The sequence below is a fragment of the Lagopus muta genome, chromosome 1, assembly GCF_023343835.1.
Source record: "Lagopus muta isolate bLagMut1 chromosome 1, bLagMut1 primary, whole genome shotgun sequence".
Lineage (NCBI taxonomy): Eukaryota > Metazoa > Chordata > Aves > Galliformes > Phasianidae > Lagopus > Lagopus muta.
In genome coordinates, this window is record NC_064433.1 from 124,694,540 (window position 1) to 124,982,897 (window position 288,358).

A 288,358-nucleotide genomic window follows, 5' to 3' on the forward strand; every position below is an offset into this window, starting at 1 on the left:
AGAGGAAATCCTGCCCCACTCTTAAGAACAAGGGTCTAGACAGCTATTTTGGGTTTTGGGTGTGGATGGATTTTGGACTGTGGATCTTATGTGAACAAAAATGATTCATGATTGCAGTATCCAGATATCAGAAAATGTAGGATTTAAAAACAAGTCTTTATTTCAGCTATTCCTCTTGATGTCTGTGTGCTCTCCTAAAACTGCTCTTCCTTCAGCCTCTCTACTGCCCATGTGCCCTATTCCTGCGGAGCCTATCCCTTCAGATGTAACAAGTACCATGTGAGCAACACCCAGCTGTAGATATACCATGGTATCAAATTTGTTAAACATATTTTACGTGTCTCATATTGGTGAACTCTTGAGTGCTATACACATATTCTCATTTTTAGAAACTGGGCTTGTTCCCCATATCTGTTCATGCAGATTCCCTTTCATGCATACTGATTTTCTTTGGACAAGTCTGTATTTTCTAGAAAGGTAAAGAAACCACATTATTTTATGGCATTTATTATATCAATGACTTTTAAGTGACTCCCTTCTTCTTCATTTTGATTTCCAGATTTTCCTCATTCTCCTTTTGGGCAATTCCCGCTACAAACAAAATTATGGTTAAATATGGCTTATACTACAGTATTCTGAAGTGTAGCAAAATGTCACTGACTGCAGTTACTATTATGTGAAGCCCTTCCCAAGGCTACAGACTTGGCAGTCCAAACTGATGTAAATCCTATCCAGTCATTGCACCACTCAATTAAGAGAGGTAATGTTTACTGATCTGAGCTCACAACTGTATGTGTTTTATAGCCCTTTAAGCATAATTTCTAGGCTTTCCTCAAATACAGGCAAGAAGGGGACAGACTTTTTATGAGAGTCTGTGGTGATAGAACAAGGGGAAATGGTTTCAAGCTTAAAGAAAGTATATTTAGGTTGGACATAAGGAAAAAGTCTTTTACAGAGAGGTTTGCCCAGTACAGGTTGCCTGGTTGTTGATGCTCCTTCCCTGGAGACTTTCAAGTCAAGGGTGGATCAAGCCCTGAGCAACCTGATCTAACTGTGCATGTCCCAGTACACTGCAGGGGAGTTAGAATAGCAGGCCTTTAAAGGTCCCTTCCAACTCTAAGGACTGTATGATTCTATTATATCCCTCCAAAACTTGTATATGCGTTCAGCAAATATTGCTCTGACTTGTACCTCATCCTAGGTTTTGCATAGTCCCACAATGCAGACAAGATGAAAAGAGATTTAGGACTGAGTTCACCTAACTAACATAGGAAAGTAATTTGGCAGTTAAGGCACCATGGAAAATGATGTAGGTAGGAACAAAAGCACTGTCTGATTCATAATGAATGTGTTTGAAATCTTCATGAGCTTGGGTACTTAGTCACAAGCCCAGCAACCAATGTATCTTATTATAAAAACATTGCCTTAATTTTTTTTCCAGTAGCTGTTTTTAAACATCCTCAGGCAATATTGCAAATAATCAATGGCAGTTAGTCTTATCAGGTCACAACAGATTAAGTTATATTTTACAATATAAATTCTTATTTAAATGTTATTAAGTAGCATTAGCTCTATGGTAACAAGAAATGGCACATACTGTACAAACAGATAAGCCTGCTCTTCCTGTGCCCGTATCTGGGGTGCTGTGCTGAGCCGATTCTCAAAGGGAAAAGGATATGATTACTAAGATAAAACAAAATTGCACATTACAGTCATTATGGGAAAGAAGGAGAGAGAATGTTAAATGTATTTAAACTGCAGGAGGTTAAAACTGTGTATGCCAAAATCTCTGAACATGTCAGTATTAATAACAGCTGGAAGCTCAAACAGAGCTGACTCTCAATTCCTAATGCACAGTTCAGCATTCAAGGTGCCACGATGCTGAGCTTATCTCTGATTTATCAAGCTTTCTCTTTCTACCCCAACGCCCCTCCCACGTAATGGCTATCACTGATGATTAAGAGAGTACACAGATGTTAGATAATAAATTTATTTCTTATCTCTGCTGCATGCAAGAAACAATGCTTCAATACACCAGATTATAGCTTCAAAATCTTGAGGTATAACTAAGGGGTAGCAATTAAAGATAAATCAATTTTAAAAACCCCACTCTGGAGGCACACTCTTAAAAAATAAAAATCCAAAATCAGTCATCTCAGTAATGAGATCAGAAAACAGAACAACCACGTGGCTTCCAAATAAATGCACAGTGCTTTTGAAAAAACCTCTCACAGTAAGATCAGAAGACAAGTCCTTTAGAACCATGCGGTGTAAAATCTGAGGCAAGTGACATATGACTGTCACTGACTGATTGCATTTCAAGCTGCATTTTGAAGTCAGGACCTTCAATGCTAAAATGTATGCATATCCTACTCAAAATAGTCAAGTTCTGCTAATGAGCACGATAGTATGTTTTCATCTTTTGACAGCTAGAAGAGCCCTTCCTTTGAACATGTTTATACACCTCTTATATGGATAAGGCAGCCTATTCTAAGCATTTAGAGGCCTCCAATGTTATGTTAAAGAGCAATTAAAAAAAAAAAAAAAAAAAAAAAAAGTGTGATTGGGTTATGATTTCTAAAAACATGAACTAAAAGAAACACCATCCCTAGATGGAGCGAGTTAAGGTCTTTCAGTGGATGCATGCTAGATGAGGCCAAAATCTTTAATTTTCTGGCTTTGGGTTTCTTAGATCTTCCTTCTACCAATTGCACTGGCAGTGCAAGTCAGTGCTACAGTTCCTTGCATTGGTTATGAGTACCCAAAGATGAGAAGCAGGGAGAGCTGCAGCACCCCTGCTGTGGGGAATGGGGTTGGGCTTGTTAGGTCTGGAGAGACCTCAATGTGGTCTTCAGGATATTGAAGAGAGCTTACAAGGAGGGAGATGGACTTTTTACAGGGTCTGATAATGGTAGGACAAGAGGGAATGACTTTAAACTAAAAGATGGGAAATTTACATTGGATGTTGCTAAGAAATTCTTTACTCGGTGTGGTAAGGCACTGGAATGGGCAGCCCAGAGAGACTGTGGGTGCCCCATCCCTGGAAGCATTCAAGGCAAGCTTGGATGGTGCCCTGGGCAGTCTGATCTGATCAGGGGCAACACTGCCCATAGCAAAGTAGGTGGAGCTCACTGATCTTTAAGATCCCTTCCAACTTAAGCCATTCTATGACTCTATGATATTAGTTTCTGATAATGTAGTAGTCCTCTAGTAAACAGTACTTTCCACATAAACTTAAACTGCTAATGTTTTGGAGTCAGCCTTAACTACACCTTAAGACTACCATTTAATAAGGAAAAATTTTGAAAACAGAAAATCTCCAAATTCTACATCACCACGTGCATACATAAATGCCATAAAATAGCTGAGACAGCACACATAATAGAGGGTTGTGTAACATGAATGCTTTGTTTCATTTTACAAGGAATGACACGGAGTTAATCTAATTGTGCACGGGCCAAGCAGTCATCAGCATTTAATTTGTATGATGTGGGATGTAAGACTTTCTATCTTTTCTGCATCCAGTTAATTCAGTTAGATGTAATGGGAGCTATATGTGGTTACCCTAGTGAGAACAAATCCTGTGAATTATTCTGGAATAAAGACAGTAAAAGAATGATGTTTTTCCCACAAGAAAAGCCAGATACTTAAGAGTTTTCTTTAAGCCAGATCACATTTTCTAATGAAGGACAACACAAAGACAGAGAAAACATAAAATAAGCCCTAAATCTGGGACTGAAACTGTGACTAATTAACATCTGGATGGAGCGCAGCTGATCAGACTTGTTTGCCTTCAGGACACCCAGGACACCATCACCATCTCAGTTGAAATAGGGTAACACAGAGTGGGACTCAGGTAACGGAGAGCTACTAGAGATGCTTCTCAGTTCAAAACAAAGTCACCTATGGAATTGTTTTAAGGCTTGGATATCACTTCTAACTCAGAGGAAGAGCTGTTAAATGGTAAAAAGTTTAGATCAGTCTGAATTTCTAGATCACAGTCTCTTGCATAGACGTGAGGTACCAGGAATGAGGCAACAACAGTACAAAGTGCAGTGAACACAGAAATGACTGTTGAAAGCTGATTCCTTGCTTGCACAGGTTATGTGCTCACTAGAGGTTCCTGTGAAACTATTTGGGTGGATCAGTGGGTGCACATACTCAGGAAACTGTGATGACTGCAATGACAGCTAAGCATAACTTCCTCCATGGATCTCTGTCATTTTAACCTATGTGCTCTGAGGGCCTTCCTGGATTTACTTGCTTTGCAACTGTGTAACTTACACCCCCTATTTAGAAGGTGAACTGGGAGGTTTGCATTTTCTGTCAGACCCATCCCATATAGTGCCAACATGACATGATGGAGAAAAGTCCAGGAAAAAAATCATAAAAGTGCAAGCTATGCTCAGATGGGGAAAGAGGGAAGAGAGGAAAGATTCAGCATCATATGCTGTCACTCTATCATTTCTAGCCAGGTCAAGGCAAAAAATCTTGCTTCCTACCTCTATAAACCATTAGTAATAGGTCAGGAGTCAGCTGCTTTCTTTAACAGCACCAGGAGCTTAAATGTCAGCGATTAAATGTTTCCATGGAGATCCCCTGAGCTTCACTAATGTGGGCATATTATTTACACCCACACTCTGTTGGAGAAATTATAATGACAGAGCATTTTGTTTTGCCCTGGTGTATCTGAAGCAAGCAGTGCAGCTGGACTATGAAATGGCATCTCATAGCACAGAGCCAGATCTCAGGGATGTGAAGAACACCTGTTCATCCGATTTTCGGAAATGGCTCCTGCTGGAAAGAAGCAGCCAGTTTTGCTACGTTATGGTCTGGACAGATGACTCCAGTGCAGGGGGACTGTCACAGCTGCTAAGTATTAACAAATGAATTCTTTTAGGAGGCTGAAGTAGGTAGGACATCAACTATGTGACCTACATAGGCTGTGCATGATTTAGTTGTTAATTTATTTCAGCTGGGGAAAGAACAGATAAATTCACGATCAGAGGAGTGGGGGCATATCTTGTTTGTTCCAAATTGGTTCAGCCTGGTCCAAGCTGATTATCTCACAGGGGAGTCACACCAGAATGACTTTCTCCATTAGTATTAATCACTGACGTGTGAAAATTGGTGCTATTTTGATGAATTGTTCTACCGATCAAAGAAAAGTCATTTCTCCTTCTTCCCACAAACGTTCAGGTTGCCAAGTACTGATGATGCTGTTGTGAGTTTTGATGTCACATATGCAGTATATGTATATGTTCTCAAATCTTTACTTTCTATACGTAATGATGTAGGAAGGAAGCACTTTAACACAAAACAGAAGGAAGTGCCATGGGACGTTACAGTACCTTCCGCAGCCTGAACAGCAGTGTACAAGCAGCTGCCAGAATAATTTCCTAGGTTATCCAGTCAAAGAATTTGGTGTACGATGACCCAACAAAATATACAACTGTATATTTTTAAACAATACAAGGCTGTTTACTGTTAACTAATAATAAATTATATACTTTCTCATTAAAGAAAGCTTCATAGTGAAATTACACTTAATTACTGTTTGTTCTGTAACCAATGGGGATACGTAGGTTCTTCCTTGGTCATAATTTTCCTCTTGAGATGCAAAATACAATGATGCAAAATATAATACAAAATGTAGTTAGCAAATTACAGCCATGTTTGAAGTTCACACCTACTCAGACTGGATTTGTCATGAGCAACTCCAAAACTCATCTTCTCCACTAGAACTGGATTCCATATGAAGTGACATGGCCCCAGGGCATACAGCCATCTTCCACTCCCGGATCTGTTGGCTTTATACCATGGAGCTTTTCTGCAATTGCAGGGAGGACAAGATAAAAGGCTTACCCCCTCCTTCCCAGACAATTTCTCCAAGGCCTGCATGAATTAGATTTGTTTTTTTGAGATTTAGGCTAGGGATTTCCAGTGAAGCGGGGCTTGAGAACAAAGCAGGAGCTGCTAGAGCACTGGAAGCTAGCAGATGTCTGAACTCCGAGTGCTGGATGCTCAGCAAGACACATTTGTGATGTTTTTCCTTGATTAGAGAAGTGGCTGAATCTAGATCTGACTCTTTCTTGAACAGCTGGGTTGTAGCCATGTTTTTGCAATAGTCTTCCTGGAAGTGTAATTCTGTATGATGGTATTTCTGGGAAGGTACCATAGTACTATTAACTCTGATTTAGTGTACAAGTTAAATTAAATCCTTCCTGGAAGTATGACTGATCCATAGGAAAATGTAAAAATCTCTCTTGCATGAAATCTTTTGGAACAATTTGTTTCTCATTTTAGAAAAGAGAAACAATGTGTACGAGGACAATAATTTGAATGTAGTAGAGATAATATAGACAAATTCATTAAGAAACAAATTTGGCTTGATTATTGCTCATCTTGCTTAGAATACACCATACCTACTCTACCAGGCTTTGAACAAACACATGACAGAATAAGATTAACTTAGGTTCATGGTGAATTTAAGAAGAGGATTCTTCTATCACTGGTAAGGCTAAGGAACTTATGAGATCTAAAGTTGATTTTTTATACTGGCATTCTTTTCAATGCAGAACTGGAAAAAGATTTTGCTTATTAAAAATTGAATTAAAAACCCCAATTTTTAAAAAAGAAATGTAACAGTGGAAGATCTCTGAAATCTCTGAATATTTTAAATAGAATGCTGAGCTGGTTTCTTCTTGGTCAGTAACTTTGTTCTGATCCAGATTAGGAAGAAGAGGAAGTTGCTCTTGCATTGCATTTTTAAATGCAGACTCTCTCAGCCTAGAAATTTACAGCTGTAGCCCACAAGTATAAAGGGGATATTGATTGCTCAGATCAATTATCACACAGGGCAGAAGTCTCACTATGATGAAAACTTGCTGAATGGATGAGAACCCAGTGAATCTATGAGACGTGAGCTTAAGCCATAAGAATCTTATTCAGCACTTTGGGGAAAATCTACAGCTTTCTCTCCTAAGTTGTTTTTTTTTTGCTGAGTTTGTTGATCCTTCTCAACTCAGCTGAATCATTTCCAGTTAACCAGGTAGTTCACATGCGCTTAGTAATGTGATCTGCAGAAACATAAAGAATAAACACTTAAGCTAACAACAGTCAAATCACTTTTGTTCTATCCTGGTGAGATATCAGTCATGCCATATAAACAGAGGCCTCACAGTGTCTCATTTCAAAATTAGTTCAGATTCAGCTAGGTAAGTGGTTTATATCTTATGAATAAAAAGTACTGCTTAATGTGCTCTGATACCCCTGAGATACGAACGCAGCTCCAGAATCATGAGTCCTGAATATGAAGAGAGATGTAAAGGCCATGTCTTTCTGCATGTTTCCATGATGGGCTGTAACATAGCTCTGAAGAATTGCATTCTTTATTTTTTTAAAATAATTCAATGTATTTTCAAATCAAAGAGCAACATTCTCTTTTGTAATGAAGTCCAGGCACTGGGTCTTGAGAATTCTTGGGTTTCTTTCTTGCCTCATCTATCCCTTTGTTCACACCTACACCCTTATGCCCATTTAAATGACTACCTGAGGTTTGAATGACATGTAAATATCTTAAATAACTTTTATAAAGATTAAAGGTAAAGAATCAAGTGCAGTAGGAGAGAGAGATGTGACAGATAGATGAGTCTTAGGGACCAAATTCCAAAGTCCTGACTGTGAACCTGGGCACAGGACCTGGCTTCTGAAACTACCAGTGAATTTGGACGAAGTACAAGAAGAGATGCTGAGCCATTACCCCTACAGAAAGGATCATTACAAATTCTCAGGGAGTCATATGGATCTCTCATTTTGCAGAAGAACAAGAATTCCCTTCACTCATCTCTCAGACAAATAGTCTAGTTACCATGCAGCATGGTAAAAGGTTTTGGCCACTGCTACCGATGTTCTTTTTTCAGTGTATAGTAATAGCATCCACCTTACACAGGTGCTATAGAACATAGGGTATTTTGCTTCTCCAGAAAACAAACTAAAGCAAAAAGGAGGAATCTTATACTGTTACTTTGGTTTTAATATCTTTTTCATTTATTTCCTTTTTTTTTTACAGTGTTGCTTGCTTTTCTATGTTAGTACCATATGTGATTGTAGAGATCAATAGGAATTGCTCCAAATTTTCAGTATAATATTTTATATCATATTTTGCTTATTGTATATCATATTGTACTTCTGTCAGTATGGTAAGTTTTATTACTGTGACAGATTGCATCCTGAGCTGTGAAGCACATCTATTTGCTTTAGATTTCTAATGTTGAGGGAAGGATTGTAACTACTGACCTACGTCTTGACATACATAAACATCCAACGCTTCAAATAAACCCACAAGTTTTACAAAATGAACTGAAATTCAACAAGTTTCAAAACAGAGCAATTCATCTGCATATATAGATCAATAATCTTACTGCTGCAGCTAATATCTGATAGCAAAGTGAAATGAACTGTTCTTTCCCATCATCTTCTCTTACGTGTATCCTTTCTTCTTTACTAGACAATGTGATTTAATTTATTTTAAGCTCTGTAGTATCTTGTTTGGATCTGTGAGGCAACAGGTTTTATCTGGGCCCTTGAAGAAAGTAGGATGATGGCATGTTTAGAAAGTTATGGTGCTTAACATAGTAATTACAGAAATATTATCGATATACACAAGCACACATTGAAAAGCTTTTAATTTATTTGCTTCCACTACCTTATAGATTAACAAATTTTCAGTCTGTAGGAACACAGGAACAAAATAGTATTAACTCTCTCATTTAAAGCAAGCTTTCTGTTTGATCTGATGCAGTGTTGGCACTTTATTGCTGCATTAAAATAAAATCTGTCCTGAATTCTTGACAAATAAATACAAAATAAAATGAGGATGAGTAGCACTACCTTTTGGCTGCAGAATGCTTTTCAGAGTATCTGGAATAACTCATAGGACTATGTATAAACATACATTTTGTGTTCTTCAGACCTTCCCTATTTTAATGGGACAACCTTTCACTGTTAAAGGATACGGAAATAGGCTAGCAATGTACTTGACTCTTCCATCCAGTAGAATGAATGATTTACCAGTGCTTCTCTTTTCCTCACCCTGCTCTTACACTTGTTTGTGTTACTTTACCTTGCTCTTACACTGAGCTCAGTACAGTATTTTACATCATTCTTGTGCAGGAGAGCTGTGCAGAGTACTTAGAGCTGGGGCTCACAGATCCTTGGGTCTACTCCGTGTGTTCTGAAGGGCTCAGGAATACACAAGAGATGAAAAGAGGCTGAAGCAATCAGTGCAAAATATTCTATGGAAATAAATTCATGTGCAGTTAACAAGCTCCTTAAGTTTCTTACTAATGCTACTCTACAGGAGGAGGTAAAGAAGAAAATTGTTTGAGTTCTGTGACAAATGTGTAGTCACTGCCCCTTTCTTTGGTATGTGTGCAGGCACATCCAAGTTCCTCTCTGGGAGTGACGCAGTTAGATAAAAATAAACAGTAATTGAAAAGAGTTTGTTCCTACATGGTATGCTTGCACCTGTCTGCAGACCTACCTCTGTAAATGTGTCCTTTGCTGGCTTTGAATTTATTCTATTAATATTATAAGTAGTAGTAGGGTCAGCAAATTTTTTTCTGTTCATCCCGGTGAATTACCGTGTTTTATTTCTGAGTATCATGAACAAAATTTGATAGTTATTGTTGGAAGAGCATATGCCACAACCTGTCATTCCTGCAATGTTACTCGATGCTGAGGTTTATGGGAAGAAACTCTCATTCACCCCCTTTCCTATATCCCTGCCCATCCAGAAACAGGAGTTAATACACAACAGAAAACACTCTCCAAACAAACCTCACAACTTCTTGATATCACTGTTTGCCATTAATTTGTCAGATGTTACATGTCATAAAGATTCTTCTGTCTTGTAAAGCTTACTTTCAAATATTTCACTGACATGATATCAACACGAATAATATCACTGTGAGTTTTATAAGCTCCTTATGTATGCAGTTTATGTTCAGAAGTTTTACCATTTTAAAATAAACCTGCAGAAAAACTTTCTCTCCCTCTCATTTCCTCTTTCTCCCTCTTTCAACAGCAATTAACAGACACAACTAGGCATTAAATTAAAATTTCTTTTCCTCAGGATTCTTCTATGAATAAATCATAGTTATTTAGGTATAATATATATCCACATTCTGCTGTCATATATGAATGAGTGTGTAACTATTATCTGTTTAATGTATTACTTCCTTCCAAGCACATTGCTTTTCTTAAAAAATAAATAAATAAATTGAATTTTTGTCAGATTTTTACATACGCTGCTTACAGCAGGCTTTGACTTTTGAACATCTCTTTCTGTTACGTATGTCTGTTGTAAAGGGATATTTGGTTATGCTAAGGTAAGCACACAGTCTGACACCCAATATTGCTCAGAAGTGCTGAGAGTGACTCTCACTGAGAGGGCTATTTAAATGGAGAAAATGTATTTTATTTTCATTGTTTTATTTATTTTTTTCAGTTTAATAGCATGATTTGTTCAGCTTTTTCTGAGTGTGGCCACGAGACTGCCTATCATCTGCTGTGATGTGGAGGTAGTTCCTCTCTTAGGCAAACTGCAAGACTTACTCCAATTAAAATTTGCAAGTAAAACTGTTCAGCTTGGCACTGTGTGCCTAGAATGTTTCATTACTGGGTCCAGAAATGATCGTTGCATTAGTGTCTGGGAGATCGCCTGGTTCCCTGATATCTAAACAGCAGTCTATAATAAAGAGATTGTTTCGGCTGCATACAATGATTATTCATCAGCTTTCTGGATTCATGCACTTGAATTTGTTAGAGCCATTTCAACACGAACACATTTGACAGCAGTATTCCACTGAAATTATGGGAATTTAGAAGCTATTTTCCTTCGATATTTTTTCCAGTGAAAAGAAACTCAGAAAAAAAAAAGGTCTATCTAAAATGAGGATATGCATATATGTGGGGGGAAAGAGAAAGAGAGAGAAAGATTTTTTGGTTCAATTTTTTATTTGAAATGATCCCATTAAAATTTTCAGTTTAAATTAAACTGGGTAGTCCCACCACAAAGAAAAATGAAATCTCTGTGAAGAGAATTTTTCCAAAAATTTTTTACAAAAATTTCATGTTTTTGCATGCGTGATTTTTTTCAGATGTGAAATGGGGAATTCAGTGTGAGAACAATGAATTTTGCTCCTTGAGTCACAGTGATAAGCTGCAGATGTTACTGGTTTGCTGGACAGAGGTTTCAATTTTAGAAGAGATTCAAGATATTCTTGGCACATCTTCTGTTCTCATATAGCAGATGTGGAGTGAGGCTTCTGCCCTGATGGCCAGTTCCTCTGAGAGAATAGCAGGTATGTGCCTTAAGTTAGCTGGGATTTTGTTTTTAATTGTTTCTGTTGTTACGGTAGCGTTGGTGATTTAAGTTCTTGTTTTGGAACTGGTACAGTATTATCTCACTACTAGCTTTTCCATATTTCTCTGTTTTAATTTGCTTGAAGAACTATCCATTCAAAATCCCTGTACTTCAGGGCTGCTTTACAAAGGAAATCGGTGATCTTACTCACAGCACCCTTTCTTCACTAGCATGTTTTAAAATTGTTTGGGAGTATCCTTTAAAATGTCTTTTGGTAGTTTGTTCTTGTTTTCTATTTCCTAGCCCTAAAAACAAATATAGTTGCCTGATGTTATGTTTCCATTTGTATGTATTTCGGTTTAGCTTGCTGCACAGACCTTGAAACAAAAGGTGCCAGCTGTTCCTTTCATTAAGGCAAAGCTCCAAGGATGGACTCACTGGCATTGCACTGCAAATTTGCCTACTAATTCGCATCACAACATGGGGCAGGAGAGTTGGCAACTAGACTTACAGAGTCTGGCTCAAAAATCAGTCAGCCACAGCTCTTGCTTGTTTGTGTGGTACATGTCTCAAAGCATTTGCATGCACATTAGAAGAGTTATCGCTGGATTTACTTCACAATTTGATTGTGTTCGTTGTTATTTTTAGGTTCATGTTACAGTAGGAGATTAGCAAGTGTCCCAGATATGATACTTTGGTTAAATACAGTTCCATCCTATTTATATTTTATTTTAGATTTTCTTCTCAGATTCTTTTTAAATGATTGGGGAGGTTGTATCTCTTATCTATTACGGTTGTGTCATGTTTTTTTCCTGAATATTTCTTAAAGGCAGTGGAACATTCCCTGATCATTAGTACAGATACGCTTTTACATTGATGGTGTTACTGATAGTTTTATCTCACATTTTTTTCACCCTAAACATTAGTATTTACTCTGCAGTGTCCAACAAGGCAATTGGATATCTCATACAATATAACTTGACAAAGTCAGTTCTTCTACACTGAGGTCTTCTGAAGTATAGTCTTCCTTCCACTTTTTGGTATTTGGTAGCATTAATCATTTCAGTTCTGTGTTTATGAATAGTTACTGTGTAATTTACCCAGATTCTAGTTTCTCCAATTTCAGCATTGCCTTTTGATTTCCTTTTCTTTCTGAATTTACACAGGCGTTACTAAGAACTAGGATCCAAGAGCACCAAGATGAGCAGCCAGGCAGCCAGTCTGACAGAGCTCCCAGTCTGCCAAAATCTCTCTGATGCAGGGAATGCAGTCCTCAAACTGCTCTGCCCAGTACCATGTCTGAAAGCCTACCAGTCCTTCAGAATGTTTTGTCATTTTTATCAGCTTTACTGTAAGGATTTGTGACATGCTGTCAGAAGACATACTATCAAAGTCTTGCTATACATATATATATTTTAAATACACTTCAGATTTTGCAGCTATTTGTAGAAATTTTCTTGTCCCATATCCACTGTCATAAAGTTCATGTATTCAGTGTTAGTTTAACTGTAGCACTGAATTTTAAGCCTAAATATTTTCCATTAGTAGTTAGCTTTTAACTGTCATTATGATGTTTTATCTACCTAATTTTACTTTTTCTGTGTTTTTAGCTTTGCTTTCTTCTTTTCGACAATGCTGATGATGTCTCTGTCATCCAGTGCATTCACTGATGCCCCACTGTGTTTTTGTCATACTGTTACCTATTTGGATGCTGCTTTATCTCTGCACCTGGTGCTTCCCTGAGCTTTCCAAAACATTTATTTTTATTTTTGTCATTTTGCACTGCATGAACACCATCTATTAATAGCCATGTTCTCTGAGTTACATGTTTCCTTAATATCTTGCAATAAGATTGCTTTAATTTAAGATTTTTGGCATAATTGTATCTCTGTTACTTCAGTTATGGTACATGGAGAACACTCCATTTTAAGGCCAGAAATACCAGAAGGCATGCAGAAGATTCAGATAAATTTATAGTACTACTGATAGGACACTGAGATGGAGCTGTATCTAACCTTGTTCCCTCATCAGGATTTTACCATCCTATTCCCATCTCCTGCCATTTGGTACATTTTCTGCCTCTCTTCTCCAAAGCATTTAGTTACTAGCATGAAAACTAAAAATAATCTCAGCTTCCTCCTGTAGCTCTGATTCCTGTTGCCAGTGACAAATTACTTTTAGAACTATTGGTTGCATGGGTCAGCCATTTTTTTCCCCCCAGAATCCCAACTGATTCAATGGTGTTTGTTGAAATATTGTCTTTTTATTATCTATCTCTTTTGGGAAATAAAATGCTTCTAGAGTAGTATTTGTACTTGAGTCCTCTTGTTTGGATACAGACATATCTAGCTGACAGTAAAATATGTGTCACACTCTTTATAAAATGACTATTAGAACACTACATCTGTTTTTCTTTTGATCTGCTACTTTAGTTGATAATTAACTTTGATGTTGCTAACTGAGGAATGTCTATTTGCAATGGTTATTGCTTCCTCTTTTTGTCTGTGAGCAATATTAATATGCTTTCAGGAACTCACTCACTTCAGAGATCATGTACAGGGAACAGCACCAAAATAGAAGGAACCAAGGAATCATAGTACTCAGAGGAATTCTTCTTACTCCATAGAAACTGTCTTCTCACCTCAAGCACTCTTAATAAACCTTGAAGTTAACTCTGTGTCTCTTCCAATCCTTAGCTAATTATTTTTGAAGACTTCCGCTCGGTGTCAGCGGAGGTTGCACTAGATGGTAATTGGCAATTAACACTCCTGTAGACAAAAGCCAAACCAGAGGGGAAAAAATAAAAAGGGAAATTGTAAGAGAGGAGATAAAGGCCTGATCTCTTCCACATTCACAGAGCAGATGGGATCTGAGCTGCACAATCACAAGGTATACATGTGGGATTTTAATTTTCTAAGAATAGAAAGTTCTCTGTTTCAACATGTCCCTGTGCAGGAGCTGTGAATCTACACCATATTTAAAGAAAAGTAGTATAGAAAAGAATGAATGTGAAATGTGTTTTGAAAAGAATGAATAATTATTTTTGGTGCAATTACAAATATGACTTAGAAATAAAATCATCTGCCTCTCAGTGCCTTTCATGACATTCAGTGGTACGAAACCACAAAAAGCTTGACATCATGGCAATCAGTAAGGAATAACCTGATACTTAATGGATAAAGGCCAGGAAAAGGACACAATTAGAAGCCCTTTTCTCAGCATCTTTAAATGAACATTTAACACTCTCTGTAGTTATTATTTACTTGTAATGGGTCAATAAGTCATAAAAACTAAGCGCGAGGCTTATTTCTGCTTTGCATGCTCTTGAAATGATGTTCAATAGAATTGGTTCTGTTTTTACAGTTATACAAGCATGGAATCAATGATCAGTGATTTTTTAACCTCTGACTATAGCTTTATTTTCCAAATCCCTCATCCAGTCCAATCATCCTATTCATTTTCTAACATGAATAATGTTTCCTTAAAAATAAAATATCATTGGATGTACACCAATTTAAATGTATAAATATGACTACATTCTGACAGAGATAAGAATGATTCTTCCATTCAAAGAGTTTTTGAAGTTTTCTTAGTTCATACTTCTTGACTTTACTGAACATGAAAAGTCGAATTATGCAAAATTTCAAGCAGGTGTGAGAAAGAATGAATAAGGCTGAGAAATCTATTGCAGTTCGTGATGAAAAGTCATAAGACCCAGTGAAGTCACTGAGTTCTGTCTGGATGCCTCCAATTATTGAGACCTATGACTGATAAAGTATACAGAATTTTAGAGCTTCTCTCTCTAGTTGTATATACAGAGGAAAAACTATTTCTACTATTTCTGTTTTTTATTTCTCTGAAAATCATCTGTCAACTGTGTTACAGACTTTGCAATCAGCTGTGATTTTTATGATGATCTAACTTGGCCACTTCCTTAGAGTTTAATTTCAAATACCTCATGATATGTAAAGAAAATCATTGAGAAGTTAAGCTCGTGAAAACTGTGTTTTGCTTCTAGTTTTCAGTTTATGTGACTTACTGTGAGTCTTCAGATTAGACAGAGCCTCTAACTCTTTTTACAAGGTAATAAATAATTTTTCTTTTAGATACAGATTTTGTTGAGATGTATTGGTATCCTCCAGGATGCATGGTTTCCAAGTTCATTCAGCTTAGAGTATACTGAATGCACAGTCTATATTATATAGTTGGAGTTCCATTCTACACAGACCTACTGTAAAGATGAAAAGCAATCATGGCAGGTTCTCAACAGCAATCTAAATTAAGCTGAATCAACTCTTGAGTAATAAAGTACCGTAGTGATGCCAAGTTTTCAGAGGCTAATGGAAGATATGCTTCATTCTGTGATTACAGTTAAAAATACATTTGCTATGAACATTTTATAAATTCAAAGCCTGTAGTAAAATGCAGAAATCTAGACAATATCTTTGAAAAGAAAGTAGGCACTAAACTGAGAGCCTAAGGTGCCTAAAATAATATTTTCAGAGGGAAAAGTTGGGAAAGAACAAGTTCCAAGCTGCCTTTTAGAAAGTGAAGAATAACTACACTTCTGAAGAGGAGAAAATTCTTCACAAATGTCAGCCAAAATGCAAAAATAAAAATACTAACTGTAAAATAGAAGGACCTACTAATCCCTGTTCCTATAGGTAGATATGGCAATAAATGAGAGCACAAGTGATACAAGATCAGCCACTGAGGAAACTCCTCTATTGCCTGTTCATTTTTTATTTTCCAGCTATGGAAATAAGAACCATATCCAAAAAAGACAAATACATCCCTAGTTATGTATCAAACTCCTTTTGCTATGGAAGTGACAGACCATCTTCGTCTTTTCTGCCTGCAATACCTGAAACTCATTCCTGACATAAAATTCCCTTGCACTTGATTGCTGCACCACACTCATAACTACTGATTAATTACAGACTCCATTCCCCAAGCCGTTCCTATTTTTCCTGCTTCCTTGTCCCAGTAGAAATCAAAGATCTCTACTGCTCTGGGGCAGGCATTCCCAGCGATATTGCTGATTCTTTCTTGCCCTTGTGCTTTTTTATCCCAATTTCCTTCTCTCAGCCTCTGACCCCCCTGCTAGCTGTGGTGGTCAGCCAAACAAAACAGGTCAATATATTCTGGGTGCCATGGGTATTCAGAAGAGTTGTCATTGTTACCAAGAAACAAACTCTGGTGAGTAGCGGGATATACAAAGCTTAAAGTGGGGAAATTAGACCTCTATCTGAATTCAGCACTCAGCACATATTTTCATTCTGTCCAGCTAGTGGTGAACATAGTAGCTGGATGTGAAACCTACTCTTAAATTGACCATGAGCCAGAAGATTTAATGCATCTCCCATTGACAAGTTGGAGTGAATTCCCCCCATGCTCCTTTCTCCTCCTTCCCACTTATCTGAATTGTACAGGAGAAATAAGCTAGCAGGCCTGGAATTATGATTTTTATCTTAAACTAATGGATTAAAAAAACCCTATCATTTATATTTACCGGTAATTCTAATACAGAGATGCTGTGAACTATAAACTGTCATGTCATGCATAAAATGACTGTTAATGTTCAACTCAAATTCTAGCTGTGCTCATAAGCTCCATAAATCATGTCTATAAATAGACTTGAGTTAGTGCCATGGGGAAAGCCTCTGAATATTCATAAGCCTCTCGTATTTTGTCACCAGAATAAGCCTTGAAACCATAAGCGGTTTGCATTCAGTGAATCAGTGGCAAGGTAATGGCATTATGATAACAAAAATAAATCAATGTGATAAACAACTGCTATCTCCAGATCATCTATATTGTCCTTGTGTGTAAAGTGAAAGCCATTTATTCACATGTCATAAATAGCCTCTTTGATTAATAACATTAGTTGCCCTTGATGAGATGCTGTTTTCTTAAGGATATCTGGAGGCTAAATATATTATGGTATTCAGAAAAGAAGAAAATACTTTCTCATTTTTTACATATTCTGTAATTACTGTTCATTACTTTGATGGCATCAGAGATAAATGACGCTTTATAAAATCAAACCCTTTGTCTGAAGATTTTATAATGTAAGGAATCCAGTATTTTTCTTCAGAAATATCTAAGAATGTCAGATTTTTTTTATCAAATGTATGGTAAAGCCCCTGAAAAAACTATTTAGAACAATCATGCTAATCATATTTCTAAGTTGGATTTAGTAAGTATTATAAGCAGGAAGCGGATGAAATGGATATAAAAATTAAATTAGCATTTCATTTCACTATTTCAGAGTCCTTTTTTCTTGCCAGTTACGGAGGAAAAAAATCTCTTAAAAATGTGCATTTTTAAAATACTGAAAGGGCTGAGGAAAGGGAGTTGTTAAAAAAAAAGTTAAGTAACGATGAAACAAATTTTAGCTCAGGCTGAAGGAGCTGTGAAGGACCCTCCAGGTGTGTAACAAAGTTTTGATTTCATCTGTAATTGATGGCACAAATAACAGAGAGAGATAATACATGAAAAGTTCAGATGAGAAGGGCAAATACTGATAATCAGATAAGTTAAGCAAAAATTGAGAAGAAAACAACAGCCAATCACCCACAGTTCTAAAAAAAATTGCTTGCAGACAAAAGGCACTTTAAAAGCCATTTCTGGTTACATTGATATGTTCAACAGAGTGATGCAGCTGAATAGCTGAGAAGAACTCCTGAACATTTATATGAATTTTGCAGTAGGAATCAATTCAACCATATCAAAGCTCAGTTGAAGTATATTAATGAGTAAGTGTGAGGAAATTTCTAATATCACTCTTTGGCTTGTGCTGCACTACAGCTGCATGGAGAATTAAATTCTTCAAGATGTTACTTACCTGTATGTACTGTTTTTGCTTTTTGTGTGTGCGTGTGTTTTTTTTTTCCTTGTTTTTTTTTGATTATTTTTGTATTTTTTCCCCAAAAGCTAATATAAAAAGATATCTTCTCACTAAATATGTATTTTCCTTTTTTTTTTTTTTTTTTGGGGGGGGGGGGGGAGGGAAGGGGAGGAGTGGGGAATATTCTCTCTCTATTTTTTTCATGGGTGCTTTTCCATTGATGCTTATTTCTGTGAATTTTGAAAATAAAATATATAATGGGTACCAGCCTTCTGAGCTGGGGAGAGGAAATGAGGTCTCCTCCTACAACACAGTCTATATTAATTCATGCAGATTTCTATCGATGTGAGTTGCTGAGAGCTGTAAAACCTTTACTGAAAGCAAGAAAATGGAAGGAATTCAGAATGAATTCAAGATGTTTAAGTTGTTACTTTTTTTTCACAAAGGTATCTGTCAGGATAAAAATATTTAGCTATTAACTGTGCACATCTGCATTAGCATCATTAAAATATACAGCCACAGATACTACGGTACCAGTAATTTGAGAAACACAGTTGGACAACATTCATCTTCATTTTTACCACTCATTCTAACCCGACCTCCAAGAAGGCGCAGATATGAATTCCTATTTCCAAGTTCACCCAAGGGAATTTCTGAAATCCAGAACAATAAAAACAAATTCAACATATGCACATAGAATGCCAAATAATACTAAAATATTCAATTTGGTATTGTAAGAGTTATATTGCATATTGCTTCAAATTCCTCAGAGTATAATACATGTAGTAGAATTTTTATTTTGAATTTTCATAATTAATAACTCTCTATCTCCTTCTATTAAGGTAAGGTCTCTGAATGCATTATTCTCCTGGTGTTGCTGAAAGCAGCATTTCTTCATAATACAATGGAAGACTGCATTTGCATTCCTCCTAGTTTCAAAAACTCAGTTCCTGCCATTTTTCTTGTAAAGACAGTAGTCTCTAATATAGGCAGTGCATCAAGACAGAAAGTTTTGTTTTTTTTTTTAAAGCAGAAAATGATTCTTGGTAATTTGGGATGAGCCTCTAAATAAATTAAAAATGATCTGTCACAGAACTGACTATGACATCTGCAACAGAAAGAGGATCTTATAGTAACTGATGGGCTCCCTCTTGCTCCTTTGGGTAAAGCTGTATGAGTATCTAAGTAATGCTCAGAAGTTTGGTGTTTTTAGCATCTTGGAACAACTTCTGGGCTGAGTTTAATCTTTTTCTCTCTGCAAGTGTGTCCTATGTGTGAAGCTGATTTATTTTGTTAGATATGTTGTGTTGACTGATATTTATGAAGCATTCATGGTTCTCAGCAATAAGAAGCATGAGTGGGAATGCCATTCTTAAATGCTCATGTGAACCACAGCAGCAAAACAATTGCAAATAATAAGAAAACTGTTATCTCAGAATTAATGATCTATTGGGGACAATAGTTAAAGGTTATCCCATGGCTGTACAAAACATCCAAGGCAGCTTCCTATCTTGAAATTCTACTTGTTTGGAAAGAAATAAATGCAAAAGAGGGTGATACAACCTTTGTCTCTCCAGGCACATAGGTACCCAGAGCAAGGTGCTGTTAATGTCAGAGAAACTATTTCAGCATATTCTGCACAGCTATTTGAGAAAGTATGTTAGAAGACTTATACTCTTCTTGAGTTTAGATGGAAAGTAAGTCTACCAAACAATCTCTTCTAAAGGATAATAATTGCATAACTCTAGTTTAAGTCTTTCTGAGTAGAGCTTATGTCTGATTCTAATTACATTTCACAGTTTCTTGCAACTTGATAGGAATTCTTCTGCTTTTGAAACTCAACCTGGACTCGAGCTATGACTCTAAGAAAAATAATTCATCTGAAACTGCTGTCACTAAAAGCAGTACTAAATTAGTCCTAAGACAGTCATGAGAAAAAGAATATCATCTTTAAGTATTATAACTCATAAACTGAAAGCGTCAGTCAACTTGGTGAATATGCACCTTCCCATATTTGACCTACACTCTGGTTTCAAACTACCCTCTGGCAGTAGCGAAAGAACAGATATTAGCATGGACTTTGAATAAAAATGTCTGAATTGACTCAGGTGCAGCAAAAAAGTATTCATTTATTCCTTCTCAAAGTCAAAATAGATCTGAAGGTCGGATATGTGACATGCTGTCTCACTCCAATTTATAGGAGGGAGATGAGGTTCTTCTAATATGTATATACACACATGCACATATCCCAGCTTCCTCAGAGATTTGGAATACCAAGTTAACGGTTGAAAATTCCACCAAGTTGCTTTTTTTTTTCAGCCCAAATATAAAACTGAAACTATTGACACATTTTATGTGAAAATATTACTAACTTGTTCCCCATTGCTGATGATTTCTGGCAGATTAAAAATCACATTCAAATTTATAAGACTGCCAGACTCTGAATATTTAGATAAGAACCCAAACAAAAACTGTGCAACATCAGTTCCAAGTAGAGAACAGAATCCTTTGGAACAGTCAAATTTTAATGAAAAATATGACAAAAGAATAAGTAGTCTTTTAACTCCTAGGTCAAAATAAAAGAAACCATTAAACTTGTTTACCGAATTCCTGGAGTAATGTGCCTTGATAATAGCAAATACTGATAATACCAAGCCAATGTAACACTTACTGCTGTGATATGTTGCCCTTGTCTCATCTGGGATAGAGCTAATTTTCTTCCTAGTAGCTGATATAGTGCTGTGTTTTGGATTTAGGGTGAGAATAGTGTTGATAACACACTGATGTTTTAGTTGTTGCTGAGAAGTGCTTACACTAAGTCAAGGACATTTCAGCTTCTCATACTGCCCTGCCAGTGAGGAGGCTGCAGTGCACAAGGTGATGTAAGAGGACACAGCCAGGACAGCTGACCTAAGCTGGCCAAAGGGATATCCCCTACCATATGGCATCTTGCAGAACTGTAAAACTGAAGGGAACTGGCCTGGATGGGTGGTTGTCACTGCCTTGGCGCTGGTCAGCTGGTGCTGAGCAATTGTGTAGTGTATCATTTGTTTCATTTATTCTTTTTTTTTTTTCTTTTTTTTTTTCCCTTTTTTTTTCTCTCTTATTACCCTGTCCTTTTTGCAACCCATTAGTTCTTGCACTTCTTAATTCTCTCCCACGTCCCACTGTGAGGGGAATAAATGAATAAACTGTATGATGTTTAACTACCTATCGTGATCTCTCCGTTGTGTTAAACCACAACATACATGAATAGAAATATAGTTTTGACCTAGCCTGCTAAACTTCTCCAACTTTGTTATCAGTCTTAAAAAAATATCTCCATAATAAACATACCAACACCAGCTATTCTCATAACAGCATACAGACTGACAAATTATGTTCTCCTCTTTCAGTTTTTACAATGTATATTTTTTCTTATTACTCAGTTCATATGTTTACCTTTACTTCATTAGCCTGCAGTAAGACCACTTTTGGATACATCAACATAGTAAAAAAAGCCAAGCAAACATGATTCCTGCAGGAGCAAAAAATTGTTGCAATTTTCAGGTCATACATACTACTTAAAATTCACATCAAGGAGGACATAAAAGGCACATACATCCATTGAAAGTCAAAAATCTACTTGTATGGGAACTGCTGAGTCACGGCCTGAACCTCTGATTGATCACCTGAGGCGAGCCCTGAGTCAGCCAGAGGAGCACAGGTGAAGGCAATTCTCCTGTGCTGCCGGAAGGGGTGGAGCCTGGCTCCACCCCTCCTAGACTTATTTAAGAGCTGGCTACCAGTGAGGAAGGATCTTGTCTGGAGATCCCTCTTTCTGGTGTTTTGTGGTGAGCCCAGCATAAGGGTAAGCCTTCCATTTATTCTCTCTTGTTATCATAGTCTACTTCACCTAACTCTCTTGTTTATTTTGTGATTGTAACAGCAACATCTTCATATCCATTGATTATATGTTACTACAAGCAGGAATCCTAATGTACTATAATTTCCATTTGGCCAGTCTTTGCTGCAATAATTCAAGCCAGTTATAAAAAAAAAAAAAAAAAAAAAAAAAAAAAAAACAAAAACAGGTGAAAGTCCTCAGACTTATTTCCCACAGGTTTTAGCTCATAACTTTAGCCCTATTTTCCTTGGGTGCTTTCTCTATGTTCTCTGAATTTTCTACGAAGTATTTTATAATAAGAATATATGCCTTAGAGATGATGATGTCTTGACTCCAGAATTAAGGATTTTCATTTCTGATGTAGAGAAGAAATGATGTTTATAGCCAAAGGATTGGAAATACAGGCTGCTATATGTACTTCTCAATAGTTTCCAGAGGAGTTAAAGAGTACATTATATAAATGTAAAATTGATAGTAGAGTGTAGACTATAGAATTATAATTTTGTGCTTTGGGCAACCAGGAGTTGAACATGAAATGTTTGGGCATGCAGGAAAAAACAGGATGTACAAAATCTTAGCAATATTTAGGACAGGAGATAATGGCATGAAGTTGTGCCAGGAGAGGTTGTTTGGCTATTAGGAAAGATTTCTTCTCAGAAAGAGTGGTAATGTGCTGGAACAGGCTGCCCAGGGAGGTGGCTGAGTCATTGTCTCTGGATGCTTTCAGGAAAACAGTAGATTTTGCATTCAGTGACATGGATTAGTGGTGGTAGTGGGTTGATGGTGAGACAAGATGAACTTAGTAGTCTTTCCAACTTTAATGACTCTATGGTTCTGTGAATACTGAATATGAATGTCTGTCACAAAGGAGATTACAATGAAGGAAAGTTATGAACTTTCCTTTTAGTATATACAAATCTTGTTCAAAGATTATTTCACCGTAGGTGATAGATTCCTTATGAAATAGTACTTCCAGGAAAGTTAGAAAATGGTGTTTCATGTAGAATGGTCTTGACTATGTGAGTCAGTACTTTATTCCACATAGGTTGAAGGTAGGGTGTAGTTGGAAACAAATGTTTGCAAATGGCAGTAGACTCCAGAAGTGCATGCTGTTTCAAAATGATGTGAAGAGATGTTGAGCAATACTACTATAGCAAGTCTCCTTGCAGCAGCATGAAGCATATCAGTAAAACAAATGTGATATATTTTTTTCACTTTTGAGTGTCACTGAGCAATACCAGAAGCAGACTTTAACTATTATTCTGGCACCAACAAATGCACACATCACACTCTGCTCATGGGTTTCTACAGTTTTGTTGGCATCACTGTAGAGTTTAGTGGAAGACATCAAGACAAATTGTGAATGAATTATGGAGGAAAGCAAGGTTGAAATAAGTCAGGCATTTTTCTACATAAGTGTATTTTGTCCTGCAGTTCTACTGATAAATAGGTATCCTGGAAAAAATACAGCAAGAATGTAAAAATATGCTCAGATGATTCACATACTTCACCTTGTCTCTGTTAATGGCTGATAAAGGATTATTAGGGGAAAGATGACAAATACAGTGATTCTTTCCCTAGCATAACCTCCCATCTTCCAGTAATCAGTAGTTTAATTGTATCCTAAATCAGCATTTAATATTTCAGTGAAGCATTTCACATTTCTGTTAAAATACCTTGTAGTTTTGTCCTAGATATTTTGGAACTCATTTATGGTTTTGATCTCTGCTATACCGATGTGTTCTATTACTTACACTCACTAAATGAAAAAAAAACCCACAGCTTTCAAGTTGTTGACATTTCAAGAATATTTTTCACGTTTTTTTTGAGAAACAGTGAATGATAGTTTCCTTCCACTTTATCACCCTGATTTTATAGGTTTCATCCATGTTCATATATTTTCCAAGCAATACTAACCATGTTTTGTTGTTTTTTTTCCCTAGTAGATGGTTTTTAGATTGAATGATCAGAACTGCATGTACTAAGTGCATGAATGATAATAATATGCATGAACTCTACAGACAGCAATAGAATTACGTCTAATTTTCAAGTTCTGCTGTAATTATAATATGCTATTTTTTTGGCCTTTCTTATCATCACCACCGTTAAATGGATATTTTACTATGACTGTCCAAGAGCTCTTTCCTGAGTCCCACTTGTCTTTAAGTGACTAAAGCCCATCACAGTGCATGCAGTGTAGATTAGCTGAGGCTGATCATTTAACTTAGTCATGCCATACATACATAGGAAAAATTAGTTCCATACTTGCTTAAAGCTAGAGAAGCTAGGGAATGTGTTAACACCACCCCAGATTCAGTATCTAGAATATTTTTGTCAATTTATGTCTTGTTTAAAGCTTTCATTTGAAGAGTTATGATACATTCTTTGAGCTCATGGGTCAGAAGTACCCATACTATACATAATGTTTTTAGCTATATCTCTTTTCGGGCCTCTTTGCTGAGGCAAGCGTCCTGTCTAAGAGCTTTTTCTGGATTGAGAAAGGGATAGAGGAAAGGCAGTAGAGAATTACCTCCTGCGCAGGAAATAACAGAAATAATTGTTTTAAGTGCAATGCACCATTGTTAAGAGCTGCAAGGGTATGTTGCTGAACTTTGCTTCTACCTTTACTTCTATTTTGACTAGGTGATATTGTAAGAAATATCCTTAATCAGAGTTTGAAATCTGCTGGTTTCAGCTGGGATGGAGTTGATTTTCTCCACAGTGACTGGTGTGACAGTATGGTTTTTGACTTTAGGAGAAAAACAATGTTGACAAATCACCAGTGTTTCAGTTGTTTTGGAGTGCTGTACAGAGCCAAGGACTCTCACTTTCTCAGCTTCATGTACTGCCCTGCCAGTGAAGGGGGCACAATGAGCTGGGAGGAGACAGAACCAGAACAGCTGACTTAAACTGGCCTAGGGTATATACCATACCATGCGATGTCACGTGAAGAAACTATAAAACTAAGGGGACTTGGCTTATGTGGTGCAGCCACTGCTTGGGGACTGTCTGACCATTGGTGAGCAGGTTGTGAGCAATTGAACTGTGCATTGCTTGTTTTGTAAATCTCAACTTATCAGTTCTATTTATTTTTTCCCTTATTCTCTCCCCTATAACAATGGGATTGGGAATGGAAGAGGAAGGAGTAAGCAAAAGGTTGCATGGTGCTGAGCTCCCTGACAGGTTGTCATAACATAACAATTTCTCCAATTTACTGGAAATGTTTACTTGCAGATTGTATAGCATTCGAGCTTTCAGAGAACCTTAGACAGACTGATGATTACTAATAGTCATTGATCTCTAATTGGTCATAAACGGTAGCTGGAAAAATCCTTGTATATGAGCATACCTAAGTTCAATACCAGGATGACTTCAGCAATCATTAAAGCAAAGATACATAAATTTTTATTCTATTAATTTATGGTGGGTATTTTTTCCCTGTAATTCTGCAAGGCTTGATTTGCACAAGTAAAACTCCACAGATCCTATCAGACCTTGATCATAGAGATTTTGGTAGAAGATTTCATATATAATTTTTCTGGAGCATTGTAATAGAATGACAACACAGTTAACTTGAAAATTTCAGGTAAATTAACAGTTACTTTCAAACATGACCTTCACTAGAAATTCAACAAAAAATGATAAAGACTGAAAATCTCTGTGGAAAATTCTTTCCTGAGGATCTCTAGTTCCTTCAGAAATGAAGACAGCTTGTGTATATCTGGTATCTCTTATCTGTTATGAATAAGTCAAGAGAATCTTGAATACTTTTTGTGTTTTAGTAATTTGCATGGATTTGGAAGATAACAGTAAGTCAGCGAAGCCAAAAGCAATGTCTGAACTGTTTCTGATTTTCATCTTGTAGTGCTTAACATTAGCTTTTATAGTAGGGGAGAAGAGAGGAATATTTAAACCACATTGCACAGAAATTATTTTATTTCCGTGGACAGATTCCTTTCCACTGCCCTGCGGGCAGAAAGGGCTGACATGTTTTAAATTCCACATGGAATTCAACAGTTCAAGCACTAGCCTTACTGAATCCACACAAATTCACTGTGTATGATGATATCTTATATGTGTTTTTTTTTTTTTTCCAAAAGAAGGATTTACTAGGAGCAAGGCAATGGATGGTTGGCTTAGTGAAAGATGTTTTTTACCTAATCAGAGCTTTAAAGTTACCCTATGGGCACAATGCATTCTATCTTCCCTATGTATGAAGTAAGGTTCTGTTTTACATACACATAATGCACAATGTGCACTTTTCCAGTTTATTTGTACCTGTTAGGTTTTTTTTGGAGCTTTTCCTTTAACTTATAGTGAAACCTTAGAAAGTATTAGGTCAGAAAGCTGCAGGAGAATTTTTTTTTTTTTTTTACTGCAAGACTACCTTCTTGTCTTGCCTGACATCAACTGTTTTCCTAAAGCTAATTTCATTATAGCTATCACCTTCCTTGTTTGCTGCCATGATGGAGAATTAGCTATTGAAGCACTGAAAAAGTTATGTGTGTCCACTGAAGCCACCGCTCAAGCTTTGAGGGTGACTTCTTTGCAGGAAGGTGTTAATCTAAATTTTCAGGGACAACTTCGAGAGGAAAAGCGCAAGAAAAAGGATAAAGAGTGAATGACAAGAACTATAACAACTCCATGTAGAGAAAGAAGTGCCAGAAGAAATTATAAAAGGTTGTCAGAGCGCTAAACTGGAGATATGAGTTAGAAGGGAGTTACTGAATGCATATTTGCCAGTTATGTCTCCAAGCAGCATTTTGGAAACAGAATTACAAATCCAAAAGGCTGCCTCACCCTGACATTTGCGTTTTTGATTTATGTAAGCAAGGTTTTGTATTCAACCTGCCTACTACCTAATGTAACTCTTGTGTTCCAACCTGCAATTGATAGTGCACATTTTTTGAATTTTTTTTATAGCACATGTATGGTTTATATTACGGTGTTGCCTCGAAAACTGTACCCCATTTTATTGGATGGCAAGGATAAATACAGCTCTTGCTCAAAAATGCATATTATTTATCTAGATAACAGAGAGAGATTGTAGGATACAGAAAACAGCAGTATTTCACTTACGAAAGACAGGGTCAATAGAGAATCAGGAGTGGGAGATGTCTCTATCTGTTTACAGACGTTTTGAATGTTTAATCTCTATTCTCTTTGTTAATGTTGATAAAAGGTGCCAGTATCTGACCTATTTTAGACCATTTTTCTGGTCTACATGTGTAATGAAGAATATCTAGAGATGCCCAATTTTGTGTATTATGATATTGTGCTAAATAGCCCCTATGTGACTTTAAAAAAAAAAAAATTAAAAAACAGAACACATTTATTTATCGCTATTACAATCTCTATTTAAAGAATTTTTCTAAATAGGAGAGTCACTTTTGCAGAACAAGTGTGAGAGATTCTGAAAGCTCAAATCAAAACACTCCTATAAGGGAGATTCTATGGTGTGCTATAAATTGCTTATTGCAAAGGCTACTTAAATGATTAAGTGGATGGTAACTGCGTATGTCACCATCTGATAAAGACAACTGAATATATCTGAGGGACAATTTCCCCCTGGGCCTGAAAGTTCTCGCCACAGCTGGATATGATCTGTCATGCATTTTGCATTTTAACTCTTGCAATTGTCTCACAGAATTGAAACAAATACATGTCTGTTTGTGATCTAATAAAAGTAACCTCTAGGTATTGTGATTGTTTCCACTGCCTTCTTTCCTGCCTTCATATAGACATTCCTTTCCATTGTTACCTTCTACATCGTTACCTTCTAACTGTTATTTTCTTATTTAGCAGTGGTTTTTTTTTTCTCTCTCTCTTTCTGCCTTCAGAATTACTACTTCAAGAAGTCCAACTGCTTTTCTATGATGAATTCTTGCAAGAAAAGAATCATCACAATTGGAAGCCCACTACAGAACTTATTTGAATATGTGTTACAGAAATCATAATGTTACTGACTGAGCTGATGGGAGTTTTATGCAGCTCCCATCTCTTATGTGTTGTTTTTGAGGAAACGCTTTAAGTAAAATGTGTATATGGTACCTGTCTTTAAAACCCAACACTGATTTCCTTTATCAAATACTCCTTTCAAATTAGGGTTTGTTTTTTGCTTCCTCTTTAGTATTAAACTATCTATATGTGCTGACCACTAATACCGTAGGCTTCTTGGTCCAGTGGATGTATTTACATTTTAAGTTTTGGTAGGGTTAACTTAATGAATTTATCAATTTACTTTCATTATTGTATGTGATACTGCATAAGGTCTCTGGCCATAATTTGCATATGAGACTTAGAAAATATCCTCCCAGTACAGCAACTGATTTCACAAGGAACTCGCAGAAATATTACAGTGGACATCTAATTCAGAATTCTTACAGGGAAAGGAAGGAAGAGAAGGCAGGCATGATAGATACTTCAATGAGTCAAGAAACGTTCCCAGAGGAGGGTCAATTTTTACATTATTTATGTCTCTTTTCAGGAGTGAATGTTTAACAGCATGGATCAAGCAATGAGTTCTCTGGTATGTGCTCCCTTCTCTGACAGCAGAGCAATATCAGAGTTGAATTTTTCTACAAGATTGTTCCTGAGAAGCAAGCACTGCTAATTTGTACTAGTATGTATTTAGCAAGACATTAGGGACAGCTTCAGATGTGCCCAGCTGCTTAGATACTGTGCATCGTTTCAGGTTTAAAAATGTTGCAGTTACTCATAAAAAAAAAAAAACCAACACAACAAAACAGATAAAACCATTAGACATATGGGTTCTCCTGTGAGGATGAAGATAATGTCATGTCTGAGACCTTGACAAGGTCAGGGTAAGGTTTAACCTAAGATCATACTCTGACAGTCCAGTAATCCTGTTTTATACTAGCATTGCGGCTTGTGACACCTCTGTTCTGACCCCTGCTCATACGGTCAGGTTCCTCAGGCAGAAATATTTGCTCCTGGAAGAGACAATACCTTCTTTTTCTACCCTATACTCAATAGGGGTCCTCATACAGCTACGAGAAACTGCTGCCTTCAGAATCCTCTGGCATTTTCTGAAAGAAGTGAAGGAGTCAATAATTCAAAATTGTTCTGAATTACCAGAAGCTGATGACTTTAGCATAAATGGGAGTGTGAGTCCAGCGAGGCCAGCTACCTCATGGTCCTAGAAGCACTCCAAAAGGGCAGAACATCAGGTGAAACAGATGCACCAGACCTGAGCTTATAGACTGATAAGGCAGCTGCACCTGAGCTGTGTCTATCTTTACAGTATGGACGTTGCCCAGTAGGATGAGCAATGGTATTTGTACATGGGAGAGAAACTGACAAGGATTTCTTTCTCTGGCTAAAGGGATTTATTTTGTTGTTCAGGTCCTAAGATAAACAAATGAATCTGGAAAGATCTGGAAGTAAATCCGGGTTCCAAGATACATCAGTACTAAACTGGAAGAGCCTTGGAAAACGGAGATTTAAAGGAGCAAGGGAACTGGGTAAGAAAGAGCATGAAATAGCATCAGAGGAAAAGGTATTCGCCTCAGAGAAATGAAAGGAAGATTGGGATAAGGGTGGTAAGTTCTCTGTTGCACTTTCCTTCAATCTGCTAGTGCCATGCTGGGAGATGGGACAACAAATGATGTTTGACCTCAGCTGCTTAGATCTTATAATAGCGGTGATGAGGAAAATGATATTAGCTGAAGTAGTCACAGTACCTGTAGGAGTATTTTAAGCTAGAGCCAAAATAATGCCATAGGTCTTCTGTTCAAATTTCCTTTATATACAAATATATACAAATACATTACCAATTGCCTGCTGTAAATTCTTTTTATCTCCCCTTCTCTGCTTCACACTCTCTTTTCAGGCTTCCTTTTTATTTTTTAGCTTCTTTTTCACTTAGTTAATACTCAGAGTAATGCTGCCTGCATTTGTCTTTCTCAGAGTGAATGAAGAAGTTCTTTTCTTCTGGCATTCAAAAGAAAAAAATCAAAACAAGCAGGAAAGAATGGGGAGACCTTTGGAAGGAAAGTAGAAAAGTAGAAATATTGCAGACAAGCAGAAACATGAGATATCCACAGCGAAATTCAAGATCAGAGAATTTGTAATACAAAAAGTGCTAAAGCAATTCTTTGTCATAAAAATGACCCAAGAATGATTGGAAGAGAAAATAAGATGGGTGTGTGTGAGAGTTGTGAACAATTACTCTCTTCTCACAATTTTTCAAGCCTTTAGCCTGCAAAACATATGTGAACCAATCAATGTCCTGCTCCATCTCTCAAACTAGCAGTAACTTGGGGCAGACAGCATGGTAGCTAATAGCATTTAGTACTGAATGATAGTACATATATGAATGGAACCACAAATATTAATATTTTGTGAAAAGCCAGTGGTGTGCAGAATTGATGGTTGGCAAGCAGAGCTTGCAAATGAGAAGTAGTTCACAAGGGTTATGCTTGGTGCATATGGCTGGTGCACAGCCATCACCCACTCCCTAGCAGCTTAATAATAATAATAAAAAAGAAAAAAATATATGAAAATGCATGCATAAATAGACAATGTTCTGTATCAATTTTTCTGTGATGAATCTAGAAATCAAGACTAGAAGCCAGGGCAGGCCAAGCTCTGTTTCAACCTAACAATACAAATTCAGCTTGGAAGAAATGGTTAAGAAGGAAGTACTGTTGTTTACTATCAGTCAAGAAGGTAGAAACAGTTTTGGAGTTACTCTAAATAATTTAATTATTTTAGAAGTTAATGAACAGGAAGGTGTATTCCTGCCACAGATTCCTTAACTTGACTAAATTAATAGCTTACTGCAAACATCACTGTCTGGGTCTCATCAGAGAGAGAGTAGGTCAGGATGCTGAAAGTGCCATTTAGCTTATTTCTGATGTGCTAGTTAAGTCTTGCATTATTGTCACAGAACTGCAAATGGTTTGTGCGCATTATTTGTGCTTGTATGAACACAACTCTCACGCTTTACAGTCTGTGGGTGTTGAAGTATGTTTTCTTCCTGTTTGTCATTCTTAGTTTAGTACTGGTACAGCATTAGCGCTATCCCAGCTAAAATCTATATTTCCTTATATGGCTGCAGTTACATCTACATTGTAATTGAAGAAGTGGAGATTTTCATTAAGTAATTCTGAAGGCATGTCATATCTTCATACAAACTAAAGTTAAAAATAATGCAAGTGTTGCCCCATTCTACATAACAGGACCTGATGTCTGTCTATTAAAGCTTGACTACTGCCTCTTAAGACTGGAAATTAATGGAGAGATTAGCGGAGCAAATTAAATTGAAGTTTATTAATTGTTTTTCATGTCTTTTGAATTCAGTGAACAGAGTACCGGCAGCATACGTGGCATGGCTGCTCATATGAACTTTGCAGTAGGGCTGCTAAAAAAGTTCAGTTCCAATTTGTTCATCAAAAGATTCTGGTTGCTTGTCATGATTGTCATAAGGAAGGGCAGATAATTTTAACATAGTATATTTGGACATATTTTGAAAGATAAATTCAAATTTCACTACAGCTAGTTATAGCTTTAAAATTAGAGTTACTTTATACACTGGCTAAACCATTTGTTAGTACAGTGTGTGACAAGTACAAATAGTTTTACCCCAATTCATTTTGATGCAAAACAAATCACATCAAATATGCTGCAGGTGCAGCTACACCAAACAGTAACAATCATCTGAAGTCTGCTTGAAATCTGTAGACATTTGCACTGTTTGTGGTATGTGGTATTTACAGAAATGTGAAGAAAATAGAGAGTATTGTAAAGATTGTCTACCAGGTAACCATACTCCTAAACAGTTTCCTCAAATTCTTGGGAATGATCAGATTCTCTATGGCATGCATCCATTTCAGGAACTTCTTAGCTATATGCTTTCGATGCTATGAATCTGAGGCATTTTATATGCCTCAGGTGTTTTAATAAATACACAGGTTCTGCAGAGGCATATTAAATCCCTTGTTCACACAGAAATGAATACCTGCACGGTTTCTGAATGACGCTTTACACTGATAGAGCTCCTCTTGTTTTCTGTGTAACAGAAATCAAACTTGATGCACCAATCCTCATTATCTTGCCACACAGTAGTGGAAATATTACTTAGATACTGAAGTAAGCAATCTGTACTATTCTGTGGGAAAAGTAACTTACATTGCAAAAGCTGTTAGGTTTTTTTTCTTCTTAAATTCACCTATTGGCGTACTTCATATGATAGAATAGATCAGGCACAGTCATCAAGAATGATTTGGGAGTGTTGGTTGATAAAAGACTCAACATGAGCTTGCATTGCTTGCAGCCCGGAAGGCCAACTGTATCCTGGGTCGCATCAAGAAAAGTGTGAACACCAGGTAGAGGGATGTAATTCTGCCTCTCTGTTTTGCTTTCGTGGTATGTAAAGCATGCCTATAGGTGAATTAAGTGTATAATAATGCATGATCTGTAATACATTAATATATGAATGCAATAATGCACCTAAACTTCTGCATTGCAAACTTCTGAACTAATAGAAAAGAGTATTATGAACATATGCACAAGTGAATGGTTATTTTGTAATAAGCTCTAAGAAATATACATGTGCAGAATACAATGGAATAGTGGTTGTTGTTTGTTTGCTAAAGCTCCCTGTTGTGCTGTGCCATCATAAGAAATGCAGTGTGCAGTGGTGTAGCCCTTGAGAGAATTATGCCAGTGTATCTCGCAAAGTGCCACGTGCCCATCAAACAGTGCTAATTCTTGAGGTGATAAATGGATAAATAGGTAATTACGAGAGTGAGAATATAAGGGGATGAAGCATGGAATAAGAAAGACTACTTAAATACAGAACAGAATTATAAGATTTATTCCTCCTACCCTTCAGATACTTCTGTGCTTTTGTCTTAGGCAGCATGAACTTGAGCTCACTTTTTCTGGGTCAAGTAATTTAAAATATGCCCCCTTCTGACCTTGTCGATTTGCTGGCATATTAATTCATGCTTTCTTGTGGTAATGGTAAAAGATGTCTTCACCGCAGACAAGCATAATGTAACTTGTCTAATATATGACAAGTTACATTTCAAAATTTGATTTAATTTTATATCATCCAATCAAGTGAAGCTGCTCAAAATCTCCTGTGATCTGCAATTCTGTAGGCAGCTTCATTTTGGAGAAGTAGCAAATGTTATTTTGCTGATGTGTATCCCAGCCCTGAAGCAGTTCCACTGGTTTTCTTGAGATGTAGGTAACCTTCATGAAACAGCTGAATACATCCTAAGGATCTGTGGGATAAGCTGGGGCTGCTGTGGTCCTGGCTCTGTGGAAGAGAAAGAGATGGCAGCTCATCGGGCTGCCTCACACTGTGCCCTGACTTTACTCAGGCCAGGAATGCTCAGTGTCCATGGGCTCTTATGCTGAATTTCATAGGCATCCTGGCCTCCAGTGATGGAAAGTCATCTGGTTTGAAATGCACCAAACAGGACAGATTCAGCTGGGTAGTACAAATGTTAGTGAAAATATATCAGCTGCCTCTCTATTTTTACATCTGATGAAGAAATAGAGGCTATTATGCTTCCATCACTCCTATGAGAATGATTTAGCTAGCTCCTTCCTGTGAACGTATTTAACCTCAACAGCTTGACCTGACCTCATTGTGATGATGACCTTTAACATCTTGTGTTCCCTAGCTTAATAGAGTCAACAAATCAGTCTGGGCTGTAGATGAGTTTGCAGAAATAACAGTTAGAATGAGTGAACAGCTTGAAAATAACCATATCTGATTCTGGAGCAATTGAAAGACAGTAAACATGAAGCTTAAGGATATCAGTTTCGCAGGGTCACTTATCTGAGGGAAACGGTGTGATAAACAATGTTGTTTAGAATGGGAGTCTTTTCTTGATTTGAATAATTCATTTTTACACTTGACCATTATTCTTACATTACTTGGTTAGAAATCAGATAGCATCAAATAATAATACAGTATCATAGCAACGTAGAAGAAACCAGCCTTACAGATTCTGGAGATGTTGATATCATTGCATTTAGTTAGTGTAAAGGAATTATTGAGCTGACATCTTCAGAGAAGTTTATTTTCCAGTTAAAAAAGTCATGTCACTATCCGATTTGACATTCTGCCTCTATACTGCTTCCAGCTTCCTTTAAAAAGTCCCTAAAAGTCAATTCTCTTTTGTAATCACTGTACTGTTAAACAACTTTGTCATGGCCTTGGCTCTTAAATGAATTGTGCTGGAAAACATTTTTCTTCCATTTTAATGTCAGCTACTGACCCAAAGCTGTCATTGCAGTAACACTGAAGAAGACTGTATCCCAACTAACATCACCTGCTGTGCCATATATATTTTTAAGGAAGCTGCAGAGAATAGTAATTTCAAATGAAAAAAGCATCTCACTGAATCGTGCAAGATTTACTAGGGTCATAATTGCTGAAACTCAAATAATATTTTTGATATATAGAGATTTCAAAGCACATCTTCCTGATCTAAATCCAATATAGCGCTAGATCTAGTGGTGGAAATGAAATCTGAGATACAGTTGTTACTTCTTCCAACTAGTTTGATTAACATGTTCTGCAGAATACATGCAAATATGTTCACATTCTCAATGGTGAGCAAGCTGACAGCTACAGAAATAAAATTCCACATTATTTTCAGAAAGCAGCCCTCTAATGCAGTCATCTCAACATTACAATAGGGGAGAGGACAGAAAAATCACGGACTGGAAATGAGACATGCTTTTTGCAAGGTATCACTGAGAACCCCAGAACATTTGCAAGCATTTCTGCCACTGTCATTTCAGTTTTCTTCAGACATTTGTGTTGTTTTTACATTACATCAATAGCTGCTTGTCTCTGATACCATACATCGCAGTGCCATCTAGTGCGGGAAGGGAAGAACACGGAGGAGAAAATGGTGTGAGATTTAGTTCGTGTGAAAGCAGCATGCACAGCCCTGGCTGAGCAGTGATGTCTGCCTTTAGTAACTGCCTCTGATTTCAGTATCTCACCACTGGAATATTTGCTAGCACCAAAGACAGAAATAGCTGCATTTCCCCATGCACAGATGCACAGTTATGTGTGTTGTGACAAAATACTTCATGAAGCTGAATTCTTTACTAGTGTTTGATTATCTGAAGCTGTCCACTGTGAACTCTGTCTACATAAGACAGGATGGAAAACACAAAGAGAAATGCATGCGAGAAACTGTTTTCATTATAATTTGCAGTGAAAATTTCTAATAAAAAAAGGCTGCATGTATTCACAGCTATTTTTTTCTAATTGTTAGCCAGCTAAGCTGCTGCTGTCTAGATGACATAATGATTTGCAATGCTAGGACCAGAAGAAACATGAAAGATAATGTCAGACACAGAGAAAAATCTTCCCCCTTTTTGCCAAATCTCATCACGGTGGTAGAGATCATACACTATAAGCACAAAAGTCTCTCTTCATACAATCTTATAATCATTTGAGTTGAAAGGATCTTTTAAGGGTCACCTAGTTCAACCTGCATTAAATAGGGACACCTACAGCTATATCAGTGTGCTCAGAGCCCCATCCAGCTTGATCCTGTATTCAGAAAAGGGGTGTTTCATCTTCAACTACTGGAATAAGTTCCTACATAGAAGCTAGAACAGTCTTTACCTGATTTGTGTTATATGTATTTGCACTCTGTTTTGTGCCTGGCATATGCACCCCTGAAAATAGACCCTTATGCACATACAGTTCACTCTCCTCCATGGACTGACCTTAGCAGAAGAGAAAGGCAGTCCTGATTTCAATCTGCTGCCCTCTAATCTTGCAGAGGTAGAGTGGAAAGTCTTCTGGGCTTATCCACTGCTTTTCCAGCTGCATGTCTTGACTTTACTATACAGCTGTCCAACTCTGTACAAATTGCACATCTCTGGAAAACATCACTATGTGTTATGTTCACTGCATAAGGGAGAGCAGTAGGGCCTGTGTGTGATGGGGCCCACTGCTGCCTGTTGCAGGGAGGCATCTCCTGGGCAGGGCCCAGCTACATGCTTCAGCCAGTTGAAGCGAAAAAAAAAGAAAAAGCAGGGATGCTCAGAGATGACACAACTGAGCAGTTGCCCTTCTCCAAAAGGTAAAGAGATCCTTTCCATGCAGACTTTCAGGGCATGCAGGCAGAAAGATACAGCTCACCAGGTTCAGACACAGGTTCTGGCCATCTTTGGCACAGCCTACTGGCTGTCTGCTCACACGGGGAGGTTTTGCCTGGAAGGCAAAGGAAAAGCAGGTTGCTTTCCCTAAGCGTATTGCAAAACCAGGCACCTTTAGAACATTCTTTACATCTTTCAGAAATAAACATTTCTTAGGGATATGATATACCACTGTACATGCATCCAGATTCATGTCAGAAAGCAAATTCCTGCTCTATTAACTTCAGTGGAGACAGCACTGCACTCACGCATTCACGTTTCCAAGAAAAATGAATGAATATAAATGCGCTATTATGAAAGTCTGATAACATTTTTTCACATCCTCATCTTTAGTATCTTAAAAAAAGCACCAAGTGTTTTTTGACTCTCCCTCTCTGCAGATATTCTCTCTAAGTAAAATGTTGATGGACAGCTTAATTGTGACAGAAAAAACATTTTGTTGATATTTTTTCAATCCAGATATTGTAAAGAATTTAGGAGGAACAATAACAAAAGAGAGAGCACTTTTTATCTTCATTTAAAGGAAAAGATATGTGACTTCTATACCAAGTACTGTCAAGGCTTTAACATATTTAGAATTTAAGATTTCTTCTATATTTAACATTAGACTAACTTGAAGGATTTGTTTGTTTTTAATCTAGAGAGCATATTAAGATCCATGAACTCTTGATGATCTATGAGCAAATCTGTAAGTCAGAATCACTCAAATTATATTTGCATGAAATGTTTGTTTTACGCAATGTCTTTAATTTTGTCAACACTGAAAACAGATTCTGATTATGTTTTTTAAGGTTGATAACTTAGGTTGACAACTTTAAGGTTGACAACTAAGGTTGACAACTTTAAGGTTCATAAAAAAGCGTCAAACTTTTTTAAAGTGCAGCAGAGTGTTTCCCTTACCTGTCCCCAAAATAAAACAACAAAGTATTTTCAACCAAACACAACAATAAATAATGTTGCTATGTTCTGGTGGTTAAATGCCCATGATATAGTAACTTCTGAAACTGTAGCACTATCTGTTTTACTTCAATGATAATAATGGTGAGCAAAAGGTATACAAGAGACCTACCCTTGTAACTTAATGCAAGAGCTCCTGGCCAAAATTAAGGACCCAACTGAGTTTTAGTAGTCATTATTTTTTTGGTTCATACTGCAATATATTAAAATATAATTTTGCTAAAGAGATGTAGGTCATTTCTGATGTTCAAATACTAGGTAAAAGTTTTGCTATGTTCCATCTCTGCTGGCTGTCACTGGGGGCGGCTGAGCAAATGGTGATTCAGCCTTTGGTCTGAAGCTCATTGTACTGAGCCTGCTCCAGATGCCATAAATATATCTTGTTGGGATGTTTTATGTCCCTCACTTCCCTGCAGGCAGTCCAGACTGGAGTGGATTTATGTATTTTTATTTTGGGACTGTTTTTGCTGGAAGGCTTACAAAAAAAGGCAGGCTTTGCATTTTGAGGGAGTTGAAGCAGCACAACATGTACATCCTAATTTAGTTATAGAGTCGATTTATGCTCATACTCTCTGAAGTGGTCTCCCTTCAGTACCCTTCAGATCTTGAATTATTTTCTTTCTTTCTTTTGTCCAGCTCCAAATCAGAGCAGTTTGGCTAAGTACCAGCCTTAGATTTTGTTATTAAATTTTTGATTATCTTTTCATATTAACAGTTCTACTGAGACTGCGTGGAGAGTATACTGAGACCCTTTACTGCAGCTAAAGGTATCAGTTTTGTACAATATAATTATCTTTGTAAAAGTCTGTATAGCCATTGCAAAATAATTCTGTTTTACTTACTGTGAGGATTCCTTTAATATAATGCAGTCATTATTAAAATATTTCTATTGCATCTCCTGGGAGATGCCTGTAGCCTCCAGCAGAGTGTAGTTTGAAAAGATCTCTTTAGAGACTGACATATTCAGATACACCAACCAAACACAGTAGGTTCATGCAGAGTCCTTGCTAGGCTTCAGAAAGCAGTAGGGTTGCATTACTGTAGTGCTGTGTCTACTGTAATTAGTTGCAGAGTATTACTAGGTTTGCAGAGCTCTTCTAGGTGCTTTGGAGTGCTGAGGCTGCTGTATGTTGGCTCTGCACTACTGCTGTGTTGGCAGCATCCCCACTGCTCTCCTTTGCCCAAGAGGAATCTTTCTGTGACAAAAGTCAAGGGTGAGTCCTGCTCTGGGATTTGGCTACTCATTTTGCCACATGACAAAATGCTGTGTGGGGCAGTGGTATCTGCCCTGATAGACCTCAGCTTTGGTTTGCTGGCACATTAAGCAGTGGAAGCCAACTCCAATATTCTGCACTTAAAAGTGGGGAAATTCAGGAGTGGGTCATCCCCGGGATATCTTTATTAATCCAATGTTTTCAACTCCAGCTGTCCAAATAAAAGTTAACTTCTAGCCCAGTTAGAGCTCACAGTTTGCATTTTCCAGTAAAAATCTCATCTCTCTTTTTATAAAGGCATGTTCATTATTTTATCCTGTGGTACCCATTGATGGTACCAATCGAAAGCACTGCCTTAGTATGTGATCCTCTGTTCTTATAGTGTGACTCATAAGAAAGCAACAGAGAACAAATCATCTCAGATATTGACAAGGCAAGTTAAATTTAGTAGAGTCATATATATCTCCACAATAAGGCTTCAGGTTTTCTTCAGTGGAAGGAAACACATCTGTCTCAATTCTCATTAAAATGTTAGAAAGTGAACATGAGTACTATTACAGAGAAGAATAAGAAACTGAAATGAAGTCAGATGCTTCAGAACAAGATGATAATCTCAGTAAATATCTATGTGGTGTTCTTAGAGATGTGGAAGAGTGTGAGAAACAAATAGCACACAATTTTTTATTATCCCTGGCCACTTGGTTATCTTATGATGACAATTCATATACACGCACGTATTATTATTACTTATTTGTCACATAGTGACAGATAGCACAGCCCAATATCTACTGCAGGTTAATGTGAGAAAAATCTATTCTATTATGAAAAATGTCACAACTTGATTCTCTCTCACAGAACATCACCTACATGAACATCTACAACCTGTTCTTTGAACAACAGCAAGAGGAGGGAGGAGACCGTCATTAAAAAGGTGATTTTTTCAGGCCCTAACACAGTGCTGGAAAACACAGAAGAAATGTGATTGCCAACTAATAATTTGGATTCATTATCTCATAACTTATTTTGGAATGAGTGCTGTCAGATATAGCTATAGCACTCTACTATGGCCTTATTGCAGTCCTGCACAGCTTTTTCAACAATATCAACTTGTCATTTGTTCAGTTTGTGCTTATGTATGAGGCTGCTAATATCTCGTATGTGATAAATCAATTGTTTTGTTTAAAAAAACCAAAGTAAACTGAGAATTAAAATGAAATGCTAATCTTAAAATGTTGGGATAACTAATGCAAACATTGCATTTACGCAACATGATTGGACTCTAGTGCCAACTTATCCTATGCTGACAACATTGTGCCAGCTCTTTTAAACAGGTTGTTTCATATTAAATATAGGGCTATTAAATACAAATAACATAAGTAGATCAGCTCCTGAATTCATCAGAGCAATACTTGTTAATTTTTGTGCCATTGCTTATAACGTGTTACATTCTGAAAGAGCCAGAGCATTCAGGGAGATAAACCAAGTAGAGCAAGACTTCCACTGTCTAGTGTTATGGTACGTGCTCATCAGTAAGGTATGTTTCTATGAAGATTTCTATTTTGCATAATGCATGTGCCATGTGTTTGGGGCTAAGTGGTTTCAAGGTGGTTGCAGCTTTAGGGCTAGCAAATTTACAGTTTATAAGCATAGCCATACATTTCCAAGTAAGCCTTAAAATTAATATATACTAACTAATTTCTCCATCTGAGAGGATACCCAAATGCTAGCAAACATCTCTGAAATAACTGATTTGTGTATTGTATTACTTAACCTTCCTTCCTCTGGGTATTTAAATTCTAGAAGTCGTATATGCTTATTACCTTTGTTATTTTTGCTACAGATTCTGTAATATTATTAGCATTAGTAGTATTTAAAATCCAAAGTAACTGCTATAAATGAAATGTAAAGTTTTCTTCATTCAAATTATTCTGGTTTTGTCATCTGGAAAATAGAAATTTTCTCTTTTCTGAGAATGTTTTTATCCTGTTGTTTTCAGCTTTTTAGAAACCCCATCAAAGTAAATTCAAAAGGTTATATATAATCTTTAATCATTAGTTTTTCCCAAAATTGTAATTATCTTTTTTTACTTCACACTGGCAGATGAATTAAGCCAGATTATCTTGGAATTGCAGAGAGTTCGTAACAATTAATTAGATAATGACAGCACGCATTTTAAATTCACAGGCAGCATCGAAATGAAAGGAACTATCAGCAGCTCAAAAGACAGAATTAATGTCCAGATTGACCTTGACAAATGGAAGAATGAAAAAAAAACAACTTCTTCAGTAAACATAAAATTACAAGTTTAAGATCTGTGGGCAAAAGCTTCTTGGGTCACAAGTTGAAAAGGAGACAAAACAGCTGAGTGAGAGCTTCCTTCTGCAACATTTATGATGAAGAAATAAACGTGTGGTCAGTTAAATAATCTTTCATTCTTTTCAGCACAGAAAAATGGATTTATTTATTTATTTATTTATTTATTTTGTGATTCTTAGTTTTAATTTTTAGCTGTAAGTCATGAGATCCAAATTCTTCCAGTCACACTTGCCAGAAAACTAGCCTGTACAGTTGGCTTCAGTAGCCAACATGCTATAATCCCTGAATGTCCACTGAACTTTATGCAGCCTTTTAACCTTTAGTTAATGCACTCCCTTTACCCAAAAACACGATGTGGATCTTGAGATAGTCATGTGTTTGCTTTTTCTCACACTTGATTTATCAACAGCCTGGTCTGGCTAACCTTGTTAAGAAATAAAAAATCTCAAGTTTAAAGTCATGGTCCTTTTCCACTGACGTAATTTGGTCCAGGATTTCAATCAAGGATATAAAGGGATTAATCACATGTCACATGGCAGCACAAAGCTGTTGTGAAACTCACATTGTCCAACCTGTGATCTGTCCAACCACATGGCTGTGCTCCCATATTTTGATACTCAGTACTGGAAGAGTCTCTGAACTGAAGCTGTAGTGCAAAAGAGGAAGATTTTACAACTGCTCCATAAATATGTAATTTATGACAAAGCTTTATGTCTCAGTAATGACCTGTCTTGAGTCTCTTCAGCATTCAGGTGAAGTTTGGAGTGTCCCAGACAATTATGTACGAGAATCAGAGGGCACAATAAGATAAACTGCTCACACTGATGATGAAACTGTGAGGAGCACAGTAGAACACCAGGATTTCAGAAAGAAATGTGAAAAAGTTTACAAGTCTCCAGCACTCAGCTGTTAGGTCATTCCAGGTACAGAGAGAGTATGAGAAAAGGCATAGAAATGTGGTTAGAAAAAGAGAAGGAAGGAGCTTCCAGGCAAGGTGAGTCAGCAGGACTTGGGCACATAGCTGTAGGCAGAAATGAGGTCTGAAACGCAACAAGAACCAGAGCAGCACAACTTGGAAATGAGTTTGGGTTGTTTAAATGAGGACAAACACCTGCAAGTGGGTCTGATTGAGGCCTCAGTTCTTCATTCAGGACTGAAGTTAAGACAAATAAGAACCTTTTTGTGATATTCAGAGCTGTGATATACATCCCTACTTTGTTGCTTCATTATGCAGCTGTGTAAAGATAATTGAGAGAACTATGCTAGATTTTTCATCAACAAGCAATAAAATGTGATAAATATGTTACATGGAATGGCAAATGTTAGAATTAATAAGCTGAAATGTTGACGAATTACTGTTTATATACTTGACATGTAATAATTGCTTCATTTATCATCTGAATCTGGAAAACTTAAATAGCAGGCATTTATAATTAATTTTCTCCTCTTGCAAGCTGCAATTCATTCCACAGTCAAAGGAGTCAGTGTTAATTTCTTTTCTATCAGCCACAGGCCATAAGTTAATGCATTAAAGAAAAATCAGAACATTTAAAATAACAGTCTAATTAAATTATATCCTCCACTGTTGGAGAAAAACACATGATTCTTCAGGAGATAATCAGTTACCACAGTAAACACCATTTAGTTCTTCTCACAAATCTGTGTCTACCCAGTGGCAATTTTGGACTGTCAAGAAGAAGAATTTTCTTTACTGAGTAGATGAAGAATATTGACTTCAGCCTCATTAGCAACTTCAAATGAGAATGACAATGGGAGTTCATTAAATAATAATTTTCCATGCACTGAGTTTCTTTCATCAAGCAGAAGAATATGCTTTACGTAGAGTCTGACAAAGCCCACATTTCTGCTTCATGCTTCTTAGCCGATCAGCTAGAAAATGCCTTTTCCTCAGGGTTCTTCCTGTTTGATCAGCAGGAGCTTGCTTCTGCTTCTGCTTCGCTGAAAACAGTAAGGCAGGTGATGTCCATCTCAGTTCAGAGCGCTGAAAGTACCCTGCTCCAGGGCTGAATCTATCCATGTCCTCAGGAGGATCTGGAGATTTCTGGATGGACCACATCAGTTGAAGTGGCTGCGCACAAAGCACTCTTCACCACTGGCAGCTGTGGTGCCATGGAGCGGACTGGAAGAGTCTCATTAATGACCTCTGGGCTTTTGTTTATTCAGCTTTGCTATTGAAAGAACAGCTGTTTAGGTATAAGAGAGCCCTTTTGAGTACACAGCTGGGAAAAAATGACAGAGAGGGGCTGTTTTAAGACTATCTTCTTTTCCGTGGCAATCTGAATTCAGGTGTCCTACAAATAACTGCCCATTTTTCTATATGTAATAACTTAGCCTGTATGCATACTCCCTGTGAACATTACTAGTATAGCCACTGCAAGGGCAATTTTTTTTTTACTAAATTGTTACGGCTGAAAAAAAGAATATATATATAAATATATATTTTTTTTCTCCCCCACTGGTAGGTGTTCTTGTGCAATAAGCACTGTTAATTTCTAGCAAGAGATTGAATGTGTCATGTTAAAAATTCCACCTTTGTATTCGTATCTTTGTTTTTAATGATTTTTTTTTCCACCTAAATACTAGAAAAAAATCTTGAAATACTGAGGATCAGTATATTTCAAAAGATGAAAATAATGAGCATTTCCTCTTGTATAGCCTCTGCTAATTAGTTCTCAGTACAATTTTAAGGATAGCTTTTCAAGTGTTTTTAATTTTAAGATCTTCAGGGCAAAAGAGCATGTGATTTCTCTTACTGTTCCCCACCCTAATTAGTAACTTAATTCCATCTACAGAACTAAGCAGAGCTGACAGACTACAGCTTCTCCTGCATTCTTGCAATTCTCTTTTTCACAAGATACCACTGAGGTCAGGGGCTTTAAAAGGGATAGAAACTTGTCTCCTTCGACATGCATTCCAGCACCTTTCTCACAGAAAATAAGGAAGGTCATTCATTTACATGGGTTATTCCATAGTCCTCCCTTTGGATTTTAAATTCTTCAGAGAATTCTCCCAGTACTTGCTGGCCCTAGGAAAAGTCAGATCAAGCTGCACTGGAGATACAAGACTCAAACTTCTCAGGCCCCTGCTCCCACAGCTGCTTAGGCATTTTGCATTAAAGTTCTTGGGAAACAATCAACAGAAGCCTCTCAAGAACATTTCTGCTCTCTCTTCCAAGTGGAACAAGTGCCTTTGCCAATGGGTGCTTGGATGAGACTATTTTGTGCTCTCTTGCCCTGCCCAGAGTGGGTAATGTAGTAAGGAGGGGAGTTCTCCCTTTCTTGTCTGCACTGAGAATGCAGATAAAGACATAGATTAGAAAGATATGATAAAGACATAGATTATTTTAGCTCACTGTGGCTCTGTGTAAGTCAGGCTAAGACAGTATGTTTCAAGTGGAGTGGAAGACTTTGGGGAAAATAAAGTAAATAGTAATAAAAAGTTAAAAAAAGGAAAAAGAAAAAAGAAAAAAGAAAAAAGAACATAACCTGATTGCCTACACTGAAAGAGATATTTTCAGCATCCAAATTCCAGAGATCATTTCAGGCATGAAATCTGATTTTACTTAAGTACTATCTTATATCCCTAGCTCTAAGGTTAAGTGAGAGTATGCAAGCATTTCTTCATAGCCAGAAAAGGCCCCCTCTTCTATCCCTGCCCTTTCCCTCATCAGGCTGACTCTTGTCTACAGCTGCAATTTCAGTACCTGGAACAGAACACCTAGAAAACTACAGTGATGTTCAGCACTGGCACATTTTCGTCTTTTACTGATTATGTCAGGAATCACTTAATGTTGTGTTAAAGAGCACACATAACTCAGACTTAATAAATCTGAAGACAATGCATGCAGCAGAAGGGAAAGTCAATCCAAATCCATTTTTCCTGACAAAAATACTAGTTTCATACAAACAGATATTTTGATTGTGAAGTTGACTGGACATCCTAATTGTGTCTGGAATATCGGGGCTTTTTACCCATTGGCTGTACACTAAGCTTCAGATAAACAACAAAAAAAGTTTTGATTGATAAAACCATGAACAAGAATTTCTCTTGTGTTATACAGAAAATGAAACTAAATTTCTAAATATCTTTCATAATGCACACATACTAGCAGTAATTATTTCTATCAAATTGTAGCTGTATTATAACTATACTATAAAAACACTAATTGTGTTGAAGAAAATGTGCCTGTACTATAATGTGCATTTGTTTTGTTTTCTTTTGTCAAACCCAAGCTATCAGGTGAAGTAGTTACGATGAAGTGTTTGATCAGCAAGATAACCACTATATGCTGGCACAAGTCTAATCATGTCCATCATCATAAATAACTATAATTTATCCTTTTAGGAAGAAGATCTTCGGCCTTCTCCAATAAACAGCATGAAAAATGCTTCAGTTTTCTATTTAATATAGGTGGAAGGAAAAACAATTTCTTTTTATTTTTTCAGAAGCAACAATTTCCCTTGAGGGAGAGGATGTGGGATAAAATTTCCTACCTTCATTACTGAGAATCCACTTTCAAGGCTTTGTTCTCCTATAGATTCACCAGTACCTGAACTTATAAGTCATTATTCATTCAAGCTGAGTTGCATCACCAATAATGTTATCAGTGGGAACCTTTGAGATTATTCTCACTCTGAGAAGATCTTTTGTATTTGACCTCAAAAACGATTGTGCAAATTCAGGCAATTCTTTAAAAAACTTCTAGTGAATCAAAATGTTTTGTTATAATCAAATAAAAGTAGTTTTTTTTCCAGATTAAAAAAATTAAAATAAAATCCAAAGAAGGAAATAATTACTAATATAATCAGTAAGATAATGTTCTCACACTAAAGATTAACATGTTCCTCAGCTTTTGAGAGCTGAGATAAATCTATACGTGAGCAGAGTTCTGCTATAACCCAAAACCAGCCATCACAGGAAATTTAGTTTTAGCCTTGAGATCTGGAATAAAATCACATTACAACAGAATTATTTCAAAATTAAAAAGAAAAAAATTCTTTTTACTGGGCTTATTTTAAATCAGCGATATGAAGTAACTAAGCAAAACCAAATTGAGGCAGGGCTCCTTGGTTTCTTCTGAGATCATGAGTCAGGGAACTGTGATGAATATAGTGGTTGGTCACAAAAAAGTAACAAAAGGAGTTTACTGATTGTTGCTTCTTAACTCCTGGTGCAGATGTTCCCTTAGTTCCCTTAACTCATCATGGCTATTTTTCATATTGTTTTGTGTCTTGTTTTTGTCTCTACAGGTGCTCTTCTGTGACAGTTCCTTCTCTCTGCCTCTCTTCCTCCATGTGCTCTCCACTTCAAGAGTTTATTTTCCCTTTATGTGAAAGACTGTTCCACCCTGACTCAGTTTCCCTTTTCCTATTCTTACTTCTTGTTCCCTTCCTTCCTCAGATCATCTTCTTTTTCCTCTAGCTTTAAATTAACAGTAACAGGGTTTTGTCTTTCTGTTGTTGTTAATAATCTGAAAAGAGAATTAATTTGTAAAAGCTAGCACATAGTTGTTGCCAGGCAGCAGTCTACATTATCATCATTCAGTTAATGGTTGGCTTAATTACTGTCTTAATAAGCACTGTTTAATCTTGAGCTATCTCCTGTAACACAGCTCTAAGGCAAAGCCCACTGTGCTGCAGTTTGAGGTCCCCACTCACAGCAGTGAAGGACAGCAGTGACTAGGTTTGATAATTGTCCCCCTCAATACAGATTCCCTTATATTAAGTAATAAAACAATCCATGCCATGGGCATTTATATGGGATACAAATGCTCGCAGCAACATTTGTGTTTCCAAAGGTACTTGGACACCTGAGCTGACTGACAGATAGAGAAGCTCATGTGCAGAAGTTGCGCATAAGTTTTTCTGTTGGTCTGCATAAATTGCCCTTCTGGCAACATAAAGGCTTGTTGTTCATGTTGAGCTTGTGAGTGTCAAAATTGCCTAGACTGCTGGTTTTAACTGATTCTAAACAAAGTAATATGCAGGCCTCACTGCTTTCAGGTTAATTCAACTTTAGAAACTCTTTGGTCTTATGTATCTAACAGATTTTGTCATTCTCAGTTGTAACAGTTGCTACTCATTTTATTACCAATACAAATGGCTGCATGAAATAAATACCCTGAAGGAATGATAAATCCAATAAGTAATTACTCATAGTTCTCTACTATATTTTCTACTAGTATGAAACAATCATGTTAAACTGCACACTTAACCTGGATAGCGGAAGAGGGCATCACTGGAAAAAAAGAGCTGAGCTGTTCAGTAAGGAATGCTGATGACACCAAGCTGAGTAGTGCAGTTGACATACTAGAGGAAAGGGATGCCAGCCATGGACAGACTTAAGAGGTGGGCCCACGCCAACCTCATGAAGATCAACAAGGCCAAGTGCAAAGTCCTGCACCTGAGTTGGGGTAATCCTAAACACATATACAGGTTGGTAGAATGGCTTAAAAGCAGCCTTGAGGAGAAGGACTTGGGGGTGTCATTTAATGAAAGACTCAACATGAGCAGGCAATGTGCGCTTGCAGCCCAGAAGGTCAACTGTATCCTGGGTTGCATCAAAAGAAGCATGACCAGCAGGAGGTGATTCTGCCCCTCTACTCCTCTCTCGTGAGACCCCACCTGGAATACTGCGTCCACTTCAGGGGCCCCCAACACAAGGATGCAAAGCTTTTGGAGTGAGTCCAGGGGAGGGCCACAAAGATGATCAGAGGGCTGGAGCACCTCCCCTAGAGGAGAAGGATCTTGAGGGACCTTATAGCAGCTTTTCAGTACCTGAAGAAAAGATGTGGAGAGAATTTTTATCAGAGCATGTAGCGACAAGACAAGGGGAAATGGTTTTAAACTGGAAAAGAGTAGATCTAGACTAGATATTAGGAAGAAATTCTTTACTGTAAAGATGGCGAGACACTGGAACAGGATGCCCAGTGAGTTCGTGGATGTCTCCTCCCTGCAGGCATTCAAGGCCAGGCTGGCCAGGGCTTTGAGCAACCTGGTCTAGTGGGGGGTGTCCCTGCATATAGCAGGAGGGCTGGAACTAGGTGATCTTGAAGATTGCTTCCAATCCAAACCATTCTATGATTCTTTGAAACTTTCTCAAGATTTTCCTAATATACTTTACCTGAAGAGAAGTGAGGAAATTTTTATGAGATCTGAAACAGGATGCTTAAGCTGGACTTTTGGAACTCTAGCTAAAACTACTGTCCAAAATATCTTTATGCATCAATCAACTAAGCTTGGAGTATGCCTGCATTCAGATGTTTGAATTTTCCTTTTGCAGGCTTAAAACTGCTTTGACCTGAACACTTTTTCATCTGTGATCATGTAAGCTTGTAAATCTCCTACTTTTACAAGCACGGTTATACAACTCAACACATATGGTCCTTTATCACAAAACTTTGACCAGGAGGTTCTAAAACATGCCTGGGAAAAATTTGTCTCCATACATCTAAATATTTTGAATTCTAGTCTACTATCAAAATAGGGGGGACTGCTCATATTTAAGTCCAGCAGAGTCAAATAATCATTCTCCACTCCTTTTTAAGTGGTTTTACCTAATTAGCTAAATAGATTATCTGCTGGGTTGATATCTGTGTGCAGTAAATCTACTTGCATGGAGTGGCAAGATTCTCATGACCAGAAATAGAGAGATCAGAGGATGTTGTGACTGATATGAAAGCAAGAAAAGGACATGGGGATAAAAGAAAAGAACTACCAGATACATTAAGAGTTGAAGAAAATAAAAGCACAAAATCCAATTTTTGGTGTTTCTGAGGTTTGAAGTTTACAGTGTAAATGCTTTTAGCCAGGCAAAATCTTGTGTTAGTACTAAAGAGGCAGAATACAATTCTCAAGATTTTGTCTGTGAGAGAGTGTGCATTTCATGGTAATACTTCTGTTCCAAAAGTCAGGGTTTTTTCCTTTATTGTATGTTACACAATCAAAATTAATAGATAGTTAATATTTAAAAGTCTCTCATTATCCAAACAAGACAGGAATCAGTCATTAAATATAATAAAAACTTTATTTTCTTCTCTGATCTCAAAAAGCTAACACCTACATAATATTTTCCATTCTTTAAGAATAAGTAGAATATTTCATAGAATCATAGAATGGCCTGGGTTGAAAAGGACCACATTTAGTTTCAACCCCCTTGCTATGTGCAGGGTCGCCAACCACCAGACCAGGCTGCCCAGAACCACATCCAGCCTGGCCTTGAATGCCTCCAGGGATAGAGGGAGGGAAGCCTCTCTGGGCAACCTGTTCCAGTGCATCATCACCCTCTGTGTGAAAATCTTCCTCCTAATATCCAACCTAAACCTCCCCTGTCTCAGTTTAAATCCATTCCCCCTTGTCCTTTCACTATCCACCCACATAAATAGCCATTCTCTCTCCTGTTTATATGCTCCCTTCAAGTACTGGAAAGCCACAATAAGGTCTCCCTGGAGCCTTCTCTACTCCAAGCTAAACAATCCCATTTCCCTCAACCTTTCTTCACAGGAGAGGTGCTCCAGCCCTCTGATCATCTTGTGGCCCTCCTCTGGACCCGATCCAAGAGCTCCATGCCTTTCATGTGCTGGTGCCCCCAGGCCTGCATGCAGTACTCCAGATGGGGCCCCAGCACAAGAGCCAAGTAGAGGGGGACAATCACATCCCTCTCCCTGCTGGCCACTCCTTTCAATGCAGCCCAGAACACAGTTGGCCTTCTAGGCTGCAAGCGCACACTGCTGGCTCATGTCCAGCTTCTCATCCACCAGGACACCCAAGCTCTTCTCCTCAGGGCTGCTCTGAATATCTGACTAATACTCCTCTGTTCCAATACAATTTTTTCCCCACTTTGATGGAAAGTTTCATTTACATAGAACAAAATAATCAAGTTTTTATAAAAATACATATGCTTTTTATAATCAGACATATTTTATAAATATACAACATACATCTCCAATAAATATTCTGAAATGTAAAGCTGAGTATCAGCTCTTAGTTAATACAAATAAATAGATAAATAAATAAATGGTTTTTTTCTGCATTTAAGATTACATTTTTTTTCACACTTAACTTCTTCTGCAAAGGAAAATTATGTCCATAAAATGAACGTGAAATCTCAAAATAAAGATGTGGTTTCAATAAGTACCTTAAAATACCCAAGATTTATTACAATTAAAAAGAGAGAAAATGAAATCATGCTATGATGCTTTATATAATTTCAGCTATTAATGACAAAGTCAGTATTCTCTGTGGCCTGTGTCCATTAACATGCATGTCTGTTCCAGTAAAGTGCTTCATTTACTTCTCACTGGAAGATAATACTTTAAAATATAGCAAGAAAAGGATGAAGATGTAATAAATGCAAAGTAAGGAAAGTGATTCCATGCTATTAAAACAGAAGTGTTTGAGTAGCTACAGTAATATGATAAATAACCTCCTTTGAAACATTTGATTTACAATGAACTCCCTACAGTCATTTTTGCATCTATTACTTTCTACTAATCATTTTGCTGGTGTTACTGAGACATCTTTGATTTACACAAACTGATTTTAGCTGAATCTGTCAATTAGTACGTAGTATCCACTGCATAAATGCATTAAATGCATAGCCCATACAAATGCTTTACAATATAATTTGTCTGCTGTTTAGAAGTGGTGATTGTTGTGCTATGAAGCGGCATGATTCTTAATGCCTTTTTGCAGAAAATCTACTCGAATTTCTAGACAGAGCTGAAATAAAAATTCCACCATCAGTTATAAATTATGGCATTGAAGTATGCTACAAGTTGGCCAGGAGCACTTACAGGATACATAGTGTACATGTGAAAGTAAGAGATGCGACTGGTAATGTGAAATTCAAGAGACCTTATCTGTCTAATACTTGGTCAACAGCACTCTCATGATCTTGTATACATAGATGAATGAAAAGCTCTGAGCGTTGCTGGAAGACGGCTGTAGCAGCTGCAGAATGTATCATAGTTGTTTACATTAATATGTGAGGCCATAAACTCAAGAGGCTGAGGAGAGGATATGTCTGTCATTCAACTGTCATTTTTAAGCAGAGTGGTAATCTTCAACACTTATGTAAGTGAGGCACCTGGCAAAGTAACAAAACACATCTGACATTAATAAATCAGATTACAGGACCACAGTTTGGAACTGATCTCCTGTCCCACCTCTATTCAATGAAGTATCAATTAGAGCAGGTTACTGTGGATTGTATTAAGGCAGCTTGAGAGTATCTCCAGAGATGGAGATTTCACCTCTGCCCAGTCTGGTCTAGCCTCTGACCATCCTCACAATCAACTTATTATTTTCCCAGTATCTTATGAGAACTTGTTTTGACTAGCTTTTGTCTTCTTCCTCTCATGATTCCCCTATCCAAGAACAAAACAGCTGTCTGTATAGCTCTGTAGAGTTAGCTGGGATTTAGACTGTAGAATGTCTTTTTTGAATTAAATAGTGCAATTCTCTTAAGTTTCATCAGTGTTTGTAGTCCATCTTTTTAGATTAGAAAGCTGATTTACGACAAAAGGAAGCCTGTTTATCCTTGGCTTGAAAGAGACATATCAAACAGACAAAATTAGTTTGAAATTTCAAAATCATCTTCTCTATGAAGCAAATATCTTCAAGACCCTTCATGATAGATGACAGAGTGAACATCGTAAACACTGTAGACGTACCTGGGATATTACAGATTTCAGCCTTCTCCCCCTGTTATTTTCATCATTGGTTGGGAAGTCTAGAAGGGGAGAAAAAAAAACCATCTCTAAGTTTTGGCAAACTATTGTAAGAAATCTGTAATACCAAAATTTAATTATGATCTTGAATACTTCATTAAAATATCTGAGTTTTAACAATAAAAGATTTTCCCAGTTTTTGAATTCTATGCAGGTCAATCTGTAGACCTCAAACAGATCCAATCTCTGAGGTGAAATGGAATGTTGAATATTGCATTTAATTTTAAGTAGCTCATTATCAGAAATCTAGCATAAAACCTGAAAAGAACTTTGGTAGCAGCAATAAAAGTAAATAAGCATGGAAAAACCAATGAATATCATATGTAAATAACTTGGCTAAGAGAAAGAAAAAGAAAAGAAATGTATCTTTGCAAATATCTGGAGAGAGTAATCATCAGCATTAATTCATTCACTGAGTTCTACTAAGCTACATAATTGTATTAACGTCCAGAATTAGCCAGGGTTTGTAGAGTATTAAAAAAAAATTCTGATAGAAAGCAATAGTTCAGGGAATGTGGTGCACTAATAAGAGGAAAACAAAAATATGTTGAACATTTGGAAAGCTCCTTGAAGTTTAATTGTACCTAACCTGTGTGCAAACTAAGAGATAGCTGTTTCCAAATGTAACTCTGATGAGTACCAGAAACATTCTTTGTAAGAAGATTCACCATTTTGGACAATTAAAAATGTTCCTCCAGATAAGAGATAAGAGATTGGGATCTTACCTATCATAAGCAGCCTAGCAACCTAAAAAGCACTTTGTAAATTGCAAACTTAATATTTGTCAGTGCAGGACTAGCATGGTTTAGCTCAAGTTAATGGTTGTCATATTCTTCCACATTAGACCTCATTTACAGAAATTCTGTCATAAAGTCTGTGTTTTGTGATTGTTTCAGGAATGGCTAATTGTATCATATTTATTAAAGAATTTCTAACTGAAAATTCACTGATGTTTGGAAATATGTTTTCTTAATTTATTTTTGCTTTATTTTTTTATATAGTTGATGGCATGTTCTATTTGATGTACCACTTAATAGATAAAAGGATCAGTAAAGCAGTTGTGATCTGATTTAAGTAACAACAGAAGATGATGTGGGCTAAAATGACATCTGAGATAGAGTAGTTAATATCTTACTTACAGGAATGACTTTTGCATTAAGGTGAACTAGTGGTCAAACCTGGTCTTTACATTAGTAAAGAACAAAAGATCTAAGAAAAGACTTTGGACCTTTAATAAGACCTACATTTTTTTAAATGTCTTTTTTTTTTTTTTTTTTTAAGTTAAAATTTAAAATTATAACTTCTCGCCAAGACTTGATCCCTAACGTTTGGAATGGAAAGATTTTCTGGAGTTTGATTTCCCAAAAAATCGGACAGACTGAATTTTGTTCACGTGTTAAGAAGTAACATCAAGACCTAAAACAGTATTTTTGACAACCATTTATTACCATCAGTTTTATTTGTCCTTATGCACTTACAATTTTGTCCATACAATATTTATGATTTAAAGAATTGATTGAGTCAGATTTGGGTACTAACAAAAGTAAGGTCAGAGACAAAAGGATGTTTTCAAGTTCTCTCTCCTTTTCTTTGGATATTTCCATTTAAACTATCAGCTGATTTGAATTGTTCTGCTCTTTTGTGGGAAAACTCTTCATAATATTTATTCATACAATCATAGAATATCCCAAGTCTTGTGGAAAGGACCCACAAGAAGCATTTACTCTAATTCCTGGCTCCACAAAGATCCACTCAAAATCTTATGTCTGAGAGCACTGTCCAAACATTCCTTGAACTGTGACAGTTCAGGGCCATGCCCACTGCCCTGAGCAGCCTGTTCCATGCCCACTGTCTTCTGGGGAAGAACTTTTTCTCAATTCCCAATCTCACCCTCCCCTGGTGCAGCATCATGACATTCTCTCAGCTCCTTTTCTCATTATTGACATGACTAAAACCGTTGATTTCATTTCCAGGTCCAGTGTTTTCCTATCTGATTTAAGATTTAGAATGAAATAGTGCTCTTCTACATTTCCACCTCCATGTCTCTTTGAAGGAAAATTAATAGAAATCTCCGACATTTAATGGAAGCATGATATCTTAACTGCAATACAAATTTTGTTCAATGGAGGAAAAACAGATTTAAACATTCTGTAGTGGAAGAAAATAATCTCATTCAAGAATGAATAAACAAGAAGAACATCACTTCAGAAGCAGGTCACAAGGTCAAATTTTGGAGTAAGTTGCTTGTGGAGGCTGAAATATCTCTTTCCAAAGATCTTGAATCTTATTTGTTGAACAATGAGAAAAGCGAGGACAGGAGTAGAGCAGGGACAATGAAGACTGTAGTCTGCTTAGTGTCCTTGCTTAGACAATGCACTACTTCCATGTGTCAAATGTCCTTTCATCAGAAACTGTTTTCTTTTAACATTAGGGCTTCTTTAAGGTGAAAATGGCTTCATGTATGCGACCGTTGGAACGCCAATGGAACACACAGCTGTGTTGTCTATATGTTTTGTCTTTCAACATCCGGAGCCTCTCAACTGCTCAAAAACTTATGGAAAGAAATGGTAAGAAGGGACAAATAAATATTTTTAGAGGACACAGATATATGGTAAGAGATTCACCACAATAAACAGTAGTAAAACAGTAAAGCCATAATACACAAGTCAGAGAGAGATGTTTATTTTTATAATCTAATGCCTAATATGATATCAAGTTTAAATCAGCAATGGTAAAGGGAAAAAAAAAAAAAAAAAAAAAAAAAGGAAACTCACCGAAAGGGGGTTTTGCAATTTAAAAAAAAAAAAAAAAAAAAGATTACTAATTTAAACAACATTTTAAAATTAATTTTATATTCCATTACAGCTCTATCTCTTGTAAATATATCAATAGAATTTAAGAAATCAGCGTTTCTTAAGTTTGCTGAGATAGACTTGCCATTGTTCGTCACGACAGCTATCCCTGCTCCCGGATAGCACAGCAACAAGCAAAATGGAAACACTGCCACCTCGTGCCTGAGCTGGCACCAAGCGTTGCTCAACTGCTGGTGAAAACTCCCAAGCACATCGTCTATCGCGAGAGAGAAGCTGTTGAGATTCTAAATCTGAATATTTATACGGATCTGCACAGACTTAGAATAAATATACACCAACAAAACTGTACACAGAGTAATAAATGTAGAATGCGAAAATTTAGCATGTTTTGTTTATCTCATGGCATGCTCAGGAAAATCAATTTCATATGTGTTTAGGATTACTACTCCCAGACAAATTATCTGTCGCAACTATAGTCATAAACCTGTAGTTTAAAATAAGTTTTTATGTATTTTTGAGGTTTCTTTTTTTTTTTTTTTTTTTTTAATTTAACATAGTTAACTTACTCCAAGAGAAATGTCAGTGCTATAAAATCTGTTCAGCTGTGCAGACACTTCCGTAAGTTTTAAAATATATCTCATTTAGCAAAATTTTAAAATATTGAATAACTTGTTGCAGAGGATATATAAAATCAGCTTCAATGAAGAGAAGTGTAATGAAATGATGGTGTTTTGCAAATAAAGCAACAATCCGCTTATCTTTGCCATGTAAATTGTTCCTTCATAGCAATAATTTGGTAGAAAATGTACTTCATAGAATGCAAATGGGAAAGATTAAATCATCTCATTTGAGTGACTCAGCTTTATTCAAATTAGCAGTTACAGTCACAGTGGCTTTCAAAGTATTTTATTGCTATAAGCATGCACTAATCCAGACCAGAGTTTTCCAGTTAACTGCACCGGGACCATTAATGCATATCTAATTTGGAAATGAATTATTCAATTCCCATTACTTTAGACATTATTAAAAACCTTTAGCAAGTCAGGTAAGTGGATAAGAGAAGATGAATTCTTTTGCCACTCTACAAATGCACAACATTTTCAATAGTGTGGTTACATTGTTATGGGAGATGGAGTATTTGCTGATGACTTATACTATTAAAACATAATAAAAATATGTGAGGATATATAATCACCACAGTCATGCGTAAGGTCAACTCTGACAATCACCCTTGCTGAGTCTCTATCAAAGTACGACTGCAGTATGAAAATTACTCCATAAGCAAGCCCTTCAATAAATTCATTTATTTGAGACATGAAATTCTTTAGTTTCAAGGTAGGGTAGAAGGAACTGAATTAGTAAAGTGATGAGTGAAAGCAGCAATGAGGATTAATGACAGATTTTGTTTGAATCTCTGAAACCACCTTAGAGGCAAATAAGGTTAGGGTCTTGGGCACTCACATTCTGACAGATTCTGGCTGTCCTGCACTGAAAGGAAGCATGTTAGGACATCTATGGAATGGAGATGAGCCTGGCTTTTAGTCTGACTTTGCAGTTTTTTGCATAGGCAAATTCAGAAGGCAAGATACTTGGCCGTGGTATGGTGGAAATGGCATTCCATACAAAAGCCAGAAGATCTTGCCAGCTCACAGGAAATCACTATGGACAGAAATTGTTAATATATTAATATAATGAAATATAATGAAATTATAAAGTAACTCTGTAGAGAACAAGGAGTTTGTGGATTGTTGTTCCTTTTTTTTTTTTTTTTTTTTTTTTTGCATCATGGCAGCTGCACTCCAATAAAATCTTTAGCCACTTATTTAAGTAAGCTGTGACTTAAAGTTGATCGCTTTTAGCTATTTCTGTTAGCATGTTTGCAAAGTCACTGATCTGTGAAAATCTGCTACCAGCATTGCATATTACTGTCTGTAGCAAAAAAAACCCAAAACATTTTAATGGGATATATTGAACTGTACCAGCAACTGGTAAATCTTGTGTAATGTGTGGGTGAGTATATGTTTTAGTAATTAGTTCTGTCTGGCAGCTGAAGGCAATGAAGCTGCCATTTTCACCATGACTTTCATATAATGTAATAGGAACTATTACATTGAACTAGCTAAGCCAAAATATCCATGAAAAATGTGGAAGATTATTACTAATTCCTTCCAATTTACTACAGAAATCTTTGTCAACAACATAGATCTGTTGTAATGTACCTGCTCATCTGCTATCTCTAAAAATAACAAGAATGACGTCAAGACGTCATTTATTTCTTTGCCCAATCTACCCTAGAGGACATGCTGTGACAGCAGAAATGTTTAGGTTCTGAAAATTGGGCTGTAGAGCCTCAGTATTTCAGTAGTTTTGGAAGTGTTCTATTTGAGTTTGTTCACAAGGAAGATACTACACAAAAAAATTTGATGGCATGGAGATTTATTACACGTCTCCCCCACCACGCTGAGGCAGAAAATTTTCCAGCTAGCCACTCCAAGAATTCCTGAAATGGGAATGATTGAAGTAAAAAGCCCCTGAAGGTCTGAAAGGTCAGTAATATTTTCCACTTAAGGAGAACTGAAGCTCATTTCTCAATTGAGTAATAAGACAAGGAAGGAAAAAGAAATAATGACAGTCTCTGTGTGTGTGCTGTTAAATGGCTTCAAACTTTGTTCCTTGACATTTTGTTGGCTGATAGGAAGATATAACTAAGAATAAAATACACATATGGGACATTTATTTGTCATACCAGCCCTGACAAGTGAAATTTCCCATTAGACCATAAATACAGAACAGCTGTGAAAACCTAGACAACTTATTATAAGCAAGTATAGTCTGAACAAGCAAAGGAAAAGCAGTTATTTTGGGAAATGAGTCTCAAGGCTCCAAATAACTTCACAAAAAAATTAAGAAGGTTCTTCATGCAAATCATGTTTTTCTAAAATGAGTAATACAATTAATTTGTATGGGTGTCATCAAAATACAAGATGCTAACAACTTTTTATTTATTCAATAGAGAGAAAAGACAACTACTGATAATATATACTATTATCTTATACTGACACAAGTCTAAATGTGTGATCAGGTCATCCCCAAACATTTAGAACTTTTTTCTAAGTATAATGCAAGTTGTAACATGGTTTTAATGTTTAGGCTGTGTCAAAATACAGACTTCAAGAACAAGTTTGGATAAAATCTTCTGTAAGTGAAACAACATGAATCAATGTACTTGTTCTGAAGTTCATTAAACTGTAAGATGATTATTAGACTGTTGATGGTTTGTCCTAGCCATCAACAATGGTAGTCATACACAAACACTTTATAACCAAGTTATAGTACAGCACACTCCATTAAACAAGTTGCTTAGAAGTTTGACATAAGAATTTTTTTTTTTCCAAATATAGGTTCCGTATAAAAAATTTAAAGGAATGTTTATGTAGACATCTCATGTCAAAAGAAAGGGGTGTATTACAGTCACTGAAATCAACATAATTCCTCAGGCGGGTACCAAGGAATAATTTAACACAACTGGTGGTCTGTGTTTAAGAAAAGCAAAACAGTAGAGCAGCAGGGATTCTGCAGGTCAGGAAACAGCGTGGGAAAACATGCTGGTACTATGTATAGCATCTTCATTTCAATGAACAACAATTTCAAACATTCTTTTAAAGGTCATCAATAAATGCATAAAATGTTTCAAACGAATTTTCACTTTAGTCAATTAGCAACAGGGATGAGAAACAATTTCAAATGCTAGTTTTACCGGATATATAATTACGTTCTGATACAAAAGCTGTTGAAGTCATTTTTTGCAATAAAGACCTGCAGTAATATGTTACATTCCTGCAATTATAAAAAAATCACAGAAGCTTTCCCCTCTTCTCTATCCCTACTCATTTAAAAATGTCATCACAATAGAAGCAAAAGGTGATGAGCAAAATAAAACATGGTAATACAGTGAATACATTCTACTTCTGTTTCACCACAACAGCAATTTCTTGCTTTGCATCTTTAGTCACTGTATCTACAACTTCTCTTCAGGTCTGGTGCTTGAATCCAAGAAGTTAGATGGCCTCTGCCCATTACAGTAAATCCAAGCCTGAGACTAGTGTATAAAACTAAACTGAAAAATAACACCACATTACCTTTATACAATAACATGATAAATAGACAGAACCCTTCTTTTTCAGTGTACTTTTTTTGGGTGGCTGGTTTGGTATGAATCTCTAAAATAACATATATAGTTGACTCAAACTATCCCACAGGGCTGTCTCTATTCCTGCCAGAATTTGACATTTATGAGTTTATGTAAGGTCATTTTTCTCTGCAGGCTAAGAACTGCAGCAATGTCAGTTTTCCTACTTAACAAAGCTAGTTCCCAAAAGGGCAGGTGACTACAGGTTCTGATTACTTGCGCATTATTTCCAAAAGAATTGAGGGAGCAAAGGGAAGATGGTATTTAATAATACTTCACACTTATCCAGGAATTTTAAACTTTAAAATTATTAAAATCTGTAAGAATGCGTGCTTCCAGTAGAAAGAGCAAAGTTAAAGACCGAGCTACTCCTGAAAAGAAAGGAACAAAACATACATAAGCAAAGGGACTTGCCTGAGGTCACAATCAGATCAGCTGTAGTGACAACAATCAAGTGTATGTTGATGAAGGACAGTGTTCTATGCCTACAAAAGAAAGGTATTTTCCCCTTTTTAAGGATCTGCAGTTCATTACCCAAAGGGTCTGTAGGAAGTTCTGATTCTGTTCTAGTGATACTTTCTGGAATAATATTTTCTATAACATTTGTTTTTGTAATATGACCACCCAAACCCTCTTTGCTTAGTAGCTATATACAGTATTTGAAAGTTTCCACTACAGTTAGTCTGAATTTGTAACAGTTCAAATACACACCTTTATGTAAAGTATTAAAAAACCTTTTGCTTCTTTCTGTTAGATGTATGCCATCAGGAATAACTTCTTCCTTCCTCTTATCTTCTCATCATTCTAATTTAAGGTTGAATTAAAATAAACAAACAAACAAATAGCAAACATTCCCACCCCAAATTTGTACAAAAATAATCACTTCTTTTGTAGCAATTGACTTCTTTTATGATTAAATCTTTTTCTTTAAAAAAGAATGTTTTTATTTATTTGACACTACAGCATAGTAGCATTTTAGTATGTAAGTATGTATGTAAGTATGTAAGTATGTGAGTATGTAAGTTTGAGTATGTATCTAATCATAAGTTATTATTAGAAAGACAGAACTGCTTATGAAACTCTTCCACCGATTAAACCTGCTTGTGAATGTGTATGATTAGGTGGACAAAGACAGCACTGACACTCCAAGATCACTTTATGTTCTCTGTTTTAAGTTATGCCTTCACTTTTCTTTTTTGCTCATTCTGATTAGATGTCTGTGTTTTTCAAATGGTCTTTTAGCTCTCAACCGTTTTGGATACTGTAGTAGGAGTGATACCAATCTATGGTATAGAAGATATTTTGCCTTGGTATATGCTATGATCCCTGTCCGCTTACCAAGATTAGCAAAATGATCAGAGCACTCCATATCACTCCACACTAAGAATTTTTTCTAATGTAGAAATTAAAATATGGAAGGGCTCATAGCTTTACTAGTTTAGATATAATCCAAAGTACTTGTGCTATAAAGCTGAGTTAATTTGTTTTCACTCTAGCTCCTGAAGAGGTGTAATTACCTGCATCATACTGAGACTACAGTCCACCAGTTCTATTAGAGCCATCATAATTCAAGAGATTTCAAATCTGGACCAAAGAGTGCAGTACAGAAACATACATAACTCATCATACAAGATTTTTACAGAGGAAGTAGGAAGGACAAGTGCCCCAAATTCTTTACTTACTCCCTTGAAATAAACTCCAGTCCACTCAAATCAACTCTTACATAGTATTCTTGTAGATCTTAATGATAACTCCTTCCAGGTTTCTTCATGATTAGACCACTCTCTGGCATTGTGGTAGATAGAGTATTTTACAGCAGTTTGTAATAACGTCTGTCCAAAGCTATGCTTCCCCTTCAGCTCAAATCAGACAGTTTGACTGGCTGCTTCATCGCTGACATCAATATACTTTCTAAAGTAGGTAAATGCGATTTCTACTATTCTGGAGAACTGTCTCACACCTGGAGAGATGACTAACAGCACAGGCAAATAGCTAACCTGCCTTCTGATATTTCTGTGATGTTCTGATTTCTGTGATGGATACACAAATTATTGGTCTACCTCTCATTTTTCAGGCTTTTAATGTGTGCGATACGTAATACTTCAAATGTTAAATATGTCATACATTAGGTGTGAAATCATAAATAAGTAAATTCTTATCATATTTGACATAGCAATAATAAAAGTTTCTTCAATTCTTGTACCTGTATTTAGGTAGATTCTAGAGTGTGTATGAACTATGAAGTAAGAAAAATAACAAGTCCTGCACCTCATTATCAAAATAGTTTTGTTATGCAGCTGCCCTACCATTTTTGTCTACAGGGATAGCTGAGGCTGTGACTCAACCTTGAGATTCTTACTCACATGCTTGTATATTAACAGGGATAATCCAGTATTTTTTTACCTGCTATGTACCTGCTTTGTTTTGTTGAGGTATCAACAGACATACATTGAAATGATATAAAAATATCCTTATCATGGACATCATAAAAAAATCTGCTATTCATAAACTACATGGAAAGCATGGGATTGATATTTCTGATGAATTTTTAAGCCCTTGAATAAGCTTTATTTTTAAATAATTAGTATACTTTCAAATGTAAAGTAGGTAATATAAAGTAAGTAAAATTCTATTTAAATATGATTTTTTGTCTCAATATAGTTTATGTGATCATGATCAGCACACAAGGGAAAAGAGATTCACAAGGCAAACAACAGTTAAGAACAATCTAAGTATTTTATTTTCAGGATGGAAAGAGGAGGAAAGAGGAGAGGATGAAAATAATCAGTTATAGAAACAAAACAGGAATTTCAGGCTAGAAAATGTAGAAAATGTTGAACTATACTTGATAACAGTTTTCAAGTTGCTATAGGTGCTATCTCCGTGTTGCCATAGGACTCCAAAGCTTCTGATCTTGATAAAACAAGGAGAAGTACTAATTTAAAGATTTTTCCTACATGAATTCTCAATAAACTCACCAACAAGCTCTCTATGAATTGTGACTAGAGGGGATTAGAGACAAGATTACTAGGAATTTAAATTTTCAGTCAGAAAAAACTTCATAAACATAAAACTTGGTAATGTAAAACTTGATAACACAAAACTTCATGAAACTTCATTTCACTTTTGGGATTATGCTTCCATTAAGGTTTCTGTTTCGTATTCAATTTTTCATTCATTCATTATTCCAAAATGAGCTATTTCAGAGGCATAATATGAATGTCTCTTTTCCTAATCTGTCTCATGATAGAAAAACAGAAGGAAAATAGCACTGTATGAAGCAAACCATTTCTAGTATTTTCCTCTACGACCATCCATCTCCCATCTTATTTGAATTTCATAGCAAAAAAGAAATACAACAGCTGCCTTCCACTATTCTTGATGTCTTGGCAGATTTGGATTAGTGGGAAACTCTGCAAATTGCCTATTCTTTTATTAGTTCCAAGGGACACAAGGCTTTTTGATCTTCTAAGGAATAGCTTTAATAAACAAAGGACAGAATAGAAAGTGGAGACTAAGCATAGTTTTCTACAAAGATGAACCTGAGAAAATCTTGTGTGACAGTAGAGGGTATGGTGAAGTAATTGCTCCCACTCTGCAGTTTGCCTTGGGTATGATGCAATGTATCAGAGCCTACAGTACAGTCTTAAGAATAGTGAAGATATAAAGGTGAAAGAACAAGAAAACAGATACAAAGTAGTCGTGTGCTAAGGCTATAGATGGCATAGTTAGTAGACACCAGTTATAATTGTATCTTTGGTATTATTGCTATCCAATCAACTACAGAGAAAATAAACATATAAAAATGTATTAAGATTTTTAAAAAAACCCTTTACATAATACGGACCTGTTCCCACTTCAGTTCATATCAACTTTGATGTATTTAAGAGTATACATGCACTACTATAAAATGTTTTAAAGAAATCGCCAAATCCTGTCTATGTCCTAGATATTTTAACAGTGGCTAATGCTACAGATGCAGTGAAAAAAGTTTGAACACCCATAGACATGTCAGATTGTCATGAAATTTAATCAACAAGTGCTTAAATTCTGCATGCTGTAGGTAAATGGCAATTGAATATAAATGTTTGAATAACTTATTAGAGCAGTTCAAAGACTGCATGAATTAAATGCTATTGCTTACTCCAGAATCTGAAGCAGAGCTTGCTGCAAAACATATTTGCTGTGGAGGTTCTGTTGTCAAGAAAATCTACAGAATTACAAATTATTTTTTCCCTTCTTATTTAGTATTATTAACACATGATCTAATGTTTTTGTACAATATCATTCAACTGCTATCAAGAATTTGGCTCTGACAGGTTATTTCACCCAGTGTAACCTTTTCTCTTGTAACTGCTGTTTTAGTTCCTGTTACCTTTGGAAAGCTTTTTAGGTGTTTTTCATGTAGCTTGTTAATGTTTACTCTTACTCATTTTCACTCTAGAATATTAATTCAATACAAGGTGAAAACTGATTTGATAGCATTAGGTGTTTTGGGAATGTAGAAAAAATTGAAAGTAAAAAATCTTAAGAATGGATCTGGAGTTACTTGTAATTAATACAAGATATTTCTTCTCACTTTGGAGAAGAAAGGCTGCTGAGAATGTTGTTGCAGTTTATGTGTCACTACATAATTCCTCTGTCTGAAGGGAAGTCCTTGCTTTTCAGAGAAGCTATGAACAGTTAAATAAGGAAAGAAGGTATGAAGGTATTTCACTACTCAGTTCAAATCTCCGTATTCTTGGCAATAACTACTTCTATAAAGAAGAAGTTGAAAGCTGTTATCTAAAAGTGAATATAGTTGACATTTTCGTATTTTATTTTCCATGGCCCTTGGATTCCACTGAAAGCTTTTTAACTCCTGGAAGTTTAGGAAAGACTAAAGTTCTCTGGAAATATAGACACACAGGCTCAATTTATTCCACTAATGTCAATGAGAGTCTGTTCACACTCCAGAACCCATGGAAGATCCATATTTATTGGGTAAGTGACTGTAATATTCTAAATGTGTAAACCACACCTAAAGTAATGCCTCCTATTTATTTTCATACAAACTTTAAAAGATGAAAAAAGCAAAACAGCACATTTTGATAGAGAAAATTTTCAGCTACAAAACATTACTTTTCAACACAGTCACTACAATTAGCTATGCATTTTAGCCAACAATGAACAAGAGCCTGTATGCCACTTGTAAAAATATGCATACTGAAATACATCACCCACCTCCTCACTGTGCTCAAATCCATTGTTTGCTCTCCATAAATGATCAACAAGTGCTGATGAATGTCAACGGGTGCAATTTTTCCTCATGGAGGTATTTATTTCTACCCCTTTGCTTCATCCACACTTCCATGTCAGATGCTATTTTGTAAGAATGCCCCTCTGCTGCTGCCAACATGTAACGGGATATTGGTGGGAAGGTTCAACCTCTACTGCCATTGCCATTTGCCTCTGCTGCTGAAGATCAACATAATAAAATAGGAGGCATTACTTTTGGAGCAGAACTCATCTATCTATAAGTCTACACCCTCTTATAATAGGTGACTTCCTTAATGTTGAAATCCATGTGGGAGGATCCATTCAATGAATGGAATCTATGATGATTTCAAGATCAATTTTAAGTACATTTTTCCACACACTTTTATGTAGAAAGAATATGGATTATCTCTTTCTGTAACTATCTTGAAAGGTTTTTTTTTTTTATTACTTACTAACAACTTGCGTTTTTGCTTTTCCCTTCATAATATTCATTAATATTCTCTATTTTTTCATTTAAGCAGCGTCAGTGCCTCATAATTTTTTGTTATCATTTGCATTTCATTCTCTAGTGTTTCTAATCTAGCTTTTATAGAAGACAGAATCATCTCAAAAACTTACAAGTCTTCAGGGAATTTTTTTTTTTAATTTTAACTGACAGGAAATCTTTAGGAGTTCTGGCTGTGGAGAGAGAACAGACTACTGCATTGCTGAATCCTTCACCACCTCTCAATTTTGTTCACTGACAAATTCATAGGTTGTTTTCCCAAACTGTACAGTGTCATGTAGTATCTGGGATGTATTGGAGCCAGAAAAGTTCTTAATTTATGACCCGCCAAATCCAGTTGATAAAAAGATTAGTAAAATAAAATAACAAAAAATGAAGAAAAATGATGTTAAAATATTGCTTGTGTAAAAGTATATTTATTCATGCTCATTATTTTAATTCTACCAGCAAACAAAAAGTGTAAACACTTTGTGATTAGACATGTAAAAATAATAAAACGTAATTTAATTTTTATTTATTAAACATGTCTGTAAAAACTTCCAGGTATAGCAATAATAATTATTGTTATTTCAGTTTTGACTCACATTATTTTTATGTTTTCAGAGAAAACATAATATACTCTACTATATACTCTAAAAAGAGTAATATGATCTAAAAAAAGTTGCTCCAGTGAGTGAAATTATGGAAAGAATCATCACTTTTATGACATATACCTGAATCGCATCCAAATTTGAATGGCAAAAACAAAGACTAGGCTCAGGCTAGTATATTGGTGTACTGTATCTTTTGCATGGCTCATATGTCTATGTGTTCCTTCAGAGATACATGTCCACATATATTGCCACTTTAAAGGTAGACAGCAGGGAATATAACAGTTTACATCTATGTGCTTAAAATCCACTTGGTTTTAAATGGGCAATAATACTAAAAACAGCACGTTATGTCAAGATATCAGGCAGGAATTACACATTTGTATGAATCACTGAGCTGACATTTGGTGCATACTCGTGACCCTTTAGATCAACCAAATAACTAGGGGTTGGATGAATTACTGATAGATTGCTAGATGCACCTATTGTGTCTGAATGTTTCATTTGCTACCATTAAAATACGAAGTTGTGCTTTTTCTCTTTTCCAACAGCTATTTATTTCAAGCATATGTGATCCTAGCTTCTAAATCATATCCATTGGAAATGTAAACCAGGCCCAGCTACTCTGCATGTACAGATTAAATTACCTCTTGGGACACCAGTCAGATCTTAACTGTGACGTGATGATCATCAGATGGGTTTTACCCTTCTCATGCACAAAGGCTTCAAGTATACATTAAGCCATAAAAAATCCTATTTAGGGTAGTGTTAAAGGTCTGATGTATTCCTAGAAGTATTCAAGAAGATGAAATTTGAAGCTGCTGATGACCAGAAGTTGGAAATGGAGTTTTTACTTTTCAAAGACAGTATCTTAAAAGAAAATCTGACAAACTGACTCTTAAGAATGTAAGATTCATCAGCTTCAGATACGTGCAGTTCCATGGGTATCAGGTATTTACATATAATAAATTTGCGATATTATGAAAATTATTTTTAAATGTTAAGAAAACTGTAACTACTTAGGAGCTGAAGTTATACTTTACTGAAAAAATCTGGTGTCCTTTCACAATTATGATTTGATATTTTGAAGATTTTTTAAAATCAAAAATGTGTCTTCTCCGAAAAAAAAGATTATACCATCCTTTTGTCACATTATGATATCATTATGACCAGAGGTAAAACTTGAAGAGAGGAAATGTTTTTTATTAGACACATGACAACCTTATTTAGATTTCATGAATTTTATTATTTCATAATTTTTAACCTCAGTTTTTAAACAAATCTTAGTTTTTTTTTCCCTTTGTTCTTAGCTAAAATATGTTTTATTTCTCACTGCCTAAACTGTCTGAACTTGCAGTCTTTTTGCTATCATCCTTTCCTTCTACTGCCAAAAAATGTATATCTATGCTATCTTACTGAATGCATTTCTATTATTTTCCTTTTTCCTCTACTGTAATATTCCAATACATCATCAAGATTGAGCTTTTGTGAAGAGTAAAACTTCTTTCTTCTATAAGAAATACATGTAATTCTATGTATTAGTTTTAAAAAGCAGTAAATTCAGTGGCAAAAAAAATAAATGAATGCAGACAAAATATTCCTTGGTGATCAAAAATAAATAAATCTAGAAACTGTTCCATTTAAAATCCTTGAGAGAAACAATGCTCAGAAATTTTTTAATGCTTTTATCAAATTATTTTTCTATTTGTTTAACTTTCCCCAGAAAGTTGCATGCAAAATTTTGTAGGTGAACAAATCTTAGTTAATAAACTCTGGCCACAGTTATGCAGATAATTGCTTGGGACTATGAAACTGTTGTATGTCAGAGAAGATAATATGAATTCAGTTCACTGGAACAATGTTGGTGGTGGTCTTCATATTAGATACAGGAAAAAAATCCATTTTGTTATATTTCTTGCAGTTTGGAAAAGGAATCAACAGGAAACACTTTCTCTAAAAGGAATATTTTTGCAGTGTTGGGTTCTCAGTCTGCTAACTCAAGAAACTTTTATATTACCAAAAATGAATGCCTTCCAAACTTAGAATTCTAAGCAATTCATAGAAAAGCAAGAATATTTGGAATATATTTTTGGTTTTGTAGAAATCAGAGAAGTGAAACCAACTTTTAAATTAAATATCTAGAGAAGGAGTGATCAAAAATTGTGTGTACAGTAAATTAGTTAGTAATCTCTTTTTACAACTTTTTTTTTAAAAAGCAAGTTATTCTATTTAAGGCATTAGAAGTATAAGCATTTATAAAGCCTAGTGTAGTACATTTTCTCTTGACTTAGATGCCATCAAATACAATTTACATCTCTTCCAACACATTCAGTGATGAAAATTAGTATATGTAATATTACTTCGGCTGTTCACGCAAAACCATTCATTTTATATCATCCATACTTACAAGTGGATGTAAACTAGTGGGTGAGCCGCAAGCATGTGGTCTGCAAATAGCGTAATATTGATAAGCCTCCATTATTTTACAAATTAAAGATATGTGAAATGGAATTCCTTCTTCAAGATATTCTTGAAGAACTTCTAAATCTATTTAGAAAACCTATTATATAATTGTATTTATAGTAAAATTTATATTAATATTCGTATCACTTAGGTGTGGCTTTGTTGGGTGGTGGTTGGCTTAATGGTAGTCTCAGAAATGCTGACTTTTTTGTTACAAAAAAAAATTTGGCCAACCTCTTGAGTATTAGATACCTTCGTGAAATGAAAATCCCTGAAAAGATTTGAAAAGGATGTCTTTTGCACTTACATATTCAAAGATTGCTGTTCATCTAAACAGTGCATATAATAGCAGTGAAAGTTGCTGTGTTAATGCAGGCCCATTATGATGTGTGTTAATGTACATGCTATGAGAAAAGTCATAGCACAGCTTCAACTTAAGTGATCCTCAGCTGCATTAGCTTCATCAAAAGTACATACATTTTAAAGCTACCCTGATTGAATATGTATTTCTGGTTCCTTACCTTCTAATTGAATATGTATTTCTGGTTCCTTACTTTGTCTAGCTCATAACGTGTCTTGGTAAATTTGGGTGAATGAGTCTTGGAGGGAAAAGTGTTCATCATGGAAAGGAAAGCCAGACAAAAGAAAGCTCTAAATGTCAACTGTAACAACACGCCACTTTTCATGTCCCTTATATGAAAATATTTATCTACAAATTATTTTAAAAGTTTGGATACGTGGCTCAACAGTAGATGAAGATATAAAGTGTAATATAAAAATATATATTAGAGAAGCATCTGCATTTACTTTCATGACATTAGAAGACCTAAAGCATGGAATGTGTTTGTGACAGGAGAAGATAGAAAAAAGGAGTTACTCCACCTACTCTTCACTTTGCGAGACAACAACTTTATGTTAATGCAGTAACAAGTGCAGTATCGTGGATTTTTTTTCACTATTTCCTTAACTCTATTCATCAAATTCAGTGCACCAGAGATGTTCTGTGGGATTGCTGTCTAGTACCATAAATTCACATTTTCACAAGGTTAACTGCTATGAGGAGAGATCTGCTCAAGATCTCCTTCCATACTAGGTTTGAGCTGACCCCATACATAGCATACACTGCAAAGGAGAATGTAAATTCCTTTGCACAGAAGCCCTAATAAATTTGATTGAGCTAGGGTCTATGTGGCATATTAATTGGCAAAACAAAATTTCTTATAAAATAATATCATAAGCTTGACTTTGTGTTAGTTGAATTTGAAGTATAAATACCTGGTTCCACTGACTGAAATATGAATGTCATCACTGACTTTACTGAGGTCAAACTGCATCTGTTGCATACTGTAGCTTACCAAGACTATGCTGATTTGCACCACTTGAGAATTTGCCCCAGATTTGCAAAGCGCTGTGCTGTGAACTGGAGATAACGTTAACCATCAGCTTGCTTTACAAGTGGACCAATATCCACCAAAAGTCAGAACCTCCTGTCATTACCAGCCCTAGGTGGATTTCAAAGACTGCTGGTAAAAGTACCTTAATGAATTGCAGAAGACAATATGGTAACCCACACAGATATTTTGCAGCAAAGGAGAATATTTGAAGAACATTTTTGTTTTGAAGAACATATGATGGATTACTTTTTCCTCCATTATTGCAGAATCTTTTTCAGTAGTTACAGACATGACTTTGGACATTACTTCAATTAGTGTATGGGCCAGACTTTACTGGCGTATGAATGAGATACAGTGATAGCCGCTTTATATAGCAGATTTTATATCAAACAGGAGATTTGATAAAACTTATTCAGCACATAGGAGTGCATTATATTTGCATCGCTCAGGGCAAACAATAGGAGTAGAGTGACAAAACTTTTCCTCAAATACCATGGGATTGCCCCATTATCAGGAATCTGCTTTCCTTGTCTAGAAAATCTTTGATTTGCTCAAATCGAGACTTCAAGCTCTTGCCACATTGTTTCCTGCCGTCACTGGAACTACAGAGAGCTATGTTCAGTGGTGTAGGAAAAGCACTTCATTTGTGATAGACTACATTGCCTGTAGCATTCCAGAATTTTTAGAATAACTATCTTATGAAGGGCACACTGATCACGTTTTATGTAACTTCTTATTCATTATAAAAATTCTTTAAAAATGATGTAGTATCTCATCCTTTGTTGTTTGTAGGTCTTTTGGATCTAGCTGAGTCAAGTTGAAAATGAAAAAACATAGAGAGAGCTTTTTTTTTTTTTTTTAAGAAAAAGCATTTATTTCAAGGAACATTACGTAATCTCCCACACGCCTTTACTACTTTACCAGAGAACACTGTACCCAATGACAGCACTTCCACCTGTCTGGGTAGTTTTACCATGTTAGACATTTCCCAGGCCTTCCTGCATGCTCCAGGAGCTTCAAAAGCCAGCTGCATTCATGGCCTCAGTGCAGAGATGGAAAGTTTTTGTTAAATGTATTATGAGTACAAAGTGCCTGAAAGCCTGCCTCTGGGAGCTTCAGTTTGTTTCCCAGTTCTGGCATCTCCCCAAATCTCAATAACTGTGAGAGGGGCAGGGTTTGGTGTACAGCATGTGCATTAAAGGTGATCCTTGTCTGTACATGCAATACAGACTCCATTTAATAACTCCTCAGAGTATTTAAATACTAGTTTAGTGGAACAAAAGACAAAAGGCACCCAACAGTGCAAACAATTTTATTTAATGAAACTATTGGGTGCATATTATAGCTCATAATATCAAAAATAATGGGAAAAGAAATATACTGGATAGTATATTGCATGTCCTTCGGTTAATTTTGGGCTCTGCTGTGCTCCTGTAGGAAATGCAGTCGTCGGCTGTAAAATGAAATGCCAGTGGTCACCATTCAAAAACCTCACTTTAATCCAAAGTATTGTGGCAGTAGTGATACTGTCTTCAGCTCTGGGCAACTGCAGAATCTCAAATGCTGTGGCAAATGCTTACTTTTAGTGGGTATTGCAATTCCAGAGCAGACAAGAAAAATGGAAGGGACTCTTAACACTAGAGGAAGGAAATAAAAAACACCACAAGGATTTCAAAAGCTAGGCTGGAAAGGTTTCTGGAGTATAATTGTTATATGCAGCTTTTTTGCACAGTTTATGTAGACGAAAAATTGACCAAAGGAAAAACGTGAGTTCACTATGTAGACACAGTGTGTAGGTTTAAGACTATTAAAGATAAATCTGTTAACTTGGCTTGAAAGGAATATAAAATATGGCATAAAAAAGCTGGAAACAGCAGGTGATAAAGTGCTTTAAAAGAAACATGAAGAGATCAATTATCCTTGTATGTGAGATAAGTTTTACAGAACAAGAAGGTAATTATATTAAGTGATTCTCACATCATTTTTTCTTGAGGTATATATCAGAAAGCTATAGCTTGGCTATAAAGAAAGAATAAAGAACACATGACATGAAAAAAAAACTTACTTTCCATTTGACACTAAAGTTCTGATGGATGTGAATAATTAGACCAGAAAATGTGGAGTGCAAAAGCAAAATCTTAATGTTTTACAGTGGTTTGAGACTCATTATGTGGCTATGGTAGCTGTAACATATAGCATTGTTTCTTTTAGAAGATACTGGGTCTTTATGAAAGCAAAATTCATTACCATACCTGAATACTGCAGAAGGCCAAAATGTTTCAAAGCCATGCAGCGTTAATGGAAGCAACTGTGACATGAGCAATGTTATTTGTGACACATAAGAAAAGCGATAAACAGATTAACAGGTTTTTACATATATTTCTCAGAAAGGCTTTACAGGGTAAATAAACTATTGTTCTCTTGCAATCAGCAATCTGAAGCACAAAGAAAACATTAGATCTGATTACAGTTGCACAATATCTGCAGCATAGCTGGGGGAATAAGAATAGTAACCATCAAACAATCATTACGTTTGTAGAACATCTGATTCTGTAGGATCTGGTTTAAATCTTCTTTATGGAGTTACAATAGAGAGAAGGAAGAAGAGTCTCAGTGGAGCCTGTGAAAATTCTGTTAGGTCAGGACGTAGCATACAATAGTGGAATGATGACCTATATGCTTGAGGTAAAACAGAACTTTCTGAAGTGGTGTAAAATGAAGGCATAATGCAGATTGCAGATTGAATACACAAGGAGAATATTTTGATTACTTGGAATGATTCAAAAAATCCTGCTGTAGATCTTTAATTACAGGTTTTATTATTGTTTATTATACAATTTTATCTTTGGCACACTTTAACAGAGCTCTCTTCAATGCTCTTCTCCACTGATAGACAGTCAAAAGTTACATAGTATTGGAGAAAACAAAAAAGAACCCTCAAACAAGCACTAAATCTTTCCGCATTCATTTTTCACCTGAACTTCCACTGCAGCATCCAGAACCTCTGATTGTGCACCTTCAGTCTGTTGGAAAGAAGCAGGCTATACCAGGAAGAATTAGGTTTTGAGTGGTGACTGTATCACTACCAGAAAGTTGATAGAGAAGGGAACACAGTATTTCAATAGGATGATGATAATTTTTTCTGATGTCACTGACCTTATTCATCATCTGTTTCTACAGATAATGTCTTATTCTACTGCTCCCTCCACTCTAATTTTTATTTTAAATAGCACCATTGCTAAACTGCACTTCCTAGCTCTTTGTAGTAATCACTTCAACATATGTAGCTTTCAAGAACGAGTTTTTTTCCATTTTTCTTCTGTGGACTGTAAAACTTCCAACTTTCTCAATACTATCACATCAATTAAGTTGAGCCAGAAAACTCTGAATGAACATATTAGTTCATAAAATCTTACCACACTAATTATGAAGTATGACTCATGCAGCAAATGGCGTAGCCTGATTCCTCCTTCGTTAAATGTTATCCAGTATACCTCTAAGGTAAAACACCTAGAATAAACATCATACTTAAAGCATTATTTTAAACTCTGAAGTCACAGACATACGAATGAAGTTTGACTGCTTTTGTTTAAATTACATTACCACTGTCATTACAAGCAATTTTTTTTTTGCTTAAAATGCTTAGGCTGGAAAGAATGGTGAAAATAACTGGTCAGAAGGAAGGTATTGAAAAAATTACTAGTGGGAATGCTTCAGAAAAGAAGAAAAAAAGGGAGTACAAAATTGTAACGAACTTCAAGTACATAAAATACCTCTACAACAAAGAAAGAAAGTTCTCTGTGCCTACCCTAGAGAGAATGGAAAAAGAATCTCTAGGCTTGAATTACAGTCAGATAAATTTTCGATATTAAGTAAAATTTTCTAAGAACGTGGATGATGACGCACTCAAATAGAATGCCTGAAGATCTTTTGGAGTTTCAGTCATTGGAAATTTCTAAGAACAGATCAGGTAAACATCTATCGGAGTTGACAAGTACAGCTGATTCTGCCTGTAGGGAAAAGAATAGATGACCTCCTGAGATCTCTTCCAATCTTATTTGTCTTTGATTCTGAGGTAGGCAGCAGTTTAGTCTACCTACCTCGGTATGGGTATTTATGGAAGTACTTTTGAGAAGGGCATTTGCAAATATGTCTGATTTTTTCTACAAGAAAACAGGTCTACTTAGAAGGAGTAGAATTTTTGGCTGAAAATGTCACCTACAGTTGTTTGTGATCAAAGAACTTACACAGCAAATGGATCCTCTTGCAACTGTGTGGTTAGCAGATGGATTTGAATTTTTAGGATTTCATTGAAAGCCATGGTGCATCCCTCAGCATTGTGTACAAGTAAGACAGTGAAACACATTTAAATGATTGTCTTCCAAATACCATTACAGAATTTGATTTTTGTAATATATGCACTTCCTGGGCCTGTGAGAAGAAAATAATTATTGGATTATATAAATTACCAGGCAATAAAATATAGGCCCAACCATATTTTTGACCATGTTTTGCATGCAACATCGACATTTATAGAAGAAATTGAATTCCATCAGTGTTGTTGTGTATGGTTTCCTCAGAAATGCATTAGGTATAACAGAAACTTTGGGCCCATTCATCAAGGATTGCCAAATTCTTATTACAAAGTTTTACTGTCAGGTTTTTATGATCATTTTAAATTAACAAGAAATCAATAAAAAAAAAATACAGAAAATCTGACACTCTTATGAAACTTACTCTTACTTACTTATGAAACTTACTCTCCTTTCCCTGAGTGCCTCATACAAAGCACACAGGAAGATTTCTGTAGAGCTAACAGCTTCAGTTCCGGGCACTTAAATGCCAGAGTTAGTATATTTTTTACCAGATTAATTGCTTGCCCCACACTTCATTTAGAAGGTTTTTGTGGTTTAACCTGGCAGGCAGCTCAGCACCACACAGACGTTTGCTCACTCCACTCTCTCAGTGGGATGGGGGAAGGAACTGGAAAGTAGAATTCATGGGTTTAGATAAAAGCAATTTACTAAGACAGAAAAGGAAGTGAGATAAAAAACAATAATAATACACGTGTATATGTATGTGTATATACATATATATATACTATACCCACATGTATACACTATACCCACATATATACACATACATACACACATATGCAATACAAGCAGTGACTGAATCCTCAGCAAACTCTGCCCAATTTTGCAGTTTTACGCAGGATGCCATGTAGTATGGAATATCTCTTTGGACAGTTTAGATCATCTGTCTTAGTTCCTTCTTGTGACTCTCAGCCCCTTTGCTGGCAGGACAGTACAAGAAGTTGAAACATCCTTAGTTCTGAACAGAAAACATTACTGGCAAGGTTCTCAGAAATTCCACTTACAACTGGCATAGCTGGGTATACAGCATAGAAATCCATAGATCAGGGATTATACTCTAGTGACAAGAAATGGCTACACTGCAGTTTTTCATAATGATATGTGAGGCAATATGTCCATTAGCAGCAATATTTCTTCACGCTATAAAATATTACCCAGTAACTTTAGTGAGAAAAGTGGCTATATGCAAATATTAATTCATCTTTCTGGCAAAATTAAAGACAGAACACCAAGGAAAACTAAATTTATCTTCCTCATGTTGGTCATGCTGGAGACAAATCTGGGTTTAGCACAGACTGGAGTAAGTCCATAGTGAAGGGCAGATGGTGACTCTGTGATGTAGTCTTTAAATGCATTATTTTCTTTGAATACAACATAAGTGAATATTTTATGTATTCTCAGTAGGGTGTCTTAGGAAAACTATATTCTCTGGCTAAAATCCATGCAGAAAGATTCACAGGGAAGGAAGCTTGTTCTCTTCTGTATGGAAATTAAGAAATTTACAATAGAATATTATTCTTCATAAAAGCAATAATTTAATATTAAGTATATAGAATACTGGTCTCAAACAGACCTGCTTTCAGTTACCTGGGCCCGAATCTGATAAAGCAAATTTGTAAGCTCTTTCTTCTGAAGTAAGATAAGATGGAATTTTAAACAATCTACATTGTTCTTAATATTCACTTCTTGCTGATGAATACTACCTTGAGTGTAAATTGGTAGGAATGATATTTTTCAGAAAAATATATCAAGAAATAGAAAGATTGCAGAAACAAATGTTCTTTTTATTTTTAATTTCTGCAGTCTACCTAAGGTACAAAACTTTTGAACAGATTTGCAGGTATCAACATTGTTTCATTTTTCATTGTGAATTTTCTGTGCAGGAATTCTTAGGTCTATTATGTACTGCATGGCAGAATGTGTGGCAAGTGGATGGCCTGCGGCACGTAACTCTGCCCAAAACATGCGGCCAGTCTGTGGGAAGACTGGGAGCCAAAAGGTGATGCTTTGCATCATCGGTTATACTAGAAATTGAAGAAAAACATGCATGCATTTTTAGAGCTATATTCACAGTATCTTGCATTTTATTTCCACCTCAACCTTTCTATTGTGAGACAGTTTTGGTTAAATATACTGTTTGTTAAATGTATATGAATATATTTTAGAAGGCTTTACCTTTATTTTGTTTTTCTATGACTACTCTTTCTATTATCAAATAAAAATAAATCACTTTTTTTTCTTTTTACCATTTTTTCTTTCTGTAGCCAATGCAGTTTTCCAGGGGGCTTTACCTTGAGAGTCCTGAGATGTTTGCAACCTTTTCTTCATTGCTTAGTCTGCAAATTCTAGATAGAGTTTTCTCTTTTGAATTAGAGTGCATGTCTCTTCTATATTACAGTCTTTAATCTCTCAATCCAGTGATTGTCTCCGATTGGTTCCCATAATTTCTCAAAGTTTGCCCTTTTGAAATCAAAATCCTTACTTACAGATACACTTCTATTCATCCTGCTGCTTCATTTAAACTGGATCAGCTAGGGATCATTAGATTGAAGGCTGTTTTATGAAAAAGGCTCTTTTATGATGGGACTCCTGTGTTGCCATTTATTTCATGTTACATCTATGCCTTATATAATATTGCCAGTAAAGATCAGTTATTAAAGATATAGGATAACTAATGAACACAGGAGTTTTAGATATTAATATATTATATGATATAAACCCTTAAAAGGAATGATATTAAAATTAGAAGTCCGAGAGTTAAAAAATGAAATTACAGTGCAAAATCTAAATTACTCTAGCAATCAATTATGCCCATTTTACATGTGCAACATGGGACATAGCAAGCATGTAACATAGTACTAGAGGGAATGGCCTCAAGTTGTGCCAGGGGTTATTTAAGTTGGGCTTTAGGAAGTGCTTCTTCGAGAGAGAGTGTTCAGGACTGGAACGGGCTGCCCAGGGAGTTGGTGGATCCAGTTCAATAAACTTTTATATGTTGTATTAAGGGTCGGGGTTTAGTGGGAAATATTGGTGATAGGTGGACAGCTGGACTGGATGATCTTAGAGGCCTTTTCCACCCTTGGTGATTCTATGATTCTATAAGAGTAGCAGCTCTTTTCCTTTGCAGTCTGATCTTATCATTCATTTTAACATTTAGAAGATTTATTTTGAAAAAACTATGTGAATTACATATTTTTGTGTAATTTGCTCAATTCTGAGAAATGAATCTTGAGTAAAATCAAAGGATTTCTAGTAGAGGAGATTTCTTCTACACTGTTATGGAACAATTTATCACAGTGTCATTCATAACTAGGAAATGACCTTGCATTTTCACAGTCAGGAAATTTTAGTTTAGGAGGATGAATAATCTCACTTTTGTGATTATAAGAAAGTAAGGAAAGAAGAAAAACTATAGAATAATTTAGCAGTGATTAAAGAGCTCTCTAAAATTATAATGTTCATGATGATTTTGCTTTTGTTAAAACATATAACTTGAATTCAGCTTTGTTTTTTTTTCAGGAATGCCTGAGGCTAGAGAACTGAAGTGAGAAAGAAGATTTGGTGTCCTTTTTTTTTTTTTTTTTTTTTTTTTTAATGCTGCCTTGCAAAGCAACAGAGAAACTGCAGTACTTTATTTGCAATGACCATGAAATACTGTCCTTTAAGAAAGCCATAATCTGCTTTTTTTTTTTTTTTTTCCCCACAGTTACCATGGCAGCCATGGAATTTTGATAGGGTCAAAAGATTTGACAAGCACATAATTTTTTAAAGTTTTCACAGCAGTATCAAATAGATGTTATTAAATATGGTTATTAAATATGAACATTACACAAGCATGAAAGCAACAAAAACTATTTGAGGTAAAGAAAAGTGGTACTTCCTGTGAAGACTGGGACAACACAGAAATTTGTCATTGCAGTAAAAAGCCTTAAAACTGTGATTTAAATTTTTTTTTTTTTTTTTTTTTTTTTTTTTTTTTTTTTTTTTTGAAGGAGGCAGTGGGGAATATTATTTCGGGATACATAGACTTGATGCAAGCAAGAAAAAGTGCTCAAGCTCAAGTTCAAGACCAGTTTAACATTAGTTTAACTCCTCAATTAAATTAGAGAAGCTTAAAGAGTAGTATAAAAATAAAACATTATTTGAGGATCTACATTTTGCATCTGATCACTAGGTTATCAGAGACATGCATCTTTATTTCCTAGATATTTCAACTATTAATCGACTTTTTTATTACTTATTTTATGTTGTTTGTTTTGCTGTTCTGACTGAAGACAGAAATTCTCAATTCTTGGTGCTCTAATTAAAATTGAAAATGCACCCTTTAGAAAATTGAATTATTTCTGCTTTGGAACCACAACTTAACTTTTAAACAGTCTCCTGCTAACAAAAATGCCCCCAAAAATATCCCTTTGAAATAACTTATCTTTACTAAAATTAAAAAAAATACAACTGTAAGAATCCATTGTTGTTAATATGGTGGATTTGGAATGTTTTATTTTGTATTGTACTTATTAGCTAGTTCATGGCATATGAGCAGCAAAACATTTATATATAGCATTACTTGCTGGCATGTGACAGTATGAAAAAAATAATTTTCTTCTGGTACTGATTGTAAATATCTATCTGAGTACCCTATTTTAAGTGATTTATGGTATCAACTGCATTGAAAAAAGGTTAAATACATTGGTGTTTATATTGTATTGTAATATATACTATACAGCTATTTCACTCAGCTGCTAAACTGCTACTTTTCAAACTCTGAAATAATCTTTCAGTTCTTGTGAGAACAACAACAAACAAACACACTTTTTTGAGGAAAGAGGGCAGTTCTTACAACTAATAGCTCTTGCTACTGAAGACCTGATGAATACCCAGTAACGTAACTACATACATAAGCTGACATTGGACAAGTTGTAAAGACAAATCAAACAAATCAAGTTGCTTAACATACACTCTTTAACACTAGCATTAGAGGTAAGCAGAATAAATTCTGCACACTAATGGGGAGTATGGGTTAATCCACATTTTGTCAGTCTCAGTTTGCTTGAATAGCTAAACTACAATTAGTAATCTAATCTTTCAACCAATTTAAGCCATTATGGATTGATTTGACAACTCGATGGCGAAAAGCTAGCTGGGCAGACAGGGCCAGAAGGTGGTGGCTAGTGGATAGAACTCTACCTGGATGTATGTGATGAGTGGATCCTGCAGGGGATCTATCAAGTCTGACATCTTCACCATTGCCTTGAGGGACATAGTGGAGTGCACTGTTGAAGTGTTTGCATATGATGCCAAACTGGTTTGAACAATCAATATTTTGGAAGGCAAACATATGGGGGACTGATGGACTGCAGCAATTCACACAGTTTTATTTTTTTTTAATTAAGACATCACGTTTGCAGGCATGAGAAAGCACACATTAGTACTGATGTCCACAGTTGTGCTGTTGGGTTGGTCCTTTAGTACTGCGGAGTAACACAACTGTTGCCAGCCTCTGCTTTTCTGAGTGGTACTAGGAACAGCCCCATTCTGAAACGTGCTGCTAAGTAAATATAGGCAAACAAAGCCACTTACCTGGGGTCACTCATTACTCTCTTGAGTTTCCCCATGTCTGTCTGCCCATGGAAAGGTACCAGTACCTACTTAACAAGTTCAAGTACGTTTAATGAAAGATAGGGTATGAAGGTAAACATATTGCTATGGATTTTCATTCCATTCATTTCAAAATTAATCAACCTTGAAAAGAGATTTGTGAATGGTAAAAGTCTGAATTATTCTGTATTTTAAATCTTAACATTTGCAACACAGAGTAGGAAAATCTATAAAAACAAATTTGCAGGTTCAGCTACTTAATTGTTGTCATTTTTCATTCTATCACTTTTGGTGTTATTTTAGGTTGAAGGACACGCTGCACAAACAACAAACTCTTAAGCACATCAAAAGGTTTCACATTAATTCAAGGGAACACAGAATGTTTTTATATACCATACCTTACCTTTAGTTATTTTTTGTGGAAAAAAAAACAGGTAATGTAAGCATTGAGTAGGAATATTAAGACTATATATATGCTAGTCAGATGTATTTATAAGGATCACTTGCTATAGTTCTGTCATCCTGAATTCTGTTTTCTGAAATATACTGCAAATAAATCTTAAAGGATATATGTTATTAAAAGTATGCAGTAAAGGGCATTAAGAATAAATGATGTGTGTTATGTAACACTTGAATCCTAAGTGTTTTTTAAAGATTAAGGCTAATTAAATAGAATTATTGCAGTTTTGTCACACATTCCTTTCAGACTCTGCACACACTGGTTGGCTCTTCATATAGCCTAAACCAAAAGGACCTTCGCCTTGATTGGTCTGTCTCTCCTTGGCTAAAGCAACAATGGTAAGCATGGAGACAAATTAAATGAATGAACAAATGAATGAAAATATGAAAATACTTTTCACACACATATACAAAGAAATCTGACAATGTCTTTGGAGGAGATTACAAATCTGACTTGAAAAGACTATGTCCAAAACATACCTCTTAATTCATTGCAATGTGAATTTTTAACTAAAATTAAATATTCAGTAATAACAAATGTAAAACACATTTGTATTATTTAGATTGGGAAAACAATATGGATAGCAAATTCCCAACAGTAATGGTAAATGGAAATTTCTCACAGGAATTAGTGGACTTAGTGCTTTTCTTGTCTCAGTTTTACTCAGTTTGTGTAGTGGTCTAGAACTGAATAAAAAAGTTACTTCTCATGAAGTTTGCATATGACATGATTATTGACTCAAGTGGTAAATAATATATAGGGAATTCTGAATCACTCAGTAATTTCAATTCATTTTTGAACATCATACATTTTAATGCTGCCATATGCAAGGTTGTACATCTAGGAATACAGAAAGTAGGTCATACATACAAGACACAAAAAGTGTTTCTTAGAAAGTCAATCTCTATAAAGACTTTTGGGGATTGGTGAATAACCAAATGAACATGAATTCACATTGTAATACAGTGACACAGACCAATGTAGCACTTAAGGTGAAGACTAATCATACAAACTACAGGTATGATATGACATTATTATGCTGTTATTGACACCATTATTAGGACATGTGCAAATCTAAAACAAACAAACAAACTATAAAACCCCAAACCAAGCAAAATATAAAAGAACCCAAATCAAACCAAAAATACAAGAAGGAAATACATAAATTGCCTTGGGTTTACAAAATCTGTAATGCAGCGGAACATTGCTACATTTATCTTAAAGTCTTCATCTATCTGAAAATGTTCAGTGTTTCAATATTAATAAAAAGTGCAGTGAGACTAGAAATGAGGTAGGCAGTTTTTAACAAAGACAACCACAAAATAAACCTTCCCCAAAGATATGTCTTCTACATTGTTTTTTGTCCTGGTATAAAGAGTAGATACCTTTTTAGAAACATGCTCTAATTCAATCAGGAGATGAATATGGGATATATGAGTACAAATCACAAAATCGAGAACTGTCTTGTGTTTGAAACAAGACCACGGACTGGATGACCTGAGTGGCAACAGGTTACACGTCAATAAGATCTATTTTCATTGAGCCAAACAGTTGAAGACATAGATTTGGAGTGAGGCCTTGTCTTTGCTCTATTCTATATGACCCTGAAAAAGATGAGAGTGCCTCGGAGGAAATAAGTGTGTTCATTCAGCTAATAGCATTTGTTTGCCTCTGACCTTTCTTTATAGGGGGTCTGAAGTTCAGTATGTTCATAATTTGTCTCTTGCTTTGTCTCTTTTTTTTAGCATTCTGGATCAAGCCTCAGTCAGGAGTATCATTCAGGCACCATCACTGATTATAAGGACTTGATCTCTTGTTTAAATTTACATTCTTTGGTACAGTGTCTCTCATATTCAGTTCTTCTCATTTATTCATGCATCCAAACACTTACCTGTTACCATTTTCCATCTAAATACTGACTTCTTTTCTATGTTCCTGATACAAGAATAGAAAATTTTCATTTGTCCAAACAGGGCAAAGGATGTTTCCCTAGTCATCTCCCTTTGTATTTCTTTTTTTTCCCCTCTTTTGCACTGCATTAAGATGCCACTGTTTTAATTCAGCAGTGAAGAATCCTGTCCTTACGGACAACCGTTGATGTCAGTATATATTTTTCATCCTTTTTATTTTTAAATGAGCACTTTTATGCTTTTTGTTATGTTTCTTTTCATGTTTGGGAAGAGTGCTGAATGAAAATCTCTCAAGCTATGTCACTGTATTCCTCAAGACACCTCCTTATAAATCATTATGCTTGTGTTTCCTGCATATATGTTATGAAGCTACAGCATATTTTAAAATCACTGATTTTTTTTTTTTTTTCACCAGCAATATTTGGACAGGCATCTGTTGACTCTTGCTTTAAACAGCAATGACAAAATTTTGGAGCAGCAAACCATTATTTTGTCCTTCGCTTCACCATGACTAAATCCACTGCTAAAGTTCGTACTACCTACCACTGATTTCCCTTGTACAAGAGAAAACAGTGACTCAAAAAATTGATTTTCTCCTGGCAGACAGTGTTATTAAAAGGACTACAGGTCTTCATCAAGGAGAAAGGAGTATCAGCAATATGAGATATAGGTGGATATATTCTGAAGTTTGCTCACAGGCCTAAGTTAGAACTATGCAAAATCCTATTCCTCAAAGTAATTTTCAGAAAGTCATCTATTTCAGGGATACCTGTGTGACTTCAGGGATCCCATGTGCAAGGAATTAAACTTTGAGAGCCCAAAGCTGGGCACAATAAGTCTCAAGAGTGACTAAATTGTCCTTAGCATAGGAATTAAGTTGCATTTCGTCACTGAAGGAATGTGCAGTCGTATGAGAGTCTGCTTCATCCTCCTGGTCAAAAACATCAGGATTTGACCACAGAAGGCATAATTTCTGGCACAAATTCATTTAGCTTTCAATGTCAGTTCTAGCTTCCATTGTTTCACTTGCAGAAAGAAACAATTTTGTGGAAATATTTTTCAAAATGAAGTCATTTTACATGGTAAATTCTTCCTTTGAGCAGCAGTAAACAGTAGCAGACACAGGCTGGATTCAAAGCTTAACAGCAAATTAAAGACCATTACTGAGCAGAATCCTTATTACTGTAGTTTCTTTGGTGAGTCACCTCTAGCAGAAAATCACAATCAAAATATCACAGGTAGGTCAGCCAACTCCCACAGCTTTCCAATTTTGTAAGCAATGTTAAAATAGATTTAAAACATCTAATATTATCTCTAACTTAATGTACATATCTCAGATACATCACCTTCCTCATGTATGTTCTGAATACTAGTGAACTGAATGTGAAGTGTAGATGAGCTTTAATCTTTTCTTGAATCCCTACCTATGAATTCACTAAGAAAACAAACGGGCTACTGCTCTTTGAAAACCCAATATAGTTCAAACGACGTTGTACTACTGAATTAAAGAAATGCATCCCAGTAAATCCATGCAGACTTCAACAAGCAAGCAACTTGTTTTCAAGGTGAAGAGTAAAGGTAATAATTTTCTGTTTATAATTTCTATTTTATTTTATTCTGATATGGAAGATGCTCTTGGAAATAAATGTGCTTATTCAAATTATTGTTCAAAAATTGTACTGCAGGTTATAATCTTTTTTGTACATAACATAATTAACATCAGAGATAACTCAGTAAAGAATGGCACTTCAGGGCTATTTATTATAGTAAACTTAATAATTGTCTTACAGTTATATTATTATTAGTATTTTATTTTCTGTTTTCATACAGTTAGAAATTACTATTGGTAATTACCTTATGAATAAAAGGTGCAGTCAGCTTGATGTAAAATCGATTTAAACCAAGTCATTAAAGAGAAATAAATCACTTCGCAAAACCAGTATGTGGCGCTGTGTCCTGTAAAAAATCAGCCCCAGTTTTGCGAAGCCGATCTCCTAAACAGCTTATGTTTACATTGTGAGAAGTATGTCACCCTGGTTTGAAGTACAGATAGGACAGCAAACCCTATATTTTTTTTTCAAATAATATCAATATCCTGAATTTGAAATAATGCATTGGTACCAATTCTACTACTTTTAATACTGAAAGAATATTTAATTTCATTTGTTGATAAAAAATAGCAGTAGTCAAAATGTAAGAATGTATTTATTATGCCTACTGTTGTGGTTCTGGATTTTATTTTGATAAAAAGAAAAATAAGGCATGTTATATACAAGTAAATAACAAATGTTATCTGGAAAATAACTTGTGATTCAGAAAACAAAACTAAATCCAAGCATAATTGCAAGAAGCATTCAGAAAAATTAAAAAAAAAAAGGAATCATTTATATATTAAAAGACTACAACTGTTATCCCCTAGTACTTCTGAAAGTTCCAAAAATGTCCGACTAATGAAAAGATTTCATGATTATCTTTATAAAGATTGCTTGCTTCCTGTATCTCATTTATTCCCACATTTATGTATTCTATTATCCAATGTATTAACCTCTTCAATACAACTGTATTTACAAATATGCATTATCTGTTAGTCTGCTGGATATTTAGCCCATGGTGGGTTTTGATTACCCACAGAACTACTGAGCTGAGGAGGCTGTTTCTTAATCTCCTTCAAGGGAACAGGACCTGCATGAGTTCAGTTTTGCTGGCACTGAACAGCCAGCCTTTTGTGTGCTAACCAAGTCAGCCCTTGCTTAAAAGAAATTCACAGGGTGCACTGATGACCTTTCAAACACAAGCAACTGAGTAAACTGTGTATTCATGAACTTTTACATTTTTTAAGGGCTCTATGCCCTTTGCTGCCATGCTTTATAAAACAAAAGAAACAGGATTCCTACCCTTTTACTTAAATCTGTAATGAAGTAAATAAATTGCGTTGGCACTAACACTGTGGATATATCTATAGAACCATCTGCCCCCTCCAGATCTGCAGTCTGATTTATAGACGGTGTATATATATATATATATATATTTTTTTTTTTCCAGGCAGTTCATATTATCTGCTGAAATATGGCAAAAGTTGAAAGCATTTGGTGCATCTGTAAACACTATGAATCAGTCTTTTCCTGACTCGAGGCAAAAAGTTACAAAGAATTCAGTTAACGCTTAATAAAATCTGTGTGAAAGTTTGTTAGAAACTGAGAATTTATGAATATTGAATCCTGAATGGCCTCATCACTATTTATCACAGTAGAGCTAGGATTGTGCTTTACTTCTGTGCTTTTTTATTATGTGGTTCTTTATTCTTTCCCAACATAGAGATGACAAATTAGACTAAACTCATCAGCTGCTGCCAGCAGAACCCTATCTGGTTTTCTAGGCAGCAAGAAATGAGTCTGAACTAGGATCACTATTTCTGGCTCACCTACGACTTCTTTTCTCATTGAAAGCTGCAGGTGATCATTCCAGTTCCACAGATGAGGAAGGTGTTGCTGAGGCAGTCTTCCTTGCTTCATTTTCAAAATAGCCTGTGGAGAATGCTCATGCAGTGCACGCAGTGGGGAGGCTTCTAAGCTAGGAAGTGGCAGGTGACCTCTTCTGGTTACTGTGCTCCCTCCAGCATGGAAGGACACAAACTGTCATTGCGATTTGTTAACACTTGCAGGAGTGAATGCAGCCTACTGGCTTCACTCCAGCGCTTTTGAGTCAGTTGACAAGAGAATTTAGCTTAAACACTGTGAGCTGCAAAGTAACATCTAAACTGCATTTATTTCACTTCCAGTTGTATGTTACCTTGCTCGCACAGCTTAATTGCTGATTTCCTAATCTAGATTTAACAGACATGTTTTACGCATAGGTTTGTGGCAGGTATGTAGATATATGCTGGTAATCACAAGGGTACGTGCTTTACTTCACATTTGTGTACATTGGCCCACGTGCTAAGAAAAGAGTTATAGCTGTGCAAAAATAGTACACGACTGGTCAAAGACTGCTGTGTTTTGATGAAATTTTAAGTGACTTTCCTAAAACACACTCAGCTTATGCTAAAGCTTGTTTCATACTGTGTTTAATACACTGCTTGATAACCACATTATGCAATTATTTGCAGTAGTATTATAGCTAGTACTATCAATGGCACTACAATTAGCATCTCGAACAACACCTCCTGCAATGGCCTGAAGGCTCATTTCAGCTTATGCTTGGGGTTTTCAGGCTCAGGAGGCCTAAACCAGAGATGGCAGTGCTAGCAGACCCCGTTGCTCTCTCGCAGCACATACTTGCAGCGGGAGGAGTCCGTGCATTGTACGTGCAGGGAGGAATGCAGCGTGTAACCTCTGTGCTACATACCACCGCACGCAGGAGCTGAGGGAGCATAAGAGACCTGAGTTGTCGCGTACTGTTCGGGAGCCATTTTAAAGCCGTAGACGGTATTTTAACTTAGCAGCTGTTACCCAGAGGTGTCGGAATGATGACTCGTACACTTACATTCTTTAATAATTCCCTTCAGGAAAGCCTTTACGGCTTCCACCTCGGGACAAACACTCACCACGTTCCCTGTAAGCGCACTGCGCTTCAAAAAGTCATTTCACAACGCCCTTGCCCGTCCCTGGATCTAACAGAAGGAGGGCCGGGGCTTGGCCGAGCAGCGGCGCGCTGCTACGGATCGCTCCCCAGCGGCCGGGCAGCACGAGCGGGTGTCACCCCCGGCCCCTACGCGTTACTACGTTCGCGTGAGGGCGCGGCGCGCGGCTCCTGCCCGTCGGGTGCCCACAGGTGGCGGCGCGCAGCAGGAACGCCTCTCCCAGCGGCCGACCTGCCCGCGGCCACACCGCCCGCCCGCCCCGGCGCTGCCGCTCGGCGCAGCCAATGGCGCGGCCGCTGTCAGCCTCGGCCCGCCCGCCGCCGAGCAGGGGAGGGCTGTGGGACGAGGGGAGGGAGAGAAGGGGGTGAGGAGAGTTGAATGATTGAACTTTCTTGTTTAGTTTCTGCGGCGCGGAGCCGTCTGCCCCCAGTACAGCCCGGCACCCGCCCGGCGAACAGCAGCTCAGCCCGCAGCGCCCGGCCGCCTTTCTGCCCTCTCCTCCCGCGGAGCGATGGTGCGGAGGGCGCCCGGCGCGTCCCTCGCCCTGCTCCTCTGGGTGACGGCCGTCAGCGGCAGCCCCGCCAGCCCGGGTGCCGCCGCCGCCCGCAGGCAGGACGAGGCGTTCTCCGCCGCCAGATGCGCCTCCAGGTGCCTAAGCCTGCAGATCACCCGCATCTCCGCCTTCTTCAAGCATTTCCAGGTAGGGGCACGGCGCCGCGCGGGGACGCTCGGCCCCCGCTGCCCGCCCGGCGCGGCCTTAAGGATTGCGGGGGCCGGAGCTCTCCGGGGCAAACTTCGGGATGGCTTTCCGTGGGACGGCGGCGGGCAGGTTGGCACGGCCCCACGGCGTCGGCCCCTCCGTCGCTGGGAGGAGGCAGCGGCTCTTCGGGCCGCTCGCGCTCCCGGCACGGCACGCGCGTGTCAGCTGCCCTCGGGGCGGCGGGATGCGGGCCGGGCGCTCCGGCTTCTCGCAGGTGTCCCTGGAACAAACGGGAGCGCTTCTGGCTAACGGAATGGGAGTGGGGAGGGGGAGTGCCTTGAAAGCTTCTCAAGCGACTACGGGAGGTGAGTGCCTGCCTGTTCTTCCCCATCCAACAAACGCCTTTCCCTTCCTATCTCCTCACCTGTTCTAAGCGATGCAAACATTTGAGCCAATGGAATGACGGAAGCCCACAGACCGGCCGGAGCTGCTCGCTCGGTAGTAGCCAGCTCCCTGTTGGGAAGGGTTCTTTTAGCCGGTTGGGAATCGCAGCCTCCTCACCTCGGGGTAGCGCAGCCCTACATACAGCGCACTCCTCGCCTTACCCGTGCGTCTCCTTGAATCAGAAACCGGAACCCAACGTTTTGGGTGTAAACTAGCTTTAAGGTGTTGGCACAAAGGCCGAGATACTTAAGGGTAAGCCGAGAGCAGAAAAGAAAAAGCGTGGAAGAAAAGCTTAACATGCTCCGTGTGGCTGGCTCCCAGCTGGGCGGAGCGGGGACGCTCCCCAGGCTGAGGCTCCGCCGCAGCTCCGCCGGGTCCGGAGCGGCGAAGGGCTCGCTGTCAGCGCCGGCCCCGCTTCGCGGCATCTGTTGGAAGCGAAGGGCTCGTTAAAATAGTTCATTATCTCGGGAGCGGTTATTGCGTTGTCAGGAGATTGTAACTTACTTGTTTTACAGTTTCAGTGGCTAACGAAGCGCTAACGAGGCAGTTTAGATCAAGCCAGTTCCTGGTGAAAGGCTTATTCTTTGTATGTGCGTGTGTTTTCTTGGCGTGATTTCTTTTCTGACTTAAAACTGCTGACAGAATGCACATTGCCAAACAATAGTGATTACGTTTTAATTAGCCAGGGTGAAATAAGCTGCAAATTACTCAGTTAGGACTTAATAACTGGCTGTTTTCTTGTAATCAGTGAAAATCTTGCAGTTTTAACCCCAACGTGCACATTGTAATTCATCTAAATTACCAGAGATTGAACTCCTGCAAGATACGAAACTGTAAACGTTTAGAAGATAAAGTGCTCACGTTTTGTAAGAGCTAAGCTTTGCATTGTTTTTTAATGAGGGAAAAGAGGAGAGTTATGTAGTACAGGGAGCACTGGATGCTCTCCCAAATAGACTTCCAAGAGTGCCAGAGGATGTGATATTGCTCTCACTTTCTCTCCTCTTCCTCCTTTTAACACAGCCATCCTTATGCCCCTCCGTTTTCATCTAAACTGGCAGCAGTTTCTGGAGTTCTTTTCGCTGCAGAGATATCCTCTTATCTTGTAATCTGATTCAACCTTTGAAGTGAACCAAACACCAGCTCCTCCAAACAGGATCAGAAAAGAATTGTAGTATCCCACAGTTAGGACAAAATCTGAAAGAAGTGACCCACTCATTTCCCAGCACTGCCTTAGGTACCACTTCAATGGTGAGAGGTCATGGAGATAGCAAATAAATACTCGCTGGAGGACTTCACATTTTAGAGAGTTCAAGTCATGTGGTTCATGGTGCCAAAAGCACTTCACAGGGGATGAGGGTGAGTGATATCAATAGCAAATAATCATTTGCTTCTCTAATTGCTGTTTGCCATGTTTTGTTTGCCATGAAGAACAAGGTTTTTTCATCACTTTTTCCCCTGTGAAGAACACTATCTCTGTTTGAGAAGGTCGAGAGAGCTGTACTCTTGGTGCTTTTCTTTTTGTTAAGTTGTATTTGAGAATTAGTTAAAAGCCCATTTTAAAGGTGCATTCTCAGCAGGATATTATTTTAACCAAGACACAAGTCAAAGAATTGATTTTGTTTTCCATGTTGGTGTGAGGTAGAAGAAGAATGAGTCATTTAAATCTGAACTGTATAATCTTCAGAATGCTTGCTAAACAGGCGCAGATGCCTGCTTTTTGCTATGCAGTTCCCAAGAATTTTCCAGTTTTTGATGATTTGGAGAATTCTAAGCAGAGATCGCAACAGGGACGTATGGGATCAATATGGGAGATATCCCACTATATGGATCATAGACGTATGAAATACATGCATATATTTTATGTCTCTATTATATACATTTTATGTTGTGTATGGGTATAGCCTATCCCATCTGTGGTATTAGTTTTGGTGAACTTGTCCCATTTTGATGAACTTGTCCCATGTTGAGGGAGCAGGCATAGCAACGGCCTCTAGCATTCCATTTTCAAGTTGAGTAAAAGCACTGTTTGGATTTTAACCTCTACTGCCTGTCTTCTCAGCCAGGTTCAGAAAACAGCTTGATTGAAAGTTTTATTTGTGAACAAGCTTGGGGTAAATGTCAGAGCAAGCTCATAGGCTAAATGTGCAATATGAAAATACTGTGAAGAATGAACAGTGTTTACTTGGACCCATGAGCTTGTGGATCTTTCATTTTAGTTGTAATATCTTACAGACCTCTCAAACGTCTTTGTGCTTTATACATACAGCTTATTAAATAGGCTCAGGCAGTGGAGGTGGACATCTTGTGCGCCAGGTCAGGAGCCAAGAGCATAGCGGAACATAACAGAGGATGGAAGAACTGCAGCAGCAAGAGTCTGTTGGTAGTTAGTGATTAGATTGTCGATGTGTGATGTGTGGAGTTGCACACAGGAACAGGGAGAAGCCACAACCACGTGCTCACAGAGTCATTGAGTAGGTTTCCAGCAGCACTTCTGGGATTTTGTTCAGTCCACTGAGCAGGATCAGCTAGAACAAGTTGGCCAGGGCTATCCCCAATCACATTTTTTATACCTAAGAGGATGAAGATTCCACGATGTTTCTGAGCAGCCTCTTGTGTTCAGTCACCTTCACAGTAAAAAGAAAAAAACAAAACAAAAACTTCCTCATGTTCAGAGAGAAGCTCCTTTGTTTCATTTTCCTCTAGTCCTGACACTGGGCACCACTGTGGAGAGTTTATCCAGCTTTGTTCTCTTTATTCCCTTCCATCAGATAGTTATAAGTGGTGATGATAACCCCAGAATCTTTTCTATTGCAGGCACAACAAACCAAGCTCTACTCTTACAAGAGATGCTATAGTACTTTAATCATAATGGAGCTTTGCTGGATACACTCCACTACACTCTTTTGAGTACTGGGGAGCCTAGCACTGGATTTGAAGAGGTGACAGGAACAGACAATAGGAGTAATTACATCTTAAAGATACAGTGCTTTTTAATGCACTCTTAGTGTTATCAGTTTCTTGTATTGGTTTATGTATGATCATAAATGGTCATTTATGGTTGTCTATGCATTAAAAACAAAATGCTAGTGGTAAATCCAAGCAGATGCTCTTTTTTGGATATCTGCATATCTCTGTAGTTGTTTTGTTTTGATAGTCTTCAGCTGTGAACTGAATCTTGCAAATATATTAATTTATTATTAAGATGGAAATCCATATATATATTTATACATATAAACGATATGTAAGATATAGAAAAAAGATATAGTGTGATCCAGAATTATAATTACCATTATGAGGTGTTGCTTTAACTCACTGAGGTGGGCACTGATTAAAAATGTACCAACAAGTAAGGATGAACTTGATCACATAGGGGTTCTGTGTTCATATGTAAACTAAATTTCTTGAATACTAGATGAGTTCCATTCTAACTTTTTAGAATAGAGTATGACTTACCAGAACAACTAAAGTTTTTGAGGGAAACCAGACAATTCTTTTAAAGAAACAATTAGAAGTTCTCAGATTTTATACCTTCAAGCAAATAATATGCAAGTGATTACCTCTGGATAGACAGTTCCAGATTTTACCTACAAGTCAAGCAGTTAGTTGTCTAAATGCCAGCACATCTGCCTTCAAATTGCTTGTAACTCCAAAGTGATTGCACCTGCAAAAACCTGCAATCAATTCCAGATGGAAGCTGTAGGCCAAACTGAAAAATCTAGCATTCATATGTCTCTTTCTGCCCTACTGCAGAAAAGACTGAGATCATGAAGAAATCATTTATTGTAACTGTCTTGAATAATTAGAAAACTTTAAATTACATAGGTCACTCTGAATGTAGTGGCTCCTATTTATTTCTTAGTGAACTACAACAGATACAAAGAGCACAATAACATTATTAAATGGAGCACATTCTCTGCTACAAAACACTGCTTTTTCAACATAGTCACTGCCATTAGCTATGCATTTTCAGCTGTGGTGAACAAGAGCCTGTATGCTGTGCTGGTAAAAATCTACACCAGTGGAGGTGACCTACATTTTCACAGCTTTATAACAGCATCGTTTTGAGGAAAATGTTGCCCACACAGTCCATCTTTCATCATCCTGAAAGTCAAAAGGCCCCAAAGCATGTCTGTATGATGAGTCTGGTATGACAATCCAGCTAAGATTGGCAACATACTCCATGGTCTTCAAACTGGCATGGAGCCTGAGGTTATCGTGTTACAGAGGAAAAGGTTCTTCTCTGACCTGACTCGAATTTTGAGCCTTCAGCTTAATCAGTGTTACATAGCTGTCGGAGGTTGTGGTTTGTTTGGGTTCCAGGTAGTCCAGAAGGATCACCCCTTTCCTATCCCGAAAGGCAGTGCACATATTTTTAACTGCTGAGGGCTGAATCGTCTGGATCTGGAGCCTTTTCTTCAAAGGGAATTCCCATTTTGCCAATTCAGCCGTTTTGGCTTGTAGAGGTGACACCACATTTTGTCATTAGTAATGATGCAATCCAGTAAACTATCACGTTGAGTTTTTTGTTCATATAATCATATGGGTTGGAAAGGACCTTTAAGATCACCTAGTTCCAACCTCCCTGCTATAGGCAGGGACACCTCCCTCTAGACCAGGTTGCTCAAAATCCCATCCAGCCTGACTTTGAATACTTCCAGGGAGGGGGCATTCACAGCCTTGCTGGACAACCTGTTCCAACCTCACAGTAAAGAATTTCTTCTTAATATCTAGTCTAAATCTACCCTCTTCCAGTTCAAAGCCGTTTTTCCTTCTGTCCTTACAAAACATTCCTCCCCAGCTTTCCTGTAGGCCTCCTTCAGGCTCTGGAAAGCTGCTTTGAGGTCTCCTTGGAGCCTTTTCATCATCAGGCTGAAGAGCCCTCTGCTCACTCAAGCCTGTCCTCACAGGGGAGGTGCTCCAGCCTTATGATCATCTTTGTGGCCCTCCTCTGGACCTGCTCCAGCAAATCCACGTCCTTTTGTTGGGGGCTCCAGAACTGGATGCAGTACTCCAGGTGAAGTCTCATGAGAGCAGCGTAGAGGGGCAGAATCACTTCCCTCGACTTGGTGGTCACACTTTTCTTGATGCATCCCAGGATATGATTGGCCTTCTGGGCTGCAAGTGCACATTGCCAGCTCATGTTTAATCTTTCATCAGCTGACACCCCCAAATCTTCCTCAGAGCTGCTTTCAAGCCATTCTCCACTCAATCTGTATCTGTGTTCGAGATTGCCCTGACCCAGGTGCAGGACCTTGCATTTGGCCTTGTTGAACTTCACTTGTGTGACCTATTATAGGGAACCTGCTTTAGCAAGGGGGTTGAACTCAATGATGTATTGAGGACCTTTCCAACCCCTGCAATTCTGTGATTCTGTAATGAAGTACTGGCAGGAAGGTTAAGCCTCTGCTGCAGTAGCACCAACATCTGCCTCTGATGTGGGCCAACGTAATAAAATAGGAGATATTACTTTTGGAGCAGCTGTCATACTTCATAGTGTCTTTTGGAAATACCTGCAATGCTACTTAGTAGGCACCACTTGTATTTTAATCATGGAACACTTAAGTTTCAATTCACAGGCTGCCCAAGCACTGAGATGTAGGTCTTCCAGGGCGTGTTCATAATCTTTTCTACCACTTAGAAAATGTTACCACTTAGGAAATGTGTGCCATCTGCTTGTATTGCCATTTCAGTATTCATCTTCTTTCCAAAAATAGTCTTTCTGTTAAATAATTCTGACTTTCATATGTCTCTTTATAAGAACACAGCTGTTAATTTTGTTCCACAGACAGATCTGAACATTTGCTGTTACTTTATGATTTCATAAAAAACTGTAAAACTCTAGATTATTCTTCTGCTTTTTATTGTTCAGATGGCATGTGGTGTGGATAATTATTCTGACATTTGGTGTGCTCGTATTATGGAGATCTGCCATCGTGAACAAGAGATGCACAGATCTTCTAACACGATCTTATGTAAAGTTTTTGAAGACTAAATGTTCATTTTGAATAATGATGACTACAGCTAGAGAAAAAATCCTATGCTGTTCTAGGTGTTGAGAATCTACATTGTGAAATTGATTCCCAATTCATCTTTGCAGTCACATCCAGGTCGGGGGTGTGACTTTTTCTCATGACCAAACTCAGATCTCTTTGGCATTAGTGAAGGCTTTCACAGTCACTGTGAGCTCAAGGCTTATAGAGCCTGGTCATTGCTATCCAGCGGTTTTGATTTCTCTAATTTGTTAATATAATTTTGAGCGTTGCATTTTGAGGTAGATGTTCTGTGTGTAGAAAATATTGGCAAGGCATATTTTTAATGTCAATGGTTTATGTTGAGGGAAAAGAGGTGTTACTTTTGAAAAGTATTAGAAAACTTCTGAAAGAGAAATACTGGGATTTCTTCAAATACAAATTCTTTTCCCATTCCAACATGTATGCACTTAATACTGAAAGCAGTGAAAAAAAAAAGTATGAAAAGATAGGTTATAAACTAGGTACTGTTCATAGGGTTATTGAACTATTGTCTGCATACGAATTGTCTCTGTTACTGGGTTTAAGTGTCCTGTAATGGGGAAAAAAAACAAAAAACAAAAAACAAACCTACAAAAAACACAATACAATTCCTCAGGCAGCTTGAAAACCAGACTGATTTCCCAGATGCTGAATGTTTGTCATTTTGCAAAGGTCAAATTTCTTAAGACTGAGTTCTGAATTTGTGTGTATCTACAAGTAGAGATTGTTATTCATAAGCTGGTCTGCGTCTCCATTAGCTGTTCCGTGTAACTTTTTGCTTTCCGTGATTGTCTGCATTTGAGAACATCTCTACCTTCTGTAAACAGAGAAACAAAATATGACTGTTTTTGCATCTGTTTAAAAATTAGAAGTACTGTTAATGATTGAGACTATGATATAATAGAAAAGATGCATTCAAAAATATTTTAAGTAATCAGTGCCTAGCAAATATAAACCTTGAACCAAAAGCTTTTTTAATTAGGAGTTTACACCAAGCATCTTCATTTTCTCATCTTTCTCATAGCTAAGCCTTACAAGGTCTTAAATCTCAAAAACCTTTGAAGTCTATGAAAAGCCTACTGTTGATTTCGGCTGGATCAGGTTCATGTATAAACACTGGACCTATGCAGCCTTTGTCAGCAAAGAAGAATGCTGTGAACTTGCTAGCCCAAATGTAGTTGTATCCCCTTTCTTTCTTTTCTTTTTTTTCTTTTTTTTTTTTTTTGATCCTTTAATGTCCAAGAGATCACAGGGTATGAAGGTGGATACTAGAGGTGTTGAAAGGTAAGAGGACCCTTAAAGCTTGAAAATAGACTATGTTCATTTTCATCCACCAGAAAGAATACCAGCTATTTCTAGATTTGGGGAACATTCTGTGCCTAAAGTTTATATAAAAATTTCCATTGATTTCTCTTAACTATATTCTCATCAGTGTTCCTCTAGATTGTCAAAGAGATTTGATGTGTAAATGATTTAAACATACTTATTAATCAAAAACATAATACAGGAAAATGTCTACATCTTATACCCTTATGGACGCTGAATGTTCAGCATTTATTTATTTGTTTTCCCTTGGTTTGCATTTTGCATTATCATCTTTTAAAACAAGTGTCTTGACTCAGTCTGCAAAAGGAGTAAATCCCCTGGCAGCAGCTGAGATTACTAGAGGAAGTCATGGCCCAGAAGTTCAAGGAGAAGCAAATGAAGAGACAGTCTCTAAAGGGAGAAAGCTGGACAAACGTGACCTCCGGTAAGCATGCACTGGGGAAGACAAAGCTGGGAAAAGAAACTGTGTGTCTGAGTAGAGGGTATTGTGGACTTTACTGATTTATTGAGATCGAAGAGTAAATTAATTGAAACTGGGACTCAAAATAGGGAACTGCTCTGTCATGGATACAGTGGGCATAGTAAGAATTGTTTGTGAATACTTTTAATGTCAGCTAATTCTGAGCTGCTTTGGTTTTACCTGATTTGATAAGGTTAATTATTTTTATTTGTAATTTAGTAAAAAATGTGGTTTGAAAATTCTTTGGTCTTCTTCAGGAAGAGTGCTTACAGGCAACACCTCCAAGAGAATTTACCATGAAGATCTAGTTAATTCATAGTGCTGTCATTTACCTGTCCCATGCAGGCAAATAGTTTGTTCTAGAGTAGGGATGCTCAAGTGTACACCCTGTCAGACAAATGTGCTGACATTTGGCTAACTTCTATTCACCTTGGTTTTGTCCAGTTCTTTACTAAAAGTACCTTGGCAGGGTGAAGGCAGTTAAGCTGTGTCTGGATGATGGCATCTTGCTTTTCCTTTTGTCTTTGCTAGATTCTTTAACCATGACCAATCACTCTGATGAATTGTGAGGAAAAGAGATGCAGAGGAAGAGGTTACTTTTGCTTTCTGAACATTATTGTGTTACTGCAGAAAGCTTTCAACCAGACATAGGTTCTGTTGGTGGCAGCCTGTTCCCTTGAGTTAATCAATATGTGATTTGCTTACATGTGTTTTGTATTAAATAATGATCCCAATTTTTCAGGGAAAATTTGTATCCTTTTATGGGTGCACTCCATGCCTTTTCAGAAGTGCTGGATTTACTCTGTTGCACATACACAGGAAGTTTGGTCATGTGATGAGTGAAGAGCTGTATGCATGGTATATTTCCATACATTAGACAAAGCTTGTTTGCCTCTTTAGGCATAATATTAGGCTGTGTCTACTGCAAAGTTCTTTTGTTCCTAGTCAGAAGTTTTGACAAACTACTGCTATTTCCCTACTGTCACGTGTCAAACTGCACATTTAGCCAAAAGAGATCATGCTTTTGCTGCCTGTGAAAGTTCCAGTCTAGCTGCTATGGGTATAACAAGATAATACGAGGCAAATAATGATTGCTTTAAAGTAGATGTCTTCTTTTCACAGAACCAGAGACTAAAGTTGATAGTGAAGATTATAAAAGAATAATGTGCTCATTTGATACAGTGCAAACATAGTTTGATTTTCCTTCTCATTCTTGGAATTTATAAGAATAGCCTTGTTTTTCTTCTTTATGGATTACTCTTTGGGGGAGATATCTTTGCATTGACTTATATTAAAAAAAAAACAAAAAAGAAAACAAAAAAAACAAAAAACATGCACTTCATACCCATGAATGTGATTTTTCATCTCATGTTTTAAAGCATAGGTATAGGACTATACATAATCTGTGGTGAATTGGTGATGTTTTTAAATTGTTAATATGTGTAACAAAAACATTCCAATCAGGCCTCTAGGCTATTTTGATCTTGGGCACTGTAAATTCGTTTCTTAACCTCATCTGCTGTAGGGCTTTGGATTTTGTTGGAATTTAGAACAAGGATGGACAAAGTGGTAAGGAAACAAATAGATGAAACTGAGGAGAGATAGCAGTTGAGTACTTATACAATGACTATTATTATTTTTTTTTTTATAATTGGTGTTCTTATATAGAAACTAATGCAGTAAGGTGTTGTGTTTTTTTTCTTTTTCTTTTTTTTTTTCCAATTAGGTGAAGGTTATAACTCCTATGAATACAATGAAATCATGTTACTGTGGAACTACAGCTAGATAAAAATGAATCACATCATTATCTGTCCCCATTTTTCTTAGTCATAAAGAGTTTATGTGTTGACATTTGATTAATATCTAGCAATTTTAGGAAGGGAAATGGATGTATTGAGCCTGAGGCTTCTTTCCCCTTTGGTCATTCTGGACCTGCAATAGGTGGAAAGAATGTTTGGCATTAAAAAACTGTCAGAAAGAAGCAAAAATCATCCAATTATTGAGATGTATGACTCTGCATATAGTAGTTACTATCAGCTATAGAATGTTTATCAGAATAAAGAGAGAACTAGGATGTGGATTTTTGCAACTGGCTGCTTGTTGTTGGATTTTGAGTTATAAATTTGAATGAACAATATGAAAGATTATAAGCTTTTGTTAAATTTTATGAATTTTTCATCCAGTGGATCCTCATTGACCAACTGGAATAGAAGTGCATTTGATATTGCACATGCAGCTTATTAGCTCATCTTGTGAAAAATTTTGCTTAAGCATAGAGAAGCACAAACATACATTTGAGAACTAGATAGAACCAAAGCCATAATTTCAGCAGCAGTTATGTTTAACAGAATCTAATAATTACTTCAAGCCTCTGTGAACCTTATTTTTTTTAAACAAAAGAGCAGAAATGTGGACTCGACTTGAAAATTAAACTGAACTTCAACTGTTTTCCAAGTTGTAGAAAGAAATGAACATCTGGAGTTTTCTGACATATTTGTTTTTGGGTAGAAAGCATGACTCGATTTTAAAGACTAAAGAGCTTTACACATTAATGTATTATAAGTTCCTGTAATTTCATTTGCTGGAGATTTTTTAGCTTTTTGAAAGAGCATCAGTACTTTCATTTATATGATCAGTAGTTTAATACAGAATTTTTCTGTAATATCTCTACAGTTGATGGTAATGTCTCCAGAGATTTGAGTGGAAATACTCTTAGGCCAGTACACAACGTATGGGAACTATCTGTTCAGAATTTGTGTGTGTGTATATACATACACACACAGAATTTCCAATATACTGTTTATATTAACATGAATTTGTTAAATACTATCTTAATTAATCTTCCTTTACAATTAATTGTGGTAGTAAATGCTACTATGCTATTGGGATAAAGTAAAAATGAATTGCCACACATTTACCACATGCAAAAATCCCTGACTTCCAGCAGAGATATTTTTAGAAGTGATTCTTTCAGATTGTATAAAAAGATAGGGAGACACTTTGATGTAATCAGGGTTAAGAATATCACTGAAGACGTTAAGTATTTTTTTTTGTTGTTAAATATGATACTGCCCAGTTACTGATTGTTACTCTGTATATCCAGGTGCCCTTAGGGATTTCAAGACATCCCTGTAAGCTTCATCAACAGGCATGACTTGTCCTCTTAATAATAGAAACAGATGTCAAATTTTCATGCCCTGAAGATGCCTACTCATACCTAGTACATCCATCTGGTATAGATCGAGCCTCAGTCAATTTGTTCTCATCCATGACCTTCCCACTGAGAAAGCAAATCAAGCAGAGCTCCTCAGTCCAATGAAAAACAAACCTGAATATTATCAACATATTTGTAGTACCACAACCCATTTCACTTCACTGTCTTTCCTAATTGCTTTACACAGGTGAGAAGACACAGGTGAGAAGGTAACAATGCAATAGGGATAGAGTTCCTGAAACCAGTATCTGGTTTCCAGGGATGGAACAACTAAAATATGTCATTCTTATGAGAATAGATTATTTAATATTAAGAAAGAGAAACAAAGTTTTAATAGAAAAAGTCTACTGATAAGCCAAGATGTTGATAACTGGTATTAATCTCAGCTGTAGAAAATTCAGCTTGTAATATGTGGAAATTGTTATTTTATTTTCCTTTATAGTTCTTTGTTTAGATTGAAGACACAAAACAGAATCTTAAACTTCAGCTCTGATCCTACCAGTGGAATTTTTTCAAAAATTCTATGTCTAATTGTCTACATTGACTGGACTCTGTAAAATATTGTGGCTTGGATTGGAACTTAGGCTGAGTTTTGATACCTCTCGTGTTACAAGCTTTTCAATAACTTCAACACAAATTAAGCTGTCTAAATTTTAAACTCTTTCACCTAATGCCAGATATGTCTGAAACATGATATACTCGTCAGGAAACGATTCCTGTGCATAGCAGCTATATCTCTGGCAACCAGACGTGTGTCAATGACAAATACTTCAGTCCTGTCTTGAAGAGAGATTTATTTTTTCTTCGTGGTATGTCTTCATTAGCTAGTTATCAGACTGTATTTTTGAAAACAGGCATTTGAAAGGACTTTCTATTTATGGAAAGATTTATCACAATATGGCGTGGCAACTTAGAACTTCCACTGAAATTGGCACTGTAGAGAGATCCAGTTAATATCTCTGTAGCTCAGGCATTACAAATAGTTTTAGTATCTTGTATCTTTCTCAAGCAATAATATTTTATGTTCATTTCCTCTCCTTTTCATCTGTCCTTCTTCCCACAATTTAAAATTGGCTGCTGGATGGTGTAGAAGACTGGACTGTAGCAACTGTGTACGTATCAAACGGCATACTCTTAACAATCTGGAAGCTCCTAAGTGGAAGAAATGAATTGTATCCGTTGCAGTGTGAATTAAATGCCTTTCTTCTGTCAGAAGCATATTACGTCTGTGCAGGGTAGAAGGCTCTCAGCTAGGATCAAGTGGGAAGACTCATATATCCCACCCTACTGTGTCTAACTTCACATGATACCTGTTTTTCATCCATTGTCAACACAATGCCATTGCAACCTTTGTTGTTGTGTGAGCCTTTGCAGTTCCTTAAAAGAGTGTGCGAGTAAAAATGTGGTCTGCACACAAATATGAACAAGATTTAAAGGACAGAGCTGGTGAGAGACAGCAGCACTCAACTAAAGACAGGAGAAAGGGGTCATAGCTTCCCTTTTGTTAAATGATATACTAAGGGGAGGGACATTCATCATCTGGTGTGATACGTGGCTGCAACTGGCATCCTCTTTGTTATTGGCTTAATAATGTGGTAGTGTGGATTGCTTCCTGCACAACTGAGCTGAACTGGGAAGGGACTGGCTGAGGGCCAAACCAATAGAAGCTGTAGAGAGATGAGTATGATTAGTAGCTGTGTTATGCTATATGTATGAGATAATAAAGTTGTGGGCTAATTAAAATATACCCATTACATTTTGCCTGTCTTCCTGTAATGCCTACAATCAAGGCAGACATACTGAAGAACTGCAGCAATTAAAACATGTCTAGGAAATAGGACTTCTTCCTGAAGTGCTGCTTTAACTGTTGTGATGAAAGCAGTTTTTTGTGTGGCTGACATATGTTTCTTTGAATTAGTGTTTTCTGAGCATATGTTAACATTATTATCTTGCTTTTCACTCAGATTGAAGATAGGCTGTACTGTGTGCGAGTCCAAGAGATATTTTCATTTGAGCCATTCTTTCCTGGATGACTGCAGAAAACTTGTCCAAATGTCAGTAGGAAGTCCCAGGTTTGGTGAAGTGCGTCTCACTTGCTGAGCCTGATCTTTTATAGACAACAGGGGAAAAAAAAACAACCAAGACTGTTTTATACAACTGTTAGATCTACAACAATTGTGCTGATTTTGACATTTGTTATTTTTGAGAGCAATGCTATGCAGTAACAGTCTTTGGAAATAGGATTTTTTGCAGAAAAAATTATTTATAAGTGTATGTGAATCTTTGGGAACACCAATGTGTTCAAAATTATAGACTGCGTATTTAATCTTTATGATCGTTACTTGCACTATTTTCTTAATATTGAGATTACACACTTTTCTGCACACGTTTACAGTACTGAATGAACTTGGGGCATTGAAACAAAGTATATATTTTGGTAATTATGTTTGAGCCTATTACATTTCACGGTTAAAAAAGGAGAAATTTCATAATAGTGTATCAAGATAATTAGAATAGCCTAAGGAATATTTGTCACAAATTCTTTCTGTTGGGAAAGATGATGCATGAAACGTATTTTTCTTCTGAAAAGAAATAGGTATATTTGCCAGCTTCTAGTCGATATAGCTACCAATTCACATTTGAAATATTTAGTATACTGGAAACTTTTAATAAGAGAAGGCAAATAAAGTGAGTTCTGAAATGTATCATGTTAATTTCATATGATTGTATTGGAAATGATTGGTAGGTTAAGTACAACAGTGTGAGTATAAAGTTTGATACTGACTGCTATTTGAGTAATAGCAAATTGAGTACCGAAGAACTGTCAAGTTTGGTAAGGGCAGCTGTGTTGATGCATTTTTGTCAAAGATATAAGCATTAATGATGTTTCTCACATACATGTCAGAACAGAACATGAGAAAATGCAGAAAAATATCCCATGGTCAGTATGTAGTACAATGCATTTAGCAGTTTTACAATCAGAAATTACTTCATGACAGTACAAACTGCATGGAGTATCCCATGTTTTTATACAGTTAAACTATTTATATTAAACATTTTAGATGATTAGATGTAACATTTAGATTTTAGATCTTTTAGATGATCTGACAATATGTGTTTTTTACTCTTTTGTTCGTTCTTATTTTCTTCAGTATGTAAGACACCAGAATCCTTACCCCATTGCAAATCCAGAAAGGAGTGGTGGATGCTCTGAAAGGCTATGAAATCAAATGGCTTATGAGAAAAAATCTAGTCTAGATGGAACAACTGAAATATTTCTCTGCTGTATTTGTGGGAACTGTTAGAAGTTTCACAGATGTGTCTACACATGTGTTTTTTGATGTGGATCAAAGTGTGTGTTTGGAATTAGTTACATGATTATCTTTTTCAACACCATGGACCAACTTCAGAGTTCATGCAATAGGTTTCTTCTGGATGAACGTTCCTGGAAGATGTGATCTTTGGGAATTTAATGAGCTGTAACAGTTAATGGGAATTGAGTCCATGGGACCAGACTAATGTGAAAGATAAGGAATCTTGGCATACACCTAGTGCAGGCTTTAGATCTGTCAACACCAGTTGCTTTGCTCAACAGATATGCTGTGGCTCACTCTATCTAATTTCTGGTGTGGAGATACCCTTGTGTATTTGTAGCTGACCCTGGAATGATCAGCTGGTAAGAAATGCAGGTGAATGAAACCTGTGAAAGTATACCACATCACATTGGGAATCGCCCTGCTATGTAATAATCTTGTAGTTAAACAGAGTAGTGATAAGGACTGACATTTTCAGTTATAAAGTCAAATAAGTTAGCACGTATACACATTTCTGAAACCTGGGATATTACTGGTATTTTTTGTAAATAGTTCACATTTTCTCAATTTTTTTCTATTTCTAAAGTGTATTTAAATAGGTCATATATGTCTACATCGTCTTTTGTAAAAGCATTTTTAGAGTCTATTTTGTTCTTGTTAAGTGTTTATTTCCCACCAGCATACTTTTGTTATCATTTCATTTGTGTGGCAAAATCTACTTTATGACATGTTAGAAAGGTTACATTAAGAAATATGTTGGAAGGGTGGGGATTTTGAAGTAGAGCTAGAACAGTTAGTCAGTGAGATGTATTTATGTTACCTATTGATGCTTTAGATTAGCTATTGTTCATCTCAACTGGATTACATAACCTCAAGAAACGTATGCAAGATTTGGCCCAAAGTGTATGTCTTACTGTGAGATTCTGCATTTACTTCTAAAGTCTTCAACTTAGTGTCAGTGTCTTTAATTCCTCCTTCTGCTTAGTAAAGTTTATGTCATCCTGGCTTCCTTTGTAAATTGATATACACTTTTGATATATAGAATTAAAATCCAGTTGAGATCAGTCTTAGAAGTGGTAACAGTGAAGTCTGTGAAACCACAAGAAGGCAGTCATAACTCACAAGTGAGACACAAGGATTCTTGTGGCTGGTTTGTTTTTACAGCTTGTGTTTATTTAGTCGTATTTCTATCTATTTGAGAAGGCACTACTGTAAAAGGGGAAATGGTTTTGCATACTGGAGGTACAAATTTAATCAAAACAAAATCATTAGTTTTTGAAATTACTATCTCTTGCTGTTTCATTGGTAATGACCTTTGAGTTTTGATCACTGTCTTCTAGGAACCTACTGACGATAGTGATATGACGAATAATGCTGTGTCTCACAATGTAGGTGGTGGTTGCTGATTTTACTCAGTAGTTTTTGTATTTACTCAGATCTTAACTTTCTTTTTTTTTCTTTGTGTTTTCCATTTGACGCATATAAAGTTGTGACTTTACATATTTCAATGTAAACTTTTATGAGAACTTTCTGTAATACATACAATAATTAAAGATGACTTTGAGGAACTGTTTGGAAAATATCAATGCAAAGTTAAGTTCAGTACAGTTCTGTTTATCCATAAGAGGAACCCACAATATCATTGTGATCAGAGCTACTGCATTATGTGATTGTGGCATCAATTTAAATCCAAAAGAAAACATAAGACTGGTGCTGCTGATACTTTGATTAAATTGTTGGTGATATGCTTTTATTGGTGGTAAATGCAGATGTTTAAAATTAGGCTGAAGTGTTATCTATGATAATTTAACTTTGATTTATATTTACAAACTGCAGTTATGTAATCAGAGCCAACTGTAAGGCAGATCAGTTTTATAACTATTTCTTACATTCAGTCACCTCTTTAACTTAATTACTTTGGGTTAACCAGTAACCAACATTTATTTTTCTGCAGTTTAAGTACAGAAATGGATTCTATTAAGTAGGATGTATGTTTTGTTTACTGTGAAGGACAGTGGTGACTAGGTACAGTAACAGAGTCTCCACGTATTTGTTCCAAAATGCATTTTTCTATTCATTGCTTTATTTAAAGGAGGGAAAAAAAAAAAAGAAAAAAAAAAAAAAAAAGGAAAGAAAGAAAAAGGTTTACATCTGTTGTATGTGCTCGTAGGATGGCAGAGGAATGTACATAGTCAAGGTTCATTTGTTATATCTGTACAAGTTTTAATATAAAACACACACTGTAAGGTTACTCAAGTGCCTGTTGGTAATACATAAAACAACATGTTGTCTTGTGTTAGTGTCCCATTAAGTAATATTTTTTTCTTTGCTTTGATAGGTTTTACATGTGTTATTGTTTTACGTGGGTTAGGTGATTATTTGCTTTTATTGTTGAAATTTTAACCTTTGCTTTTACTAGTGAGATCAAGGAATATTTCTTACGCATCAGGGAAAAATGAATGTTGCTACAGATTCCAGCCTACAGTCTCCTGCTTCTGGCTGCAACAAGGACAACTACCTCATAGGGCCAGGGAACCAAAAATTTCCCCAGTACAGGCAGTGCTCTCTTCACGGGGAATAGCCCATGACTATCTGCCCAGGATGAGCAGTGTCAGGTGTAGATGACAAGGCATAGCACTGAGCCACAGCCGGGCTGGGGCTCCAGTCTGAGGAAAAAGAAGACTGGGATGAAGATGAAGCCTAAGTACAGGGGCCCAAGTCCAGTTGGGGGAAAGAGCCAGATGAGCTGCAGTGTACATCCAGGATGCACTACTAACTAAAGGGATGTGAAATGCATCCATGGGGCAGGGCTAGAGCCAGGCACACCTGTAGCTCAGCCTACCACTTGCTTTGTATTACTTGGAGCTTTCTAGTAGTGGCTGGAGTTGCCATGTGGCTAAATATAGCCTAGAGGTGATGAAAGTGTGACTGACCAAGGTCTAATCATTTTCTATCAGGGTGGAATGAAGCATCTCACTCAAATGATTATAATGGAAACAGTTGCTATATATGCAAATACCAGTGCTGTTTATCTAGGAGTGAGAAATGGTCCTGCTCAGTAATGTTCACTTTATGATTTTTTGATTCTTGCTTTATACAATTTAATTTCTTATTAGAACCATTGGAAAGCAAGACAAATGCCTTGCTAGGGATTTATTTTTTCTTTAAAGCATAATTTGTAATAAAATGAAAAAATTTATAAGAGGAACAAAACATATGCATTTCAGTTCTTTGTATGAGGGATCATAGAACGTATCTTCCCTTGGTGGAAGCCAAGGAACCATAAAATTTCTGGGATTCTGTTGTGTTTTATGGATGGTATCATAGAATACTAATTCTTTTCTCTCCATGACTTTCCCAGAGGATGATCTTCAAACTTGCCTTATGGGGGGGAAATACTTAGAAATAAATAAACTAAAACATATTTGCATAAATTGTCCTTTAAGTATCAGTCTTGTTTTCCAGAGGTAGACCTTGTAATTGGGCTTTATGACTTCGCTCATTCACTTATTTCTGCAGGGTGGTTTAGTTTCTCTGGTCAGGTTTCAGTTTTGCCTCAAACATGTTGAAATGTAATTTCAAAGGGCATAAGTGTTTACATTTATTCCGGATTGGTGAGACAGTTGTGTGGCAAGTTTTCTAGCTATTACATAAAAAGGTATGATCTTTTCATTTCTCAGCCAAGTTTCCAAAGAAAAATGTGAGCCAGTTATTTGCATGCAAAAGGATAATTAAAATACCAGAGCCCAGGAGAGATGTGTGGGACTCTGGTTCCCCTTTTTTGTACATTTACTTCAAGTTCACTTTTATGCTCGAGAAGTGCTTTGAGAAAGCAAATCCCAAAGAAAATGTTCTATCTGCTGGGTTTGGTACCTCTTCTTCTGAAATTTGTTCCTAGGTGAATGCTTTGGCATTTTAGATATTAAAGGCCTAGGCCTAATTTGAATTTGTTAATTCCATTCTGCATTTTCTGTTGAAAATGTATGTCCTTAAATTCATCACTGCAGCAGCTATTGTTTTCTCTGCTCTATTGTACATCAGTGGGAAACTATTATTGGAAGAGCTTGTTTTTATGCTTTTTTTGGTCATTTTGGAAGTTTTAGAGAGTTCATCTGGAGAGATAGTAATTTCACTCAAAAGTGCATTGAATATGCACTTTTCTTCAGGTGAGAAGAGTATTCCAAAACTGATGGAAGGGATACCAGGTATTGTCATTTCAGATTAAGTGGCTCATTGATTTTTCACAACCGATGTTTGGCACTTCAAAAGAAGAATTGTATGTTCTAAAAGATAATTATGGATGAGGATACAAATGAAAGACATTTTTGTTGTTGTTTTTTTTTTTTTTTTTTTTTTTTGCCATTGCTATAGTAAAAGGGTAGTTTTGAGTTGCTTGGGACAGATTGTAGATAGATGAAAACTAAGTCTTCATTGCCTCTCTAACATGTATTTTTATTTTTACCAGTTGTCTGCTTTTTTTCAGGTCACAGAGGTTTTTACCTTAACTGTTCAGGGCATTTGCTTACTGGGGGAAAGCAAGCATGTATTTATGCTTGCTGAAATGAAGTTCACTCGGACTATTTACAGATACCAATTAATTTAATTGCAAGTAGAATCATAAAATCATTTCAATTAGAAAAGACCCTTAAGATCATCAAATCTAACCATTAACCTAACACTGCCAAGTCCATCAATAAATCATGATCACATGTGTCTTAAATACTTGCAGTGTTGGAGACTCCATTACTTCTGTGAACAGCCAATTACACTAAAAAAAATTATTCAAAATGTTCAATCTGTACCTCCCATAGTGCAATTTAAGGCTGTTTCCTTGTCACTTGTGCTGTCATTTGTCACTGACTCCCTTCTTACTGCAACTTCCTTTCAGGTAGTTGTGGAGAGCAATGATGTCTCCCCTGGTCTTCCTCTTCTGCAGACGAAACAACCCCAGTTCCCTCAACCATTCTTTATTTGTCTTGTTTTCTTGTCTTGTCACCAGCTTCATAGCAATTATTTGCACCCACTTGAAAAGCTCCATATCCTTCTAATGAGGGGCCCAAAACTGAACAAAATACTTGACGTGTGATCTCAGCAGCAGAGGGACAATCCCTTCCCTAGTCCTGCTGCCCATACTATCTAGGATGTAGGCCAGAGTGGCGCTGGTCTTCTTAGCCACCTGGGAGGCCACATAGCTGGTTCATGTTCAGCTGCCTGTCAGCCAGACTCTTTAAGTCCTTTTCTGCCCAGCGACTAACCAGCTACTCTTTCCCAAGTCTCTTCTGCTGCATTGGCTTGTTATGGCCCATGTAGTTGCGGTTTGTGTTTTCATGATAAGTTTGAATGATAAATTTTGTTATATATTTGTCTGATTTCTTATTCCTTGCTTTTTGTACTCACTTGAGCACTGAGGCATCTATTTGCTGGTCTCTAGAGAGGTTTGCTGCCTGCTGGGAGCCTATATCTGGGACATTAAGAAGAGGCTACTGGGTGTGATAAAGCTCAAGAAATACTCTCTACCCCAGCTCTTTCAAGCAGAGTCACAGTAGGCTGCAATTAGGAAATTACAAAATGTTTAAAAAGATTTTCTTTCCCTAGGGATGGTATTGAAAGTATTGGGAGGACAGGTAGTGTTCTCAGTCCTTCTGGCTGGGGATGGTAGAAGGAAGAGGAAGGCCAGTTATAAGAATGACTGCATGGATAATGTTGTACTCAGGATTTCACATGATCTTGAATTGTCAAGAGACTGAGCATATGGTCATCTGATGGGATGCAGCTGATTAGGAGGAGCAAGAATATACCAAGCAGGAGGCTGGCTTGGCTGATCATCAGAGCTAAATTTTATGGGGGGAGGGGAATTGCTTCTAAATGGCAGAAAAGGGCTGAGGAATGCTGTGACTTTAGGAAGCAGCAGGGTTAAGCCTCAAATTTGCCACAGAGGAATCTGGGAAGACTCCTCCAAAAGAATAAAGATGCCAAAAACCCAAATGAAGTGTCTCTACAGCAATTCATGCAGCATGGACTAGTGAAAACTATGGTGCAATTAGAAAACTGTAATTTCATTGCTTTTGCAGAAACATGGTGGGATAAATTGCACAATGGGAATACTACAGTTGAAGGCTACAAGATTTTTAGAAGGGATAGGCAAGGCAGGAAGGATGTGGAATATACCCTCTATGTTAAAAAGTGGGTAGGTTTAGGAAGAAATGCCATCCAGGTGATGGCAAGCTAGAGAAGTGGGCCCATGTGAACCGAAAATGTTCAACAAGATTTTACAAGTACAAGGTGTTGCACTTGGATTGGGTCAATCCCAGATGTGTGTATGGACTAGGAGAGAAAGAGCAGCCCTGTAGAGAAGGACTTGGGGGGAACAAAAAACTGGACATGAACCAGCAGTGTTGCTTGCAGCCCAGAAGGCCCTCAAACAAAGAAAGGATCAAGTCAAAACTCTCGTGGGTGTAAGTCTTGTCAGAACTGGCTTGAAGAAAAACAGAAGTGAGGGAACTGAGGATTTTTGGGATGCAAAATGCTCTAGCTAAAACACGAGATTTTTGATTCTTTGAAATTAGACTTTCTGACAGGTATATTGGATTAAAAATGGGGAAAATAAAACAAATAAGTGAACATTTGTGTAACTTGGGTATCTGTTTGCTAAGATGGAGAATGAAGAGTGTTCTTCCTCTCATACCCTGTGGTTCAAAGCAAGCCTGTAGAACTCATGTTCACCTTGTACAGTGAAAAATCACTCATATGTTAGTTTTTATAACATTAAGGTTGTTGAACGATATTTTTATGTTTTGCTAAACTTACTTTTTAATTCAAGTAATAATAGTTTTTAATGGAGAAATGAAAACATGGCTAGACATTATACATTATGAAGAAGGAGAGCCACGCATCTGGACATTTACTGCATTTATTGTTTCAAGTAACAGATGTAATTCAAAAACAGAAGTGCTTTTTCTAGATCAGTGGAAAGCAGTAGCATAACTGAAATAAAGTGGTGAGCTACTACTAATCTGTTATTGCAATCAGCTATCTCTGTCACATTTTATATGAAGAAGAAAGGGAGGATAAATTGGAAGCAGCACATAAAATATTGTTTTAACATTACTGTTGGCTAGATCTGTGAGTGGAAATAATAAATCCTCATATGGCGTTGAGGATAATACTAAAGTATTCCCACTAGCATGTGTTATTTACAGCTGTTCTAAAGTTTTATTTCTTCTATGTATGTCTCTTTTTTTAGGGGTTGGACCTGACATGTTGTTCATAGCTAACTATTCTTATGTTAACAAATCTCAATTTTAGCTAAATTCTATGGTAATGTCAGGAAAAAAAAGTGGTATTCTAAAATCAAATAATGATTACAACTGCTGGGATGATAAAACTAAACAAATATTCATAAAATATCGAAATTAAATTGTATTAACTAGAATCTTGAAATTGCTCCTAAAAGAGCTTAGGAGTAGATACGTCTTTACGTTTATTATTCCCAGAGCCCCTTAAATAATACAGGAATAGAAATTTTTAGTCTTAGAGCTCATATGAAAAAAAAATGACATATATAGATATGTGGTGCTTAAGGCACAAGAATAACATGCAAGTTAGATGCTTTGTTTTGATTCCTGGACTTCGCGATGTGTCTGATCCAAATCTGTATTAATGACTTCTCATCCAGTACAAAATACCCTTAGTGTTAGAAATGTAGATGACACTAATTTTTCTTACATGGCTGAAACACCAGTTTGTAGCCTGATTACCTTTTCTTCCCTCTTTTTATTTCTCCTGCCAATCAAAACCTGGAAGGTGATTTTGAATTGCCTTCAGGAGTGACTCACTGTTGGTATTTTTGGGAAATCGTCTTTAGTGAGCAGTGCTTTAAATGCAAGAAAGAGGTGTCCTCAGTTAGATGATTGATCTAGTTGAAAATTGTTCCTACTCTGAGTAAATCTCTGTATTTTAAATTTATTTATTTTTAATTTATTTTGTTTTGTGTGCTTGTCTAAGAGTGCAAGCAACAGTGCTGTATCACAGAATCACAGAATTGTAGGGGTTGGAAGGGACCTCCAGAGATCATTGAGTCCAACCCCCCTGCCAAAGCAGGTATCCTATTTGTGTAATTAGAGTCACCTGTGTTAGGCTAGAAGCAGATTTCTTCATTTTAAGAAGCCTTTATCTTTCAGTGTACTGGATACTCTTTCAGAGTATTGGATAAAAAGGGACTTTCTTTACTAGCTTTTGTATCGCAACTATGTATCTGTGTATAAATATCGTTCCTGGGACATCAGGAAAGGTTTTTGGAATTGGGCAACTCCGGGAGCTTGTGTGAAGGCATGCACAAATACTGTCTCTCCAAACACTATTTAGGAGGGAGCCACCTTCAAACTATTGGCTTCATCACTGTGGCAACTTGCGGGTTTATTCAAGCTAATATGCCCTGTTGAGAACAGAAGTGCTCTGCTGACAGACTGGTGTAGCTGGATTGAATACAGTGCATGCTAGTACATATACTTCTGGGTTATACATCCAAATAGTATTTTTGTCATAGGTTTAGAAGCACACAGCTAAAAGTTAGGTATCTATAGGTTACCTTAATTTTCATACCCTCTTATTTAAGCAGACAAAACCTTGTAGTTTTGCTAATCCTGCTGTATTCTGTCCTACCTGAATTTGTGACTGTTGTCCATAACTATATCTATATTATATCTATAATTAGTTCAAAAGGTGAAGGCACAGTACAGTAGCATTAATTCTTCCATATAGAAATACTATGCCTTATTCCTTGGAAAGGGTGTCCTATTACTGTTTCATGGAATTCACCAATGTTTTTGGACCGTAGTCAGATTGTGATCAATAAATTTACCATAATTTTTATTTGTTCTCTTTACAGCTGATGAGTTCACAAAGATGAAAGAAATATGCGTATGTCTAAGTTCTCAAGTCCGTGAACTTGCTAGTCATACACCTTATTTCTAGTGTTTAGTCTATAGGATTACCCAGATCTGCTTTATGGTTTTTCTATTCTCATCAATACAGAAAGTGGATGAATATTTTGTCTTGCATTAGCCCCACAAACATTTGTTTCCTGAACTCTGGTTATTACTGGGAAATAGTGTTTCCGAAGTTGACCTTTTATGAGCTGCTGTGGTAAAGTAGCAGGTTGATGAATATAGCCAGGCCTGTTTCAAGTTTCTCTTTCTGTTTTCATCATATTCTCATTTTTCTTAGTTTAAAAAATTATTTTGCACATGATGCTGAATTCATTGTTTTGCTGCAGTTTAAGATAGATGAGAATTCCTGATCTGTTATATTGTGAAAATGTTAAACAAAACTGTTATGGTTGACTTCTGGTAAATGCAGTTCACGTTTAATCCAATTTTCTGTTTTCTTCAAGGCTGTTCATTATGTTTCCTTGTTAGTTTATTTTAAGTACTGTGTAATATTGAAATGCAACTAATGAGCTTTCAGTTCATGAATCACTACACATCCATATCGGTTTCTTATATACAGGTGTTACCTTTATTGTCTTGCTGGTAAATCCAGATACGAAGTGTTCGCAAAAGTGGACTAAGAGGAGACTCGAGTAAATTTTCCACCAACTTTGAATGATTAAATGTTTTTCTAGCTTTTCTCAGGTCCGCTTACACTTGCCTGAGCATTTTACTCAGCACAAGCGGTGTGGATTCAGAATTGTTACTAATGCTGTGACACATCATACTCTAAAAAAGAACTGCAAGGTTAATTCTGTTTGAAACTGTTACGATGATCAGATCTATTCTTAACAAAATATTTATACTCATGTATTTTTTGTGTTTCAGAACAATGGATCACTTGCTTGGTGCCAGAATCACAAACAGTGTTCAAAGGTATGTTGTTTTCTTCCTTGTCCCATTTATGAAGTTACATGATTGTTTCCATGTTGTTTGTAGATTAAGTAGTTTTCACCTTTTTATTTGGAAACCTCAATCCATAAATGTCCAAAATTAATACCAAGTGAACTACTTTTTCAGGACTTTGGAATTATGTCTGACGATAAATATTGAGCATAGGTAAACCAATATAATTCTTAGCTGAGGAAAAAAAAACCTAACAATTGGTTGATAAGTGATTGTGGTTATCAACAAACTTTACACTGTCTGGAATCTTCTATATCATTTCTGTTTCAGTATTGTTGGACATAAGCAGTGAAACTGTCAGTCACTTTAAAATATTCACTCAGTAGCGCCAAGGTATGCCAGCATTCAACTCTTTATTCAATTTTTTGCATGACACTGAATTTTCTTGGAAATCATTCTTGAAACAGATCACTTATGCCTTGTCCCATCCTAGCATTTTGATCTAGCAAGCTTAGAGAGTAGGTAAACTAAGTCAACTGACTGTACAAAAATTTTACTATGGTATCTGAACAGAAACAGCTGTGATTTGGGAGCTTTGATGGTAAGAGTGGAATTACACATTCCAGGAACTGTTTTTTCATAAATGTAATGAGAAATGCATCTTTTAAATGGCTTGGAAGTTTACCTGAAACTGATGAGGAGTTTTTTTCCAGTATTCCTACCTAATCTTCCTAAAAATGTATTTCTATAATAATATGGGCATTTTATCTTCGATTTATTCTGTAAAGGGTATATTACAAATTGAATTAAAACGAAGTAGCATCATTCTGTATTGTTTTCTTAATCTATGTAAATGCTGACCTTGATTTTTAACATGAAACAGTTTCTCTACATTTAAGAAGTGAGATTGCTGGTTCACCAAAGAGAGAATCTAGTTTTCATTAAAGTGCATGAGATTGAAAATGAACTGTTATTGAGTGTTCCACTGTAAGAAAATAAAACAAAATTGAACACTGTCATTGGTATTAAGAACTACGTGTCATGACATCAGTGAAGGAAGAGAGTGGAAAAGATTAGTTTTGTCACACTGCTGGGTGTTTAGTTTTTGACATGGAATATTATCATTCTTGTGAGAAAGGGATTTGTCATAACTAAATTGCTTTTCAAGGAGGGTGCAATGGTCTTGTGTGGTACTGCAGTGATCCTGTTGTACTTTTCTTTTTTAATTCACTTATCAAAGCTGCTATAGTATCCAGTCTGAAAGATTTTCCAATTGTGTCTGCTTAGCAAGGAATGAGTCATGTAGGGAAAGCCCAGCTTTTAAAGCAAGACAGGTTATATAAACATCTGTCTGGATCAATCTGAAGTTCATAGAATGGCTTAGTTTGGAAGGGCCCTCAAGGACCATCAAGTTCCAGTCCCCCTTCCACAGGCAGGGTTGCCAGCTTGCTAGATCAGGTACTAAATCAGATTGCCCAGGCCCTATGCAACCTGGTCTTAAACACCTCCAAAAAATGGAGCATCCGCAACCTCTCTGGCCAGCCTGTTCCAGCATCTCACCACTCTCTCAGTAAAAAAACTTGCCCCTGTCATCCAGTCTAAACCTCTTCTCCTTTTGTTTAAAACCATTCCCCCTTGTTCTATCAGTATCTATCCACACAAAAAGTTGATTTCCCTTATGTTTGTAAACTCTCTTTAAATACTGGAAAGATGCAATAAGGTCTTCCTGTAGCCTTCTCTTTTCCAGGCTGAACATGACCAGTTCCTTCAGCCTATATTTTAGAGAGATGCTCCTGCCTACTGATCATCTCTGTGGTCCTTCTCTGGACTCTTTTGGATGTCCCAGACTTGATGCAGTACTGGGTCTTCACAAAGGCAGAGAAGAAGGGGACAGTCTACCTTCCAATTTCTTATCCTCCAAATTGTCCACTCTTCAAATCCATCTCTCTCCAATTTAGAGATAAGGATGTGGTGGAGGACCATGTCAAAGGCCTTGCAAAAGTCCAGGTAGATGACATCAGTTGCCTTCCCTTTGTCCACTGATGCTGTCATTCCATCATAGAAAGCCACCAGATTGATCAGGCATGATCTGCTGTTGGTGAAACCATGCTGGCTGTCTTGGATCACGTGTTTTTCCCTCATGTGCCTTAACATGTCTTCCAGGAGGATTTGTTCCATGATTATGAATCCACATAAAATAGATATAAAGTACAATGAATTTAAGAATTACCTTGATTGTATTAATCTCTTATAATCAAGTGCAGAAGTACGTGCATATGACACACAGATAAAATTTTGTTTTAAAGCTATGTCATTGTAACTCATACAACACTGAAGATGATATAGTCAATTTAGTTACTTTTCAATTACTTTATTCTTTCGTGACAGTGTTTTTAAAATAGAAAAGTTACAGTGCAGTCCTTCTTCTTGTAACGTAACTACTTACGATTTATTTTTTTTAAACATTTTTTCATTCTTATCCTAGGATAGCCTATAAAAGTACAAGTCTTGGAAGAAAATATTGTCATGAAACATTCACTGTAGGGCTTTTGCCTGTGTTTCCTCATTTTTCCTCATTGGAAACACGTTTAGTCTCTGTTTTGGATTTTGTTTTCCTAGACCTGAATTGACAAAAGCTGGTGTAGATCCTTCTCCACTATTTTCTGAGAATAAGATTAGTATGACACAGAAATCTGTAGTAATTTTGTGCGTACAGTTTTGAACATAGAACTAGGAGAAATCTTGGAATACTTATGTACTACGCCAATTATTTTTTTCCTCATGGGAATTTGTATTCTTTATATACACAGACACTTCTGTATTAGAAGTTTGCTGTAGAAGATCACTTTTTTGTTCATTTTGTTAGTGACGTACCTCTGAAGTTAATTCAAGCAATTACACTGTTGCCCTCTAATACAAATATAGCCAACAACTGTTAGTTAGAAGATGAATACTTTCAAGAGCAACTAATTTTCAAACAGATGCAAATCTAATGAAGTGAAATTGATGTTGCTCTCACAGGAATGGTTGTAGATGGCTACCTATATCTCGCTCACATTACTAGTTTTGTTATGTTAATGAAGCAAATCACAAAAGCGTGATTCTGAACATCAAAATATGCACCGATGTTTTTATATGTAATTTAAGAAGATCTCTCTAGTGGTCTATTTTACAAAGTAAGACTCAAAGGAGCTCCTGAATGCATATACTGCTTTAAGATTAGGTGGTGAATTTATTATATTAATAATAGTCTACAAGGGTTGCTCCAAAAGTAGTGCCTCCTATTTTATTATATTGATCCACTATGACAGAGGTGGATGTTGGTGGTACTGCAATACGAGCTGAACATTCCCACCAGTATTCCATTTCATTTTGTTGCCATGTGATAGATGGCAGCAGAGGGATGGTCTGGCAGAATGGTATCTTTATGGAAGTGTGAAGCAAAGATGTGGAATTGAAATTCTCCATGAAGACAAAAAATGACACCCACTGACATCCATCAATACTTGCTGAACATTTCTGGAGACCAAACAGTGGATGTGAAGACAGTGAGTTGATGGGTGGTGTATTTCAACAGTGGTGACAGCAACAGTGGTTTACCTCCATTGGTGTAGATTTTTACAAGTGCCACATGCAGGCTTTTGTTCATCTCTGGTGAAAAAGCACAGCTAATGGTGGTGACACTGTTGAAAAGTAGTGTTTTTTGATTGAGATTTTGCTCTACCAAACAGTGTTAGTGTTCCCTTTATATCTGTTGTAGTTTCCATAGAAACAAATAGGAGGCATTACTTTCAGAACAACCTACATGTTATAATAAGGACTGCTATGGGATCACAAAATAAGCTGCCTGTTCTGGTAACAGCAGTTATTATTCACTGCCGTCACACTACATCTACATTTCCACAAATGTAGACCTCAACTTCAGTTTGTTTTAGTATTTGTCCGTTCTTTTTTTTATGTCCAGAATGTATTTCTTGTTTTTGTTTTTGAAATTAATTGTTTTAAATTTGTGCCCATTGCCTCTGGTCTGATCAGTGGGAACTACTGGAAGAGTCTGACTGCATTTTCTTATTCACCCCTGTAAGGGGAAGGTAAGTTCCCCCAGGCATTTGCTTCTCCAGATTGAACAGTCCCAGCTCATAGCCTCTTTGCATATGGCAGATGCTCCAGTCCTTTAATCATATTCATGGCCCCTTCTTTTCTGCTTATGCTTTCTAAGCCCAAAATGACTCCTGCCAATTGTCATTCACAAAGATCCTTCCTTAAATCCCACTGCCTTCTGTTGTTTTATTAATATTGAGTCTTGCTACAGTGAATGTAACACATAGAATTACTCTTCCTGTTCTATCCATGCCAGTCTGTGAGCTCCTTAGTACAGACGCTATTTACTTCTCAAGTACTTGGAAGTGCTGAGCACATAACAAGTGCTTCCCCATAAAAACAGTGAGTTAAACACTGGTGAGAATAACATGTAATGACAAAGTGTTCTACATTTATTCTTGTTTAGTGAATAATGCATTTTATTCCAAAGAGGAGCCAGGATGTCTTGGAAAGGCATATGGATATATATGTGTGTGTGTGTATGTGTATATATACATTTTACAGTTCCTTACACAAATTTTTCTTTTTTTAAGCAACTGAAAGTCAAAAGACCAGCAGGCACAATTTAGAACTGCATGTGCAGTGGCATTTGCAAGGACTGAAGATAAATGGAGATCATCGTAATGCACTGTGAATTGCAGTAGAACTTTCTTGTTCCCAGCAGCCAAGGCACCGGTCCCTGATTGATTGATTCTTCAGGAAGGCTGAAAGGCTATTTTGAGTTTTCAGGGCTGAGATGAAAATGTGAAAATAAAGATTAATAAGTTTACAAATACTGCATCCAAATTTAACATGCTCATTCAAAAAAAACAGCCTTGATTTCATTTTAGAATAAGACACACTACTGAATTCAGTCTGTGAGTAATTCTTCCAAGTTTCCAGCCGAGCTCTTTTCAAAGATAATGCAGGTGGAAAGATGAGTTAATGGTTTAAACAATTAGAGATTTGATGCACTCTTCCATCTGTCAAAGCCCACTGAAATGAAGGCTCACAGTTTTAATTTGTGCCTCCAGCATCAAACTCAGTCTGAAATGGTGTCAGTGATTTGCCCTGCCCACAGTACTGTCATTCTTATGGTAAGCGTTCTGTGCACACATGCTGAGAGACTTTTATCAAACATATTAGTGTGCATTTGAGAGATCATTAGCCTGAAATAGCTGGAACATTCCAGATTTCTTAGCCTGGAAACTCACATCTCTGCTGGAAAGTATGTTGAGCCACTCTTACTTACACAAGAATGCTACAGCAGGATAGCAGTAACTTTTTAATAATTAGGAGGAATAGTGATTCTTCTATTGTCAATTAAAATGATTTAAGTGCTAGCCGTGAGGGTAAGGTAATTGATGTGTTGTTTTGTTTTTTGTTTGTTTGTTTGAAAAAGAGATAAGGAATAACATTTCTTTCTTAATTTGTTACACAGTATTTTTCTTTCATCTACTTAAAGATAAGGTAAAACTATTTAACAGAGTCAGAGTTTATAAGAATTGCTCACATTGTTAGTTTGCTAAATAAATAAAATAATCCTAAGCATATATCAAATAAGAAGGCAAAGGTAATACTGCTTGCGTTCCTGTGGGTGATTTAATTTTTTAGTATATTCATTTACAGAAAGGTAGATGGGGCTGGAAGAACAATAGTGATTAGATGATTAGAGCTAAAGTAGCTAAGAGTTGACTAAAGTTTCTGGATGTTTTTGTTTGAAGAAGTAGTAGAAAGCTTTGTGATTTACTATATACACAAAAGCATTATTATATAAATGTGCAACGATGACAAGAATTCTTTTGTTCTCTAAGGGCCTTGAGAAATGACAAATTAACAGAGTTAAAATCCAAAGTGTTTACAATACTTTTGTAATCTTCTGATGTGTTGCTCTATACTTGTAAATATTAAGTCTTATTTTTTTGAGTATCAAAGAAAGCAGCTGTTGTAGAATATGGGATATTGAAATAAAAGGAGATAAAGTTTATACTCTTCACAGTTGCATGCAAGATCATAACTCCATTCTCCTACCGTGTTACCAACTAGACAAGTAAGCTTGCAGGTGTAGAATAAATTGCTATTAAAATAAGTCTCTATTAGTTGTTTTGAGTGCTAGTGTGAAACAGAAGGTGTTCTTTCCTGGACTCTAGTTTTGGTTACTCAGCTTTTATTACTTGTTTTTTCAACTTGAGATTTTTTTGACTTGAAGAATAAATATTTGGGGCTCTTGGAAGGTATTATGGTGGCCTTCATTTTGAATGGTTCTACTGATAACTTTCCATGTCTATAACAAACAATTAGAAATACATTCTTTTCATTTTTTTCTGCTTTTAAAAGTTAATCACGACTGCCAGAACCCTTATGATGATTAGAGAGGAGGGGATTGTATTGGTTATCTCTCCTTGTGCAGCATTTTTTCATTCATTTGGAATACTGCTGAATTTCTCATTGAGAGAGAAAAGGATGCCTGTTTTGAATCTTGCTTTTCTGGCTGGTTGTATCTGGCCCACTTGCTAGCAGAAGTAAGCAAATCTGATCACTGTGCTGTTTGAAATTTGAATACTGAATACTGAGAAAAATGAGCCAATGCTGTGCATAGCCAGCCAAAGACTAAGTAGCCCTCTTTCATGGAGAAAGGACACAAAATTGTCATTAGTGGCTGAATTGTACTAACACTGGCTTTGAGGATTATAGCACAGGAGCCTCAGCACCAGCCTCAAAAATGCAAATGTTGGCTTTAGACCTTAGTCTGCATACTCTACAATATATACAAAAATGCTGTATAGCTAAGGAGAGAAATGTGTGCATGGGCACACACACACATGCACGACAGATATTTATTGAGGCTGGCATTCTGAAGCACTAAATGCTGCTTTAACTTAGCTTTGTCTGCTTCAGTGAACACTGTTCAGAATCCAGGGATATTGAGACTGCAGAACCCTTTATTTAGAGGTATTTGAGCACAAAAATAATCCCTTCCTAGAAACTTCTGAAATAGCAGCTGAGCTATGCAGCCTAATCAACTGTAAATCTTTGCCATCTAGCAAGCAGTTGATTAAGTAACAACTCGCAGATGACCAGTCATCACTGGAGCAGCACTGGTCAGATAGGAAAGACAGACAATACTACAGAGACAGACAAATTAGCGGTAAATAACTTCAAAACAGATAAAAGAATTATCCTTTTGAATCTTTTTTAAGTTTTCCCAGGTCTTTCACCATTCAGATTGCTCTGACGTTGTATGTATTTTTTTCCTCATCTTTCAGTAATTTTGCAGTCAGAAGGCAGAGGTAAATATATAACATACACGTATATTTGATATTTTGATTTCTCAGACACATTTTTAGTTCCCTGAGCTCAGCTGCATGAGTGCTACTCTGGAATTTTAATAGCTCATATAAATCAGAGAATCTGTACAAAATTTATAACTGTGCAGTTGAGATCAGAATCTTGATTTTGTCATATTAAAGTACATTTCATTAACCTAATTAATTCCTGATGCAAAACAGGCTGTAATAGTCTGTTTAAATGTATGATCCTTTTCTCTCCTTGTAGGAGACAACTGCATAGTTAGATCAAATATAGATCTAGTTAAGTGACAAAGACAAAATGTACTTACAATGACCTTTTAATGTAGTAATAAAATACATTCAAGCCACTGCAAAGGGAGAGAGGTTGAAAAGCATGCAAGTCTCTTCTAACATTTGACTTTAAAAGGAGTTTTGCTTGAAAATACCCAGGGCCTTATCCAAAACCCACTGAGGTAGGGAATAATGACTTTAAACAAGCATAAGATTGTACTTTTTCAGGTAACCTTGGAGTTTCTCCATTATCATAATACTGAAGGAGATATAAAAATGTATTTAGGTTGAGGATACTGTGCTGAGAGTACACCATTTGTCTTTGAGGCATGCAGCTGAGGAGGTAAGAGCCCTTTTCTGCACACTTACGTTGAGTTGTAAAGAGTGCATTGAAATGGAAGTAGGAATTATGGCTATTTTCCATTTTTGAGTGCCTGCAAAGAATTGAAGAGCAGCCTGAGCACAGAAGCATGGTCCTCCCAGAAAAAGAACTTGCCAGTTAAGTTTCATATACTCTGTTTGATATTTAATCAGGCATTACAGAGTTAATTGCTGTTTAGCACCATCTGTAAATTACAATAACTCTCTATGTTGAGGAAAAACAAATGTTTCTTAGAGAGTATGGTGTCAAAGGTCTGTTGTGCCAAGGAGTTTAAGCAGATCTCCTTGCTGGTTTTTATTGGAGATTTCTGCCTAAAATCAGTTCAGGGTGTATTCTTAGGCTAATGGATTAGAAAGGTAACTCTTCTTTGCCAGCTCATTCATAAGAATCATACTTATTCTACGAACTGCATACATTCTGATTTTAATCAACTCAAATGTTTTTAATTATTTTAATAGCCTGAAAATTTTGAACATACTGAGGCAGCATAGAAATAGACCGGACAGAAATCTCCAGAAGTAACATTCTGACAGAAAGCAGACACAGGAGAATATTCAAGCCTATTTACCAATATTGTAACTTTTCTGAAGTCATATATGTCTCTGAAATTGGAGGCTACATCCTTAACTCTAATTTAAAATTGGTTTGCATCCTCACTTCATACAAAGTGAAGAATTACAGAAGGTATGAACTAAAGGGGAAAATCATATGCATATTTCTTGAATATTGCTAAATGTATTTAATGTTCATGGGAAAGGTGAAGAAATATTTTGGGCTCATTTTCAATACACAGAATTCCTCATGAAAGAATACCATCAAGATCCACTGTATGGAAATGGAAGAAGAAAAGGCTGACTATTCAGCTCAGTACTATTTTGTTGCTGGCGCAGTAGGGATAAAAGGGATATGCTTTTTGAGGAAGGTTTTTCTCAGTTTGTGTTTAGAAATGAAAGATTTCTGGAAAGGGATTTTTTCTCTGTAGTATAAAACAGGAATCCTGAAGCTATGAACAGGGGTCTTTACTCCAGAATATGCTGTGCTTGCTTTTAGATGTAAGACTTCTGGATTCCACCAAATACATGCAAAGAATTTACAGAAAAATAAAGAAAACAGATACCTATGTTTTTCTTTCAAAGAGATTTTATGTAATTGTTATAGAACTATGTATGTTTGAATATATCCAAAATATTTTAAATATCTGCAATGAATCCAGGTATGAGCAAGAAAGGAAAATTCAGTTAAAGCACTTGGGATTTGAACTACATAATTTGAGGATAGTAGAAATTTTCCAGATTTGGGAATCCAGAACCTATTTTTAAAGCAGTTTCATATTAGGAATGAAATATCTCCAACTCGTTGATTTATGTTAAGCCTTTAGCTATATAGTAGCTAGTTACATTTTGAACTTCTTTGGGATAGAAAAATATTTATTTTACATAAATCATAATACTCTGTTAGCCCTAGTAAACATGGCTAGAAACCAGAGTATTGCATGGAGTTACTGCTTTGTCATTGCTTACAACTTATGTCCATTCAAATAAGACTTCATCAACAAATGGATTCTGATATGTTGCTCTTTGTAATTTTTCCAGTTTGGCCTGAAAATACTATATAAAGCATCAAATGCTTGCCTGGTTCATGCTGCCCTTGTTGGGAGGAGTTCTAACGATGGTTGCTTTCTGGGTGGCAAGAGTGCTCGGGGAGGTGTGTGGTCAGACTCAGCAGGCAGAGATCAGTCTGGCTACAGTTGTTAATTTTTGTTTGAATCTAGTGATATCTGAGGATCTCATTATTCATTCACTGGGTGGCAAGAATAATGGACTGTGAGCAAGGGAGGGAATCAGAGGGTCTTGGGTGAGATCTTTGTGAGGTTAGGAGTTGCAGTTATAAAGCAGCACTGAGACAATAAGAGCTGACAAGTAACAATTTAAATCAATGACAAACTTTCCAAACCTGTCATAGCCACCTTGGAAGATCATCAGTTCAACAAATACTTTTTTAAGAACTGCTGGTGTCTCAAAAAAAAAAAAAAAAAAAAAAAAAAAAAAAAAAAAAAAAGCCTTTAACAGCTTTATACTGAAAGTCTGTTCTGCCCATATATTATCTAGGATTCTACTTCCCTACCGTCATTTATAGTTGAAGATATTTGCATATTAGCAGTGCTGTGTCTTTCTTAAGAGTTAAGTTGTTACTACTCCAAGTTTTCCTTGTTAAAAATCATCTTTCACTTTGAATCATCATATATAACTCGTATAATTGTGATTATATTTTTTGGTAGGGTGGGGTCATGATAGAGAAAATAAAAATCCTTTTATTTGCTCATTTTCTTCAGTAGAGGAATTGAATCAGTTTCATAGCTGAGTATTTTAAAATTAATTGATAGTTATATATTTGAATAACAAACCAAGTGTTTTAAAACAAAAGACATAACTGGTTTGTTGCTTTCTTTCCTTGTTTTCTGCTTTTAATTTTTAAAATAAACTGAAACCAGAACTCAGTGCAATTCTATTATGTAGAAGCATTTTTAAAGGAGAATACTGCTCTCTAAAAATCATAATATTTACTTCATTCAGTGTAGTATCTGACTGAGAAAATCATCTGATTTTCATGTTTCCTGGATTTAATAAGGACTTTAAACTACTGCAGAAAGAATTTAGTTCTGTAAATGGCAAGGAAGTAGGTCATCAGCATCTTCAGAGAAAGGCTGCTTTGTCCTCATTATTCCTAGATTCATCACTCTGCAAGTACATTTTATAATACATTTGGAAGTAGTTATGGTAAGGAAACAAGTATATCTCTATGTTTTTCTTTAAAGACATCCCTTCAATTTTTTATTTATTTATTTTTTTTTTCCAGAGACAATGGAAAAATAGAGTTGCAAACACTATTCATATAGATTGTTTTTAATTACTAAGACAGCAAGATTGAATCAGAAATTTTACTCATTCAGTGGTAGGGAGATTGTCAGCTGTGAAACTGATGTAAAGTGTCATGCGTTTGCAAAGTGTGTAACTTGCTTAATGGCCACTTAAACTTCTATTTTTGGCGGATGATACCAACACTTTAAAGACTTCTGTGGTTTTCTGTAAAAGTAATGGTAAGAGGACAGCATGGTGGTGAAGGAGCAGCAAAAGGTCAGTACAGGTGGGGTAGGCAGATAACCCTCATCTTAACAGAAAACTGGCAGGGATGGTGCCTGCCCTGTCAGGTGGATCATGTATGCAGAAGATTTTTGCGTATCTGATCTCTTCCTATACAATCTTCCTCCTGATAGGAAATAAGCTACGTTTTCTTCTTCTATAAATTTAACTTTTACTCAGAAAGTGGAAAAGAAAAAAAAAAAAAAAAGCTTATATCATAATAATTTGAACAGCTTTTTCCTCTCCCCAGGTTGCCATGATTTTCAGTGTGGATGCAATTCAAGTAGATGTATGTGTGGCAAGTGTGTTTTGAGTTTGCACAGAAACTTGCTTCATTGATCCATTGGTTCAGCGTGACATCTTAAGCACATTATAGTTTAGTTTTTACTGATGGTTGGTTTTTTTTTTTTTCTGGGGAAAGGCTGAAATACCTCAATACAGTTGTATTTTTTATGGTAGTTCTGTCAAATAGTGAATTTCAAGGAAAGCTCTTGAATATATTTTATAGTGCTGTCATAGAAAGCTAGTGCATTTTTTTTTTTTTATTACCCACATTTGTTGGGTGATGACAGGTTATCAAACAGTATGGAGTTGTTTAACACCTTTGAAGAGGACAATAAAGAGACTTGAGACACTTGCTTAACAAGAAGCACAGTATGTTTGGAGAAATCTGTCATTGAGAAGACAGGCCTGTGAAGATGTCAGGCCTGTTTTGACCTTTCTGCTTCTTGTTTGTCTTCTACTGTTTCAGCTTTGCAAATGACTCCACTTTGGGTACTTGACTTGAAAGCAGGCATATAACCTGGAAATGCAATGAATAGGTTTGAGAAACTTGGGTAAAAAATAGTTTTTGTAATGTCTCAGTTGCATCTCAAAACACTTGACTATACTTTCTCTTCGTGACTACAAAATATTATTAAAAGTAGCAAAATTATTTGTCTCATTGAATTATATATGTAGGTTTTTTTTGTGTGGTCTGTCGAAGTGGTAAATGTTGCATTAAGTCCAAGTACTACTGATGTGTAGTACTGTATGCCTACAGTAATGTGAGCTCCTCTGTAATGATATATGACATTCTGTTTGCATGCTCTGTGCTATATTTTACCCAGCATTTGGATAGCATGATATTCTGACCTTGTCTTATTGGTGATCTCATTTACTGTGAATGTTGCAGGAACAGTAAACAAAGCCTGAAAGAATTGTCAAGCCGCCAAGTTATATTGTTCTGTATCTTTTCAAGACAATGCCACAGAAATTTATCTGTCTTGACACCTTAGTATCTTGTATTAAGAAAGCCTTAACAAACTTCTCTTTAGCTTGATGGTCTACCATCTAAAAATGCCACATTGTATGAAGAGAACAGGTGGAAAGGCTTTTAAGAAAAGGCCTCAGGGAGATGGAGTAAGATAGGAAAAAATAGCAGCAATGGAATTGTGTAAGGGATTCTGAGATTGATGAAATTGTAGGGTAAGAAAAGCATGCAAAGCATTTAAATAACACTTTTGTAGTATGGTTTATAGATTAGTATGAATAGCACTACTGTGTATATTTGTTTACAAATACATTCATTAGAAGCACACTTTTTTTTTTTTTCATTAATCCAGCAGCTGTTTACAAATGTCAGTGAGAGCAGTAATTCCCTGTTTTTTTTACTGCGTTTTCCTTTCATCTTCCTCTTTCACTCCCCCAAGAAACCTATAAATGAGAAATTGTCAAACTGTAGGAGGATTTTGCTTCTAACTCCTTAGACTCTGGAAAATGTGAACCTAATCTGTGCATAATTTACTTCAAGTTGAATATCAAGCTTGTTTTATTTGGATTATTTAAATTGTTTCACTTTAGAGTTTAATGTATGAGAGATAAACACAGGATACAGAATCACATCTTGATAATGATGCTGTACTTTCATCAAATTGCTTAAATAGCTTTTCTAACCACTTTTGCTTTTAATGAGAAGGTGTTGTTGGCAGTACGCATATTCAGTAGGCATTTGTAAACAATGAGAACTTCAAAGGTGAGGGAAGTATATTAACAAAGTGGCTGTCAGAATGAAAGCATGATTGTAACGTAATTTTACTGAGGTTTGGATGTAAGCTCTAATTTATTTATAGCAAAGTTAATCATCTTCTAGTTGAACAACTAAATACTTAGGACATCTCTTTTTTTGAGTCTTATGCCTCAGCCAATTGACAGAAGATAAGCTCTTGTACCCATCCCTCCATGCACTTTCAAAGCGCAGTGGAGCTTATTATAAATGAATGACTCATACACAGGGTGGAACAAATACACCATTGGTAGCCTACAGAGATAATAACACTGACCTCCGGTCATTTTACAAGAGAACTCTCTCGTGTAGGTCGACTTCCCACTGCTTTAAGCCCAACCTAAATAGACTATTCATGGGGAACCGGACTGACAGATTAGAGATTTATATGTACAAATACAGGCATTAGCAATGTGGTCTGTGCACTTTTGGACATGGAGAGGTAGTTTAAATGATCTGAGCACTAAAGGCAAAAGGACATTTTTCTGTAAAGAAGTGGGTTTGTAAACTTCCTAAAACTTACTAAAATACATAGGACAGTTATAAAGGTTCAACCTTGCTGTGCATGTTTATACACGTCTTCCAGTAGCATGAAAATGTTCAGAAATAAGGGTTAAGTCAGTATTCATGTCTCATAGGTAATACTGGGGGTAGATGCTAAGAAGAAAAAGTATGCTTTAATATGCATTATTTGCTTCCTCCCATGTATTATACACTTACACACAAAATGAGTAAGCAAGAATAGATAATTTTGTAAAACCACAGATTCTAACATTTGTCACATACTATCCACTTTAGGAAGATCTTGAGATATTAAATTTAAACTTTGAAATACGATGAACACACCAGTGATAAAGACACTAGTTCAAATTTTTACATCGTATTGCAAAGTATATTCTGTGTCACCTTCCAACTATAAAGCCTTAATGTTCGCGGAATGCAGTTTGTCAGTAGAACTGCTCTACTCAGCACATACTACGAAGAATTTTAATTTATGCCTCTTTGCAGAAACAGTGTGTTCTTCTGCCTATTTTAACAAAAGGTTATATTGAAATGAATCATTTCGAAGAAGATAACAAATTACTGAAAAGACATTTTTATTGTGTGTTCTCTCACAGGGGAGAGAAAAACAAAGAAAGAGCAAGAGAGTAGGGAAGGAGAGGGGGGGATATTCTCCCTCTTGCCTTTCTTCTTGCATTCCCTAACGCTAATTTAAAGAAAAACACATGAAGAAACACCCTTTTGTTGTTATTTTCTTTATTTCCTTTAACGAATGAGGAATTTAACAAGATCTTCCCGTATTTGTGGCCCCTTAATACAGAACACCATGGCATGCACTTGCAGAAAGAAGGCTGGTGTATCACTGATACTTGATTTATAGATAGTATGATAGTAAAAATGTGAAGGAAATATGCATGAAGGAAAATTTAAAGACTACAAATGAGAGTTTCCAAATTTATATATAGCAGCCTGATCCTCTTAGTCACACTTCATGTGAGATACAAGACTTCCTGACTAGAAGTTCTAATGTAAGCTACTGTGATATATTTTCAAGATGTTAATTATCTGAATCTGTTTTGATACCATCATATTCAACATTTACTGGAAATATTGAACATGCCCTTTGTTCTAACAGTTTCTAAATGAAGGTATTCATTTAACCTTTTATTAAATGAGAAAATTGTTGACTGGTGATACTGTATATACCTACATATCCATATAAGTTTTAAAGTAGTTGTTATTCTCTTTGAAGCAGATGAATTGATGTTTGCAATGACATTCAATCACCTGGCTCAGGAGGCTTTTCTGAAATCTGAATCTAGAGATCTTGGTCATTCCTCCCAAAAGACAAATCCAGCATTGCTTGTCTTACTTTCTACCCTGACAAAACTTCAGTGAAAGTCAGGGCACTGCAATGACACAAAGTCTTTTCCTAGTAATTACTTCATTCAAGTTGAAGAGTTAGCAATCGTGCAACAGCCTTGAGGTGATTTTCTTTTTGGAAGTTGCATGAGGTTGCTGATAGAATAGCACACAATTTCATTTTTGGAAATGGCTAAAGACTGAGGTTGTCACAAAACTACACTGCGTTGTGAATTATAGTTTTTATATGTAATTCATATTTTCATAGCTGTATTTTCACATATCTGGGTTGTTTTTTTTTTTTTTTTAAGGTAGAAACTGGTACATAGAAAAGGTAGAACATTTTCACTTGCTTTTATCTTTGCTGCATCATCTATGTAATCTAGCACCCTACTTTATAGAAATACACAATTCTCAAATATGTTACTTTCTTTTTAAATCCCTTTTGTTTAAACTATTTTTTAAAGTGCTAAATGCTTAAAAGCCTTTTGATTCTTCCATTATGTGAATTAGTTTTGGTCAGTATAATGACTTTTTCTAGCATTTGCAAGACTGTGACTTTTCTAGAGGTAGTTGCCATGAAAAGGGAGAAAAGAAGCATGAATACTGTCACCTTTTGCTTCCAGATGTCACGCATATCTTCTCACCTCAGGTTTTAGCTTCCTGATAAACAGACTTTCTTCCCTTCATAGGGAAAGAATTTGGAAGGACTTTTCTTTGAAAACTCTAAATTTTGCCTTGTTCTAAGTGCACTTTGAGTGCTTTACATCTGTATCTGCTCTTGGTTCTGCTACTTCACAAAGTTGCTTTCAGACTTTCAACGAACACAGACTATGCCATCCTAAGACAATTGTGCCAAAATGTGTTTGGGACTGTGAGGCTTTGAGCTTTTGAAATGGTGAAGATGAACTCCAGGCACCTGTACAGGCTGGGAGGAGCGGTCCTTGAGAGCAGCTCGGCAGAGAAGGACCTGGGGGTCCTGATGGACGAGAGACTGAATATGAGCCAGCAGTGCGCTCTGGCAGCTCAAAAGGCAAATGGGATCCTGGGCTCCATCAGGAGAGGGGTGGCCAGCAGGGACAGGGAGGTGATTGTCCCTCTCTACACGGCTCTTGTGAGGCCCCATCTGGAGTACTGTGTCCAGGTGTGGAGCCCTCAGTACAAGAAAGACATTGAGATTTTGGAAAGGGTCCAGAGGAGGGCGACTAAGATGATCAGGGGGCTGGAGCACCTCCCCTATGAGGACAGGCTGAGGGAGTTGGGCTTGTTCAACAAGAGAAGGCTGCGGGGTGACCTCATTGCAGCCTATCAATACCTGAAGGGAACCTACACCCAGGAGGGGAGTAAACTCTTCAAAAGGGCTGACAACAGCAGGACTAGGGGAAATGGATCCAAGTTGAAGGAGGGAAGATTTAGGTTGAATGTTAGAGGGAAGTTCTTTACTAGGAGAGTGGTTAGGCCCTGGAACGGGCTGCCCAGGGAGGTTGTGGATGCCCCGTCCTTGGATGTGTTTAAGGCCAGGTTGGACGGGGTCCTGGGCAACCTGATCTGAATGTGTATGTTTGGTGGCCCTGCTAGGCCGGAGGGTTGGAACTACATGATCCTTGGGGTCCCTTCCAACCCGGGTGATTCTGTGATTCTGTGATTCTGTGATATGAGCTGTTCATCGTGGTGAGCGCTTCAGTTGCTGTAAGCTTTTTTGTTGGTTTCTCTTTTATGCTTGACAATGTTTGGGAGAGAAATACCCTGTTTTTTTTTTTTTTTTTTTTTTTTGTTTTTTTTTTGTTTTGTTTTGTTTTGTTTTGTTTATGGAATATATTTTTATAAAGCTTATGTCTGAAAAGGCCATGTTTGCTCTTGAACATATAAAGTATTCCAAAATAATAATGACTATCAGGATGCCTTGAGAGACATTTTTAATAAGGCATTTATTATGGATAGTGCAGTGAGAGGTTATAATAGAAAGCTAGAAAATTGTTAAAGAAAATTGGTGATCATCCATCATCAGTATCTTCACTTGGGCCTCAACTTAGAGACACTTGTACATGCTTTCTGTATTTTGTCTTTGAGGTAAAATCCACTTCCCAAGGAAATACGTGTATTATTTTCTGTGTCCGTGTCAGTTGTTAAGGAACACCACTGATGCTACTAGAATTGGGAGGAGAGTGTAATTCTGAAGTTGAGCGGTGGTGCCCCACTTATGACAACTTATGCAACTTCAGGATTTGCTTTTGCTTGTTGATGCAGAAATCTTTACAGATAATTACAGCCCGAGTTCCTAGAGTCTATAGACTGCAGTCTATGAAAATGTCTAAATTAAATTTCCATCTGCAACTACCATAAACTCTGTTTTACAAAAGGATTATTCTGTTCAAAATACTGGGACTACAGCACTGGTAATTGATATATTCTTTATATTGTGGTACAGTCATCAGTTGTATCATGGGAAACTTTTCAGGTCATGAATTTGTTTCTTAAAGAGCTTTTGTGCATATAACTGTATGGCATTCTGATGTAATCAGAGACTCTTGCTGTATTGTGAATGAATAAACAGCAGCACCTTTCTCTCACTACATAAACACAGATCCTTAGCAAACTGCTTTAGTGGTCTCTGCTTTGAATAGAGGGGTTTAAAGTAGGTGATATCCAGAGCTGACTTCAAACATAAGCTATTGTGGGATGTAGATATAGATGTCATCATGAAGTATAATATAGCAAGTAAAAATTAGACTACTGCACTGTTTTGATTATGTGCGTCATTGGGACAGTAAGTTTCTTACTAGCCAAAACAGGTGCTTTAAGATAAGAAGTTGAAAAGGGAAGATATGAAACTTGAGAAAAAAAAAAAAAAAAAGGGAAGAGCTGGCAGCTGCTGTCTTCATTATCCAACATAAAATTGTCTGTTTCCTTTGAAATGCAGATTTTGTTTAAAAGAAGGAAGAAAAAAGCAGCAGCATTTAATTCATGTTCAGGTTGACGTGATATTTTTTTCAAGGACCAGATAAAATGTCCTGGAGGAGGGGTGTGTGCTAATTTTAGGCTTGTACAGTCTGCCTCTTGAACTGCAAGGAAGTATCACTGCTTAATTTTTAGTGATCTTTGTTGCTGTGGAGTATGGGAGGTAGTACTTATGTTTATTTTTTCACTTTATATTTGCAGATGATTTTATTCGCAACAGGGACACTGCTTGTAATTTTTGTATTGTTTGTAATTATGAGAGGAATTTCAAGAAAATAAAAAGTTGTTGCCATGCTGACTTGTGATAATTGACAGCAAATAGAGTTATGCTAGTATTTCATTTGGGGCAATAGCTAAGAGGGCTAAATTGTTGTTTGTTTGCTTTTAAACTTTATATTCATTCTTATTACTGAGCAGAGTGGAAAGCCATGCTGGTCTAAATTACTGGATGAGAGTCTGAAAATTAAGTACCTTTTCTCATCTCTCATTTAGATCGTGTAACTCATTTTCATCCTCTCTGCTCTTGTTTTTTTCCTTGAGTTCAGTTGATTAACCATATTTCAGATTAATGTGTTGCTAACTGGGTGAGATCTCTGGGGGCTTCTATTTGAAAAGAGGTTAGTTACTTTCACAAGAGATGCTTTTGAGTGAAAGCTACATTGATAAGCTTTCTGCTGGACTTCCTGGTTTTTGATGTGTCGTGGATTCTTTTCATACCTGATGATCTGAATAACTCTGGTGAGTTCTACTGAGCATTGAGTACGTGTATATACATACTTACCCATGAGGGTGCTCTAAAAGTAATGTTGGAGGTAGATGTTGGTGGTATGGCAGTACAGGTTGAACCTTCCCACCAATATCTCCTTACACGTTGTTGCATGACAGATGGCAGCAGAGGGGGCAGCCTTACAAAATAGCATCTGACATGGAAGTGCATCCGAAGCAAAGGGGTGGAAATAAATTCCTCCATGAGGAAAAATTGCACGCACTGACATTCATCGATGCTTGCTTGCTGAATGTTTCTGGAGTGCAAACAGTGGATGTGAGCACAGTGAGGAGGTGAGTGGTGAATTCCAGCAGTGGCAATGTTAACATAAAAGACAAGCCACGTTCTGGACAGATGTGCACAGCTGTCACACAGTGAAATGAAGAGAGTCTTGTTCAGTTCCTCTGCATGAATCAGTAGATTACAACCAGGGAACAGTGAACAAAGCTGAGCATTGGCTTAAGCACATTGGAAACAATGGTGTCCGGGTTAGAATATCACAGTGTTTGTGCTGGATGGGTCTCACTAATGCTCACACAGTAACAGGAAGAGCAATGTATGCAAGTTTGTCAGGAGCTATTGAACCAATGTGATGCTGAAGCTGACAGTTTCCTGGATCACACAGTTTCCAGTGGTAACGTATGATCCTTCTGGATTTCCCAGAACCGAGAAAAAAACATCACTTCTGATTGCTACATCACAATGCTGATGAAGCTGAAGGGTTGAAATTCCAGAGCCAGGACAGAGAAGACAACCTTTCTCTAGCAACATGGTTATGCCAGGTCCCATGTGAGTCTGAAGACCATGGAGCACATTGCTAATGTTGGTGGGACTGCCCTATCACATCCACTGTATAGCCCGGATTTATGTCTTCTGACTTCCATCTGTTTGGACCAATGAAAGATGAACGGCATGGGTGACTTGCTAAGTGACGGGGGTGTTCTGGTAACGGGGGAAGCTGAGAAGGCGGAGATACTGAATGCCTTCTTTGCTTCTGTCTTCAGTGAAAAAGCTCCCCCTCGGGAATCTGAGACCCTGGAGATTAGTGAGAGGATCTGGGGAATGGAAGACCCCCCTTCTGTCAGGGAAGAGGTGGTCCGGGAGCGCCTAGGCAACATCAATGTTCAGAAATCCATGGGACCCGATGGGATTCATCCACGGGTGCTGAAGGAGCTGGCAGAGGTGATTGCTGAACCGCTTTCGGTCGTCTTTGAGAAGTCTTGGAAGACGGGGAAGGTGCCTGAAGACTGGAAGATAGCCAACGTCACCCCGGTCTTCAAAAAAGGCAAGAAGGAAGACCCAGGCAATTATAGGCCAGTCAGCCTCACCTCTGTCCCTGGAAAGGTGATGGAACAGCTTGTACTGGATGTCATCTCCAGACAACTGGAAGAAGAGGAGGTTATCAGGAGTAGTCAGCACGGGTTCACAAGGGGGAGGTCGTGCTTGACCAACCTGGTAGCCTTCTATGATGTTGTCTCTGGCTGGGTGGATAGGGGGAGAGCAGTGGATGTAGTCTACCTTGATTTCAGCAAGGCATTTGATACTGTCCCCCATGACGTCCTTATAACAAAGCTGAGGAAGTGTGGGATAGATGAGTGGACAGTGAGGTGGGTTGAGAACTGGCTGACGGGCAGAGCGCAGAGGGTCGTTGTTGGTGGTGCAGATTCCGGTTGGAGGCCTGTAACCAGCGGTGTTCCTCAGGGGTCTGTGCTGGGTCCGGTCTTGTTCAACATCTTCATCAATGACCTTGATGAGGGGATAATGGCCACCCTCAGCAAGTTTGCCGATGATACGAAGTTGGGAGGATTGGCTGACACGCCTGAAGGCTGTGCTGCCATTCAGCAAGACCTGGATAGGCTGGAGAGCTGGGCAGAAAGAAACCGGATGAGGTTTAACAAAAGCAAGTGTAGAGTCTTGCATCAGGGGAGGAATAATTGCATGCACCAGTACAGGTTGGGGGATGACCTGCTGGAGGGGAGCTCTGCGGAAAGGGACCTGGGTGTCCTGGTGGACGACAGGTTGGCCATGAGCCAGCAGTGTGCCCTTGTGGCCAAAAAGGCCAATGGCATCCTGGGATGCATTAAAAAGAGCGTGGCCAGCAGGTCAAAGGAGGTGATCCTCCCCCTCTACTCTGCCCTGGTAAGACCTCATCTGGAGTACTGCGTCCAGTTCTGGGCTCCCCAGTACAAAAAAGACAGGGATCTCTTGGAAAGAGTCCAGCGGAGGGCCACGAAGATGATGAAGGGCCTGGAGCATCTCCCCTATGAGGAAAGGCTGAGTGAACTGGGTCTGTTCAGCCTTGAGAAAAGGAGACTGAGAGGGGACCTGATCCAGGTCTATAAATATCTAAGGTGTGGGGGGCAGAATGGCGAGGCCGGACTCTTTTCAGTGGTGAGTGGAGACAGGACAAGGGGAAACGGCTGGAAACTGGAGCATAGGAAGTTCTGCACAAACATGTGCAAGAACTTCTTTACAGTGAGGGTGACGGAGCACTGGAACAGGCTGCCCAGGGAGGTGGTGGAGTCTCCTTCTCTGGAGATGTTCAAGACCTGCCTGGATGCCTACCTGTGCGACCTGCTGTAGGGAACCTGCTTTGGCAGGGGGGTTGGACTCGATGATCTCTGGAGGTCCCTTCCAACCCCTACAATTCTGTGATTCTGTGATTCTGTGACATTTTTCTAGTAACGACGTCGTCATGGCAGCTATGAAACAGTGAGTCACCTCCACTTATGCAGATATTTATGAGTGCAGCATGCAGGTTCCTGTTCATTGCTGGTGAAAATGCATAGCTAATGGTGGTGACTGTGTTGAAAAGTAGTGTTTTGTAGCTGAGAATTTGCTCTATCAAATAGTGTTGTTGTGGTCTTTATATCAGTTGAGGTTTCCATGAAAATAAATAAGAGACATTAATTTTTTGAGTAGGCCATGCATATTTATATATGTGTGTATCTGTAAGCATGTGTACATATGTATATTGCTGTGACTAGTTCTTAGGTGCTGACGAACAACAGGAGATTGAATTTGCTCTCTGGATTCTGTCCAGGGAGCTGTCTCATTGATGATGATTCCAGCTTTCCAATATACCTATATCTTCCCTGATCTTATTAGCAGAAGAATGAGATGTGGTCATAGGCTAACCTGTATTTTTGAAGTTGTATTTCTCATTTGTCATTTTGATGAAGTTAGAATCCCTGTATAGAAATTAAAAAATATATCTTGTATGGATAAAATCACTCTAATCAGTGCAAGTCAAAGGCTCAGTGCATGTGTTCCCTTCAGTTTGTGTCCTGTGATTTTTTTGTTTGTTTGTTTCTTAGAGTACCATTGAAGATATTAAATGCCCCAGATTTTTATCACTTCACCCTCTCAGCAGTATCTCTGTGATTACTACTTCTCCATTCTGTGGCTCCAGAGAGCACAGCCTAGCCTTCTTCAGTTCAAACAAGTTTATAGTTTTTATGAGCTTGCCTCATGTTGACTGAAGAAAGTCATGGACCCACTTGCTTGAGGAAATCATGAGGTGCAATATTTTTTAGTATAAAAGGAGCACAAAAATTGGAATATAGAGATTGTCACAGCAAAATATAGACATGAGTATTTAAAGCCTGGGGGACTTTGCTCTATCATCTAGGGGTAGAAAAGGATTTTAATGTTGAAAGTAACTCAGGTAAGAATAAGATTTTAATTTATCTGGACTTGAGAGACATGTGATTTTGTCACTGGTATATTTTAAGCAGTCTTGGCAAATTCTGAGTCCTCTCTCTTCTCTAACTTTCCCATCTGTGAAATGGAATTGTGTTTTACCTCCCATAAGTTTTTTCATGGTTATAAAAGTGTGTAGATAACACTTGATTTGCTGTTAAACTGAAAAAGAACTCCATTCTTTAAATTTGAGACTGCATACATGGGTTTGTGAAATAATTGAAATACCTATTGGGAAGAAAAATGTAATGATGTTTGAAATGAAAATATTACTTGTCTCCTATGGCTATCTTTATAGAATGAAATATTTCAGTGAATGCGTGCGTTGTTTGCTGTCCAGTGTCTCTGTGAGGTGTTTGCACCAATTCAGAGCTGTGTGATGATTTTATTGAAATCATCAAGGAAATACAGAGAAGAGAGAAATATGAGTGCGTAACACCTTATCAGAATACAACCAAGAGCAGCTTATGTTTTCTATCTTGGAAATCATTTACCCTTTTCGTAAGTTCCATTGGATTTAGTTACAACTGTGTATTGATTGTATCTAGTTGTGGTAAACAGGAAAAGGATTATACTGTCATAACTATAAAAGTACAAATGCCTTTGCGAAACTGAGAACTTAAGTGGAATATTTTTTGTAATAATTAGTGTGTCATAATGTATGTGTTCCCTTTGGTTACACTTAAATTTTGTATTAATCGTATTGTCTTTCATTTCTTTTGTGTGATAACTGATACCATGGTAAGTTGATAGGTGTGAAATAATTTTGCCATGCTTTGGCTCTCTATTTTCAGCACGACAGATAAATAGCTTAATTTTTCTTGTATGTCAGAAACTGCTCTAGCAGATTGTTTTAAATTTATGTCCTCCAAAGATACTAGTGGTTGATGAAATATTTTAACATTATTAATGTATGCTGCTCTGGCACAAATACTATTTTGATGGTAATGAACACCCACATGGTTAGCCGTGGAAGACAAAATCTTAACTTTGTTCTAATATCCTGTGATAACAGTTAGTGTGGGTAAATGATGAGTAAATAATTGGCCTATGTAGTATTTTATCCATTCCTTATGCTTCCATTTAGCTCTCTGTTATCTTACTTGCCTGTTTGGTCTTTCTGGAGATGGTCAAGAAGTTATTACACAGAGCATTAGCATTGCCCAGGTGGCCTGGCATAGAGCATCTGAATATTTGTCCCAGAGAAAGGAAGAAAGGAGGTGTTTGCATCACCAGAACTCATAAGCATAATACTGGTGAATTTATATATGAGGGTTTATCAGCTAAGAAAGATGAAGTCTGAGCATGTGTTCTTTTCTGGAGTCTCTTCTGAGGAGCAGATAGCCAGTGTGAGAAAGGTAAAAGCAGTCAAATCCCACATCATCTCTCAGTTTGCTATTGCAGAAGCAGCTCCTTCAGAGCACCATTGCCACAAAAAAAAAAAAAAACAAAAAAAAAAACTTCTCAAAAAAGCTTTAGAAAAAAGAAGCTAATGCATATATCTGTAACATCAGCATTTTTTTCATGGGTGTTTGTAGAATCAGTGTGAAAATATCATGTCTTATCTGCAGCTCAACTCACTTATTCTCTTTGTTTGTTTGTTTGTTTGTTTGGTGTGTGTGTGTGTGTGAAAGCAGTAACATGCTGTGTGAATCATCTCAGTCATTCTAGTGACAGTGGCCAAAGTCTGATTTGAAATGTTATGAATGTGTATTTTTTATTCTGTATTGTGATTCAGAATATAAACAATAATAATCTAGTTCATTTGAAATAAAATAATTTACCTTTCCTTATTCTTTGTAACTAAAACTTTTATTCTGTATTATCCTGCTCTCCATTTTTTTGGTAAACTTCAGTAACAACTTGGCTCTCATTTGTTTAAATAATTTGTGAAAGACAAAGGAGCTAGAGGTGAATTGAGACAAATTTAAGTTTGTGTCCTTTTGAAGAATTTCATATGAAAGCATCTGAGTCACCTGAGTGTGGGAAGCAATCACAGTTAACTTTTTTAAATGTAGAGGTTGAAAGGGTGGAAGAAGCATAAAGATAAACCCAATGATCTCACTTCTAATTTTATTTGAAAGAAGTACAGGTCTTTCTGGACGTTCTTTCGTCTGTGAGTCATTCCAATGTATCTTACATCCACAAAAGGGAATAATTGCTATCCAAGCCATCTGCAGCAGCTTTTGTGCTTTTGGGGCTAATGTGTAAGGGTGGTTACATAATAAAATAATCCATAGAATTGTCTGCCAGATCTTTGATCTGTGGATCTTGTTTTTTCCTAGATGACATACTTCCTAACATCATGGCAATATGCAAAACATATTGTATGGCTCAGAAAATAAGAAGTGAAATTGGTATAAGTACTGTTGTTTCAGTTTTCACTCACTAGAGAATACAACTTTCTTTTACTAAAAATAACTTTAGAATTCCATTGTATGATTACCCATGTTTTTCCACACAACACCAGTGGCCTATCTAAAAAAATATGCAAGATGATTAAGAAAAGTGAAATAAAAATACAGATGAGCCCAATGATGCACAGAAAATATAGCTACAGCATTAAGGTTTTAGGGAAAAGTTCTTTCTGCGTCCTAAATCTCCAGTGAACAAGGATGTTACATTAATTTGTTCTTACAGCTGAGATAACACTTACATCTATTTTGTCATGATCTGGAATTTATTTGGAATGCTACTACTCTTCAGGGCAAAATACTTTTTCAGGGAAATGTGCAGGAATGAATCGTCATCCAGTCCTTTGAATCATGTTCCCCCTGTGCAATCATTGCTCTTCTATAAGAATGTAGACTCTTGTAAAAGTTTGTATATATCTAAACATATATTTTTCTTGTTGCAGCACAGTTCCTTAAAACATGACATTCCCTGCATCACATAAATCTCTTTATAGCAAGCTCTTCCAACTGGCCAGATCCAGTTGCAGTAGTTGGTAGGTAGCAACGCTATACTGCAGATGTGTCAGATGAGGGCATCAAGCTGGAGGGGAAAGTGGGAGAGAGAATTTCAGGTGAGGGCTAAAATGCTAAGTGTCTCTTCTGTCAGAGGAGACTTGACAGGACTATAACTGTTTTCCTCTGCTCCAAGGCAAATAAAAGAAAAGCATGTATTGCCTAAATCATGAACAGACTTCATGGGATAAGTGATGTCTTAAGTCTTATGAGAACTATTTCAGACGTTTCTTCTGTATTCTGCAGGAATGCTACGGAAACACTAATACAACAAATTACTTCCATTAGATCATGACTAAGTACAGGGAGAAAAGTAAACTATTCTAGATGTGCTTTTTTACTTTTATTGTAGGAACGTACTGGATATTTTTATTTATTATGATTTGCTATTTACCATAAAATCTTCATAAATTCAATTAGAATTGCACATTCAGTAGTAGATGTAACACATGGTGGTCTAATTAATCAGTGGATCAGCCTTATTTCATTTTAATGCATCTGTTACTGGGATAAACATATATAGCAGCAACTATACTTATGATCCCTACATATGTACAGACAAGCATTTTGAAGAGAAGGCTGGTGTGTTTCAAATTTAAGTAACAGATTATTTTCTTGACATGTTTTCCTGTTTGTTAAGCAGTAAGGACATTACATCATTTGGAGTCAAATTAAAGAGCTATTGTAAATATAGATTAAGATTTCGTCAGATATTAAGAACAGACCTAGTCTAAATTGAATGTCTGGGAATATTTCCAATGTATATCAATTCATGCATACATTTTATAATATTTCACTGAAAAATTACAGGAAACAAGAAAATGTAAACTCGTAGGCTAACTTTTCAACAGATCTTGGGATTTTTAATTGCCAAACATGTTTTGTATGCTCAGTATCTGTTGACCAAAATCCTTTTTGAATTACAAATTATTTTCAGCTTGAAAGCCTGTTGTTAAGGAAATGCAGGCTGTGAATGCTAATTTGGATCTGCTTAAGTAATTAAGAATTGCAGTTTGAGCTGGACACATTTTCTTTGAACAATTCTTTATTATACATATGTGAATACAGCACCTATGAGCTATGCTAATGAAGTTACTATCAAGTTTTTGCTGTAAATCCTGTGCAATTATTTGACTTCTTTTTTTCCAGGCAGTAGTCCAGGATTACTAGGACTAGATTCATAAAATCGTTTTTTTATAGAACTTTTTGCAATAAAATGCAAATAGTTGCATATAAAGTTAATTGCTACAGCATTGCTGAAGTTCAGTAAACATGGTTTTAAATTTGTCCATGTTTTCACATTGCACTGAAAATGTGCTCAACTTTGAAAACAGTCTGCTAATTTCTCATTAATAAATGAAAAATGAGTTTCACCAGAAGGAAATTGTGTAAATTACTTGTGACTTTTCTTCTAAAGGCGTGCTGCTTCACACTTTGAGTAAACAGAAATATACAAAGGGGCTTAAACAGCTTAAAACTTAGTTTAGGAAACTTGGTTTTATTGCTGAAAAATGCAAACCCGATTGAATATTTAGAAAAAATGCATTCATTCAAACCACAGAGATGGCAAATAAGTAGCAAAAAAAGGGCCTTTTGTTGTTTAACATTCTCATTTTTCAACTATCTGTTGTTAATAATGTACATGATACACCGACAGGTTATTTTTCAAGATTCAATTAAAGCAATTGCATTCCTGTTGAAAGCCTTCTGAAGTAAATGTAAGGATACCATCGAGTTTACTTGACTTTGATTTGAAATCCTATTGGCTCTAACTGATTATTATTTGCAGTTTAAAAAATCTTAACTCTTACAATAGTAATTTCAGAATGCAACTTTTTGTTCTTCCTCTGATTGGAATTTTATTTCTAATCTGGCCAGTACCATAGCTTCAACTATTCCAGTTTTAAGGTTTTCAGGGATTGATAAAGATCTGTTCATTTACATTTATATGATCTCTCAAAATATCAGTTTCAGAAGAGGTAAGAAATATTTGTCTCTCTGGATTGTATTCTTCATGTTGATTGAGAAGCTCCTGATCTTTTTAAATGAGAATTTCTCTAGGAAAAAAATAATTGTATACACCCAAAACTCTTGTAAACATCCACAGCAACAGATACGTAGTTGGGATAGAAGGTGAAACATTTTTGAGCGGGAAAAGGTAAAGGCAGAGTGCAACACTACTGAGATATAGGAATGCTTGCTTCAGGCAGCTGGGAGCCAGGATTGCAACCTGGTAAGTTCCTCAACTCTCATAACCAATAGTTTTAAGAGTGAGGATGCAAAATTGGGTAAAAATCTTTACTATGGTCTTGAACGTGTGTTAGTTTGACAAAGCAAGAAGATCAGAATGCGTGACTGCATCTGGTATTGTCCAGCCTAAAATATATATATAAGCTTTCTTCCTGAGTTATTAACAAGTTGTCATCATCAGTATTGTCATCAAGATGACTTAATGACTGAACTTTAATTTCAATCTGAAAGTTCCCTTTCCAGACCAGTGACAGAGCGGCATGGTGACCTATCTTATCTGTGAATATGTTTTTTAATGCTTAGGTTGCTCAGTTTATGTCTCTGTGTATGAAGCCTTGAACAGAAATAGGACAAATAAGATGATAAGATTTTATAATTTTAGAATGCAGTGCTCCTTTTTTGTTTTTAACAATCATTTGAACAGTTCAAATCTTCTATATGTGCAAGTAGAAGGAAAAGAACGTTACCGCTTACTCCTTTTTCATTTGGTTGTCACTTTAAAATCCACGAGTTTTTGTGTTTTGTTTTTTTTTTTCATTTTAGTGAAAGGATAAGGGAAAAGGAAATTTCCTAACTAGAATACCTTGTTGGAGTATGTTGTCCATAAAGCCATTTTACATACTGGCTGCTGTTGCAAGGCTCAGTCTTATATCAGTTTATTCCATCCACTGCCTTATGCTGACTTTGCGGGGAGCAAGATCAGCTCACAAGTCTAGCCAAAATGATTTTCCAGCATTGCCAGTTTGCTGTACACTTAAAGAGTAGAAGAGCAAACAGAACTAGCTTAAGCTGTTCATGGAGTTTTACCTACCTGCCCATCTCTGCACAAGGTGCTCTCTCTCTCGTTATAAAGGGCAATGTGACTTCTCTCACTTGTACTACTTAATTAACAGCCTAGAGGAAGGTTACCGTTTGTCATCTACATCTTGACTAATGCTTCTTTGTGCCTCTCAGCCTTCACTGGTTTCTTTGTAAGGGAAATCTCTAATTTCCAGACTGAATCCAAAAAAAGAGTTGGAAAGCACTGTTGTTCTGATTTGATATAATTTGTGTTATACTTGGTTTGAGTGGCTGTAGAAGAAGCTGTGCACTTGAAGGTAAACAGGTCTTATATTGTACATAAGCTTCATCCAGTTGAATAAAGCTTTTGTAAAGAGCTGGCATTATTGGAGGAGAAAAAAGACAACATCGCAACAACAGTGAAAACAAACCAAACCAATACAAAAATTCTGAAAAGCTTTAGGATATACAGACCCTGAAGCATATTTATATGAAGGGAGAAGATGGAGAACATTTTTGGCTGATCAAGCATTCCTTGTGTAATCTTAGGAAGTAGATGTCACTGTTTAGTCTGCTTCTGTTATTTTTATTTTTTATTTATTTAATGTTTTGGAGTCACTCTTTCTAGACTATATTGCGTTGACATAACCAAAGTGATCTAAAGAAAATCTGTCTGTAAAAGGGTATGTCATTTAGAAAAATCAGTAAAATGGTCCCATAGGGGAAATCACTACTGGAGGCATGAGGAAAATGGGGATGACTGAAGCAGTTTAGATTATTAATGTGGCAAATAACAAATTTCAGATTATTCTCTCTTTCTTCTGAGACAGTAAATGAAAGTTTTCTGAGTACATGAAATGTACTACTACTTTTGCAGTGGGAAACAGCAAAATGTGCCAAAACGATCCATTAAGCAAATAAAATAAAGCTCTTAACTGAAAGCTTTGGCTTATAGTATTTGCAGGGCAAGTCAGTTACTTGAGAACAGTTAGTGGCAATAAATTAGTTTAAAATGTGTTACAGATGGAGCTGGCATGTTTTTTTTCTCTTTGACTTCTTGGATTAAATTTGTGCCTGGAGAGACATTTTTCAAAAGCTGTGTTATAATGAACTCTGTTTAAATTGTTAGTCTCTTTTAAAAAGGACTTTAAGTTTTGTAACAGTGCACCTTTGTTGTACTGTCATCAGATTCTGGAGGAGAGAAAAAAAAAAGTCATATCCACGGCTACTTGGCAGTATATATTGGAGCGGTAGAACTATGATACTTCTTCAGCAAAATTCTTGTAGAGGTGCAATAATAATGGCGTGAAAAGACTCTTAGTGGCACAGTGTAATTTCGTGGTAAGTTGTATCTTTAAGAGTAAGTTATATAATACTACAAGCTTCATCTAAATTAGAATGATTTTATATGTATCATGAATCTTTGAAACCCAAGAAAAATCCTGAACTGCGCTGAAGAAGTTTAACATGGATAAAATCCATCTTTGCCTACTATGATGTCCTTTTTCTGGAAAGGCTTTTATGCCTAAGGTATGTTGATACAGCCAACGCTTTTTAGTCCTCCAAAGGCCTAGAAGCAATTTCTGTTGTTACACCAAACAGGAGAGGGATGAATGATTGAGGAAGAAAAAGTAAATCACCTGTAATAGCTACAATTTAGAATTATACTCTTTTCAAGCTATTTTTTTGTTGGCTGAAAGAACATTGTACTCATTGAAGAAGTGAGAAAGACATAATTTGAAATTAAGTGTCTAAAAATGCAGGTACAGATTAGTCTAAAAGGTTAAAGTGAAAAAAGGAATGATGTATTTGGACAGTCTTTGACAGCTGTTGTTGCTGTTGGCTTTTTTAAGAATATGAGTGGAAAGACTGTTTATGTAAGTGACTTGGCCTAAACATTGTTCCAGAAATTGTGCCAAATTATTCTTAAGATACTTTGGGCCAAACTGTCTCCCTGGTTGCCTGGATGGCTCCTATAGATTTTAACGAACATTTCATATGTTAATTTAAGCACAAAATTGGCTTTATGATCACTGAAGTTAAACTAAAATGAATCATTTTTCTATGGATGTGCAAGCAGATTTGAGTATAGATGAAGAAAGTATTTGTCAGATGCATGTACATTTTTGCAGCCATTCCATTAGGAAACTGTAAAATGCAGGAGAGGGACATTATTTCTTCACAGTCATAAGTCATTAAGGTGTTTTTAGTAGTCAGAATTCTGAAACAGTCCTTATTCTTTTGAAGATTAAAAAAGCAAACAAAAAAAAACAAAAATGTGTTGAGAAAAATTTGCATTGCTCCGTATTTTTCATGATTCGATTTATAACTCCTGGCATTTATCATAAAACTTCATGTCTGTTTTGTTACAATTCTCTATACTAGCAGTTTTGCTGCTGGCAATGGAAATTTTACATGGTGGTAGAAAAATTTTATCTACATGTCTTGTAGACATTAGGGAAAAGAGAAAATTATTTTTCTTCTACAGCATGATTTGATGTATTTGTTCGGACAAATATAAGGATGGTTACCCTAAGGTCCTTAAATATTTATCTCTAGATTCTTGCCCAAAGAAATACTCTGGAAAATATAAAATGACTAAGGCAGTTTATTTGAATAAGCAGCATTATTGCATTGGTAGTTTTATACATGGTGCTAAACATATTTAAAATGTTACAGTGATCAAAAATCATGTAAATTCATGTTGGATTGAGAGAGTGAAAATGAATGAAATCGTGTAACAAATGTAACTGGCTGTGAAACAAACTACGTTGTATCTTATATGTTACCTCTTTAGAAGTCGCTTCATGATTACTTTTCTGTCTGTTTTTTTACGACTAAGTGTTCAGATATTTAAGAAGAAAAGCATAGCCACAGGATTAGAAATGTCTGGGTCATTGCAAGCCTCATTACTAATACAATCTGTGGGGTGAAAGCATAGAGCACAGCTCTGCTGAAAAGTTGCAAGTTCAGGTAAATGGCAAGATGGACATGAGTCAGCAATGTGCCCTTACAGCCAGAAAGTCAACAGTATTCTGGGCTGCATCAAAAGAAATGTGGCCAGCAGGTCAAGGGAGGTGATCCTGCCCCTCTACTCCATGCTGTTGAGACCTCAGCTGGAGTACTGGATCCAGAAGTGGAATCTGTAATGCAAACGAGACATGGATCTGTTGGAGCACATCAAGAGGAGGGCCAACTGATCCAAGGGGTAGAATACCTCCTCTACAAGGACAGGCTGAGACAGCTGGGTCTGTTCAGCCTGGAGAGGAGAAGGCTTTGGTGAGACCTGATAGCAGCCTTTCTGTATCTAAAGGGGATTTATAAGAAAGAAGGGGACAGACTCCTTACAGGATCTGTTGTGATAGGACAGGAGGAAATGGTTCCAAACTAAAAGAAAGGAGATTTGAATGTATGTAAGGAAGAAGATTTTTACAGTAAGTGTTGAGGCACTGGAACAGGTTGCCCAGAGATGTGGTAGACGCCCCATCCCTGGAGATGTTCAAGGTCAGGCTGGACAGGGCTCTGAGCAACTTCATCTAGTTGTAGGTGTCCCTGTTCAATGCAAGGGAGTTGGACTTCAAAGGTCCCTTCAAAGATCCCTTCCAGTTCAAGTGGTTCTGTGATTTTGTGAAATACTTGCTAAAGAAGTATCCTGTATTTCCATGAGTATTGTGGAATACTGCAGTTCTGGAATAAGAAATGCTTTCTCACTATGATAGTCCAAGCATACTCATAAAAATTAAAACTACTTTGACCAGTGATTGTACCTAACTTGGGATTCAAACATAAACTTTGGATTCTGTGCAGTTTGTATGTTGTGGGATTAAACATGTTCTCAGTGTTGTCTGTAGGATCCAGTTCCAGAGAGTTTTTTATTTCACCCTCTAGGAGATGCAGCTCCACTGAATGGTCTTCTATGTGCTGTTGACCAGATCATCATCAGCTAATGGGAAGTATCATTTGTAGTTTGGTTATCCAAACCAGGGTTCCAGACAAGAGTTTTATTGTTTCTTTACACAAGAGCACCTAGTTGCATTTCAGCTTCCATTGAGTCCTGGAGTCAGGACTCTAGAGGCTGACAGATGTAAAAGATGCCTTTATTTAAAAAAAAAAAAAAAAAAAAAAAAAAGCATTTAGCTTTTAGGAGAGACAGCTCGAGGCAAGTTGCCATCTTATATTGGATATAGGTACCTGTGAATGGGAAACTAAGTTAAACCTTAGATAATTTTCTGTCTGGGGAAATTGTTAGTTTTGCCCTGGCACATTCAAAGCACAGCTCCTACTGAATTTGCTGACCAGAGTTATATAACTCCTGAAATAAGTGTTTTATGCTCCTTTGAGCTTTGAAGATAATGCTTGCATGGTTTCCTGTCTCTGTTGATTTGGATATCTGGTATTGCTGTAGGGGCTAGACCTTAAGAAGTTTATTTATCTTTTAAGAAAGACAGGTTGGTTTCATGCTTTTTGCTGATTGTCAGTCATAGCAAAGAGAAACCTTGATGGGATCATAAAAGAAAACAGACGTGTTTTTTTAAATTTGAAGTTATTATATGAGGTAAGATGTGGCCAATTGGGCCTAGATCCTACGGAAGTAGAGGAAACTATCTAGTTAATTGCACAGAATAATGACTTCTTTTTTGAATTTTAAAATATAGGATTGTTCTTTTTTCTGTTGCAAAACCATAGGATATATTACATTTTCAGTATAAACTCTGAGAGAAAGTGCCGGACATTGGAGAGAAAGAGGTAACATGATCTATGGGGAATACAAGCTCTCTTCTTCTTATCAGGAGATTCATAAAGGCACATAAAGCTGGCACAAGTTCCTACTTAGCTTTCCTTTCTCTGATAGAAAAGATCGTAACTCCCTTCTGTCTTTAGCCTGTGATCACTCTCTCTGTGTATGGCCAGCAAAAGCATTCTGCTTTTAGCTATCTACCTGCTTCAGTTTTCATAGTGAATTGTAAGGTGGTGGGTCTAGGAAAAATGATTCAGGAGAAAAGCAGATGTTGGGACAGGAGGAGCTGTCTTCTGTAAGGCTCCAGAGCAGTTCTTTGCAGCTGTGTGTATTGGTTCTGTAGTAAGTTCTTGAAATGTTCTGGGTGCTCATTAAATCTAGAATTACAATATTCAGTTTAGACCTTTTGGCTTGGCTTTACTTGGTTTTCTTGGATGTATTTACATAAAAGGCAAGCTGTCCTTTTGCCTGTTAGTGTAGGAAGAGCTATTCAATGGGTGGATTTTCGGACAGTTGTTCTCTGGGGACTTCATTCCAGCAATTTCAAAATCTTACTCTTTTTCCTCTGAGAGCTTGCCCATGAGTCCCATTAAAATGAATGAAAGGCAGAAAACTAGATTGAGCATTACATGTCCCGAATTTCCACTTTACATTTTCTTGCTATGCCACAGCATTGATTTTTATTGCAACTGTTTTCCATTTCATTATCTCAGCATCTGCTGAGTTTGGTAGGTTACTTTGGGGTGACTAGAAAGATATCGTTATCAGTCTTTCCATTTATGTACAGTGGTCCATGACTGGAAGGATCTGGGTGTTTTAGTGATGTTAGAAATCAGTGGATAATTAATTGAAATAGTCAACTTTCAAGCTGAAGTTAAAAAAATAAAGCTACTTATTCTTCTAGGAGTAATATCTGTCAACTAATTTTAATATTTAAGAAGAATTGTGCTTGTCCATATAACATTCTAAATTTGTACCTCAAAGTAATGCAATAATAAATAATAAAGCTGTTTGAACTTCAGAAATGAACTACTATGCTGATGATTGCTGAAACCAGAAGCTGTTCATGATATTCTGGTCAGCAGAATCATATTCTTCAGTCTTAGGACTGGAAATGTCCAGAGGTCTAGCCCAAACCTACTGCCAGGGAAAATGTATCCAGCTCAATTCTTCCAGCACAAGGCTGAGGACAGATTATTACATTCTGTGATAGTGTGATTCAGACTGTTTATTAATTCTTCTGCTAGTTTGTCCTACTTACCTCTCAGTACTATAATGTTAAGCTTTATTTCTCAGCCTTGCTGGTAAGATGAGTCAGTATTTGTTTTTTTTATGCAGTTTTATGACGTGCTTAAGCTGCTGTAAGTACAAGCTATCAATTAAAGAGGTGTTTACAAACTCCTCTCTCCTTCCCTTTTGCACAAGTCCCTGCCCTAGACAGCTAGTTTTGGTGAGGCTACTGACTGAGCTGAATGGGGAAGTATACTTGACTAAGAATGTAATTGCTTTTTTACCTAAGGTTTCTGCTTAAGCTCATTTACATCAAAGGACTGCTAGTCCCAGCACATGAATTTCCATCTACTGATGGCATCATTGATATAGATTCACTTCTGTTCACAACATAATCATAACCTCAAAAACATAATGTTTAGAAGACTAACTAAGAAATTTAGCATGAAAATATTGTCTTCCTTGCTAATGTGCAAAATATATTGAAAAGTAATAGCAAGGAAGTCATTTATTTAATAGCCTTTGAAAGAAATCCCTTTTAAGCAAGATAGCAATTTTAGGTCATTTAGTTTGAATTTTCCTGAGGTATTCAGGCACTTTATTATTTACATCACAATCTTTTTTTTTTTTTTTTTTAGCAGATAATATGTGAAACTACCTAGCTTTTTAAAGTATTATGTAGCAGTTTATTTTATGAATTGTTATGTAAACTGATGGAATTTTAACCATTTTATTTTTTTTCAGTAGACTGTGTTAAGATGAGTGAAGAGATTATTGAGAGAAAGAATCACATTATCTCTTTTTACAAAAAAAATACAATGGTTACAAAAGGGAATCTAAACATAGGACAGGAAAGCCTTCTTTATCTAGTGAGAATATATTTGGAAAAAGTCAAGGTAAGTGTAGAAGACTTCAGAGTTTACTGTTACATCTTGCTTTTTAAAATTCCTGTTCTACTTAAAATTAACAGAATTTTAATTTCTGTTTTCTGTAGAAGGAAGCTATATTTCTGTAATGCATGATTCTGTTATTTTTAGAAGTACTATATTGTTTTTTCCTTCTGCTTATCCACACAAAGTCTACTTCAAGTCTATATATTTTTTCCTGTTAAAGCAACAGTTCTAACTGGATACACTGAAAACTTTCTAAACTTACTGTCATTAGATTTATCCATCTGTCAACGTGATGGACAAAGAGATATGTTTAAAAATGCTTAGACCAAGCAATAGCTGTGTAATGTAAATTGCTTGCTTCAGAGTAGGGGCATTATTATTTACTTATTTATTTATTTATTTTCCCAAGACAACCTCCTTTTCTTTTTCTGTTCCTTTTCCTTTCCCTTTGCTCTAACTGCATGAAGAGGCAGGCACAGATGCCTGCTGCCAGAATGTGATGCTTAACCTGACCATCAAACAAGCCTCACAAAGACAGGCTTTTCAGGTCCCCCAGTGAAACAACCACTGCATTTTATTATGGCGTGAAATTAGAAGTGAAAAGCCCTACGGCTCTTTCTGTTTAGTAATGCAGAATATGTCGTTTCTGATGGTGATGGTAGTGCTGGGAGGGAAATAGAAAGCCAGAGAAGAGAAACAAAGTAGCAGTTTAGACAAAGAGCCCCCCTCCCAGTCCTTTTTTTTTTTTTTTTTCTTAGTCTCTGAGTGTTAGGTGGTCTATAAAACCATAATACTGTGATAGATAAAGCAAAAAGAACATTTTGTGGCTTTTTCATTCAGAAATGTATGTGTGAAATTGCAGGGTGATGTATAAGGAGAGTCATCTGTTATCTGAAGAGTTCACTAGTTTAAGTGATTTATAAAACAGCAACAGAAAAAAAAACAAAAACAGCTTGACTGTGCTTGGAGAGTCATGCTGATATGACAGGCACTCCAAGTTCCATGGCAAGATGGTGTTTATAGCAAGACTGTGTGTGGTTATCTGAAGCTGTCTTCTAACAGATTGGTAGGGGAAAGTGCCAGCTTGAAGAGGTTTTCCCTTGTCTGTTAGGAATTAGAAGAATTACGTTTTCTCAATGAAAACTATGTGCTTGTCTAAAATGTCAAAACATTTATGATCACTTTTATTTTGTAAGCATTATGTAATCACTAAAGCAAATAGTCAATCATTAGGAAATTAAAAAGACAGTATAAGAAATTACACTGGAATACAAGATGGGCTTCTTATAGACTAACTCATCATCCATTCTGTGTACCTACTGCTAGAAACAAATTATAATGGCCTATCCACCATTCTAATCACTGGGAGGGAAAAGTCATTGCATTTTGCTGATCTCTATTTTTATGCATACTTGTTCAGGGTATTTTTATAGATGCATTCTTCAAATAAGTGGGGCAGGAAACAGGAATCTAGAAACTAAGGACAGAAGAAAACAGTTTCTGTCATGTTGCTTACTCTCTATGTTATAGGTGCAGTCTTAGAGGAGCTTTAGAAGTAGAATAAGTTGACATGACTAATCTGAGACACACGTGCAAAATATACAAACATAACAGATGTAAACTGTACCACAGTACTGCAGCCTGAAATATGGAAGTTCAGCCAATAAAGTAAAACTGCTATTGTGTTTTAAATTCATTAATTCATCGTAGTTAAATACATGATTGACTATATTATAGTAATGACACTACTGCAGAATTCCATTCCGAAGAAATAGTGCAAAGTGTGGAAGACTCTCAGCAATTAAAGCAATTATCACTACTAGAAAGAAGTCAATGCAGAAGTCCTTCTTAACCATTTTCAGTGATCTCTCTTCATTTGATATAAAATAATTTGTGCACTTTGACACAGTATATAGTTCAGGTGTGCACAAGAGAGCTCCTTCACTTCCTACTTCGTAGCATTTTGCCATCACTAATGCCTTTTATCTTGACAAGTAAAACATCAGGAAGTTCCATCAGATCCATTATATTTCAGGGATTTATCTTAAATGTAGGTGGGTTGAGATTCAATTATGTGTTTCAAAGTCATACAGAGTAACTCAATGTTATTTATTTATCTGTTTATCTATGTGCCTTAGACTCTAGGCTATGAGGTACGGAAAAGGAGGAATGTATGTCCTGATTTCTTTTGCTGGTATAAAAAGTCTGTAAAAAACATCAGGAATAAACCCTAACGTTTGGGAGCCAATTCTCTGTTGACATAAATAGCCATGATTTTGTTTATTTGATAACAAAGAATAGAGATACGAAAAATGTCTTAGGATTGTTCTTCTGTCCTTTCAAGCAAACAGTTTTTCTGGCAAAATTTGGCATACTGGACAACTAAATCATAGAGATAAAAAGTAAGCTATTAATGCTAAAAGTTATTTTCACTCTGAAAGGATAAGGGTTCAAACTGCTGCATTTCAGCTTAAGTACAATAAGATGAATTCTTTTTTTTTTTTTTTTTTTTTTTTTTTTTTTTCCCAAAGTAGTAGCTTACTTTCCAAATATTTTATGTCAAAGCTGTTCTTTTGTTGTAAGCATGTTCAATGATTCTCACCTTCAGTGTATGTAAAACTTTTCTGGTAGCTATCAGTTTCTGTTAAATTCTGGGAATTTACAGTAAAGGCTACATGCACTTTCCAAAAATTTGATCTGTCATTCTTGGCAAGGGTCTTGGTATTTCTATTGCTCTTATTCAGGATATTGGAGCACATGGAGCTTTGAAGTTGTGAATTGGTATCCCCCATGCTTTCTACTGAAATGAAGTGGGCAATTAAAACAAAAGGAAGTGATTATTTCAAGCTCCAGTCTGTTAGATATCCAACAATTCCATTTCTGAATATTACCTGTTCCATATCTATTGATTTGCATGGTTTGTTTATCAGGGGAGAGCAGTAATGCCTGTCTCTGTGTGTGCTTTTAGTGCCACCACTCCCGAGTAAAATAAATACGTATCAAATGCAACTGTTTGCCACAGCGGTTTAAAAAGCTCTGCAAAACTTTGTTGCCAGTTAACTTTCTTGTAAATGTCCCACTCTGCAGTGAAATGGCAGAGTACAAATGAGTAGTTCACTCTTCAGGGAGAAGATAGTTACACATAAAAAACAATAGTTTGATTCAATAACTTTATGCCTATGCCTTCTAAAAAGCCAAGTAGAGACAAACTCATAGTTTCGTCTACCTGTGTATTCAAATAGCAAGAGCCAGCTTAAAGGATACTGTCATTCTCTTATTTTCATATTATTTTGACTATTCTGTTTTTTTTCTAGGCCTTCAAAATTTGTAATTGGAAGATCTGTAACTCACATTCTGCATAGTTTGGTGAACTAGAGATTTTGGCAATCTCTTCTGTGACAGTGATAATGCTATATGCAGAGATAATTTACATTTATTTACAGCACAGTGCTTGGAATTAAAATTGTTTAATGGTGTTTAGAAATGTAATTAAAAATATTTCAGTTTTAATACCATTCTGAGATGAATAAGTGAGTGAGTGTTGTTCATATCTTTTGAGATTCAATTTCAAGATGCCAGATAGATTTTTACCATGTAGGTTTATATTTAGCATATTTTAGGAATATAGGTACTTTACCATCTTTTTGTTAAATTAACTAAATAAATTAATTAGCTAAAGCAGTTGATGTGTTGTAAGTTCAGTATTCCTCTTGGAGATTGTATACTTTATCTTATTAGCTAAGAATTATTAAAAATAATATATATTTAATGATGTGTTTTGGATCTCTGTTGTACAGCTTTTGCTAGTGTTTTCTTAGTAGATCTAAAAAATGCTACCAGGAAGTACATCTCTCTTTCTCCTCGAGTAAGGCTAGTATTGCCTCCTACTTCTTGATATTAGCACTCAACATAAAATGCTGTGTTCTCACAACTTAACCCCTATTACTTCAATGCTAAATAGTTCTATATGAGGTCAGCATGAAACCTGGTTTTCATTGAAAACCAGCTCTTTGATTAGCAATACTTTCAGACCATATCAGCTGGGTTCCCAGTGTACTTGATAATATCATTGAATGACCCTAACTGTAACTAATTTAATTAAGACTTGATCCTTGAATACAAAATCACTCCTTTTCACCAAATCGTGATGCTCAGTGACCTATGGTAGTGGAAAATAGGCAACACAGACAGGGAACCTTTCTCTATCATTTAACTCATTTGTTGTTCAGTTACAAGGAAAAATATATTACTCGTGTAATTCTCATGAGAATCTCTTTAACAGAGAGTAACTCCAGGTAGTCATATGAAGCTGGTATTTTACACAAAAGAATAGCTTTCACAGTTGTTCCTCCTAGGGTCTCAGAGTTTTAAAGATACTTAAGCCTCTTCTTGTCTATATTAAGTGTAACTGAGTTTTAGAAGCTAAAACACTAAGTTTCTAGAAAGCTGATGACCAGTGTTCCAGTGGCTCAGTGTACTGATAGAGGAGGGGAGGCAAAGACACAGAGGAGCAATAGACAGGTTCAGCTTGAAATGGATCTTAGAAAATGCTCAGAGGCTTCTTGACCAGCATGTATCAACATACAAGATAATATGACAGCTGCGTATTCTGAAATTGAACATTCCTCTTTGGGCTTATGGATTTTTTTGGGGATGAGGAACCAACCAAAAAATTAGTACATCTCTGCTTCTAGCAGATTGTTTTAAATAAAAGAAGAGAGAAATTGGAGGAGAGGAGGCTCAGGGGAGACCTTATTGCTTTCTATAACTACCTGAAGGGAGATTGTAGTGAGCTGGGGGTCGGCCTCTTCTCTCATGTAACTGGTGATAGGACAAGAGGGAATGGCTTCAAGCTGTGCCAGTGGAGATTTAGGCTGTACGTCAGGAAATATTACTTTTCTGAAAGAGTGGTCAGGCAGTGGAATGGGCTGCCCAGGGAGGTGGTGGTCACCAACCCTGGAGGTGTTCAAGAAACATTTGGATTTTGTGTTGAGGGATGTGGTTTAGTGAGTACTATTGGTGATAGGTGGATGGTTGGACTGGATGATTTTGAAGGTCTTTTCCAACCTTGGTGATTCTGTGATAAGATAGATGTGTAGAGGAGTCCTGATCTGATAGGATATACAAGCACCTGAGAGCCAAGTGACTCATAGCAGGCACCTAATGACCAATAGAGGCGTTCACAAACTTGAGTTTGATATTCTAATACCATGAATGCAGTCTCAGAATCAACCAAATCATAAAGCATGGCTTTTGGAGACCTCTGAGAATGATCCAGATTGGAAATGAGAAAATTTATGTTTTTTTGCACCATGAATTGGATTCACCTACCAATCTCTGCAGGAATTCTCACTGCAAGTGCCTGAAATTCTTGTTGCGTACCTATCTACCCAAGTTTTTCATTTTGCAATATTCATTGTGAAATAGGGTCACAGCTGTGTGTTCTAACACTGATCAAAGATTTAAACTGGAGGTAAAAATAAAATACAGCAAAGCAGAACAAACAAGAATCTTTAAATTGATATTTCTAACTCTAGTTTCATAATGAAAGATTTATTTCTTCATTTCAGTTTGCAGAATTCAAGTATGGTGTTTCAAGTCCATAGAAAGAAAACACCTACCTTAGATTTATGAGGAAATTCATTTTTATGGGAAATTAAGAAAAAAATGTATAAGTAAACTTTTGAAAAGTGATTTTATAAAACATATGTATATTCCAAAGGTATGGAGGCACACTCCTTCAGATTACATCTTTGGTCTCATCTCAGGATACTTTTCTTAAGTTACATTGCAAACTGTTGAAGAGTTGTGATTCTTACATGCTTTTATGGGTAATAATATATTTTCCTATTCTGCTGAATTATTTCCTTATGGGAATAGCATACAGAATTACAAAATATCCTTTTAAGTACAGAAGTACTATGGCTGACTCATGTCAAGTGTTGCCGTGCTGGAATTTGATAATCTAATTTGGACTTCAATTCAAATAGTAATAAAAGGAATGGTATTTCTTGTTAGCATCAATAAATGAGGTATGCGTCGTCTAGGAAGGGAATGTGTGAGTACTACTGTTGGGAAACAAGTGAGACTGTTTCTTGCTTTTTTTTTTTTAATTTTATTTTTAATTCATGTGTCTTTCTTTCCTAATTTGAAGTATTACTGATACTTCTTTTCCATTGTATCATGCAAAATATTTTTAGTAAGCAAATCCTATATCACATGATTCATAAGAAGAAAAGTAGTTGCCTCAAAAGGAGGTATGTTCTATTATATGGCAATTCTAATATCTATTATTGTTCTACCAGATTAATGTGCTATGAGTGGACTTGGACTGGATAAATTTTCAAGTGTGTTTATATTGTCTTGAAACAGTCAAAAAATGTTCTTTAGACAACTTAAAATTCTACTTTTTGAAACACAGAAAGTAACAACTTTTATGCCTAATAGATATGGGCAAAACAAAACAAAACAAAAACATGTCAGGAACTCTTGCATTTATGTTTTGCACTGTGTTTACTATTACTTTGTTGAGATGTACAAATGGAAAATATTTTTTTCATTCTGTTGAGTGCAGTCATATGTTTAAGAGTACCTATCACAAAGAGTTTCTCTGTAAAGGTGTTGAACAGTGTAATCTCCTTTGGCTTTTGTTAAATCCTTGATTCCAAGAATGTTCTCCACTCAATGCCTTATAGTAAGAACACATTTTTTTATAGAATTTGTCTTTGTGATTTGACAGGTCCTTAGGAGACTGATTATTAACTGATCTATAGTAATAATGATATATGTATGTGTATGTGTATGTGCTTATGTGCACGGACAGATTTTGAAGGTTGACCAATAGTGAGTTCTTAGGTCTGCTCCTATCACTTGCTGCTCTTGTTTAGCAGTGGTCTGAATGCAGAATGCAAGCCTGGACCTCCAGGTACAGGTGCTTTAGGAGGATTTGGCCTATCAAGGTGAGCGTGGCTTACACCCATTATCTTCTGAGGAATGCCATAGCCCATGTGCAAGAGAGAAATAACTCCTATTATTTCTTGTTATATTCCAGGGGAGCTTTGGGTTAGGTCTTTGCTGAATTACATTAGATATTAGAAAAGTAATACCCCAATTTTGTATTTTAAGATGAATTTTTACTGTGCAGTGACAACTACCTGTCAAAAAAAACTGTCAATGTGTTCTCAATATTCATCTTAGTGCATGCTGTGGCTAGGTGGGCTAAAAATGACGCAGATCCATAGTAGAGGAAGAAATGTTTTGCTTCAGTATGATGCAGAGCACTGAAAATGTATGTTCTTCAGCAGGTCAAAAGAGGTAATTCTCATTATGTTTGGCACTGGTGCAGCCTAACCTTGAACATCATGTGCAGCGGTTCTAGGCTCTACAATATAACAGGGGTGTTAAGGTCCTTGAAAACACCCAGTTGAGAGCAACAAAAGGGATGGAAGGCATGTACTGTGAGGAGCCAAGGGCACCTGAAATGTCTAGTATGGAGAAAGCAGAGAGGTGACCTCCTTGCTCTCTGCAGCTCCCTGAGGAAAGGAAGAGGAGTGGAAGGTGCTGGGCTCTTCTCCTGGGTACAGGAGATACACTGCAAGGGAACTACAGAAGAGTGCACCAGAGGGGGTTCAGACTGGACATTAGGAGAAATTTCTTTACTGTAAGAGTGGTCTAACAATGAAACGGGCTTTCTAGAGAGGTGATCAATCCCCCATGCCTATCAGTGTTCAAGAGGCAGCTGGGTAATGCCCTCATAAATATGCTTTAACCTTTGGCTATCCCTAAAGTGAATAGGCAATTGGACTTGGTGATCTTTGTAGATTCCTTTCAACTGTTCTGTTCTATTTTGTTTTCCTCTTCTTTCCTCTTTGTTCCAAATGATCCTAGTGCAGGGTTTCTGACAACATTGGTGTCTGGTAGCAGCTCTTCTCAACTTACAGAATGACACAGCTCCACTGAAGCTGGGCAATTGGTGTATGGATCAGCTCACGGTGCTAGGCTAAGTCCAGTGCTCTGAGGAGACTTCATGTAACAGGAATGTGAAGCAAATATGAAAGATTTTTTGTTTATATGTAATTAGGTGTATCCTCTAATCAGCACTTACTAATCTTACAATGAAGGCCTTATGGATAGATGCATTATCAGAATATTCTGAGAACAGTCAGATGGCAGGATACCGTTCAGGTCTTGTTTATTTTGTACGACTTCCCTTTGGAATGTCTGAGCTGAGGTGCACATCAGTTGTGCCATTCAAAAAACCAGGAGGTGCTGGACTCCAGGCGAATATCTTGGGCAGTCCTACCTGTTTACTGAACAAAGCAGCAGTCAGTCAAAACACCGAACACTGAAGCCTGCTTACACTGTAGATAAAGACATTGTTGTAGAAACAAATAGAACAGTTCCCCTAAAGTGCACAGCATTTTGATGTTTCCTTCCAGGCATGCTGAACATTTTGCTCCACAGCCTGCAAGGAGGGTAGTCCAACAATGCAGTTTAGCATGAACTTGTGCCTGATTCTCATCTCAAACTTGTGGCAAGATTGTGGATATACTGATTTGGATACAGTCAGTGTGGCTGCATAGCTGTGAAAAAAGAATTAGGAGAAGGTAAGAGTATGAAAATCGTGACAAGCCCTGGGAAATACTGATAGAGTCCCAGCATGATCAAAATGTTGCCCATTCTATTTTTACACCGCTTATATCTCTGTAGATTGGTATTAAATCTATCAGACAATTAGAAGAGCTGTAAAATTGTAATGATGATGGAATGGCGCTCAAATGTACAATAACTGCTGCAAGACAAACAATACTCCAGAATTAATTAAACTTACTGACTTCAGTGTCATTTTATAATGTATCCTTCTAATTACTTTGTGTATAGTACATTGTGAATTTTGAAGAGCTAAAAGTTGGGTCTAAAATACCACTATGTGTATTTGTAGAATCATAGAATGGCTTGGGTTGGAAGGGACCTTAAAGACCATCTAGTTCCAGCCCTCATGCTCTGGCAGGGTGGCCAACCACTAGATCAAGTTGCCCTGGTCCTCATCCAACCTGGCCTCCAGGGATGGGGCATCTACAACTTTTCTGGGCAACTGTTCCAGTGCTTTACCACCATCTCAGTGAAAATTTTCCCCCTAACATCTAATCTGAATCTCCTTCTTTTAGTTTAAAACCATTCCCCCTTGTCCAGTCACTATCAAACCGTGTAAGAAGTCAGTCTCCCTCATTACTATAATTATAGAATCATAGAACAGAATCATAGGATGGCTTGGGTTGGAAGGGACACACAGAATCACAGAATCTCAGAATGGCCAGTGTTGGAAGAGACCTGAAGGATCATGAATCTCCAATCCCCCTGCCACAGGCAGGGCCACCAACCTCCACATTCAATACTAGACCAGGCTGCCCAGGGCCCCATCCAGTCTGGCCTTGAACACTTCCAGGGATGGGGCATCCACAGCCTCTCTGGGCAGCCTGTTCCAGCACCTCACCACTTTCTCTGTAAAGAATTTCCCCCTGACATCCAACCTAAATCTTCCCCTCCCTCAACTTAAAACCATTTCCCCTTGTCCTGCAGTTATCAACCCTTTCAAAGAGTTGATTCTCCCTCCTGTTTGTAGGCTCCCTTTAGGTATTGAAATGCTGCAATGAGGTCACCTCACAGCCTTCTCTTCTCCAGGCTGAACAAGCCCAGCGCCCTCCTCCTGTCTTCATACGGGAGGTGCTCCAGTCCCCTGATCATCTTCGTGCCCCTTCTCTGGACCCTTCCCAGCAGCTCCCTGTCTTTCTTGTACTGGGGGCTCCAGACCTGGATGCAGTACTCCAGATGGGGCCTCACAAGAGCAGAGTAGAGGGGGACAATCACCTCCCTCAAGGAAGACCTCAAGGATCATCAAGTTCCAACGTCCCCTTCTGCAGACAGGGAAGCAAACTACTAGATCAAGTACTAGATCAGTGTCTGTGACAGGGACAGCAGACCCACTGGCCCAAAAAGGAGGGAAATGGAATGAAAGGGAAAAAAAACAGTGGCAGTGATCTGAGAAGGAAAACAAACTTAGTTTACTGATTATAATAGTGAAAATACAAGTTAGCTAGGATTGAATCTAATAAATCAAGTAAATGAGAGAGTTTTCTGAAAACCAAAATTCTTACTCTTTCCACCAGAGAGCAAAAAGAGATAGCCTTATGACTTCCAGTCAGTTTTATTTTTCCCTCTCCCCACAAGATGGAAATGAAAAAACAAAGTCTTCTGGAAGCTGTGATTCATTCTTCTCTTCCAGGACTGAAGCTGCAGCATTAACTCTTTAACTGCCAGTACACTGCATGATGTTATGATGTGGAATATCGATAATAAATCACAAAGCCATGATAATCAGGTAGCCCCTGAGCCCCATTCAACCTGGCTTTGAATATGGGGCATCTACAACCTCTCTGGGCAACTTGTTCCATCACTTCACCTCTCTCTCAGTGTAAAACTTTCCCTGACTTCTAATAAAAAACTTCCCTCCATTAGTTTAAAACCATTTCCTCTTGTCCTATCACTGTCTACCCAAAGAACCCTTATACACTGAGGTCTTACTAGAGCCTTTTTTTCTCCATGCTAAACAAGCCCAGCTCCCTCTACCTTTTTTCATAGGAGAGGTGCTCTGGCACTGATAATTCTTGTGGCCCTCCACTGGACCCATTCCAGCAACTCCATATCTTTCTTCTGCTAGGGCCCCAAACCTGGATGCAGTACTCCAGATGGGACCTCACAAGGGCAAAGCAGAGGGAGACAATCACCTTCCTTGCCCTAGTGGCCATCCCTCTTTTCATACAGCCCAGGATACAGATGGCCTTCTGGGCTGCATGTGCACACTGCTGGTTCTTGTCCAAATTTTCACCAGAACACCCAAGTTCTTCTCTGTAGGGCTGCTCTCAAGGAATTCTTCTCCCAGTCTGTACACATATTGGGATTGCCCTGACCCAAGTACGCTTGGCTTTATTTAATCTCATTGGGTTCTCATGGGCCCACTTCTCAAGCTTGTCCCGGTCCCTTTAGATTGTATCTCTTCCTTTTATTGTAACAGCTGCACCACTCAGCCTGGTATTGGCCAAGCCGAGTTGTACCTTACTGATGGTGCGCTTAATTCCACCATCTGTGTTATTGGTAATGATGTTGAAGAGCATCAGTCCCATGATAGACTACTGCAGGACACCACATGTCACTGGTCTATACCTGTACATAGAGCAGAGAGAAAATGTATTTTGCATTTGTAAACTATGTAACCTGTATGACTATTGGTTTTATGTTTTTAGACTTTGTCACTAGAAAGAAAAATGTTTATCTTCTTAAAACTGATGTTTTTAGCGCATTAATGATATAAGAGAATAGCTGTTCTGAAATATAGTGTGTATGTGTTTGTATTTGTTTTTGATTAACAAAAATGTAAATACTTCCAGTTTAATACTATGTATAAGAGAAATAAATAATACGAACACGTGTCAGATTCTAAGAATTGCATGTCATAGGCCTTTCCTTTTGGTGTGGTAATTATCTTTCAAGTATTACCAGAAATAACAAATGCTACTAACTTCCAACAATAACAATGCTTTTTTTTTTTTCACAAGATCGTTTACTTAACTGGATGGAAGTTTAAATTTATGTTTCAGCTGCAGTAAGTTTTTTTTATGTTGAGAAGTTTGACTCAGGTTTTAGAGTTTGAATCTCAGATTTGCAGTGTTTGAATCTGAACTCTATATATCCATTGTAGTAGAGACTGAAGGTGAAAAAATGATAATGTGGTACTTGAAATAAAGTGATTTTGCTAACAGACCAGTGAACATTATTTATACAGGAATAGAGGCTAAATCTCTGCTGAGTTTACTCTATAGCTTGCTGAAATAGTTTCTCCCATGGGAAGACAATGTCCCCATCTAATCTTTAGGCTGATCAGAAAGGAGAAGATTTAAGTTTTTGTAGTTTAGAGTAGTACTCTTGACATTGCTTTGTGATCCAATGGCATGATGTTAAATGTTATTAGGACCTAGACTCAGTAATGCGGAAAATAGGATGGCATATAAATAAGAAGAGCAATTGTCTTGTACTGTAAGAAGCACTGAAAATGTTTCTTGTAATCTCAACAGAGTTTGGCATGCCCTTGCTCTGACACCATGACTCAATGACACAATCTTATCCTCAGGAGAAGTGGATTTTTAAAGCCTGTTATTAACTTCCTATGGGCCACACAAACAATCAGAGAACAAACTGGGGTCATTTGTAGATGTTTATTTCTTTCTCTTCTTGACACTTTCCCCTCTTGACTCTTCCTAGTGCCTGGAGCCCTGCAAAGAATCCTGGGACTTGAAGAAAAACCATTGCCAAAGCTTCTGTGAGGTATGTCAGCCCAAGGGCATTCTTTCTCACTTACTTCCAGCTGCCTCTTTCACTTACACTACTAGAGGTGTGAGCTTTAAGGAGACAGCTAACAAACATGGGATGTTTATAGCATTTTCTTTCGTTTTTATGGACACTTGTAATGATGTAGCCATAATATGTCTGAGGGAAAAAAAAAAGGTTTTTTTTTTCCTGACTAAATGATCTTGAAGTTTGAAGCACTGATTGGTTACACTCACGTAATATCTCTGAGAAGGTGCTGTTAAATACCTCCTTTATTTCTCCCACATACCTTTTCCCTTTTCTGGACATGTTTAAGAAAAGGGTTGTTTTTTTTTTTTTCTTTTTTTTTTAAGGATAAAAACATCACAAATGTGAAAATCCTTGTGCAAGATAGCTAGGAAAAAGGATGGCATTTCATTTGCGAAGATCAGTCTGATTTTACCTGGATTCAGCAGAAAGGCATCAAAATTCATAATTATTCAGAAACAAGTCTTTTCTGAAGGAAACTGTTTCTGCACAGCATTTCAGAATAACCTTGTAAATAAACAAGCATAGATCAGTTAAACTAGTACAAAATGGGAGATAGTTGGGTTGGTTTTGAAGCAACCTTAACTGGCTTTTAGTACAAAGTAAAACACCAGCTCAGTAGAAGGTTGCTTTATTATATAGATATATCTTTATTCAAATCAATTAAAGTGTGCATTTATTAAGATTTTCAGCTTGTCTTATAAAAACAGAATTGACCTTAACTGATATACTGAACTGATTGATTTATCATCTTCTTCATCACTGTGAATGCTCTTTTGCAGATGGAACAACACGTCTTGTTTAAACAGTTTTAAATATCTTGATTAGGAAATGTTGTCATTTCAACTAAAAATGTAAATTTTAAATCCAAATAGCTACATGTAAGTAAGGATCAAAAGAATGCTAATCTATTTAGTTATATTAGAAGAACAAATAAAAATTTCTCATTAAAATCAAGTTCTTTCACTGGAATCAGTTGCTGCTTCCTTATATAACAAAATTCTGGAGAAGTGTAATAAAGCAGTTTTAGCGTGTGTAATTTATGTCATCCTCATATATCACTTCCTACTCAGGCTGTTTCCAGATATGGATGTAAAAATGTATAAATTTGGTTTAAAAGGAAAACATTTGTAGAACACTGTTCTATTGTAGTTAAAAACAGTGAGCATCCTTCTTTGATTAGTGTTTTGTGGTTGAAACTAAATTTAGAACTTCAAAGGCCAGTAATGAAGAGCAGCACATTTAGCAGCTAACTGAAAAATGAGCTGTGAAATAGGGTGAGGAAGAGAAGCCTTGAGGATGTATTATGCCTCAGGGAGCTGTAAAGTTTTTAATTAAGTAGCTGCAAATTTGTGATGTTTTAGGATTTGAAATTTGCTTGACACACACACAGATCATTTTCCTTTCTTTCTTTCAAGCTCATGTAAGCTCCTTAGACGTTATCTGAATGTATTAAGACAGACTGTTTTCATTTGAGAAAACTAAACTTTGAGAATAAATTCATCTTTATTTATTTTGTATAAAAACTTCAGCTTTGTATTTCTCATGGTCTGTTGTTGTGTATAAGTCCTTATCTAGGTAATGTATGCTACTGTTAAAGTAACCTTCACATGAAGAAGAGAAGGAAACATTTTGCCTGTCTCCTTTGTTTTCCAAAAGTTTAATTTCCTTCTGGTTTCTTAAGACACAGTGAAATCAGGTATGGTCAGCATGAGTGCATATCCAAGGAACACTGGGGTGAATAGGAGAGAAAAGGGGACTGCTTATTTTGGCAGTCATTGCAGTAGTTATACTGTGTCACTAAAATATATGCTGAAGAGTTTGATTCAAAAATTTTGTACTACTCTATAGGACAATAGGTGAGAGGTATGTTAGTGGCACATTCCTGGATTCTGGAGCATAAACTGACACATACTCAGGGAGGCCTCACATGGGCCTCTTTATACTTAACACTATTTCTCATTTTGCCACTAATTGCAAGCAGTATAAATTAAAAAAAGTAAAATTTGGATATGGAAGATAGCAACGAAGTTGCAGAAATTACATGAATGGATTTATGGAGAGTAGGTTGTAAACTTGGATAACCCCTGTTATGCAATTTAACTACCTACAGTTTCACTGGTCTCTTTGAGGGAACTGCCATATCTGGTTATACACCAAACTAAATAAAGCACCAGCTAAAAGAGGAGGTGGAATCCCTGTGTTGGACACAGTGTTCTCCATGGGCTTCTAGATGCTGTTTTTAATACAGCTGGAAAAAAAATTGTCAAATGTCTGAAGTAGTAGTGCACATACTGTAAAACGTATATGCTTTGAAACAGTGTCTCCTATAGATAGGAGCTGATTTCTCCGAGAGGTAGCATTTATTTGAGCTTTAATTAATTTAAAGTATTTAAGCTCTGTTCCCAGTTTTTTTTTGCAGGGGAGATGGACTAGATGACCTTTAAAGGTCCCTTCTAACTCTAAGTAGATTCTGTGATTCTATGATTCTATTTTGATGTGTATTTTTTGCTGATCTTTTTATCAGAAATTTTATTCCAGTTCTATGAGTAATTATTACTATGTTACCAAGAAAATAAAGATGTCCTTCTTTTAACCAACTCAGTGCAGACAGTGCAAGGAAGCAAGATTTCACTTATTTTCCTAGCATGGTGTCAGATATTGTGGATAGAGTTCATGAAATAAGAAGGGAGGAATGTGGAGCAGTCAAAAACAAAACAAAACAAAACAACAACAACAAAAAAAAACATCTGACCATTGCTTCCCCTTTGTTTTGGGATTTTAAAAAATCTGTTATTGAGCAAGTTTGTAGCTAAGCAATGTGAGGAAAACAAGAGAAATCTGGCAGATGTAAACAGCTTTATTCCATTAAAGATGGTGATCATACTTGAGGGAATTTGTGTTTGTGCACTTGGAATGCTTTTTTAGAGGGGACTTGAATATACAAATCTTCAGGGATAGTCTTGCAAAAGATGAAAATCTGAAATTATCTTTGGAGGTCTTGGGAAATGTACAACATTTTTTCTTTTTTTTTTTCTTCCTCTTAAAAACTTTTTTATAATTCTTTTGTTCTGTTGTTTTTCCTTTAGCCTCTTTTCCCCAAGAAGAATTATGAATGCCTAACTAGCTGTGAATTCCTTAAATACATCCTGTCAGTGAAGCAAGGGGACTGCCCAGCACCTGAAAAGGCCAGTGGTTTTGCAGCTGCCTGCGTTGAAAGCTGTGAAGCTGATAGTGAATGTTCTGGAGTGAAGAAATGCTGTTCCAACGGATGTGGTCACACATGCCAAGTTCCCAAGAACCTGTACAAAGGTAGAAATTATTATTAATATGTACTTATACCGGGCTAATAACTTCAGACCATAGTAAAATCTCTTAGAGAACTAGGACTTTCATTTCACAGGAATTTGTATAGAGAAGACATGGAGGAAGGTTCTTGTGGAGGTGTGACTGGATGCATAAATCATGGAAAGACAAAGAAAAATGCTGTTCCAGTTTCTGATTTGTTTTTTTCTGCCTTACGAAGGCCATATCTGGAAATCTGTGGAATGTAAGCATATGGCTATTATGCAGAACAAACTTGCCAGTTTAGGTGAAATCTCACTTAATTTGATGCAGATGAGAGAGAATGCACCAGGAAAATATTTAACAATAAATAGTTCAAGTCCTATTAATCACAAATGACATTTATGATTACGAGCCAAAAAGATAGCACTACTGAATAGGAATTGTGTGGTAACAAAGCCAAAGAACAAATCAGTGTAATGTATTTGGAGTTGGTGTACTTAACAACCTAGATAAAGCCCACATATATATTACTGCATTATTTAAATTTAAGGCACCATGAATTATTCAGAAAGTTTTTATTTGTCTGGAGTCCTGAGATTCTGTCCTTGCCATCCATCAGCAAGAGCATACAGATTTAGGAAAGATTTATGCTTATACAACCTCCAGATTTTAATTTGTTATGTTTATTTTTAAAAAGCTTTATGTATGAAATACTTTTAAAACATGCTTCTAACACAAAGCAATGACCATTTGTGAAAGAAATTTTCTTGCTAAATGGAGTTGGAACATTTTGTTAGAAATCCATTCTTCTTACTTTAGTGATAAAAAATAAATACTAATCAGGTATGCTGCTGATAGCTTGGGCTCTCCCTGGAGAGAGCAATCAGCAGAACTCTGAACTAAATTTCAGGCTTAGGTCTGAATCCAGTCTTATTTCCATCTGCCGATCTCCAGTTGTTTGCAACACTGAAAACACAGGATGAATGTTTGGATGAGGTCAGAGTTGTTGACCTTTCCTGGCATACAAACCTGCTAACAGTACCTGAAATAGTGCAGGCTATCATGATTTTGCGTATGTTTGATTACAACAAATATCAGGCCTGTTTTGATGTTGGAAGTCAAATATGTGAAGGAGATGGTGATTTGTTTTTAAGTTAATTCTTTTAACCGAAATGTTAATGCATGTTTTTAAATGTCCCTACTGATGAGAATGCATGTCATAAATAATATACTTTGACTTTTGTATCCTGAGTTTGAATGTACAACACTGGCCATCAACACTGTCATATTTACTTACATAAGTGGAGAAAATTTGATATAGATGTCATTGAGTTTGAGTAAGCATGAAACGAATCAAAACACTACTTGAAGTAGTTTGAATGGCAAGCAATACTGTGATCCACATTTCCAGTATAGAAGGGAAATTCTTCTTTCAAGGGACATCAGAGCATCCCTGTCAAACTATAAGGAATTCATATACTCTCATCCACATTTAAAATGAAAATTATTTAAATGGACTATTTACTTATTTCTGTCATTTTCTTGAGACTATTGAACAGAGCAGTAAACTCAGCATTTGTATTGCGTGTGTAATTAATGGTTTACATGGGCAGGGTACATTCTACAATCACTAAATGATGCTGCAAAGCATTCCAGTAAATGTGGCAGCCAAAGAAGGTGAAAGCAAAACTAGCAGCAAATGAAACAAGTGAAACAAGATGACACATTTTTTTGGAGGGGGACACAAATATCATACACTGTATAACTGCACACTGCGCAGTCTGCTTTTGCTTGGCCTAATTATGTAGTAGCAGAATTAACCTTCTCTAGCATTCTATCACCTATCTGCAGGAGGTGCTTTCTTGTAAGAACATATATTTTTTGCAGAGGAAGGTCAAACCCAATACAGTACTGCCTTCTCAGCTGATGAATTCAGCTAATTAGCCTCTTCAACTTGTCTTTCTGCAACAAAGAACAAATAGAAGCTGAACAGGCTTGTTATTCATTTCCTCCAAGGGTAAATGACCTTACTGTCACTAAAAAGCAAACTCTGCAAGCATGACTGAGATCTGTGAACACATCTAGTACTTATTCTTACCATTTTGACAGCACTCACAGCTAGAAAGTGAACTCAGATTGAATCTAAGAGTCTGCAGAAGTTGATAGAGTTTCAGTGTTGATCAAGTTCTAGAGATGAAAGTTACTGCAATGGATATAAAATACCTGATATAACTGGGCGTGCCCTCTAGTACTGAGTGTAAAAGCCAAATCCTAAAAGGATATCAAGGTAAGTATGCTTACACCAAAGTTATATGTTGAAAGTGTTTTTGGGTTTAACTGTATTTGTTTTCCTTTTTTTTTTTTTAATGATCAAGTTGTCCGTATCACCACATTTTTCTCATCTCTGTTAGGAGTAGTATTAGTGCTCAGTTACACAATCTTCAATTTTATTTTATTTTTTTTTTTTGCCTTTGCTGGAGATACGAAATGTTTTCTCTCACTCTTCTATTATCTGCCTCATCCACCTCCTTTGTGTTGTCTCAATTAGTAAAGGACTTCAGAAAATTTTTCTGCTTTTCCATTGCCTACTTAATTTTTTTTTTCTATTTGGAGATAATTCTATCTAAATATCTAAGGTTGACTTGGTATTCTATGAATAGAAATGAGAGGAATATCTCTGCTTAGAAATAAGATCATATAAAACCATAGAACTAAAAGAAAGAGAAATTATTGTCCAATGCTTGATCACAGTGGCTTTGTCTAACACCCACATGTTCATCTCCAAGTAAGGGCATGAACATGTATCTTTTTTTCCACACTTATCTGGTTACAGCTGAATAGTTACCCATCACCTTTTTCCTTTTCAGAAGTAAGTGGTTTCTCCAATGTGATAATGTCTCAACTTCAGTGAAATTTTCATGATCTCTTTTGATCAGAGTTTCAGGGTCCGTACTGTCTAATCCAGCCTAATTAATTTTGTCTGAAATGTGTTAGGGAGTAATTCCTACAGCAGACCAAAATGCAGACATGAGCAAAATGAGTTATAAAGAGAAGATCATGATGTTTAAAAGCTAGGATGGTATGGCAGTGTCATAATAGGACAGCTGGAGCCAGAACTGTCATCCATAGTTTAAAAGTTTTTTCATGGTTAACAAAAAATAATTGCATATTTAAAAAAATTTGCACAGCTTTAGAGGTGCTTATCTTTGTGTCTTTGAGCAACTGTATTGTGTTTAAAATTGTATTGATGCCATGAATGAGGCTTTTACTGCCTGAAACCATTCTATGAAAGCTTTTGGAATTCCTGGAAAATCAACATTTAAAGTACAGATTCTTATGATAGAAGGGTATACAAGTATTTTTTTGTAGCACAGAGTCATATGAGTGTTTTGAAATACACCTTTTCTAAGTACTTTTTTTTTTTTTTTTTTTTTTTTTTTTGGTGGTGATGGGCTTTGGTGCTGTACACATATAGCAATCAGTGGTTTAAATTCTTCAAACACTACTTTGAAGGACTAATTTGTCCCAGCACAATGAAAGGGTTAGCCATTTGCATAATAAAGAGCACACTGAAGAGTAATTGGATCTACACATCCGGATATGAAATTGGTGATGCTGGTTCTACAGAAGTTTCAGAATGCACTTGTGTGATGCTCTAGTTTGTGCTGCTGAAATCCATCTGCACACAATTACATGACAGCAGAAAGGCTGAGTTACTTGCAGTCAAGCAAATCCAACTGCCCCTAATGCAGAGCAGATGGAATTTTCTTAACATGCAAATTGTAGGATTATTGTACATTGTAATTAAAGAAGGATTTTGAAACATAGAAATCAGAACTGACAGGATCTATGTTAGTTATATTAGACTAAGACAGCTGACTGTTGAATGATACGCATGGTTTAAACTGTGATGGTACTTGGTTTATATACTGAATTTTCTGTAGGTTGATTTTAGGTTTCTTCAAGAGCGACAGTATCTATTTGTATTGAATTGGGGCTAATTATTGAATCACATTTAGAAGAAGACCTCTTAAAACATAAAAGTAGTTTGGTCATATAAGATTCACTATTCCAGCCATCTATAATGGACTGAGTAGAAAAATTCATATTACAATTTATTGAACCAGTGTATACAGTTGTTTTTTTATTGGCCCCCAATGAAATGGTGAAATATAAATATATAAATATAAAGATAAAACACATACAATAATTTAATAAGATTTATATTTCAGCATAGAATTCTTGTGTGTAGCATATCCCAAAGTGACAAAATGGTGCACAATTAAATATATGAGCTTCTAATATCTATCTAGGGAAATGCTTGATACGGTGATTTAATCAAAAGATGCCAAATTTGATTTTGGTATTCTCCTTCAAACTGCTACAAATAGTTTCAAAGAGACAATGCTATCAAGTGTCAAAGCAACAGAAATAGCTGTCCTTCAGTAACATAATGTAATGAGAAATTAAATATTATAAAGACAGCTTGGACTCTGAAATATAAAAATTGGAGTGACAGACACATCATACACTATGGCTGCATGCTGCTCAGGAAAAGGCAAGCAGCATACTTCCGTATATCAGATGAATGTAAAAGACTGAAAATAATTCTGTTACTCTAGTCTGCGTTGGTAAAGGCTCTTCTGAGGTCTGTGTCTAGTTTTAGGCATGGATTTGGAGAAGGGCTGTGGTCCAATGGAAGAGATTCAACAGTATAACTGCAAGAATAATCAGAGGAAGAGAAAGAAATTCTTACTTGGAGTGCAACGCAGTTATTAGACTGAAGAAGAAAGCAATGAAAGACGTGACAACAATCCTGCAGTGCTCAGAAGACTCCTCCATAGGTGAAAGATACAATCTGTTGTCCATGATCCATGAACACAAGTACTGAGTTTAAAATGCAGCAAAGAAGACAAAGCAAGGGAAATTTTTGTAATGTTAAGGGTAGAGAAGCAGTGGAAAGAAATGAAGATTGCCAAGTGATGCTGTGAAAATTCCGTGGTGAGAAGTGTACAAAAACACAATTGGGTGAATATCTGAATGGCAGTATAGTTGATTCAGCTTGAGATCAAAGGATCTTTCTCCAGGTTATCAAAACATATATGGAGACTGAGATCAGTTTTAACTCACAGCTCTCAAATCCTTACTTTTAGTTCTTAAATGAAATAAAAAAATAATTTTGAAGATTTTTTTTTAGTTTTACTGTTGCCAGTAATGAAGACTTCAGAAATTTCTGCTTGTGTCACCCTACCCATTCCCTTCTTTATTTCTTCTGAACTGACCAACCAGCTTCTTTTTTATTAGTGTTTTTTATACAGTTTAACCTCAAGATGTTTTTTTTCTGTTTTTGTAAATTATTCACATATTTCCATCTTTATGTTCCTATTGCAGGTGTTCCATTGAAACCTCGGAAAGAGTTAAAATTCATAGAACTCCAGTCTGGAGACCTGGAGGTGAAGTGGTCTTCAAAATTCAATATTTCCATTGAGCCTGTGATTTATGTTGTTCAGAGGAGGTGGAATCAAGGAATCCATCCTAGTGAGGATGATGCTACTAACTGGCAAACTGTAGCACAGGTCAGTTCTATGTAAAATGGTAAGAACCCCTACCTTCCTTAAAGTTCTTCAGATCAGAGAAGAGTTAGATCATGTAAACTGACAGACGGTTGCACAGATGTCCCTTTTTGGTGTCTCTCTAAGTCACAAGCCACAAGCAGGGTCTAGATCTCCAAGGCTTTCCTCCGCTACTCAATGAGCTATTTAAAAGACTTATTCAAGAAAAATGAACTTCAATATTTTGACTTTCAGTTTTTAAGTAACAGAAACATCAAATGGTTTTGATATGTATAGTAAATGGCATCATTACAAATGTGTGAATATATTAGTAAAAAAGAAAATATTTATTTCCCTGCCCACAAAGGAAATGACATTCAGAAATGACATTTGTATTTCCAAAATGAGTTTATTTTGTAAGTTTACTTTGTATAGGTAAGGATCTATAGATGTACCTGGAATCTTGATTTCCATAAGGCGCTCAGTAGAACTTTTGTACAAGCACATACTTGTTATCTATTCAGACAGGTATTCCAAAAAGCCACCAATCTATTGAAAAATGTAGAATTAGATACCAAAATCTACTGAAGGAATCTTGTGAGAGACAGTCCTTTTAAAGTCAGTGTGAGCCAGTGCCTGTCCTCCAAGGCATGGCTTCAATTTTAGCAAAATGCTAAGAAATATAATTGATCAAAAGACCATTCAGTTTTTAAAAGCATAAGTGTTAAGAGTGAAACCTTTTTTTATCTATAAAGTCACTTTTTCAGATGTTGCCCTCCTAATTCGGAAAGACCTATGATGTCATGCTTTTATCACTCAGGGCAATCCAGGCTGAAAATGTAAGATTCATGAGCAAATGTTTCTTAATGGGAAGCAGCCAACAGAGCATAAATTTTCACTTAGGTTTCTTCCCAGTTTCAATCTGTTTCTTAACATGCTGACAGTCCACCTGGATGGCAGAGTTCCAGTCATTTATCTTAACTGCTTCACCATCATCTCTGCTGACAAGAAAAGCAAAATGTTGACTCTAAAAAGACCTGCAAAAGATCATTACAGCTAGGAAAAAAAAAAAGAAAGGGAACAATCCACAAAATAAAATAAGGAGTTTAAATTCTGTGGCAGTCTGTTTTCATTCTCAGTTCACGTTGCGTAGGAAAGAGGTATCTTAAAATAGTGTCAAGCTTGTGAAACTGAACACTCAAAAGTGAAGTCTTTAGCTTTACTGTTTTACTACAGGGCACTGTTACAATGTTAGAGTCCTGATCAAGGAAGGTCACCTGCAGCAGAGCTTGGCATGAAACAGCCTGTGCAATTTCATCCCAAGGAGCGTGCACAACTTCACACCTGATAAAGTTGCAGTGACTTATTTTTGTCTCTCAGTTGAGGTTCACGTCTTCAGTCTGTGTTCTCCATAGTCAGAAAACAGCTTCCTGCTTATGCTACTAGGAGAATACCACTTAGCAAACATAAACCAGATGTGAACTACTACTCGCTGTTATGCTGTGTAGCTAAGCTGTAGAAACATAGCTCTTCTGCAAAGATAGCATATTACTACACTTTTCCTCATCTCAGAAACAGACCTCTTGCACATTTCTGGGAACAAGCACTATATACAGTGGTGGAGTTTGTATGAATATCTTACTTCTTACAGTGATGTACAGGAGACAGGGCTTCAGAAATGTCTTTCCTTCTCAGAATGGTAAGAATCCTGATAGCTAACTTTCTTGACGGTGTGCAACATGCAGGCAGAAGGGGCTGAGTTATTCATTATGGCAGGAGAAGACTCCTTCAACTGACTTCTTTCTGAGAACTTTGATGTCCCTACTATGTCTTGAGAGACATACGTTGGATTATGAGACAGACCCCACTGGCGGAGTCAGTTCCAAACAAGCTTTAGGATGCCTGGCTGACTTTGCAAACCATGTGCACTTAGTGGGGCATAAAGGCTGGGCACCCTTGAGGGGCATTAGTAATAAAAATTTTGGTCTCTATAGTCATGTACCTCAATGGCATTTGTGGTTTTAGACGTCCTGCTGGGCAATCAAATTCTGGATTTGACTGGATGCATTAGAATTGGTTTTGCCATGTCAGCAGCAAAGATGAATGTCCATTTTGACTAAAGTGACAGTGTGCATCTCCTCCAGGCTTTTCTTGTTCATATAACTGAGAATATTTCTTCTATGATTCCAAAACACTGGACTCTGAGACCTTGATTAAATATATATATATAGAGAGCTCAGCCATTCAGTTAAGAACTCCTGGGGCATGGCTGTCCGTAGGTGATGATGCCCTTTCATTACTTTTTCCTGCTTTTGCTAGAGGGCATGCTCGGAGCAGAGGCAGATCAACAAGGCTGTAAACAAGGCTCTGAATTTCCTTATGTCTGTATATTGCAAAATTATATGCCTGGAATTATGTGAAGTTTTTGTCTGCACGTTTTTAAAAGAAATTTCATAGTATTTTGTCAGAGCTTTTCATAGTTTTCTGTTTTTCTTTTTAACTATTCATTTACAGGTGAAGCTATAATTTTAAATAACTTTTTTGAAGGATTTAGTTTTCAAAAACACTGGCATTTTCTACTTAACTACTGTGAGTTATTATGTAAATTTTTTCTCATGTATCATAAATTTTTATTTGGTATTGAAAAAGTGTTTTTTGAAAAAGTGTATATCTTTTGGATTATATTGTCATTAGTTCTCTTTTGGTGCTTTCTTTTTAAGAAGGGAGACAATCTATTACTATGTTATTTTCTTAACATTTAATCTTAACATTAAAAAGAATTTAAAGTATTCATCATGTTAGAAAGCAGAAATGTTAATTATTGAAGGTCTAATGTCCTTTGATAGAACAGTGGATGTAGCACTGCCAGACTTCTTCTTTGACAGAGAAAATAAAAACTCAGCTCTTTTTACAGTCTGGATGATATCTCTTCACTATCTACTACAAATTCTTTATCATTTTGAATTATTTCAAAAGATAGTTGTGGAGCTGTGACTCAGCAAGGTGAGAGAGACTGTCCCCTACTATTTCCAGTAAAACTATAGAATTCAAGATTGATAATGTGATAGAAATAGAGTGAACACATTGAAATACTCCACTGATTATTGTAAACCTAGAATAGCTGAGGGTCATCTGTATCAGTCTTTGCCACAAAGACCTTCTTACACCAATTATTACTTATATATAAAAGACACACACCAAAATCCTTGGAGTAGTGATGCAGAAATTCCATCAGAATTGCTTAGTTTCTACACTGCTGAATGTTATTTTTTCATTCTCCTTTCTCCTTATCCTAACTAATTTTATCCTTTTCTTACAAGAAGTTGTTGATACCTTCAGCTTGCTTTGTTCTGAGGAAAAGTCTTGCCCATAAAATGTCCTAACTCAAACTAGCATGCAACGTTCAAGACACTAGGCAGTATTCTCTTTTACCCTCTCAAACAGATGATGGGATTGAATATAGGTCATCTGTGCTCTGGGTAGGTACTTTAGTCATAAGTCAGCTGTATGAACAGCAGGGAAAGATTTCTCTAGGTGTGTTGAAGTCAAGAACGAAGACAGGATGAGGGACTTTTTTCAGGAGGGGACTTGGAACCTAAACTATTTTTGGACTGCTGGGAAAGGATTAGAACTGTCAGTGCTTCTTGAATGTGGCAGCACTGGTTGGTCCATTGGCTCTTGGACCTGAGATGCCCTCTTGAGAAGGGATGTCAAGCTATTCTCTTTACTCTCCAGATTGTGGTATTCCATGCTTTTCTTATAGAAAGTTGCATCCATACATTTGTTTTTGCTGAATTTGGGATGATGATGTGTTGCCTGGTGTTTGTGTTTGAGGACTAATTTTTTACATTATTTTATTCCAAATAATGTGTATTAGGATTGGAACCTTAATGTAAAACCTTCCTCTTTTAGGTTAATGCATAAATGCACAGCCTAATTATTACCTCATGATTGTTTAGGATTGATCTATTTGTTTTGTTTTTCATTGATTAAATTCTTCAAAACATTATGTTTGCATTCTAAGACATTATTAGAATTGTTTTTTAATAATTACTCTAATAGTTCTTTGAGAACTAACTGAAAAAAATGTTCAAATTACTAACAGAATAGTATAAGATTTCTCAGCAGTATTTAGCTCTTTCTCAGCAGTATTTATCTTCAACTATGTTAAGTCTTTGTAGAGGTTAGTTAGACCAAAGCTTTTTATAATGCAGGAGCTTTAGTTACAGATGCATGTCTTGCATGCCAGTGAGACTAATAGGAGCTTTGCCAACAAAGCCAATAGTGAAAGAAGCAAGCCTAGGGCCTGTTCATAAATTAAAGTAATTTTAGTTATATGAATTGACACATTATTTGATCCTACATCTCACAATCGCCACACAAAGAATGACAGAAATGAACTCTGGTGTTTTAAATGAGCCCTAACGGAAGAACTGGGCTGGTGCAAAGAAATGACAACTGAGATTTCTCAGCTGAGTAATGTAGAGTCAATCAAGTCTTTTCACATTATGCCTGCCTTCTATCTACTAGGACTGATCCTAAAATAATGCTGCCTATTTTATTAGGCTGTCACATGATGTCAGAGGCAAATGTTGGTGGCATGGCAGTAAAGGCTGAACCTTCCTGCCAATATTCCTTTACATTTTGTTGCCATGCGACAGACAGCAGCAGAAGAGCTGTCTGATAAAATGGCATAGTACATGGAAGAGTGTATGAAGCAAACGTGTGGAATTGAATTCCTCCATACAGAAAAAATTACACTCTTTGACATTCATTGATGCTTGCTGAATGTTCATGGAGATCAAATAGTGAATGTGAGCACAGTAAGGCAGTGGGTGATGTGTTACGGTAGTGGTGACAGCAACAGTGGGTCACCTACTTCCTTCATATGCACACACAATCCCGCTACCCATTTTCCTGAATTTTCTTTGTCAACAAGTTGAAGGGATTAAACACAGGATAATAGCTACAAACATTATTAGTCAAGTCTCTGAAAATACTGTTGCTGGAGAGCTGGAGCAAATTTCTGAAGTTTTGACTGTCTGATTTAGGTTGGCATGGAAGCAAAAAGCAGAAAATTATAGAATCATGTAGTATCTTGTTTTAGAGAAGACCTTAAAAATCACCTAGTACTAAGTTACGGACGCAGATGGCTTTCACTGGAAAACGTTGCCAAGTAACTCGTCGCACCTGACCTTAAATGCCATCAGGGATGGGACATCCACAGATTCTCTGGGCCTGTTCCAGTGTCTCGCCACCCTCTAAATAAAGAGTTTTCTACTTACATTGAATCTAAATCTCCACTCTTATAATTCAAAATTGTTACCCCTTGTCTAGTCACTATAAGACTGTGTAAAAGCTTGTTCTCCATCTTCTATGTGTTTCCTTGAAGTACTGGAAAGCCACAATGAGGTCTCCATGAAGGCTTCTCTTCTTCATAAGAGAGGTGTTCCACTCCTCTGATGCTCTTTTTGGCCCTATATTGAACCCACTCCAATCACTCCGTGTCTTTCATGTGCTGGGCTTCTCACAGCTGAATATAGTATTCCAGATGAAACCTCATGATGGCAGAGTAGATTGTGACAATCATGTCCTGTTGGCCACCCTTCCTTTGATGCAGCCCAGGATACTGTTGGCAAGTGCTCGCTGCTAGCTCACGTCCAGCTTTTTACCCACCACAGCTCCCAAGTCCTGCTCTGGACGGCTGTTCTCAATGAATTCTTCTCCTAATCTGTACACGTATCTGGGATTGCCCCAACAAAAGTGCAGCACCTTGCACTTGACCTTGTTGAAGGTTCATGTAAGTCTTCTTTTCAAGTTTGTCCAAGTCCCTCTGGATAACATCCCTTCCTTCAGTTGTGTCAACTGCACCACTCCGCTTGGTGTCATCACCAAACTTGTGAGGGTGCATTCAATCCCACTGGCTAGATTGCTGACAAAGATATTAAAGAGCACTGACCCCAAGATAGAGACCTGAGTGATCCCTCTTTTTACTGGCTTCTGCCTGGACATAGCACTATTGTCCACAGTTCTCTGGCTGTGGCCATCCAGCCCATTTCTTAGCCACCAAATAATTCAGCCTTCAAATCCCTATCTCTCCAATTTAGAGATAAGGATGTAATGTGAGATATAATATCAAAGGCTTAGAGAAGTCCAGGTAGACTCAATTGGTCTTCCCTTGTTGACTGATGTAGTCACCCTATTGTAGAAGGTTACCAGACTTGTCAGGCACTTTGTGAAGCTGTGTTGAGTTTCTCAGATCACCACATTGTCCTTCTGGAAGTACTTGGCATCATTGCAAGTGATGCTGAATCTTACATGGTAGGTTTTTGAAATTATAGAAAGCAACTGTTATAAAAATTAATAGATGCCAGTAAATTTGTTAATGAGATTTTAACTTGGGTCATAATAATATTTAGTATTTGTTGTGCAGTTTATTTAGACATGTGCAAGACATTTACTTCAAGCTTATGTGTTTTTTGATTGAAGTATTAGAACAGCAAAAGTGAGAGCTATTAAATGAAAAATAGCCACAAATAGTTTCTGATGAGCTCTACAGACACTATTTGTTCTGTACTTTGATTGAGCTGTTATCAGAAGGCTGTGTTCAGTTCTGATGTTTCTACCTTAGAAAAAAAAATCAGAAAGTGTACAAGCCAGCTGCTTAAAAGCTTAAAGGAGAAGAATAAAAACAGGCATCAGAATAAGAGTGTTTAAAGCACCTCCTACTGGAAGAGTTCAGAGTGCATTTTTATTTTTTCTGTATGTGAGTGGTTAAGGCACTCACTGCAGATGTTGGAAATGGAACTCATGACACACCAGCAGTTAGTGTTGTTGGAGAAAAGATCATCTCCTATGACCTAAGAAAAGTCTGCAGAGAAGAGTTAAGGCTACTATTGTCATTTTGACCTAAGTGCCAAAGATCTGAAGGACGATTCATACCCTTCACCCCACATACCTGAGGGCTTTGTGTTTCCTATGAACCAGCTGGTGGCTTTTCAGTGTTGGATTTTGTGAAGTCATTTTGGAGCCTGACTCTTTAGGGTCTGGAGAAATGAGTCCATTGATATGGGGTAATGAGTTCCCTAAAAAATCACCAGTTGATTAGCTAAGTCCAATCTGTTTGGTGAAGGTTATGATAACTGAAAATATCATTTTGTGAATTTAATGCTTGACCAATTTTCTAAATTCACTTTTCTAGAAGAGACCTGCAATGCACTGTAAAATTTGGTGGCGACATGGTTTTGTTCTACTGACACTTGTGTGTATTGAAGAGGTGTGTCTGCTACCTCCCAGTCTGACTGATGGGTGTTACATTGCAGAGAGCACAACTGGCCCCATCTAAGCAGACCTTAACCATGACATTTTCCCCACCAGACAACAGATGAGCGGGTTCAGCTGTCAGACATCAGAGCAAGCAGGTGGTACCAGTTCCGTGTGGCAGCTGTGAACGTGCATGGGACAAGGGGCTTCACGGCACCCAGCAAGCACTTCCGCTCCTCTAAAGGTGAGTTTTGGTTCCCTACATCTGGAGCACATCTTCTGCTTGCTCAAATGTGGAGTGCTGCCTGTGTTTTTGTGGCAGGAAGTGGGGCTTTTGGTTGTTTTGCCATTAGTTTTAGAAATGGTGTGAGGTTTGTTTGAAGTCTGCCCAAGAATTAAAGGTTAGTAGTATCATTATTCTTTTTATCAGTAAGAAGTCTCAATAAATAATCCTACTTTTAGACATTTTCCATGCTATTGGTATCAAACAACAAGACCATGACCACGAAACATGGAGAATGATTTTCAATGTTTTATTCCAAGAGATCTCTTATGTTCCTTTAGCTATAGGAAATTTGTTACTGTCATATGTTTAGCTGAGTACAGAAATATTTGTCACCTACATCTAAGTAATTGGAGCATTGTTATTTTAATGGAAATAGGGGCTGTCTTAATATGACTCCCTCCCTTTTCGCACTAATCATAAGGGCTTAAGGATAATAAGGGTGTATTTAGCAGCATGTTACTTTTCAATGGGAAGGAATGTTAGCCAGTCAATTAAGTGTTGCAGGAATTTTTGTTGCTGTTGCTTGATTTGTCAAGGGATGTATGTGGGCAGTAACTTTGAAAATGGATCAGTAATTGGTACTGGGAAGATGGGAGCTCAAACAGATCTCCCCTCCTGTGAAGTTTTTTTCTGATGTATTTTTGACCCATATGAATTAGAGCTTTTCTAGATGACTTTTAAGCACTGTATCACAGGCCAGAAACCATCCCCAATAATCTGGATGTGGTCACCCTCTCTTACAGCAGTAGTAGTAGTCTGGAAATAGCCTGACCGTGTTTGGTGCCAAACAATGAGTTTTAGCAGTCTTCACAATATTACTAATGGAAATGAAGTTTATAATAGATAGACATGTCTTTGTCTTGGTAGTGACAGAATCTTTACACTTTTATAAAGAATACTTAGAAGTATACATTTATTTCTCCTGAAGAGTTGACTTGCAATATAAACAGTTGCTATTTATGGGTTTTCATGTTAGCTTTTTCTTTCTTTTTGGTCATAATCAATCCTAGAAAAAAATTTTATTGTAGGTACAGTTATATAAGCGTGCAAGTGCTTTTGATAATATGGATGTTTTAATTATTTACTGAATAAGTTTACATTCAGCTCACATTCAGTTTACATTCAGAATTTTTAGTGCTATAACCTCGTATCTGATAAGAAGGTTTGTTGGAGTGGTCATCCCACTATTGCTGTGAAACAAAGAAAAAGCATAATTTTAAGAATTTGTTGCAATTTCTAGCATACAGTTTCAGTGACATAAAAAATGCAGTTCGTCCAAACTGTGATGAGTTTACTGCAAGGACTCAGCAGCAGCAGTAGCTTTCTCTGATTTTTCTCTTGAAATGCAGTTAAATAGATATAGTGCCTCATTGCTGAATTGGGCACCAGCTTTCTTTTCAACTCACATCATGGTCAGTTATTTTTCTGAATTGCAAGAGATTTTCCAACTATTCTGCTTGAAAACACTACAACTGCATTTACATGAAGATATATCATGATAACACTGGGATTTTGGCTTGAGCATGACATTTGTGTAAAATTATGTTCCAAACACGTCCCTGATGGTTGGGTTCACCACAGGAGCATATTGTTCAAAACACCTACATTAGTAATGAATGTAAGAACATCTGTGTTAAGTCGTACTGAACATCTCTTCAGCTGAGTATCTGACCGTATCCATAAATGGGTTTCTGGAGAACAGTGTGACAGCATAATAAGCATACAGAGATATTTCTTCAGAATAATCTCCTACCTGGCAGTGATTTTCAGGAGCTTGAGGTTTTGAAATGATTGTATGTTAAATACCAGAGCCCGCTTCTCCTGCACTCTCTGCAGTTACTCCTGAAGCATTGCTCTCCAGTTGTACTGTCAGGTGGGCAGAGAGCACTTTGAGCACTTCTAGGACTTTGCAAGAAGTACAGAAGCTAGCAAAACATCCCCATGCTGTTACATAACAAATGAAAACAGCAGAAAATACACAGCTAGTTCTGTTCAAAAGTTGCCAGTAACCCTCACCTACTGTTACCCTCACAATAACAGTTTTCAAATCTAAGCTCCTGCACATAACAGAACATTGTGAATTGCCAAGCAGACAAAAGGAATAGAGTTAACTGTCAGCTCTGTAGTCAGAGTCATCTTATTCCATCCATTCATTTGAGTATTTTAGAAGCTTTGTTATGTTAGGGGCTATTGCGAAGATACCATGTTTACCAGATGAAATCTGGAAGCATTAAGTGATTGTGGTGACTGGCAGGGATGACACTAGCTTGTCAGTATCTCTCAGCCTCCATGTCCCTGAGTAGGCACACATAGCACTAACAGTTGTAGTTGGACTATTTATTACAACTTTGGAACAGAGTGGGAAGTGGCTGCCCCTGCCTGGCAGAGAGGCAAAAAACTACTGATCTCATGTGCCTGTTTTTGGGTGCCAGCATCTGCTCATTCCTACAGAGCTCCTGCTGGCATATTTAACCTCTGTTATCGAAAAGAAAGGAGGATTTTGGCACCTCCCCTTTGAAAGTTTGCTAACTCTCTTTGGTACATTTGTGTGAAGTGTGGTCAGAAACTCATGTCAGTTCTTGTACTGTTTCATTATGTTGCACCAGAGAGCAAGAAAGGATTTATCATCTTCATCAGATTTATTAACTTTTTTTTTTTTTTTAAAGGAAATCCTTTGATTAGGAAATGTAACAACAATTCCTAAAACAGTTTCTCACACAAGATGTTAAACTTCTACCAGTTGCTCATAAGTGGGGGCAAATGTAATATATAATCAGAATATTGGGAACAGTATGGAACCACAAAATTTCTGTCACTAAGTATTTTAAGCTGTTAAAAAAAAAAAACACTCAGAAACATTGGTGCCAAAATTACTTAGAGAGTGACTTACTTGTCTGGTAATTACGATGCTTTTTATACTGTTTTGTGTCTTTTGCAAATGCAAAAATGTGATTTCTAAGTAGATACAACAAAGCAAGATTTTTTTAAAATTCAAAATAACTTTACATCTTCTGAGTTATGTAATAACTTTTCTTTCACTAAAAAGCTCCTTATTGTCCAAATTAGTTTAATATCCCAGTCACAAAAAAACATAAAAGTAGGAAGACAGAAGAGCATTTCATCAAGCATTTCAGCTATAAAGGTTCTACACCATTCTTCATCTACTTGTGTTTTGATTATTTATCTGCTATAGACGTTGATAGTCCTATACTGTGAACAGCTGAGGTGAAGGTTTATTAGCTATTTTACACTGCCTCATGTATTCATTTATGGAATCAGTATGTAAATAATAAATAATCAAAATGACACTGCTGAGATAAATAATTTATGAAAGGTTCAAAGCATAAACTGTGAGAATTTTTTATGCTGTTTATTTATTCCTATAAAAGGAGACAAAGCGTTTATATTGGCCTATCTGGCATAGCTCTTTACAGGGAAAAAAGCGATGCTTTATTTTGCCATAATTTGATATACCAAAGTTACGAGAAATATAGATTATACATATCTCCTTAGAACAGATAGCCAGAAGGTGGAGTTAATGCAGCACCTAGGAGAATGAGTCCTTTCCTGAAAGTAGGACTCTGTACATGGATTTGCAGGTTGATACTGTCAGTGAAAATGGATCAAAGCTTCCTGGTATTCTTGATAGTGATTTCCACTTCATTTTTTTATTTTTTTTTAATTGTGTTTGCTTTCCTTTTCATCTTCCACTGAGTGACAATAATTTGCAGCAACAGCAAAAAGCTAGCAGAATGTCTGGCAGAATATTTTTGATCCCCAAAGATGTGAATATACTTCTCATAGTTTAACTGATCTTCTCCAAGCTGTTTCATTTAGTTTGGAAGGAGAAGAGAACTGATCCTACAATCCAAAAATAAGTCTATTTAGGAAAGAAAAGAAAAAAAAAGCTATGATTCCTTTTTTCCCATTATGGGACACCGGATAGCCTAACCCAAATTGCCAGAAGCTGTTTGGCACTAGTGATTCAGCTGGTATTTGTATAAGAGTTTTTAGACTATTTTTTCTAGCTTTTAGGTTCTATGATGACAGTGACCTCTCAGTAAAAGATACTACTGTTACGTAGAGGAACCAGCATTAAGCATTTCCATATAATATATTATCTTGCTGGTTTGTAGTTAGACACTGTGCTATTTTCACAGGCTAAAAGGGGCTGTAAGATCAACACAATGAGCACAAACCTGATCCTTCCACCTTGCTAAAGGTTTTTATCTTCACCATAAAGGCAGCTGCTAGCATACACAGGATGAATTGTCAAGCAAAAGGAAGCAGACAACATTGTTTTCACAGCACATAAGTACCATGCTGGATGAGATTTCATGCATGCATTACTGAGTGTTAGTAAAACCAGAACAGACACCCACTCCTGGCAATAAAATTCTTTCTGTTGCTCCTTTGAGACCAATGATTTTTTTATACTGCTGCACAGCTGGTTTATGTGTGCCATTTCCATTGGGCAAAGCCAGTCCTCTTACTTATGCCTTGGAACTGTTTAATAGTTGAAAACATGTCTGTAGAGCAGTTTCAGCAGATTTTTAGAGTTGGGATACTTAATGTTTAAAAGATAGTGATGGATGATCTATTTTAAGGAGAAAAAAATATGTCAGTAGAAAAGGTTTAAACAGGAGTCAAACTTGCTGTCATTTTTACAGCTCAGAATGGAAATTCCGTGTTTGAATGTCATTATTCCTCTCTGACTTATATATTTTAAATCATTTATTGTTTTCATTACACTTGCCACATTTAAAGCTAAAGAGAATGTTTTGCAGCAATGTGTAATGCAATTATTGTACCTACCCTGCACGTGCTTTTTTACTGAGGTGGCAAGTTGCTTCTAGATCCTATTTGTAGAAAGAATTTTGTAAAACATAAAGTGTCTATCACTATGTTTAAAAATATGATTGTGGAAAGATGTGCGTTTTGAAATGGTGATGTGAGTTTTCTTTTTTTTTCTTGTATTAACAGCAAGGAATCCTCCCTTCTGGGGACTGGAGACAGTTTTTCTTGTGATGGCTGAGTAGCCAGCAAGACAAGCATTTAAGTCCTTTGGGTATACTCAAGCCAGATACAATGCAGACAAATGCAGTACTTACTCCATGTGCTGGAATAGCAGCCTCAGCCTTGACCTAATGAAGCTATCATTTCTAGCAGTGAGAAGTGATTTACTTGTCAGATGGCTGAGACCAGAATATTTTAAGATTTGAAAGCAGTTGTATGTGCCAAATTATAATATATATAAGGATTTTTCTTTTATTTGAGCTGTAGCATAAACAGCAAAGGAAAAGCTACAACTAACAGCACTCTTTCTGCAAACCAAATTATTCAATTTAATACTTGGATAAGTGCATTTAAATAAAATTTCAGAACTTTAAATTAGAAAAACTGGCCCTTCCAGTAGTTTAACTTTCACATATCTATATTATACATGTGGGCAGTCAGTCAAAGGGGCCACAGGTATATGAACACAAATAGCAGAATGGTTGTTAGTTTTACAGTCATTAGAATTCCAGTTTAGCTTCATAATCAGGTTAACAAAAGTGTGAAAGCTGTGTAGTCCAGTACCAGTTACTAGACGTAGAAATATTTCAGCACAAAAGTTGTGTATGGCTTTTTGTGTCTGGATAGACATAAGCATAATGGAGTGCCTTGTAGAAGAATGAGTTTCCCATTATTTTTCCAATAGAATTGAGAAGGCTTAAAAAAAACAACAAAACAAACCTGAGTAAGCTACAATTATCTCATAAATATAAATAAATAGGCTGTATGCCTAATGAAGGAGTGTGTTGTTTAGGTTATATAAGACGGGCATTTTGCTTGCTTTCTTGAGTTTTAGGGATGTTAAGGATGTTCTCATTTTTTGAGGGTGCAGTGTTTTTTTATTTGCTTGTTTGTTTGTTTGTTTGCTTTTCTTCTTGGTAATAACAGAGGTCACAATATACTGCCTTGTTGCTATTCTGTCTTACTTCAGACTTTTCAAATGAGGAAAACATGAACGTTCCTGTTTTTTGGTGTAAAAATAATTATGGTTCTGTCAGCTATAGAAGTGATGAGTGGTATAGAGAGACACAGAATTAGATGAATAAATTATATCATCATATGGAAATAATATGCAGTGGATTCTCAGCTGATATAAAGTGCTCGCTAAGTGGCTTCATATTTCAGGTACCCAGAATCCAGGAAATATTTTATTGTTGGTTTCCCAAAATCTAACAATAGTTTGTTAGTTTTTGTGGTTTTTTTCTCCTTTCTTGCACATGATTAAATGTGAAATTATAGTGCTTGTCAATGTTCAAGAGGGATTTGGATAATGTCCTTAGTAATATACTTTAACTTTTGGTTAGCTTTGATGATTTTATGATTCTGTGATGTGGTCAGACAGCTGCACTAGATGATCTCTGAAGATTCCTTCCAACCATTGTGTTGTGTTCTGTTCTATTCTTATTTTTTCATCTTTGATCATTTTCTTGTTTCTGTGTTGGTCATTCCAAAATTAATGCCTCCTATTTATTTCCATGGAAACTGCAACATATACATATACAAAGAGCACACCGTGACTATTTGATATAGTAAACTCACAACTACAAAGCACTATTTTTCAACAGTCACCACCATTAGTTTTGCATTTCTGCCAGTGATGAATAAGTACCTGCATGCTGCTCCCATAAAAACCTGCCTCAGTGCAGGTGACCCACTGTTTCCACAGCTGCTGCAGCAATGTTGTTGGTAGGAGTATGTTGTCCACACAGTCCATCTTACATTGGTCTGAACAGATGAAAGTCAGAAGATGCCAAATTCAGATTATACAGTGGATATGGTAGGACAATCCAGCCAAGACTGGCAGTGAGACTCAATGGTCTTCAAACTAGCATGCAGCCTGGTGTTATCATGTTGCAAGAGAAAGATTGTTGTCTTCTCTAGCCTGTCTCTGAAAATTGGAGTCTTCATCTTAGTCAGCATCGTGATATTGCAGTCAGAGTTGATGGTTTGTCCAGATTCCAGGAAATCCATGTTTACCTATCCCTATTCCAGAAGACAGTGCGTATCACTTTATCCACTGTCTGGAACTTTTTCTTCAATGGGAAATTCACATATCTTCACTCTGTGAACTGCTGTTTTGACTCCAGCTCGTAATGGTGACACCACACTTTGTTATTGGTAACAGTGCGATCCTGGAAGCTGTCACCTTCAGCCTTGCATTGGTTCACTGGGTCCTGACAAACCTGCATATGTGGTTCTTTCTGTTCCTGTATGAGCACTTGTGGGACACAGCCTAACGCAGATGTTATAATATTCAAACATTGCCACCATTGTTTCCAATGCATTTAGGCTTATATTGAACTATGTACACAGTTCCCTGGTTGTAATCCATCAATTCACATAGATGAGCTGATCAAGGTGCTCTTCATTCCGTGGTGTGACAGCTGTGCAGAATGTGGCTTGTTGTCCACACTGCTGTCGCCACTGCTGAAATGCACTCATCACCTCACTGTGCTCACAGCCACTGTTTGGTCTCCATAAACATTCAGCAAGCATCAATGAATATCAATGGTTGCCATTTTTTCCATATGGAGGAATTCAGTTCCACACCTTTTCTTCATTCACACTTTCACTTCAGACAACATTTTGTCAGACTGCCACTCTGCTGCCAGCTGTTGTACTGCAGTGACATGAAATGGAATATTATTAGGAGAGTTCAATCCCTACTGCCATACCACCAACATTTGCCTCTGACTTTGTGAGCCAACATAATAAAATAGGAGGCGTTATTTTAGAGCAACCCTCGTAGATTATTATTTTCCCCAGCTTAGTCTACTATTTTTTTTTTTTTTTCTAGAAAATATGGTACTTTCAAATTTCTCACTTTTTCATGTCTGTCAATTGCAGAACTCCATCCTTTCTGTCTTGACGTCTATGACTGCTCTTCTTCCTCCTTTTAAAAGACACATTTCAATGGCATTTGCTAGGTTTAGCAAAAAAATTGCTATTCATTTTCTTGTGGGGCCAGAAACACATACCAAGGAATTCTGAAGAAAACAAATTAAACAAATTTGTTTTTTTGTTTTTAGTTCTATCAAGAGTTTATTCTGAGGTACTATATTTCATTTAACTTTTAGAATTTTGGGGATTCGCAGAGTATTTTGTAGACATGGAAGACATGTACAGTTATAATTGTTTAGGCTTATGTCAAAGCATTCATGAAGGCATACCCTCCAAAACACTTTAACTGTATCCCATATGTTATATATACATAATACATGATGTATGGTACTTGTGGGAGTTAACCTGAATAATTCACCTGTGGTAATACGATCAGTTGCACTTCAGGTTATAAATGTTTTATGGCCACAATACGTTGTCACATTGCATTAAAAAAAAAAAAAAGAACCCCCAACAGTTAGTGAAGCTGGATGCTTGAAAGGATTTTGTTGGTTTTTTTTTTTTTTTTGATTCATTATTCTGATTATTGTGTCCAAATTTCATTTCTCTTCTACTTATATTATCAAGCACAGAAATAGATGATGAATTATGTTAGATAACAATACAAGCTATTTATCGAAAACAAATTTTAGAAATTAATCTTCATATTACTTATCTCTTCCAAAACATGCAGCTTTGTATATATTTAAAATAGAGTGGTTAGCTGCTAGGAAAGACAATAAATGTAAGAACAGTGCCAGGAAAAAAAATAAATAAAACAATCCAACTTACAATCTGATAAAAAAAAAAAGGAATTAGGAAAATGAAGTTAAATTTCCAGAATTCTTAAACTCATGGGTTTTTTTTTTTAACAGTTACAGCCATTGTGTGTGATAACAGGACCATTCTTTACTATTTAACTAAAATGACACACATGAGGAAACAGAAGCATCTATTGTTATTTAATGGAGACTCCTGTTAAATAAGGGGAATAAGACATTATTTCACATTTGCTGGTCTTTAAAAAGGAAATGCTGTCTTTATTAACCCTGAATGTGTTAGTTTGCATGACCTGGTGATGGAATTTTTCAGTGAGACCATAAGTCATAGGGATTATCTGATGAACTTAGTATGTCTGGAAAGTTCATTTAACAGCTCATTAACCATTATGAAGAGATTCAGGTGAACTGCACCATAAATGAATGCCTGATGTATCTTCTGCACACCTCCAGTTTTATTTCTGGGAATAAGTGGTGGCTCATTTGGCAGAAAGGTTTCATTAAAATGATTTTCTCAATCACATTGTATATCTCTTGGCTTCAACTTCATATCATGCCTTAATTACTACACATTTTCTTTGCATGCCTGAAATATTTTGATTTTTTTTGAGCTCCACTGTTCAATTTGTTTACATACTTATTTATTGGTTTGTGTGTTTTCATTATATCTTGCCTGTAATGTTTGGTTAACACAGACACTTAAAAAAAGAACAAACAACTTTTTGAAGTATTCTTTCACAAAAGTGCTGGTAAAAGAAGTATATTGCCATATTCACTCTTTGTAGCATTTTTTGTAATGTTTCCAAAGTTACTTAGATTGGGAATTGTGATTAAAAAGTAAGACTCAGATGACAGTGGATTTGACTTTCAAAAGTTCAGATGAAAAATTTCTACTTATTCACATGACTCAGCCATTATATTGTATGGTTATACCACAAGGACCTAACATTCAATATTAGAAATTGTTCAGTAGTGGAACCTTTAACTATCTGGTGTCAGTAAATCTGGGGTTGGCACATAGGCAATTGAAGGAACAACACCTCAGTTAATATTGAACAGAAACTTGAATAGGGAAATAAATCACAGGGGTGGTTGAGTCTGCTGTTGTTATTAATATATATATATATATATTTATTCTAAGGACATGTTAGGATGGATGTTAGGGGGAAGTTCTTTACAAGGAGAGTGGTTAGGCCCTGGAACGGGCTGCCCAGGGAGGTTGTGGATGCCCCGTCCTTGGACGTGTTTAAGGCCAGGTTGGACGGGGTCCTGGGCAACCTGATCTGAATGTGTATGTTTGGTGGCCCTGCTAGGCAGGGGGGTTGGAACTACATGATCCTTGGGGTCCCTTCCAACCCGGGTGATTCTGTGATTCTGTGATTCTGTGATCTGTGACATGTCTATGTCTATGATAGTGGATATCAGTACAAGAGTTTGAAAGAAAGATTCAAACTCTAGAAATATTCTCATCTGACAGTTCTCTGACAGCACAGACCAAAATATTTGGTGTCTCCAAGATTTTATTCTGTTCTTGTGAGCCAGGAGTTTTTACATTCACTGTGTATTTATAATAATGCCAGAAATAAGCCTAATGATCAGAATCACAGAATCACAGAATTGTAGGGGTTGGAAGGGACCTCCAGAGATCATCGAGTCCAACCCCCAATAATATATATTATAATAATTTATTACATTATGATGAAACTTTATCACATTTGTGAACATAGCAATGATATAGAATAATTATAATCCTACATGTGAATACATAATTGTATTTTTAGTAAAGTTTGGATTTGTAGAATTTGCATCTGTGAGAAATTTTTGCCTGAATGTTCTTAAGTGCATTGAGAATGTTTAATACAGATTTTGTATGACTAGTAAATATATAAGATGAATATGATTTTTAATTTACTTAAGAGTGATCTTTACATATGATTTTTTAATATTATTTGATTTTATTCTTAATTTCAGATCCATCTGCTCCACCAGCTCCATCTAATATCAGAATTGCCAATATCAGTGCAAACAATGATGGAACTGTTAATGTAATGATTACTTGGGATCTTCCAGAAGAGCCTGATATTCCAGTGCACCACTACAAAGTTTTCTGGAGCTGGACTTATAGCAAATACGTGATCCCAGCTAAAAAAAAGAGAAGGAAGATTACTGACGGGGTAAGAAAGAAAATAGCAAATGAAGCAGAGATATGACTATGTATTAATTCTGGAACATTCAAACTTATTTCTGGCATGAAATAAACAGAGTGTAAGTAAGAAAAATGTGATAAATTGCAATAATTTCAACTGCTTGGAAAGTAATTGACTTAATTTTTAAGATCACCAACCCCACAGGCAAATTTGATACCTCAGTTCCTTTGCTTCACTGAACTCGAGGAGAAAAGCAGACTTCTGTCTTAGAATGCAGGCAAATATAAGATTTTGCAGGAGAGATGGATAGAAAGTTCATTGCTTTTTCACCTCTAGAGCGGGATTTATTTTACCACTCTTCTGAAAGATGGAGTGGTGTTTCATTTAAGAAACATTAACATAATCTGTTGCATTATTTTTTCAGTTTGTAAACAAAAGGCACCATTATATAGAATAACTATTAAATAATCAGTAGGGGCCCAAGGAAAAGAATAATAAACATTTAAATAATCTGTTGTGCCAAAGATGTGACATATTTCATAGCGGCAGTTTTCTTTTGAGATTTTTGACTGCATTAAGTCTTGCTGTCATTTCCTTAAGCACATTGCACAGTAACTAAAAGTAGTTAATAGAGATAGAAATGTATCACAAATAAAAGTCTGGACTTAATTATCTGGAATCACTTTTATTAATGCATTTCCATGGCTGTGTTAACACTGTGTTTTGGCTCTGGTTGACTGCTTGCACTCTGATGAATGACAGCTATTGAGTAATAGTCCGTCTATCCCTTAGCCACCAAACCCTGCAAAACATGAAAGCAGGGTAGGTTGTATTCTTGTTATATTATTATGAGTTGTATAGGACATAGCAGACCCACCACTGGATGAGCACTGTGGACCCATCCCTTCTATTGGGAACTGATAGGGTTCAGGGTCTAGAGGCTACAGCCATCATCACTAGTTCTACAGTGGGAAAGAGGGAAAAGGAAATATACCCATCGCTGGAAATAATGTGGATTCTTTTCAGCAACCGTGATAACTTGGCTATTTGTTTCTACTCAAGTCAAATACTTAGGAATAGAAAATCCACAAAGCCGTAGTAAACATACATGGCAAAGAAAGTTAGCTCATTCTTGCAGTTTTTAAAAATCACATTAGCAAGATAGGAGTAGAGTTGGATGTTGATAGGTAGTAGAATTTATGTTTCTGAGGAAAGATTCCATTGGCTTCCTAGCATTAAAGTAATTGGGAACAAGGTCTGAACTTGAGTATAAGGAAATTCAAGAGAACCAAAATGTATTTCAACAGAAAGGTAAACTCTTAAAATATCTTTTTTTCTAATCCTGCCCCAAGGCCAGATTGAATGGGGCCCTGGGCAGCCTGGTCTAGTATTAAATGGGGAGGTTGGTGCCCCTGCATGTGACAGGAGGGTTGGAGATTCATGATCCTTGAGGTCCCTTCCAACCCTGGCCATTCTGTGATTCTGTGAAACTGTACAGCAGTGAGATTTAGACTGCCCCCATAGGACAGTTCTCAGACTATTGCTTGCCAATGAATATTATAGAAATATTCATTCTAGAAATCAAAACTAAGGAAAATATAAAACAAGGTTAAAAAAATCTTGGTTTTAAAAGAACATTGACAATTTTCGTTATCCAGATTTTGCCTTTAGAAATAGACTAGTTCAAATTTAGTCTAATACAAATCATTTTATAGTTATTTCTCTATGGAAATACTCAAATAATTTGAGTAAAATGTTTAGAATATTGTCAGTAGTAAATAGCACAAACAAATGAACATCACTGATTTTAAACACTTTTGATAATCCCATAACTGTTAAATGTGGCAGTATATGGTTATCTTTACTCTGGATTGATGGCTAAACTTCAGTTTCACAATGAATTGCGTAAAGACATGGATTCTTCTGTCTGAGACATAGGCTAGAAGGGCAGTTTTATAAATATTAAAAAAATATTTACAAACGTAACGTAAGAATATTGAGTAGCCTTGTCTCTTCTTTGCAATATTATGGGAAGTATTTCAATTTACGGATTATTAAACATGATTGTCCTATTCATATACACTTCCACTAAGTTGTATTTTTAATTTTTTGTTTTTCATTCTATAGAGGAAAACAATCCTTACCAATTAGCAGATTCTTTGCATGGTTGGCTTGTTGTTTGTTTGTTTTAAAAAAACATTCTATAGAAAATACTAACAAAAGTACTGAACACTGTATGTAGCTGTTTTCAGACTAGCTATCTCAAAACTAAGTTGTCAGTTGCTTTGCTAATACAAAAAAAAAAAAAAATAATTGTGGATTAATGAGTTTTAATTTCTTTGACTGAAATAATTGTGGCATACCAAAAAAAGTACTTCTGTGTTTTGTATTTTGTGTGTGTGTATATATATACAAATATAATTACAATCTTAATTTTGCCCTAAACTGTAAGTAACTATATTTGCCAAGGAATTACTGAAAGTCTGTAAATGTCAATAAGGTTATATATAACTATATAAATATATATATATATAACTATATAAATATATATATATATAACTATAAAAAATGACAAAGAAGAGTACAATGAAATATAGTTTTAAAGAAGCAAACTTTTGTTCTCTTGAAGTTTATACATAACTTTTCTAATTTCGAAAGAGTAGCATGCCTAAGATAACAATCCTGCTTTTAATACAAGCCTGTTTTTCAGTAATACTGTAACTTTCTTATATATATATATATATATTCTCTATTATAGCCCCAAAATTATGTGGTCCTGGAGGGACTCCAGCCCAACAGCAACTACAATGTAGAACTACAGGCAGTAACACGCTGGGGTCAGATACGCCTTAAAAGTGCTAAGGTTTCTCTTCATTTTAGCACAACACAGGACAACAGGAATAACAGTGAGTAATTGTATTCAGACACCTGAGTGCTTTATCTCTTCTTTAACTGGAATTTGAGTGTTTTAAGTAGTGATTTCTTAAATTATTTTCTTTAAGCTGGCTGTTTGATAGCAGAGTAATCTCATCTTGATGAAGTTGAGTAACCTTTTAATGTTAAATTTCCTATTTAAAACTTGATAAGAATTTTTGCCTATTTCTTTTTCTTAGTTGCTACTCACCTTAAAGAAATGCAATGAAAATGGATGCATTTGTACCACTGTGATGTTAAGACTTGAAAAATGCAATATATCTATAAATCCTTGCAATATTTCTTACTGGCTGCTGTAAATTCATTTCTGTATCTTTCTCTGAACTGGACAGTTTTGACTTGCAGTGCTTTTCAAAATCCTGACTATTCTGACTAGCCTATGAATTCTGGTTCTTGGACCATACAAATATATATGTTGTAGAAAGTGAGACAAAACATTGACTCTTCTATTAGAGAAACTTAACTGTTTTTTGCCTGATAAATAGATTCTCAAGAAATTATTACACACACAGACAAAAATTCAAATTAAAATCTTGATATCTTTAGAGGTCAGATTAAGATATTTAAAACTTCACATGCTAAAGCAATGCTTGGTTCAACTTTGTTCTGGTAAGTGGAAAAGAATCCCAGGTGCCGTTATTATGCATTATTATGGCATACAGCCAAAGTAGCATTAAGCAATTTGAATTTCTTTCTCTCATTTTATTATGACAGTGTAACTTAAATTTGTATCTGAATATGAGAGTAAACCAAGTCTTAGTTAAATGTTTTTATAATTGCAATACAATACGGAGTTACTGTCTTAGCTTCTGATACATCTGATTAATCAATAAAGCAATAAAGCAAAATTCTGATAAGAAGATGCTAGGGGTATCATTTCTAATATTCTTTCCTGATTGTTTCATTTTCTATCCATTTACTTCTTGATTTTAAAGTACAATCAATTATTTGGCACCATTTTCATAACATTACATTACCCTAAATAGCCTCATCTAACTAACCGATGGCTATTTTTACTGGACCCTTCTGCATGTATATTCTGTTTGGAGATGTATAAAATACTTTAATTTCTACATAGGACTGATCTCTACATCTACAATTGCTTCCTGTTTTAATGCACCAAGAAGATAAAACAGACTTAAAATACATGTCCTTCCTTTCTCTCTATTAAGCTCACTTTTACAACCTTTTTGGGCCATTTTAGAGACAGCAAAGGGCCAAACTTTGGTATCTTGAATGTACTGCCTTTTCTTGGAAGTCATAGCAGAAAATGAGCTTGAATCTGCACAGTGCGGACACAAGGCAAGTTTATGTTAAATCCTTGGTGGAGCACTATATAAGTGAATACAGAAATTTTGCCTTTCCACTGGCTCACCTTGATTGTACCTGTGTTTTCTGGCATTGCCCACAAAAATGACCTAGTTTTCAGGAACATGCATGATATCATACTGCTGTTATTTTGCCAGATTAAATAACAGCTCCAAGAAAGAACATGTAACTGAGTCTACTTTAAGTAGAAATAATGTCCCAGGAATAGGCTGATACCTGAATTTCACATGAGTCTGAGGCAGGGCTTTATTGGGGAAGCTATTAACTTTTTTCCCTCATTTTACCATGATAATAGCCTTCTAAATTTTCCCTTCTTGGAAGCAAGACTAATTAATCAACTGATATTCAGCAGGTTTTATTAATTAGACCTGATGTTAGGTTATAGTCTTTCAAAACATTAAATGAAGACTTTCTGCATAATGCAGTCTCTCTAAACTGGAGCTGGTATAACTGAGTTTGTACTTTGCCTGTGTAGATGTCATTCCTTACTTTTTCTTTACAATAGGAAAGTGTTTCACTGATGGTGCTGTATCAACTCTCTCTGATATTGCTGATATGTCAATAATGGGGTTATGCTGGGAGAGGAAGACTTCTGTTTCAATTCTCTCTCCAGAACACTGTTTTTTTTTTTTCCTGAATCTGATGCAGATCACCTGTAACCACATTATCCTCCTTTAAGTCCTCTACCAAGTGACATTTATTCTACCAATAATGACTGGTGGGTTCATCGTTTTATGTCCACATCAGTGTTTTGTCTTTCCTACCGTGTTTAAAGTCCCTTGAATAATCAAAAGTCACTTGGATAATCTACCCACTCCTTGCCCCTTTTACTTAATAAAAGTCTATCAGTAGTTTCTGTGAAAGTTTATTATCTACATAATTTTTTGTGCTTTATTTCACTTTATTATATTGACCTTTTCAACTGAGTTTAAATGGCTGCTGTATTGTTTTTTAAACCAAATTAATACTGCATTCAGAATATTTTTGGTTGCAAATGTACCTCAAGTGTATGAATGCTACATTCAAAGTATGACCATCCATTTACCTAATGAGCAGTATTTTCTTTTTAACTGCAAATCTGTGCCTGTGAGAACTTGAAAAGACATATTTGTTTTACAAGAGAGTACTTCAATAATAATATAGAAAAATCTGAACATACTTTCTGTTAAAGCCTGTGGATGAAAGAATTGGAGATTATTTGAGCCCAAACTGGTGATACCACACATTTTAGTCAACAGAGCATTCTACTGGAAGTATGTTTGGACCTATTATGAAAATAGCTAAATCATGGCTTATGTGGAAAACCAAATACAATCTGCCCCTAAAGGAGATGCAAATAGATGTGAATTAATCTTCTGACTCTCACTAAAGTTAGCTAGTTAGAACCACTTCTGCTTGAGGTATTTTTTGATAATACTCAGAAGCAGATGGAGAAATCTGAAAAAATAATTGCCTGAAATATTATCTAGGACAGGACATTCGTGCCCCCTCATCATTTGGGGAATTTTATGGCCTTTGGGAAGTAGTTCCAGAAGCACCATTCCAATTTTGCAGTAGTCCCACTGTCAATTGCTCAACTTGCTGTGGAATTAAGGTCTTTTTTTAGGTGGCTGTTCATGTTGTCAGAATATAATCAGTCCATAATCCACTGAAGTAATTTAGTCCTATGGACTTCTATGAGCTTTGACCCTGGCCCTCTGGTGTTATCTTTCCTCGCTCTTGGAAATATCTTGCTTCACTGTATTCATGTGCCTCTGTTCTGGGAAATGCAGCAAGATTCTCTCTTTCTTGATCAGTGTATGTAGTATATAGTTTAAATCAGTGTTCCTGTTCTGAAATTGGAGAGAAAACAGCAAAATACAAATTTTTTTTAAAAAAAATACTTTGAAAATAAAATACATTGAAATATACCTAACAGGTTCAAGTTTGTACTTTGCTCTATCACTTTGTGATTTCCTTTCAGATAGCATAAACACTTTGATGACCTTGTGAAAGAACATACATGAATCTGGTAGATTTACTTCAGTGTAAAAGAAGCAAGTAAAAAAGTAAAAATGTATCAGATTCTCATGATGATTGTTGAAACTTAAGTCTTTTTCTCTTTCTCTCAAGTATACAGCTAATAATTTGCCATTTCCCAATAATTGGAATCTTCAATTTTCACTTATATGTAATATTGATTGAATTAACTACAGGGTTTTTTTGTTAATCTGATGCAAATACTGTCCTCAATCAGAACTGTTATATTTGACAGTGTGCAATGAAATACATTTTGAATCCACACTACTGCCTCTTAAACTGAAAACATTTAGCAGTACTGACAATACTGCTAAATATTCATAACATGTTACCAGATGAAGAGCTTGATGAGGGACATTGCATTACCATTGCTTGTTGGAAGGCACACATATCACGGGATTTGCTCAAAGTTCATTCTGCTCGTACAGTGTTTTTCTAAGCATTCACTGTTCACTGTTGGAGACAGGAAAGCAGGAAAAAAGATCTTTAATCTGACCACAGTGTTCTCATATACCATACCAAAGAGCTATATTTACTTTGATGTAATAACCACATGCAGCCTCTGTGGGTTACACTTAATCCTGTCTTCAGGTTTTTGGCTATATTCAAATACTTTGCAAATATAAAGATGATGAATGATTATATAGAAGTACAGCTAGATACCATGCTTGCTGGAAAAGTCAGACTGTTAACTTCTCTTATTGCTGGGAATATAAATGCACTCCGTTTACTTATGATCCTTTTGAAAATTAAGAGAGCATTTTCATATTAGTATTGGTGTGTCTTTTTCGTCTCTCTAAAATATCTTTACTGAATTTTGAACAAATCATGTTTTTCAGCCATATGGACCATTTGTTTTTTATAGTTACAATAATTTCATTTAGCTAGGATATTAAAATAAGGTAGAATTGTGTTTTTTTCTGAATTTAAACATTGTTGGCATAGTCATTAGACAGCACTTTATTAAATAAATAATTTCTTTATTTTTCTGTGTACTGCAGATGAGCAGACATCTGCTGGGAAACCTCCAAAAGGACTGGTAGATCCTTACCCAACTTTTCAAAGAAGAAAACCCACTCGTTTTCTTAAAATTGGAACTCCTTTCTATCAGGACAATCAACTTCAGGTTAAAGTCTACTGGAAGAAGACAGGTTTGTCAAATTTTTGCTTTACTGTTTTTTTAAGGAGGAACTCTCCTAACCTGTCTCAGAGTTGTAGAACATTGTTATAATATTCTGAGCCTCATTCAATCATTTCAAGTCAAATACAACATCCATCCTTCTATCCCTTCACCTTCACATTAGAATGAAACATTGCCTCTTGTTACGTCTGCCAGAAAGAAATTATGTGTTAGCTACCTAAAAATTGTAGTTAGTCGTGTTGGAGTACTGAATCTTCTCAGAGCTGAGATGATTTTTGGTTCAGAAGAAATTGCTTCTTGTAAATAAATAATCAGAATTTGTCCTTACGTCACAGAACTTTTGTGACTAGGCATGTAGTCTCCCAGGTATGTGGGAGACAAGAGATCTCAAGTGCATACTGTTCCCATGTGGTACTGCTTTGGATGCCGCTGCAGCATGACTTCCTGGATTTTGTCAGTTGAGAAATGAGTCAGAAAATGAGTCTGTATGGAAATCATGTAGTGATGTCGCAAAATCTAAACTACAGTCTGAACCACAAAATTTAGAGCTACAGTGGTTATGTGAGGGCCGTTATAAGCTTGATGGCAAGCTTTATCAGTGACTTTGAATTAGAATAGGAAAAAAGTTTGCCAAGACAACAGCAAAAATTTGTACATTGGTTGTCTACTAGGCTACATGCACCTTTTTTTTTTCTTGCAGAAAATCTAGTGATGATTTTGTCTAAGTCTTTAAAACTGGAGGAAAATACTGTACATTTTAAGTATCTAATCAGATTTAGAAATGAAAAAAAAAAATTTCCTTTCTTTCCCTCCAGGAGCATACATTTCTACATTGCTCTAGCTTACCCATAGCAGCATCATATGTTGTTATTTGAAAATACGCCTACTCTATTAGTGTTTTAACTTGAAGCATCTACAAATAAAGCAGGAGCACATGCATAACATTTTTGCGTTTGAAATAAAGGACTACAAAATAGACAGTAACTTATTCTTCTGGAATTTTTCAAAGAATTTTAGAAATACTTAGTTCTGGGGGAAGGGATTAGGTTTATACAGCACCATCCTAACTTGAGAAAAGCTATATAGCCATTCAGCTATCCTATGTCACATTGGGTAGTGTGGTTTATGAGATGTAGCTTTCACTTTTTAAAAAGTGTCTACCTGTTTAAATGTATACATCTCTTTCCCTGCTGCATGAGATTCTCTTAAATATTCCTCCTGTAAAAACTTTGGCTCAACCTGACTGTGTACACACTTTAAGTTTCTGTCCTTTTCTTGAATATATTTCTGTTTTATAGATTTTCCCATTAGAATTTAAATTTTGCCCGACTTTGTGGAGTGCCAAGATAATTTAAAGCTTAAATAAAAATTGAAGCATTTTTAATTATGAATAGTAAGTTTATGTAATAACATCCTTTCAGTTATCCAAAGTGAGATTTATGTATTTGGAGCTTTATATCGATAGCCTCAAACTTTATCCTTCTGAAAGCAGGTTGTCAACAAGTCGTTTCATCTGCTTTTATAGTCAGAAAAGCAGATGACTTTTGAAGCAGTTGATCCCATACAGCAGCTAAATAATCTTCTGTAGTTGCCCGTGTTCCTTACTGAGTACTAAAGGGACCTAGATGATCAGTTCAGACTTGACAACTCATATGTAGAAAACCTAGAGATACCTCATATCTTTCTGGTAACAGGTTCAATACTGAACAGTCTGAACTGAAAAAAAAGAAAATGTCTCAAGATTCAAAGTAGATGTCTTGAACTAGTTCTTCTCTAATGGTAATGGTAGATTAGCTATCAAGCATATGCGTAGACATTACATTGTAAATGTCTAATGTTGGCATCTAAATCTGGAGCTGTTTTCTACATTGTCACATACCTGAAAGTCATATTTGTGTTAAAAACTATAAATGTATATAAAAAGAAAAAGTTAATCAGCATTCTTATAATGCAAAGTCTGAAAGTATTGCCTCCTGTTTTATTATGTTGGCCCATGATGTTAGAGGCAGATGTTGGTGGTAAGGCAGTAGAAACTGAACTTGCCAGATAGTATTCCATTACGTGTTGTTGTTGTGTGATGGCAGCAGAGGGGCAGTCTGACAAATTGATGTCTGACCTGGAGGTGTGGATGAAGCAAAGGGGTGGAATTAAATTCCTCCATGAAGAAAAAATGGCACCTATTGATATTCATTGACACTTGCTGAACGTTTATGGAGAGCAAACAGCGGATGAGAGCACAGTGAGGCAGTGGGTGGTTTGTTTCAGCAGTGGCAGCAGCTGTTTGTAGCTGTTGTAGTTTCCGTGGAAATAAATAGGAGGAATCACTTTCAGAGGGAATTACATTGTTGAGATGAGTTAATGGATCAAAGGAACTTAGGAAAGTTTTTACTGTTTAGAATTAACTGTTTGGAACTAGTGTAATCCCCACCACTACAAATCATCAGAGACAGATATGTCACACATCATTTAGAAATGACATAATCTGACTTCTTGTTGCTTTTACTTGAATTGCGAGCAATGTTCTAGCTGAGTTCTTGAGTTACTTACTGTACAGATTCTGGTTTGAATCTCTGTACATCCCATTATACCAGGGGGACAACCAGATGTCCAGTTTGGTTATGTGGTCGGAGCCAGCTCTGTCACATGCTTCAGTCCTATAGTGGAAGATGTCTTCATTATTCTCTCATAACAAATTGTGATAGCAAATATGTGTGTAAGAGGGGCAGAATATGGAAGTTTGTCAGATTTTCTTTTTTTCTTTTTTTTCAACAAAAATTTCCATGTTCAAAGTGACAGCATATTCAATAACTCAGCAGGAGCCATTGCCTTATGTGAAACTGAAATATAGGTAATTACCTTCTCCTTGGAAGATAGCAACTTCCATGAGCTCTGACAGGGGTTTGGAGTTGAGGATGTCATGGATGAGATACTGACTGAAAATTTACAAGTGAGGATGTGCTCAGAGCAAGTTTTTTTCATTGTGCTTGTGGGCACAGCAGAAGGAACATATTTTCTGTATCTTGTCATAATGAAAGACAGCAGTCAGAGGAAACAGCTGATTTTGGAACTGTACTCGCACTTCTTTGTCCTTTATAAACTGTACTGTCACTAGTTGTGTTTAGGGATTTGTAGGAGGTATGTGATTGCAGCAAATATAATACTAAGATTTACTTCAGTCTACTGTATGACCTGATGTCTAGGTTGTTTTCATTGCCAATAGGCAATCGGAGTTCAAATCCTTCCTGATAAGTAGCTGACCTCTGTATCCTACATGATGGATGAAAGCAAGCAGGAGTCCCTATTGATTACTTTAATGCTGTCATTATTTTGTACATTACTACAAAAGTGATCAGACAGTGGAAGTACCACTAGAAGTACCATGCTGCTAGTGTCGAAGAAGCAGTTGAACAACAGTTTCAGATACAGGTTTTGAATTTGGAATAGTACTGTGTGGAGCCAGGAGTTGGACTTTGTGGATTCCTTCCAACTCAGATTATTCTGTTCAGTTTTACTATTGAAAGCTATTATTTTTTTATTTTTTATTTTTAATAGAAATACAGTCTTCTTACAGTCCTAAAATAGGATGTGTGAGTTTAAAGCAAGTAGCAACTATGAAAATATCATTAAAATATGGAAAGTGTGTATCTTGATAATGTTGAGAGTTTCCATGACATAAGAAATAATTCAAGAAATACAAATATGAAGCTTGAATATGTTAGACATTTGTAAATTAAGTAAAATTTCAATTGTTTGTAGCAATCTTTGCTTTGTCTAGTTTGCTTGTAAAGATTTTTGGATTTAATGATCCTAAACAGAGATGATTGCAGTGATGATGATATAAATATGTTGTTTAGATTTTAGAGCTTCTTAAGATGAAAACATTTTAACCAATGTGATAAGTTGATATAAAGCGTCTTTTAGCTGTATTGAAAGTTTTAAAATTTACCAAAACAGAAATGTTTCACTCTGTAATATTACTCATTTTCTGCAAGAATAGCTGCTAGTATCATTAGACCTCGTAATTATTTTTTTTTAAATTCTGTCTGAAACCAAGACAGCTACATAAAGAGTTTCATACTGTTTCTCACATCACAAATTACAGAAACAATCAGAACGAAAGACCTGTATGGATATCTGGTGGTCTCATAGTACTTAAAAAACACAAACATGTTCCTAAGGTTAGATTATTTTTTTTAATTTTCATTGTTCCATTTTCTACCTTAGAAATCTTATTGTATTTGAATTTGAACACTTTTACTCTGTCTAATAAAGACAGAATGGACTTACAGAATAATTCAGGTTGATAGGAACCTCTAGAGGTCATCTGATCCAATGATCTGTTCAAAACGGAAATAACTTAGAAGGTAAATCAAGTTGTTCTGACCTATATATAAGGACCTATAACAGATGCTGTTACTGTTTCCAGAATTTGTACTTTACGAAGACCAAGCTGCTGAGGCCATCTAACAGTGCAATGCACTTTAGGATTTCCAGAAGGCATGGTGATATTTCCTGACAGTCAAAGATAGTTCTGCCATTACTATGAAGAACATATAATCCCTGTTGTCATTTGCAGATGTGCCTCTAGGAAGCCAGTGAAAGAAAACGATTTTTTTTTCAATATCTCTCCGAATAGAATTAATCTGACTGTACAAGAAATGAAACAGAGGGGATGTTGCAAACTATTAGTAAGCTGGCTTTATTTTATGCATTAAAAAAGCAACTGCTTATAAGTTGAACTGAATAATGTGCTAAAGTCAAGATGGAAGATCCTATTTCCATATTTATGTATCATAATGTACCACAATTTGGTACCTTGGAAGGACTTATATAGGCCAGTTCCTCAAGTGTCATTTCCTCAGTCCTATTAGCTTCAGTAAGCATGAGGCATGAATGGAATGTAGGATCTGAACTTTACATTAAAAGAAATACCTTTATGAAATAGTCTTTCAGTCTAAATGCATTGGTATGATGGCAATAATAACTTTACTTCAGGAGGTATCCCAGCAAGAATAACGGCACACTTCAGGCGGTACAAGGTGCTTAGCAAATGCACATAATTTTACTAGTCAGTCATCACAAAAGTGTATTGTAATTATAGGATACAATGATTTCTTTCTGAAAGAAGAAAATGTCTTTCACTTGCTGCCTCTGACTTAGGCCTGGGATTAGAGAAACACAGTACATTCCTTAAACAGCATGAATTCTGCTTTTATAAATGAAAAGGGGAACTTTCTTGTGGCCAGATTTTTTGGCTATCTTGACTATGTGAAATTAAAAATGATGTGCTATTTGTGTCAAGTAGTGGAACCAATTTAAAAAACTCACTTTTAACTTCTTGGTGCTGGAGTCACAGAGTACCACCCATTATGAAGTACTGGTGCACTTTGAAAACCTTGCTTAAAGAGACTAGCTATTTATTACTATTAAGATCCTTGGTATCTTGGGCAGCAGTCAAGACTGAAATTGTAAAAACAAAAATAATTTTATGTTTCCTCTGTTCCATAATGGTTTAGCAACCAGAGAGCTGAGGTTTTGGACCTCAGCTGAGCGGTCTTCAAGTTATTGCATGGTTATGTATTTTTAGGATATGAAAATAATAAATATCTCATAGACTAAAGGAGAAAAAAACTTTTATTCTTTATGAATTCATTGCTTCAATCCTCATCATTTGCTGTTATAATTCTCATACATGAAAATACTAGAATGTAATTTAGTATGATAACTCCTTTCCAAAGCAACATATCACAATAGTATTTTCTAACGCATTGCATGGTTTTCACTACTGTTTTCTTATTGCTTGCTACTAGAGAATAATTTAACTGTCCCTGCTCAGGTGAAGATTTAGTTTTGTTCACTTGTCTTTGAATGAAGTGTATGGACATTTATGTCTTTGTGTTCAAATTAAACATTTGAAGTACTTCTAGATATTTAAAATCAATATATATATACTCCTTAGTTTTGCTTAAAAAGACAAATATTTAAAATGCATTAAGACTTGGCTTCAGACTTCTTTCTTTGTATTTCTGGTAAATGCTAAAGCAGAGAAAAAAAAAAGAACACTTAAAACAGGGAGAGGCAAAGAATCCTCCATTGTCTGGTAAATCAAGCAAACAAGAATAATGAATTAAATTACAGGGAAGAATAAAATGCAAGGCAAGGCAAAGCAAACAGAAAGCTGACACAAATGCTTTTAAAACCAGATCTTAGGAAAACAAAATTAACTTTCACTTAGTTCAGAAAGATAAATGAAGTGACGGTGTGTGCTGACCCTTTGTTTGCAATAAGGTATTTCACATGGCAGGTTTTAAAGTAATATAAGGGTTTCTCCATGTTATCCTGTGGTCCTTTCTTGCACAGCTAGTGCCATTGGAGTTAATGAAACCCTGCAGTGACGTTGAAGTTTCTAGTTGTTATTGGTAAGGATTCAACAGTTTCTTAAAACTAAGTAATTACTTAGTTTGATACTGTTATATCAGAAGACTTGTGTTTAAACAGCTCACTGTTTTCTAATCGTGTATTTAAGCTGGAATATATTTGTACTTGAAAGTATCACTGTGGTCCAGATGGTTCTTTGAAAAAGATCTCACTGTTAGTTATAGTGATGTATACATTAATGTATTTCATCTTAATGTGTGAATCTACTGGATCAGTAGAGGCTGACTGGGGAGTATGCATTATGCTCAGTTGTATTTAGTAAAGTTGTCCCTGGGCACAGGAATCTTTGACTAGATCAACTGTTCAGCCGTTCACCAGGAGACATTGCATAATTTTACTTTTCCATGTGTGCTACAATTGACTCAGGTGCCTGTATCCTATAAGCTTTCTCAGCTTCTTTCCTAGTGCAGTGGGTAATACTATCAGCTAGAACTTTAGTGGGATGTTATTCCAGAGTTAAAAGAGTATCTTGTCAGAAATATTCTCTGTGTGATTCCTTCTCCTCCCTTACTTTGTCTCACATAGGCCTAATCTAATTCCAGGAATAAAATTTTTATTATCCTAATACTGATTTTTAAGATCTCTGACTTTCTGCTTCCTAGAAGAGAATTAAAAGGCTAAAAATAGGTAGTTTGCATTTGGTTTATGTCCAAATGTGAAGAGATAATGGTACATCAACAAATAATACAAATGGTAGAGCAGACAATGCACAACTTCTCAAATAGTAAGCAATGTATTAGTTGGACAAGTGGTAAAGTTTTAAAATCATATTTACAATAATGGTAACCTCAGGGCTATCTCCCCTGCGATGGAAACAATGTTAGGCAGATTTTTGAATGTCACAGTTTACAGCCTTGCTTCATGTTTCCACAGACACAACAGAAAACCACTAATGATTGCCTTTCACTCGCTTCCAAACCACCATACCTCTCAGGGTGGGTGGTTAAAGCTCTTGGTGTGAGACACTTAGGAGAAAGTTTTTCCAGTGATTAGTCCCAAGGAATGTAATTGGAATTGGTTCAGAGTTTGCCAGGAAATGAAATAACAAAAGCCAAATTAGAATTACCTATTGTGGTAACAGAGCAAAGGCAGCACAGAGCACGGAACAGTGATTTTGCTTAGCTGATACCCACTGACGTCTGCTTGAAGGCCGAGAGTGGCTGTACCATACTACATTAAACTAGTTCTAACATTTTGTCTGGTTAACTCATATGGTATGACATATTAATATTCACAAAGAATACGATGTTCACGAGCCCTCAGTATGACCTGTTATACTCTAGAATTCCTTCAGTAATTGTGAAAATGTAAGTCCTCTTTTTATTCTTAAACTTATTAACTGAATACAAATTTAATTTCTTTTGAACTTACATTAAAAGATCATATAGAAATGTAAGTACAATCCAAAGATGGATAGACCTGCAATCAGACTTCAGACACATGTAGTATCAAATTGGGAAATTATTTATCAGACCTAACTCACTTCAAGACTTTGAAAAAATTAACTATTCAGCTAATAAACTAATTCCTAGCTGACTTAACTTTTCAGGAGAAAATTCATTTTCAGAAACAGTATCCCCGGGATGTTTGTAAATCTTTGTCTTACATCTTCAGACAATCATACCTGGAGCAATCCTTCCATTCCTATTGTGAGTAAAACTTTCCTGGGGTACTTAGCATATCAAGATACCTTTCATCCGCTGTGGGTTAATAACTGCTACTGTAAATGCTTTCTCTAAGTTTCTGGTGTGGCATACCATGATGCACACACCATGAATGTCCAGTTTAGGACCTTTGGGAGAATTTTGCATGCACTGTACATGCAAACAACCCACTTGTCTGTTTTTTTCTTTGCATAAGGTATGAGAAAGCAGTAACAGGTTCATGTCTGCATCTCCTCCCACAGAGGCTTTATGGTTAAGGTGGATGTGTACCTGGCCTCTGGAGCTGGGAAGAACTCCCACATTCCCTACCCTTTTTATAGCCTCTTCACCTACATTAAGATCCGGATTTGCCAGAATTAAACAGAAGGCTTTTCAGTAGGTGTAGAATGATAGCAAGCTTGGATTTGTTTGTAATTTTTTTTTTAATTCTATTTTTGAAATATTAGAATGTCTGGCTATGAAGGAGCAATGTAGGAAGCTTTTATTCAGGCTGCAAGCAGCTATTATGAAACTTAGAGTTTACATGAGGCAAATTTCCTTGTAATAGAAAACCAGAATGAGATGTTGTTGAGCTCACTTTACATAGGATATTGTGTGTGGGAAAGGCAGTGGGAGTAGAGGTAATCCAGAATAAAGATGATTCCAGATTTAAATCTTTCAATACAAACATCCTTAAACCTTGAACCTTTAAATCTTAAACCTAAATATGGACACAAATGCTGTGGCTCAAGCCCACCTTTAAATTACACACTCATTTTTAATATCGTTTTTTGAAAGGATTATTGATGTATTATGCAAAGAATGTGTTCTATAGAAAGAAAGTTTGTTTTAAATGGCGTAATGTAAGGAACAAAATCTTTGCTATTTAAATGATACTGCTTATATTCCATATAAGAGAGGAAACGGTACGTTTTGCCTTGTTAATAACTGTTTATTGAATGAAGTTTAAATGTCAACTGAGGATTTTAGTGTTTATTTTAATCATACTCCTTGAATAGCTGATCACTAAAAAGTTGACATGAATGCCATGAATTTCATAGACAAATATTTGACATTTTGGGTTTTATTTTATTTTATTTTTTTTTACCACTTGGTGAATCAATACACAGGCAGCTAAAGGAGCCAGAGCTGTTTTCATTTTAGTCTTATAGGAAAGCTTAGCTACAGTGACTGAGAGAGAACACTTCAGAAGCATAGTTTTTACAGGGGAACATGCATTAGCTCATCAGTACAGCATTTTATAGTTAGTTAAAGGTACGTTCTGTGTCCCTATCTATCCTAAGATTGTTTGACTGTTCACTTTGCATTACTTATCAACCATAAGTTAAATAAAACACTTAATCCTTTATTATTTCTTGCCCTGTCGTTAGCTTCAGGTTTCAAATGTTAACAAGAAATTCCATTACTCACAGAAGCATAAATAGCTTGTAAATCAATACATGAGAAAATAAGTGTTACGATCGAGTAGTGATAAAGATCATGTTTTGCTTCTCTGAAGTACACTGAAGCATGTCCTCCCAAACTGTTTTTCATTCATTCTATTGTTACAGTATGACACTGTCATAAGTAATAAGTATCGAATGGGTAGCTTTATAATAATCATGTCTTCAAAACTGAAGCAACAAGTATTAAATAATAGTGCTTCATTTATTCGCTTTTTTTTTTCCTCCCCACATTTAGGCCTTTCCCATATATTTTTGCAGGGCATTTCCAGCAATTGAGTTTTATTAGAAAAAGTGTTTCTAAAAAGTGATACATTTTATAACTTTTTTTTCTGTTGAGAATGATGACCTGATAAACAGAGGAATGAAGATCTGAGAGAGTGAAGATACTTCATAATATTGTATCTCAAATACTGAGTAATAATTCTTGGTGTGGAAACCTGGGTAAATTGTGCTTGAAAATAAGCATTGCCATTCATCCTTGTGCCAAAATGGCATCTTGGAAGCACTGATTTATTGAACTATTTCCACAGTTGTAAAGGTGTATTATGGGTTGCAGGAGCAACTTATTCCTATTTCTTACAGAATTCGTGCACAAATAATCATTTTTCTTTATGCAAGACTTAAATTTCACCATTTACCATTTCACGGTTTACCATTTACCATAGCACAGTTTCATCACTTAAAATAAGTAATTTTTGTCCTGGATTGTTTTGTGGTGGTATCCTATTCAATAAAGTATTTATATAGAGATCCCCAAAGCCTTACTGTAACTTTACTCTAGAAACAATCAAGCTAGTTGAAATGTGTTTCATGTGCCCTGAGCTGACTTTGCCCTGTGCTGTGATATTAAATATAAAATCTTTACCTGATCTGGTTAAACTTTGCTATGGCCTATTTTTATAGCAGTAATGCTGCAAGACACACAATCCAGGAAGGGAATTATGTAATTTCGTCATATTTTCTTCTTCCTTTTAATCTAAGACAATCAAAGATATGTTCAAGACCATCTTCTAGCTGTAGATTATACAGTCATTAATGTCTTGATCCTACTGGGTACTAAACTTTCTTGCCTGATCCATTAGCTGCTCTTAACTACTGAAGTCAACACAACTGTTCCTGTGCTTAAGTGCTTTGTTGAAACAGGGCCAGAGTACTCAGAAGCTTGTAAGATCAACACTCTCCATGGTAAGAGAAAGAAGCAGTCACAGGCCCTTCATAAGGAATCACTGTAGTTCTCTCTGTGAAGCATCATCTTTAGCAATTGGCTTAGGTATGGGCAGAACAAGTTCTTTCAGTAATTTTCTTACTGAATAACTTCTTAGAAATTGCAATTTCATTATGGTACTCTAATTGAAGGATGGTTGAAGATAGCAGGTTTGTGTATGGCAAGTTATCTTCCAAACATTGATAACAACTGCTTTCTTTTACTATATTTAATTCCAATGAGGAAATATATCAAAGATTGCTTGAAGAGCATCAATAACAGGATAACTTTGCAGAGATACTCATTTGGAATTAAGGGATCTTTTTTTTGGGGTGGAACATAAGAGGGAGAAAGTCACAACAAACATCTTTTCAGCATGATTTAGAACATCCCCAGATCAAGGCATTTCTAGCTAAGGTATTTGGGTATTTTATTAATCGAAGTTAGAAGCAAAAGAGCTAAGCATATGTGGAATTTTAAGAACGTGCTCATGTGATGTCTGAATGTTTTCTTAAGTCTAGGAACTCATCACACACTACAGAAAATTTACCTTAGAAATCATAGAAGAAATAATTAATATTACCTACTAATTTCTATGGGAGGATTAGTTGTATGCAACTGTCTGAAATGCTGTCTTGTTTAGGCAGGTGATATCCATTTTGATAACTTTAAGTGATTTCTTAATGTGATTATTTTAAGGTATTTTTATGGGTACAAAAGGAATTGTTTGATTAAGCTGCCTGCTGTAACAGTCCTTTAAGGAGTTCTTAAGTGGCTGTACTGTTGACTAAATACACAAGCTTAGAGTTGCTCAAATGAGTGCTAGCACTTAGTATCTCCTGCAAATCCCATATTTTCAGTTCTGGGAAAGATGAATTATTGCAGTTTATGGTTATTGTATCAGTCTTTTTCATGTCAGAAGGTATGTTTTCTAACTATGATAGCAAGAGAGTTACAAAACTTGCTAAAGTCTTCTAATTGGAAGTACAGAATCTAGAAATTTCCTAACTATTAAGAGGAAGACTGATTATATACAAGGATTCTTTACAATGTGATACATGAAATATCAGAATTGAAATGAAAGAATCGAGCAGTTTTTTTGCTGTGTGATAATCTTATTCTAGAAGGAATGGTAGAGCTTGCTAATTAAGCTGCTAGAGAGCAGTTCCAGTAAATGCTGGATATTCTGTATATATTAACTACTCAAATTATTTTTCAGAAGATGATACAGCTGTGTGTTAATACGTGTATTAACTTCAGCTGGACTTAATGCAGAACCATTAGCTGTGGTGATAGAAGCTGACATTCACCTAGGCTGCAGCTTAAACTGTTTATGTGATGCATGTTGTTGAGTTTGTAATGGACAGCTGAAAAGAAAAATCTTAATAAAATTAGAGTAGTAATCTCAAAGGAAAGAGAAGAGGAGGATAGGATAAGCTTTTGTTTTGCTTGTGCACTCAAATCAGTTGCCTAAGAACTAAACTCTAAAGCCATGATCTTTATAAGCAGTTTCATGAAACAAGTACATGTTTTCGTCTTATTTTTTGAAGTATCTTATGTGACCTTTTAGATCATTCCATACATTTTGCCTCCTGCTCTAAGAAAAATTTCTAAATAATATAATAAGGTAATTTCTAAAGCAAGCTCATTATTTAATATGCATACTTCAAGCATGCATATACACTGAGTATTTCATGCCTCTAGCTCTACATAATAAAAAAGTCTCAATTTTCCTCATTTTTCACATTTTTTAAGAAGTCTCAAATAGGAGACTTATATTTCATTTTTTTTCAACCCAAATTACTTAAGATGAGAAGTGAAGGAATTTTAATATTGAAAATAAAAATCTAGGAATGTGTCTTAATGAAGAGTTCTGGATAAACTTAGCTTTTGTTGTCATGATGAATTCCATTTTATGGCTGCTGTTGTACATATATATGTGCATACAAAAATTAAATATTAAAATACAGAAAATCTTGATTTTCAATATAGACTGTTACCAGAATATAAGATGTGAACAATATCAAATATAAGGTTCATTTCTTAGTTTTGTTTAAATAAACAAATACAAAATTATGGTTGTTAAAAACTTTCATCATACATTTACAGCCCACGTTGAGAGGGCAAGGAAGAGAGAAATATTTTTTTTTTTAGTTATTCCTGATTTTCTTGCTTGAATAAAGATGTTATCGGCTGTTTATGAGTAGGTTACTTAGGGTTTGCTAATGCAAGAGAGGAGAAATAGGAAGGAAGAACTGCAAGAGGGCACTGTCTTTTGAAAAGCTTATAGTTTATGTAAGAAATGGAGGTGGAGCTGTAGAATCCAAACAGATTTCCTCTCTGCCAGGAGCTGCAAATAACAGATATTTTGGACACATTTCTAGAAAAATGCATAGTAAATCTCTGGATGGCTGCTGAGATGTTGTAAGCTCTTGATTCTTGGGCTTTTGTAGCTTTACAAAGAGCAGAACAACTTACATGCGGATAGTTTAAAATAAGAAGTTCTGATTATCAGCGAATATGCTATCAATAACAGATTCACTGTGTGCTTGTGGCACAAACTGTACATTTTTAACATAGCAGGAGTAATACAGCAGAACATTGCTTTCAAGTCCCAGGAGAGGGGCACAAACAGGTGATAGGCAATAGAAACAGACTAACTCAGATGAAACCTGCTTCCAGATGTACTGTGAATTTGTGTCTTCATCAGAGAAGCATAACAAATGGGAAAGCCCAGCAACCAAGAAGCAAGTGAAAGCACATCCAATTATTTATTACTTTTCAAATGGAAGGGAACAATCGCAAAGCAGCAAGTTATTTCTTTAGGTATCTTTGAGAGAGTATTGAGCTTCCAAAGAAAATTAGCATACACATTGTATTGCTAACAGCTGATTAAAAAAAAAAAAAAATCAATTTCAAGGGGGCTTCTCATCAGTCTTTTTACCAGAGTACCATCTGAGCTAGTTTCAGACACTGCTTGTTTTCTCTTTAATTTATAATTTTCCCCTTCTGCATCCCACTTGCTTGTAGCAGTCTAATGCCAGAGCAGCTCTAAGGGCATCACAGATATTTGTTTTCACTCCTGAAACGCACTATCAGGCATTTGGTATTAGTGGCTATGTTATACCAAGTTAATTAATAGTAACAAACATGTAATTTTGCATCTCCTATATAAAGACAAAGGAGAACCAGAAAAATGACAAGATGTATTGTCAGTATCTGGTGAGTTTTTGTCTAATTTTTAATTGCTCTTCTTTCACTTTCTTTTGCAATCAGTCTTGAGAAAAGCAACTGTAAAATACAGTGGCTACTTCTACAATTATTTGTAGGGACCTCAAAAAAATGAAGATCTGGAAATTGCTTGAAAGTTTATAGTACTGATACTTATGTAAGTTTAGTCCTTGATTTAAATGGCAACTAATTCTCTTTTCTGAAAGGGAAAATCTCAGAGGCTTGCAGACATTTTCACATTCCTCCAGGCACACATTTCTCAAGTACTGCCAGTGAGCAGTGTTGCAACACTGACAATATAAACAGTGTCAAGCAATTGGTACAAGGTCAATCCCATCATATGCAGGATGCTTGGAAGAAACAGAATTGAGATTTTTTTTAATGTTCACATCAGTAGATGCTTACATTTGTGAAAATGCCAATTCTCTGTTTTTAAAGTTATTCCTCTTAGCTGATGTATGATTTAAATTATGAATGTATAATAGTTCATTTTTGTTAATGAGTGCTTATGGACAAGTGAGGAACTAGTAGCCCTAGAATACTTAAACTCTATTTGTATCCAAACAAGCTTGAAAAAGTTGCAGTTGTGAAGCTGTAATTGTAATATGTCTTTTCCTCTTTTTTTGACCCCTTTAGGTATCAGCATGAATCAGTTCCAAGTCCACTCATTACTGGAATCCTGTGCACACAATGACACCAAGGGACTTGAGAAAGTAACTGAGCTGACTTATGTAAGTCTTCATTCAGACTTCTACTTGACTCTGAATAGATCCTAAGCTGCAAGAGAAAGGATAGTTCTGCAACAAAGCACAGTTTGGTTTATACTTTTTCTTACATAAGATAGAAATGGTCCATCTGGAGTGGCTTTTGTGTTTGTTTGTATGTTTTTTTAATCCAAGCTAGGCTAATATTTTTTTGTTGGTGATGGTGGTGCTGTTCAGAAGACTAGCAGGCAAACAGATTTAATAAATACTTCTACAGCAGATAGAAGACAGCTGGTTTTATGATAAGAACTAGATGTCTAGAAAAGTACAAATACTGAAGAGTAATAATAGCAGTTATAAACTAGCATGGTTTTTTTTAGACGCAAACATGGCTTTCAGAACTGAGAAGAACAATAGAATTAGAAAAATAATACAATAGTTGGAAAATACTAGACATTAAATCTGAAGGTTGGACACAGATAAGGAGAAAAGCTCCATGTAAATGCATGTCAGGAAAAATACATATTGGGGGGGGGGGGGGTATTCTTCATACTGAAATAAAACATAATTCATCCTTTCTTCTTAAGTTTACCTGTACTATCAGATCAATTCAGTACAGTTAATGTCATATAAAACCAGAATAAATAAAAAGAAAATAATTCTCATGCAAGAGGCTGTTAGCTTGTAAGGTTTATTACCTCATGAAGTCAGTAAGGCAAATGTTAGAGTTGGATTAAAAAAATGATTGTGGTATAATGATATGAACAGTCTCAATATTTCAAGTTATGGTCAATGAACTTAGGAAAAAGTTTGTATTTAATAAGTTTATTTCCACTAGAAATCAGGAAAGATTACTTGTATATCTGGCCAAGTGCACTGTGGGATTAGTAAATTTATTTATTTTCTATCTTTTTACACCAATTTGTACAATTACTTTGTATAACTATGTGGGCTCATTCTTATTACAAGTGATCAGAAGACATCTGCTGCGACAAAGGGTTTGATAATCAATATGATAATTCAAGGCAGATAAAGAACTTAGGCTTCTGGTGCTGAGCATTTAGGCTTTTGTCCAGGGTCCATGGACTTTTAAGTCAGACGATTTGCCATTTTTAGAATGCATTTTGAGATGTAGGTGAACATGAAGCCTCAGTAAGTCTAGTCAAAACCCCAATTGACTAGCAAGTATCTGCTTTAAAGATTGAATGAGAAACAATGGCTACAGAGGATAACCTGAAGTCTTGCACAAATGCACCAGCATCTTTAACAAAAATCAAATTGCAGTCATTTATAAAGCAATGGAACGTGTACTTTAGTTTAGTTTTGCTTTTTTGTTTGTTTGTTTGTTTTCTTACAATGAAAGTAGAACCAACCCTGTTAGAATTATAGGGAGGAGTCAAACCTGTTAGAGTAGTAGATAGGAAATAGGAAATGAAGTCCATTCTCAGCCCAATCTATGTCCCATTGAAAATGCCCTTCCACATGAAGTTTTGGCTAATGTAGTTTGGGATTAACTTCCAAAAAAAGTTGGTGTGAAGCAGAAAAATACTGGAGATTAATGATTCCAGAGAGAAAGAAAAATATAAAAGTCCATCAAAGACCTGGGACGTTAGCCAAGAAAGTGTACATTTTCCCAGAAAAAAGCATGCACACACACACACATACACACAAAACAAGTTTGATTTGTTTGATTTGTGCTTAAGCTTTCAGATTGATTTTCAAACATATTTTATACAACGTTAAGAAGTTACCATGACAATTACACTTTGTGTAAAATTTTATTTTTCTATCATTGTCTTTAAAAGAATTTTGCTGTGTAATTCAGCTGTGGATTTTACCTTCCTGATAAGAAAACAGAAGTAGTAAACATACTAAAGAGGAAAATAATTGATTCATAGTACCATGCTGGACTTTAAATGCATTAAAAAAGCTAAATGTAGACAAAGCCTGCCATTTACAGCAATTTATTTCATCCTTTTAACAATTATTTAATTCAATTAGTATTTACATCCTCACATTGCTACCTCATTGCCACTATGCAGGAGACTGTTCTAACTATTGTAAGTTAGATGCATTCATATAGCATGGTGAAGGAGCTGTGTAGAAAGGATGGACCTTTCTGAATGCCATGCTAATGTATTTTACTATTTTACAATTGAAAATAATTATAATGTAAGTATTGTTTGCTTTGTTCGATGAGAAAAGCTATGTTGGAGTGTGTTAATTGTCAGTAAAATATTTTATTGGAGAAAACTTTTCATCATCTGCCAAACTCATTTTTCAATTATTTTTCTTTTTTTTTTTTTCCCCTAGGGATCTGTTTGCATCATGTTCTCTTTTGCTTTTCTTTTTCTAGGAGAACTACATGATTCTGAAGGACCTGTCATTTTCATGCAGATATAAAGTAACTGTTTTACCTGCAAAATCTAAAAGTCGTTTTAAGGCTGAGAGTATTTTCTTTGTCACCCCACCTTGCGCTGTGTTTAAAGAAAAAGCCCATAAGCACATTAACTGTGCTGCTGAAGAAGGTAAGACATGATCTGCAGAATTTGCCAAATAATTTCAAATGCACTTAAAATCACACAAAAAAAAAAGTATGTAAAAGCAATTCTGCAGTGGAATATGAAAGATTCAGACCAACAACAAAAAAGATGACTAATGCTTACGCAAAAAATCAAGTAAAATACAGAGCAACATAGATTTCGTTACCATGTTGCTGCTGTGTTTATTAGGTTATAATTTTAGAGGGTTGTTTATAAACATATGATGACATTTCGTATTACAGTTTTTGTTATGTAAGGAGCAAAACCTTCCCATATATTACATATTCACTATAATGATGAATGATAACTGTTATTTCAGTTCTGTTAATAACTGTTAATTCAATTCAGTGGCATGATCCATCTTTTGAATGTTCTAGTACTCAGCTCAAAAGCTGCTTTTTCAGTTGGATTTAGTTTTGGTTAATACTTCTGTAACATAGAGACAATCATACTTTTGACAGTGTTGCCACAATCCAAGGTATAGCTGAAAGGTTATTTGAAATCACAGAGTGATGGAGAAAGACTTATACGATCTGAAGAGAAACCAGTGCTTTGGCAGGGGGGTTGGACTCGATGATCTCTGGAGGTCCCTTCCAACCCCTACAATTCTGTGATTCAATTCTGTGATTCAATTCTGAGAAATTTTTTGGAAGGGATTTCTGATATCAGCTAATCCAGCCACCTACTCGAAGCAGGTGAAGTCAGCCATAGCTTTGAGTAGCCAAGTCTGGACACGTCTACAGCAAGAGAGTGGCACTCTCACTTTGAATTATTACTGCTCCCCACTGCTTTGTGGCTCACCTCAGAATCCTGCTGTCAATGGCCACAATTTCCTGCCCACTTTGCTTGAAAAATTCCAACATTATAATTTTCTTTCTGGACAACTGCAGCTCAGGCATAAGTTTCACCTAGCCAAAGTGTGCCTGTTAACTTGTAGTACAGTTTTATAGCATTAATTTTACTTTTTGCCTACATAATGGAGCTCTGTGGTATGTTATGGGTTTTCTTTTCATCTCAGAAATCAGCTCAGATATTCTGAAATACAGAGAACTGCCAGGATGGTTGCCAATCAATGAAGCATTTGTAATTTTACATGGCATATATTTTCTTGCCTGTCACCTGTGGCTGACAGAATTTGATTTGAAGTTTGAACTTTACCCAGAATGCTGATGGAATATGTCAAAGATAGGTTTTTGCTAACACCTGAAAATGCAATGGCAGAACTGTGTAAGGATCCTGAGTAATACAAAAAAAGAGCTCTGTCTGACCTCAATTTGTGAAATTAAATGAATATTATTGACCACTACTTCTCAAAGTTCAGCTTATCTTTTTGCTTTCCAAATTTATAGTGCCAGTTCTACCCAAAGTGTTGGCCAAACCCGAGAATCTATCTGCGTCTTTCATTGTTCAGGAAGGTAACATCACCGGTCATTTTTCCTGGAAGATATCTAAGACAGTCCTTCACCAGCCCATGACAGGATTTCAAGTCACATGGGCAGAAGTAACCACAGAAAGCCGGCAAAATAGCTTGCCCAACAGCATCATTTCACAGTCACAGATACTGCCAGCAGTAAGTTGCTCATTCATTTCCTTTTCTAGTGGCTTCATAACTGTGTGTATATGTGGTGTATTTTTTTTTTTTTAGTGGTAATGAAGATGTCACACATAGCATTTTCCTTCTCTGCAGGCATGTTGGAGCAGGAGATGCCTTAATTTTGTCCTTAGAAATACAAAGCACAGCTACTCTTCTCAATTGCACATCAAAAATTTTAATGTGTACAATTGTCAAATCAGAAGCTATTATCTGAGAAATGCCCAAAGGGAGGAAAAGATCATCTGTATGGCAATAGATAGTTTTTGTTTTCTTTTGGTGATCAGGCTGTTCAACTTGGTGATTACTGTAGTTTTACTAATTACTTGGTGTCCAAGTCAATAAATTTCATGGATTAAGTATTGCTTTTTTCCTTTGAGTTTCTCATTTCTCTAAGACAAATAAAAATCATTTCCCTTCTGTGAATACTTGCTGTTGTCCAACAAATAAATAATTAGAAGAAGAACTAGAATTCACTGTTTGTTGAAAGTATCAGAACAATTAATTTGAATTCTTCCTCCTTTTAGCTTTAAAATGGTCTTTGCTATTTCAGTTCCTCCTCTGGCAGAAGCAAGTGAAGAGCACTTCTTTCAGACTGCATTGCCAGATCTACCAGGGTCGACAAAAGGATTTAGGCAGCTGGCCTTGATCCAAAGTCTCCTAACAGTGCTGGGAGTCTTCCTGTGCACTTTAGCAACGTGATAGATCAAGGCAAATGTGTCACAAGCAGAATTGCCTGAAAGTCTTTTCACCACATTTGTTTCATCAAAGAATGAATAAAATGTTGTGTTGAACACATCCTACATTGAACACATTTTCTGAAGTGCAAAACAAGATTCCCACAGTTTTATCGTCTTGCAGACTGCCCTAAGGCTATGGCCAAATTTCAAAGCCAGTTTTCAAGCAGAGTAACAAAGAGTAACAAAGTTGACCACAGATGCTCCAAAACTATGTAGCAAGCTGCTATGCACTCTGCGGAGCTGTCTTCCGCCACAGTTGTGCAGTCGTAATGAGATCCACATCAGTTCATTGAGAGCTCAATCAACATCTGAAGCAGAGGCACAAAGAATATATATCCTTGATCTCTTCAGCAGGATATGTTGCAGGATTATCTTGAAGAGGTTACTTCTTCACAGACATTAGAATGCAGACCACAACCTTAGTGAAGTTACAGGCCATAGGATGTTATTCTTCATTTAAAATTTCTTTTGTTTTGCATATGGTTTATTCATTATTACTATTTCATTTTTAAGCATTTGCTTCGGTTAGGTCTGGGATATATATTATGTTTTATTTAAACATTCCTTTACATTGTGTTTTAATTGCTTATCTTTGTTTTTTCTCTGATTTTGTTACTGTAGAGTCTGGAGATTTCATATGTTTAATTATTTAACACCATATGTATCCATCTATTCATGGCGCCTGGTTAACTTGCACAAAACATTTGCTTCAGTTGAAATAGTATCTCCTCCCTCTCAGACACCACCACAGTGTAGGGTATTTCATGGTGAGGATCATTCATTCATTCTTGTTGGCCATCTGTAATTGTTAAAAGTTTTGTAATTGTGCATCCACGGCTGAAATGCACATGTTCAGGGAGCATCTAAAAGAGCAAAGTGAGTGTATGAATGTGACGTAGGCATTTATCTCTCTTTTCACTGAGTATTTTATATGCAATGGAAGAGCTTCAGCAAGGGTTTTTGAGAGTAGTTGCATCTAAGTATTATCAGTATACTGATTTGGCATAAAGCTCCACTTTTACCTCTGCCTTTCCCCTTGGATTTCTGAACTGCCAGGAATAGCAACTTATCAGTTTTCTCACAGCCCACTTTTGTCCTTCTACTGTGTGCTTGAGATAAGATCTTCCAGAACAATTTGCCATGCAAATTCTGTCTGATTGAATGAGCATACTCTGTGTGCACTGTCCAGTATCTCTGTCCCACTGTCCTGTCCCAGGAACTGGACTACACGATGCTTTTTCACTCCTTTTTAGCTTGAAATAAGGTGAATTGGAACTTCAATTCCTGAATGTCCTCCTTAGTCAGATGTTTTTCTATTTAGGAGCATTTATAAAGTTACTCCAAAAGTTTTTAGCCCAAGTGTGAGTGACCAGAGATACAGAGCAATTAAAAGTAAGGGGAATATAGATATTTCATATGCCAGAAATGGGAATAGAAGAGCTGATCTTTATGTGTAATCTGGGTCAAACTTGCTGAAAACAGTGTAGCCACGCTGCCAGCTCCAACAGGGGCACTACCCCTGAAAATTGTCTTGTTTTCTTTTCCCATTCAGTAGAATTTACAGAAAAATGTAAAATAAAAACAATTGCATTTAATGAACTTTTTTAATTAAAAAAGAATATGTAGTACATATGCTAAATCCTTCTCACAGATTTCTAAAAAAATAATTTGTGAGTGCCGAGAGTGATAGAACCTTGATTTGTGTGAGTAGAGCAACTATGCTTTATTTTTAGATTCTAAGAGAATTAATGTGATTTATTTATTAGGATCATTATGTACTCACCGTGCCCAATCTCAGGCCATCAATGCTATACCGACTGGAAGTTCAAGTGTTGACAACTGGTGGGGAAGGACCAGCTACTATAAGATTGTTCCGAACACCTGATCTTCCTCCATTTTTACCCCACAGTAAGTAGTGTTTTGGCATGTGGTTACGTGTTTAAAAACTTCTACACAAATAAACAGGCTGCTTAAGTCTTAGAATCTTTATTAGCTCTAGTAGAAGTCTGTAAACATAGCGTGCATGACAATATTGCTTTTTTCTCTGTTATTGTCCATCAGCATTGATGCAATCAAATGCAGCCTTTCTCTTACTCATTTTCTATAACCTTACATTTATCACTGCATTCCTGCAGTTGCATTCCTGCAGACTGCATTGTCTCTCCTACAAATACTACCTAGACATGGGATTGCTTAGGTTAGACTGTTTGAGAGTCTGTTATATCTATTACCTGACCATATTTCTAAAGCTGTACAAACTTCTTAATAGTTTTAGTAGCTTCAAGCATTTTATTACTTTTGGAAAAGAACAAGTCAGTATTATGAAGCCCAGCAAAATTTACAGTCCATAATTAATCTGCTTGAATCCTTTTGTCCTTTTTCAGTCCCACTGAAGATGTCTGGACTCAATATGTGTATAATTGCCAGCACAGACATTTCACTTACAAGCTGAAGGCTTGCAAGCTGAAGGGCTCAAGAAGTCTTTACAGTAAAATCTGATAAATGATTGTATTACGTATTCAGGCTTTCATATCTGAATACTCTTCTATTCTTTTGTTTAGGACCTCATCTGAAACAACATCATCCTCACCACTACAAGCCACCCCCAGAAAAGTATTAAACTGTTTAAGATGATTATACAAATAACTGAGAGAAAAACTGAGCTCCCAAATGGAGGCTAGGAAAAGGCACATCTATAGAAGCAAAGAATCCAGTTTTCCAGTGGAAGTTACCATGCTGTACAATCTGTTTCTACTCTTGTGTAGTTTAGTCATGAAGAATTTTATTTCTGCCAAGGCCAGGATGAAGCATCCAAGAAGTACCATTTCAGTACCACCATTATTCAACAAATTGAAGAATGCGTTAAACTCAACATGTTGGAGAAAATCAAATGTGTTGATTATGTTTTTGTATTTTGTGTTTAAAGTAGATTGGAACAGTGAAGTGTGTACAGTTATTTCTCTTAGTGGCTTCAATGTTATTATGTGAGAGGTTTTCCTGTGATGTACACATACTTTTGAACACTTAGAGGCCATGTTGTCGTCAATATGTTTAAATGATGTATTTTACTTACAGCTCTGCCTTTCAACAGTTTAAACCCTAGTGTATTTTGCTCTTGAAGAAAATACCTATTTGTCTGAAATAAACATATAAGTAAACTAGGTACCAGAACCAGAATCCCTTAAATAAGCAAGATTTGATAACTGCAGCATCACTGCAGAAGAGAATGATAGTACATGTGCATAATCAACCATCTCTTCTGAAGTAACATTTCTGCATGTAGATCTTATATTAATAGAGTTAACGGTCATGTAAAATGTTGATACTCCATTAACTGTAAAGAAGTAAATGACAGTTAATACAATTGTTTTCAATTAATGATGATTAACACAATTTATTTATAGATCCTAGAAAAATTATCTCTACAATGTTGGTTGTTATCTTGAAAAGAAATTCTAATTTTCTATCTAAAACTTGAACAGTTAACATTTTAAAAATGGAAATTATGAGGCACATTTATTATTCAAGTAGTTGTAGAGCTACTTCTTAGCTTCTCTGTCTTTTGATGCACAAATCTCTATTCCCCATGGATCTTTTGAACAGAAAGAAGGATGTATTGGCTCCATGAAGAAGAAATACATGTCTGGAAATGAGGATAACAATTACACTTCTTACAGTAGAGCCTTCAAAAAACAATCATACATTGTTTGTCAATACCGAAATGTATAATTTTGGGTGCATATGGGGTAATACCACAGGGAGAGAAAGAAACTGAATTAATTTCTGACAGTTTTTTCATTCCAGTTTTTCTGCATTTCTGTATTTGCTATTGAAGTACTCTTTTTTCCTTGTTCTCTTTCTGTTTTCCCTGATGTCTTTTTTAATATGCAATGAATGACCAAGAACTTTTCCAGATAATTTCTATTGCTACATCCTTTGGGAATTTGACAGTTGATTCAAAAATATTAAATGCTGAGTTGCTTTTATTTGCTTCCTCTGCCACTCTGTCACCTCCTTTCTTTCAAAATATATTAACAAGTTAACAGATAAATTCTTAATCAAATCTGTAGGGTAGTAGGTTTGTTTTCAATTTTGAAAGAAGGCCAATGTCTCAGATTTTTTGAGGGGTAAAAATGTTTGATGTGTACTATTCAAAGAAAAAACAGTATAAATTGAACTTGTGTGCAGCATTGCTTTGACATTTAAGTTGTGCAGGGCGTAAAGTATGGATAGAAGGGATCTCTGTGATGTTAGCTGAGAATAGTTCTAAGTGGGATCAGGGTAATACTTTGGACTTCTTTAAAAACCTTTGTCGAAATCTTTACATCGGAATCTATTCCAGTTATGCTGGAGTCATTCTGTAGTGATTTGATTAATGTTAATGAAATTATGTTGTATTGATAGTATAATGTTGCATGGATGTTGGTTTTTATTGCAATGATGCTAAACCTGGCTTGGAGATAAATTGGAATTAGCAGCTCTGAGTGATCACGTCCTTAGTCTTAATTGCTGAGTGGCAGCCTTGTTCTTCTGAGAGGAATCAGAATTGTTAGTGTTTGCTGATGTCTGTTTCTTTGAAACATTCAACTTTTAAAAGAAGTAACATACTTTTAAAAGAATATGGAGGCTGTTTCCATTAAAAAAAAACAACTCAGTTGATAAAGTAGAATTGTTTTAAGAGTTATACAGGATTCAATGAGAAGTAAATTTATTTTTTCTTCAACAAATGAATTTATCAACTCACCTTTCAAGTGATCCTCCAAATAAAAAATAAAAAATCAGTGAGGCTCATGCATAGATGCTAAATTCACAGCAATGAGTGCTTTCCTAATTATTCTTTGAATTTAGCAGTGCTGATTTAAAATTGCTAGTGCCTAATTCATAAAGCCTTGTTTGCTGAATTGTACAGGTTATTGTCCTAACTTACATTAGATCACATTAAACATTTAATTCAGTAATAGACTTGTAATTCACTGCTTCATTCACTAGTCAAAGATTTATTTTCTCTAATGATGTTGTATAATACAGAATTAATTTAGATATTGGGATGCTTTTAGGTACTCTGCACCTTTACACTAACGTATTGTTTCTTATGTACGATTCCAGTGAATCCAATGGATTTGTCCATTGGCTTCGTGATGCATTTTGTTTATCCGTATTTCTGAAAGAATTATTGTATGCCATTTTTGCTATCTGCTTTGTGACTTTTTATTTGTCCACTGGGGATTTTTGTTTGAGAAGAAACAGTATGTTCTGATTATATCTTTTTAGTTGTTTATAGAGGAGAGGAAAATCAAGTGAGGCAGAACTTGTGCTGTACTACTATGTGTAAGATCTTGAGTGTTCATTGAGAATTCTGCACGTGAAGAATAAATAAGAGGTCTGACTTCTGAAATGTTTGGCGTCTTCAACTTAGTGGCTTCAGAAAGAGCTGAGGTGTGGCAGTGTTAACATTGACATTAATGTTTGGCACAGTCACAAACAAAATCAAAGAAATAGTCTTTGCTAACGTGAATGGGAATTTTACCATTTATATTAGCAGAAACGCATAGAAACCTAAATACTGAATAAATCTATTTGACAATAATTTCATCCCCGCACTTCCTACAGAAGTCATGCAGTTTCAGACAAGCAGGCCCTGATTCAGGGAGGTGCACAGAAAAGAAAACTTTGATATGCACAGAAGTCAGTGGGTCGGAAGTATACTGCAACATCATAGAAATTTTTATTTTTGTGTGTATATGTAAATGTAGTTGTGATATTAACTTATTTATTAATTCATTTTCTTATGCTATGTGCCAGGTATAGTCCTACCCTTTTGATCAGTATCTGTGAACATCGATGACTAAAAATAATGTTATGCAAACTTGTGCATTGTAACCAGGAATATGATGCTAATAAGCTGTTGCATGTAGTTTTAAATAATTAAGAAAACCCTTTATTTAAAAAATTGTAAATGAATCCCTGCAGATGTTAATGATTATATATGGTTTTGCATGCCAAAACTCATTGTTCAGTTGTGGGCATGAAATGTAACGACTGTATTACCTCTACTGAATATATTACTAAGGTACAATTTACAAAGTTATTAACAGAGCTCTATATGTAAATTTTTTTCCTTTTTACTTAATTATGTTTTAGTAGAGGTAACAGAACTGTTCATCTGTTACCCAAATTGGCTGTAGAAATTACGTTCCTATAACAGTCATTTATAGTCAGTATTTATTTATGTATGTAATACAAAACAATGGGTCTTATGAGTCTGTCCTTTTATTTAGAGAAAGAAAAATGCTTCTTGTAAAAACAATTTGTTAAAAAAAAAAAAAAAAAAGAAAGAAAAAAAATTAAATGTAAATAGAGTCTGATTTCTTTCATGCATTATTTTCATGTTTAGAGTTTGTACATACTGTTTAGTTAATAAACTATCCTACACTGAAGTCTTGCTACATTGTCTCCTCTGTACAGGTTTCCCTTTTTTTTTATTTATTATGGAGATATAGAGTCATCTATTAAAAATCATACTAGTATTGGTACATCTACATTTCATTGTACATGAAGTCACAATATTTTATATTCCCTGTTTGCTACTATATTTTGTTTTCTTTAGAAAGTTATAACTTAGATATAATTTGAGATTTTTTGTTGAAAAGTAATTACTGAAATAAAGAAACAGACACAAGACACAATCAAACACCTACAGTTGCTCTGTTTTAATGGACTCGCCCAGAGTGAATTTTTCTTCAACCTTTGTGATACTGTCTTAAAATAATTAAAATGTTGCTAGATCAGTGATAGTGGCCTGGACCTGCAAGTCAAGATTTCCATAATTCAAAATCATGGTGAAATTTGTGCATACTCCAGATTTTCTATTTAACAATACATTATCACTTGATTTATATTACATATTTTTAATGAATGAAAATGTGTATCTTACTACAGCATTTAAGTGTTTCAACTAGTCACAGATCTGCTGTCATTCTCAGATGTGATTTTTTTGGTTATTAATATTTCCAGATATTGCTTTCTCACTAGAAGAACTGTTTTGGTTTTTTGTTGCTTTTTTTTTTTTTTTTTTCCTTTTGTTTTACATATAAATAGTGTTTTGAAAACTCCTTATATTTAAATTTCTCTTCAACTAGGATTATTCCCATGACATCTGCCATTATGGCACAGTAAACCTTCACAGGAGTTATATGATATATCACAGTATGTAGGTCAGATGTGATGATAGGTAGATGAAGTGTTCTGTATACTGTAATTCCAAATATCCACTTTTGTTTTTCCTTCCATAGCTTCATGTGAATATTCTATTCAACACCGACTTAGGAGAGACAATGACTGCCTGATATCAATCATATTAAATAAAGCAAATTTTGTATATATTGGGCAGTAATGATCCTTTTAGTTTGGAGTTTTGTGTCTTGTGTTTCAGTGCAACTTTGCTATTTTGCATCTAAAACCAGAACATGCTCCGTCATCCAAAAAGTCCATTTATGGAAAAAGATTATACAATGAAAGCTCTTCATGGTACCAAAATAAATAAATAAATCCCTTGTACTTCTGTTTTCTTATTACAGGTGTTGTATTGTCGTCATATGGATATATGCCAGCCTCCTTGAGGAAGGCCTTGAGCCAAAACACTGTCTGTTAGCCTGCCAGCAACAATGCAGCACCTGTCAGGGTGAAAGAAAGCACTGGGGAGAACATTGAGAGCTTGGCTTTGAAATACAGCCAGTGCAGGCTTGAAGGGGATATGGTTCAACACAAGCAAATAGCTCTGTCCTCCTTTGGATTGTGCATAATATCTTTTCTGCTTCTCCTGAAGGCGCTGGTTGGAGTAGAGATTAATATTTAATAAACGCCTTGCTGTAAGCATTTACTGGGTGCTGTGTGGCTCATAAACTGAAGAATTTATGAATGCTAGTTCTACCCACTTCATCACCTGGGACGGTGATTAATTCACGTTATTTAATAATAAGCTTCAAAGGAGACCTCTTTCTTCTCAAAAGAAGATCAATTTGAGAATTACTAGATTGCCATTTTTTTAAGAGTTGGGCAAACACGTTGAACACAAGTATCCCTTTCTATTTGTGTGCAAAGATATTTGTACCTCAAATAGAACTTGCTTGTCTTTTTCACAAACTGTCCAGTCACGTATTTGTAACAGGTTCAAATTTGTCAATGTTTAACTCCAGATTTGATGGTTAGTATGGTTAGTACTGATCAGCCAACCCGACACATTTTTCACACTTTTATAATTTTATTATTGCCTGATTTAAACAGTTCAGACTGCATAACTGTTACTAGATGTAGAGTGATGAGCTGTAATTTCCACTCTGTCACTTCTACCTAAGTGAGAGGTGGAAGAGGTGATCATCAATCCTCCTCCTTCCCACACTCCATCGCTTCCCACCTCCAAAAAAAAAAAAGAATATAAATGATCTTGTATATTTGCTCCTTTGCAGATGTCCAATTTTCAGTATTATCAGTTATCTACAAGCACTCAAAAAAATCTTTTAAATTTACTTTCCAAGATGAGCTGCAATGCTAGCTTGAAATATTTATATTTCAGATTTTCAGAAAGCACATCTGCACACCAACATCAATTAGGCTGTAACTCGTAAGACTGGAATATACAAGAAAAAAAGAAAGCAAAGGGAAAAAAACAAAAACCAACAAGTCACCATCAGTAAAACAAAGCTTGTGGGTTGATGCTCGTAGAACCCTCAGGGACAACTGTGCTTTTTGTTTGATGTTCATTGAATCATACTGAAGACAATCCACATTCATTCTCCTTGCTTTGACTGGAATCCAGAGATTTTTCTAATATCACAAAAGATGCAATTTAATGGCTGATGAGTGGCTGAATTGCTAGGTATACACAGTAGCTTAGAAGTCTAATGATGCACCAGAGAATGCTTCTGTGTTTTTCCACTTATCTGAGGACTGTATTAGTTTCTCACATTTTTTTATGTCAGTATCTTTTGGGGGGAGGGGGAAAGGAGTATTATAAGGGATCACTGTTTATTTCTTTTGTTGTATGTTCATTTTAAGAATGTGTCTCATTTATTTACCTTGGTTGTAGAGGTTATATTTGTAGCATGTTTCTCTTCACTGTACGTTGCTATGAAGGTTGAGGTTTGTGATATTTTTTCAATAAATAAAATCATTGAAATAATATATGTAATCATGTATTTAGAGATGATTTCAATAAAGTGACCCTTGTCAACAAAGTAATGCTATTTTTAGATATAAAATGTATCTGTATCTCATTTAAATTACTATCTACATCATATACTTATGGAGAAACTGTATTTTAATGTCTATTTAAATAAAAGACATGCTAGCCACAGGAAATGGTAGCTATCAAACAAGCAAGTTCAATTGATAGATATCAATCAACTTTACTGATTAATAAATGCTGCTAAGACAATAAATTATTTTCAAGTTAGCTAAATACATCACTTCCAATTAATCTGGAAAACAGGAATTGTAGATGAATTCCAGAGGCATAGAGAGAGATACAGAAGAAACAGCATGAACTTCTGAGCCTGGATAATATCAAAAAGTACAAAGCTGACAAAGCTGAAATTCTTCTCCTCCCCTAAGAGTGTACTGATTACCTTAAAAGCATAAGATGATACCACATGTTCTGTCTAACAATCACGAAGGTGGTTTTGTAAACTTCATAAAGTACATGGAACTAATAACAAGAAAAATCATCCCTTTATTTCATTAAGTTTACAATATATTTAATATCGTTGATATCACTCACCAACAAACTTGCATATAAAATGTAGTTCAATTGGGTGAACACTTCAGCTTGGGATTCTCTCACTTCCTGAAATTCAACCTTTGACTGAAAAAATATTCGTTTTTGGAAACAGTATATACTGGTATTGGGAAGCAATTAAGAGAATCATATAGTCAGTGCTTTTGGTAGTTATTCTCAGAATTTGTCTAGGGAATTTTTTCTCCTATCTCAGCTAATCTCAAAATCTCCAGAATAATTTATTACGTTCTATATCATTCACAGAAGACAAGTTGCTTAGGGCTTTGTCCTGTCATGTTTTGAATATTACAAAAGATGGAGATCCCCTCTTACTAATTACATGTGAAATAACAGTGATGCAAATAGTGAAGTCTTAATTTTCAAGGAAATGGCACTTGGAGAACCACGTCATAAACAATTCTGTTTGAAAGAAGAAAAAAAAGGGGGGAAATATTCTTTTGAAAAACAATAATATAGCTGCTTTTGTTCTCAGTAGATTTGTGATGAAGCCCTGGGAAATTCAAAGCCTGCAGAAAATGAAACCAACAGCTTCTTGATCTATCTTCATTTTGTCAGACATCAGTTACTTCAGAAATCTTTAGAAGCAAAGTTAATTAGCCAGATTTGTAGAGAATTCACCCTGATTGCTTAGCTTATGAAATGGACTTAAGTGTTAATTTACCATATTAACGTCAAATAATTTGTTATTGACAATGGCTATGGTCCATTTATTTTATTCTTGGTGTGGTGTGGGTTGGTGCCTTGAATCCTCTGTTCAGCTACCACTTCACCCATAGGAGAGTACAAGCTTTGAGACTTCCAGGGGCTGTGAAATGACTGAGCTCAGCCGACCAGCTGTTGTGGCTTTGGCAGAACATGGCTGGCACCTGACTGGCTCTGCCGGTGCCACAGGTATTGAAACCCCTGTGACTGGAGAGGGCAGATGGAGAAGAAACCATCATCTGCATGTCTGAAAAAATAAAGGAGTGTGTTCAGTACATATGCTTTGGAAAGTCCCCTTTCCCATCACAGAAGCGTAAGGTGAACAGGAGGGAAAGGATTCAGCATGTAAATGTCTGCTTATCCTAAAAGGAAGGGCATATAGCTGACTGCATAAGCACAACATGAACAAAAGAAGGAGCAAATTGAGCAGGAGAGCCATGTTGGTCAGCAGATGCCCCTGCTATTGAAGCAAAATGATCCTGAGCTTCTGTGCCCACAGTGTTGGCAGAGAGGAGCAGCTCACACCTCCAATATGCTCCCTCTGAGGAGACTAGGTGAGGGTGGACCAGCTGCAAAGACAACTGGTGCAAAGAGCTTCACGCTGAAATCCACCACAAACATACTTCCATTGAGATTTGGCTTGCTGAAGTCTGGTAGAAATACTTCAGTTTGCTTTGTTAGACCAGACATCTGCAGATACAGAATAGAAACTGAGACCTCAGCACAAAAAACATCGCCATAGCTGCACTGCTTTCTGGGACTAACACTGCCTGCTGCTCTGATTAGGCTTCAGTGTTTTTTGCTGGTACCATCTTTGCAGGTTGCAGCTCTTCCATGATGACGAGTGTCCAAAAAAAGGTTTGAGACATGGGGATTAGATTTGTGTGGTGGAAGCATACCCTGGAATCCCCTAGTCTTTTCCACCACTGTGGGGAACACATGAACTACTGACTTTTTTTTCTATTGGACTGCTATGCACTTAGGTAAATTAACACTGAGCTGCCCTAAACAAATCTTCACTTGTGAATGACACAGACACACATGGGTCTGTGGTCTACTCCATTCCAGATGGTCACTTGATTATCAATAGTTAGAGAGATAGCTCTGTGAGCTTTTCACTGTCAAGCTGTTGCTGAAAGGAGAGGGACTGTGTCAGATCTGCAGAACTGAATAAATGAAGACAAAATGGAAAAGGCACATCCTAGCACTACACACAGAAAAGACCTAACTTTTCAACTGGATAGAGGAAAGGAGTCTTCACTGGTGAGAACAAGAAGCAGGATTTGCCATGGCGTTTTTAGCAGTGACTATAAATGAGTGATCTCTGCTTGTATACACTATGAGAGCACATACAGTAATAAGGTTCTGAGATACCAAGAAGCTGCAACAGGTCAGAAGATAAGGACAATCTTCCTAAATTCAGGACTTAAGCCCAGTTGGAGGCGTATTGCACATCATGGTTGAAATCAAGAGCCTTACATGCTCAAGCAAAAGCTTTGTTCTGTTTCTATAAAAATAAGAGGTAATTTGTGTTCAGAAAGAGACAGACAATGAAGATACCCACAGACTTTATGCTAAATCTTGTCCAAACTGTGGGGAAACTGATGTAGGCAAAGGATTTCTGCAAAATGATCAGCTTCCTGTTTTGCCTAATGAATTAGTCAGCCTCAAACAAATGAAAGGGGTGCTGTTTTGGCTTTTAGAAATATAGCATATCCTGGAGCTTAGAATTCTGAAATCAATCAGTATTGTATCCTAAATATGAATACAAATGTATGAATTGCTGTATTCCAGTTGAAAGAGCCATTTCCAGACATTGTGAAGCATATGTTACAATCATCTTAAATGCAGAAGCATTGAAATTCTTATAGATGAAATAAAATGTGCCAGTCTCCTTATATAGTTACTTCATTGTAAGTCAGAATCAAGAAAAAATGGTCACTCTTTAAATGAACTCACACCCACAGGTAAGAAAATAAAGTGTAAGGAATTTCTTAAGGACTTTTGAAGGAGAGGATGAAGACTGGCAAGTACAACCCACCACAATTTATGTACCAGAAATAAAAGGAGGTCAGATGTGAACACTGTTCTCCCTGTATTTCTCTATGCTGTGCATCTTGGCTGTTCTTTGTGTCCAGGTACTGTTAGTCTGCAGCAAATTCAAGAGCTAGGGTACTGCCTTGGAGCCAGTGCACCAGGAAGAACAGAAACAAACTCTTCCATTCTCTGGTGGGTTGCTATTGTTCTTCGAGTAGAATGGTAAAGTAAAGCTTTGCTTTCTCTTAAATGATCAGATTCATAAAATGGAAAAAAAAAAAAAAAGAAAAAGAATTTGAAAAGCCACTATTGGAAGAAAAGATCAAAAAGACGATAATATTTTAGTGAGATGAAGGTAAAAATGATTAAAGAATACTATACAAAAATCCTTATTTTTCACTTACATGTTACTTAGCCATTCCTAGAAATGATAGAAAAGTAAAAAAAAAAAAAAAAAAAGTGGCTAAATCAGTCAGAGGTTGTTGGTAAGAACATTTCTGTAAAGTTTACAGCATCAATTCACAAAACTTTTTCAGCGTGTCAAGGGAGTAAAAAACAAACAACTGCACAATACTGTGAATCTGTTTGTTTCAGCATTTTAGCAAGGCTGAACATCTTGGAAGACTACACTTGTTTATTAGCACTTTGTTGCCCTCAACACGTTAATGTACTTAAAAATGCACGTATGGCTTCCCTCAGTGATGATGGCTGTGCACACTATAAAAATACACTGCACTGTCAGATTAACAATGGCTGCTACTTCTGTTCTGCCATGTTTAGTCTTCCTTCTATATGAGCAGCAAGACTGGCAAAAATGCATAAGCAAAAGGCATAAAGCAAGGTCTTATTTCATTTAATTCCACACTGATTTTATGGCATTATTGCCAAATTTAGGCAAAGCTTCTTCCACTTATTTTTAATCTCCTTTCGAATGCATGATTTAGTTAGGGGTTTTAGTGTTTGGAATCCTATTAATGCTGGTTTTGTCCAACGTGTGTGCCTTCCCTTTGTGGCAAAGGTAGACTTTGTGCTTAACAAGGCAACTTGCAAGTCCCCAGGGCTATTGAGCACTATCTCCAACTGCTCCATCTGGTTCCAAGGATCATCTCTTGTAAACTCTCCTTACAATCCACGTTCACCTCTGCCCTTAAATCCATTTTAAATTTAATAGTATCCCTGCCAGATTTGAGATTAACAAGCTCAACCTGCTCATCATGTTTGACTTTGAAAACATATCCTAGGATACATGCAGAACTCACCCTTGGTTGTGTGATCTCCCTTATTCTTTCTATTTGATTGACAATCCTTCTGATTTTACTTTTACATCTTGGGTATACATCCGTTGTCTGAGCCATTCTCCTCTGTTTTGTTCTGCCTTGTCCCTAACAGCCAGAATTCTGGCATGGGAAATCCACTCCTCTAAAAGACATCTTTATGGGCTTCCTTGTTCTTCCAGCAATTTTCCCTTTTCTTGCTCTTGACAACTGCTACCTGAATATTTTTGCTGAATATCCTGAATTTTACCTGAGCAGAACAGTCATGCTTCAACATCACTCATTTAGGAGAAAGTTCAGCTATTATCTGCAACATGTTTTTAAGACTCCAATTACTAAACCCTCTGCTGTGTTTTCTTCAGTCTCAAATTTGCAATCCTTGTTCTCTGTTAACTTTATGATATCTTTAACTTTTCTTGATCACTGACTATTTTATGTCAGATGACTTGCCTGTTTGGGCATGATATTCCTCTTAGGTTGGAATCTATCTTCTGTGTGCTTGTTTCAAAGAATAACATAACCATTACTTTTTATAGGGATGGTCTGGCAATATTAATTTGCTTCTACTTGCATATATTATGAGATGCTTTGTCCTTCACAAATTTTTGTGGCTTCTTTTTTCCAGTGTTTATAATCTCATTCTTTCCTCTCAGTTGAGTCAATAAATGAGCTATGAGACATCTTCCATACAGCTAAAATTACAGCTGGTCATCTTCCTTATTTAGTCTTCCTTGAAATGAGGATATTTTTCCCACCAAGAATCTAAAAGTGTTTATTATGACGTGCAAACATTCTTCCTATTATTACATAATATGTCACAATTTGCACCATGGAATGTTTATGCATTTGGCTTTATTGAAGAGATTTCCCTAAAATTTTCATATCTGCTATCCACATTCTTGTTATAAAGAAAGGAAAAGATGCATTCTCACAGCAGCTGATCATCATGCCACAGAGAGAGTGATTTGATACTATAGTGGGTGTTCCTTAAAATGTCTCACAAGTATGATTTTGTCTATGGGAAAGTTCTCTGCATTCTGTGTGTGTTGATTCTTTCCACTGCAAAAATGCACTATTCATGAAAGTATATTTCAGGAAGTATTTCAAGAATGCAGGCAGAGGTTTAGCTAAGGCAAAAGCTTATTACTAAAGACATTTATCTTCTCTTTAACCACTTACCCCTAACGATGAATAGTTTGTATTCTTTTATTCTACTGTACTTTTAATTGTGGTTGGCAAAATTATCCCTGGATTTGCCAAACTAACTTGTACATACTTGAAAAATTATAGCCCTCTTTAGAAAGAGAAAAAGATGTGGTTTTGTATTGTTTTGTTTCATTTTAATTTGCATCCTGCTTTCTTGTCAGATAGAACCTATGTTTTTGAGCTTTCTTTTTCTCCAGAAAAGTTGTTATTTCACGAGAGTGACAATAACTTAGTGGAGAGAAGTTGGAAGAGAAGAATGTGAAATTCTCATGAAGATTTTAAAGGATTAGGTTGCATAAAAGCAGCAAGTAACATCAATTTGGGAGAAGATTATAAGATTTGTCAATGACAGTGTTGATAAGAGTGACAGTGAGACCCATCTGTTGACAAGATTTGACATTCTGGGAGGTTATGTGGTCTTCAAGGATCGCAAATGCTGGGTGTTACTGAAAAGTTGCCAAGGCTTCTCCAGCCCACTGAACACTACTCTGCGCTCGTGTTCCATGTGGGTGTTAATAAAGCTACTGGGAATGAGTTTACAAAGATTAAAAGCTACTGTAAATCTCTGTGAATGGGAGGGTGAAAGGGTCAGGAGCTCAGGTGGCTTTTTTGCAGTTCTGCTGATCAAAGGTCAAGGCTCAGGGACAGATGTGACATGGAGATAAATACGCGAGTGAGCAGATGGTGCTGCCAGCAGAATGTCAGCTGCCTTGACCATGGGATAACGTTCCATAAACCCCTCAGCACAAATAGTAACTGCATCTCTCTCTCTCACTAATTTAGTAATTTATAGAGACAGTTTAACAACACAACAACCAAAAAAACCAACAAAAATAACCCCACAAAATCATCAGATCAGTATAAACTGTTCTGTCCTGAACAAATGGCTGAATATTGGCAAGAATATAGGCATAAGGTTAGAGGAGGGACCATAAGGTCAGAGGAGGGACAAACAGAATGGTGGGTTGGACCATCAAGTATCTTAGATTCTGAAGGAAGTAAGTAGGAGGAACTGAAGGTTATATTACTTGGTCAACATTTTGCTTCAGTTGTCATTTGCTTGATTAAAACTTGTCAGGTGATTCACATGTCACAGCGTTAATATTGAAGGACATAGCTTGATTAGAAAAGGCAAGCGGGGGGGGGGGGGGGGGGGAGGGGAATAAAATAAGCTTGAAAAAATTTTTAAATGTGAGGGATGCTAACTTCTATTCAGAGATCTAAATTATGGAAAAGCATAAAGTTTCCAGAAGTTTCCAGACCTCTATTCACACTGATAAGAATTAAACAACTAAAGAAGATGGCCAATATCACAGTCTTGGTCATGGAAATCAGAATAATCCAAGTAGGACTTCATGGTAATACAGTAATTACTTGGTCATCACTTGCTTCTCAAACACAATCTGGGAAAAGAATACAGAATAATGAGGTAGGAACTCACCCGACTAAGAACAGCTTTTTAAAGAGAGAACATCTGTATCTGCACTGGCTATTCTCTAGTAAGTTGAAACAAAGTTGCTGAAGTCTGTTTAACTGAATTAAAATGATCTATGTTATTTTTTATACATTTTAATATAGAGAATGTCAAATTAAAAACTCAGATGTTGAAGCACAGGGGTACTTAAAGTAGGATTATATGAAGTCCATCCAGGCAGTCTAGCCAGCTTTTGGAATGTGCTAGTTTTACCATGTATACGTTTAGAAGGCAACATTCTGCAGAAGGATGGGCTAAAGGAGTCAGAAGGTGGAGTCTATTAGAGAAAAAACATCAAATGTACTTGCAACTGGACTAAATTAAAACAATCTAATTGATATATCAGAAAGTATATTCTCTGAGTGCAAACCAGTATAGATGCAGGACTAAAATAGATAGGCAGAATTATAAAGGAAGTAAATCTAGCAAAAGATGGAAAAAAATAATCAAAGTCCAACCTGTAAGAACTTAGAAGTTAATTCAAGGAGATAAATATTGCTCAATATGAATTAGCAAAGGCCAAACAATGCACAATTTCATCATATAGTACAGTAGCAAATCTTTATGCTGAAAAGAATAATATTTTTCCATATCTTGATTTTAGCAAGGTTTTTAACTTTGTGTCTCTTAGGATTAAATTAGAAATATATTCAGATAATAATATTAAAGCATATGCAGACTTTGCTGCAGAAACATATTTAAAAAGTAATAAAGGTACAAGCCAATACTGAAGAATTTATCTACTAATGTACTTCGGAGACGCCTTTTTCTGTCCAGGATTATGTACTGTTACCATGAATATTCTGGACAATGAAAAAGAAGTATTCTCGTCAGATTTACAGACATGATAAAGAAAATTCGTATCAACAAATGGAATTTGGAGTCATCTCAAATTAATGCCTATTTTAAAAGGTGTGCTATGATAGGCATAATCAGAGAGCACTTTGCTAGAGCAAGAATAATCTGCTAAACAGTACGGGCTGGGGAAAAATTAGTAGTCATCTAAGAGACTTGAATTCATGGGTTGATCACCAGTTGCTTACAAGCCAAAAATATTGCATTGTTTCAGAGGAAAAAAAAGGAAAAGTATCCTGAACTACTTAGACAAGAATGTGGCATTCAACATTAAAATAATTTTCCTTCTACTTGAAAGTGTTTCAGTGGGAGTACTATTTCAAGAATGAGCCTCACTTTAAGAAAGATTGTGGAAAACTTAAAAATCAGTGAGGATTATCAGAGGTCAGAAAACATGAGCTACGGTAAAAGAATGAAGAACTTCTGGAGTATTGTAGTTTACAGAAAAGAAAGACCAAAAACTGTTATTTACTTTCAACTATTTAGAAATGTTCTGCTGCGAGAAGCAACATGATGAATAAGTAATGGACTCAAATTTTAGCATTTGAAGACTGCTGTGCAATTGTGAGGACGATGAAGCAATGGAAAACCACCCCTGAAGAAATATTCCAGTGTTTAAGAGACCTTGAAATAAACTTCTGTCCTAACCACAATTCATTTTGCCTTCAAGCACATAGATATTTAAAGGTCTCAGTCTACTTTCAGTATATGAGGATCTGGATCCTACTTTATTCCTATAGGAGAAAGCCCTGTCTTCATGAGAGCTGGGTGACTGGGTAGTTGCAGAACAAGCTGAGTGGACAGTGACAAAATCCCCAAGAAGTGCCATTAAGTACTCTGCTTCAAAGGGTGTATATTGATGCTGGTTACAGTGGCAGAAGACCTAGACTCCAAGAAAGGCTTTCCCTTCTTCCAGCTGAGTGGTGATGAAGAAATGGTGAAATAGTGGAAAGTAACAGGGATGTAGACAGTCTCCTGTCTGAGGTACCCTGTAATGCCATCATGCAGAATATTTGAAAAAAACCTCCTGGTCTGAGTTTTTCAGAGGTTTATTAGAGTGGGAGGCTTTTACTTACCTGGTAGAGTCTTTGAAAACTAAGAAGTAACTTTGTTTAATTTTCTTTTAAATATTCAAAGTTCATGAATAGTTGTGATCTTCTTTTACTGTTATTAAAAAAAAATAAAAATAAAAACCTACTGTTTTCTAATACTTTAAAAGTCTTATAAATAGTAAATAAAATAGAAAATATTACAGAAGAAAAAATTGAAGTTATCAAAGGTTTCTGATTGTGGAAAGGAAATTCAAATTTTGTATCTTTGTATCAAATTTCGTATTCCACTACCTGATGGAAATGCTCTGTCTACTGCTGCCAAGGGTACTTTCTTTGTGGGCACAGTGCTGACTTAAATTCCACTTTGTGTCCACTGTGTCCTCAATGTCCTTTTGTGCCACAATACTTCCCTGGTGGGCAGCTTACAGCATGTACTGGGGTTTGCAGTTGTTTCTCCTTATGTACAGGACTTTGTATTTCCCTTTGCTGAACGTCACAAGGTTGCTGCCAGCCCACTTTCCAGCCTGGCCAGGTCCATCTGGATAGCAGCATAACCCTTCTGAATATCAGCCTCTCCTCCTTGTTTTGAGTCATCAGCAAACTTGATGAGGGTACACTCTGTCTAGTTATCCAGTTGCATATGTTTTCATTCTACATGGAAGTTTTATGTCCAACTCTGTATATATTATTATACTGCTTTGGAAAATACATGAAGTATTATACAATTCAAATAATACTGTACTACTAATACAACAATGCTTCTAATTTCTTTTAGGTAGAGTCTTTTTCTATAAGCACGCTGCTGTTAAAACTGAAAAGGTCTATCCTATTAGTTACAAAATAAGTCTTTTTGGCTTCACTGAATGTAGAATACTTGTCTATAAAAGGTTCACAGTGGGAAATAGAAATCTAAAGAAGAAATTGCCATGAGCATTGTGGCTTATTTTAATTGAGTTTTGTCTGTATTTCTAATGCACTGGCATTCTGTGTGTGCAATATTACTAGACTAAAGGTTTGTTTGAAATTTTTCATAAGTTTCAAAAATCATTTTTACACATGTAAACAAAATGTCTAGGCGTATTTCTTACATTCATAAGTAATCCTATTCATAAACAAATAAATTCTACTTTAAAAAATCACTAGATGTTAGTTAACGCTGAACCAAAGACTGAAATCAACAGACCAACGACAGATACTTTTATCATTTACAAAAATTTAATTGTAAGGAGACTTGCTAGCGATCATTTGAAAAGGAAGTATAAACCCATGTTTTTTTCTATTTTTTAACGGTGTAGGATTACAATTTCTTCTTTCAGGATATAAATCTTCTGTGGAGAAAAAGAAAAGAAACCAGTAATGTGGATCAATAAACTGTTACTTCAATCATATTTTGTCCCATCAATTATATCTAACATGTATAAATTGATGGATGTTTTGACTGCCGCTGACATCCAATGTCTGAAGATACTATCTGGTCCTTCCTCCTCCTCTACAGACTTGAATTAAGGAAGGCAACCTGGACAGAAGGGCTATAGAAATGTTCCCACTCTCATGGAGAGGACAGTGCACATAAAACACTGCAGGTCACCCTTCATACAGACTCAGTGCAACTCTATTTCTGTAGATAATCTTAAATTCAAATGAAACATGAATAATAAACAGTTTCTTTCTTGTTGATTTAACAGGATTAGACAACCTGTTGCAGCAGAATATTCCACTAAATTAAGAGGAATTCAGGAAGGTTTCTAGTTCATAAGATACAACACAGGCAAGTGGTGTAAATGTGCCCTGTCATACACTTGGAATCATGGCCAAAATTGTCAGTAAACTTTTATGTAAATACAAAATCATTTAATGACAGTTCTGCCTTTCTGTCAACTCTGAGTTATACCATACTGATGCAGGAATGTCACAAAAGCTGGTCAAAGTCAATTCTCACTTTTTCTGAGGCACACTTATGAGTGGTAGGTGAAAGGTGTCAGGGGTGTTTTAAAACCCATTTGGCCCTTTTGGGTGTAATTTTGCCATTGCAGAAGGTCATACATTAACATTTGCTTTAGATTAAAAAAATCCTGATACTGCTAGTAAAATAAATAAATCTTTGAAAAAAAAAATGTAGACTGATTTCATTTTAATATCTTTTAATAGACAGTAGGGAAAGAATAAATGTTGGCCAAATAGACAAAACTTGCATAGAAAGTCAAAGATTCTATGCATGTGTATATATCTGCAATTACTCACCATCTGAAAATAACGTCACCTGGGTAAAGGTCAGTACTGACTGTAAGTTTCCTCCATTACTAAATAAATCTCTATACTTCAATACTTTTGTACAATTCATTTCTGCACACGACATTTGCTTTAATACTTTTTAGTGTGTGGAAAGGAATGATCAAGTGGCTGTGCACTGCTTTATCTTTTAGGGTATGTCTATATAAGAGGATATAATAAAAGGAGCTTGAGTACTGACATAGTCCAGTACATTCATATTGCAGAGATCCAACAGAAATGCTGCTACCTGTCAGAAGAGAATGCTAATCTCTTCTCAGGTCCTGGAATCAGAAGAATCTGCTCTGAAATCAGAGTCACAATTTGCAGTATAATTTTTGTTAAATCACTGAAATCTGCTTTCTCCTGAGTGAAGATATAGATTTCCTGAGTGAGATATAGATTTCAGCAATTTTTGGTTATCTATGTAAGCAATAAATTCCTCTGGATAGCAATTTTGTCTATAATTAACATCTTATAATGCACAGATAAGTATTAGCTGTTTCTTGGGTAGAAATAAAAGACAGAATCCCAAAAGAAATAGACTTTGGTGTGTACTCTAGGATTTCTTTGTTGGATGTTTAATCCAGATTTACTTAGTTTAATTAAAGCCTGCTGCAAGGCCAACTTACAAGATAAATTATTCACTTCTGATCTTCTCTCCTGCCTGATGCTTACCTTCCAACTTCCCCAGTATTGCTATTAAGGATACAGTGCAAGAAGAGTCCTGCAAATGCTGCTATCCAGTTGCTTGCTTCCAGAAGGAGAAAGATGATGATGAACTGACAAAGTTTTAAATGTATGAAATAAATATATAGTCCCGGCCTGCTTCTTCTCAACAGTTGACATTTAGAATATAAATATAGAGAGAAATGTCTGAGTGTGTTGGACTGACTAGATTTTTATGTGGCAAAACTGTGCTTGAAGCAAAAATGGTAGGCCATCATTTCTTCAGACTTTCTGATAGATGTATGGTTACTCTGCAAAATTTTGATCTCAATTCTAAATTAATTTTCACATACTCTCATAAATATGTTGAACACTATTATCTCAGCTGCTCCATGTGGAGGTACAAAGTTTGGGATAGAGATGGTTTTAGAAATGTCACAGCAATTACACTTATCAGAATCTGTGTAGACCATACCATTCTTTAAATTATGCTCAATATTAATTTTCCCTTGACGTTATTAATATAACGTGCTTTAATTCAGAGATTTCCACAACCTGAAGTGCTTCTGTTCAACCAAATAGCACGCCTCACCTGAACACCTAAAAGCATAATTGGATTGATTGCTAGCAGTAAAAAAGGGCATGTTCTTCCTGCCAAGGTGTGATTAGGAAAGATTGTACTCTGTTAGAAATAAGTAGTGCAGTATAAATCTTATGCCACTTAAAGGAGACAATGTCTTTCATGACAATTATTCTTCAAGGTCAAGAGCAAATTAACAAGTTTTTCTGTAATTCCACTAGATAGAAGCACTGGTAACAAAATCTTTAGAGCAGAGCTTGCAAATTCAGGAAATGCAATACAGTTTTCTTTTGGTCAGTAACTTTGAAATTGCAATCAGTAAATTCACTCCATGTAGCAATGCCCTTAAACAGATAAACTGTCTTGAAGGAAGCAGTATTACTTCAGCGTCATGTGACTTTAAGCTCTTCAGGTTGGACTTCAAAGACAAAGGCTAGGTTCTCAGTTACTATAAATCAACATAGATATTTTGACTTTAAGGTGATACCAATTAATGTGTATTTTTGCAAGACTCCTTTGCCTCCTTGCTCAATACTGACTTTAATAATCGTTTATTTAAACTCTACTGGTTTAAATTACCCAGGCAAATGGATAACAGGGAGTCGGTTCTTTCCCACTTCAGTGCTAGTCTTCTTAGTGAAGGTCTTGAGGCACAAATTAATTTCATTGTAAACTTGTTTTCTTGCAGGAACTGGCACTCAAAAATCCTTATGAGTATTACATTGTTATGCTGCAATTATGTCATTTCAATCTTGGGCTAGTCTGCAGCTGGCTCCAGCTTGCTATATTACATTGCTTTAACAGAGCATTCTTAACCTCTCTAATGTTTTTCTCTTTCTCATGCTGAAGGAATTGGCATACCACCACATTCCTCAAAACTCAAACTTTTTCACAGCAAGCAATTTCTCTGAGTATATATTTGAAGTTCTTCTTAAGATTGAAATCAACATAATGAGAAGAAAAGTGTAGGAGTTTAATAAAGATTTATTAAACAAGAACTTTTGACTACCTCATGATCTTTCATTTCACTTCTTTCAGTGTCCCAGAGTAGCTCAGCTTCATGACAACACACAGAGAACTTATTAGGTCAAAGAAAAAGAAGTGTGAAAGCTACTGACAAATGCCTAGAACAAAAATAACTCAGGATTTCAACATTTTTCTTTGTAGTCAGTGTAAACAGGGAGTAAAAGAATTCTTCTGTATATTTTTTAAGAAGTCTGAACTACTTCAACATTGCTAGGAACCCATTCTACCCGGAGGGAGACCCAAATAAGTAACATCTAAATTTTCATCTTGAAAAAGAAGGAATATATTAAACTTTTAACAAGGGATCAAACTGAGAAAAAAATGTGCAATATTGAGCCTGCAGATTTTTATTTATTTATAATATACATACCGTTAAAGAGTTATGGCATCAAGTCCAGATTTTTCATCTAGAAGCTGTATACACCTAATATTTTAGGATGCCAATAGTACCAGGGAAAATGCATTAAGTGTTTTAGATGCCACATATTTTTTTTTTTTTAAAGGATATGCATACCAAATGTACAGTAGAGTTTCTATTAATGAAACTATATTACTAACAAGATTTGTATTTTCACAGGTACTATAAAAGTATATTTCCAAAGACAATTAATTAATTTATGGCATGAGTTTTACTGATGTAAATTTAAAGGCAACTGGATGAAATGAGTTTGGGTTCTATGCAAAGTTATTTCCGAGCTCTATGTACATAATCATGACTAAAATCTGCTATGACTATAAAGTTTTATTCACTTGTTTAATTGATGTGGAGGATGTGCATCTAGTAAGAGCGTTTTATATAATCTTAGCATTATACATTTATTACAAAACAGCTATAGATAATTTCTGATTCGGATTTTGCAGCTGATAATATGAAAGCCTAATTCAAAGCAAAGTAGGAAACTGTGACAGCATATTATGGCTGTTGATCCTAAGCACATTTCTCTCTCTTAGTTAATAATTATATACTCAAAAGTTGTTTGGCATCTATAAAATGAGTCTATATTTTTACACACACAAGACTGAATTATATGTGGATGAAAATTCCAGGAGGCATTCATGGTTCAGCAAGCAACTCCTGGACTTATTTTGATGCAAAAAGAAAGTCTATAGGGAGTGGAAGCAAGAACAAATTACCTAGAAGGACAACAAAGAAATTCTCCAAGCAGCCAAAGATCAGGTTAAGAAAGCTAAAACTCAGATAAAATTAAATCTATCCAGGGATATAAAGAGGAACAAGAAGGAATTCTACAGATATATCAGAAATAAAAGAAGGCCAGGGAAGATGTGGCCCTCTCCAAAAGGAAACAGGACACCTGGTCATGAGGGATACAGAGAAACCTGAGGTACTCAATGACTTTTTTGCCTTCACCAGCAAGAATTGCACCACCTAAGTTGCAGAAAGCAAAGGTAAGAGCGAGGAAAAGGAAGATCTGCTTGGTTTAAAATCAAGTTTGAGACCATCTAAAGAATTTAAAGGTGCACAAGTCCATGAGATCCAAGGAGATCCATCCACGGCTTCTGAGAGAACTGATGGATGAAGTTGCCTAGCTGTTATCCATCACATTTGAAAGGTCATGGCAATCTGGTAAAGTTCCCATTGGCTGGAAAAAGGTAACATAACCCCCATTTTCAACAAGGGAAAAAGAGAGGATCCAGGGAACTATAGGCCAGTCAGTCTTCCCTCTGTGCCTGACAAGATCATAGAGTAGGTCCTCAGGAAGGTCCCACTAAGTTACATGGAAAATTAAGATGAGGTAAACATGGCTTCACCAAAGAAAAGTCATGACTGACAAACTTGGTGGCCTATTATGTTGGAGTTACAGCATGAGTGGATAAAGGCAGAGCAACCGGTGTCATTTATCTGGATTTATGCAAAGTGTTTGACAAAGTCCCACATGACACTCTGCTCATCAAACTGGAGAAAAATGGATTTGATGGATGGACCACACTGGATCATAAATTGGCTGGATGAGCAGACGCAGTGAGTTGCAGTCAATGGCTCAAGGTCCAAGTGGAGATCAGTGATAAGTGGCATTCCTCAGTGACTGGTACTGGACTGGTGCTATTTAAAATCTTCATAGGTGACTGGGTTGGTGGGATCAAGTGCACCCTCAGCAAGTTTACAGCTGAGTGGCGCAGTTGACATGCTATAGGGAAGGGATGCTACCTAAAGGGACATGAACAAACTTGGGAGGAGGGCCCATGCCAACCTTGTGAAGTTCAACAAGGCCAAGTACAAGGTCCTGCAAACGGATAAGGGAAATCTCAAGAACAAATACAGGCTAGGCAGAGAATGGCTTGAGAGCAGTCCTGAGGAGAAGGATTTGTGGATGTCAGTTGATGAAAGACTCAGCATGAGCTGGCAGTGTATGCTCGCAGCCCAGAAGGTCAATCACATCCTGTCTTGCATAAAGAGAATTGTATATCAAGTGCTGCCTCTCTGCTCTTGTGAGACTTCACCTGAAGTACTGTGTTTAGTTCTGGGGCCTTCCAGGACCTGAAGGGTACCTACAGAAAAGCTGGAGAAGGACTTTTTATAAGAACATGTAGCAATAAAACAAGGGAAAATTGCTTTCAACTGGAAGATTTAGACTAGATATGAGGAAGAAATTTTTTACTGTGAAGTTGGGGATGCCCCCACTGTGGGGGTACACAGGGCCAGGCTGGATGAGGCTTTGAGTAACCTGGTCTAGAGGGATGTTTACCTGCCTGTAGCAGGGCAGTTGGAACTAGATAATCTTAAAGGTCCTCTGTAACCCAAAATATTCAGTGATTCTATGATTCTACAATTCCTACCCCACAAAATCAAAACTGAGAGGAAGCACTCATTTCAGGCAAATTTTCCTTTTTTTTTGATAGTGTATTAATTTATGAACAAACTAACAAAGAGAGCTCTCTGTCTGCAAGCCTTGTGAACACAAACAGGTTAGTAAGTGAGATGTATCATGCAGTAAGCAGATGGCAAAAGCAAACACAGAGTAACACTCACAAAAAGGGGCTGCAAAAAGGCAATAAATAGAGAGATGGCACTGTTCTAGGTGCAAACAATTTGAAGCGAATGGTGATGGGGTATGTTCAAGGTGTGAGCCAGGAAAATGCTGAACAAACAAAATTAAAAGTGAAAGAATGTATTAGCTTTCAGTTGTTAGGACTTAACTAGAGGAAGCAATCTAAAAACAACACACTGAAAAGAGAAGTAAAGATAGAATGAGTAACAACATGCCTTTTAGGTAATCTGAAAAGAAAAAAACATAGTTCGATATATATACTTTATGCATAAATCTTCTCCCATACTTAATACATATCATCTACAGTTTTAAAACTAATTTCGAGGTTAGGTGAGAAGAAAAATAAGCATTTTTTTGCTCTGGCCTGATGATAGATGATCTAATGGCATGAGGAGATGAGTCAATATTGTTGTTGTACAACAAAAATCAAATTGTGCCCAAATAACAGGTTATTTGTTTGGTCATATTCAAGGAAATTGAAAACTTTCTTGTTTAAAACAGCAGAAATGTGAAAGGAAAAACCTGCTTTTCACTTAACACCAAATATTAAAAAATACGTGTGTATGGGAACTGCTGAATCACGGCCTGAACCTCTGATTGACCATCTGAAGTGGGCAATGAGTCAGCCCCAGGAGCACAGGTGAAGGCAATTCTCCTGTAGAGAGGGCCGGGAGCTACCAGAAGGGGTGGAGCATGGCTCCACCTCTCCTAGATCCCATTTAAGAGCTGACCAGGACAGGGGAAAGATCTCTTTTTGGAGTTTGCTCTTCTTGGAGTCTTTGTACTGAGCCATGGACAAGTGTAAGCCTTCCACCTGTTCTTTTTTAGCATGATAACCTGTTTAACTTTCCTGTATATTTCTTAATTTTAACAGCTGTATATTCATTGGTTATGCAATGTGTTTAAAAAAAAAAAAAAAAAAAAAAAAAAAGGAAATCTGATAAAAAGCTCTGTCTATTGCAAGTCTCATGTTGCTGGGATAGTCATATTCTAATGCTTTCATGAAATGAGAGCAGCAGGTGTGTGATTATGATAATATCTTATTCATAGCAAACAAAGAGTGATACAAGTTGGAAGCTGAAGAGTAGGAAAAGCAGGGATGAGGAGGTGGAGGATTCAAATAGCAGTGAGTAAATAGGATATGGATAAAGATGGAGTAAAGAGTTAGGTAATATGTAGTAATAAGGGGGGGGAGGGGAAGCATAAACTAGAAACATAAACCATAAAACAGAGAATGTATTCCCTGCTGTAGAAAAACTCTTCTTCTGAAATTGTTGTTCATTAAACCAAGCTCTCAGGATACCACCTCTCCTTTTAAAAATAATCAAATTGCTGTATTAGTATGTACACATGCATGAAGCAAATGCACAACTTTGACAGTTGCAGTCCTTGTGTTGCCACTTCTGTCTCTTGGGCAGACAGGATATGTGTTTTTTCTATCCAGCCACCTACTAAGAAAGCAGCCGTCAGGACCTTAGTGGCATTTCAACACTGCTTTCACCCGAACACTGAGAAAATGTAGAGCAGATCCTAATGAGAAATTTACTTCTTCATACAACAACATAGGGCATAGCATTGCTTTTCTGTGTGTGTGAGGGCATTCAGAAGCTCTGTGATCCTGAGAAACCAAAGATCTCCCACAATACATTTAAGACCTCCCAAGAACTTCCAGAAAAAATCATCACTTACCCCAAACATTAACTTCATTCCTTAAATGCAACCCTTAATTCCCTAGCATATGTTTACATTACCCTGCTGAGCTGCTGCTTCTTTCCTGTTGTAACTTTCTGCGGTAGGCAGTGATACTGTGATCTTGGTCCTATGTGGCCTGGGTTCTTACTCATCACAGAAGAGAAAATTTTCCTTTTTGTTTCAAGCACAGCCAGAGGTTTTTATCCTTTAAGAGTTTTTCACTTGTGAAATAGAATAATCTTTAATGCAGGCAAACAGGGCCCTGGAATTTGAGAAAGTTAATGCTTATGGAAAGTCCGAAGAATTTGATCTTTCTTTCCTTCTGATCTTTCCATTCCTGATAGAGTGAAAGTATTTGGCTGGGCATCTACATTTTGCAGGGGTATAATTAAGATAGTTAAATTGACTGATTCATTCCACCTTACATGGAATGTACCGTGTAAGGTAGAATGAATCAGTCACCAATGTTTGTGAAAATCCAGTGAGGAGAACTTTGTCAACTGTGAACATTTGACAGGTACCTTATGGTTTGCCTGCAAATTATACCATTAGTATTAATTACCAGTTTTATAGGCACTTCAGGGTGTCTGCACACTGATCCCAACTGGAGGGGCTGTTACCTGTACAAGCATTATGCATCATACGGAATTAGGAGCTTCCTAAGCTCTGCTAGTCTTTTTTTTAACAACTTTTTCAGAAAAGTCAGTTTCAAACTGCATGACTCTCCATAGTTGAAACTCAAACCATCTGGAACCTCAAATGCAATGATACTGCTCAAGATGATCTTCGTGAGTATTGTCTTTCTCCTTACTTCTGGGTTTCTAACTCCCCTAAGAGAACAGTTTGGTATGGTAAGGATATTTTCAAACTGTTGAATGAGAATGGGTATGATAAATGAGAAAGCATGTGTTTCTAGAGAGCTTGATGCCTTCTAAAAGCATTATGTTCTTCCTGTCCTGAAGGAAATGGTTATTCTTCATCCTGAATGTTCTACTAACTGCATGCACTTTATTTTCTCTGCTTTTCTGCCTTATTTCCTTAGTTCCTCACCTCTGAACTCCATAAACAAAAATGCCTTTGTTTACGTAGTCCTTTCCTACAGACAGCCAAGAAGCCAACAGAGAAACTGACAGCCTGCTACTGTTAATGGGGACAATAAGGGTCACTGCAGGCATATGACATTCAAGATCAGAAGTTTCATAGTTATATACAAAATCACTGTGCTCTAGAGCCATGGGTCAGCAAAAATACTTTTTGTATCCCTTTATTCCTCACTCAGTTTTTCTCTTTCCCATAACCCTTTCGCTCAGTTCAGAACAACTTGGAGAATCACTGCCGTTAGCACTGCTGAGCAGCCAAGTAGGTGAGAACATAGCTCTTGTGAAAGAGAGAAATCTGCAGTAGTTTTTTTTTCGTAGCAGAATGGAGACCAGAAGATTCTTCAGCTTTTTTTTTTTTTTTCTCTAAGATAACTCTATAAGTGATTTAAAGAATTCTTATTTTTGCTGAAGTTGATTGTTATCTATAATATAAAGTAAGCCTAAAGCAATACATTCTTTGCAGTTAATGAAAATGTGAACAGAACGAGCCTGTAGGTAAACATATTTGCCTCTGGCTTTGAATGCAAGACTTTACATCTGCCAAGCTCACCTCCACAATCTTTAACAGCAAAAAGTAATTAGAGCTTTGATGTAAATGCTTTGAATTACTCATATCTTTAGATATGCTTAGTAAGCTTCCAGATACATGTGACTACATGCCATCCCTTCCAAAAAAAATAAATAAAGAAGCAAATATGTATTTCTAAACATTCATACTCTATGATTTTGGTAAACAAAAGCTTGTCTTATAAGTTTGCTTAAAAATCACTGCGATCATGTGCCACTCACTGCTAATAGTATGCTTGCCACCACTTGGGAAATGAACTGCAGAAGTGAGGAAAAATATCTAGTTGAAAATGTGTTGTTAAATGCCTTTTCATGAGAGCAAGAGAAAGAACTTTGTTACTGTGAAGGTGACAGAGCACTGGAACAAGCTGATAGAGAGGTTGTGGAATCTCCTTCTCTGGAAATATTCAAGATCCACTTGGATGCTTGGATACTGTAGGGAACTGCGTTAGCAGGAGGTGGGACTTGATGATCTCCAGAAGTCCCTTCCAGCCCATGATTCTATGTTACTCATCAAGAGCATAGCAAAAGATATGCATGTCAAATGCTAAAATTGCATTCACTAATTAGACCATACAAATGAGACTGGAAATCAAACTTGCTGTTATAAAACTGGTGTTCAAAAAATGATACCGGTGTTCACAGAATGGCAGATAATACCTTTGAGCAGTATCACTGCTACTGCTTATGAAAGTTATTTTAGTTGCAAAAGATTGTTACTACATTTGATTTTGTGTTGAGTGTAGTAAAATTTATGTATGGAACTACAATATAATCAATTAAATATGTCTGGATGTTATAAAGTATAGTAACAAATCTCCTTTACAGAACATTACCAAAGTATGATCACTGAAATTCATTCCATCATGAACTAATATTAATTATATTATATATTTATGGAATTTTTGCACCTACTTCAGGAGAAATACATAAGAACTATTTCTCAGTGTTAAAAATATGATGGTACTTCCAAACAACAATGCTTGGTGATCTAGATGCTTTCCAGAGCAGTAAAATTCGCAGTTTCTGTTGTAAGCTGTTTTTTGTAATCCAAGAAATGAAAAGGAAAAAAAAAAAGAGGAAAAAAAAAAAGGGATAAGACGGCATTTATCAGTTACTGTACCTTGAATTCTGGAAGCGTCCCTGTAGCAGAAATGCTAAGTCATGGCCTGAAACATTGATTGAGCACCTGGTGGGAACGCAGTGCCAGCCCAGGGGAGTTCAGGTGCATGCAATGTTCCTGAGCAACTGGAAGGAGTGCAGCCAGGATCTAGCCCTTCCCAGACCTCATTTAAGGGTTGGTAGTGGAGGCAAGGCCCCCTTGCTGATGATCCCTGCCTACTTTAGGTCTTCTGAAGGGGAGCAGATTCATTCCTTTACTTCTGTGCCTATGGCTCTTGCATTTGAAGAAGTCCTCACATGCTGTAGCCTAGGAGCATGCTACTCTGCTGTCATTGCTGTATTTTCCATTATCACAATGCCTTAAGTTGTTTTTGTATGATATACTTTTTCTCCCAGGTTACTCATTTAGTTCACTGCTATTAGGACAGTAGGCCTAAGCAAGGGGTTGGGATTTAACCTTGTAAGTTACGCTGGTTAAATAGAAAAGAGGAAAAAGAGAAGTGATAAAAGATTTAGAGATATGGCCTTATGTTTGTTCTTCTAGATTTTTAGCCTACATGTAGGGGGAAAATTGCTAATTTTCTGACTGAGATCAATGAAAATTGCACTGTACGAAGTATAGATGGCCAAATAAAAATGAGCCTGAAGGCTCTACTATTGTATGAGGGATTCACAAGAGTTTTTATGGAGAATTAAGTTGCTATTTGAAGAGGAAGCTAAACCTTTCTGGTTTTCACAAAACTTTTCCTGCACTATACCAATCACGTTGACAAATACGGTTCCTTCAGAAGTAAAGCTTTAAGGAATTTTGAAAAGGCCACCAAGTGTCTTTTAACTCCAGGATCTTCTGCCGTAGTGTAAAAGAAATGAAAAAAAAATAAAAATGTCAAGTCAGTTTTATTCTGAGGAGAGAATTTGTAGTAGGAGAAAGAACTCCAATTTTAGTGTAATGAACTAACGCAATGGGAAAGCATACTACAAACAAAATCAGGGAAGTTATTGATATCTTATTATGCAATCTGTGTGACACAATCAGCACCAGTTTGTGTGATGTGAATATAATTTAAAAATACTCCTGCACATTTTCTATTTCTACATATTGTTATCAAATGAGAGGCTGTTGGTAGCGAAGAGATCCTGTAGAACTTCACTGTAAGTCATGAATTCAAACAGCAGCACACTGATAGATCAGCATTAATCATCATAGACATATTCTTGCACTGTACTTTGTAATTACTAAGGTTGCATCCCTTGAATATTTGTGTTTCCATAGCAAAACTAAACAGTATTAAACATGCACACCTGCAGGGTGGGTATTTAGGTTTGGTGTTTTGTTTTATTTTTTATTAATTTTGCATAGATAAATCAAATTAACTTTGAAAGAATAATCAGAATCATTTTGATCAGAATATCTTTGCAAGTGCCTACCTCTTCCTCTCTTTTTTTTTTTTCCTACGTATTTCTTTTTTCTTTATTAATTCAAAGAATGGTCAGACATTGCCTTAAAATACTTCTGGAAGAAATGCATTTATTACAATATTGAAAAATTACACAAATGGTTTAATGAAGTCAAGGTATTATAAACAGTTTTTGTTTATGGAGATGAGCTGAATACCTTTCCCAAATTGGCTCCTTCTAACCAGTAAACAGATCTTTGACTGGAAGAATGCTTTGGTCCCTCAGTAGTTACTGTGCTGTGATCTACAGTATGTTCTGTCTTGCTTTACATCTGAAAACACTTTTTTTAACCTTTTTTTTTTTTTTTATTTTTTGGAATAGAACTTGCAAAGGTGGAAGTATTATGCTTCCTTCATCTACTTTCCCCACTGAACATTAGGTTAGATCACAAGAACCATTTGGGGATAATTAGCATTTACTTCTCATCCAGAAGTAGATAAACTGACATAAAATCTCAGGATGACTTGAGACTATGTCTGTGTTTTACTCTAAAATACATGATAGATTTGTATTGTATGTTTGCAAAGCAGTAAACTTTATTAGTGTCATGCATGTCTTTTGCTACAGTTGAGAAAGCTCTAACTACTAACTGTGTTAATGTTCACAAACCCTAGTAGCCCTGATGCTATCAACACTGTAATGAAAGCAGAGAATGTTGTTTCTGACGTCTTTGAAATTCACAAGTGTAGCTGAGGCTTGTGTTGGCAGTATCTTAGAACAAAGCATTGTTAAGGCTGTGTCCTGAATATCTTTCGTAATTAACTTAGTAGTTGAAAAACTTGTTACCAATTAATATTCCACAAGCCAAGTCTGAGTGAACCAGTGGGACTGGAACGGAAATGTTTCTAGCTGTACTGCCCATATTTTAGATTTTTTTAAAATTGTAACCTTGAGATTGCAGAAGACAGTATATTCATATACTGTAATTAATACAAAGTTGAATGGAATATTACACTGCAATATTATAAAAAAAGGGATTAGTTTTGAGAGACATCACAAATGAAGCAGTACAGAACAGAGAATGCAAAAACTAGCAGTGACTGAACATTGATAATCTCAGTGTTTGTGTATAGAAATGTATGCAGAGAAATATTCTGTGTGACATAGTTCCACCAAAAAAAAAAGGAAAATCTTTTACAGAGATCTTGCTATATATTTCCAGATTAATTCTGAGGTTTAAAAGTACATGCAAGTGCTAATTTTGTCTCAGTTAAAATATGAGTATTTAAGTGAACAGGTAAATACCAGACTTGAATTATGATCATTACGAAGGTGTTTTCAGACTTTCATTCTGGCGTGAAGTTTGTGTTCTGTCATTAAAGCCTATGTCATAAGCAAGAAGCTGGGACATCAAATGAAAGAAAATACTGTCTCTCTAAATTTCCAGATCTCATGCTGACGTATGTACCATTTTCATTTAAATGAATAACAAAAATATCTGCAAAATACTCATATACTGTAATGAAAATTCCCACTGAATTTAATACGTAATTCTTTAGGTGAAAGTAAGAATATATGTATATATTTATTCATAATGCTAACCAAAAAAAAGAACTAACAATAAACATCTTTTATAATGAAGATAGACTTCATAATGACACCATCCTTTTCTAAAACTTTTATTTTCTGTCTACTGATAAATGCTGAATAAATACCACAGGGTTAAAAAATGACTTTCATTTGCATGAAAAGAATACATAGAGCAAATTGTATTTTTAAAAGATGTAGTTAACTAAGGTCAAAAGGTCAAAAGAGGTCAATAATCCCGCATCATTAGTCTTTCCAGTAAAACATTGGCAAAGACCCCTTCCTCTCCCTGTTTTGGGAAGTTTTTTATTTCAGTGTAGCTCATTAAACATCTCAAATTGAAGATCCCACAGGGAATGCAATACCTCTCTCTTTACTTTATTGAATCCTTCATCTAAAAATGATAAAATAAGGATCATTCACAGGAGCTCCGTACTTCACTCCAAGGGAGTAAACCTGGCCTTAGAAAAGCAGACATTCAACCTATAAAAGGTAATAATTTATTGTTTGAATACTTCCTCAAAATGGTGAACATCCAGACACATGTCTGCTCTGTCAGATAATCCTCAATGTTGATCCTCCTATTTATGGCACCTGATAAACCTCTTCATCCTGGATTCATAAAAATTCAAAGTTTTTTGAAACAAAGGCTTGGTTTGAATTAATTGGCATTTTAAGGTGAAAAAAAAATTGGAAAACATGGATTTTTATGTAAAACACATTCTCCTGCCAGAGGCTTGCTGAGAAAGAAAATGAAAAATCAGAATATGATAGATAGGTAGGTGTTTTCTGAGGCCTTTTTACAGTACTACTTTACCTTTCTGACCTGGATGTTTGCGTACAGATGGAGAAACTGAAATGGAGCTGAGCCAAGCATAAAGCTTTATTGTTCTTACTAATAATAAGGCTTTCTATCTAAGTTACTGTATTACAAAGATCCAAAACCTAAAGTCTGCTGTAGTTAAAATATAGACTCTCTGTTTACAAATGTTCCTATACTCATTAGAGTTGATACAGCTGTTAAAGAATGTGACATTATGGACCAGTTACTTTACTAAAACAATGAAGAATTATATTTCCTTTCTGAAAGCACAAATATCGTGCTATCACCTAGAGTGGCCAGTTCCCAATGCTATTGAGAGTGACATAACATTGAAGTTCCTGAGCATTAATGAGCTTTGGTCAGGTTTCCTCCAACTACTTACATATATCCACTTTTCTCTTACATGAGCAATGCCATTTATTCACCTGCTCTGAATTTTCTCTTCTTACTTTACTCTTTTTTTATCTGGCCTTTGGGCATACTGCTGTTATTGAAGGACATAAACATCAGTAGTGTAATTTTGCTTATAATTAGGGTTCTTTCCTTATGAAAGAAGGGTGCATATTTCTAACTAGTGTCCTACATTGTAGCTGTTCTTGTTTTTAGTGGGCAAGTTCAGAACCAGGAACCCATTTACTGGGTTACCTCAATCCTGAGCAGAGGCAACTTCAGAGATTGGATGCTAATTTTCAAGGGCTGTAATGATTTCACTGAGGGAGAAATTCAGTATACAATTGTGATTACACTGTAGTAACCTGTTCTTCTTAGTGTACAGAATGCTGAATGTTGTAGTGTTGAGATTATGTGGCATTGAGATTCTGCAACTTAATACTCAAGACAGGATGACACAAATGTAGGTGTTGCTTATGGAGGCACAACTGTCTTGTCAAGGTTGGTCAGAATTAAAAGTCAAGTCCTGAATACTCAGCAGCTACACCATACTTAAATTCCAGATGTAGTCTAGTAGATTAAGAACCAATCTAACAGTTTAAAGCCATTTGTCACCCAAAGTGCAGTATGATAACTGAGAAGAGACAAATTTTTCAAAGCTTTCCTACTTTTCCAGTTCTCATGTTGAACTTTGATTTGTAGACTTCATTAATTTGTTACAAAAAAGTCTTTTTTTTCCCCTTATCTTTACATAGCAGGGAAATTACATTTTCTTAATTGGTGCTACAAACAAGGAATAAAAAGATCCTCTAAGTTCTTATTCAGTGAAAAACCCTTTGTGTTGGAATGCTCAGAAATATTTATAAACATAAGAATTATGACCATGCATATAGTCTCTTAAGTAAAATCAAGATGCTGATGAATGATGGAAGGATAGACAGACTAGCCAAAAAAACAATGTTGATGTCAGATTGAATACATTTGTAGTTTATACATCAATAATATGTATTTCTTTCAAGGTCATTATCTCTTACTGATTTTAAAGACTACCCATATTTTTCTCGTAGGTTAGTATTCTTGTCATTCATTCACTTGACTGCTTTTTGGATAAGGGCCAGAGCCACTCCTTTTTTGAAATGGTTGTATTTACCCTTTATTCTGATGCCTTCAAGGAAATTTTGTCCAATGACAGTATTTTGGCCGTAATTGTAATTTATTACTTAAAACATGAAATTTATGGAAAAGTATTTTTAAGTATCAATATTTACCATATTACTGGTAATGGTCTGCAGCAATATGAAATAAAATTCACTGGTAAATACTTTAATGCCTAAATGCTAACGCATACACAATTCATCTACCTTGGCACATCTAAAACAGTAATTACCTAATGCCATTCACACAGTGTGGGGTTAATTGAAAGAGGTCTTGACCTTTGTGACCTATCAGTTTTGCCTAGTCAGCTTGACCCAGGTCAGAGATTCTGCCTGATAGCTTTTGCTTATCATAAAAGCTTCTTGTACCTAGAAATAGTTCTTATATATTTCTCTGCATCTACAAGTATGTATGTACATCATAAGGGTGTGTATATGTATGCACAATAGTAACTAAACAATAAATACCTTTTTCTTTTATTTTTCTTTCTCAACTAAAACATGCAGAATGTAAATTGCAAAGTGAAGATGATATTTCTTTTTAGTTTCTATCCTAGTCATGATCCCAAAGCTAATTTCCTAGTTGAGACAATGAAAATTTATTGTTGCTTATGTTTTCACAAAAGACTTTGGAAAGAGATTTTATCAGATACATAAGGTTTTCAAATAGTAATATATATTAAAATAAATAATCTTTAATGTAAAAATATAATTAGTTAGAGCACTTAGCAACAGATGCACTTAAGAGAGCACAATAGTTGAGATGCTGATTGAATTTTATACCATGTTAAAAATGGAGCATTTCATGACATCTCCAAAACTTATTAAAACATATTTAAGTCCAAAAGTTGTGTACCTGAAAAGAAGGAGATATCAGAATTAAAGTTACTTCTGGAGACTGAACTCAGTTATTTCTTCCTGAATTTCATTCTGTGCCTTTAATTCATGATCACAGAAATCGCTGTCTGCTTGTCAGTTTCAGAGCTCAGAGCCACAGGAGGAACAAGTGGGGTCAACTACTTGAAGGCAGTGTGCAAAGGCAACAGAGCCAGGCTCTTTTCACTGTTGCCCACTGACAGCATAAGAGGCAATGGATCCAAACTGGAACACAGTAGGTTACCTCTGAATATCAAGAAACATTTATCGTGCAGGTAACCAAACATTGTGAAGTCTTCCTCTTTGGAGATATTAAAAAACTGCCAGGATATGGTTCTGGAATCTGTTTGACCATTCTTGAATTTTAGCAGACGAGCACCAGAGGTCTCTAGTTAGTAATAACATATTTTCAAAAGAGAAGATGAATTTGATGATAGATTATTCTGATTTCAAAACAAAAGAACAGGTCCAGTAAATTAATTTGGCAAAGAACACATTTATACTTAACCCACATTACTTTATGCATCACATGCACCATACATAATCTTGTTTACTTTGATATTTCTCAGATGCACTAATCTTTTCATCCTGTGAGATCAAATCTGAACTTCTATTGATTTTATGTTAAGGAATTGCACGGATCCCTACACAATAATTTCTGTACCCTGCCCCTGGTAGGTCAGTTGTGTTTTCTGTCTATTGCATCAGTATAAAACTAAACTTTTCTGGTTAGTTCACCTACAAAATCTGGTTCATACATGTTTATTTACATCTCTTTTGATATATTACCCTCTGTGAAGTTTTTCTGAAGTTTTTCTTATGTCAAACTAAGTCAAAGAACTTCAAGGGCAGATTTTTCTCCCATCAAAATGCTGAAGGAAGGCTCTGCTGCCAGTCTTGTTGCTGGAGAGTACATCCTTTTACGTGCTTTGTGAATAGAAAAGAGAAGAAGGGACTTTTGTTGGTAATGCTCGTGTGTTGTGACTTTCCAACATCACCTGTGGAGACAAAGAATCTTCCAGTTCCACCATGGGCTGAGATTTTAATAAATTGAAGGGGTTAAAGACCAAAGAACACTAGATAGTCCACGCATAGGTAAACTATTGCTGAAGTATCAATAAATTCTTTCAAATTATATTTAATTGATACACTCTTCACTGCTCTTTCTTCTATGCTTATGACAATGCCCACCAGTTCATTCTGTTAATATTCTGGGAATTAATTCTGGGAAATAAAAGCTTTAGAAGAAGATAAAATGAGTAGAAAGTTTTCTAAAATGACTTATTAGAGACTTTCAGGGAAAGAATCCTACCAGTGACATTAATTTATGAAAAGAATTGTTATAGAATTGATTCTATCAAATTTCCTGAAATTGTGCATTGAATCCTATGAGTGGCCTCAGGAAAACAGACTGTGCTTCTGAGACATCCTGTTGTTATTTTCTAAGAGTTATTCTTGGGCTGAGTAAACTTTATTTTATAACTGCACATGATATTGAATTTGTAGAAATGGGATTGTATTTTGTTTGTGAAATCTGCTTGGTATCTCCTGCTGCTCCGGGAATTTGCTGCAGAAAACTATTCATCTGTCTTCCACTTTTCTTATCTCTACCACTTTCACTTTTCACCACAGATCTCTTTTTCTTACTCCTATGCTTAATCTCCCTAGTATTTTTTTTTTAACTATGATCCATTGGATATTAAAGTTATCTTAAATTGTCAAGTAAAATATCATATATCGAAATATGATGCTTGCTGAGGTAGGTTTATACTCCCTTGCTAGTCAATGAGACGCATATGTGTCAGTGTTTGAGTATTTTCTGAACACGTAGTAACTATTATTTCTGGCACGTGTGTGGCTGATTGTTTCCAGAATGAACAAAACATAAGGCAGCATAATTATGCCTGGTAGATGCAGGCCACACTCTCAACAGTGGTCTTGTTTTTATAAATTAGCTAAATGGTTTCCAGAGAATGATGTACTGAACTGTTTGGGACACATTTCTTTTAAGAAAATGATGAAAGGCTTTGCAAGTAGTTCCAAATGGTCCATATTTGCTTTGTTTAATAGTCAGGGATATTAGTCACCTGGAATGTATCTATAAAAGATTGAGGCTGCTTCAGAATAGTCTAATTTAATCTTTACTTTGATTCTTACTGCTATACTTATTCCTAGCACAACTTTACCGTGTTAATGAAAAGCTAATATAAAATTAAGAATAGAATTATTTTTGTTTTTGTCTTAAATCTGTATAGTGTTGCTTTATTTTATTTACATTTGCATTTTTGAAATGCAGCATTACTTAAGCGGTTTTATCAGTGGACCTAACTTCTTATTACAGAGAATACTTTCAGTAAAATGGCAGTTTTCAGACTTGATCGTAGCAAAAAGTAAAGTCATTGAAAAAAAAAATGTTAATTTCTGTGTGCAGCTAGGAGCTGCTGGAATAAAGTAGTTCACAGAAGACAAATGATTACAAAAAAATAATTTCTACAATTTAATAAAAGAAATAGGAACTCATAGTGTGCCTTATAAATATTACAAACTTAAGGTCCCAAGTTGTTCTAGGGCAACATATCAAATAAAAATCATAAGCTCTGCTTTAATCTTTGTGTTCCCTGGAAATTATTTATTCATAAGTTACCTTAAGAATAAATATCTTGTCCTAAAGGACACTGGTTTTCATTGTCCTTGCAGTACTATCTGATCAGATGATACTGAAGCCTACTGGTATTTCTGATGATAGCCTCTGTTGGAATCTGAAGAGTAAGCTGAAGAAAGATTTCTTTGAACAACACGGATTAATTTGTGTTTTTCCAGAGAAGATTTTTATAAAGGCATACTAATTTTATTTCTCACTAAATGCTCTTGAAAGAGAAAAAATACATATTTTTACTTTATCAGGTAAGACTATCATTCTCTCATCCCATTTTCTCCCAGCAATATAACCAATAGCATTTCTTAAATAACAGTAAGTATTTTTGAAAGTAAGGAGTTGCTAAAGGTGCCTGCCAAAGCATTCCAACTTGCATAGAAAGAGAAGCGGAGGTGTTATGGCAAAAATTTTAAATGGACCTCAGACTCTGAAGATGTAGACTTCTGACTCCTGCAACAAGTCAATCAGCTTGTCTTAAACTTACAAGCTTTTCTGCTCATGAAGTTTGCTTGATAATGCTGTGCTACCTGAAGTTCTAGAGATCCAGTGTGAGCCTCAAGTTCGGGGCAAAAGTGGAGCAACATGTAGCTGTACTTAGTCACAAGATTTGTGAAAATCTTAGTTGATATGACTTTGTGCCCATATGAAGTGGTATGACTTTTTTGTTTTTTGTTTTTTTTGGAAATGAAAGATAATCTGAAAATTGAGATTTTCTTTTTCATCTGTTCAGGTGGAATAAGGCAATGATAAAAATTCTTTTTCAGTGCTTAGTCTGTAGCTTCTGATGACACTAGTATTTTTACTATTCCTCAGGAAAGGTTTTCATATGATTCTCCAGGTCTGCGGTGAATGTACTGTAATGAATCTCCTGTGAATTGTAATGAATCTCTTCTTAATTCAGAAGCTACTTTAAACAAGCTTAATTCCATTTCAATTCCATATTCCATACATTAAGCAAGTGTAATTCTATTTTCTTTATTATCTATTTCTATTTAGAGATCTGCTTTACATGCTAGCAGAAAAACAACAAAATCGGAAGCAAAAGCATGCTGATCTTCAGTATGACTCACTTGCATTTTCCTCACAAACAGATTAATAAATATTAATGTCTATTGCCCTGATAAAAAAAACATATGAGAAGAACTCATACCCTGTGCTCTGAGAGGCCTGCTGATTGCTAAATATTTCTTGCACATCTAACTTTAAAAGTGACACAATTCAAAATTCTGTTCTGGATGAATACAAGAGAAAGGTAAAAGTTCATAAAAACTACAAGGAAAAAAAAAAAAAGCAACAATAAAGTACAAGAGAACCAGGAGAAGGACTGAGATGGTGTCTCCAGGAATTGGTAGTCTTTGAAACTGCTTTCAAGACTTGATTGCCAAATCTTTCAGAGCTGCATTTTGAACCTGTTTGGAGTTTGTTTGTTTTCTTTTGTTTTCCCAAAAGAAAAGGCCCAGTTATTTCCCAAGATCACAAATGAACTAGCTTTTATTCGAAGTTGTATTTTAAAGTACAAAAGCTCAGCATAAAGCATATCTAGCATTTTGCTTTACCAGAAGTGGATTATTTTTGTTGCCCTTGCCACTAAATCATCTTCATAAAATAAGCCTTATTTTTTTTTTTTTTTGCAGACTGTTAATGCAATAACTTTTCATTAAGATTTGCCCTTCAGAACTCTCAAATAATAATGCCAAAGACTAACTTAATCTCTAAACAGTGCCAGCAGCTTTCAGAACAATTTAATGTGCTAATTGCTTCATACACTTTCCACAATGTAGTCCTTCAATTCTGAATAATTTTTACAGAAAAATGCTATCATCGGAGTCTGCAGCAAATATTTATCTTGTCTTAATGTGGTATGCCTTTGAAAGAACTTAAGAAATTGCAAGCTGAGAAAAGTAAATTGTTGAAGTAAAGCCTACAAAAGGCTTTTTTTTTTTTTTTTTTTTTTTTTTTGTCATGTCAGTAGCAGTTCCTTAAAAAAGTCTTTACCTGTAAATGTCCTCTTTTAATCTGTACATTTTCTAAAGGAGAAAAAAAATATAATGGAATAGTTAAGGCTGGAAGGTACTCCTGAAGTTCATCTACAATAAATTTGCTCAAGCAAGGGCATGCAGCCCAGGACCATGTAGAAGCAGCATCTGAATTTGTCCAAAGAAGGGATTCTGCAACCTCTCTTGGCACTGCTCAAATGCTTCATTCCCCACAACGTGAAGTGTTTCTTGATGTTCAGAAGGGCCCTCTAGTGTCCCACTTTGTGCTTATTATTCCTTGGCACTGGTAACCACTTAAAAGAGTCTGTCTCTGTCTTTTTTGTACCCTCCATTCAGGTTCTTACAGATATTTATATGATCCCCAAAAGCTTCTTCGCCAAGTTGAATGGTTCCTATACCCTCAGCTTCTCCTCACAGGAGAGGTGCCTCATTACCTTGATCACCATGGTGCCCCAAAGCTGGCCTTGTTCAGTAGATCCTTGCCTGTTTTACTGGGAGGCCTAGAAGTAGGTACAGCGTTCCAGATGTAGCCTTGCCAATATTGAGCAGGGAGGACGGATCACCTTTCTTGACCTGTTGGCCATATGTCTAATGCAAGCAAGAAAACCACTATCCTTTTTAGCATCAAGGATACATAGCTGTCTCCTGTTCAATTGGATCTTTACCTGAACTCCCAAGTCCTTTCATCCGTAGAGCTTCTTTCCAGGTGAGTAATTCCCAGCATATACTGGTGCCTGGGATTGTTCCTTCCCAAGTGCAGGGCTTTGCACTACTTATTGAAGTAATGAGATTCTTGTCAGCCCACCTGTCCAGGCTGTTATAGTCTTTCTGGAGGTCTGTGTGGCCCTCTGGCAAATCAGCTTTTCCAAAGTTCATGTCACTGGTGTTTATACTGAATGTGTAACATGCCCCATCATTTAGATTATTGATGAAGATGTTAAGCGAAACTGAATCTAGTACTGACCTCTGGGGTACTTTGCTGTCCAACCAGTTTTCTAACTATCTCCCTGTCTACTCATTCATCCTGTATTTCATCAGCTAGTCTATATGGATCTTGTGGGGGATAATGCCAAAGATCTTACTGAAGTCTATGTAGACATTATCCATTTCTCTCCCTTCGTGCATCAGGCTGGTGATTTAATTACAGAAGATTGCCAGGTTGGTCAGGCATAACTTTGCTTTGGTGAACTCATGCTAATTATGTCTAATGTTTTTTTTCTCCTTCGTATGCAGGGAATGGTTTCTAGAATTATCTGCTCTATTATCTTCAAGGGGAAATAGGTGAAGCTGACATGCTCGTGTCTTCTTTCCTCCACTTCCTGAAAACATGGTTGACATTTGCTTTCCTTTCATTTTCAGACTTGAGCTATCAAAACTGAAGAAAAATTTTGAGAATGGCCTTGAAATCACATATGCGGCTTCCTCGTTGCTTTCTCAGTAGATGAATTCATCAAGGCCCATCCCCTTATGAATATCTGTCGGTTCTGTCCATGTATTCCACTTTTAAAACAAGCTAAAAGTATTGCTTTTAAAATCAAGTGAAAAGAAAGCAGTGCTTTAGTTGTCATGTGGGATGTGGGTAAAGGTTTCTTTCTTGAGTGAAGATGAAATAGCTGGTATGAAACTTACATGTATTCCAAGAAGTGTTTTGGACAGCCAGCGTAGTTATTCTACGTTGTTTTTGTTTGTTTGTTTGTTTGTTTTGTTATTTTTTTGTTCAAGGAAAGAATTAGTCGTCTGAGTGCTTGTAGAGAAGTTATTTACTCCCTTATTCCTTATTTAGAAAGTTCTTGTCTCTGGCCATGTTTAGAGTCCTAGAAGCCTATTTTTTGCCAAACTTTTAACATTCTTAGTAATGAAAGCCATTTTAGATCTTTTCCTGTGTCTTATGCAAACCTCTAACTAACCTAAGAATAGACTCTGGTTTCCCATTTCCCTGAGGCTCACTCTGAAGTAGTTGAAGGGGCAATTTGTCACAGAGATAAATCCATCTTACCTGTTACGCATCATGTAGGCAGCACATTTATTCACAGAGATAGAGGAGGCATGGCTGTTAACACTGCTGAATCAGTGCTTTCTAAACTGAGATCATAGAATCATAGAATTCTGTGCAGCAGATAGCAGCAGAGGGGCAGTCTGACAAAATGATGTCTGACATGAAAATGTGGATAAAGCAAAGGTATGGAATTGAATTTCTCCATACTGAAAAAAATGGCACCTGTTCATATTCATTGATGCTTTCTGAATGTTTATGGAGACAAAAGAGTGATGTCAGTAGAGTAAGGCGGTGGATGGTATATTTAAGCTGTAGTGACAGAGATGTGAAAGACAAGCCATGTTCTGGATGGCCATGCAGATTTTTTTTGAGAGTTGGTATGCAGGCTCTCGTTCATCTCCAATGAAAACGCATAACAAATGTTGGTGACATTGCTGAAAACTGATGTTCTGTAGCCAAGAATTTTCTCTATCAAATACTGCTAGTGTGCTCTCTGTATTTGTTGTAGTTTCCATGGAAATAAGCTGGAGGTATTACTTTCAAAGCAACAAGTGTGTGTATGAGTGTGTGTATGTGTGTATTTATATCTTTTTCTTTTTTTTTTTGGGCAGATGTGGACATGGTTAAAATTGTTTGCACACTTTTGAGATACTGTTTTTTGTGTATTTTGGAATGAACACACTTCCTTATTTATTCTTGTAGATGTCTATGAAAATTGAGATTCATTTTAGAAAGAATAGACTTTCTGTTGTTTTTCCTTGGGATTTTCATTATAAAAATTTTACTTTGTATCTGGTTGGAAGGTAGGAAAGAGAGGCATTAGCAGAGAGACTTCCTGGAAATAAATTAGCTGAGAACCTGTAAATTTGTCTTTTCTCAGACATTTCTATCCCTGCACGATCACAATATTTCCTTCAAAGTAATAAGCTTAGAATCATTCTTACAATGGAACAATAGGAAGAAAACTTTAGGGACATTTAAAGAAACCATATCTATTTGGTACATTAAAAACTGAACTGGAAAGCAAAGTTTGTAAAAGGTTATATAATTAAATAAAATTTTATTTTATACATTTTCTTCCCTGACACCAAAGGTTTTCAGTACTCAAAACAAATGTATCTCATTTTCAAATTAAATTGAGGGGGGTATTTTAAATACCTGCAAATACATCTCAGATCTAGTAGTCACATCACGATGTAAGAGATTATTCTTTTACATCATTGTCTCAAAGATTGCTGGGGGCACAGATGAACAAGTCCAAGCAAGTCCTGGGCAAGGGTTGAGAAATCCTATGTCTGGAGAATAGTGATGGACAAGGCCAGGGGAAATGATAAGCCACAGATTAATGGCCAGGAGGCAGTCTTTTGTGTGGGCTTATCTCGAGGAAGATGGCCACAGTCTCCTACACGTGTTCTCCTAACTCTATGCCTTTGATTAATTGGGTTTTAAGAGATTGAATTAGAATCTAAATAGAAAGGAAAATTCAAGGTATTTAGCGTATCTCCTGGCCTGGGATGATTAAGGAACCAGCAATATAGGTGTGCACTATAGTGAATGGTAGGATAAATCTTACTTTAAAAAAAAAAAAAAAAGGCATCTGAGGAAATAAGGCCAGGCACTGGAGAGCAACAATGCAATTTATTGTACAAAAGTACTTGGAACACTATTTCCAAGTAGCCAGGTTAACACAAGGCAAGCTCTCCTCATTTAAAATCCTGGGAATCTGAGAGGATTATCAGTTTTACCACAGTGAAAGACATGGACTATGTTGTGCATTTTTTGCTTTAGAAAGAAGCACAGAAATTGTTGTGGCCAAACAGGGAAGATAAGCTCAGCAATAATCAGATAAGTGGGAACAGTTAATGACCCAATTACAATGCACTAAATAGCTAAGTAGAATTGTAGATTCTCAGCAAGTCGGAAGTACTAACTTTAGTAGGAGATGTACCACTCAGAATTTGGCATGACTGCCATACTTACTAGGCTTAGTACACTAAGAAAAAGAGCTCATACCTCACTAGATTCTCCCAGATCATAGCCAGCTTCTGTGAGCAGATGGTTGTACAGAACTGATAAGTGTAAGTTCCATTTGGTTCTTTATGTGCACATATATATATTCTGGCAGGTAGCAAGAAGTGATCGACAAGTGTATCAATGGTATGTTGTGTGTTTCACAGCACAATGCTTTCCCAATAAGAAGCTATGCTTCTGAAGCAATCAAAATGGGATAATTACATACTGCTTTCACTTCAGGAAAAATGAAAATAAAAGATATACAAGGCGGCTAGAAACTGGAAAGGTTATATTACTCATAATGGTGTCCCCAGCAAACTTGACAGACAATTCAGTGCTGTAGGACTTCAACTAGATTCTGTGGAGACTTACAGCATCCAGGATTGTGCAGTCTCTAAGGCAAAAATGATCTTTTCAGGAATTTCAAATCACTGTATAAGCAGCCATCAATATTACTAGAGGTGTTCTAAGGCAGCATGAAATCAGCAACTTAAATAAATGTAAATACTAATTCCCGTGTTGATTGGTCCCACGTTCTGTTTATATTCTGTCTATATTAACTTTTCCAGATTGGAAAAAAAAACAGTGCAGTGCACTAGAGTTTTATTTTAATCACCTATAATCAAATTAAGGAACCTCCAAAATGATTTTGTTCTCTGTCATGAATAAAACAAATTAGCATTTTTCTCTTCACACTTTTGCAGTGGAGTTTCCCTCCACCTGATATCCCAACATAAAAGGAAGAATAAAACCAATAAGCACATGAAGCATTAGCATGCAACAGGAAAGTGGGCTGGTGTCTTTAACAGGGTACATCAGCGATGATGTTTCATCATACCAAGTCTGTAGAAGGTCAACTTATTTTCCTGATTACTTTTAATCTTGCCTTCCTTAAGAACCTTTGCAGAGCTATTGTAATCACATGGCACGGGCCAGTTCATTAAATCCTCAGCTTGTTGCTTGCAGATGTTTGAGGCAGGTGTTCTGCATAGACCAGGGAGTTTGCTTTTTTCTGCTGCATGTTGCATTGAAGGTCAGAGGTTATACCTCAGTGGTAAGGTCTCAACTGCAAGGCAAGTCTCAGAGGTCTTTGTTAGGGGAGAAAAAGAATTCAGTCTCCTTAAAATTTATGTACTGCAAAAGATAACTGCACCTGCAGATTGCTGCTGTTATTGAAAACACATGATGGCTGTTGGAAGAAATATAAAATGCAACTCTGTAGTTCCTTTTGAGAATATGCAGAAACTCCAAATGATCTTCATTAGACCAGAGATACCTTACTGATTAATCTATCATCCAACAGTACACAGATACAGTACGAAATGTGTATTCTTTCAATACACTTAGGCATTCATGAAAATTCATGTATATCTAAACATTTACTTTGGGTAGTGGTGCATTCGCCATCAAACAGTCACCCTGCATGATATAAGGTATGTCAGCAGGCAGGCATTCCCAACGACCCAGCTAGTTCATAATTGGAAAAGGTTAGTCCAGTCTTTCCTGACCACCTGTGTGTTGGCCTTTTAACTTCCCAAATGGAAAGAGCAAAGATAGATTCTTCTAGATGCAGGAAATCCTATAAAGTAGACCACCCTTATTTGAGAATCTTCTGTCTTAAAAAGACCACTCTAGGTTTACAGGATAAAAATCTGCTTTGGTTTTGCTAGAAACAACCTCAAGTAAGTCTCAAACTTTTGCCAGTTTTTGTTATGTTGCTCTGAATTAGTGGCACACATACAGAAAAAGATGGAAATGGTCTTTGTGTTTCTTAACTTCTATTGACATATGCAGCAGCCGCACTTTAGCATTCAGTAATGATATGGCAGTGATGCTAATAATTGCAGAAAGTTGCCAAAAGTTAAGACAAATGCTAGAATAGGATTAAAGCTTTCACTACCACTTGTTTGTCAGAAAGAGCCATTAATTTCTTACAGTTACCATGTAGGAACTCTGAACAATAAATCTTATATTTGCATGTTGTTCTGAGTGCTCATGAAAATTTTATGTGAAATAATGATAGGTGTTATGGATGAGACACTAAGTGTATTATGCCACTGTACTACATATGCCCTATACACTAAACACAGTTGGATAAATTGTGTACAATATTTTTTGATTTCTGAAAAATCTGTATTTATCAACATGTATGTGTAGTTTCCTAACAGCCATAATTTTCATAGTTTAATAAAGTGAAAATATAAAACATCTAATTTCATTATTTAAAATATTTGCCTGTTTATTTTGGAGATGCCACATTTTCATCTGTTTTTTCTTTCCTTATTTTTCTCCTGAGTAGTACACCTATGACATCACATCCAGAAATCTATCTGTAGTAATTGTAATGTACTGTTTTCAACTGGATATGAATGGGAACAATGTTGTAGTCTGGAATTTTTTGCAAGGAACAAAAATTAAAAGAAGAAAAAAAAAAAAAAAAAGACATCTAATATACATATGCTCATGTAAGCCATAACTCAGTGGCAAACATTGGAATGGACTGCCCAGGGAGGTGGTGGAGTCACCGAGCCTGGGGGTGTTCAAGGAAAGGCTGGATGTTGTGCTGAGGGACATGGTTTAGTGGGAGCTATTGGGAATAGGTGAACGGTTGGACTGGATGATCTTTTAGGTCTTTTCCAACCTTGGTGATTCTATGATTCTATGATTCTATGAAACTCAAAGCCTTAATGAAATAATGAGCACTGTAAAAGAGTAAAACTGAATAGTTTTTAACTAGTTTTTTACTACATTTTTACATGCACTGTAAAGCATGCTGCTGAATGTTATCGAGATTTTAATAAAAATTTTTACATGAAAATAATTTATAGATTATGAAGCACAAATTCAGAAGAGGCAGTGGGTATTCTAACACTGATATGTGTTAAATGCAATGTCTCTGATAGATGACAAGATCCTGTGCAAATATTTCCTCCAGTTAAAGTATGTAGTGATGCATAGTCTGATTGAGAACTGACGTCACGCCGAGTCACCTGAATTAAGATGGTATCTAATCTTGAGAACACATAGTTTTAAACTAAGTTTTCATAGTTTCTTTTGTAACCAGACTGATATGACTTAAAAAAACAAATAATCTTTTTTTCCAAATAAAAGTTTTCAAAAATTTGTCAAGAACATCTGCATTTGCAACAGCTGTCCAAGAACTGAAACACCCAATTTTATTGCCTTTCCTACATGAAAAGATTTAAATGCATAATTTTCATCATTATTCTCACCCATTTTAGATTTTAAATGAGACAGTTTATAGCTCTTCCTAATTGCAAAGGCTGTGAGTGATAACTTGGATGGATATTCTGCTTTTTCTCTGGTGAGTATCTCTCATAATGGTGTTAACACTGGTGAACTTACAAAATTTCAGTTTTAACAAACCACTATTTTCTGGTGAAGATCTATTTTATCAAAGAAATTACAGCCAACAAGTCGTCTGTCACACATATTCTTAATATGGAAGCAGAGCAGTGAGGAGAATCACTAAGAAAATAATCAGTGTGGATAAACAGGATAAGACAGACAAACCTTTATGTGCTATCACTAAGGTGAGACAGTTAATGCACACTTAGAGTACATTTGTAACACTTACGTTAAAAACTGGGGTATTGACTCATTCCATTATAGGTAAAGCAGTAAAATTAGGTTTGCAATTACAAAATTAGACATGTGGGACACAATTACAAGCATAAATTCTTGTTAGCTTGACAGACTTTGCTTCTTGCTCTTATTTTATTGTTTACCATGGCTATATACAGTCTGTTTCAGGTGACATCTTTTAAAGACCATCTTGTGTGTTTTGCTCAGACTGTTCAACTTTCTGTTTCATTTTAGGGCACATATATAGAAGCCCCTGTATAAATCTGTCACTATTTGCAGTAGGCATCTGTGGAATATTCATATTCTGTGGCAACCCTTTTTCTTTCAATTTCCAAAATTTCAAAGGAATGTCTGGTTTACTGGATCACATCTGAGCTTGCTAACTGCACATGCAAAGTCTATCAAATCAAAGCCATTCTCAGAAATGCTGCTTCTTACAAAGTTGTACAATGTAAGCTGGAACAAAATGGCTATCTCCATCATGCAAACACAGAGAAAGTATTTCCAGCCTGAGCTGAGTGTCAGAATTCAAACTCAACCAAAAGACCAATTATATGGTGGTATCTCCCTCAATACGTACTCTTCAGGCTCCAAATGGTAAGAGGAGTCATGTGAATGAGTCAGCTGAGAAATGGTTCATACTGACAGCTTATACTGACAGTACACATTTACTTTCTGATCATTCTAAAGGAAAGATTGGAAATACTTTTGCATGATGAGCCGGCAGAGTTGGTAGGTTTAGGAAATAAGGTTATGTTTCAGAAGTAAACTTTCAAGAGACTTTAGAAAAAAGTTTCTACAGGTACCAGAGTGACTCAGGGATCAATTATACAGCACAACATTTTATTAACAGTTTTTTTCCATATCTGAGTTCAGCTGCTCACTTTCTCAGGCAGAAGGATGCCAGAGCCAATCATATGATTCTTTAAGTAAAAAAAAAACACCAACCAAACAAACCAGCACAAAGAAGATGTGAAGAAATGACCACAGGCTTAGTATGTTTATCATGCTTTACATCTGTTTTTCTTACTACAACAGCAAAATAAACAAAAATGTATCAAAATCAATTTAAGCCCAAGAGGCTAGTATCTTTTTGCCACCACTTCTACACTGTCATATGCATGAAGAATAAATGTCTAGAAGACATACATTAAAAATGTTTGCAGGAAACAGTGAAATAGTGGTTTTGTCACTTTTCAGAGGAAATATCACACTAGATCATCCTTCTTCTGAAGAATATTTGTCCAGGAAATCACATTACAATGAATTTTTCTTTCTTTCTTTTTCACCTCTAAGTTAAAAAAACAAAACAAGGCAAAACTGGATAGCTTCTCACAACTATCTCTTGCTTGATCTATGCCTTCTCCCAAAACATTTCTCTATATTCCTAGAGCAGAGGATATTCCATCACAAGTATGAATGCAGATTGTGTACTGCAGGGAACTTTCTTTGGACTCCTTCCAGTTTATCTAACTGGAGATATGCCATTGCCTTACTCAGGATAAATATGCTGGCTGGTTGATTAATCATATATCTGCCTTTAGAAGCTCATTTTACACCACTTTGTCTGTGCACTGACTCTTCCTCTTTTTATCTTGACCCTAAGCAGTTTTGAATATCAATCATTTTTAAAGCTCATCACCTGATTATCATCTCAACACTAGCCCAATAGGCAACAAATTATTTTGTAAATCCCTTTAATCATTATCTATTTTTTGTTAAAATCAATGGTAGCTTGAGGAGACTGCTGATGAGGAAAATATCCTGAAGATGGTAGTGGTAGTTTTTTTTTCCTCAAACACCTTTTCTGCTCTTTTAAAATTATTTTAAAATTGGATGGTTTTAGGTACTAAATGAGCAAGGATATGCAAAATGCTGCAAGTGGAAAAGGCTGAAGTACTGTATGTCTTCTTTGCTTGATTTTGATTGCATGAGCAAGACAAGTCTTCAGAGATCCCAGCTCTCTGGAGGAAAGGTGGGATAAAAGATGATGTACACTTGGTGGAAGAAGATCAGAACAGGGAACACTCAAGTGAAGTAGACATGTATAATTGCAAAGGAAGGACCCACAAATGCTGAGGGAGATGGAAGATGGCTACTCTCAATAGTCTTTGTTTGAACATGATGACTGGGAGAAATGCCCAAAGGCTGGAAGAAAGGAAGTCACTCATGTATCTTCAAGAATGTCAAGAATTACGATGTAGGGAACTGCAGGGTGGTCAGCCTCCTCTTGGTCCTTGGGAAGGTAATGGAGCAGATAATCCTGGAAAAAAACATTTCCAGGCTCAGGAAGGAGAAGAAAATCATCAGGAGCAGTCCATAGGGATTCACCAATGAGAAGTCACGTTTCATCAATCCGATAAACTTCTGTGATGAAATGAGTGGCTTGCTGGATGAGGGCAGAGAAGTGGAAATTGTTTTCCTGAATTTCACTAAGGCCTTTGAGACTGCCCACCATAAAATAGATAAGCTGTTGATTTACTATGTGAGAAGACAGTGAGAAGGATTGAAAATAGATTGAATGGCTTAGTCTAGAGGGTGGTGATAGTTATGAAAAACAGTGAAGTACTCCACTGGTCAGTACTAGATCCACCCCTTCAGCATCTTCATCTGGATCTGAATGGTGGGACAAAGTACCCCCAGCAAGTCTGCAAAGGACAGAAAAATGAAAGGCTTGGCTAATTTAAAAAAGACACGTGGGCTACCTGCTCTATATAGACCTTGTTGAGCAGGGGATTGGACAGGATGAGATCCAGAGGTATCTTTCTGCCTGAACCATTATATGATTCTGTTTTTGAAGTCACTTAGACCAAAATACATGAACATAAATGTCACCAGGTGACTTCTGCTTGAACCTCTAAACTGTTGTGATTCTGCATTTGAAAGACAGAGTTCAAGTTCAGTACAATATAAACGATTTTTTTAGTTCACATGGTAGTTGAATAATCTATAATTAAATGTGAATGTGCTAGAAGAGCAGGACAGAAGTGCATGTGTTTGCTTTACTGGAATAGTGGTGATGCTGGTGATAAGGATGAGTATTTGCAGTTCAAGAAACTGTGAACAACAAAGAGCTTCTTGTAGCAAAAATAAGAATTTGTTTTTATGGAAATAAGGTCTGCATTTGAAAGATAAATAATATCATCCATATAAACTATTACAGTATCAAAAATATTGTGGTAATTTGTCAGGAAAGCTTTCTAATACAAGCAACTAATTTCCTTACTGTACATATGTAGCATTATATGAGGGCTGCTCTGAAAGAAATGCCTCCTATTTTGTTGTGTTGGCCTGCAATTTTAGATGCAGATGTTGCTGGAAAGGCAGTAAAGGCAGAACCTTCCCACCAATATCCCATTATTATTATCTGTGTGACAGATGAGAGCAGAGGGGTACTCTGGCAAAAGACGTCTGACATGGAAGCAAGATGAAGTAAGGATGCGGCACCGAACTCCTCCATATGGAAAAAACTGCAGCCAGTGACATTCATCATCACTGAATATTTATATTCAGTGAATATTTATGGAGACTGAACAGTGTATGTGAGCACAGTGAGGTGTTGGGTAGTGTGTTTCAGCAGTGGTGACAACTACAGTGGGTCAACTCCACTGGTGTGGATTTTTACAAGAGTAACAAGCAGGATCTTGTTCATCTCTGGTGAAAATGAATAACTAATGGTGGTAACTGTGTTGAAAGCTAGTGTTTTGTAGCTGAAATTTTGCCAAATAGTCAAATAGTGTTACTGTAATCTTTGTAGCTTTTGTAGTTTCCATGGAAATAAATAGGAGGGATTACTTTTAGAGTGAACTGTCTAACACAAAGCAGCTGTTACTGACGTGAATATTTTATTGCAGATCAAAACATAATTTCTAGCGTACCCAACTTCCCAGCAGGAGCCATTAGGGAAAGTAACCTATGATTAATTTTGACAGCAACACAATCTGTATTAAAAGAATGCAAGCCCCAGACCTAACAGGCTTATAAATTATAAATGAGTATGTGTGCTAAACCTGCTCAGACACTTGATTTAAAAGAACTGACACATAGGTGTGCCAGGCAAATATGAATTGCAGAGTAGGAGGTCTTTCAGAGAATTTTCAGCAAATATTATTGTAGTACCCTTGTGCTGACTTGGGGGCTTGGATAAAACTTAACATAGCTTCACAGGGAGAAAATGATGAGATAAATGATGTATAACAGAATCTTAACAGGGAAATTTTTCTTAGGTTTGTTTCATCACTCAAAAAAAGGAGATGGAGTCTTTCCGTTGTGAGCTTTAGGTTACAGGGCAAATGTGTAAGATGCTAACGTAAAGAAAAACTTCTAAAAATGGAGAAAAAAAGTTTTGCTTGAATGCTTAGAGGCAATGGAAGTCACAGTCTGCATGGTATGTAAAACCATTTTGCTGTTGCTGTTCACACGAGAATGTGACTTTTTCAGCAATTCTGAAAATCCACACAAGTAGTAGATGCATTAAAATGTAGATGCATTTCCAGAAGCACTTAAAAGTTTACATAATATATCTGCTTTGCCAAGATGATCTCAGATAATCATAGCCTGTTTTCTTAGGTTACCAACATTCTTTTGTTTTTGTTTTTCACAATGTGAAGCTCTTTTTGCTTCATCTAGTTCCCATTATCCCTTCTTCCTCTGTTTATTCTCATTGTGAGGTATCCATGTCACTATCAGCAAGGTCAAAGACAACTACAGGGAGATGGATATAGGCAAACTTTGATCTCTTCCTGCAAACAGGAATCATGTTAATGTGTAACGGAAATAGCAACACTTGTTCAGATTACTTAATGAAAACGGCTGTGCACCACAGTGGAGATATTTGTCTTGCAGAGCTGAAACAGAATCATCATTCTGTCTTCATCAAGAGACTATAAAGAGTCTCCTAAAGAATATTTTATTTTGCTTATCTCTCACATTTGCTCTTTTGGTTGAGTTCCAAGACTACTAATATTTGTATATGTTCTCTATTTTGATCTTGACTGAATATCAGACATATGATTACTTTTCTTGTGTGCTGAATTTAGGCATCTTGACTCAGCAATATTTCTTTGTATTTCCTGGGAATTTTTGTTTTCCTTGTAAAGTTCAGCTTTATTACTATATCTGACCATAAACTGATCAGATAAACTTTCTTCCAGAAGGAATTGTAGCTTCTGTCTGATCATGTGGAATGAAGAAAGTTGCCTGGCTTTTGCAATTTGAGACAGTTGTTTAGATAAACGGTATTTATGTCTTACTGACTTGGAAAAATATTTCTGTTAAGGTCATCATATTAGATATCATATTTGAGGATATGCAGCTTCCCAAATTATAAGTAAGTTAGACAAAAAAAGTATGCATCCAGCCATATGACTGATTCTTCACATTTGATGTCCTTACATATTAATTCTCTGTTAGATACTTCATGTTTTCTAAAGGATGTCCAAGTACATGGTATTTTTATTACTTTCCTGGCATGTCAAATCATATTATCCAGTATTAATATATGCCTCTATTCCTTTAGTATGTATAGTTATATTTCTTACTACACTTAGGTATGAAATTCATTACTATTTGCTGAATTATGAGGGCTGCTCCAAAAGTAATGCCTCTTACTTTATTATGTTGGTCCATGATGTCAAAGGTGGACGTTGGTGGTATGGCAGTAGAGGCTGAACCATCTCACCAACATTCCATTACTTTTTGTTGCTGTGTAACATGGCAGCAGAGGAGCATTCAAGGCCAGGTTTGATGGAATCCTGGGCAGCCTGACTAGTGGCTGGCAGCCCTGATCATGGCAGGGGGGCTGGAACTCAATCATTTTTTAAATACCCTCCAACTTAAGTCATTCTATGATTCTATGATTCTGTGACAAAATGGCATCTGACATGGAAGTGTGGATGAAGCAAAGGCGCATCACTGAGCTCTTTCATGCAGAAAAAATAGCATCCATTGACTTTCATCGATGCTTGCTAAAAATTTATGGAGACCGAAGAGTGGATTTGAGCACAGAGAGGCATTGTCACCTCTCATCAGAGGTGACAGCTACAGTGTGTCACCTCCTCTGGTACAGATTTTCACAAGAGCAATATGCAGGCAAAAGGTAACTAATGCTAATGACTATGCTGAAAGCTAGTGTTTTATAGCTGAGAATTTGCTTTGACAAATAGTGTTATTTTGCTCTTTGTATCTGTTATGGTTTTCTTGGGAATAAAAGAATAAATAAATAAATACACACATTCATAGCAACCTACAATATGTAACGATATCTTTAACAACTGCTGACACACACTTAAAGTCGATATTATGTATTTAATTGCTGGCATAATTCTGTCAATGTACAAATTATACAAATCACTAAGTTAAAGAAAATTACTATCACCCACATGTAGGCATAGTAAAACAAATCTGTTTTATTTTATCTATCATAATTATATGTATGATTTTGCAACAATTGGTCAAAAATAATCTCTGATAGCTTTTAAGAACCACTGTTATCAGTATCTCATTGTGAATGTCAATAATTTATCTCAAACTTCTTTCACTCACTTTGAAATATTATAAATGTTATCCTTCCTACAACCCAATCAGTTAAATGAAGTTATATCTGATTTCTCTATTTATCAATATTTTTACTTTATTTGAGACACCATATTGAAGTCCTGATCTAGGCCTTAGGGGAGGAAGGGAAGAATAAGAAAATAAAAAAGTTTATGAACCTGATGATACTATAAAATTTCTGATTTTAGGTTTTAGTTCCCTGTAGTAGAGAAAGGACTACTTAAAACTAAAAACATTCCTTTAGGAAGTACTTTGTTCTCCAAGGTTTTCAGGAGCTCCATCAAACTAGAGCCAGATGAATGACAATCTATTTTAGCTGTAGAAAGACACATGGCTGAGAAATTGGTTTGAGGAGTTAAAATGATTTCAAAACTTTTGGACCAGAGAAGATATCAGGAAGAGAAAAAATAGGACAAACACATGTTCTTTAGCAAGACATCTCACAAAAGGAGTTTAATTTTTATGAGATATTTCCCAAAAATGGGAGCTGAAGTTTCAGCTGTATTTCTAAATAAGTACAGGGATTTATTTATTTATCCTTTCGTTTATTTATTTCTTAAAGACTAACTGCTCCCAGCTGGCTCTTGTCCATAGTATTTTTGGGCTCTAAGCCTCTAAAATAAATTTATCTTGGAGAGACTTAGCTGGAAAGTTCCAAAAAAGAGAGTCAGGAAATGCTGCTAACAATTAGGAAGTAAATATGTTACAGTCCAGTGCTACACTCATATGCTGGCCTTTATTTAATACAGTGCAGAGGAACCCAGAAAGATCTTTACCTTGCCCAATCCTGTGCAGCACCTGGCTCTCCAGACAGAGAAACATTTCAAACAACGATCACTACCATTTGTATGTAAATATCTCCAGTTTAAGAATCTGTGTCTGGGACATAGATTGATTAATGTAGATTAATTAGTATAAAAATCAAATTAATATATTCTTTTGGTTTTAACCTCATCTCAAAAATGCTTCTTGTACCCTTCCTGATCTTCAGTGTTGGTTTTTCTGCATTCTTTTTTTTTTCACTGTTATAGCACAGAAAATGTTGAAAGCATTGAGGTTATTCTATGCTTAGATATGTGTTTGTTTTTCTGTTTTGTTATACTGAATGTAATGATGGTATTAAGAAATAGTAGGAGCTCTGCTGGATTGAGGCCAAGATTAATACTGCTAGACAGATTAAGCTATATTTCATGTAGATTTAATAGAATGTTCATACTTTTCCTTTATAATGTTGAAAATGGACCAGATTAAGAGAAAAACAGATATTCAGAAATCGGCCCTGGCTAGTAGGCTACAGACATTACACAGAGTGCCACAATAGGAAGGGTAAGTTGAAGGCTGTCAGTGTGCTGAGTGCTGTACAAAACCAAAAGGCTGCTGATGCCTAATATAATGGAACCATCCTGGATCTCAAATCTAGTTTAATCCTCTTTGACAGCATAATGTTTTTCTTCAGCCATATAATGAAAGGGTGGGGAAGAAAATAATCAGGTTTAATACACAAACTAGAATTTGAATGTAGAATTTAGAAGATGCATCTCTCTTACATATATTATGTATAAGAAAACACAGTATTTATTTAAGAGTTTCGGTCTTTTTTTCTGCTGTGTTTTTTCATTTGTCCATAAAATACCTTCTCTGATTAGCACTTTCCTCCTGACAAAAGACCCTTGTCAATATTTCTCCCAAAGGAATGAGTTCTACCAAACTGCCCTTCAAACTGCAAGAATACATTACAAAACTAAAACTTTCAACAGAAGGTCTTATTTTACAAACCTGAAAATAATATATTTATTTATTTTTTATTAAGGATCACTAATTATTCCAGGTGACTAGTGATCAGGAATGAGTCCCCACTGCATTTGGTGCGTAGCTTTTCCTAACAATATTGCTGTCCTAAGAAAAGGAAAAGAAAGATTGAAAGAACAGAAGGAAAACACCCTGAAAGTTTCATATTGTGGTAGACAGCATCAGTATGGGGATTTCAGGTTTGAGCAGCAGGGAGGCTTCAGGGATGACCTGTGAGAAGAACCCATCAGTGCCCCACATCAGAGCAGAGCAGCTAGAGGTGATCCAAAGGGACCTGCTGCGCCAGAGCTGTGCTGTGAGTGGCACTGGGTGTGCTCTAGGAGAGTGGAATTAAGGAAGAGAAGCACCACTGCTTTACAGCAGATTTCTCTGTGTGGTCATGGAGGAGCCCACAGGGCAGCGGTGGCTGTGGCCTGGAGGAGGCACAGCCCATGGGTGCCCCCCACAGGAGCAGCCTGGGCTGGAGCTGCATCCTACATGGTGTCACATGGAATATCCCTTTGGCCAGTTTAAGTCAGCTGCCCTAATTCTGTCCCTTCCCAGCTCTTTCACTGAGAAACTGAAATGGCTTTAGCTCTGTGCAAAACTGCTTAGAAAAAACTATAAACATTGTTGTATTATCAACATTTTTCTTCTAGAACCAGAACGTAACATCGTACCTGGCACTCTGAGGAAAACAATTTTGTCCTAGCTGCAATTAGGACAGCTAGCAATAAATTTCATGAATCTCCCTAGGCTGAATCTGTTTTGCCCATGATGGTAGTTGGTGAGTGATCCTCCTGTCCTTATGTCAAACCAGGAACTTTATTTTTCATCATATTTTCTACTCTACAATGATCAATGTAGTAAGCACAATACAGAGAGGCACATGTAGAACTGTTTTACACACAATGTAAAAATTGTACAAACTAACAGTCATTTTGACTTCCAAAGGGAAATATTTCTTGGATGTGCCAGTTACTTTTGAAAAAGCATTCTATTTTTCTGAGGAATTTCCAAACATTTTAACAACTATTCATTAAAATGAAGGCTTGAATATACTGAACTAAGTTAAATCAAATTCAAAGGATTAAAAAAGTGTACATACCATATTTTATATATGACCCAAATACTGACTGTAGGATACACAGGCACATTTTCTAGTGGTAGAGGTTTTGTTATTTTGTCTTTATGGAGTTAATGTCCTCTTCAGTTACATTCAGATGAATGCAATGTCATTGGTATTGATCGTATTTCTTCTTGCTCTTTTGCCAGATATAATTCATATATTGATTGGACATGTCTCTGTTAAGTGAGTATTCAACTCCTACTGTTTACTTTCCTTAACATCGTACTGACATCATCTTTCTAGAATGGTCTTCTTTGGGATTAAAACTCATGAATTACACTGATAAGATCTATGGAAAATTTGTCCATATGACCTGTTATGCCAATTTAAGAAAGAACAGTTTCTGTCAGATTAAATTGTCCTTATCTGCGTGCACTGCCTGATTTTGACTTCAAAAGAGAGTCTGGATCACAAAATCACAAAATAATTTACATTGGAAGGGACCACTGGAGGTCATTAGATCTTACTTCACTCTCAAAGCAGATCAGATTACTCAAAGTTGTTTGAAATCTTGAGCACCTCCAAGAAATAGACCTCACTGACTCTCTGAGCAACCTGGGCCAATGTTTGACTGTTTTCATGGTAAAATGTATTCCTTTTATCTAACCAGAATATTCCTGTTGCGTGATGTACCTATTGCAAAGTCTATTTATAATTTGGATATTGAATGTGTCAAAGACTGTTTTTTAGTACTTGGGCAGCTGGTCTGTAGCAGACTGCATTCATAACATTAAACAACCTTTTCCTGCAAAAGTAGGTGACTGCATGAAAACTTTATTGTGAATGGCTCCTGGTCCTTATCATTTCTGAGAAATAGTTTGGGAACAAAATGTGAAAAATGTGCAACAGACTTACCAAGGAGTCTAGTAGTTTACAAGTTCTAGTGATTGGAAGTAGCACTGCCTACTTTAACTTGGTGCCTCTTATTTCTATTTAATTTAATAACGTAGACAAGGCCTATAATTTAAGAAATATAAGATTGTATTATGTAATCCATATGATGTAACCATTATGATTTATCAAATCTACTGAAAGGAGCGTTTGGATGTCATTTACATAGATTTTAGTAAAGCATTTGACACCATCTCCCATAGTACTCTCCTGGGGGAACTGGTATCTCATGACTTGGACAGGTGTGCAGTTCACTTTGTGAGGAGCTGGCTGAATCATTGGGCTTAGAGTCATAGTGAACAGAGTTCAATTCAGTTGCTGGTTGGTCACTAGTGGCATTCCCCAGGACTCAGTATTGGGCCAATTTTGTTTAACATTTCTATCCATGATCTGAGTGAGCGAATATAGTGTGATCTCACTAAGTTTGAAGATGACCAGGACTTAAATAGCGCTGACAGTCTACTTGAAGGTAGGAGGGCTTTGCAGAGAGATCTGGGTAGACGGGTTTGATGAGCTGAGCCCAATCATGTGACATCTAACAAGGTTAAATGCCAAATGCAACACTTAAGTGTTAATGATCCCATGCAGCAATACAGGTTTGGGAAAGAGTTGCTTGACAGTTGCCTGTCAGAAGAAGACTGGGGGATGCTGATCATTAGCTGGATAAATATGAGCCAGCAGTGTACTGAGGTGGCAAAGAAGGTCAGTGCTGTCCTTGTCTGCATCATAAATACTGTGTCCAACAGGACCAGGGAAGTGATTGTCCCCTTGTACACAGTAATGGTGAGGCTGCAGCTCAGATGCTGTATTCAGTTTTCAGCCTCTGACTACATGAAGGATATTGAGTTGCTCAGATGTGTGCAGAGAATTGTAACAAAGCTATTGAGGAGACTAGAAAACAAGACTTAGAAGGAAGACACTGAAAGAATTGGAGTTGCTTAGGCTGAAGGAGTTTGAGGGGAGATCTTATCACTCTCTACAATTATCTGGAAGGAGATTATAGTAAGAAGGGTGTCTTGTTTCTCAGGTGACAAGTTATAGAACATTAGAAAATAGCCTGAAACTGCACCGCTGGAGTTTTAGATTGGACATTAATTGTTTCGTGGAGAGAGGGATCAAGCATTGGAACAGGCTGCCCAGGAATTTATGTAGTCTTCATCCCTGAAAGTATTTATGAGGCATGAATGTGGTGTTAATGGGACTCAGTAAGTAAGGGTAATGGTGGACTTCATGATCTTGATCTTCCAGCCTAGATGATCCTTGTTTCTTTTTCTTTTTTTTTTTTCTTCCTTTTTTTTCCTGTCATAGTGCAGATCTGGCAACTGGCATTCTTCATGCTGAGAAGACAGTCTTTCAGTAGCACTGTAAACAGATATGATCATGCACTATACTCCTTAGACCATGTGACTAGCAAAAGGAATCACAGTGTATCTTGCCAGTTGTAACATTAGGTAGAACACAATCTGGTTTCTCTGACTTGGAGCTTGGATCTATACAGAGAAAACTCACAATCTCTTTCAAACATGTTCTTAGTGATCACTGACTCACTGGCTCCCTATATTTCAAACAGATTTTTTTGGGGGGGTTTCACAGCTATAATAGCTGAAGTTGGGCTGTATTTCTAGTGTTTTTACAGCTTTACATCCCCTTTTGGGCACTATTGCCATGTAGGCGCATAATGTAGATAACTTTATCCATGCAGTGCTCTGTTCATGACCAGATATGTACATGAAATGATAAAAAATCTTGGAAGAAATCTCATCAATTGCCTCTTAGCACAAATCACAATGTTTATGGTAGCTTTTTAAGTATTGCTGAATATTAATAGCTGATAGCAGGCCAATCAACCAGATGTGAACTGTTCTTTTTAAGAAATAAGCCAAATAGATGCAATATATTTCTGTGTAATATGAGGTGTGCTAACTGAAGTCAGAATCATGGGAAATGAATGCTTAAGATATATTGCAGTTTTCATTTCTTAAGGGGCTAGTCATTTGTTCAGATCTCAACTAAATTAATAGATAAAGTCATTACAATCTGTAGCTGTTCAATGACTGTTACTCAAATGAACTGATAGAAATTCTGTCTCCTAATGTTTTCATGGTGATGAGATCACCTAGTGTTTTCATTAGCAGACCTGAAGTGTAACTTCTACCTCAAAAATTATCTTAATTCTATCTACCTGAAAGACATTTAGTTTAATTCTTTTGATAACTTGATTTTTTATATCAAATTAGTAGCTGATTCCAGTGACCTATATGATTATCTATCTGATAGGTCCAAAATATGCTGCAGAATTACTTCTTAAATACCTTATGTTAAGTAGAATAAATGCTCAGTTTCTCAATGTAAGCAACACAAACCAGATCCTGTGAAAAAAAAAAAAAATCTGAGAATGTTTTCTAGCTTCCCAACATGTCAAGTCAGTTTTCACAGTGGCAGTAAATGTACCTTAACATAGCTTGATTTTCATCTTAGGAAAACCAGAATTAATTTAAGTATAGTTTCTCATTCTGTACGGTGATCTTTTTTTTTTTTTTTTTTTTTTCTCACTTCTCAACTTAAATATATACACAAGATCTAGAAAGATTTTTCTCAGAGTCTGAAAGACAGAGCTCAACATAGGCATGAAACAATTGTCATAAATACTTCAATATTTATGCTTTTTTTTTTTTAAATGAGAATCTGTGTTTTAGTAATGTGATGCTTTTTACTTGATGAAATATAACATCAGTCTAATGTGATTTTGAGCATAGATACTCCAATTTATTTTGCTACTGAAAATAGTCAAAATACATAGTTTTAAAAATTTATTTCACATATTTTTATTTAGGTCAGTTTCACGCAAACTTTCAAACTTCTAAATTGTTCAGAAATACTCCATTTTTAAATTAGTTCTATGTACGACTAGAAAAAAATATTTCTTCCTTCTTTCTTCCTTCTTTCTTTTTTTTCTTTCTTTATTCCATTTCCTCCTTTTTTTCCCCTTCTTTTTTTCGCTTTCTCTTCCTTCCTTCCTTCCTTCCTTCCTTCCTTCCTTCCTTCCTTCCTTCCTTCCTTCCTTCCTTCCTTCCTTCCTTCCTTCCATTCTTTCTCCCAGCATAGTGGAAATGTGAGTTTTATTTCTCTAATCAACGTGTAAATAATAAAAATTTCTGTAATATGTTCAGTGAGTGAAATGCTAGTCCAGATTATAGAGTTTATGCCTTTTTTTGAAATATAATTTATTGATATATAATTTATTGTGCCACTCAGTAATATCTTTAACTTATAATGAACTTAATAGCAGTATATGTTGTCTTTAGATAATATATAGACAGATAAAGCCATATCTACAATATTACTCACAATGTCCACTCTCTGCAGTGCTTGGCAAGCTTTTGTGTCTTAACATACACAAAGCATATGATTGAAAAGAAGAGTCCTTCATCTGTGCTCTTTTCATTAACATTTTTGTGCCTACTTGACATGGAAGTTTTATTTTCTTAAAGGAACCTTTGATCCTCAGCTGTTTTGCCTCCTCAAGCAGAATCCCAAAGAGTTGGTCATCAAGAAAATTGGAACAAAAATTCCATCTTCCAGTGTGGCGTATATCTCTATGTATCTATATATAAAAATACATATAAAATGGTTAAACATGCAAAATTTATGTCTCAGACTGATGTAAATGACACCCTCTTCCTCATTCCAATATTAAGGGTATTAGAGAAAAGAACTTTAAAATTCCATCAAATGGCCAATTATATCCCTAATCAGTACTTTGAGATTTAAAAAGCTTTAGTCATGAGTGAGAAAGAAAAATGTTTTAGTATTTTCTCATACACAATGCTACCTGTCACAAAAAGATTAACAATTTACTCTAGTTAGTGTAAGACAGTTATTAGTGCAAGAAATGAACTTCTTTAGTATTCATGATTTTAAAAGTTCAGTAAAATCTACCTTATTCCCTTAATTCTAATTCAAATATTTCTGCCAATACATGGCAGGATAAAGATAACTTCTATATTTTTAAGATATATTCTATCACATACAGCAAAACCATCATTTTTGCTACAATGTCATAGTTCCTTGTATAGGTTGGACTTTGGAAATTTCAGGTAATGTGCTTAACAGTATGTCAAAGACAGAAAGATTAAAGCGGTGGGTGGTAAACTTCTACTGCATTAGTATCTATTGCACACAGTCTGAAATTTCATGATCAGCAGTTGCCTAACCTTGTTTTTTAAAGTGTACCTTTCACCTCAAGAATTGTGAGGTGTTCAATCATATCTCACAGCACCTGACTATGGAAATCTGAACCCACAGGAGTGTGTCCTTTCCAGTAAGCCATGCTGACTCTTTTACATAGGCTTGTCTCTCTGGCCAAATGAAAATTTAATATTTTCCTTCAAAACAGAACACTTCAACAAGAATAATTTAGTGAACTCATTTATTTCACATTCCCACAGAAATAGGAAGAACTGAACTGGCTTGCTACAATGCTAGCTGATTAATGACTGTATGTACTCTATGTAAGTAGTTACACATACATGTGAGCACAGGAACACATAATATATGTTTATGTGCACATGCTGTTCATGTGTATTTGTATCTATAAATATATGCATGTCTTTCTGTATGTTGTGAATCATCGGAAGGACACTGATCAAGGCTGTGCATTGCAGCTAGAGAAAATGTCACTTCACAGCCAAAGAGTTGTGAAGAAGAGTGAAAACTAAAGGTATCTTTCATTCACTTTGAGATATTCTTCTGACTATTCAAGCTGTTCCAACTCAGCAGTTTCTGTGGATCCTTTTTCTCTACATCTCCCTGCATACACTTAAAGCTTCTGTTACCTGAATTAGGCATTCAGCGTTCAGTGGATAGGAAGTGTCAGATGTTAAAATTATCCCTTTTCAAAAGACATCTATGTATCTTTTTTTGTAAAACAGTTCACTCCATTTTTGCTTTAGAAAAGGTTCAGTGGTTGACAGTCTAATCAGCTCCTCTTAGGGATACATTAGACATTAAAAACTTTTGGAGTACATGTACAGACTATGTTAATTTACGCATCTTTTATTATAATAATGAGAATAATTGGGAATTATTGGGAATAATTGTCTCTTTTTAAGAGAAAATATAATTTGTATTTGTTCATGACTTAACATAATATATGGTTACGTTGTTAGATGGGAAATAAATTCCCAAAAGAAGGTGTACCTAATGTGGATTTCGAGTGAGTTCATGAATTTTGAATGAGAGTATCATTTCTTAAATATAATGTGGTGTACCATTTAGTATGTGTTAAGATGAAATCTAAACCAATGCACAATATGAATACTGCTATTATCTTTAAATATACTTACATTTGCATTTAATTCACTTACTTTATTTGCTTTGTTGGCTGGGCATTAGCCACATGGACAACTACTAGAAGAGAACATTTTTCTCTCTACTGAAATATCAAGTTTCACACAGGATTGTATATCTTTATTCTCAGTTTATGCACACTTCTCACATGCTTTTTCATTGTATGTGACTCACATTGAACTTTTTGTTTGTTTTGTTTTTGTATTTTTATTCTGCCCATAAAATATTATTAGTTCTGTGAAGTCAAGCTTTTGGCCAATGGCTTAGCCCAACAGTGCAGAGGTATGGCTGAGCATGGCAGAGCTGTGGGGAGCTGGAACTAAGCACTGCTGCTCCCTAATTGGGGCAAAGTTTGATGGTCCTGGCAGCAACTTGGTGATCTGGGCCTGTATATGTAGGGAAGCCCTAGGGTGAACAGGGACAGACAAGGCCAGGGGATCACTCAGGACCCAGGCCCAATGGTTTGACTTGTTAAGAAATAATAATAATTAACTATCATTGCTATTCAGAAGTTTTTAAACTGCATCTTTTTAATTAGAATATTGCGTTCTTGATTTTTGCTGTGCTCACTGATTTAGAGGAGGTTGCAAAAATACAGTATTTTAAGAAAATTTTTGGAACATTCCACATTTGTTGATTCATTTTACCACTTTTTATCAGAAGACTGCACTATCTTTCCATTAAATCAGTAAATGAAAAGGACAGTAACTAGATCAGTAGGAGCAGAAATTCATTAAAATTAGAGCAAGTATGGACATGTTTTGTACACGCAACTGTGAACTTAAATGAAGTTAAATATAATGCATCTGTTGTAAAATAAGAATGGCATTTTCTTTTCAGTGCAAATTTTGAGGGAGAATCCTAGCTGCAATGCTGCTCAGTCAGTATTATTTGGAACTTTGGCAACAAAAATACACACTGAAGTCTAGACATGATCATTTTTGTTCTTTCAGGTTTTTCTTTTTCCGTAACAGAAAACCTTCAATTTTTTGTTATTACATTAAAACATACGGAGTTGGCACATTCATCAAAGCCATTAACCAAGAATCTACTTTGACAGATTATACTAAAGAAAGATTTGACATGAGAACAAAGTCTTGAGTTGAGAGAACAGCTATATATTAAGTAAGCCAAAGACTCATAGTCTGAGAGTGAATGTGTGGATGTTCTGATCAAATCAGAGATCCACATAAAGCTTGGTTTACTTCGTTTCAGGGACTCAGAAAACAGATGTCTCACCATTTGTCTTGCTCCAATTTATAGGAGGGAGATGAGGTTCTTTTAATATCTGTATACCCGGCGTGAGATTAAGAAACAACAGTTCACATGTTGGTCCAACCAGTTTATTATAAATCCTAATCATGGAGACAGGGAAGGGAAGGAGGGCGATAGAAAAGATATGAACGAAGCAAGAATTGCATAAAGAGGGGATAGTCACCACTAGGATCCAGCAGCGGTCCTGTTGCACAATGTTTTGAAGGTCCAAGGCAAAACCAGCGGAGGGGGAGCCTTGGGCAGCAAGCAGGTAGCAGGAGGCAGTCGCGGAGCCAATCTGGGAGGAAGCAGCAGGACTCAGGTAGCAGGTCCAGGAGAGTCCATCAGCGTGCAGGAATTCTGTAGTGAGGAATCTGATGGCAGACACCTTTGTTCTTCTTCAGCATTGTAGTAGAGCATAGAGCAAGTCCAGGAGGGAGAGAGGCAGGTTGTGAAGCTGCTCATGGCAGAAACCTCTTCTTCATGAGGAATCTGTTGCCAGAAAACCTAAACCTCGTGGTTTTTGATTCCTCTTTTATCCTACTTTTTCTCCTGCCTACGTGACATCCCTGGGCACTTGAGCATGTGTCATTTGAGTACTCTCTGAGGTGGCCATCTTCCTCGAGGTAAGCCCACACAAAAGACTGCTTCACGGCCCTTAACCTACAGCTCATCTCTCTCTCCTTGCCCCTGACCTTGTCCATTTGTGTCCCTCAGACAAAGGATTTCATAACCCTTGCCCAGGATTTGCTTGGATTTGTTCATCTGTGTCCCCAGCAAGCTTTGAGACAATGATGTAAAAGAATAATCTCTTACACCATTCCTACGACAATGAAACTTCTCTCTGTTCAAACACTGTAACAAATGGTGGGTAGTGTAAAAGGATCTTCTTGTAAAATAGTAAGAAGTTGGAGGGACAGAATTTAATGGCATAACTACAGATCAGATAATGACTGGCTTTTAATACAAAAGAACATTTCTTCTGAATTTTGCTTTTGTATGCATAGTGCTAAGAATCTGCTTGTTGTGCATATGGGGCTTTGTAGCCACTAGCTACATTTTAAAGGGATTAATTAATTCCCAGGAAAAAAATTGATGGTCTCAGGCTTTTAACGTGCTACTACTGGGAGGCTTAGTTTGAAGGTTTGTCTTTGTCTATATGATGATGCCCCTGACATGTAAATCACATCATATTTGTCTGTGGCTGTCATTTCTAGGGAATTACTGTCCAGTAATGTTAGCATTTGCACATTCATGACTGGATTTGCATTTAGTTTATAGTATCTTTTATACTGGTTTCTACATAAATACCCTCAGGAAATAAGCTAGGAAAATATTTAGAATATATAAAGGTTGATATGCTTAACCAACTAAAGAATACTGATTAAAAATCATTTACAAAACTGTATTAGATCTTGGGCCTTTGTATAAACACAAGCTAACAAATCAGCCTAATACAGGTTTATTTTCTGCTACAGTGTAGTGTAACTTGAAGTTTCTTTGTTGACAATTTATTATGAACAGGACCTTTTTTATTATTATGAAGAAAATTCTGATGCAACATATTAAGAAAAAAAAGCGTGTGATAAAATAATTTTTTAAAAGGTAAGAACAGGCACAACTTAAGACTGGATAGCTCAAAAACCTCGAATGTGCAGACGCTGACATTTAGTAGTCAGTTGCTTAATTTGAATTGTTCAGCAGAACTAAGAGAAATCTGTAAACATTCAAGACTTTGCATGGCCAAAAAATGAATCATTTCACACTACGTGAGCCAAGATGCTTCACAACCTGTACAAGACAGAGATAGCCCGCAAAAGCATAACCAGGGAAAGATCCTTTCCAGGGTAATGATTTCATAGTGGATGTTGTAGACATGGTTGATCTAAAGGTGTGGGAGGTATATACATTACAGTATTATGTCTGACCAGATGAAAGTGTATTTGTTGACCTCTACATTTGAGCTTGTTTATAATATCTCCAAAGCCAGTAAAGAAATTTATGATATATGTCTAAAACAGGTCAGAAGAATTCAAACATTCTGTATCTTCCACTCCCTTCTTGTCTCTACAGTATGCTAAATGTTACTAGTGCAGTTACAGACATTCATAGTGTGGGCATGCAAAGACAAATTGTGTTATCACATAAAATTTACTTCAGTAGTAAATGAAATGTTTAATGTCTTTCAACAACTGTCCGTTTGTCAGATTTTTTCTATAACAGTAGTGACTTCTCATTCCTAAAACACCTTTCATTCAAGCTTTTCAAAGAACATCATAAGCTTTGGATAAGTTCCAAGGGAGAATCTTAGATGTCAGAACAGAAAATATCTGAAAATTACACATCTGATCACAGGAAAATGACTCAAGGAAATTCAGTTCAACACACAATCACCGCAGGTATGAGGCATTTAAGAAGTATGATCACGAGTAGGGAGCTATTACAGTTGGCAGGAAACATTAAAATCAAAGGGGTGTTTGCTATGTTGGCCACCTCTGAGACACCAAAAGAAATAAATGTGACTCCAACTCTCTTAAATGCATTTTTAGACCCTGAGTTAAAGAAGACTTGTGTTTTCATTCCTTGGTGCCAAGCTTGATTTTGTTATATTTTGTAACTGAAATGAAAAAAACGCAAAAATTTTGTTCAAGTTTAAAAGGCAGGGTCCTATCAGATGACTGATTTGCCACGGTAGGCCACCTTCTTCTAGAGCTGCTGCCCCGGTGTTTTTTGGCTGATGTTTTACCATTTTAACAAATAAAAGCACAGCCCAGGTGCTTTCTATCTCCAGGGAAGTGAGCTACCTATGTATTCCAGTAATCTTGAACTGTTTGTGGTCCAGGTCCTAGATGTTCTTTTTTGTAAACACTAGCAGTTGTATAAAGGTAACTGCTCCAACAACAATCTTTTAAAAACGTGTCTGCACCATACAAACTTTTGTTTTGATCTAGGCTTGATGCTAACTATGAGTACAGTAACACTGTACTACTTCATGTATGGATTATGAATTTAGGCAGGTTTATTTTGAGCATTTCCAAAACTACAGTTTTCTGTGCATGTTTGGAGATCTTAAACTTGTAGGGAACACCATGATTCAAAGTATGACTGTAGGAGTGTAGAACACTTTTTCCTCACTCACTTCTGGAGAAGGCTGGTTTCTCCATTCTGATACATTCTACCTAAATTAAAATTGAGGCATGATGGTCCATATATAGGACTTATTCTGAGTGCTTTATAGTGTTATAGTGAACTAGGGGGAATTGCAATTCTCATTCATGTTCATACATTTGGAATTAACTTTCTCTCATCTACTATAAAGCATTATGGAATTAACATGACAATTTCAATGTAGTCCATTCCAAGGAAGTAGAAAAAAATACCCTGGAAGAATATGCTTCAGATCAATGTTAGATGTCATGTTGCATTCTCTGTCAATTAGATCACTTTATTTTCATTCAACGTAAAAAAGACAAAGTCAAAGTCAAATGGAAATTTCTAACTCTGACATGTTTAAAATCAGATCATATCAATTCCATTTTGAGATAAAATTGAACTTTCTCAATGGGAGATGACAAAAGTGCTCATACACAAACTGAATGCTGTACTGTTTCAATACAGAAGATCCTAAGCATCTCAAAGATGCGATGTTTTTTATTTTGTCACTGCCTCAGCTGCTACCCCGTCAAAAACAAACATACAAACAAACAAACAAAAATCACATGGAGATATTATTGTGTTCCAAAAGTCAGATTAGAATAAAATCAGTAAAACTTGTCAAGTACTTAAGTACTATGGAAAAGAATGCAACCAATACTTTTTCAGCAGCTTTTCAGAGTACTACAGTCAGCGAGGCCAAGGATGATTCAGTGAGCTATTAACTATCACTGCTTGCTTCCTCATGTTTTGCTTGTTTCATCATTCACCATTAATTGTCCTATTAATTTGAAATGGATAATAATTTAATTTTATATTAGTTCTTCATATATTATAAATTTGATTTTTTCCCTTATAAACGTAGTTAATGAGTGGAATCCTTCCTCATGCTTATTTAGCTTGTGAACAGACTATTTTTGAAATACTATAAAAAATGGTTTTTCCTGATAAGAACAGTATACATAAAACTTTCCATTACAATCTCCTGTGTTCTCATATGTTCTACACTGTAAACAGGAGTACAGGAATATTTTTCATGTGTTTGTTGTTGAAATCAGTATAATCTATATGATGTTTTGCCTTGTGGATCATAAAAAATTGTATTAAGGATGGCAAAGCTAAAATACTTAGCGTGAAAATGAGCACTAGAATAAGGAGAAGACAAACAGGATTTCATTAGCTAACAACTCTACAGAAAGAATATGTTGTATAACTGCATGATTCATTGCAGTATGTAAAGATTTACCAAGCCAAAAATTTGAACTATTTGAATAATAATTGAATTGATTAGCTGTCTAAAATAATTAACTGATGAGAGATATAGAAGGATTATTCTACAAGAGATACAGTGCCTTGAATATTAGAATGTCCTCCCCAGTATATTTTTTAATGCTATAAGGTCTAATTTGACTGGACTAACACATCATTTATGGTCAATCATTTTGTTATGTCAACAAGAAATATCTTGTGGGCTTTGATTGCATTGTTTCAGTAGTATAACAATGGTTATTAGGAGCAAATCTCTAAAGAAGGCGTATGCTATGCAAACACTGGAAAGAGGGTGATTTATTCAGTGTGTTTAACCTTGTTAAAAATTATGAATTAGCCACATGCAAGTCCAATAAATTTATTCCTGATGTACTGAATCTTTTTACCATGAATAGCTTTAGATCACTCTGAAATTAATGCCTTCTATTTATTTCCAAAGAAACTACAGCGCATACAAAGAGCACAATTTCAATATTTGGTAGAGCAAATTCCCAGCTACAAAACATTGTTTTTCAGCATAGTCACCACCATTAGCTGTGCATTTTCACAAGTGATGAACAAGAGCCTGCATGCTACACTTGTAAAAACCTTCACGTGCACCTCTGATGTTGTGGGATGACATAATAAAGTAGGAGGCATTACCTTCAGATCAGCCTTCATAGTTTAAAATGCATATCAACAATTTCCATCAAAAGCAATGAAAAATTGCCATTAAAAATATATATATATATGTTTTTCTGTGGTAACTCCTACTTCTTCACTGGACAGCTAAAGCAGTTGAAATGAAGAGGAAAAACCAGCAGAGTTCAAAACTCTTCATGCCACTGAGGCATTACATTATTTCAATGATTATTCCATTAGAGATCTCACAGACTGTAGGCAGAATACACACGTGTGCATGGGCACACACACAGACCATCTTATATACACACACATATCTATATTTACATCAGTAGTCACAGAAAATAAACAACAAAAAAGTCATAGACTGGTCATTTTCACCTATTTTATCAGCCTTTCTCGTGCTCACTCACATGATAAGAGCTATGTGAAAAAGAACTAAAAAAAAATGTAATTCAGACGGTGGCTTACTAGTTGGCTGCAACAAGCAGCAATTTGCAAGATTCACTGAACCCCAGAAAATCCTATTTTACCATGAGTTCAGAGATTTCTCAAGGCAATTTGCACAAATACTAGATGTTGAATATACCAGAATCCCACTGATCTTTGCAGATAAATAAATTGCTACATGTACATACGTAATTTTCTAAATTGTTCTGTTCATTGAGTTTCTACACGTTTCTTCTGAAGATGGAAAGTACTGATTTAGGGGGAAAGCCTTTGTCGATTAGGCTGCTTCACAAAGCAGAATAGTCTCTCTTGCTTAGTTTTATGGTTTACACATAGGCTTTGCCTAATTATAAAGGCCTGTCATGGGATTTAATATACTGCCTTCTGTGTCCCTGTTATCAGTGCAGTGAGGGAGACATGTCCCAAAATTTATTCTAAATTCACATCTGTTTTTCTTTCGAATAAATTTTTAAGTGTCAGATGTGATGGAGCAGCTGTTGGCCTTTTGCACATACTGTCACCTCCTTTGAGGACCAAGCATTCATTTCTTCTCTTATGGAAGAAAATTACAGTTTTCTTTAAGGGATAGTTCTCATTAGGCTCTTCAACATGCTCAGGTCTGTGGAAAGGCAATTCTTAGAACATTATTCCATCCCTATGTGAGGTTCAGTCACCACTCCCTACTTTAACTTGTGAAATGAGGAAGGCAGCAGAGGAGGTCAAAGGCAAATCCATCCTTTCTCATAATTGTAGAGCAGGCCAGGTGTGTTGGAAGGTGGAAGCCTAGCAAATAGCTTTGTTTCCTGCCATAGAAAACTATGTTCTCATGTTGTGAAACAGAAATTCACTTTGAAGACCGTATTGCATTAAAATACTATTTCAAGTGCTCATGGTCACATAGAATTATGTGTTTATATATATAGAACTTTTCATGTCTAGCTCTCTTGTATATGTGCCTGTTACTTTGGCTTTCTTAGCTGTCAAATCTCTGGTGACTGGTGTGTTTGTGGGAAGCTTGAAGTAATTTTCTCAGTCCCAGGAAAACTGAAAGCGCAAGGGAAAGTTAATTACAGTAATTTCTTCACTGAAATGTTGTAATGCAACAAAATAATAGAATTGATGATTTCACTTTCTTTAAACTTACTAATAGGACATAGTAATCCTTTCCTATGAAAAATCTATTCTGACATTGCAGTTTGAAACAGATTCTTTACTGCTCTCAATTCTGTTTTGTAACATTCCATTGTGCTTTACTCTGCATGCCAAGGCATTGTTGGAATTAGGAATGGATGAATTCAGTGTCCTGAGAGAACTAATGAAGATTAGTATAAGTACTTCCATGTGGCGTGAAAACTAGAGAGGTTTGGGGAAAAAGACAAATCAAGGTTTGATTTTGTCTCCATAAAAGAATGAGGAGTGCAGTCATATTATCTAACTAGTGCTGTTGAATCCTTTTGGGGGAAAAAGGTTCTTCTTCATTACATTCCTGTAATTTGTTCTAGTCCTGCTGACACAGGCTATTAAAAACCTTGTTTATGTTTTAGAGACTTTTTAAAAGAGCACTTTGAGGCTTTATAGTGTTTGTAGAATATTCTTTATAGTTAAAATTACATGCTGAGATGGCAGGCTGCTGAGCTAATGTATTGTTACACTGATTAAATTGATTAAAAGCTTCATTTTTGACAGGCAAATTGTAGAGGCCGAGATCTCCTTATTGTACATCTCAGTAATTCAGCTCATGTCTTGTCCTACCTAATAATTGCTATTCTACCTCCCTCTTTAGGAATCATCTCAGAAGCAGGTACATTTTCAAACAGCATATTAGCTTCAGATCTGAATTACATGAGCCACAGTGTACAGAAGTCTTATTAAAGGTAATGGCTTATTCAGTGAAGTATTTCAAATATATTCCTTCTCCTTTTTTTTGTTTTAAATAATACAATGGACAAAGAAAGGGACATTTCTTAATTTTTTACAAATTATTTTCTTAATTTTTAGAAGATAAGAAAATAAGAAATTGCTTTTATGATAGCTGTGGATTGACAAAAAGAGAACACATTGCAAAGGTGTTTTATGTCCTAATCTGAACAACACAAGCTTATGTACAAATGTGTGACATAAAATTTTGAAATAAATCAGTGAAAATGTTAAAGGCAAATGAAGAAGATTCATCATCTTAAATCAAGCCAGAAACCTGACATTTGATAGTGGTGAACACTTGGTAGTACTGTACAGATTTCCAATTTGACACAGGTATTAAGCTTTTTTAAGGTAAAAGTGGGTTTGTTAGCTATAGATCAGTGCCCAGCCCGGTGACTATTAAATGAAAGATATATTATTTGCCTGTCTTACGACATGAAAGGTAAGAAGATGAAATGTGTCTACCTAGTTCAAACAGAAAGTGCATTGGCTCAGTAATCTGAGCTGATGATTCTGCTCAGTGAAGCATTCACTGTGATCCAGAACAACCATTCTGGTTATCAGAAATGTGAAAACTTCTGGAGTGGTGGTGATATTCTTCTGGTTCTATATGAAAACTTTCCACTTACAAAGCTTTCCTCTGGGTTATATGTTTTGAGCCTTTATCACAGTATCCTGTGACGGTGAATTTAGCAGCTGATGTATCTTCCATTTTAAACCTGCCATTTCATTTAGACACCTTTTTCTAAAAATATTTTTGATTGTTTGAAATAATAACAAATCATTTCATTTCTGGTTTTCTTCTTACTTTTTGTTCTATCAATGAGCTCTGGCATTTTACTCTCGACAGTCTATCTAAATATCTTATACTGGTACAGCAGTGTTTCCAAAACAGCTCTGACAACACTGGCGGCTGACACAGATCTCAGTGTAGATATAAAAACAGCTTAAATTTTGATATTTTTTTATTCTGAAAGCAGGGCTTTTAAAGGGGAAGTATACAGGAAAATAAATGGCTTGAGTTTGTACTGTCAAAAGCACATAGGCTTCATCCACTTTTGGGATACTGCATCTCCCAGAAGCTAGAATTTTGCAGGCTTTTATCTTAACATCTATAAAAGCCTCTGGAAAGAAGAATATGGGGGTTTGTTATCTAATTGTATTTGGGAGGTTATCCTGTGAAGCACAGGCCAGCAGGAGCTGATATGTTTGTCTGTACCCGGTAGAATAGACACTGTCCACAGAAAGACATTAAGGGAATTGCGAAATGTTTGTGCTTTTTTTCTTTGTTTTCTACTGAACAGTGAAAGCACAAATGTTTGCAAAATTAAAATAGGAATCCAAGTCATAAATGGTCATTAGATGCCATTAGGTACATCATAATGGATGCTATGATAAAAGCAATCAGTTCACAGCAGCAGAAATGAGGACATGGATGAATGATGACTGTCCTAGCAGCAGGTTTTGATGGTTTCTAGTACCCAGATGGTTTTGATGATTTCTAGTACCCAGAGTTCCAGAACCTGGAATCAGTTCTGTACGACGATGGGAATTTTTACAGGGAGTTACATTCCTTTTTAATGCCTTCCCTCTTCACCCTCTAGTTTGTATGTGTGTGAACAAGAACATCAAATATTTTTGGTGCCATCTGTGAAGTATACAGTCCACAAAATCAGATCCCTTTAAATTAGCCCAGCTCTCAGACTCACAGTGAATTACACAACTTTCTTTCCTGGAAGGACCTACTTCTGCCTCCTTTAAAGCGAGTAGGAAGTTGTTTTGGAATTACTTCAATCCAGCAGATTTTCTGCACATCATTTGTTGGTAACCCTGAGCCAGATGCAGATACTTAATCTTCTAATGTATCTCCTTAGATATAAGGGTTTTGGGTGTGTTTAAGGCAGAATTTGACCAACTATGTAGCCATTGTCAGCATTTAGGAATAACCTCATAGCATTTATTTATATATAGTACAGCACCATATAATCTTAGTAGAAAAAATATTATCAACAAATAAAATATTTGCCCAATTAAGCTAATTCTTCCTTCCTCAGCTGTTAGGAAAATCTCAACATTGGTGTTATTTCATGTAGCATAGA

General features: G+C 36.3%; 1 protein-coding gene and 1 long non-coding RNA gene across 3 annotated transcripts; both read left to right on the forward strand.

Annotated features, from left to right (window-relative positions):
- Positions 1–22,010: 22,010 nt before the first annotated feature.
- LOC125698456 (uncharacterized) lies at positions 22,011–42,675 on the forward strand. 2 transcript variants are annotated; one of them, XR_007379193.1, is made up of 6 exons: positions 22,011–22,068; positions 28,592–28,633; positions 29,470–29,588; positions 37,946–37,997; positions 39,300–39,375; positions 40,629–42,675. It is a non-coding gene; the product is annotated as an uncharacterized LOC125698456 (long non-coding RNA). The 2 variants fall into 2 exon arrangements; XR_007379195.1 differs by having other exon boundaries at positions 39,345–39,375.
- A 43,325-nt stretch (positions 42,676–86,000) lies between these two features.
- Positions 86,001–219,925, forward strand: ANOS1 (anosmin 1). The gene is made up of 14 exons (XM_048928523.1): positions 86,001–86,343; positions 110,928–110,975; positions 158,634–158,696; positions 161,816–162,038; positions 167,406–167,590; positions 174,944–175,073; positions 185,801–186,003; positions 188,735–188,882; positions 193,260–193,409; positions 208,018–208,112; positions 210,442–210,613; positions 211,978–212,198; positions 214,726–214,867; positions 215,521–219,925. Exons 1-14 carry the CDS (start codon positions 86,155–86,157, stop codon positions 215,577–215,579), a joined length of 2,028 nt encoding a protein of 675 aa, XP_048784480.1. The 5' UTR covers positions 86,001–86,154; the 3' UTR covers positions 215,580–219,925.
- The last annotated feature ends 68,433 nt before the right edge of the window (positions 219,926–288,358 follow it).

What these genes read in the sequence shown, in the direction of transcription:
- ANOS1 (XM_048928523.1), top strand. Translation starts at nt 86,155, where the DNA reads ATGGTGCGGAGGGCGCCCGGCGCGTCCCTCGCCCTGCTCCTCTGGGTG. An exon ending in ACTGGCAAACTGTAGCACAG is followed by an intron (nt 167,591 to 174,943) that starts GTCAGTTCTATG and finishes TTTCCCCACCAG; the next exon opens with ACAACAGATGAGCGGGTTCA. An exon ending in AGTCACAGATACTGCCAGCA is followed by an intron (nt 212,199 to 214,725) that starts GTAAGTTGCTCA and finishes TTTATTTATTAG; the next exon opens with GATCATTATGTACTCACCGT.